At 48.8% G+C, this 288,358-nt stretch overlaps 2 long non-coding RNA genes across 2 annotated transcripts; one reads left to right on the forward strand and one right to left on the reverse strand.

Annotated features, from left to right (window-relative positions):
- Positions 1-29,779: 29,779 nt before the first annotated feature.
- LOC146809082 (uncharacterized) lies at positions 29,780-179,561 on the reverse strand. The gene is made up of 2 exons (XR_014965525.1): positions 179,177-179,561; positions 29,780-30,131 (listed from the first exon to the last, which is right to left on the reverse strand). It is a non-coding gene; the product is annotated as an uncharacterized LOC146809082 (long non-coding RNA).
- Positions 179,562-194,685: 15,124 nt separating this feature from the next.
- Positions 194,686-197,318, forward strand: LOC146809083 (uncharacterized). Its single transcript, XR_014965526.1, has 3 exons — positions 194,686-194,844; positions 195,842-195,951; positions 196,154-197,318. It is a non-coding gene; the product is annotated as an uncharacterized LOC146809083 (long non-coding RNA).
- The last annotated feature ends 91,040 nt before the right edge of the window (positions 197,319-288,358 follow it).

Raw genomic sequence — 288,358 nt, forward strand, 5'->3', positions numbered from 1 at the left:
GAAGTTCTTCCAGTTTTGTTCAGCCAGAACCCATGTTAGAAGTGTGACACAGTTCTGCCGGAAGTGGCATTGTCCTTGTAGCTTTCTTGCAGGAGGATTAGCCAGGCGAGGCAGGAACCATGGACAGAAAAAGGTGAAGGGATGAAAGGGATAGAGTGTCCAGTGGCATGTGGTAGCAATCCACAGATCCAGCAATTAGTGGCATTGGCGGCAAGATTGTGTTGGTGGAGCAACTGCACAAAAGAGTTATTCCAGAACTCCTTACGCCTTTCTCGGAGTTGGGGTGAAAGTGAGATCAGATGGTGTTCTTTCATGGTGGTAGGTTGAACGGTGGTTAGCAATGTCTTATGAGCGGGTGCGCTCTCCTCCATGATCCAGAAGGTGACCATGAGGAGAAGGCAAAAGAGAAGGGTAATGAAAAGTGCAACAGTCTTTGAGCTGTGCATTCTGTTAGTCTTTGGGTTTTTGTAGTGGATCTTCGGACGTCCGGTTGCTTCCATCATCTTCATGTCGGATGCTTCCATCACCTTCAAGGGACTCGGTAGCGGGCAGAACCACAGACTTTGTTTAGTTTCTCTCCTGGTGGCCTTTGAGGTGGCTAGGCAACCGCTCTTGAGATTTCAACTTAGTTTGTGGTCTGCTTAGCCGAAGTTCCCTCCTTTCGTCGTAGGTTATACCCTTCTTTGGATGGGACAGTAGGATCGGGATATTTCGTTAATTCAAGTGTCTCTGTATCCGGGCAGTGGCTCAGGGATGGTCGGTCTTTGTCCAGTAGTTCCTCTTGGGCGGTGATGTTGTCCGTGGTCGTCAGGGTCGATGATACCTTCTTGCAGTGGTGTGCATGCAGCCAATTGCGCTTCCCCTCCACTCGAAGAGCTGTTCGGGTGGTGATCAGGACTTGCAGAGGGCACGTCCACCGGGGCTCCAGACTCTTGGTGCGCTGGAAGTTACGCACTAAGACAAAGTCACCCGGTTGGATGTCGTGCCCGGGGCCTCTGGAAACGTCGGGGATGGCTTGCAGCACCTGCTGATGGATAACAGACAACGTTTTAGTTAGGTTGTACAAATAGTCAGACATGAGGACGTCCGGGACGTCGTGGATGGATGTTGGTTTCGGTGCAGTACAAAGGTTCATGGGCCGCCCGAAGACAACCTCGTAGGGGGTTAAGTGGTGTTTGGTGGGGGTGGAACGCATTGATAGCAATGCTAGCGGGAGAGCGTCTGGCCATTTCAGTCCTGTGGTGGCAACTATTTTTGCTATCTTAAGCTTCAATGTGGCATTATGTCGCTCAACCAAGCCTGCAGATTGGGGATGGAAGACCGCATGGAACTTCTGTTTTACACCTAGCCCCTTTAAGATGAGTTGGATAACCTCGGCTACAAAGTGGGGGCCGTTGTCGCTCCACAAAATTCGACAAAGGCCGTATCGGGGGAAGAATTCTTTCAGTAGTACTTTTGCGGTAGTCATAGCGGTGTTGTCGTGGGTTGGGTAGGCTTCCACCCACTTGCTGAAGGCACACACAACGACAAGTACGTACTTCAAACCTTGGCACCTTTCTAACTGGATGTAGTCCATTTGTAGGACTTCAAAGGGGTGATTGGGAACCCCAAACCCTCCTCGGGGTACAGCAGTTCCTTTTCCAGGGTTGTGTTGGAGGCAGACCAGGCATTGTTGGACCAGATGTTTGGCCGAGTCTGAGATTTTGTCGTTGTGCCAGACTTTGGAGATGAGTTCGATCATGGGAGCAGACCCTATGTGTGCGGGGGAGTGTGCCATGGTCAGCATGGGGATCAAGTATGAGTCAGGTAGCAACCATTTGTTCGAGTCCGTAGTTCGCCAGCAACCGTCATCTTCCTTCAATCCCACCCGGGCCCATTCAGTTAATTTGTGTGGGGAGCTGGTTAATTGGATGTCCCTAATCGTTTCCCTAGCATCCTTCCATTTCTCAGTTTGTGACCTGGTTACGTACATACGGGTCGTGGACCTATTCTCGGCTGTGGTTCGGGCAGTAATGTCAGCTAGGGCATTTCCCTGTCCTATAATGTCTGTCACTTTCTTGTGTGCCTGGCATTTGATCACAGCCAGCCGTGTGGGGAGGAGGACTGCTTCGGTCAGGGCAGAGACTAGATCTCCACGCAGGATGGGTGTGCCATGGGAAGTCAGGAATCCCCTCTCCTTCCAAAGGAGCCCAAAGTGGTGAACTACCCCGAAGGCGTATTGGCTGTCTGTGTAAATGTTTGCGGTTGTCCCTGCTGCCAGGATGCATGCTCGTGTGAGAGCAATCAGTTCAGCCGCCTGTGCGGATCGCTGTGTGATGCGGGCTGTCTCAACAACAGTTCGGGCTGTGGTGACTGCATAGGCAGCGGAAGTGGTGCCATCGGGGAGCTTGATGCATGAGCCATCCACCCATAATTCTCCGTCAGGGTCCGGGAAGGCAGTGTCTCGAAGGTCAACCCTACTCTTGGTCTGTTCATCGGTGAGAGTCACGCAGTCATGTATGGGGGGCGCATTGGGGTCAGTGTCAGGGAGAGGTAAGAGAGTGGCTGGATTCAGAGTGGTGCATCGTTTCAATGTGATGTGGGGTGCAAGCAGAGTCAGTTCATAGCCAGTCAGTCGTGCGCTGGTCAGGTGTTGAGTCTTGGTCTGGTTCAGGAGGGTGTCAACCGCATGGGGGACCAATACAGTGAGGTGGTTCGAGAGCACGATCCCCTCACTTTGCCGGATAGAGACAGCAGCGGCGGCTACTGCTCGAAGGCAGGCGGGCAACGCTCTGGCTACAGGGTCAAGAGTGGCAGAGAAGTAGGCACAAGGGTGTTGTTTAGGGCCTATGGACTGGGTTAGGACAGACAACGCACATCCCTCCCTTTCGTGGGTGTAGAGGGAGAAAGGTTTAGAGTAGTCTGGGGTTCCTAGGACTGGGGCCGAGCAGAGGGCGTCTCGTAATTCCTTGAAGGAGGATTGGCATTCGGGTGTCCAGGGGAGGGGGAAGGGGACATCTTTAGCCAACAGGGAAAGCAGAGGTTTTACAATAAGACTGAAGTTTGGCAACCATTGTCGACAAAAGGAGGTGAGGCCGACTAGAGACCGCACTTGCTTCTGAGTTTTGGGAGCAGGGGTTTCTAGGATGGTCTGAATTCGGTCAGGGGTAAGTTTGCTCCCATCCTTGGATAGGAGGTGGCCTAGGTATGTCACTTGGGGCTGGCAGAACTGTAACTTCTTCCTGGAGACCTTGTGACCGTTCTCCGCGAGGAAGTGGAGGAGGTGAAGGGTGGCCATGACAGCAAGTGGGGTGGTGTCGGCTGCCAAAAGGATGTCATCGACGTACTGTATTAACACCACTCCATCGGGTAATTGGACTGTATCTAGTTGTCTCTTGAGGGCTTGGCTATAAATGCTGGGACTCTCAGTGTAGCCTTGGGGTGCCCTACAGAATCTGTACGACCGGGCTTTCAAAGTGAAGCCGAACAGGTAGCGGCTGTCTGGGTGGATGGGGATAGAGAAAAATGCGTTCTTGAGATCAATAACAGTAAAGGTGGTGGCAGTGGATGGAATTAGGGTGAGGATGGTGGTGATGTCTGAGACCACGGGGTACTGAGGTATGACTACTTTGTTAACTTCTCGTAGGTCAACAATGAAGCGGTATGCTTTCTCATCTCCCTCGCCTTGCTTCTTTACAATGGGTAGGATAGGGCTGTTGCAAACATTACTGACTACTTCTTCTACTACTCCTGCATTGACTAGGGACTGGATGATTTCCACCAATGCCTTCTCACCTTCGGGCGATATTCGATACTGTGGAAGCTTTGGTAGCACTGCGTCCGGTCGGACGGTTATGTGTACTGGGTCGATCACCATGTGTCCTACATCTGAGTCAGTTTTAGCCCATAGATGCGAGGGTAACGTGTCGAGTAGGGACAGGTCAGCATCAGTTATAGAGAGCATACATCGTGAGTGACAAGGTCTGAACAGATCTGGGTTATCGTGCAGGATGACTCGAACTCTGTCTGGGGAACATCTGATGGTAGCTCGGAAATGTTTTAGCAAATCGAGTCCCATAATAGCATCGGGGGTGTTGGAGGAGAGCAGAAAGGTTGTGTCAGTGGCGTTATCTTCTAAGTCAAAGGAGATTGGTGCTGATAAGGGGTTAGTGGAGGGCGTTCCATCGAAGCCTATTGAGGTTACGTGTGAGCCAGACAAGGGTGCCCTAGGAATCAGTCGTTTAGATAACGCACTACGTGTCACCCCAGTATCTACCAGGAATGGAGATTTTGTGCCCAAGACCTTAGCAGTGACGTAAGGACCTTGCTGGTCAACACGGAGTTCGACTGGATCCCTCCCTTGCCCCTGGCGGTCCTATGCGAAGTCATAGGTGCTTTCGTAGTCGGACTGCTGACACTGGTTTTGTCGGGGGCGATCAAAGGTGTTTGGTCTGCCTGGCCTGTCGTTGATGGCGTCGTTCGTGTACCCTCGTCCCTGTCCTCTATTTCTGGGGTCATATGCTGTGTCTCTGGGGTCCCTATTTTTGTTCAATTCCAGAAGGACCGGGCACTGGGATTTCCAGTGTCCGAACCCTCTACAGAACGCACATTGGTTCCCATCTAAGTCTCTCCGTCCGTTGTAGGGTGCAGGTGTATGGTCTCTAGGGGGTAGCTTTCTAGGGGCGGTTGGTTGGTAATTCCCTTTTGGGGGTTCCCTTCCTATGGTCACCCCTTGCAACTGTGCTATCATTACCCTCTCCTTCAGTTCCTTTTTCTTCCTCTCTGACGCCCTATCGTTCTCATTCTTTTGGTTTTCGTAGTATTGGGCCATCTGGAGGATTGCTGCGGGTTTTGAGGCTGCCCAACTACTCTTGCTGGTCTGTAGCTTCTGGGAGACTTCTTGTGACAGACCCTTCACATAATTCTGGACAAAGAGGTGATGTCCGGTTGCAGTGGTCATGTCCTGGCCACTATAATCGGAAAACACGGTCTCGAATCGAGAGAAGTATTCAGACACATCCTCCTGGGGTTTCTGGCGACAAGCCGTCACTATCGACCAGTCTACCTTTCTTTCTGGGATTAGAGTCTTCAACTTCTGTACAATCTTGTCTGGGAGCTCCAATATGGCTTTCGGGGGTTTCTGTCCCGGTTCTCGCTGTTTATCTATGGTATCGAGTTGTACCCAGGTATATCCGAACGGCTCAGCGTGGTCAACCTTCCGGATTTGCTTCCACACATCAGCCGGCAGACATAACCCGAAGAACAAGTCGATATCTGCTAAGGTCACTGTGGAAATTTAGCTTGCAAACTGAACATTATCTGCGCCATCATGCCTCTCCCCAGCGCCACGCACAGCGAATGCACGGCCGCCATTTTAGGCACCCCACTCTCTCCCCGCTCACTCTCGATCGCCAGCACCTTCCCCTGGCGCTGCGAGCATCCCCCGCGCACCGGCCACCCCCGCTCTCTCATACAGGCCATAAACCCTCTCCTTCTGCGCGACCCTGCTACGGAACCACTTCCGACCGACAACCCATACATGGTCATGCCTCTCCTTTGAAAACCCCCTTTCCTCTGCGCCCCATTGTCCGAACTGGTCCCAGGCCATCACCTAGCCCTGCGGATGCAGTTTATTGCCCCTACTGCAAGGGAAACACCCCACATCAAAGGGATTACAGTAGATCAAAGCCTCTACCCCCTGAGACCCGACCGGTCACACACACCCCCGTGTTGGCGGAATACCCTGCTGCGCAATAGCCATCTCCTACTGTGGGTGGGGTGGGAACTTCTACTGTATCTATGTGTGGGATCGGATCTGAACCGGGGCTTCAGGGGATATTCTCCCATACATCAAGGGAACCTCAAGAATGTACTATGTGTAATAAAGCAATAAACCAGTGTATAAGAGACCAGGTCTCAGAGATGCAGCTAGAGCACCTCGTGACGATACCTTGCTGTCTGATCTGATGTGTTCTGATCCGACGGAATAAAACTTTGTTTCCTGCCTTCCGGTCTCCGGCGCCTGCCTCTTTCATTGGTAAATTATCGAGTGGTATGAGAGGCGATTACCGCCGGGCAAATACTTGAAAGGTTATCGACTGAAACTGCCGCTACCATTTAACAATTGGCGTCCCAAGCGTGGGGCCCATCAGCGACACGTGGATCCAGTGGGAGAGGTCCCGACGACAGAGTGAACGACTGCAACGATCGGGAGAGCTCCTGCCCAATAGACCCTCGTCTGGCAGCCGATCATCCGAACTTCACTGGTTCCGAGCAGACCTCTCTCGAGTGATCTACGGTCCTGACTGGGAACCATCAGGAGTGCCGCGGCAAATACGGAGAGTAGAGGACGATCGGGCGCTGGAGGCGGAAGACGAGAAACTGTCCACGCGGTCCGGGTAAGGTCGTGATACACGACAAATTGCGAAATAATTGATTGATTGTTTGAAGCTTTGGAAATACTAGTATTGCTCATTGATTGTTCCCTTTGAGATATTCGCTGTCTACAAACGGGGAGGAGTAGAAATACTCTCTCTCTCTCTCTCCCTTTGCAGATAGTGAAGGGTAGGTAACGCAGACTTTTGTCCCCGTTGAAACCCGCCATGCCTATCTTTATCTCCCCATTGATTGATTGTCCGAACATTGATTGTTTTGAAGAATAGTGCTTTTTGAGATATTCTCTGTTTGCAAATAACGTAGAATAGGAATATTCTGTCTAGTCTTTTCAAATAGTGAAGGGTAGGTAACGCAGACTTTTGTCCCCGTTGAAACCCGTCGTGCCTATCTTTATCTCCCCATTGATTGATTGATTGATTGTCCGAACACTAGTTGTTCGATATTGGTTCTTTGGAGGTATTCTCTGCTTACAAATAACGAAGAATAGAGATATTCTGTCTAGTCTTTGCAAGCAGTGAAAAGATAGGTAGTGCTGACTTTTGTCCCCGTTGAAACCCGTCATGCCTATCTTCTCCCCACTGATTGGTAGTTGGTTCTGCCCGGACCGCTTATTAGAGGTGAACCATCCGGCTCCACTGGAAGGCACCCCTAATAAGGACATGTTCACTAAATATGGACTAGTCGCCGTAGCTTATAGCAAGCTGTGGCATAAATATACCAAGAAGGACCCCGAGAGTCAGTGGCCACTGATGGGATCCTTTGACGACCATAAGATAGAAGCACTAGAAATAGCTCTGCGTAGCAATAAGACGACGCCTACTATGCTTGACAGTATCGGCATGTGGCGCAAAGAAGCAACGCAACGGAAAAAGAGGGAAGAAGTAAAAGCAGAAAAGGAATTACGAAAGGCAGCTCACCTTGCCGCTAGAAGGTTAGAAGAAGACATAAAGGAGAGAAGGGAAACTAAACTAAGACAGGAGCCCGAAACCTCAGGCCAGTACGCTGTTAGGACCCCTTCTTTGCTCTACCCTGAGTTGTCCTCCAAGCAGCGAACGAATGACGAATTACTGTTAGGTCCCCCGATCATCTACATGCCCCCTCCATATGCACCCTCCCAGTCAGTAGTGCACCACCCACAACCCCCGAACACGATCGAAAGCAGTACAGGGGCCTCGGCCCTCACGGCCTCCGCGCCGGCTGAGCCTCTTGTACTGAACCCAATGTCGACTACAACGCTAGATGACCATGAGATGGGAAAGAAAGAGTCCACCAGAATGAATCGATTGACTAAGGATGAACGAGCAGGAATTGATAAGATAGTAGGGACGCTGGTGGAGCGAAAAGAAAGTGAGGAGTATATAACAGACGTGTATAACTCGTATGCCGACAGCCGCAGACGACACTTCCTCGTACGGCTCTGTTATCACGCCCTGAATGCATATGAGGACAGATACCACGATAAAGGTCCCGAAGGCTTAGCGGCCCTATATAGGAAGGTAGACATTGGGGAAGAAAGAGAGGGCGATGTAACGAACCTCTTCACTCGTACACTCGAGGTCTACCGACACCTTAAAGAACATGGACAGACCACCAAAACAGAAACCCCCACAGCGACTAAGCCCCAGGGAGGAAGGGCTGATGCCATGATGCCCATTAAAGAAGCTGCCCCCTATTGGGTCCCCCCACGGGGTCAGGGAACACACGACGACATCAACCACCAAGATGCGAAGGGAAGGGTTGTATATAACTGGGTCTACCAGCCGTGGGACCGGCAAGATATTTTGACCTTTAGAAAGACTCTACCCGACTTGAGAAAGAACCCGACTGCCTTCTACACTGAATTGGGTACAGCCTTAGGCTCAACGATAATGACGTTAGCAGATATCGACTTGTTCTTTGGGCTATGCCTGCCGGCTGATGTGTGGAAACAAATCCGGAAAATTGACCACGCTGAGCCGTGGGTACAACTCGATACCATAGATGAACAACGAGAACCAGGACAGAAACCCCCGAAAGCCATATTAGAGCTCCCAGACAAGATTGTACAAAAGCTGAAGACTCTAATCCCAGAAAGAAAGGTAGACTGGTCGATAGTGACGGCTTGCCGCCAGAAACCCCAGGAGGATGTGTCTGAATACTTCTCCCGATTCGAGACTGTGTTTTCCGATTACAGTGGCCAAGACATGACCACCGCAACCGGACATCACCTCTTTGTCCAGAATTATGTAAAGGGTCTGTCACCAGAAGTTTCCCAGAAACTACAGACCAGCGAGAGTAGTTGGGCAGCCTCCAAACCCGCAGCAATTCTCCAGATGGCCCAATACTACGAAAACCAGAAGAACGAGAACGATAGGGCGTCAGAGAAGAAGAAAAAGGAATTAAAGGAGAGGGTAATGATAGCACAGTTACAAGGGGTGACCATGGGAAGGGAACCCCCGAAAGAGAATTACCAACCAACCGCTCCTAGAAAGCTACCCCCTAGAGACCATACCCCTACACCCTACAACGGACGGAGAGACTTAGATGGGAATCAATGTGCGTTCTGTAGAGGGTTCGGACACTGGAAATCCCAGTGCCCGGTCCTTCTGGAAATGAACAAGAATAGGGACCCCAGAGACACAGCATATGACCCCAGAAATAGAGGACAGGGACGAGGGCACACGAACAACGCCATCAACGACAGGCCAGGCAGACCAAACACATTTGATCGCCCCGACAAAACCAGTGTCAGCAGTCCGACTATGAAAGCACTCATGACTTCGCATAGGACCGCCAGGGGCAAGGGAGGGATCCAGTCGAACTCCGTGTTGACCAGCAAGGTCCTTACGTCACCGCTAAGGTCTTGGGCACAAAATCTCCATTCCTGGTAGATACTGGGGCGACACGTAGTGCGTTATCTAAACAACTGATTCCTAGGGCACCCTTGTCTGGCTCACACATAACCTCAATAGGCTTTGACAGAACGCCCTCCACTAACCCCTTATCAGCACCAATCTCCTTTGACTTAGAAGATAACACCACTGACACGACCTTTCTGCTCTCCTCCAACACCCCCGATGCTATTATGGGACTTGATTTGCTAAAACATTTTCGAGCTACCATCAGATGCTCCCCAGACGGAGTTCGAGTCATCCTACACGATAACCCAGATCTGTCCAGACCCTGTCACACACGGCGTATGCTCTCTATAACCGATGCTGATATGTCCCTACTCGACACATTACCTTCACATCTATGGGCTAAAACCGACTCAGATGTAGGGCGCATGGTGATCGACCCGGTACACATAACCGTCCGACCGGACGCAGTGCTCCCAAAGCTTCCACAGTATCGGATATCACCCGAAGGCGAGAAGGCATTGGTGGAAATCATCGAGTCCCTGGTCGAGGCAGGAGTGGTAGAAGAAGTAGTTAGTAATGTTTGCAACAGCCCTATCCTACCCATTGTAAAGAAGAAAGGCGAGGGGGATGAGAAAGCCTACCGTTTCATTGTTGACTTGCGAGAGGTTAACAAAGTAGTCATACCCCAGTACCCCGTAGTCTCAGACATCACCACCATCCTCACCCTGATTCCATCCACTGCCACCATCTTTACTGTTATTGACCTCAAGAACGCATTCTTTTCCATCCCCATCCACCCAGACAGCCGCTACCTGTTCGGCTTCACTTTAAAAGCCCGTTCGTACAGATTCTGCAGGGCACCCCAAGGCTACACTGAGAGTCCCAGTATTTACAGCCAAGCCCTCAAGAGACAACTGGATGCAGTCCAACTACCCGATGGAGTGGTGCTGATACAGTACGTCGATGACATTCTTTTGGCGGCCGACACCACTCCTCTTGCCGTCACAGCCACCATTCACCTCCTCCGCTTCCTTGCGGAGAACGGTCACAAGGTCTCCAGAAAGAAATTGCAATTCTGCCAGCCCCAAGTAATGTATCTAGGCCACCTACTATCCAAAGACGGGAGGAAACTTACCCCTGACCGAATTCAAACCATCCTAGAAACCCCTGTTCCCAAAACTCAGAAGAAAGTACGGTCCCTAGTGGGCCTCACCTCCTTTTGTCGACAGTGGTTGCTAAACTTCAGTCTTACCATAAAGCCGCTGCTTTCCCTGCTGGCTAAAGATGTCCCCTTCCCCCTCCCCTGGACACCTGAATGTCAATCCTCCTTCAAAGAATTACGAAACGCCCTCTGCTCGGCCCCAGTCGTAGGAACCCCAGACTACACTAAACCTTTCTCCCTCTACACCCACGAAAGGGAGGGATGTGCGTTGTCTGTCCTAACCCAGTCCATAGGCCCTAAGCAACGCCCTTGTGCCTACTTCTCTGCCACTCTTGACCCCGTAGCCAGAGCTTTGCCCGCCTGCCTTCGAGCAGTAGCCGCCGCTGCTGTCTCTATCCGGCAAAGTGAGGGGATCGTGCTCTCGAACCCCCTCACGGTATTGGTACCCCATGCTGTTGACACCCTCCTGAACCAAACCAAGACTCAACACCTGACTAGCGCACGACTGACTGGTTATGAACTGACTCTGCTTGCACCCCACATCACATTGAAACGATGCACCACTCTGAATCCAGCTACACTACTGCCTCTCCCTGACGCTGACCCCAATGCATCCCCTATACATGATTGCGTGACCCTCACCGACGAACAAACCAAGAGTAGGGTTGACCTCCGGGATACTGCCTTCCCGGACCCTGACGGAGAACTGTGGGTGGATGGCTCATGCAGCAAGCTCCCCGATGGCACCACCTCAGCTGCCTATGCAGTCACCACAGCCCGAACAGTTGTTGAGACAGCCCGCATCACACAGCGATCCGCACAGGCGGCGGAACTAATTGCTCTTACACGAGCCTGCATCCTGGCAGCAGGGACAACCGCAAACATTTACACAGACAGTCAGTACGCCTTCGGGGTAGTTCACCACTTTGGGCTCTTATGGAAAGAGAGGGGATTCTTGACTTCTCATGGCACACCCATCCTGCATGGAGATCTAGTCTCTGCCCTGACCGAAGCAGTCCTCCTCCCCACACGGTTAGCTGTGATCAAATGCCAGGCACACAAGAAGGTGACAGACATTATAGGACAGGGAAATGCACTGGCTGACATTACTGCCCGAACCACAGCCGAGAATAGGTCCACGACCCGTATGTACGTGACCAGGTCACAAACTGAGAAATGGAAGGATGCTAGGGAAACAATTAGGGATATCCAACTAGCCAGCACACCACACGAATTAACTGAATGGGCCCGGGTGGGATTGAAGGACGATGACGGTTGCTGGCGAACCAAAGACTTGAACAAATGGTTGCTACCAGATTCATACTTGATCCCCATGCTGACCATGGCACACTCCCCCGCACACATAGGGTCTGCCCCCATGATCCAACTCATCTCCAAAGTCTGGCACAACGACAAAATACCAGACTCAGCCAAACGTCTAGTCCAACAATGCCTAGTATGCCTCCAACACAATCCTGGGAAAGGAACTGCTGTACCCCGGGGAGGGTTTGGGGTCCCCAATCACCCCTTTGAAGTCCTACAAATGGACTATGTCCAGCTAGAAAGGTGCCAAGGTTTGAAGTATGTACTTGTCGTTGTGTGTGCCTTCAGCAAGTGGGTGGAAGCCTACCCAACCCATGACAACACCGCTATGACTACAGCAAAAGTACTACTGAAGGAATTCTTCCCCCGATACGGCCTTTGTCGAATTTCGTGGAGCGACAACGGCCCCCACTTCGTAGCCGAAGTTATCCAACTCATCTTAAAAGGGTTGGGTGTAAAACAGAAGTTCCATGCGGTCTTCCATCCCCAATCTGCAGGCCTGGTTGAGCGACACAATGCCACATTGAAGCTTAAGATAGCAAAAATAGTCGCCACCACAGGGCTAAGATGGCCAGACGCTCTCCCACTAGCATTGCTATCAATGCGTTCCACCCCCACCAAACACCACTTAACCCCCTACGAGGTCGTCTTCGGGCGGCCCATGAACCTTTGGACTGCAACAAAACCGACATCCATCCACGACGTCCCGGACATCCTCATGTCTGATTATCTGTACAATCTAACTAAAACGTTGTCTATCATCCATCAGCAGGTGCTGCACGCCATTCCCGATGTTTCCAGGGGCCCCGGGCACGACATCCAACCCGGTGACTTCGTCTTAGTGCGTAACTTCCAGCGCACCAAGAGTCTGGAGCCCCGGTGGACGGGCCCCCTGCAAGTCCTGATCACCACCTGAACAGCTCTTCGAGTGGAGGGGAAACGCAATTGGCTGCATGCACACCACTGCAAGAAGGTATCACCTACCCTGACAACCACGGACAACATCACCGCCCAAGAGGAACTTCTGGACAAAGACCGACCATCCCTGAGCCGCTGCCCGGATACAGAGACACTTGAATTGATTGAATATCCCGATCCCACTGTGCCATCCAAAGAAGGGTATAACTTGCGACGAAAGGAGAGAACTTCGGCTAAGCAGACCACAGGCTAAGTGGAAATCTCAGAGCGGTAGCCTAGTCACCTCAAAGGCCACCAGGTGAGAAACTAAACAAAGTCTGTGGTTCTGCCCGCTACCGAGTCTCTCGAAGGTGATGGAAGCGCCCGACATGAAGGTGATGGAAGCAACCGGACGTCCGAAGATCCCCTACAAAAACCCAAAGACTGACCGAATGCACAGCTTTAAGACTATAGCACTTTTTATTACCCTTCTCTTTTGCCTTCTCCTCATGGTCACCTTCTGGATCATGGAGGAGAACACACCCGCTCATAAGACATTGCTGACCACCGTTCAACCTACCACCACGAGGGAGCACCATCTGATCTCACTTTCACCCCAACTCCGAGAAAGGCGTAAGGAGTTCTGGAATAACTCTTTTGTGCAGTTGCTCCACCAACACAATCTTGCCACCAACGCCACTAAATGCTGGATCTGTGGATTGCTACCACATGCCACTGGGCACTCAATCCCTTTCATCCCTTCACCTTTTTCTGTCCATGGTTCCTGCCTCGCCTGGCTGATCCTTCTGCAGGAGAGCTACAAGGACAATGCCACTTCCGGCAGAACCATGTCACACTTCTACCATGGGTTCTGGCTGAACAAAACTGGTAGAACATCCGCCCTCTTCTGCCCTCTGAGATCGAATACTTCCTTGCACATGGACATCCCTGCCAAAGAACGAGTTGAAATGCAAGTGTTCAACAATCCAGCCAGACCCACCTTCTCTTACCTCCGAAAACGGACGGCCGCCACCCTAACAGTGGCCCTGTCCGTCATCAACATCACTGGATCTGTATGCCTCGAAGGCCTGGGGGCACAGCTGGTGGGCCACAGCTCCTGCCTCATCACCGTAACATTGGACTCAGTTGACCCACCCTCCTTTGTTGCCTCCCCGAATATGTACTTCGTCTGTGGTACTAAGGCCTACACCTGGCTCCCGAAAGGTTGGGGAGGCACCTGCTACATCGCCTTTGTCCTTCCCCCGACATATGTGGCTCCAGCAAACCATCACCGACAGAAACGTGCCAAAGACATTGTACAAGCCGACTCCGCCGGAGCGCAGTTCATGGACGCAGTGAAAGGTCTTGTTCCACTCTGGGGTCCAATGGCGAACAGCCGTGCCATCCGCCACTTAACCCAGGCAGTCGAAACAGCAATGAACATTACAGCTGGCGCCCTCGCCAACAACACCACTGAGCTTCAGGCCGTCCGCCTGGTGGCTCTTCAGAACCGCCTTGTTCTAGATGTGGTTCTGGCTGATCGTGGAGGAGCATGCCGCATCATTGGGTCCAGCTGTTGTACCTACGTACCAGATAACTCACCCTCAGTCTACAAAGCAATTGAACACCTCCACAGACTGTCCACAGAGGTCCATCAAGAGCAAGAAGAATGGTCGCTGGGGAGTTGGTTTTGGGACGTTATTAAAAGTTGGGGATGGAGGCTGTTTTCATTTATCCTAATACCGGTTGTGATACTATGTGGATGTTGCTTGGGGATTCAGTGTCTGCCACCTTTATGTTCGCTTTTTATGAACTGCATCTGCCCTAAGACTTTGAACTTTGAAACAGAGCGGATGAAAGCTCTTTATGAGGTGGAAGTCCGTAGTATTATGGGGATAAATCCGAACTAGACAAGCTGGCGAGATATGTTAAAAGGGAGGACTGTGGAAATTTAGCTTGCAAACTGAACATTATCTGCGCCATCTTGCCTCTCCCCAGCGCCACGCACAGCGAATGCACGGCCGCCATTTTAGGCACCCCACTCTCTCCCCGCTCACTCTCGATCGCCAGCACCTTCCCCTGGCACTGCGAGCATCCCCCGCGCGCCGGCCACCCCCGCTCTCTCATACAGGCCATAAACCCTCTCCTTCTGCGCGACCCTGCTACGGAACCACTTCCGACCGACAACCCATACATGGTCATGCCTCTCCTTTGATAACCCCCTTTCCTCTGCGCCCCATTGTCCGAACTGGTCCCAGGCCATCACCTAGCCCTGCGAATGCAGTTTATTGCCCCTACTGTAAGGGAAACACCCCACATCAAAGGGATTACAGTAGATCAAAGCCCCTACCCCCTGAGACCCGACCGGTCACACACACCCCCGGGAATTGGCGGAATACCCTGCTGCGCAATAGCCATCTCCTACTGTGGGTGGGGTGGGAACTTCTACTGTATCTATGTGTGGGATCGGATCTGAACCGGGGCTTCAGGGGATATTCTCCCATACATCAAGGGAACCTCAAGAATGTACTATGTGTAATAAAGCAATAAACCAGTGTATAAGAGACCAGGTCTCAGAGATGCAGCTAGAGCACCTCGTGACGATACCTTGCAGTCTGATCTGATGTGTTCTGCTCCGACGGAATAAAACTTTGTTTCCTGCCTTCCAGTCTCCGGCGCCTGCCTCTTTCATTGGTAAATTATCGAGTGGTATGAGAGGCGATTACCGCCGGGCAAATAGTTGAAAGGTTATCGACTGAAACTGCCGCTACCATTTAACATCATTATCGTTGAACCTAAGGCTGTACCTAGTTCGGTGTAGAAGGCAGTCGGGTTCTTTCTTAAGTCGGGTAGGGTTTTTCTAAAGGTCAAAATGTCTTGTCGGTCCCATGGCTGGTAGACCCAATTATATACAACCCTTCCCTTCGCATCTTGGTGGTTGATGTCGTCATGTGTTCCCTGACCTCGTGGGGGGACCCAGTAGGGGGCGGCCTCTTTGATGGGCATCATGGTATCAGCCCTTCCTGCCTGGGGCTTAGTCGCTATGGGGGTTTCTGCTTTGGCTGTCTGTCCGTGCTCTTTGAGGTGCCGATAGACCTCAAGTGTACGAGTGAAGAGGTTCGTCACATCGCCCTCTCCTTCTTCCCCAATGTCTACCTTCCTATATAGGGCCGCTAAGCCTTTGGGACCTTTATCGTGGTACCTATCCTCATATGTATTCAGGGCGTGATAACAAAGCCGTACGACAAAGTGTCGTCTGCGGTTGTTGGCATACGAGTTATACACATCTGTTATATACTCCTCGCTTTCTTTTCGCTCCACCAGTGTCCCTACTATCTTGTCGATTCCTGCTCGGTCATCCTTTGTTAGTCGATTCAGTCTGGTGGAATCTTTCTTTCTCATCTCAGGGTCATCCAACGTTATTGCCAGCGTTGTGTTTAGTACAAGAGGCTCGGCCGGTGCGGAGGCCGTGAGGACCGAGGCCCCTGTACTGCTTTCGCTTGCGTTTGGGGGTTGTGGGTGTTGCACTACCGATTGGGAGGGTGCGTATGGAGGGGGCATGTAAATGATCGGGGGACCTAATAGTAATTCGTCATTCGTTCGTTGCTTAGAAGACAGCTCAGGGTAGAGCATAGAGGGGGTCCTAACAGGGTACTGGCCTGATGTTTTGGGTTCCTGTCTTAGTTTAGTTTCCCTTCTCTCCTTTATTTCTTCTTCTAACTTTCTAGCGGCAAGGTGAGCTGCCTTTCGTAATTCCTTTTCTGCTTTTACTTCTTCCCTCTTTTTCCGTTGTGTTGCTTCTTTGCGCCACATGCCGATACTGTCAAGCATAGTAGGCGTTGTTTTATTACTACGCAGAGCTATTTCTAGCATTTCTATTTTATGGTCGTCGAAGGATCCCATCAGTGGCCACTGACTCTCGGGGTCCTTCCTTGTATATTTATGCCATAGCTTGCTATACGCTACGGCGACTAGTCCATATTTAGTGAACATGTCCTTATTAGGGGTGCCTTCCAGTGGAGCCGGATGGTCCACCTCTAATAAGCGGTCCGGGCAGAACCAACTACCAATCAGTGGGGAGAAGATAGGCATGACGGGTTACAACGGGGACAAAAGTCAGCACTACCTATCTTTTCACTGCTTGCAAAGACTAGACAGAATATCTCTATTCCTCGTTATTTGTAAGCAGAGAATACCTCCAAAGAACCAATATCGAACAACTAGTGTTCAGACAATCAATCAATCAATGGGGAGATAAAGATAGGCACGACGGGTTACAACGGGGACAAAAGTCTGCGTTACCTACCCTTCACTATCTGCAAAGACTAGACAGAATATTTCTATTCTACGTTATTTGCAAACAGAGAATATCTCAAAGAGCACTATTCTTCAAAACAATCAATGTTCGGACAATCAATCAGTGGGGAGATAAAGATAGGCACGACGGGTTACAACGGGGACAAAAGTCTGCGTTACCTACCCTTCACTATCTGCAAAGGGAGAGAGAGAGAGTATTTCTACTCCTCCCCGTTTGTAGACAGCGAATATCTCAAAGAGAACAATCAATAAGTAATACTAGTATTTTCAATCAATCAATCAATCGTTTCGCAATTTGTCGTGTTTCACGACCTTACACGGACCGCGTGGACAGTTTCTCGTCTTCCGCCTCCAGCGCCCGATCGTCCTCTACTCTCCGTATTTGCCGCGGCACTCCTGATGGTTCCCAGTCAGGACCGTAGATCACTCGAGAGAGGTCTGCTCGGAACCAGTGAAGTTCGGATGATCGGCTGCCAGACGAGGGTCTATCAGGCAGGAGCTCTTCCCGATCGTTGCAGTCGTTCACTCTGTCGTTGGGACCTCTCCCACTGGATCCACGTGTCGCTGATGGGCCCCACGCTTGGGACGCCAATTGTTAAATGGTAGCGGCAGTCGCAGTCGATAACCTTTCAACTATTGCCCGGCGGTAATCGCCTCTTATACCATTCGATGTTAAACCAATAAAGAGTCAGGCGCCGGAGACTGGAAGGCAGGAAACAAAGTTTTATTCCGTCGGAGTGGAACACATCAGATCAGACAGCAAGGTATCGTCACGAGGTGCTCTAACTGCATCTCTGAGGCCTGGCCTCTTATACACAGGTTTATGACTTTATTGCAGGTTTATCATACATGGCACATTCTTGAGATTGTTTTGATACATGAAAGAACATCCTCGGAATCCCCACTTCGAGCTCGTTCCCACACATATCTACAGTGGAAGTCCCCACCCCACCCACAGTAGGAGATGGCTATCACACAGCTGGACATTCCGCCAATTCCCGGGGGTGTGTGCGACCGGTCGGGTCTCAGGGGATGGGGGGGCCTTGATCTACTGTAATCCTTTGATGTGGGGTGTTTCCCTTACAGTAGGGGCAATAAACTGTATCCGCAGGGCTAGGTGATGGCCTGGGATCGGTTCGGACAATGGGGCGCAGAGGAAGGGGGTTATCAAAGAGATGCATGACCATGTATGGGATGTCGGTCAGGCGTGGGATGTGGTTCCATGGCAGGGTCGTGCAGAAGGAGAGGGTTTATGGCCCGTGTATGAGAGAGCGGGGGTGGTCGGCGCGCGGGCGAATGCTTGCAGCGCCAGGGGGACGCGCTGGTGATCGGCAATGAGCAGGGAGAGACCAAGGTGCCTAAAATGGCTGCCGTGCGCTTTCCTGTGTGTCGCGCTGGGGAGAGACAAGATGGCGCAGATAATGTTCAGTTCGCAAGCTAAATTTCCACACATGGAAAGATTGTAGGAAAAGTTTTGAGTCTTATCTCATTGCTATTGGGGCAAGTGGGTTTTCGGCAATCAGAAGACAACATATTCTGCTTCATAATTTAGGGGCGGAGGGAAGGAAGGTCTTTGACAGTTTGCCAGAGTTAGATGATGATGAAGCGGATGAAGAAGGTAGAGATGTGTATGATTGTAGTATGAAGAAATTGGAACTTCAATTTGCGGACAAAATTAATGTAGTACTAGAAAGACATACATTTTTCGGCAGGGTCCAAGGGAAGAATGAGAAAGTGTGAAACTACATTGCAGGTTTAAGAGGACTTGCAAATACGTGTGAATTTAATGAGCTAACAGAATCCTTGAGACGTGACCAACTAGTACGCTGTATTAATAATAAAAAAATTCAGGGAAAGTTACTAGTTGGCAATCCAGATTTAAGAATGGCGATTGAAATTGCTAAAAGTGTGGAGCATACGGTGGAATGCATGAAGGAAATGAGCACAACTGGTGATAACAGTGTAAGTGAGATAAGTGAAGAACTGAAAGAGGTTTGTGCTATAAAGAATGTGAAAAGAAAAGAAGGGAAGGATGTGTTTAACAAGGAGAGGATGTACAATGAAAACAGGTTGAAATGCTTCAGGTGTGGAAGCAGTGGGCATTTGGCAAACAGCATTAATTGTTTATCAAGAACAGCCACGTGCAGGATTTGTAATCGCAACGGACATTTTGCACGAGCGTGCAAGGATACGTCGGGCAGGACAATAAATAGTGTGGAGAATGGTGAAGGATACAAAAGGAATTTTGTTTTACAGGTGAAGGATTTGGAGGAAAGTAGTGTAAATCATATTGAGCTACCAAAATGTGAAATAGGTTTGGATGGAGAAAAACTGGAAATGTTTGCTGATTCTTGTTCACCTTCTACTATCATGAATAGTGAGACATTTGGTAAAAAATTCAGAGAGGGAGAAGTTGAACTACACACTCCAGATGTAGTACCAGTAGGGTATAACAAGGACCCGATTCCTTTGGATGGAGTAGCCATTATGAGGATATCATTCAAGGATAGGAGTACGGTTGGGAAAGTCTATATTGCTAAGAAAGGGGCAAACCTGCTGGGATGGGGGCACCAGAGAGACCTGGGAATGAAATTGGATCCTAGTGCAGAAACTCCTGTCATGCTGGTGGGAAGAAGTGTGTGTGGGGCAGAGATTTTTGATGAGATCCCAGGAATTTTTACAGATAAGCTGGGGTGTCTGAAAGAGTTTCAACATAAAATAAAATTGAAGGTGGGGGCAAAACCGGTAGCCCATAAATGTAGGAATGTTCCTATTATGATGAGAGAACCTCTGAAGGCGGAACTTGATAGACTTCTTAGTCAAGGAGTCATAGAATCGGTGGAGTGTGCCGAGTGGGTTGCACCTATTGTTATCACAGCGAAAGGCAATACTAACAGCATCAGGCTGTGTATTGATCTAAGAGAGTTAAACAGGAACATATGGATTGATAGGCACCCTTTGCCAAATATCAATGATATGCTGAATCAGGTTTGTGGGGCTGAATTCTTCTCAGTAATTGACTTGTCTTCAGCCTATCACCAAATAAGACTTCATCCTGAAAGTAAGGCATTGACCATGTTCATAACACCGTTTTGTGCATTCAGATTTTGTAGGATGCCATTTGGCTTAGCCTCAGCCGCGGCAGTTTTCCAAAGGGCAATGCAGAATATTTTAGGAGGGTTGGAACAGGTCTTATGTTTCCAGGATGACTTGTTAGTGTATGGCAAGAATGAAGAGGATCATAATGGGAAGCTACGCTTGGTTCTGAGTAGTTTAAAGGAAGCTGGTCTTACATTAAAAAAGGAAAAATGTCAGATAGGAGTATGCTCGGTTACCTACTTAGGGCATGTCATTTCCAAAGATGGAATTAAGCCTAAAACAAATCTAGTTGATGCTATAAAGCTAGCGCCATGTCCCACCAACAAGGAGGAGATTAAATCATTCTTGGGGTTGTCAGAGTATTACTCTAAGTTCATAAAAAACTTTGCTGACACTACCTATCCATTGAGGTGTCTGTTAAGGAAAGGTATACAATTTGAATGGGATGAACAATGTGATGAGGCTTTCAGGACAATCAAAAACAGTATATCAGAGGCACCATTCCTAGGGTGTTTTGATACAAGCAAGCGCACCATCATTACTACTGATGCGAGTTTGAAAGGGATTGGAGCCACTCTCAGTCAAGTGACAGAAAATGGTGAAAGGATAGTGGCGTTCGCATCAAGAGCTCTTACTGCAGCTGAAACCCACTATTCAGTAATTGAAAGGGAAGCATTAGCATGTTATTGGGCAATATCAAATTTCAGGACATTTGTTTGGGGCATACCTTTTATTGTAAGAACAGACCATAAGCCTTTAGTAAGCATTTTTTCTACAAAGAATCTTGGAAGATCCACACCAAGGATATCAAGATGGTTCCTTGGTCTTCAAGGGTACAATTTTGAAGTGGTGTACATACCGGGGGAAAATAATCAGGCAGCTGATTGCTTGTCTAGTTTACCACTAAGGAACCAGGAACTAGAGGTAGATCTTAGTGACGAAATTGTTGTGTCTTCAGTTTTTGATGGGCTGGATAAATCGGAGTGGGAAGAAGCATTAGCTAATGATGAGTTATTTCCAAGAGTGAAACACCTTATTTGTGAGGGTTGGCCGTGTAGTCCTAAGCTTTTAAAATATGGAGAGGATGTGTTTTGGGAAGTGAGGAACGAACTACATGTACAAGGACAAAATCTATATCGAGGAAACAAGTTGGTACCTCCTGAGGGTATAAAAGAAAAGTTACTACATTTGGCACATGAAGGCCATTTGGGTTGCAGTAAGACCAAGAATAAAATTTGGTTACATTATTGGTGGCCAAAAATGGACACCATGGTGGAGAGGGAGGTAAGAGAATGCGTACCGTGTACCATGAGCGACAAGTGTAAGGTTGTACGTAAAGGGAAAATTTCTTCAGTAGACGTTCCCGCTGCTCCTTGGGTTAAAGTGGCTATGGATATTGTTGGTCCCCTAAATGTAAGAGGACTGGGGGGAAGATTCATTATCACGTTAGTGGACTACCATTCAAAATGGATCATCATCAAGGTAGTAGAAAATGTCACTACTGATAGTGTGATGAGTTTTCTTCAAGGTGTTTTCCATACAGAAGGGGTACCACAGATCTTGATCACGGATAATGGGGTTCAATTTACCTCTGAATGTATGAAAGAGTTCCTGCGCAAGTTCTCGGTTGAACATCATCTTATGCCCTTGTATTGCCCTAGAGCGAATGGTCTAGTAGAACGTACAAATCTCATGATCAAGGACTGTATTCAACTCAGTGTACAAAATGGCAGCAATGTGGGGAAAGCACTGGAGGACATGGTTTGGTCCTATCTTATCACTCCTCACTCAGTCACCGTCGTGTCACCATTTAAGTCTCTTAAAGGGAGAGAGCCTGGTACCAAGTTGGGCCCCTTGTGGCTCGTTGGTGGAAGAGTAGAGGAAGTGAATAGAGATATGATCATGGATAAGATACACCTAAATCAAAGGAAATATGTGGATAGGTACAATGAAAGAATACAAAGGTTGCCTAGAGCTTTGAAGGTAGATGACCCTGTAAAAGTAAAAGTACCTAATTTTGTAACGTCAGGTTGTTCAAAATGTTCTGGGAAGAGAGTGGTGAGCAAAGTATTTAAGAATGTTGTAAAGTTGGATGATGGGCAGTATTGGAGTGTTGACAGAATAGTTCATGATAGGAGTGATGATCCTACCCACAATGATTGCAATGTCAGATTGAGTAATGACAACAAGAATACTGTCCCTGGAAGGATGATGCATCTGATGAAGGTACATTCCAAACCTAATTGGCAAAATGACTATTACACGTATTGATTTTTATTGTGTTCCCAAATTGTATTGGAAGGAAGATGTGTTGTAATTAACTTATATCTTTTGGTTCCTTCCGCCCACCCCCATGATTGGAACGCTCGTGGAATGTCATGAGCGTTCTAACCTGCACTCCCTGTGTTGACAGTTTGCTCTGTTACCGCTGTGGTGATGGATGTTGGTTTATGATCCACTAATAAACCTCTCTACAATACAACTTTGGTGGATTATTTCAGTAAAGTTTTGTTTCCTGGAGCCGGGGCGGGGCTGAGGATGAAAGCAATCGGCAAGGCTAAAACAGCATTGAATGCAACTTGGAAATGCTGAGAATCTGTCAGGTCTGAAATGAAGGGATGAGAGCGACGGGGCAAGGGGGTGAAACATTTAAAGAAAGGAGCAAGAGATAGAAAGGCTGGAAGCATGAGGGAGCGTGGCACGGCCGCGAAAGAGCAGGCAAATGCACTCTCTATAGCAGTTGATTTCAGGAAAGAGAGCCTTGCACTGTTTTCAAACACACTCGTGCTTGTGAAACCATCCTCTTTGTGGGAGCGAGCAACAGCCAATTAGCATGCGCGCCGCTGCTCGCTTCCGCAAGGTGGATGCCATCACAAGCACGAGTGTGTGCTTGAAAATGAGCAGAGCGGCGGCTTAAGGCCCTCTAAAGCAGCGCATGCCTGCTGCGTAGGCGAGACCTAAAAAATGAAGACATTTCTTCTTGTTACGCCTGTGTTGGGATGGCATAGCAATTTGATCACATTATGAGGTTTATAACTCTTTCTAAAACTGCAAATGCACCAAACACCATGGGAACACCAATGGAAAGCCTTTCAAATGCAGAGTAAAACTAGGCAGCGATTTGCGCTAGCTTGCATTTCCCTGGATTGACTAAACTATGCAGAGCCACGCAAGGTGGCTTTGCATGGCTTAATAAATCAAAATATGGGACTTGCATTGCCTTGTATCAGGCTGCACAATGATGTGCAGTATTACAGAGTACTGCTAACAGTGGCATCTGGTAAGGAACAGGGATGGTGGAGCGGTGGCATAGAAAACATTTATATAAACACAACACTTACCTCTTCACGGCTGCCGTCTCTCCTCCGTCATCTCTCCTACCCTTTGCTTCCTGACTCCGAGTCCCAGAAGCAGGAATCACACAGACTCCACTAAGCCAATCACAACATTGCTGTCACCAGCATGACAGCAGATTCGTGATTGGTCTGAGTGCTGTGGTTCGGTGCTCAGAGAGGGAGTGTGAGCCTGTGCTTGGTTTTCACTCAGGCTGCGCAATGCAGCCCTGTTGAGAACATGCAAAGTGCGCATGACTGTTTGGCCGTCCGAAAACGGCCGGTCAAACCGTCATGTGCACTTTTGGTGTACAAACCTCTCCTCCTCCCTATGACCCTAGCTCTGTCCCAGCTAAGTCCCTGTGACCCCAGTGTATCATTTTATTTGTCCACTGCTCTGAGATCAGTGGGGCAGCGATCAGACGCCTTAGCCGAGCAGTAGCCTCGACTGATAATGGTGTTTTTTGATCCGGCATTCCTCTTTTTAGGTCTCGCTGAGACCAGCGAATGCGCTGGCTCGAAGAGACATTTTGTATGTGGGCATTTCAAAGTGCTGCTGGCTGGCCTAACGCTTGCGTTCACGCGATCGTGCACGCGCGCAGCCGGCCGCCAGCAGCACTTTGAAAACTTGTGCGTCATCGCGATCGCGATCACTTTAGCTTTCAGAGCGATCGCGATCACGATGACGCACGCGCACACACAACACCCGCTTCTCCCCCTCCCCACCACATATTGCGTCTGCATGCGCTTGCGCGCGGCCAACGCTTGTTCTATTTGGAAAAGCTTGAACAAATCACAAGATGGGTTTAGTTCGCAAACTTCTGTGATCTTCAGACCGCGTCTGTAAAATGTCTTTATACTTCAGGTCCCACATTGCTTCTCAGTGGCATCACCGCCTCAGATGCAGCCAGGGTCACTCAAAGCATCAGCAGGCATTCAATGGAGCTGTACTGCCCATTACAGAAAATGCACAGAGTGGAATTGCCTGACTCCAAGGCTGGATTCTGACCTAGTGATCGTGTGCTGCTAATGTCTGCCTTTATCCTTTGTCGCCCTCACCCGTTTCTTATTCTTGTTCCTCCTACTGTTCTTTCCCTCTCCATTGTCTGCCCACGCCCTCCTCTCCTCTCCTCTGTGTATCCCTCCTGCCTTTAGTTGTGATCTCTCTTCTTCTTTTTCCTTGTTCTGCTCTTTTTCACTGCTTCCATCATCTTGCCCAGGGCACTCTGTTGCAGACCTTTGATCAGACTCCATTATACCTGCTTCAACCCACCCCCGCAGCCTCCATGTGGATGCTCGGCTCACACAGTCCCCTGGTGACACTCCTTGACACTGCGTGCTTGTGTCCGGCTCCTTTAGCGGGGTAACTGCTAAAGGAGAGCTGCATGCTCTCAGGGCTCCTGGTGCACATGGCCAGCAGTAGGGTGCGCACAGAGCAGCAGTGTGCAGCCACGCAGCCGATCCTCCGACATAGACACGTGACTTCACATGCACAAGTTCTTCTATACAATGAGAAAAAATGCACACAAAATTGAAATACTGTCCACGTCTGTCACTGAGTATCTCCAGTACAAAAAAGAAAAACAAACGAAAAAACAGAATAATGTAAAACGAGCTTTTATAAAGCCTTGGGAGCACTGAGACAGTCAATATACATTTATGCAGGGCCGGCTTTAGCACAGGCAGTGCCTGGTGCAACAATGTTTGTTGGCGCCCCCTCTGTGGTGGAGGAGGTGACCTCCTCCACCACGGATTCCCTCACCACCACCTTTTAACAGTGCCCCTACAGTCTCCATAACCATGCTCGCTCTCAGTTTCAGATGCATTAAATTAGTTATATATCGCCACTCCTACCAGTGTAGGGTGCCAAAGCACTTTGCATTACACACATTACACAGAGACAATTAATCATACATGTGTAAATCAGTGGGGAAATGTGGCATGTGCTTGGTCTGGAGAAGCACAGACTCGGAATTGAAAATAGAACACCATAGTTGGGGGTTCTCTTTAATAATATGACTCGATTTCTACCCAAATGAACCCTTTTTGCAACAATAATCTATGCTCTAATCTATACTTGGCAGTGTACATGCACTTCACTGTTCTATATTAGGATTTTAAGTTATAAACTGCAAGTAACAAAAGGATGTCTCTTAGAAAAGCAGTAAAAGCAGTAACCCACTGACCTATTTACATTCTATGCACTTAGTGATCTGCATGGTACATGTTCATTGCAGCAGGCATATTTGTCATTCGAAACCTCAACTAAACAAAACTCTTATCTCACTTCAGGAAGAATGTTAATTACAGGTGTTATCTTGACATTTTTATTGTTGCCTGAAAATTGCTGGAGGCAAGGAATGTAGGATCTTTTAACACAAAAATAAACCTGCAAACTCTGTGCCCTCTGAAGTCAGCACGCGGTGCGGTGGCACCGGTCACACCGCCCTACAGCTGACCCTGCATTTGTGCAAAGAAACCCCATATGGTTAGCCGCTATGTTGATCTGTGATTATTACTCTGTATCTTTCCTACTATGCTTTTCTCTTCCCAACCTACTCTTTCTTTACCTTTCTGCCTCCATCATCTTCTGATCTTACGACCACTTATACCACCTACTCAGTCGTGGGGCAGGGTGGGGGCAAGTGGGAAGAAAATAAAAATAAATATAAATCACATAGCTGCCGGCTGGCCGACTTCCGCCTCTCTTCCATCCTCTTTCTGGCTTCTGTTGGAACAGGAAGCAGTATAGGCTCCCCTAAGCCAATCATAACGCTGCAATGCAGCATGGTGATTGGGCTGAGTGCTGTGGGGAATGGGGGAATGGAAGCCAGGGCATGTTCTCCATCCAGGCTGTAATGCATCCTGGGTGGAGAAAATGCAAAGTGTGCTTGAATGTTTGGCCACTCCCAGTTGCCGGCCAAACATTCATGCACACTTAGGATGGGACCCACACTCCTCCCACCTGCGCAGCCTAGCCCTACCCCTCAAAACTGCCCCAGCACAGAAAAATAAAATGATAATAACATCTCGTTATTATCATTTTATTTTTCCTTGTTTGCCGTGCTGAAAGGAAGTGGGGCAACGCCCCTCCGCCTTAGCGGAGGAGTCGCCCCTGCTCCTACTGTGTCTTCATCTTCCATCTTTCTCCTGTTATTAGCCATTCTGCCCCCATTCTCATTCCTCTTTTTTACACCAATATGCTTTCCTCATGTCTCTTTCTCACCCTATTTGGTCAGCGATTAATTTATGTTTTACCTAATTCCTTCCCTCTTGCAAAACTTGCCTCATTGATCTGCGCTGTGTCAAAGGGAGAGAGCAGAAATGCGCCATTTTTGCCAAGACGTGACACACTTTTTCTCTTTCCTAGCCGTGGCACACTTGTGGTTGCCTTGTGCCAATGCAGGCACCGTTGCTTCATATTGCAAAGGTTCCTGCATTTTGATCAGGATAGTTTTTGTGCAGGAAGGACTACATTCCTACACAAACAACATTCCTTAAAGGTGTATTCCTCTTCATTTAAAGAGGAAGTAATGAGGATAAATAAAGATATTTCTCCTCATTATGCCAGTCCCGGGTAGGCACACCCTTTTAGTGCAAACTCAGGTTTACAGACATTAGTAAATCTAGACTTGCGTCAAAATACAAAGGTGGATACAGCGGGAACACCCATGTTCCACCTAGGTAACACCTCCCCAATACAGGGTTACACAAGGAAGAGCGAGGTGCTGTATTGTGTTACTTTGTGGGTGAAAAGTGTCCCAAGGCCACCCATTTGCAAGGTGACCTTTGCAAAGCCATGCTAATTTTTTAAAAATATTTATTAATTAGCTTGGCTTTGCAAAGGTCACCTTGTAAATGTCACTTTAAAGATGTCTCAGGCCTGCCATTGCAGCCTGTGTGTGCAGTTTAAACTGCCATTACGACATGGCAAAATAAACCTTTTGCCAGGCCTAAACCTTCCTCTTTAGGTCTCGCCTGACCCAGCGCATGCACTGGCCTGGCGAGACTTATTGAGAGGGCTCCAAAAAGTGCTACCAGGCCAGCCTAGAGCTACAGTGCATGTGCGCAGGCGCGCGCGCCGTGCTTTACCACGATTACTTTCTGTTTCGTGGCCGCATGGCCGCTTTGCATAGCCAATAGGTCTCGCTTTTGGGACCTTATAAGTATTTAGTTATGCAACTGTTGCATGGCTAAACACTTATAAAATCCCAAAGGCGAGACCTATTGGCTATGCCAATGCTTGTTACTAGTTGTTGATGTGTCAGAATATGAGGAAACAGTGCGATGCAGGACCTGACACTGCAGTATAGCACACTGTGTGATGCAGGGTAGATAGAATACTGTGGTGTGTGGGACAGAACACAGTTTAGTAGATTGGCACTTACTTTTTATCATTGGACATTTCCCAAAAGCAAGCTAGGGAAAACACACAAAAGGGAAGCAGGAGACCGAGAAAGACAGAAAAATAGTCACAAAGGGAAAAAGCAGGGATCGTTAAGAGAGAGATAAAAGGGCAGAGAATGTATTGTTGATTGAAGAGGCTTGTGGTGGATTGTGGACTGCACAGCCAAGGTATTTGGGGCTCTAAAATGAAATTGTGGAAGCCCTGGGCCTCTGAGCAGAGCTTTGGCCACCGGCAGTCACTCCTTTACAAATTAAGCGCCGAAGCACACTGTGTTAGAGAGCGGGCTTTAGGATGGAACAGAGGAGCATGCAGGACTGGATGTTTTGTGTTGTGTGGCAGGATACTGATTGATATGGGATTGGCATTGGATACTGTGGGGTGGAATTGAGTACTGTGGGCTGTACTGTAGATAATTGTGCTATGTAGGCAAACATGTTGAAGGGAGTGACGCAGGATAGGACAAAGTGCAGTGTAGGACAGGATATTGTGTGATGCGGGATAGGAGAGTCCAGGGTGTGAAGCATGACACTGTGTGATGTGGGATAGCACACTGGGGTGTAGGACAGCACACTATGGCCCAGATTATGAGTTAAACAGTGCTGGCATGAGACACCATAAATGTGCATGGAACTTTCCATTACTGTGCAGTACATCAGACCCAGTACCACCCAATCATGAGTTAAACCTCATGGGATGGGAAATTACCACGTGGAATCGATTTGTGCGGTAGTAAATACACATGGAATTCCCAATTATGTGGGATTTATTTATACATTCACCAATGGCTCTTAGCAGGTGCTTTATGTATGCTGCGGCCCTCTGTGTGCGGTGATTGTGCAGAGAGGGGACTGTGGGGAGTACAGGAGTGAAGAGGAAGCTAAGCTCACGGAAAAGGGAGCATTGCCACCCAAAAAAACACAGGCTTGGCCGCTACCACACGCTAAAATCGGGTCCAGTGTTCCAGCATCCAAGAAAACCAGGTGCACAAACACCAACCCACTCATGATCATAGAGACAAACGCCCATACTGCAATTCAACTCTTCCCAACTCATGATTGTGGTAAAGAAACGGATAATATGGGGAGGGGGCGAAAGGATACTATATAATTTGCCATAATAGGCTATAGGTTGGGACATAGTAAACAGTGGAACAACATCCACTAGTGTGGGTAGTTGGATAGCACACTTTGATGAGGATGCTGTGGGATGTGGAATGGTGTACCATGGTGGAATGGAGGATACTGTGGGGTGTGGGATAGCCCACTGTGTGTGAATGACAGCATAATGTGTGGACAGGTTACTGTGTCTTATGGTAAAGGTTATTGTAGAGTGTGGGATAGCACACCACAGTGGAAGGCAGGCAGGATACTGTGGGAAGTGTATCAGAGCATGATGCGGGGTGGCATACTGCATGGCGTAGGCTAGGACACCGTCGGAAAATGGCCCTCTCTGAAGCGTCACCCAAAAATATTCTTTCACCAATTCTAGCTCTGGAGGGATGAGGATCCAGCCTTGGCAATGCCCAGTACCGCAAGCTCACTACTCCTGTCCTGGTCTGTCTCGTTCATGCGATCCTCTGTCCTGGACTAGGGCCTACGAACCGAAGGCTAACCATCTGGTCAAGTTCAGGACTTAATTTGAGCCAGTGGTTGCCGATGGGGCCACCGGCACTTATTTTTGGGGACCAGCCCTTATTTGTCCACATCGGATATTTACTGAGAGCAAGTAATGGAAAAAACATGCAAATTCGAAAGATGGAGGAAGAGAAAGAAGGACATTTACTGCACTGGTAGGAAGCCGGAAAGTGCAAGAGTGGGATCAAGAGGCAGGGAGTGTCTGGTGTTGAATCAAAGAGGTCTGAGCTGGTACCAAGACTACCAGCCTTGGTGTTCAGCACACCCACGTTTTATTGCTCCGACCACCGGCTTCTGAACAGAGATTGGGCACCGGCACTCTTTCTTTTACAAATTAAGAACTGGTCAAGTTTAACTTTCAAACATCCTCAACACAGACCCACGTAGAAAGCTTTGGTGAAATATAATCCTTTAATTCGATCGGTTTGTTACTTATACCAAATAGAGTCAGTTTTAATAAAGAAAGTCAAGTCCTCCAGCCTTCCTTGAGACTGAGTGTGGGATCCGATCACTGCCCCTTGACTCCAACTCCAAGCCTGATGTACAATTGGAGTAGCCATAGTGGAAAGGGCTGCGGAGGCCGCGGCTGCAGGTGACTCAACTCGAATAGTAGCAGATCACAATAATGATCCAAACCAGGTGCATCACAACTCCGATGCCAAGAGCGGCCAGGTTCAGATTCAGGGCGGTCCTTGAGTTCTCGCGGGCACCAGCCACATCCCCAGATAGGTTGCAGCTGTGGGTCTGTAGGGAGAGAGAAGAGCCTGTTAACCACCTCCATTGGAAACTGCAAAAGTGTGGCATGAAGACCTGCATAAAGACAAGGTATTTATTAATATAATTACTACTGTAATTATTCGTTATCATTATTACTACAATCATTATTATTTGGTTATTGTTGTAATTAATATTTAATGACATAATGGTATTAAGGATAATAGTAATACTTATTTTTATTGATAATGTTATTCAATAATGTGATGATAATGATAATAACATTATATATTATCATCATCCTGATCATCTTGATCAATTGCAAATTTCTATCTGGCATTCCTGCCACATTAGCACACCATTGCAAACCACAGTACACCAGGACTGTGCTAGGATATCCAAACATTCCCTGTAGGATGGCATTGCCTATCAGGTCGCATGTTATTCCATTTATTTTCGAATCATTTTCATTTTACAGATAAATGTGCATCACTGTTAGAAAGTGGATTATAAATTGAGGTGGATGAAAGTACATCACAAGTAATGATGGCCCTATTCGTTTTCGGTAAACGGAGGGTTTCAGTAATTTAAACCTAGTAGCTATGGCACAGAGCAGACAGACTTACCTGAAGACAATGTGAAAAGCATTTTAAAGAACCACAACAGTTAAAAAGTCAAAAACATAACACAATCAAAATCCCACTCGAGTTTAGAAAACTATAGAATATTTTGATGAACAAAGTTAGACCAAACAGTAAGAATCCGATGAAGGGAACCAGAGATGTGAATTTTTAAAGTTTTAAATAAAAATAACAACAAAAAGTGCACAGTGCCAACCACGGGCAACTGATACCAGTAAACCGGGTCAAAGGGAAGGATTGAGGATAGCCGCAATGGACACGGGTCAGGTACAGAGACTAGGATGGTCCTAGCCAAAGAGTTACCTTTGTACTTTTATGGAGAAACAGCTGCTGGCAACAAGTCTTTAATGGGGCAAGCTGCACGATGAAGCCGAAGCTTGGTTTGATGATGGCGCATTTCTGAAGCACAACGTCCTTATGCAGTTATCAGCGAAGGTGAGAAAGCGAGTAAGTAAAGCCCTTGCTCAGGAGGGCCTCGACGTCGATCGGATTCCTCTCATCGTCGGTTCCACATTCAGAATTAGTCATTTTTCTTGAACGTGGATTTCCTTCAGCGGGAAAAACAAGCAAGTTGAGGCCGACTGGCGGTTCGCTGTCGATGACTGCAGCTTCACTGGTGACCCCAGTCCCTACTCGTTCTCCAGGCAAAGATTTGGCAAAAAGTCCCAGCTTTTGCAATTTGGGCAGGAGAAGTACACTAACTCTAGCCACGGGTTCCAGGACCTTAGGAATAGCACTTTCTTTTCAGGACTCCAACACAAACCAGAAGCAGGGTTCGAGGCAGTTCCAGTTGAAACTGGTCAACTGGGCTCCTTCAGGAAAGTGGCCTCATTGCAGTATCTGTGTCCCTGTAGCTTAACAGGAGGTCAGCCAACTGGACTTAAAGGCCACTTCTTTGTGCTGGGTAAACGTAGGAGCAAGTCCAGCTCTTGGGGTTCACTTCACTAGTCACAACAGAAGGTGTAGTGCTTCTTCTGTCTTCCACAGGTCCAGTAGTGTTCTGAAGAAGGTACCCAGGGATGCTACATGTATGCCTGAAACTAGCCTTTGGGTGGGATGACGCCTGTACTCTCCCTGACCTAGAGGAAAAGAAATCTCAGGGGTGAACCATTACAGTCTTGCAGCAGTTGCTGAGTGTCCTAATTCAGATAATATGCCTCTCTGCCTAAAACCAGTATGGCAGAACCATTCTTTCCCTGTGCAGTGCTCCAGTGCCAACCCACGAGACGTGACAAGGGGGACGGAGCACCACAGTGGTCACTCAAAAAGATTCTGAGGGCAGCTATTCTCCCAGGTTTGGACGAATGGCTTAGCGCAGACATGTAAGAATGTAGTTTGCACCCATGTGATAAGAAAGTAGCCACCTACTATGGAGAAGTAAAATTCCCATCTCTCTGGCATCCGCAACTGACAAAGAGAAGCTCTAGCAGCAGGGGCGGCTGGTGACATTTGAAAGTGGTGAAGTGTAAAATGCTTGCAAAGGAAGCAAACAAACGTGTGAGCACTCGCGAGGGGGGGAAAGGGGGGAATCAGGCGCGGGGGGGGCGCACAGGAGAATAGTGTTTCGGCTGAAGAGACGTGGCTTGCAGTAAACAGCAATAGTGAGCATTGGAATATATTTCTTAAAGGAAGTTAGGATTACGAGAGATAAGGAGATTCTGCTGGCATAGTGAATTGCTTGAATAAAATACCCTGTTTTCCCGTGCCAGGCCAGGCAAACCTGGCTATCATGCACTAATGAGTACTCTACGTCGCAGTCCTTTTTCTTCAGAATACTCTATCGTCCTGATAATAAGAGAGGGGGCCCAGCGGGGAATTGAATTTTAAGTTCACAAGAACAGAAAAATGTAATTTCCATTATAGCTTCTGCTCACACGTGGCTCAAGCAACCAACGCAAGCTTACCCAAATAACGGTTCATTTTCCCCAAATCCGAATAGCCAAGCAAACAGTTACTGCCGCAGTTAACCATCTCGTTAACGTGACAGGTAAACGCCATTTAGCGATCAGGGTTTGCGAACACCAGGTCAAAAAACACATACGAACATCGTTATATTTCGAAATACCAATGCTATTAATACGCCCATGTCTAACACTAAAGACACATTTTATAAACACTACAAACAAGCCTTATACATTTAAAATTAAGAGGAAAACTTACCTGACCGCCTCTGCTCCTGGTCCGCGTTGGCGCCTCTGCCCTCTTCGAACTGGAACAGCACATCAGCACTGCAGTGGCAACCCCTCAGCCAATCCTGGCGCTGCTGCAGCGCCAGGATTGGCTGAGGGCACAGCCTACTCCTCGCCCGCCGCCTGCCCATTAGGAGACCGAGGGGCTCCTAATGGGCATGCGCAAGTCCATGAAAACACAAGTGCGCATGACTGGGCACGGGCTAAAAATTAGCTCACCATGCCCACTCATGCGCACTTGTGCTGCAGTGCTACCTGGTCTGACAATGCATGTCAGTCAACATGACGCCGGACCGCCCACGGTCCGACGTCATGCTCACTGACATGCATTGTCAGTTCTCCCCACCCTCGGCGTCTCTGAACTTAAGTAAACTAAGTTCAGAGACACCGAGGGAGCTGCGGGCGCGGGTGGGTGCCCGGGGGCAACGCCCCAACGCCCCAATGGACGAACCGCGCCTGTCTAGCAGGCTTAATGACTGACAGGTTAAAGCACGAGTACCTGCCCCAAACACGAGACAAAAAACTCAGGAAGTGGGTGGGAAGACGTTACAAAGTGCAAGGCGTGGAGGCAATGAGGAGGGAAGGAACTGGAAAAGGATAAATGCTGGGAATCAAGAAATTAAACACACAATGGCATCTCCACCTTGAGAAATTCCTGACAAGAAGCGTCAGGGAATATGCTTAAGGAGGGAAGATTAGATGTGTAAAAAGCAATGTTGTACTGCTCGGTCTCCCCAAAGCCACAAGCAGGCCTCAAACATATCCCGGGCATGCATGTGGAGCGAGGGAGGGGGTTTGGCACAGTTCTGTACCCTATAGAAGATGCCAAGTGGGAGAAGCTGGGGTCTGCTTGTCTAAACAGTAATATAAAGTCTGGAGTTGAGAGGTCAAATCGTGGCACTCTGTGGCACGCCATATGACCCTCATCAATATTTATTTTTATGTTCCTGTTTCACTGTATGTAACTATGATTTAGGGTTAACGGTGTGCGCTCCTGGTGGTGCCAACCCACACTATGCCACTGCCTACTGTCATTCATTTCAGAAGGCAAAACCTGGACCCCTTAGCACCCGGGTGATATAGTGATGAAAAAATACATAATTAAAAGAGAGCGAGGGGGTCAGAGGATGGAGGAAAAAAAGAATATCTCCAGGGATGTGAACATAATGGCTGATGAGAAAGAGGGAGCTCAGGGTATTTAAACTAGATGAAACAATGCTCAGTAATAATTCGGTGGTTCGAGAGGTCTTTAAAAATTATTATTTTCCTTTCACATAGGTAAAGGAGGGAAGCATCAATAGAAAGTGAAAGGCATGGACTAATTTTGCACAAGACGTATTGTGGCCCGTTTAAATGTAGGCAGGGTAAATGTGCACAAAAACCACGTTTGCAAAACAAAAGAGGGGCAGGTGGGGATGTTTAAAGTGTATTTATCCGTTGAGGAAAAATCAATAGCTCCAGTCAATATGGTACACCATCTAAAAGATTCTGTCCCTTTAAACACTCAACCTATCCACCAGAATGTTGGAGAGACTAAAAAATAGGCGATTACAGTCGCAATTTCGAAATAACATGCCATCATTGTAATTAGAGGCAATGCGCCGACGCTGCAGCAACACGCCCACTATGTTAGGCCAGGAAAGTGGGCACTGAATTGGAATCCCCCTTTGGCCCCGGGGGACTACTGATTGCGCGCTAGCCTGAAAGCACTCAAGTAGATGCCTGCTTCTGCCCGAGGGGCACTAGGTCGTGTCGCTTGTCTGGAGCGGGAAACAGAACAAAAGGAAGTCGGAGGATCTCCACAGTGAGAATAGCCGTGCAGGGAGACCACTGCACTAGGGCAGTGCTGTACAGACACTGGGAATTCCAATTATAGTAAATGGCTATCTATTTCTCGCAAGCTGTGGGGAAAAAAGTTAAAAACCGTAACAAAAAAGTGACAGAAAAGTGGATGGAAACAGTTCTTCAGCAACAGGAAACGGATAAGAGAAGCACATGTGGAACAACAGATGTAAATTGATACTTGTATAGCGCACTACTCACCCGCAAGGGTCTCAAGGCGCTTGTACGAATACCGCTGTGGAACCCATCCTGGCTTTCCCTGTGAGGCATCCACTCCTGGGCACCCCCAAGGTGGACGCCAGGCATCCTTAGCGTTGTGGGGGCCGTTGTGGAGATTAAGCAAGCTATTGCCCAGAGTTGCAGAGTGGGACTCCATGATTGGAATGGCACCGAGGCGAGATTCATCAGGTCCGTGGAATTTTTGAGCCCAAGACCCACCGAGGCGGGGAATTGAACCCTGGTCCCAGGCTAGACCTTTGCATCAGGGTCTGCCGCTCTAATCATTGAGCCACACTTCTCCACAACCAGATGAACAACAGAAAACAGTAGGCCACAGCCAATCAAACCCAAACAAAAAGCAAGCACAGGAGTCAATGGAAAGCAAGGGGACAGGATGTAAGCTCCTTTTAAGATTTATATTAAAAACAATAGATTTCACAAGCACAGCGTAATAGCTGTGTGGCAAAACCTAAAAATCAAGCATTCCAGCATACTGTTAGAAGCTGTATGCCTTTCACTGGGAAGAGATCTTATCCTGACAGTGAATGGAGCTTAAATGGAGGTTGAGGAGCTGCCCTTGAGCCCGAGCTCCGTGCCAGGTAGGTGTTCGAGGCACTCCTTCACCCACAGGCACCTGACTGCGCTTCATCCCTGGTGGTCTAGTGGAAGAACACTCTGCTCGTCTGCTATTGTGCTCTGTTTTCTGTGCCCGTTTTCCTCTTTTTGCTCTTTCTGTTTTTGCCCTTTTCCTTTGCTCTTCTGTTTTGCCCTTTCTCGTTGCTCTTTCTTTGTGGCTTTTCTCTCCATGTTTTGTCTGTTTTGTCCCTTTACCATTCTCCCCACCGCTGCTGCCCCCATGGCCCTTCCCACCCATGTGTTACTCCTGCCCCAGCCTCCCAGCTGGCCACCCTCCCCCTACTTAATGGAGGCCGCTGCGCAGCAGGAAGAGCAAGACCACTGACCTTCCTTGTCAGTGTCACTGCTCTCCCCTCGCGCAGCTCCACTATTGAGGGACTGCCCTTGAGCCCAAGCTCCGTGTCAGGTAGGTGTTCGAGGCCCTCCTTCACTGGCAAGCTCCTACCTGCGCCTCATCCTTTTTGGCCTAGTGGAAGAGCAGTCTGCTTTTCTGCTGTTTTCTATGCCCGTTTTCCACTTTTTGCCTTCTCTTTTGCTCAACTGTGCTGTACTTTCTCTTTGCTCTTTCTGTATTGCTTTTCTCTCTCTTCTTTGTCTGTTTTGTCCCTTTCTTACAATCCCCGCCATTACTGCCCCCACACCCCACCCACAGTGTATTACTCCCACTCCTGCCTCCCAGCTGACCACCCTCCCGCGACACCTCCTTAATGGTGGCTGCTGCCCGGCAGGAAGAGCAAGACCACTGACCATCCTGGTAAGTGTCACTGCTCTCCCCTTGCACAGCTCCACTGTTGAGGGAAAGCCCTTGAGCCCGAGCTCCTTTGCGGGTAGGTGTTTAAGGCACTCCTCCACCCGCAGCCTCCTGCCTTTGCTTTATCCCTGGTGGTCTAGTGGAAGAGCACTCTACTGTTCTGCTATTTCGCTCTTTTTTCTCTGCCCTTTTCCAGCTTTTTCCTCATTTTGCCCTTTCTCTTTGCTCTTTGTATTGCTTTTGTCTCTCTGTTTTGTACCTTTCCTGTGGTCCCCGTCGCTACTGCCCCCGCAGCCTCTCCCCCCCAGCATGTCATTTCCGCTCCCGTCTCCCAGCTGACTGCCCTCCCCAACCTCTACTTAATGGTGACCGCTGTGCGGCTGTGCGCATGGCGCTCACCACTGGTGCTCCAAAGGCAAGCCCATCTGTCCCGTCTGCAACCTGACTGCAACCAGCGCCAGAGACTGTGGTCCCCCGAGCCACAGCCGGTACAACCCCAGCACCTTCCATGCTCTTAACCATGGATGCATCAAGAACTGCCAGCTCTCGACACAGAGGAACACCCTAGGCCTGATCTCCCGCCGACACTGCCCCCGCACCTTCACCCACTTTGCCCTTAGCAGAAGCCCCCAGCCCACCAGACGCCGGCACACACAAAGAACTAAACTGCATCCTCCTCAACGTGCGCTCTGTTCACAGACACACCATTGAAATCCGGGACCACCTCAACACTCACACACCTGACGTCGCCACCTCACAGAGACTTGGAACAACGTCAGCTCCGGACCCGACCTCGCAAATGCCATTCCCGACAGATACAATATCCTGAGGAAAGACCACGCTAACTGAGTCGGCACACTCGCCCCCCTCGGGAAGCCGACAGGAAGACACAACAAGAAAGCAAGCTGGTTCACCACAGCACTCCAAGATTCCACAAGCTCCTGCCAATGTCTTGAAAAGACTTTGAGAAACAGCAAAAGCCTCGAAACATGCACCGCCTACAGAGCAGCCACCACATCACACCACCAACTCATCAAAGCCCCAAAGAAGAGCTTCCTCTAAGATAGAATCCTCTCCAACACCCACGACTCTAAGGAACTCTTCTCCATCATACAGGAATTTGCCAAACCAGACAGTGAAACAACAGTGGTCGCACCCTCCCAACACCTCTGCAACAGACTCAGCTCCTTCTTTCACCTCAAGATCTAGACACTCTATGACAACTTTGACGACCAAGACCTCTTCACCGACCCAACTCCCACCCCCAGTGACATCACCCAGCAGACCCAACTCAACTGGACCCCGCTCACAATAGAAGACACCATAAAGACCATGAGGAGCATCCACTGAGCAGCACCCTCAGACTGTCTCACATGTTCCACAGGGCCATCACAGCCATTGCATCTAACCTACATCAAACGATCAACTGCTCCCTCTAGACAGCCACATTCCCCGATGCCTGGAAGCATACCAAAGTTAACCCCCTCCTCAAGAAACCCTCCGCAGACCTGACGGACCTCAAGAACATCAGGCCCATCTCGATGCTTCCATTGACAGCCAAAGTCATCGAAAAGGCCGTCAACACCCAGCTATCATACATCATTGAAACCAACAACACCCTAGACATCTCCCAATCCGGATTCCGCAGCAACCGCAACACTAAGACCACCCTCCTCGCTACCACTGATGACATCCATGCCCTCCTTGACCAGGGCCAAATGGCAGACCTCATCCTACTAGACCTCTCAGCAGCCTTTGACACCGTCTCCCACCGCACACTAGCCACCAAACTCCAATGCCGGGATCCAAGGAAAGGCCTTAGACTGGATACCTCATTCTTCACAGAAAGTTCACAGAGAGTCAGAACTCCTGCCCTACCTCTCAGAACCAAAAAAGACCAGATGCAGGGTACCCCAAGGATCCTCCCTCACCTACGTTTTTCAACATCTCCATGGCCCCCCTCACTAACATCATCAGAAACCATTGGCTGAACATCGTCTCCTATGCCAATGACATCCAGCTCATCCTCTTCCTCACCAAAGAACCCAACATCAGCAGGCAACGCTTCCAAGAAAGGATGTAAGCCATCGCAACCTCAATGATGAACAGCTGCCTGAAACTCAACTCAGAGAAAACAGAAGTTCTCATCTTTGGCTTCACCCCCTCAGCTTGGGACAAACCCTGGTGGCCCCCACCCTCGGAAACCCACCCACCCCGACAGACCATGCACATAAATTCGGCTCATACTGGACTCATCACTCATGATGAACAGCCGGATCAATGCAGTCTCCTCAGCCTGTTTCAACACCCCATACTCTGTAAAACATTCAAATGGATCCCCTCAGAATCCAGAAAAACTGTCACACACGCACTCATCACCAGCAGACTAGACTACAGCAACGCCCTCTATGCCAGAATCAACAAACAACTCCTGGCTACTATCCCACCCTTCTACAGGAACAGAGCGGGTGGAAGGCCCTTCTCCTACCTCGCAGCCAAGACCTGGGACAACCTCCCCCTCCACCTCAGGCAAAGCCCTACATTGCTCCAGTTCAGGAAAGACCTCAAGACTTGGCTCTTCAAATGATCCAAACAGAACTGCAAACAGCGCTTTAAATACCCCTGATTCATTGATTGAAACAGTGTGAATAACTTTAGTAGAAGTATCATAAATGTGTGCAGCGAGGGAAGGTTAACAAAAAACAGTTCCACATATAACGAATCAACACAGTAATTGGGCACTGGGAACTGATAAGAACCCCCTTTTAAAGATATATCAAATGTTGCAGATTTCACAAGCACAGCGCAAGCGCTGTGCAGGCGAAACCTAAAAAGGGGGTGAATGTGAAAAGGACCTTTAGGGCACTCCAGACACATTTGATTAACAGGTAAAACAAATGTTGATCGTTCTCGCTATCATGTGCTGCACAACCACACAAGTGGCTGTTGGGACAAAAGTCCAGTGAATTGCATTGAAAGCTGTGCTGCACTGCCCTATTTTGAAATATTCATAGGGTTAGCCCTATATGTTTTCTACAGTGAGCTCTCCAATTATGCAAGACCAAATGCAATTCTCCTTTCAATCATGATTTTTGTCAACATCAGATTTCCGATGTCAGGGGACTCCCATTTTCAATCACAATGGTTGCCTCCCACCTAACCTAGATCATGCAGTGTGTGGCCATAGTGGCTGTGTTTGTAGTCCAAAGCACAGGCCCGGACTCGGACTGCCTAGTTCCGATACCGTAGTGTCAAGGCAGTAATTTGCTGCTAGTGCCTCTCTTACTTTCTCCAGCTACTCAGGTAGTCGCAGCATGCACGGGGAGGGGCTTTAGGAGAGCAAGAGTAAGAGTAAAAAGCAAAAAAAGAGGAGAGGAGGTGAAAAGGATTGGGGCTGATGTTAACTGGAGCAGGGCTTTGAACATTTCCCCCCAGATCTACTTGGTACTCATTTGGGGAAAATGCCTACATATTATCGCAGTGAAAGGTGCACACAGTCCCCGCATCTGGAGTATTTTGTAATCATCATTTCAGGTCCGTTCTTGACAGATTAATGTCTTGAGCAAGTGGGTGTGTGAGTTTTACGCTGTATCATCCATCTCCTGAGCTGTGCCTACTTCACATGACTATGGGAGAGGAGAGGGACCATTTTGAGGACATTACACATAACCCTTGGATTAAAGCTGCTCCTACTGGGGATTCTGGCCTCAAGAGTCCACAGAATCTGGCTATCAACAAGGACAAGATGTTTCAGCAAAGGAATATAAGTACTACCTCAGTCAGTGACTACTGGGTTCATCCGTGTTGTCCCGGTCACTCAGGGGGCCTGCAGACCAATATGGGAAAGAAAGTACTGAACCAGAAGTAGAATATCTGCCAAATTTCTAAAAGCCTGCAGAGTCATCCTGCTGACACATCTTGGAGGCAGGGAAACATATTTGCTTGAGGTGGAGCCAACTTAACCTTGGGTCTGAAAGGACCTATGTGAAGACGGAATTTCCCCTACCCAAAAGAACTCCACAGCCCAGTTGCCATCTATGGTAGAAGAAAAGCATCTCAGTCAATTAGTTGCTGCACTTCCTGTTGATTCAAGAATGAGCCAGCAGCATCTCACCTCATCTCTTGTCAGCAAATCCCATAATCCATCCTTCCTCTGTTCACAGGGTACCACGAGGCAGTCAGCATTTACATTGCAAGTGTAAAGTCTAGATCAGCTGGTTGAAAGACTGCATCAAGAATCTGGAATTGTTTGACACATTGTTCTAACCCGACATTGATCTGTCTGAAATTGAGACTGGTGCAACAAGTGACTGAATTAGGTGTGTCCAGTCTAGTGTGTGACCCCTTAACTGGAAAAATGCCCATGATCTTATTAGATCCAGAGGAAGAGTTCTATCCATGAAGAAAAGGATACTCCTGGGACTCAATAGTGACATCTGGCTCACTATTTCCGGCACACAATTCTAAAAGCCTAGAGACTAGTTTGGTCCACAACTAATCCCTAGAGTCGAGCTGGCTGGACAGTGTCCATAACCAGGCACTTGTGACGCAACACAGCGTTACCAGGATCACTTTAGAGTTTGCTTGATACGATCCTAGGTATTTGTTTGGCTGGTTTTGTGCTCTACATTTTTGGGTGTAACGTCCCTGATTAAAACTTTGAGCTATTTTAAGGGTGACCACTTTTATTGATCCCTTTGATATCAGAGTGGCACTCAAACATCTTCCATTTATGTCAGAAGTGCAGCACCTGCAATAGATTACATCAACACTTAAAAGGGATTTTGGTTAAAAAGGGGTTTTGGTTAGATATGACAGCACTCCTAAAAGCAATGACTATTTGCCCACCTAGAGCATTAGGAGGTTCTCTAGGAACAAAGCATTACATTGACCGCCTATGGTGTTGCAGGTGCTCAGCTCAGGGCGGGGCCATACCTGATTCCACAACAACTGTCCCATGCTCCCTGTCTGTACTTTTTGCAGAGCCACACCCGGTAAAACTGTGAATTGTGGGTTCAGGAATTCCGGGCAACTGGTAGTCTGATGGAGTATTATCCCCACTGTAGATATTGCTTTTCCAAAATCGAAATTAAGACTCTACTGATTAGTCTGCAAGAGTGGTTCCGTCTTGCTTGTGTTGTTAAGGGTGTAGCTTAATGGTAAGAATGGGGGCGGGGTGTTTCGGCATACCCAACAATCAAGCAGGGATATCTTGCAAAATAATATCTTCTATTAGAAGCAGGACATTAGGGGGGCTTAAGGGACAGTGGAAAGAGAGAAGGGTGAAGTGTTAGGGGTACTTAAAACACAACATGTTTCAAACTAATCAACATTTTTAAGGTCTTCAGAAGAGAAACATGACACAGTGTGTGCACGTGTTTTGTCAATATGGGCATGTACAAGCTCCAGGTGAAATCCAACAGACACTTCACCATATCCAACTGAAAGCACTTGTACCAACTATTTACTACAGAATATATTTTTTAGGGGGTTTACCACCACAAACACCACCCTCCCGGAAGCTACACCCCTGGATGTTATAACACTCTGCAATATTCCACATCCTGAAATTATTTGTTTTCTTTGCCAAAATAACTGTTTCCATGGAATATTGACCTTACAAATGTGGAAGGACAGAGTAACTTCCCAGGGGTCAACTATAATGTGTGAGAAAATAATTGGAATACAATTATCACCCCTTCCCTCTCTGGTCAGTAAAGCTAGAGTTGAATTTCACTTTGATGCCAAGCAGAACCTAAACTACCATTGCTCCTGGGTTCCCTAATCACACGTATGTAAATATTGACTGTATGCTAGGGTAATTATGTAGTATTTATATAGTGCAAACCTAGCCAGAGGTGCTTATTTTAAACAATTGTGATCGTGCTCAGAGAATGGGTTCTTCCTGTGCCATCAGTAGGCCTAGACACAGTGACTCAAACAAAACTTTAAAATAAACAGACTCAAACCCGAGTATTGTGATAAAAAATGAAAATGAAGAAGCTAAAACGGAAAAGGTAAAAGAAAGATAAAATGATTGGGTCAAAAGATAGGTGGACCGTGCAATTAGTCCAATGCTAGATTTAGTGAATTGCATACGCACTTGAGAGGACTTTTAGTTCTTTGAAATTATGTAGGTCTCGAAATGTCCTGGTTAGAGGTCAACAATAAGGCACTGGGTAAATCCGTTCAAACTGTAAAAATTGTACATAAGGGGATGCACCCGAAAGGCTTGTTTAAAGATATGTTCGCGAAAAAGATGTATTTCACTAAAGGGGGGCTGAATATGATTTGCACCCTTTCTGGGATTTTATTCTACACATTTAATACCATATATGATGTGATACTGGGCCCAACAGCACATCGATCTATTGCTACCCCTTACTGCCCTAACAGAAGCCTCCGTTCGGCTAACCTCTTGCTCACCGTAGTTCCAAAATGTATGGGGCATATCAGCAAGGGCCGGCGATAATTATCGCTAAGCGCACTTAGCGCTGTCGTGTCTTGGACGCAATGAGGACAGACACGATGGATACTTATTCAGAGCTTTATTCTTTACGTCTTGATGGTTCCCGGTCCCTACTCTAACTGCCTCTTCCCTTGATCACTCCTCCTCTTCCCCTCACCCCAGGACTCCGCCCACCCAACTACTAGACTGCTCATAACATTACATCTCCCCCTTTGTTAACAAAACTTGTTTGCTTTGTTCATAGCTCTTCAATCAACCGTCTGGGCCGTTGAAGGTCTCTTCTTGGTCGCAGGGACATGCCTTCCGACACAGTCACATCGTTCACGGGGGTGTCCCGTTTCTGATCTCTGGGAACCTTACCGGGTCTCTCACTTCGTTCGATCTCAGACGCTGCAAGCCTCGGTGTGAGTGTCTCTCTCATGGTGGGAGTACATTTTTGAAAGTGAGACACATTTCGGGTGACGCGTCTGTTATCAGATTCGGCAGTAAGCATGGTGCCTTTCTGGCGAGTGATTGTGAGTGGTTCCGCTCTGAATCGACAATCAGTTTTCTTGTTTTGTTCTTGTTTAACCACAACACAGTCCCCTTCATGAAAGGAAAGAGATCTGGCTCTTCTTCTACCATCCGCATAAGATTTCATTCTCGCTTTTCCGGCGCGATCAGCAGCCACTACTTCTCGATGAACTCGAACTGGTGACACTGGTCTTAGGGCACCTTCCCAAGTAGGTGTCCGTGTTCGAATGGGATGCCCCAGCATGAGCGTAGCCGGCATTTGCCTGTGGTAGCGTGTGGGGTTGTTCTATAGGCTCTTAGCACTTCATTAGGAGCTGTTTGCAAGTCTCTCTTGTCAATGGTGGCTTGCTGGAAAGTCTTTTTGAGCGTGGCCATGAATCTCTCGACAGTGCCATTAGCTTGGGGCCACAGGGGCGTGATTTTGCAATGCTGGAAGTTCATGTGCTTCGCGAAGTCACTAAATTCATGTCCGTTGAATGGGGGACCATTATCCGTCTTCAGTTTCTTGGGAACACCCCAGGCCGCAAATACTTCATCCAAGACTGCAATGGTGGCGGAGGCGCTGGTGGACGGCACGAACTGGGCAATGGGAAATCTGGAGTATTCGTCCACTATCACGAGGACATATTTGCCGGATTGCAGTGGTCTGTAAAAGTCCATGGCTAGTTCATGCCACACTCCCTGCGGTAGCGGGGTCATCTGCAGCGGGGCTGGAGGATCACCCTGGCTTACTAGTTGACACTGGGGACAGTCCCGCAAAGTGAGTTCCACCATTTGGTCGAGGAGTGGGAACCACACACGCGCTCTGAGAGCTCTTTTCGTCGCGACCACTCCCCGTTGGCCCTCATGAGCAAGGTTGATGATGCCTTGCCGTAATTGACTGGGGATGACAATCCTTTGATCTCTTAACAGTAGACCATCTGCGGTGACGGACAACTCTTCGCTCACATTCCTAAACGCCTGCATTTCCTGGCGTACCTGCCGATCACTCTCTTCCTCTGGACCATCCTGTCACCACCTGTTGATCTGCACTCGGCGTATCACCCTCTGCAACATCACATCTTGCCGGGTTGCCTGTTGAATAGCCTCCAAAGGAACTGCTGGTGGTCGAGCCTGATCCACCACAAAGTGGATGTACTCCTCCGCGACAGACGAGCCAGATGTTTGAGATGCTCTTGCGTGTCGTAACATGTAGTCAGCTGGGTTGGATGACTTTCCCGGCTTGTGGACGATGGTATAGGTGTACTCTTGCAGGCGCAGGCCCCAGCGTTCGATTCGAGGTGGCATTTTGGCTCGGGGATTTCCAAAAATGGTGACAAGCGTCTGATGGTCGGTCACCATGGTGAAGTGCTTGCCGTATATGAAAACATGAAAGTGTTCACAGGCCCACACAACTGCGAGGCTTTCTTTCTCTGGCTGGGAATAGGCCTTTTTGGTGTCAGACAGGCTTCGACTGGCATATGCTACAATATGTCTCTGATCCGTGTCATTGTTGTATTGAGCTAGAATAGCCCCTAAGCCCACCGGGCTAGCATCCACTGTTATCTCTGTCTTGCGGTCAGGGCTGAAATATGCTAGACTGTCAGCAGCCTCCACTGCTTGTTTGATCTCCTGAAAAGATTGCTCACACTCGGGAGTCCAGACAAAAGGCCGTCCTTGCTTGGTCAGGATTCTGAGTGGATGACTAATGGTGGCATAGTCCTTGATATATCTAGAGCAGTAGCTAGCCATTCCCAAAAATGACCGAATATCACTGACGTCTCGGGGGCTCTTGGTGTTATTTAGGGCGGTCACTTTTTCAGGGTCAGGCTTCATTCCAGCTCCCGAAAATATGTGTCCGAAGAATTTGAGGGTAGATTGGTGGGATTCACATTTGTCCTTGTTAAGAGTTAGGTTAGCCTCCGGAAGAGCATGGCACACTCGGTCTAGGGCAGTATCGTGTTCCTGAACATTGGCCCCATACACAAGGATATCATCGCTATAGTTCAGCGTGTTGGGGATGTGGTGGATAGTCTGGTGTATGGCCTCCTGAAAGATCTCGGCCGCCGAGGAGATGCCAAAACTCAGTCTTTTGTATCGGTAGAGCCCCAGGTGCGTTGCAAAGGTTGTGATGTACTGGGAGCTCTCATGCAGCTCCAGCTGGTGATACCCTTTGTTGAGGTCCAGCTTTGAGAACACTCGGGCACCGTTTAAAGCAGAGATCATATCGCTCAGATGGGGTCCTGGGTGTCGTTCTCTTTCAATGGCAGTGTTGGGTAGCTGCATATCGACACACAGCCGAACCTTTCCAGGAGTCCCCTTCTTCGGAACAATGACTACTGGCGATACCCATGGCGTGGGACCTTCCGTTCTCTCGATGATGTCAGTTGCCAACAGATCCTGAAGTGTGTCCTCCACGGCTTGCTGGAGATGGAACGGTACTCGCCGTGGATGCTGCGCCACAGGCCGAATTTGATCGTTGATGTGTAAGCGAATTTGACACCGATTCATTTTACCAAGCCCCCTGAACAGTTTCGGGAACTTGTGGATGGATGATGTCTGGAATGTCACTGACACGATATAGGATTTCCACTAATCGCAGTCGCTCGGCAGTCGGCAGACTGAGTAGGCAGTCGGCCTCTGGGCCTTCGATGACGTGGATGAAAGCGGGTACCGACGTCGTTCTGTGCCTCAGTGTTGTTGAGAATTTCCCTAGACAGGGAAGTGGCTTCCTGGACATCCAGGTGTATACCCGAACATAGGCGGGACTTAGTGGTGGCGGAGGTTTCATTTTTTTGTACTCGGTCACAGGAATGTAGTTCAGTGACGCCCCACTGTCCAACACAAATTTGGTTGCATGCTCTCCTACACTGATATCCAATCGGGGATACTTCTTGAGTTGGTCCGGGTCAGCAACCATACTCGCGTATTCAACTGTGTATTCTGGTTCATGAGATGTTGATCTGGATTCTCTGGAGGGGGACCTCCTCGACCATCGAGATCTCTGTGACTCTCTGCTAGAGTGTGAAGATCCTGACGAGGCCTTTGGGCGACCTTGCACCGCTCTCGCGTGATGCCGTCGCGTGTCCACTCGAGACGACCTGGGTGGATCTTTCCCTTTCTCTCGACGATATTCCCCACACATTACTTCAAAAGGGTTGCTCCGACCACACTTGCGGCACTGTTGGCCCATGGCTGGACACGCATCTGTATTTGGAAAATCATATCCACACCTGTAACACTTCCTCGGACGTTCCTGTTTCTTGTCTCGCCTTCCTGACTCGTGCCGCCGACGTCCGGAATACTGATGGCGCGAAGGCGGTCGGGAATTTCGCGGTCGCTCTCTCGACCATCGGCGAGAGCTGCTGGCTTGTACCCGGTAGGCTTGCTCTCTCCTTTCACTGCATCCTGCCTCCATTTTCTTGGCCTGTTCTTCTGCCTGATCATGCACCCGCGTCATCTCCTCGATTTCATCGAGATTGTGACTCTTCTTCAGCAGCTTCCTCCGGAGTGTCTCTGACTGGCAGCCATCAATGATGCGTAAGTGGATGGCATCCTCTGTTGAAAATGTGTCGAAATTGCAGTGGCGTGAAAGACGGCGTAACCTTGTTATGTATGTGCTCATCATTTCTTCCTTCTCCTGACGAGCCAGTTGGAACATATACCTTTCATAATCCACGTTTTTCTTGTGCAGAAATTTCTTGTTTAACGCCTCTCATACTTTGGCGTAAGTTCCAGTGTCCGCCGCAGGGAGCTCTTCGATTATTTTACTGATGTCTTTTCCTACGAGATTGCGCAGTGCAATTAGTTGGTCTTCATTTTCTGTTACTTTGGACCCCTTAATGTAGTCCTCGAAGTCCTCAATCCATTCCTCCCATCTGGGACCCATACTCCCTCCGGCCAACAGCGTCAAGGGTTCTGGGGGGCGCAGATGTGATACTCCCATCAAGATGGGTTTGGCCTCATTTCGTACTGGTGAGCCGTGATTTGACATCTTGTTCCTTTCTTGCTCCTATGTATACTTATTTGTTGTCTTGTTTTCTTCTTGCACTTACTTGTGCTTGTTCGCTGAGGTACTCTTTCATTTGCCAATGCTTGTTACTCGCTTCTTATCTTGACTTGTGCTTCCCTGGTTATGCACGTGCTCTTCTTTCCGTAGAATTGTCTACTGAAGCTAACTGGTGCCTGACTCTAAAATGGCCACCCATTTACTTCATAGGAATGTCCTTCTGGGGTGCCTGACTCTAAGATGGCCGCCCGGCTGGATCCCACGAGGCTTGACTGTCCTCGACTCTTTCCCACACTCAAGGCTTCGGCGAGGACTCAACCTCAGTCTTTTCTTTGGATTCTCGCCACTCCACCTTCTTCGGGCGCAAGTGCTGTTCCTCACGCATCAGGGGTGAGATTCAATTACGGCGGGACAGCGCTCCTCTTCACAGCGCTTTCACAGTCTCTGCTTTTCTTCCAGCTTTTCCTGGCATCCGATCAGCACAGCAGGATTGGGGTTGGGCTCCCGATTCCTCTCTCAGCCTCACACAGCCCTCAGTTCAATCGGGGCCCGTTTTAGCATTTTGGCACGAACAGGGCTCACTTTAAAATTCTCTTCTCCCGCGCTCGACCACGCTATCACCACAGGGCTCCACACGATCTGTACATCGCGGAGCGCAGACAATTACCGCTGGTCTTGTGCTGCAGACGGCAGTCTCGTCGGGGCTCACGTGTCGCAACTGCGACCTCCTCTTCGTGATGCCCGGAGACCGAACACTGTTCCTTCTGGGTTCAGGGATAGCGGACTGCTCATCCCACCCTCGTCGCCAGCTGTCGTGTCTTGGACGCAATGAGGACAGACACGATGGATACTTATTCAGAGCTTTATTCTTTACGTCTTGATGGTTCCCGGTCCCTACTCTAACTGCCTCTTCCCTTGATCACTCCTCCTCTTCCCCTCACCCCAGGACTCTGCCCACCCAACTACTAGACTGCTCATAACATTACAAGCGCTAGGATAATTATTGCCGGCTATCGCTGCTTTCTATCGCGGAGATAGCGTGCTATCAGCAACGCTTATCTCCAAAACGATAGATATGCAAGCATTAGCTGGAAAACAGTGCGATAATCGCACTGTGACCGGCGATACCTTGCTGATAGAGCAGGGTGGTTTCAGCCATGTAATCCACCTCCCATTGGATTACATGGCTAAGTCAGAACTAAAGAAGGCGTACGAAAAGCAGCGATAACCATGGTTAGCGCTACTTTTCTTATCGCTATGCTTGTTAGTGATTCCCTTGATAATTGGAGAAATTACGGTTAGCGACATTTCTCCAGTTATTTCGGGAAGGAAGGCCCACTTTGCATCTCATTAGAGATGCAAAGCTGGGCATTCAGTAAACAGGCGCTAAGGCAAGGATTCACGTGATATAGCGATAAAATTATCGCTGCTTTTCAGCCGACAACAGCTGCAAAAGCATTGATAATTTTTTATCGCCGCCTTGTAGATATGCCCCAAAGAGAGCAAGAAGTGGCGTCCGCTCCTTTTTCCTCCAACGCTCTTAGGCTCTGGAACACCCTCCCTCCCCACATACGTTCTGGAGTCCAACCATCCGCCTTTCCGCACACTCCTTAAAACTTGGTTTTTCCAAGACTCAATCTAGTAATGTTGTCTCCTCGGTCTGCTGTCGCTGATAGCGCTGGGATGCCTTAGGGTAGCTATGCGCTTTACAAATGTATTCTCATTCATTCATGCCGAGATGTCTATGTTATTAAAGGCAGTGGAAAAGTCATCAAAAACTAGAGACCTAATAGCGACCTGTTTTAACAATAATTTCGATGGACAGTAAATTGATAGATCAAATAGTACAGATGCAAAATGGGATTTTCTTTGCCTTGGTTTCAGAAAGGCTAAGGGGCAGATCGTTTTTTCTGGCCGCAAATGGGAAATCGGCCCTTTTGCAAACGCAAAATTGGTCAGCCCCTTGTACAAACCATATTTTGCGACTCGCTAACCTATAAGCGGCTTGCAAAATATGGTTTGCGTCTTGCTATTAAGAAGGGGTGTGCCAAGTATGATTGTTTTGCGACCGCATTTGCGGTTGCAAAACACTTGCCGTTTACCACCCTTTTCAAATGGGTGGTAGGCCACTCGCCAATGGGCAGGGGTCCCCAGAGAACCCTTTCCCTTTTTGAATGGGTGAAAAAATATTTTTGAAGAGCAGGCAGTGGTCCCAGGGACCACTGCCTGCCCTTAAAAAACAAGCATTTGCAATGCAATCGGTCTCGCCTTTGGGACCTTAAAAGGATTTAGCGATACAGCTCATTATTGAACATTACTGCAACGAGGCTGGTTTTGTTCATGCTTGCCAACTGCTAATAACTAGTATTTTACTGCGGTTGAGTTATGTGTGTGAGAGTAGTTAACCCTGAATTATAAACACCTCAGCACTATTTTACTTCGTGTGGGTAGACTCCAACTCCACCCTTGCCGGCACCTGCGCACTCTCGGATGGAAAGTTGGAGGCCCTGGGAATTGAGCAAGAGATTGGGAAAATGAGGAAGCCGATGAGTGTTCTAATAGAGTTGGAAACCAAGGCTGGGCCTGCAAAAAGGGAGTTTTTAGGACCAGAGAAGAATGTTATCTGCAAACATGTGCCAGAACTCGAGCAATTTGAAGGAAGGGGGGAAAGCATAGAGAAGAGAAAGGGGCAAGACTGAAGAAAGGCATCTGCTTCAAGAGTTTGGGGATCTATCCTCTGGCTGAAATAGGCTGGAAGCTGGGAGTTGAGATGAGAAGCAAAAAAATCTATTGATTTGGTGCTGAATATTGAAGTAAGACCACTTAACACTGAAGGATGCAGTTGCCAATCGATCGAGTCATGCAGATGTCTGGAGTACCAATCTGCAGCGACATTGAATTTGCCTGGGAGGTAGACAGCTCTGACTGTTATTTGACGTTGAAGACAATATTTCCAAAGAGGTCAAAATCTTGGACTTTGTTCCATCAAGATGGTGTATGTATCGGAATGCTGTCAGATTGTCCATGCGCAAAAGAATTCCACATTTTGCCTTGTCATTTGTAAAGGACTGGATAGCAAAATAGACTGCAAGCATCTCTAAACTGTTGATATGCAAGAATGACTCCAAAGGAGACCATGTACCTATAGTCGAGAATTGACCACATCTTGCACCCCAACACGTCCGACTTGCATCGGATTCTAAGACAAGATCTGAGGCAGCAGAGAAAATCGTTCTACCTTTCCAAGCCTCTAAGTGTGTCAGCCACTAGAGGAGTTCCTCTTTTGACTCTGGATCAAAAGAAACTGGGTCTGAATAGGCAAGACCCCTGCAAATATGATGGATATTTAATCTCTGAGGGACCCGATAATGAAGAGGACCCAAAATTATTGCTTGAATTGAGGAAGCCAAAAGGCCTACCAAATGGGCTAACGATCTGAGAGAAAAATGGGAGAGAGAGAGAGAGCATGACGAATCTCCTTTTTGATAAAAGTCATCTTTTAGAGAGGTAATTGCAGAAAAGAGTAAGAGGTATCTATTAGAAAACATAGAAACTTGAGTTGACAAGAAGGAATGAATTCTGACTTTGGAACGTTGATAAGAAAGCCGAGTTGAAGAAGCAAGTCTCGACAAAAGTCTAAGTGAGTTATCAAAATGTCTTGAGCCATGATCAAGAAGTCGTCGAGGTAGACAATGAGTCTGATACCGTGCACTCTGAGGAAGGCTATCACAGGTTTGAGGATCTTGGCGAAACACGAAGGGGCTAAAGAAAGACCAAAGGGGGGAGCTTTGAAGTGAAAGGACGCAGTTCACCACTGGAACTGAAGAAAGTTCCTGTGAGAAGAATGAATCGGAACATAAAGGTAGGCATCCTGAAGATCTAGTCTGACAATCACGTTATCCTGAAGAAGGATATCTCTGAGATAGAGAATGGTCTCCATTTTAAAGCGATGGCAGACAACGAAATTGCTGACAACGATGACAGATGCGATTGTAACGGCTGTTGACAGAGCTCTATAAGATAACCTCACACAGTCTGAATCACCCAGAGATCTGAGTTGAGAGACTTCAAGCATTTAGACAAATTGCTAATCTGCCTCTTATGGGAGGAAGGCCAGAATTTAAAGGTCTTACCTTAATAATGGTCTCCTTTATTCCTGTATCCCCTGGAATGGAAGCCTCTGTAGCGGTGGGGATACAACTGGGGTTTTTACCCAGTATAGGTGTCAACCTGGGACTGATGGTTGATGGAGCCTCTGGAGAGGGATTGACCTCTTGTGTTGTAATGGGCAGCAAAGCGGCTCCTGTCTTTGTCGGCCCTGGTGAAAACCAGAGGAGAGAACAGTTTCTTTAATGAAAGTGGGCTTTGTCCATTGTGGCAAAAGTGGAAACATATTTTCCTAGTTCTTTTTATAAAGGAATCTCCGAATAGAAGGCCATTTGCTAGAGGACCTTCTTCCTTGGTGTCCAGAATGCTGAGTTTGGGATCAATATTTAGAAGAAGGCTTTTTCCTTTGTGCTTGTAAAATATGGACATTGGCCTGGCTGAGAATACATTAGCAGGCACATGAATCAACCTTTTTAGCGAGCGCAAACAGTGCGATTCGCAAAATCATCCGTTTGTGCCTGCAAAAAGGGCTTTTGTGATGCATCAAACTGTAAGGCACTCGCAATTTAAGAAATCACAATTTATTGTGATTCCTTAAATTGCAATTGCATTTAAGGAATCACATTTGCGATTCCTTAAATGCAATGCAATAAACACTTTTAAATAGCGATTTCGCAATTTGGGGCCACAAATTACAGAGCAATTGAACTGGTCGGTAATTTGCAAAAACTTAAAAAAATGCACTAAAGTATGTGGGCCCAGAGCCCCACCACTTTACAATGGCGACAAGGAGATTCTTATCCCATGTGTGCAGTGGCTTCGCTTCCCCGGGTCCTGGTGAGGGAAGTGTGAGCCGATGAAGAAGGTGATCGGGAGCCCACCACGCACCTGGTGTGCCCACGAGCACGCGGCGACACACGAAGAGCCCCAGGCATGAGACGAGGTGCCCGGGAGCCCACCCCGCACCTCATGGGCCTGCTGTGAGCCTATCCCCCTGCGTGGAAGTGCTCCGGAGTGAAGTGCGAGCCGAGCGGAGCCCACCCGCATCGGCCATGACGGAGTGACCCCGCAAGTGAGGAGAACCACGCGGATGAAAGGGCCCGCCAGCCGAAGGTGAGGAACTGCAGAGGGGGGAACGTGATCTGGCACAATGGGAAGCCAGCGGGAGCCCACCCCGCTCCTTCAGCCCCCGCGACGAAGCACGGCATGCCCCGAGCGCTATGAGACCAGCAGGAGCCCACCCCGCCACAACGGCCGAAAGTAGACACTGACCGGTGCGAGGCCCCGCAGGGGAGAGCAGCGGCTCTGACCCCCATCCCATACAGCCCGTGAGGAGCGGAGGATATGGCGGCATGCAGCCAGCACCGCTGAGATTAAGTGAGGGGTGGGCAGGAAGCAAACGTACCTGCAGATAGCACACAGCCCCACTGCCCAATGCAACTGGAAAAAGCAGAGCTCACCCGCAGCTCATCGGCAGCGACTCTACCCCCCCTGCCCGCGCAGCACGAGAACTGAGTGAGGCTGTTGCGGAGGGGAGGGGAGCACTGCGGGTGAAAGAAGCGGCTACCCTAGCGTGTGCGGCCGAAGGCAGCGAGCGGCCCCGAGAACAGCGCCAACAGTTCCCCACTGCCATGCAGCGTGTGAAAGGCTGCGGCGGCAGGGGAGGGAGAGCGAGGAGGAGACAGCATGCGGCCCTTGGCCGATTGGAGTGCCTAGAGTGATCAGATGACAGCGCCCCCCACACAGCGTGTTAAGTGAGCGATGCTGCATGCCGGACACCTCAGCAGTAGTAAAGGAAGCGCGTGCATGGTAGGATTGCCCCCACCAAGTGACTGAGTCAAGCGTGGTGAGAAGACTCACCCGGGGGAGGAAAGCAGCAAGGTGCCAGACAGGAAACACGCACCATGTGGGAAGCTGCCAAGAATGAGAGCCAGAGTAAGGCAGCACTGCCACTAGTGGTTTTGGTGCAACAGCGCACCTCAAAGAAATAAAATAAAACAAGAAGGACTAACTGTTGTGGCCTGCAGTGAGGGCCAGAAACGAGACTGTTCTTGGCTGCTGTGATCCCAGAGAGAGTTAATCAGCGGAGAGCCACCCTGCTGGCAGGGGGCTGCCTCCAAGGAAGGTCATAAACAGAAGAAAGCAATAATAAGCAAAGCACATATGAACATAAGACTTACTGTACTCCCAGTACATGAAGGAAAGAGTAACACACCGGGAAAACAACAGATGTCAAGGCGAAATGTGAAAATGCATATGCGGACGGGGGGCAGACCCCGCATGTGTCCCGGTAAGGTTTTCAAAGAGCGAGCTGAAAGGTGCAAGTGAAAGCCATGCGAGGATGCCCCCTGGCGAAGAATTGTCACTGCAGCAGTAAGCAAGTACCCAGCAGTTTAAGAGATACAGCAAGAGGTGCCCCAAGAAGAAAAGAAAGAAGAGCAGAGTGACTAGCACGCAAAAGGGGTGACCGGGAGCAGGTCGACGGAGCGGTGGCGCAGATCACCAGAAACACTGAACCGAGCTGAGACCGACAGAGAGTGTAGCGGTACTTGATGGCCACAGGTTGTCGCTGCAGCAGTAGGAAGAAGAAGGAGCACCATCAGACAAACGAACGGTGGTTCAAGAACTCAGCACCAAGCAAGTCCGAAGAAGCGCAAGAACAGTGGACACTGCTCCAGAAACAAAAGAAGGAAAATAATGCGCAGCAAGTGCACCCCCGCAAGGTGAACGGAAGAGCGCCATCAGAAGCGCGCTACAGCAATGTGATTGCGGAGAAGAAGAGGTGGTTGCGCGAACCACCAGAAGCACGAAGACCCGCAAAAGGGAGAAGCCAACCAGCCAGATGGTCGTAAGGTGGAAGAAGCCGACCAGCCAAATGGTCGCAAGGTGGAAGAAGCCGACCAGCCAGATGGTCGCCAGAGAAAAGAAGCCGACCAGCCAGATGGTCGGCAGTGAAAAGAAGCCGACCAGCCAGATGGTTGCCAGAAAGAAGAGACCTGACAAGAGGTCCGATACGAAGAATGGAGAAGATGTCCGTGAAGAGGAACCCAGGAGACGGGCGAGAAGTTCAACAACAGTAACTAGAAGTTAAAGGGAATCGAAGGAAAGAAGGTTGCGATGACCGGTCCAGTCACAGAGCGAAAGGAAGACAGTGTCCTAGTGCTGGGACAAGACCAGAGGGAAACGTGTAGAGTGCACACTACACGGAGAAGCGTGGTTAGGACTAGCAAGAATGCGAGAAGACCAGACCGCGTCGCAAAGGAAGGAAAGAAAAGACAGAGCGTGAGTGGCAAGACGCCATGAAGAAAGAAGAGGAGAAGAGGATGACAGGATGTCAGCCTACAAAGGAGGAAGGTACAGTGGCACAGTGCCACAGGGCAGACAACCAACACAGGCGTGCAAGGGACGAAGAGGCGAAGTGACCGGGCAGAGTACTCGCATAATCACAAGAAGAGAACACTCGAGACATCCGACCGCCGCATAATGCCCAAGCGAATCCACACACTCCAGACAACCGGAGTCCAAGAAGGCAGGCTGCCCAGGAACCGTCTCTGCACCCCTGTCAGCCTGCAGCATACGGAAGTAGAGTACAACCAGACATTAGAAGATCCACCCCTTGTGATAAAGCAAGACTAGACCGTGGCCCTGTTGGGAGTTCTGAAGTGACCCCTACGCGCAGCCTACATGAAGGCCCGCACAGCACATGCGGTCAAGTGGAAATCCAGGGGCAAGGGGCCTCGGCGGATTTCCAGGGAAATGGGAGTCCGAATAGGAGAGATGTTCGGAAGCAGCTCCTCGACATGCGCAGGATGCACGGAGGCCACATCCGGAGACTGGTTGCCCTACGACCTTGAGAGGAAGACACGGAACCAGATTCCTGATGGCGAGGACCCCGAGTTGGAAACATCACCCTTGGCGGACACATGAGTGACTAGGCTGTGAGTCCGTTGGCAGTTCGGAAGCAACGCCTTAGCGCGGCCCACGCGGAGCCCGCACGGTCCACACGGTCCCATGGCCGCCCAGCAGGAAAGCCCACCCGGAGGTTCCGGTGAGAGAGGAGCCCAAGTGAGAGACGCAAGTCGGAAGTAGCTTGGCCATCAGGATACAGGAACAACATCAAGCACGTCGCCTCCAGGCAGAAACCTCATGACAAGAGACATCACAGAGTGGATCTCATCACAGCTCCCATAATCCTGATGAAGGACTCTTGTACATAGACATGTTACTGATAGACCAGGTCGGTCCCAGGTAGTTTGCCAAGGTGAACCTGAACGTCACGAACAATGGTGGTCCAAGAAATCCAACACTGCCGGGACAGCGGTTAGAAGATAATGCCACCTGTGATTTATTTTGGGGTGTCTGTTTTTCTTTACAGGTTGGACTTCGTATATTTCCTTTTATCGAAAGTTGGGAGGGATGTAGTACCCGGCTGGATACATTCTAGTGTTTCTGAGGTTGTAACCCACACTAAACACCCACCCACCACAGGCGTCACCAGTCAGGTGACCCTGATAATAAAAGGGTCCGAGCGCAAATGCTCGTGGCCAGTTAAATACCCTCAATCTAGTGTCTGTGTGCTCCTTAATTAAAGTATGCAGCACCACTTTACAGTAGTCACGGTCTCAGCGGTCCTGGTTGACAGGTCCTTCTCCAGGGTTGGTGTTCTAGAATGTTGCCATTTTTAAAGAGGGTCTTAAGGGGGGGGGGAGTCCACTCCCCATTATAAGTTGGAGGGTCTCCGTCTCACGCCCATCGCCATATGGCCCCGCTCCACGTTGGAGCGGTTTTGTAGCAATATGGAAAGTGGTAGAAGCAGCAACAGTTTGGTCATTTAGTTAGCAATATGTATAGCTAGGATGCAAAGTGGCAGTAGCATTGCACAGTTGTATTTTTAGATGGTAGGATCTAAAACTGATATGTCTAAAATATGTTTGCCAGAATAGTATATAGCAATTAAGGAGGGGTTTGTCCCATGCATTTACCTAGAGTTAGCCATGCAACCCCCATGAGTTCAATAGCATGTGTGACAATATTATTGTAATTAACATTATACATTTTAAAGATACATACGGGTTAGTAGATAATATTTAGATAGTTGGCATAATACGTCGTAAAACACAACATTTCAGTACAATATGATCTGCAATCCATTTATATCCTCCAGGAACAGGCACCATTTTCATTTGAGAAATGAAATGGGACGGTAAAAAAGATGGGGGTAAGGAAGGAAAACAAGGGATTTTCATCGCTATACACGAGTATAGGTAAATGAAGATAAAGAGGAAGAGGGAGCATATTTAAACATCAATGTTTTTTTCTCCAAACAGAAGGTAGTTGTTTCCAATCCTGTGATTGATATAGGGTAGAGTTCAGTGCAGGTCACTTGTCACCAATAATGAAGATCAGCGTCCTTATTTAGTCCCTATTTACTGAGTTGAACTTCAGGATCAATCTACTCTCACCTTTCCGCAGAGTGGTTTCCATATCCCAAACCCATGGGTTTCTGTTGAGTTTTTCAATCCCATAAAAGGTAAAGGATCTCTGGTGGGGATGGTATTCCCCAAAATGGTCAACAAGAGGTAATTTCAAGTCACATTTCTGTATATTTCTATAATGTTCCTGGATTCAATATTGTAGGGGTCTAATTGTGCTGCCTACATAGTTTTTCCCACAGCGGCAGAGAATGTTGTAGATTCCATATGTACTTTCACTGTTAATCCATTGCTGAGTGTGATGTTTTTGGATGTTTTAGGTACAGACATTAGTCTTGTTTTGCCATAGTTTACAGATAAAGCAATTAGTGCAGGTGTGGAATCCTACAAGTTTGTGGAAAGGTTTTAATCTCCTCCTGTGGTTGTGTGTGATGTGAGAGTAGTTTCCAGTGTTTTTTCAATGCCTTTCTGATAGAACGTTGGCCATTCTGATAATCTGTGATAAATCGTATACTTGGTTGCACATGCTTGGTTTTATATGTGTCCACAAGGAGTTGGTTTCTGTCCACCTGACCGATTTCTTGCATTGTATTGAGCAAGTGTGTCTCTTCACAACCCAGTTGCCTTAGGCGGTCAGTGAGTTCCATCATTTCTGCAGTGTAATCTTCATACTTGATACTTTTTCATCTGATGCGCTGGCATTCCCTTTTGGGTATGTTATCTTTGCTTGTCTTGAGGTGACAGCTGGATGCATGTAGAATAGAGTTTGCTGCTGATGTTTTCCTGTGTAGTTTACTTTATAGTTTGACCTTGCCAAATCTTCAGTATGTCATCAATCTTTCTGTTCCACAGTATGATGTTTTTATATTTTTGAGGAATCATATTCTTGCTATCTAGGAGATCATTCTCCCAACAGATCAGCTGATCACCTGCTGCCTGGGCCTTCTGCCATAGGCCCTCCAGAGAAGGGCACTATGTATGTGCTTTGCAAAACTCCTCCCTGGTGGTAACCCATTTCTTCTGCAAGTTGGTCAGTTCAGTAGGTCCCCCAGGGAGGCAATGTCCTCCCTTGTCAGTACCAGGGCATCGGCCTCAGATTCTGCCTCCTTCTGGACTGTGTACGTTTCAGGAGTAGAATTCCCATGCCCTTTGCCATTCCTCTTTTTGGCAGGCACCTGGGCCATTCTTTCAGGTTCGAGGACCTCCTAACTACCCCCTTGGGTGGCCATGAACCGTGTGGTCAGGCATACCTACTCAGGCAACCCCTATATCTCCAGGTGTGTCCTGATCTCCTTCTCCTTCTAGATGGTGTGCTCTAGGTCATTGCCATGCAGACAATTATTCACAGGCATGAATGGACTCACAGTTATTCTTACGGAACCCGAGACCCCTCCCCCAGTCAAAGGAACCAGAGCAACTAGAGAATGACTCTCATGGTTGCCAGCTACAACAACCGGATGGAATGCATTAGGGACTACCGGTTCTGAGGTCACAAGATGACATCTGACAGTTGTCATGCTGGCTCCAGTGTCTCTCAGGGTCTCCTCCCTCTGCCCTATGATGGTGAACCACTGCCTGTATTTCCTAGTGTTACTAGGAATGTGAGCTCCCTGCACCATCTCTCAGTCACCTAGGAACAATAGGGTAACCTCTATGCTATCCCCCATACTCAGCAAAATCTTAAGAATTTTTGGGGGCCTGCCTCAGACAGATTAGGAGCTTTGGAGCCCCCCTTCTTCACAACCTTAAATTTCATTGCCTATGTTCTGCTAATTCAAGCATCTATCTATCTATCTATCTATCTATCTATCTATCTATCTATCTATCTATCTATCTATCTATCTATCTATCTATCTATCTATCTATCTATCTATCTATCTATCTATCTATCTTATACACCTACAGACACACACATGCGTACATATTTGCATACATATATATTTGGAGCCCTTAAAAGATAGAGACAGGGTTATAAGTAGATGTAGAGAGGTTCTGATAGAAAATGGAAAAGGTAAGATAGAGCGAGAGAAACATTACATTACCAGAGGGTCCCTTGGAAGATGGGGGACTTGGGTAAAGGGCCATTTTGCCCATGCCTTAAAACCATTTGCTTATACCATCAGGGGAAATCTCCTTCTCAAGCGCTACACTACCCAGCCACAGTGACTAAATTGCTAAAGCAGGAAAATACCTACTTTCTAAAAGTGGCATTTTCAAAATTGTAATTGAAAATCCAAATTCACCATGAGAGAAGATTTTTCATTACAATTACATCAAATATGAACTGGTTACCTGCTCCCATTTGGAAACTATAGCTGGAGTCACTGGAGACGGGGCACAGTCTATTCAGGTGTACCTAGTGCTGCGCCCAGCTTCACGCTCTCATCCTGCCAGTGATTACCCATCAAAGCACAGATAACCTCTCGATTTTGTATGGCTGTCTAGGAGAAATGCACAAAGTCCAACTGTCAGCTGCACACAGCCATGTGACCTAGAGCCAGGCTGTAGACACTATATGGCTAAGGCAGGAAAATACCAGCTTTCTAAAAGTGGCATTTTCAAAAGTGCAATTTAAAATCTGACTTCACCGTAAGAGAAGGTTTTTTATTACAATTCCAATGACATCAAATATGAACTAGTTACCTGCTACCATTTGGAAACTACAGAATATTAAATGTGATAAGGTAACTCCAATGTAAGGGGAAAACCAGGCCATGGATGCCAGGTCTAATACCATACAATCTGGATATCTATAAACCAGGTCAATTATGTCTATTTACCATTTAGTCCATTGTGTGTATTTATAGACTACCTGTCTCTGGGTGTCAGTAACCCAGTCAGTTCAGTAAATTCTAATTATTCCCAACCCAATCATTTCTGGGCTTAATAGTTTTCCTGATTTATTTATTTCTGGTTATTCCTAAACCAGACATTTATGGATATTCGTATCCCAACCAATTCTTGGTAGCCATAACTCTGCAAATTCTTCCTATTTACAATTACCTGGGCTTTGTAACCTAGCCATTTCTGGGGAATAACCGCTGCCATTTCTGCTCATTTATAAACCAGCCATTTCCTACCATACACAACCCTATAAATTCTGGGTATCCACTGCCCTGCGAATTCTGGCTATCCATAGTCTTCCCACTTTTGGGTATTCATAACCCTGTCGTTTTAGGTTATTCATAACCTTGCCGTTTCTGGTTAGTCCGTGGTTACTCCCTATTTCTGGTTGTTAGAAATTGGGTTTCTGGTTGGCAGAGGTATGCACCCTGTCTAAGCAGGAACCACAATCCTAGTCAGGGTACATCAGCATCGCACTCTAAATTAACGTGTGCTCACCCTGTAATAGCTTGACACAGAGCAGTCTGACTTAACTTAAGAGACGATGTATAGAGTATTGTACACACAAAAGACAGTAACACACTAAAAACACCACAAAAGACCCCACACTAGCTTACAAAAACAAATATTTTTTTAAATAAATAAAACATGACCAAAATGCCAAAAATCAAAAAGAAGAAGACGAGATATGAATTTTTAAGATTAAATGCAAAAATGGCTTTAGAAGCAAATAGCATTTAAAGAGATAATTGGTCACATAATCCATTTTGCAGCATGAGATGTGTTGATGATCACCATGCAGTTGGGGTGGTGTGTCGGATTGCTCCACGTATCTGCGTCGATTCCGTTGAGCGAAGTGGCAATTCCGAGGGTGGCAGTTCTGAATACCATGCTCTATGATAATTCACACTTGAGGGGTGATGTGTCGATCTTCTCCACGGAGTGACGGCGATGCGTTGGATGCAGCACTTTAAACTCACTTCCATGGGCCCTGAACTGGATTGGCACCACTTGGCAGAGCAAGACTTCCAGCAAGTAAAATACAGATGCTGAGTTTAAGATGAAGGTGAAATCTTTGATATCCCAGAGACTTCAGAAACAGGACCCAAACCAACAAGCCCTTAGGTTCTTGGATGTAGAGATGCTGGTCCAGTCCTTCTCATTCCCAGGCAAGAAGCAGTAGTCAGCAGGCCAACACAGCAAAGCAGTTCAGCAAAGTGGCAGTCCCTCCTACAACACAGCAGTCCATCTTCCGGGCAGAATGCCCTTAGTTCCAGCAGTGTTCTGATTTGGTGATGTCTGAGGTACAGTACTTATAACCAATTGGGCCTTTTAGGTAGGGAGACTTTAAAAGAGATGCTTTGAAGTGCACAAGACCCTGCCTTTCCTGTCCTGGCTCCAGACTCACTCCAGGAGGGTATGCAATACTTTGTGTGGGGACAGGACACAGCTTTTTTTATCTAGAAAGTGCCAACTCCTTTCTCCCATCCTGTTCAGGATAACCCATCAAAATGCAAATAGCTCCGCAGTCACACCTACCTTGCCTTCATGTGTGGCCGTCTAGAGGGAACGCAGGAAGCCAGCTGTCACCCACCCCAGATGTATTAATTCCAGAGACAGGCAGAAGGCACCAAATGGTTTAAGTAAGAAAATGCCAACTTTCTCAAAGTAATTACAGAGGAACAGTGGTTCCTTACAACACAGATAAATAGAGTAAATCAACACATAATTATAATAAAGTCTGTGTGATGTAATTTCTAGTGAGAGAATGAACAATTTTATTTTATAACATAAACATTGGAAAGTAGAGGAGTGTCAAATGTTAAAAGAACTCAGGCGTAGATAAACAAATATGGCCAGGTCACAATTAATAGTTAGACCAAAAAACAGAGTAAGAGCACCATAGCACCATTTTACAGTAGTTATAATGAACAATTTGGTGTCAAGATTCTAAAGTCAACGGCGTTTCGATCCCATAGAGAGTGGTTGGATCATCATCATGACAAAAGGGAGTGTTGCCTCAGTAGGAAGCCTTCTGAAATGGGGTAAGGAGGGTAAAGGGAAACGCAAAATAAATAGGCGAAGTTGAGAAAATATTCATATATGCTTTAATTTGGTTTGCAAAGGCTACGCAAGTGAGTCACAAAGTGCCTACATGCTGGAAGGTGCCTGTGGTGTAACTAATCAATTGAGATATCAGTTCCCAGGTGCTCTGGTATATTACCAGTTAGTGGTGTCAGGTGAGAGGTCAGCATGCCTGATTGTATCAGGTGTGTAGTTATTATGCCTGATAACCACAATGGTAAATGACCTTATCAACTGTGCTGATATCAAGCAAGCAAAAAAACGTAAAAAAACCACATAAAAAACATACCTGGAACCAAAGTAGCAGCTGACCTTGACAGGCAGAATATGCGTTGGGTAAAGCCATGATGGGTCAGTGATCATCCGTGTTAGAATGGAGGGCCTGCCAATAATGGAGTATGGAAGGGAGTAACCATGACATACCAGGCGGCTGAAGCCAGTATTATGTAGTCGGTGGTGGGAGTAACTGAGGATCCGTGGAAGCAACGATGTCCCGGAGCTGCCTGCAATGGCAGGTGAAATGCATGTAATTTGGTACAGGTGTGATGTGTGAAGGAGAATGACAGATGGACGGGCATGCAATTACATAAAGCAGTCCGAATGGGTGATAACCAGGAGACGGAGGTCGATGTCGGAAGAGAGGAACCTCTGGGGGAGAGAGAAGGACCAGTATCATAGATGGAAAGTAATCCCTAATGGCAATCGCAAAAGCGTGTGTGAGCCACTTACCGGCAGTGGAATCGGCAGGCAGGACCATACGAGGCAACCTCGTCGTTATCAGAGGAGGGTTGGTGGTGAGCGGTAGTAACGCCTGACGTAAATGCGGGAGTAATTATGAAGTCACGGGTAGACACTAGTGTGGACTAGCTGGGTGCACCGGGGTGGCCATGTTCAGTGTAGTGAATGATAAAAGCGCCCAACAGTAACTTAATGGTGCAATATAAAAGTCATCGTTCTGAGAGTGACGACCATGTGGGAATAATAAGGGGATCAGGGAAGATTACCCAGTAGTATCATGCAGTGGGGTAATTGGAGGACAGAAGGTTAAGGGAAAGCCTAAATGGGTGTATTGGAAGATAAGGACTCACAATTGAGGTAAAAAGCTGGAGAGAGTAGGTGGGGAATAAAGAAGGCAGAAAGACATACATGATCAGTGTATGGTGGAAAGTTAAAATCGCTTATCAAAATATGTATATATAAATTAGGGAAACAACCAAAAGTAGGGTGGCATCCATATGGTTAAACTGCAAATGTGTTTGAAAAGCCAAAATATACACAGGCACTTTAAATCAATGAGGTCCAGTCCTCTAGTCTGTTCAGGCTCTTGTTCAGACTGTTGATTCACAGAATCCATTTCAGTTCCTCTTTGTTCAGGACAGAGCTTATGTCTGCTCCTCTCGCAGGTGGTTTGACCACTGTGATGACTTGCCAGTGGATGTCTTCCTCCGTATGTCCTTTCTCTGAAAAATGTGTGACTAATGGTGCATTGGGTCTCCTGCAGTGAAGACGACTGCGATGTTGGAAAATGCGGATAAGTATTTTTTGTGTTGTTGGACCAATGTATATCCTGTCATAGGGGCATAGAATTGCATAGACAACATTTGCAGTGTTACAGTTGGCAAATTGATTAAGGGTAATTTGGATATTACCGAACACAAATTTCTTGCGCTCAATGGTAAATTAGCATACAGTACAGTTTTCGGCATTTAGAATGTCCCACTAGAGGTGGTATACCCCATAGATCCATGATGGTATATGTAGTCTTTTTAGGGGGAAGGGTGGCTCTGACTAAGTAGTCTTTAATGTTACGGGTCTTTTGAAATGCAAACAAAGGGCATTCAAGCTTACAATAACCTGCGTTGAGTATAGACCAATGTTTCAGAATGCACTTCTTGACTTGGTTGGAGATGGAGAAAAAGTGATTACACATACTATACAATCATGAGATGTTTTGGGTTTAGGTGTAAGCAATATTTCTCGGGGACAATACCATGCTTTTTGGATGGATTTGCAAACAAGCTTGCATTGATATCCTCTAGTGTACAGTCTCGTAGCTGGTTTGTTGGCCTCATGGAAGTAATCTTGTTTAACCCCTTCAGTGCCCATGACGAGCTGGACTCGTCATGGGCCGCGGTGGCGCTGTGCCCATGACGAGTCCAGCTCGTCATAGACCCCGCCCGCTAATTCAACGGCCGGCACAGGGCGGGGAAAGGGGCGGGCACTGAAGGGGTTAAATGATAAATTCCTCCTGATGCGTAGGAATTGCGAAAAAGACAATGAGTCCATAAGGGCTGTTGCGGGGATTCTGCACATACACAGAACTATGCGCAGGAAACCAGGACCTCGATGTATGATGGTTGTACCTTCCTACCACCTTAGTACCCAAAATCCTCAAACCGACTAGCTATAGTGTCTCATTCGTTCCTCTACATAATCACAAAACTACAAATGATTAGACAACCCAGAACACAACACTCCAGACTCTCTCAGGAATCGCGGTAGCAAGACATACCCTTTCGCTCACTCACTCATACTTGTCCACAATAAGGATTGTCAGAGTCACTGTATAGTTCAAAATGTTTGTTTTAACTATCGTGCTCTATTATGCAGTATACGAGCCACCAGTAGCAGCGAAATGCATAAACATAAAACAGTTAGCATTGTTACAATACCATAGAATATAAAGGGGGATCTCATCATATACAGACAGTGGAAAAGGGACTATAAGGCTTAACCACCCTCCCCTTGGTAAGTTGAAGTTTATTATATAAAGGAAGATCTCAGGACTTTATCAGCAGACCCCATACCTTAAAACCTAGATGGAAGCTTTACATCATAGGAACAGCATAGCTCCTCTCCAAGGAAATGGCTTTCTCCAAGTGTGTGTGAACAACATGCAGCCCTGTAATATCAAAGCACAGGTTTCCAGCACTGCAGCTGTGTTAGCATGTTTTGTCTAGGTGCTAGGGACTGACCAGAACAGAATAACAAGGGGCATATTTATTGACTGACCTTGCACATTGTGTTTAGACTAAACTACAGGAATAGCAGAGAACCCAGAAAGCAGACAGTTCTCATGTGAAAGGCACAAACAGAGTCTTGCAAAATAAAGTCATGTAGTAACATGTGTAAAAGCAGCATCATGGCAGCAGAGCTCATGCTAACTTAGCAATGCCATGAATGACCCTAACAGCCATATAACAGGGTTTGAGGTTGATGGCTATCATAGGAGAGAAGGGTATTCCTCTGTAGGCTTGTAGGGAACTGATATCTCAATTGATTAGTTACACCATAGGCACCTTCCAGCATGCAGGCACTTTGTAACTCACTTGTGTTGCCTTCGCGAATCAAATTAAAGCCTACATGAATTTTTTCCTACCTTCCCATATTCATTTTGTCTTAAATGTTTCTACTTTACCTTTACCCTCCTTACCCCCAGTTCAGCAGGCTTCCTTCTCAGGCAACGTTCCTTTTTGTCTTGATGATCCCATCACTATCTATGGGATCGAAAGCCTGTCGACTTTAGCACCTTGTCACCGAATTGTTTATTATAACTACTTTATATTGGTGCTATGATGCTCTTACTATGTTTTTTAGCCTCATTATTGATTATGACCTGGCCATGTTTGTTTATCTAGTTCTTTTAATATTTGACACTACCCCACTTTCATATGTTTATGTTATAAAATAAAATTGTTTATTCTCTCACTAGAAATTACATTCCACAGTATTATAATTGTGTTTTGATTTACTCTACTTTTCTGTGTTGTAAGGGACCACTGTTCCTCTGTAATTTCTTGCACCCAAGGTCCCCCTCAGATCCACTTGGTTCCCTTGCTCTTGAAAACAAACTTTCCAAAAGTTGCATTTTTAGAACTGCAATTTAAAAACCAACTCCCCCATCAATTGTGTTTTTAAATTGTGAGTCCGGAGACACCAAACGGCATATATACAAGCCCCTATCGCCACCACAACGTCACTTTTTATAATGTTATGATGGCGATAGGGGCATCGCCTTATTTACAAGGAAGCGTTAAGCCAATTAATGTGATTCTGCACATACACATAACTATGCGCAGGAAATCAGGACCTCGATGTATGAGTGTTAAGCCACTTAGGGCCTCATGTAGGTAAATAAATTTTACCGGTTCTTAAATACCGAGCCGTACCGAATCGGTAAATTAGAATCGGTAAGTTATATGTAGGTAAAAATTCGGTAACAGTTACCGATTCGGTAACATTCGGTAATCACGAATCGGAATTCACCGAATCGGTAAATACCGAGGTGGTATTTACCGAATCGGAAAATACCGAGGTGGTATTTACCGAATCGGAAAATACCGAATCGGTATGTACGGATTCGGTAAATCAAATCACATGACTTGACGAAACAGCTAATCCAGTGCAACGACAGCCCACCCAACCAGGAAGTGCCCACACCCAGGCAGGTGTACATAATTAGCCGAAGTGGCCACACCCAGGCAGGTGTACATAATTAGCCGACCCTGGAGAGGCTTGGAGTGCAGAGGAGAGGCAGGGAGCCGTTGCATGTGCGAGCGGGTAAACGAACAGCATGTCCAGCCAGAGAACACAGAAAGACGGAGGGGAAAGGAGGAGGAAGCTGAAATTTAGCCCCAAGGAACTCCAGGTGCTGGTGGAGGAGGTGGTGAAGCAGCACCAGAAGCTGTTTGGAAGGCAATCCCTGCAAGTGCCTGAGGCTGAAAAGCGCAACATATGGCTGGCCATCCAGGCGCAGGTCAATGCTGTGGGAGTGACCCACAGGGACATTGAGGTCCTCAAAAAGCGCTGGTATGACCTGAGGATTGTGACCAAGAGGAAGATGGGCGACATCCAGAAGGAGGCCAGCCAGACCGGAGGTGGAACCAACAGGGCACCTGCCCTCACCGAACTGGAGGAGCTGGTGGCGGCCACAATCGAGCAAGAGAGCGTCGTGGGTCTTGGGGACGCCGACAGCTCTGCCAGAGCCGCAACACACCAAGGTAAGACGAAAGCACAGCAATGTAGCCCCCCCTACCCCTATCCCATATCCCCCATTGTGAAACGAGAATCACACTGCAGTCCACACGTGTCAGTGCAGACAGGCAATGCATTCCGGGAGATGTAGTCAGGGCAACACTAACCATGACGTAAATGTTACAGGGCAACAAGGCATGTCACGCACTCGAGGCACAAGGAGACAGAGGACATATTGGAATGTGAAATGATTTATTGTGACGCTTGCAATGCAGCCCTTCGGGGACACTGAGCCAATGTTGTATTTCTGTCCACAGATGTGACATCATGCAGGACAGGGCATTCTGCAGGAGAGACGGCACACCGGCCACAAATATCACCTCTAGCCAGCACAAGTTCAGACCAGGGAGCAGGCCCACTGGCAGCCGCACCACCAACACAGCCAGCCTCGCCGCACACAGAGCCAGCATCACCTCACCGAGAGCCAGCATCACCACCACCAGAGCCAGCATCGCCACTCATGTTCGAATCACCGGCCACATCTCCGCTTGCAGGTGTGAGAATGAGGAGGCGTCCAGCAGCCAGGCTACGAGCCTTAGACACCTCGTCAGACGACAGCATGGGCCCAGAAGACCGCACCGGGCCCCAGGAAGGGAGCCATGCCACTGTGCCCCACACCTCACAGGCAGCACAGACGGGAGCAAGAGGGCGCCGCAGGTCGCGTGTCCAGAGTCCACCAGCACCCACTGACGGCCATGGTGTCTTCTTGGGGCTCGAGGGCCAAATGTTGAAACAACAGCGCCTGCAATCAAAGGCAGTCATGTCAGTCCAGAGGCACATGCGGGTGATGAAGACAACATTAGTCAACATGGACAATAACATTAGCGGCATGGCTGCGGGCATTCGGGACATGTCCCAGTCAATCCAGCAGTTGTGCAGCAAATTAGATGCTGACATCGAAGCACGGCGCCGGGAACGCCAGAGAAGGGACACTACCAGCAGGGCACTCAACCGTCTGGCAACTGCGACTTCTCTACTGTGCCGGCGCTCTGTGACGATGCAGGAGGGCCTAACACAGTGCTGCAGCGACCTGTCTCGGGGGATGGTGCAGGTGACAAGTGCACTAGGGGTGCTATTGACTAGTCAGGCGTCGACAACTGCTGCAGGGGATGCTGCGGAGAGCATCGACACCAGCAGCAGCATCACACCCCCCGTCCCAGAAGCACGCAGGAGCAGCAGGCGGCTTGGGGTTGGCTCTAGTGAGGATGCACAGGCCGTGCAATCCACCACTGCAGCGCGTATGCGCAAACATTGATGTAGCCCTGCTTAGCCACTTCCCATTGGGTGACGTAACCCTGGACATACTCCTTGTATAGATGGTATATTGCCAGATTGGCCTGTTCATGTGTTCATGGCGTGGTGCCACATTAAAACTACGTCAGGACTTCTCACAACTCGCTGTGTCCCCTCACTTACTCAGAAATAGTTGCATGTGATCACTGCCCGTCTCTCTCTCCCATCGATTGCAGTTGGCACTCTAGCTGCGTTGCCCTCTGGCTGGCCTGACTCATCCTCGTTGTCCTCAAAATATGTTAGTTCCACATCTGTACCTTTTTTCGTGGCAAGGTTGTGCAGCATTGCACAAGTGGCAATAATCTTGCAGCAGGTGATGGGTTTGTACTGGCGAGCGCCTCCGCTCTTGTGCAGGCAGCGGAACCTGCTCTTCAGTAGTCCAAAAGTGCGCTCCACCACATTGCGTGTTGTTTTATGTGCCATGTTGTATCGTCTCTCACTCTGGGTTGCTGGGTGTAGGTTGGGAGTGAGGATGAATGACCGGCATGCATATGCACTGTCGCCTGGATGAGTAAAAGGGAACCATCAGTAACATGCCTCTATACACTATGATTTGCAGGTTTCAAGGGGCGTCACTGTTACTTACCTAGCAGGTATCCCTCTCCGAATTCTCCGGCAATCAGTCGTGTGTAGATCCCACTATTCTGGAAGATGTAAGAGTCGTGGGTGCTCCCAGGAAACTTTGCAACAATATCTGTGATGATGTTCCCTGCATCACAGATCACCTGCACATTGATGGAGTGGGTGGACTTCCTGTTCCTGTAGATGTGCTCTGTATCAGCTGGTGGACAGATTGGGATGTGTGTACCATCAATACAGCCGATGACATGGGGGAACTGTGCCATGTGATAAAAGTCAGTTTTTGTTTTCTGCAGTGCAGCCTGTGTGTTTGGGAAGCTTATGTAGTGGTGCATTCTCTGCATCATGGCATCCAGGAACTTCCTGAAGAAACGTGACAGGCAACTCTGGGATACCCCACCCACCGCAGCTATCACCACCTGATAACTGCCGGATGCCAACAGATGTAGGCTGCAGAGCACCTGCACATGTGGGGGTATGGCGTGCGCCCTTCTTATTGGATGGTCCAGGAGTGGGTGTAGGTCCCTGATTAAGTCCATGATGGTTTCGGGGTGTAGCCTGTACCTCTCATGTATCTCTGCATCAGTCAGCTGGAATAGTGTGATGCGCTGTCTGTAGATTTGTTCCTCCCGTCGCCACACCCTCAGTCCTGCTGCCTGTAGACGTAGGCGCCTTGCAATGACGTACATAGCGGCCATGTTGTCCACGCTGTTGCATTTTGGGATTGCTTATATGCATTGTTGATGGTTACCACCTGCTTTCAATCCGTGTTAATTACCGACTCTTATTTACCGATTTTCCTGGATTTCTTAATTACCGAGTGCTCCTACATGTCATTTTAATTTTTACCACTTCATATTTACCACTTCATGTTTACCGAATCGTTAATTATGTATTCGGTAAATCTGATTCGGTATTTTGGAATTCGGTAAATATGAATCGGTATTTACCGCCTCATATTTACCGAAAAGTGGTTTTTTGACTCCTACATCTCACTTGTCTGAATACCGGTCGGTAATGGCATATTTACCGAAAATCGGCCGTTACCGACCGGTATTTGGCTACCTACATGAGGCCCTAAATGTGGCTTAACACTGCCTTGTAAATAAGGTCCCCTTTCAGGCTATACCTAGTGTGAAAGGGGTGGGCAGTGGGTGTTGCGGTGGGCGTTCCAACGCAACACCCATTGATTTTGGAGCTGCCCTCTACTTACAAGGGCAGCGTAAATAGGAGGCAGCACCAAAATTAAGACCAGGGAAAACCTGGTCTTAAGTTGGAAAGACAAGGAAAAATGCATTATTTCACCTTGCTTTTGCTTTTTCCATGTGTACTGCCTTGTGCAGCACACATGGAAAAATCAAAATGCCTTGGATTGTTTATGTACAGGAAGGTCCCCCTTCCTGTACATAATAAATCTTAAAACAATAAATGCGATTTTGTGACTTCCATGTGTGCTGCATTACGCAGCACACATAGAAGTGACAAGTTGGCATTTAAAGATTGTTTAAGTACAGGAAGGAGGACCTTCCTGTACATAAACAATCTTTGAAACACCAGCAGAGGGGGAACAAAAGGCTCCACCATATTGTTGTAAATATGGTGCAGCCTTGCGTTTCTGAAGTGGCGAAGTGAGACGTTGTTAAGCCATGACGGCTAACGCCTCACTTCACCACTCCCTTGAAAAAATTTGGCCCCAAGTTTGAGGGTCCCATCTCTTCCCAATTGGAAATTACTCCTATAAAATGTAATAATGCAATACCAATGTATCCCAATCCTATGCGAGAGATAGGCCTTGCTGTAGTGAAAAATGAATTTAAGAGTACTTCATTACCAGGACATGTAAAACTTTAAAGTACATGTTCTACTTTTTAAATACCCTGCACCCTCCCCATGGGCTGGCCAGGGCCTACCTAAAGGGTGACCTATATGTAATATAAAGGAAGGTTTGTCTCTGGCAAGTAGGTTAACTTGCCTGGTCATACAGCAGTTTAAAATTGCACACACAGGCTCTGCAGCGGCAGGCCTGAGACGTGTTTAAAGGACTACTTAAGTGGGTGGCAAAATCAGTGCAGCAGGCCCACTAGTAGGATTTCATTTACAGGCCCTGTGCACATGTTCTGTACTTTACTACGGACCTACTAGTAAATTACATATGCCAATTATGGATATGCCAATGTTACCAGGTTTTAAGTAAAGAGCAAATGCACCTTAGCAGCGGTAAAGTACCCAGAAGTCTAAAGCCAGCAAAAACGAAGTCAGCACAACATTTAAAAACAGGAGGTCAGAAGGCAAAAAGTCAGGGCAAACCACACCTAGGATGCCATGTCCAACACTGGTTATTCCCAGACCAATCATTCCTGGGTGTTCATAACCAAACCAAAACTGGGTTACTAAATTCCAGTCCTTTCCGAGTATCCATACTTGACAAATGGTCATTCTTCTCAAAGGAATGTTCAAGAAACTCATAACAAAGGCTGCATTTTTTATAATGCACATTACCCCTGTATGATTTAATAACAACATTGATCTTTTAGTGGAAGAATGACCATGTTCTCTAAAATGGTTGTTCCTACATTTCTATACTAATGATAACAATTAGCCTGGGTTGTGTAGCAAAAGGGACTCCCTTGAATGGGGCACAAGAGAGACACCAGGCAGACAATTTAGGGGCATATCAGCAACAACCGGCGATAATTATCGCTAAGCGCACTTAGCGCTAGGATAATTATCGCCGGCTAGCGTGGATTTTTATCGCTGAGCTAGCGTGCTATTAGCAACGCTTATCTCAAAAGCGATAAAAATCCTCACGCTAACTGCCTAACGTGAGATTATCGCTGGAAACCCAGCGATAATCTCACGCAATGTGGCGTTAGCTTGATGATAGGGACTCACAAACTTAGCCATGATATCCACCTTCCATAGGATATCATGGCTAAGTCAGTACTGAAGCAGGCGCAAGGAAAGTAGCGATAACAGGGGTTATCGCTACTTTTCTTGCCGCTATGCTTCATAGCGTGGGGCTTGATGATAGGAGAAATGTCGCTAAGCGACATTTCTCCTGTCATGTCAAGTCAGGAACGCCCACTTTGCCTCTCATTGGAGATGCAAAGCTGGGCGTTAGGAATTCCTACGCGAACGCAAGTTTTCACGCGTTAGCGTGAGCTTGCTAATTAGGCGATAAATTTATCGCCGCTTTTCGGACGATAATTCTATCGCCTCACCTTGCTGATATGACCCATAGTTACCAGCTTGCCACTGGAACCCTGTAACAAGTAGTGAACAAAGTAGGGCTTTCATTGTGCAATGCTTTTGTGCTGGCAATCTATTATACAAAATATCAGAGTTATGCTGCTTTTGACAGAGAGCAGAATAAGGTTACTCAAGCATTTTGCTACCAAAATACACAAGTTCGAAGAGGAAGGACATAGTGATCCCAAACCTACACAAGGGAAACACTGCTATACTGCCGCTGTATAGACCCCATCTCAGAGAACAAAACACACAAGCCATCTAAGAAGACCAATTCTCCATCTGACTTACAAAGCACTCTGTGAAAGTGGTCATAAAAGCATTTGTTTTGGCCAGGCTTCAAATAGCTGAGCTATATCTCAGCCTAGCCATTGGTCAGACGCTAGACCGCTAAGCTATCCCTCAGATGACAATGCTCCATCCCCAGAAAACAGGGCCATTACCCATCATTTCTTCTCGATTATTTCTAAATTTGCCACCAGCTCCAGTTTTAAACAACATTTTATTGGCATTTTAAAGTACTTTACTAGACTATATCTTGGCTTAGTGCTTTGTTTGAATATAGCACAAGCATTCCATGTGTGTAAGGACCGATTTCAGCCATCAACTTTATCAACAACCCTTCCCTCCACCCTTCCTTTATCCTACCTCTGGAGACAGCATTGTTCCATATGCATAAATGGGGCATAGCTAGAATGGTAATCGAGTCTGTCAATCGTTATTCATCTCTATCTCAGCCAGTGTTCTCATACTGGCGTTCAGTTTCTCGTGGGGCTCCCCAGATCTTCTGTTCTCTCTCTATCTCACATGGGGTATGTGTGCATGTGTGTTATCACTTGTTGCTTCTTAGTCTCAAGTCACTGCTCAGCTACGGGAGGTTGCATGGCAGTAGGTATTGTCCATGTCTGCTGGCTTAGTTTACTAATGGATCCACTTTAGAGCCCTGTGTTCAACCTCATAGATACAGGTTAAAATCCTGGCTGAACCACTAAGCCTTTCATACTTCTGAGGTCAATCCAATGAGTGCGAATGAAGGGGGTAATAATAAAAATCTGTCATTACTATTGCATGAACATGCCTATTACAAATATACATGCTACGTCTCCTCTGAGGGTGGTCTCCCATCCTTCCCAATCTTTCTATTTAATAGTTGCAGCTTTTCATCCCATTTGTTTTGCTATGGGCTTTTTCCACAACCCTCTATCTTCCTCCCTCTTAAGTGCTCTCCTTTCTGCCTCTGCCTAATACAGCACATCATGTGTACAGGCTTGTACTGTCAGAGGCCAACGTGCCTTCTACCTCATCGTGATAGCTCGTTTACCCAATAGCAATGACAGGTCTGCTAATTTTATGGGCACTCTTTTATTGCGGGGTGTTAAGAGACCTTAGAGACAACTAAACGAATGTGTGATTGCAGCAACTAGTTCTGGTCAATTAGAACTCCTAATCTCTTAGAAGGGAGTTGGTGTCTCAGTAAAGCACCCATCTTTGGAGGCCAAAAAGGTTGGACCAAAGAGGCAGGTATTAATTCAGCACCACAAACTCAGTTTTTTTTCTGCATTCAATTTTAAGTGGTTGTGGATTATCCAATCACTTATTAACTGGACTATACTTGAGAAACAGGTCTGAGCTGAGGTCCATATGTCAAACTGTAGCAGGATCTGGCAGTCAACAGCATAGTCAAAAATTCCACATCCTCTTAACAATGGGTTGGACTAATATATTAAAGAGGTGAGGAGATCAGACTGATCCCTGCGAGATGCCATGTACAATGTATAATTCTGAGGCCCCAAAGGAGTAAACTGGACTGTTTGCCACCTGTTTTCCAAAAAGGAGCTGAGCCATTTAAAGGCTGTGCCACCAGTAGTAATATCAGATGGTTCACCGTATCAAAGGCTGCAGACAGGTAAAGTAGGACCAAGGGTGGAGCGTGACTGTCATCTGGTCCTTCTTTAGATCATCAATGACTGACAATATAACCAATTCTGAATTGTGTTTTTGGTCAAATCCTGCTTGTATGTGTCCAAAATATTAGCTTTGAGCAAATCTGTATTTACTTCCTGGGCAATGTGAGCTTCTAGAAGCTTTGCCCAATAAGGCGGCAGTGAAATTGGTTGATAATTCTTTGTATGGTGCCTTGTCTGGTTTGTATTGCTAGGAGTGGGGTAATACTGGGTTGTGGCTTTATTAGCTATGTCCGTTGTCTACTATTCCTGTCTCCATCTGCATGCATTAAGTCTGCTTGGAGTATACAATCTAATTTTTCTAGGCACTCCCAGAGGTCAGCATGATGCCTGAGTGTCTCGCCCAATGCCGAAACCATTACTTTTGCCCTCACCAGGACCCTAGTTGTGCATTCTGCTCAGATTAGGCCTATGATTAGTTTACCTTACATCCATTTTGTGTTAGCCATACATGCTCCTCTTACCACTACATGAAAAGCCTCCCACTCTGTTATGTACGATGAGGTTGTGCCCTCATTTTCCCAGAAGTATTTGTGGGTTACTTGCCAAAATTCCTCTTTGATCACCTGTTGTTGGGACAGGAAAGACCTCTCCATGGTAATAGATGTGCACCCCTGCCCTGATTATCCAACTGTACTGGTGTGTGCAACCCTAATGCTATTTTTTATTGTTATGGGCAAGCACGGATCATGTGTGTGCGCTGCCATGACATAGGCCTGTCACATGGATTGAGGTCTTGTTGGACCAGGAGGGGCACTAAAGGCGCTACCCTTCATTAACCAAGAGTTAAGCAGCTCAATCCCAGCGGTGGCAGTATGCCATGCAGTGATAAGTCGGAGGAAACAGGTCCTTTTCAACCTGTGTCACTGTAGTGAGGCCTACAGACTCATTCTTCTTTAAACATTCAGCTCATATGAAGTGCTGCACAGCAAAGGAGGGGTGTATCTGCACTGGGTGTATGTGTGCAGACCTCCTTGGATTACCGTTATCCAGGTAAGGGATCCAGGACAGGATTGTCACATCCACCCCTAATAGGGTGCAGAAAAAGCACATACTCTGCAGGAGAAGCCATAGTATGTCTCTGGAAGCCAAAGGAGCACGACTGCAAGTGGGAGATCCTGCACCTGCTAAGTGCAGCCAACTAGTCTGCATGTGGCCAACTTACCTGAACTTGGCTGCAGCCGCTGCGAGTGCACTTCCCTCCTGCTTGTGCGGTTTACACTGGTTTCAGGTCTGTTGGTCCCAGAGGGACTTGCTGGTAGTAGTACTATGGCGTTAGAATACTGTTGACTTTAATTGAAAGTAAAAATTGACAATACAAAATGCTCAAGTGGCTCTAAATAATAAGAAGGATTACTTTATGATCCTTATTTGGAAGTAGAAGACAACTGCAACAGCAAGATGAGACAAATGGAAATGCCATCATGATCATCATTTTGGCTGTGTACCTTAACCGAGTCCCAAATGCATCTGGCTAGCATCTAGTACCAGGTGCTCTACGAGATGCTTAGAATGTCAGTATGTCAGAGCTTCCCAACAGGTTTGGTGACTACTGCCAAAATAAAGAGAAGCCTATTGTTAGATTTTTGTCAGGCGTCTACTAGGGACACTGACAAATTATAACCGGTGTTATGGAGGAACCTAAAAGCAGGTGTAACAATTTTAGACTCTTGATTGGACATATAGCTGGTGAGTCTAACACAAAGGAGATAAGCAAGGAGGAAACCTCCTGCTCTTATTTAATAATTGGGAGAACTGTAATATGAGTAACATAAAGGGGGAAGGCTTGTAATTATGCTGCAGAAGATATGATGAAACTGGAAGCTGTCCAGTACAATTATGAAGGGCTTGATCTTCTCATAAAACGAAAGAGGATTTTACATGCGGAGGTAGAGGATTTACAAAACTGTTTATCTTCCCCCCGATCTCAGCCTGGTAGGTGGGGAAACAACCTTTACAACGCATCGTTTACAACGCATGCGTTTACAACACAAGTCGTTACAACGAAGCCTTGTTACATCGCATGCCATTACAACGCTAGTTGTTACAACGACTTGCGAAGGGGGGCGGAAGGTGTTGTGTTTGTTGGATTTTCAATCCAACACCTTCTCTACTGTTGCACACACTTGAGTTGGAATAGTAAATTATAGTATTCCAAACTCCAGCGCCCCCCATACCACAAGTAGTTATAACAACTTGCGTTGTAATGCCATGTGATGCAACAACGCGTCATGTTGTAAAGAGTGCTATTTGATAGAAGTAAACTCCTCCAGCCTTTCCGATTCAGTAACGCAGATTTCTTTGCTGGTTATTACACCACTTCTGGTATTCTTTACCACAATATACAGCTTATTGGCAGGTTAATGGGGCAAGGAGCAAAGACAGAAATGAAATTTAGGGCCTAATTTAGAGTTTGGCGGAGCAGGAGCAGCACCATAACTCTGCTGTGCTTCTAACCCACAAAACTTGCTGTTCCCCCCTCTATTTAGGGTTGGGGAAAGGCCATGCTTACACCAGTGGAGCCTCTGTTGGCTTTGCCAGTGTAAACCTTAGACCTGGCTACAGGCTTGCTGATACAGACAGGTAACATGTAGAAATACCCCCCATGCAAGAGGAAAGCTCACTGTGCTTCAGGCCATCTATGTTTTGCATTGGGTAAAATCAAACTCCTGCTCTGAGAGATTATTTCTCAATGTAAGGAAGTTTAATGAATGGTTTCTTTAAAAATAGTGCATTCTCAGCAAGCCTGTAGTGTCTGAAGGAGGCGCTACGTCTTCCCTGACAGCACAGAATTTCCAGTAAGGCAGGTGGGGATCTCTAAATGCAGTGGACGGCCCTCTGTCTGAGTGGCAGAGGCCATGGGTTTATCCTCTCCTGGAGGACCCTCTGATTGTTTCCACCAGGCTCTAAATGTCCCCCGTAGCATGATCTATAAGGTTATATCAGGCAGGGAATTTGACACATTAGGGGAGTCTGGCAGTCTTTTTGTATCTTCAATATCTACCCATGATCACCATTGTCATTTTAGCTACCCTCTACGGTGTTATCATGGGGCAGGGGTCTGAACCCCGAGTAAGATGGTGGCGTTTGATTGACTCTACTAGGGACGGCGCATAGGACATGTGGCCCGGCCGTGGCTCCATTCTGTAAAATCTCTCAACTTTACAGCGCATTTCTGTAATAATTGTCAGGCATCTTTTCGAACTTTCAAACGGGTACAGGGAGATGCGCATGCCATGTTTCCTGCATTTGCGCGTCTCCTCACATCAAAGCTCCCACAATTTTAGGATGACAGAGCGGTGGGGGACACAGAGCGTCACTTCTGCAGTCATTGTTCACAGGTTTGAAATGGTTCTCATAATTCTTTTTCAATGACCTGGACCAGTGAACCCATTCAAAATCTAATATAGTCCTCCCTTACTGCATAATTCTAGAGGTCCTGGGTATAACTATAGTTTTTCAAAAATTCGCTCTTAGGCGCAAATCTTTGGGTACCGCTTGCACTTAGGTACTTCAGAATTTTTGTTTTGGTAATATTTTTTCTTGCTTCGACTCACTCATGGCTTAATGTTACTGCTGTTTGCTTCGGTTGTCTGGAACCTTTGTTCAGGGCTTTTCTATGTTCAGCCTATGCAGACTGCAGAGTGGATATGAATAAAACCTTCATGTTAGAGTTTCGCTTTTTATGGATTTATTATATAGGGCTATCTATTGCACAAATGTCAGCTCAAAGTGCAAGTGAGAAATGGTAAAGCAATATGAATAATTTGGGGCAGATTTACAAGCCCCTTGCGCCACTTTTGCGTCACTTTTAACATGGGAAACGTGACGCAAAAGTGGCGCAAGGGGCTTGTAAATCTGCCCCTTAATGTTTAATGGGGGATGTTTTTATCAGTAGCCCATGGGTTACTCACCCGGGTACGAAAAATACGGGGAGACGGCACGACATCCTAGATAACGCCGCATTACGATCAGACAACGCCACTTTACGAAGGTGCATTTTTGAAATATATCTCCAACGAGGAGTCTACGTTGGTCATTGGCAATCCTGCAGTATTTATGCGGATTTTTTATGAATTAGTGGGCCGGATCCTATTGGGCTGAGTTCCCTATATTCCGCATTAACGTGCAATAATTGAGATCCCTATAGTTTCAACAAACAGGGACTTCAAGGTACTTCATTAAGAATATACACGTTACAGATAACATTCATATATCTGTCTTTTCAAGTGGACTACACCCGTAGTGGGGGTTTTTAAATTGTTCAGAAACATTGGAGAGTTTTTATCTTTGTGCTGAGGAAGGTGGGATCTTAATAAGAACTTACCACCGAAACGCGTCGACGCCTGTACAACTCAGAATTGGTCTAAAATCCAGAAACTGTCTCACATTTGGATCTACTGTATTAAGAATAGACCTGTGATACATATATATTGATTTACACTGGAATTACACCATTCTGTGATGAATACATCGATTTCACACCGTACCCTTGCTCTCTAACTATACATTTTTTATATATTTTTTATGTTTCTGTATTTTATGTTGATTGTCTGTATGAACCCTATTATAGAATTGCAGATATGTGGATATATTGTTATTAATAAACTACAACATCAATTTTTATTCAATTTTTATTCGATTTTGTTTCTTTGTCTTTGAGATATATGCGGCTATTGTTTTGGGTATTTCAGACCCTCAGCTGAGTTTGTTTGCATGCTTTGAGTGAACTTGACACAATTGTGGTCTGGGTGGCTGTAAATACCAAAGAGAATATCTCTTTTTACATATTTGTGGTACCCTGTCTCTTGGGCAGTGGGGTCCCTCCCATATTTTTTACATAGGATGTTCTTATCAGTACAGAAATAATTCGTCAAAACACCAGACAGGCATGGGGAGTGGTATTTTGTGATGACCTAAGCATTGAATCCTATGGCCATTAGCTTCAGGGGTGAGCATTACAATAGCTTGCAAAATCCTTTTCTCACAATCACTTTCGCCCCCATATGACTGAAGAGACTGTGAAATTTCAACATACAAAGTGCTTGTTCTAAAAAGCCAGCAATGACTGCAGGTGTCTTAATGAGCATCTAAGAGGTATTAGATTGGAGACCATTGGTTTAACCTAAACCACCTAAATCTGAATGACGCATGGTTGCAAAAAAAATAAAATGCCACAAAATAGCTGCAAAAACGCAAGAGAGTGTGAGGCAAAATTTACATTTCTGATTATGGGGTGAACTAGAAAAAGATCTATCACCTTTTACATTTCAGGAATATTTGACATTTATGTGTAAACCACTATCACTCTCCACCCCCATTTGAAAAATTCCTGTAAATTATTAGAATCTATATTTTCTTACACTTCTTTTGATTCCCCCACATTTCTTCGTTCTACCATTTGGCTTATCAAATTTATACTCATAAACAATAAGCCTCAATATTGGAAACCAGGAGGAAAAAATGTCTAATGTGAATCAAACAACTTTTGAACTGTGGTACTCATGAGTGATGTAATATGTGACGTCATCAGCAGTGCATTGCGGGGGCGCGAGTTATAGTTAGCTCTACTAACTATAACGGCCGAATTTCTCTGGTTTTGTACGAGTGAAATGTTTAACTAACTATAATGTCCCTGAAACCTATGGTTTCGCACGCACCCAATTGGTTATGCAATCCCCTATTAAAACCCCCAAAAGCCTCCGATATTTATTCCCAACTACCCTTCTACTCCTACTGATAGAGACCAAACCGATACAGAAATGTCATGGTAAAATTATTTAGAAGCTACATGGTCATTTTTAATGTGGTAACAATTTGGACAAAACTGTCTGCCAGAGAAGCAAATGCTACACAAATACTGTTTAATATTTATAACAGACTCTTACTGTCCCAGTAACGTTACGCACGCTTTACCCAGATCATTCCGATGAATGTTGGCCATGTTCCTCATTACTTGCAGAATTAAACATTTACTTTTCACATGTTCTCTCATACATAAGTTCTGGTTACAAGTCTGGAATCAGATCAACTCTATAGTCTATTCTAAAGTACATTTCATTTCTGTTAATATTTTCTTAAGAAGTCTGTCTGATGATTGGTACACAGATTTATTTGATTTGTGATAATTAGATTTGCAATTGGCCCCAAGAGAGTGGTCCCCAAGCCGGGATCTACCCACCAGACACCAGGGAGGAGGGAGAGGCCACTCGGGCAAGGGACTTTGCTCCCCCCAAAGTTTCTGTGCATATTCAGAATTTCTTCCCCCCCTGGTGGGGGCAAAAAACACACTAGAGCTAGAGCGACCCTTGACCCCTGGGTAGGTCGCTCCCCTGCCCTCACAGCGCCACCAGATCCCCTGCGCCTGCCTTCTCACTGTGTCTGTGGTGTTGCCTGTACCAAGTGTCCGTGATCGTGCTCCCCTTTACTTCTGTACCCCTGAGTGTCTGTTTGCCCGTTTGTGATCGTGCTCCCCTTTTACTTCTGTACCCCTGAGTGTTTGTTTGCCCGTTTGTGACCGCGCTCCCCTTTTCTGTCCCGTGTATCCCGAGTGCCTGTTGTTCTAACTGCCCCCGCCGTCCCCCTCGTCCTCCGCCGCTTTTCCCTCGCGTCTCGCTCGTCTTTGTACCTTTTTTTTTTGGTACTTTTTGTTTTCCCAGGCCTCCTCGCCTTTCTCGAGGCCTACCGCCGCTTTTCCCGCTTTTCTCCCACCTACCCGCCCCCCTCCCGCCTCCCTGCTGACCCCGCCTCCCCGGCTACCGTTAAATGGCGGCCGCTGCAAGGCCGCGCAGTGGATGCGCGCAGCGGGCGCGCCGCTGGCGCGCCGAAGGTGCGCCTAAGGCAAGCCCGACTGTGCCCGTCCGCGACTGGACCGCGACCAGCGCCCGAACCCCTGGCCCCCGCAACCCCCGCCTGACCTACGACTCCGCCACCCTCGCCATCCTCAACCCCGGCCGCACGCCGGGCTGCTACCGCGCCACCCCGAAACGAAGCCACGGACCCTTCACCTGCAGCAACTTCCGCTTCACCTGTCTACGGACTCACACCGCTCCCGTCAAAATCGACTCCCCCGGAAGCAATCTCCACTGCATCCTGGTCAACACCCGATCCGTCCACAGGCACGCCATCGAACTGTGGAACCTCATCAACTCAACGAACCCGGACATCGCCTTCCTCACCGAGACCTGGATGAACCCCTCCTCGGCACCCGACATTGCCATAGCCATCCCCGACGGTTACAAAATCATCCGGAAAGACCGCACAACCGCATCGGAGGAGGCATCGCCATCGCACACAAAAGCTCCATCCGTATCTCGACATACACCGACAACTCACTCCCAGACGCCGAACACCTCCACTTCGCGATCCACAGCGACCCCACACTCTCAGAGGCACCCTCATGTACAGACCACCAGGTCCACGCACCAAGTTCTGCGAATTTATTTATTTTGTCAATTTATAGGGCGCAACAGCTACCCAAGAAGGGTTTCCCGGCGCCTAGACACAGCTAGAAAGACATCGCAGACTTCGTCAACCCTCACGCACTCTCATCCACCGACTACATCCTCCTAGGAGACCTCAACTTTCACCTGGAGAACCACACCGACAACAACACCACCGCCTTACTGGACAACCTCACCAACCTGGGACTGAAACAGCTAGTCAACACCCCCACCCACTACGCCGGACATACGCTCGACCCCATCTTCTCCTCCAGCAAACACACCACCTTCAGCCACACCACCGAACTCACCTGGTCGGACCACAGCTGTGTCCACTTCAGCTTCAAGAAGACCACCGTGCATCACCACACCCAGCAACCACCAAGAAGACACTGGAATCGAATCACCACAGAACAGCTCGCATCATCCCTCTCCCAGAACCAACCCACCAGCACCACCGACCCCAACAAAGCCGCCAACAACCTCACGAGCTGGATCGCCGACTGCGTCAACCTCCTGGCCCCCCTTAAGACTCAAGCTAACACTAACAACCACAAGAAAAACTCCTGGTTCACCCCCGACCTCAAGGACTCCAAGAAAGAATGCCGCACCCGCGAGAAGACGTGGCGCCTCAACCAGACCGAGGAGAACATGTCAGCTCTCAAGGACGCCACCCGCCAACACCACCAACGCCTCCGCGCCGCACGAAAAACAGCCTACCAGAACAGACTCGACAACAACGCCCACAACAGCAAGGAACTATTTGGCATCGTCAAAGAACTCTCCAACCCGGACGCAGAAAACAACTCCATCCCTCCCTCACAGGACCTCTGCGACTCCCTCGCTGCCTTCTTCCACCACAAGATCACTGACATATACGACAGCTTCACCACCACCAATACGAACCCCCCCCCCCGGAACCCGCAACCGACATCACCACGATCCTCACCTGGAGCCCAACCACCACCGAGGAAACCACCCTGGATCCCCTTCCGACCCCTGCCCGCACCACATCTACAACAAGGCCAACAACATCATCGCACCCCACCTCCGAGACGTCATCAACGCATCCATCACCACCGCCACCTTCCCAGAGAGCTGGAAACACGCAGAGCTCAACGCCCTCCTGAAGAAACCCACAGCGGACCCCACCGAACTCAAAAACTACCGACCCATCTCTCTCCTACCGTTCCCCGCCAAAGTGATTGAGAAAATCATCAACGCTCAACTCACCACCGCCCTGGAATCCAACGACTCCCTTGACCCCACACAGTTCGGCTTCAGGGCTAACCACAGCACCGAAACCGCCCTCATCGCAGCCACGGACGACATCAGATCCCTGACCGACAAGGGAGAAACAGTGACCCTCATACTCCTGGACCTCTCCGCAGCCTTCGACACAGTCTGCCACCATACACTGATACACCGCCTCAGCAACACCGGCATCAGAGGCAAGGCCCTGGAATGGATCATCTCCTTCCTCTCCGGAAGAACTCAGAGAGTCCGCCTGCCCCCCTTCAGATCTACAGCCATGGAGATCATCTGCGGCGTACCCCAAGGATCCTCCCTCAGCCCCACTCTCTTCAACGTCTACATGACCCCCCTGGCGAACATCACACGCAAACACGGACTCGACCTCATATCCTACGCCAACGACACCCAGCTCATCTTATCCCTCACCAACAACCCCACCTCAGCAAGGACCAGACTACACAAAGGCATGAAGGAAGTAGCGAACTGGATGACAGACAGCCGGCTGAAACTGAACACAGACAAAACGGAGGTCCTCATCCTCGGCCCCACTCCCAACGCATGGGACGACTCCAGGTGGCCCCCCGCCCTAGGCAGCACTCCCCAACCCACCGACCATGCACGCAACCTCGGCTTCATCCTGGACTCATCCCTCTCCATGACCAGACAGGTTAACTCGGTGACCTCAGCATGCTTCAACACCCTCCGCATGCTCCGCAAGATCTTCCGCTGGATCCCCACCGACACCAGGAAGACCGTCACTCATGCCCTCGTCACCAGTCGCTTGGACTACGGGAACACCCTGTACGCCGGCATCACCACCAAGCTGCAGAGGAAACTGCAACGGATCCAGAACCCTGCCGCACGACTCATCCTGGACATACCCCGCCACCACCACACCTCCGGACACCTGAGGAAACTTCATTTGCTCCCAGTCAACAAGAGGATCACCTTTAGACTCCTCACTCACGCACACAAAGCCCTGCACAACCTCGGACCTAAACTCATCAACAGCCGCGTCTCCTTCTACGCTCCTCCGCGCACTCTACGCTCAACCGGACAAGCCCTGGCAGCCGTACCCCGCATCCGCAGAGCCACCGCCGGAGGAAGATCCTTCTCTTTCCTGGCAGCGAAGACCTGGAACTCTCTACCCAGCCACCTTCGCAGCATACCCGATCACCTCTCCTTCAGAAGGCAGCTCAAGGCCTGGCTCTTTGAGCTCTGACCCCCCCCCCCCCCAGCGCCTTGAGACCCTTTAAGGGTAAGTAGCGCGCTTTACAAATGCGAATGATTGATTGATTGACATGAGGAATTTTTTCAATGCAAATTTAGGGGTGAGGGCCCCCCAAAATGGGTAACAAACAACCTCCACAGTGGGGAGCAAAATGCCCACAAGACACCAGGGTTTTTATTTTAATTTTATAAAAGAGGGGTGGGGTCTGCCCACAATGGGCAAGACCAAGCCCCTACACAAATGTAATTGGAAACAGTCTTTCTGCCCCCCCCCCCGGGACACATGGGGTCAATAGCCCCTGATCTGCCCCTCAGGGGGAAAGAAAGCACACTAGGCCACTGGGATTTTTTTAATGTACCAAAATAGGCATGCAAATGCTCCCAACCCCTAAACAAACTGGACAGTCTTTCTGCCTCCTAAGGGTGCAAGAAAGCCCACTAGACACCAAGGAGTTTTCTTTTTTTAATAAAAGAGGGGTGGGGCTGCCCACAATGAGCAAGCCCATGCCCCCACCTAAATTATATTCCAAAAAGTCTTATTGCCACATCAGGGGGCAGATGGGGTTATTAGCTCCCAATATACCTCATAGGGGGCAGAAAGGCCGCTAGGCACAAGGAATTATTATTTTTTCAATATGTAGGCGTGGGGCTGCCCTAAATGAGCATACCAATGCCCTCAAACACAAATGGAACAGTCTTTCTGCCCCCCGGTCTGCTACCCAGTGAGGCAGAAAGCCCAATAAACCAATGTTTTTTTGTTTTTATATAAATAGGGGTGGGGCTGCCGACAATGGGCATGGCCATGCCTCCACGCCACATAAATGAGGACCAAAGTCTTTCTGCCTCCCATAGGGGGTAAGTGAAGCACTAGCCGCCGATCTGTTACCCCGAGGGGGCAAAAAGCCCACTGGGCACCAGGGAGTAATTTTATTTCTTAGTGTATGGGTGGGGGCTGCCCAGAATGGGCATGTCAATGAACCTACCCCCACATAAAAAAAATCCCAGTCTTTCCGCTCCACCTTGGGGGGCATATTGGGGCAATAGCCCTGATCCCCCCAGAGCCCACTAGGCACTAACACTCTTTGCAATGTACCTAGCTGTGGATTTTGGGTCCTAGCTCAGCCAGCACCTACGGAAACCTAGATAACTTGTACATGTTTGAAACCTAGATACTGAGGGGAATCCAGGATGGGTGACATGTGTGGCTCTCACTAGGTTCTGTTACCCAGAATCCCTTGCAAACCTCAAACTTTGCATAAAAATAACACATTTTCCTCACATTTCTGTGATGGAAAGATCTGAAATATCTGGGGAGCCAAACACTTTCACCCACCCAGCATTCCCCCAAGTCTCCCGATAAAGATGATACCTCACTTGTGTGGGCAGGCCTAGTGCCTGCAACAGGAAACGGCCCAAAACGCAACGTGGACACATCACATTTTTCGATGTAAAAATTGCCCCATTTTTTGCAATGTGCCTAGCTGTGGATTTTGGACCCTAGCCTAGCCGGCACCTAGGCAAACCTAGCAAACCTGTACAAAACTAGACACCCGGGGAATCCGAGATGGTGGGACTTGTGTCGTTCTCACCAGGTTCTGTTTCCCAGAATACCTTGCAAACGAGTGAGGTATTATTAGGTTGAGCCTGAGCCAGCATGCAAGTGCTGGTCTTGCGATCTGTTGTAGGTACAGTATGGAGGAGAAGCCCCGCCCCCATTTATCATTGGCTTGTTTCTTTTCCTTCATGGCGTCTGAATCCTTAACCCCTTCGATGCTCATGACGGAACGGTTCCGTCATGAGCCACGGTTGAGCTGTGCTCATGACGGAACCGTTCCGTCATGGCCCCGCCCGCGCTCGAACCCTTCAGCACCGCGGCGGAATTCGCCCAGCGCTGAAGGGGTTAATAGGCTTGTAAGTCCCTCCTTGGTATGGCCATGTTGTCATTTTATCCTTCCATGGCTACTGGCCCCTTTACTTGGTTGTTGCATGGAGCATGTTCTATTTCCTTTATTAAGTTCCTACATTAGGCAAAGCAGCCAGGACAATGGCAGCCGCTTGTTTCTAATGCCATAGGTCTCGCATTTAAATGCAAGACCTATTTAATTGCAAATAATTTTTTATTGTTTCCTGCCACGGCTTTGAGGCTGCCCGCGGCACACACAGTGTGCTCACTTAGGAGGGCGGCCACCTTAGTGCACATTAGGTTCAGCACCGGTCTAGTGTCAGGAACCCCTGGGGGTCCCCACAATCCGGAAGAGGAGAGTGGCAGGCGGGGGCAAGGTACTTATACCTACACCTAGCCTGCCTTTTGTGATCATCTCGCCACACAGTAAGTTAACCCACCATGTTGGCATAATTCTTGTATGAAATAAACCTGCAGCAAAATGTTTTCCCACAAACAAGTCTCATGTGGTTATTTATTGCTGTGCATGCTATGTCTCCATGTTGGGGGGGGTGAGTTGCCTATATTGGCACTATGTTTCCTGCCTCGGATTTGTTTCCTGCATGGAATGTGTTCTGATGTACGTGTTTTTGCCAAACGCATTCACCCAATCGGAGTTTGTTTGCAGGCAGTTTCCATAAGCAGTGTGTTTCAATTTGTGAATTTGTACGCAATGAAAGTCCGCCTTCACAGCATGCTTTTGTAATTTATGTTTTTTTTTACACTTTGAAACTGTTTCTTTATTTCTTAAACTGAGCCATGCTAGTTAATTGTTTCTTAATTACTTTTCTGTCTGCTAGATTGTAATAGGTTTCTTATTGTCATTGTGCTTATGCTTTTAAAATATGTATGCTTCCCCTCTCCCACACCCACAGCTGCAGAGGTCACGACCCCTCGCTGCTCGCAGAGAGAGAATTTTGTGATAGGCTCAAATTTTTTAAAAGATCCATGAGCCTACTAACACTGCCTCATTTGACGACTTGGATAGACGATCCCCGGATCGGTTCCTAATTGATAAATGCTGCTTCGGCGCACTATCATGAACATACCCTGCACTCGGTTTCTTCCCGCCGTCCCTCCAATCACCAGTGTTGGAAGGCGAACCCCGAGGAGTCGGTGAGACCACCAAGGGGGGCCCTCGCACTGCACGAAGTAGCCGAGCGCTGCCGAGAAGTCTCCTGAGAGATCCTTCTCCTATCACGTACTAGCACAGTAACACCACCACACCGGACTCAAGGAGGTTGTCTCAAGACAAGCAATTCTTTATCATCAATAAAAGGTTACGAGTTCAATATTTACACGAAGGGATCGAGGGATCCACCAAAAGTCTCAATGTCTCTTTGGAAGGGTAGGGGTAGCGGGACAGTCTTTGGTAGGAATGTGGTACGAGGGTACCTGGGGCCCAGTTCTTATCCTCAAGCTGGAGGACCTCCGATCTCGGAGGGGTCGAGCCGCGACGGCGTCAGCAGGGCTCCGGCGTACAGTTCGTGGAGAGCCGCGATTCAATCAGCAGGGCTCTCAAGATGGTTTCTGCTCAGCTCGAGCCGCGACGTCGTCAGCAGGGCTCCGAGGGAGGTTTCAGCGAGGTTGGGCCGCGACGGCGTCAGCAGGGCTCCGATGTTCCAGGTGGTTCAGGAAAGGTTCACAAGAGGGAGCCGCGACGCAGTCAGCAGGGCTCGTGATGGTTCCGACAAGAGTTCTTCTCCGTAGGGTCAGCCGCGATTCGATCAGCAGGGCTCTGGACTCCGGGATACAACTGCCGAGCTGTGGTGGGGTCGCCCCAGATATAGGTCTGGAGCCCTTTGATGTCCGGACCCTTGCGCCCGAGGGGGCGGAGTGGCCGGGTGGAGGTGGCCAGACGCCCAGCAGGAGAGGCGCCAGGCCCAAGGGAGTTGCAGGGCGATCACACCTCGAGAGGGGAGGACAGTTGGGGGTCCCATCGATACTGTCCTCCGCCGGGGGCGATGAATGGTTCCTGCGGCACCCCCTGGCCAGTTCGTGGTGCCTCGATGTCGGGGCTTCGCTGGGGTCGAGGCCGGGTTGAGCGGGGTTCCCGCCGGCTGGTGTACGGGGTGACGTAGATGCCAACAAGATGGCGGAGCCATGAGGAGCATGCGACCACGTGCAGCTCCGGGTGAAGGGCCTTGGTGCAGTTCAGACGGGTGGCCCGTGACGGCCGGGGCGGGGAACGGGCACAATCCAGGGGTTTACGGACCACGCCACGAGGCCGGGTCCAACAGGCGTCCCCCCCAGCCGAAGGCATGGAGAGTCACCCATCTCCTTGGGGATTCTCCTCGTCAAGGCGGAAGAAGCGGGACAGGCCGTCGGCGTTGGCGTGGTCATTGCCGGGCCGGTGTTCGACGTCAAAGTCCATCCCTTGTAGCGAGATGGACCATCGCAGCAGTTTGGGGTTCTCGCCCCGCATTCGCATTAACCATTGCAAGGGCCGGTGGTCGGTCTGGACCCGGAAGTGGGCGCCAAAGAGGTAGGGCCGGAGCTTCTTGAGGGCCCACACCACAGCGAAGGCCTCGCGCTCAATAGTGCTCCAGCGTTGCTCCCGGGGCAGTAGTCGCCGGCTGATGAAGGCCACTGGTCGGTCGAGCCCCTTTTCGTCAGTTTGGGAGAGAACGGCCCCGATCCCATACTCGGAGGCGTCCGTCTGTACCACGAACTCCTTCTGGTAGTCCGGGGCCTGCAGCACCGGAGCAGTACACATGGCCGTTTTGAGGGTGTCGAAGGCTGTTTGGCAGCGGGGTGTCCAGTGTACCTTCTTGGGCTGCTTTTTGGACGTTAACTCTGTGAGGGGGCCGACAATGCTCCCATAGTCCCGGATAAACCGTCGGTAGTATCCGGTGAGGCCCAGGAAGGCCCGGACAGCGGTCTGGGTAGTGGGGGGTTCCCAGGTCTGGATGGCCTCTATCTTCGCTTGGAGGGGGGCCACCTGCCCGCTCCCCACTTGATGGCCCAGGTAGGTCACGGATCCGTGGCCGATTTGGCATTTGCTGGCCTTGATTGTGAGCCCGGCCCGCTGGAGGGCGGCCAGGACGGCCTTTAGGTGGAGGAGGTGCTCGGCCCAGTGGTTGCTGTACACGGCAATGTCATCTAAGTAGGCCGCGCTGAAGGCCTCAAGCCCGGCCAAAACTTTGTTCACCAGTCGCTGGAAGGTGGCCGGGGCGTTCTTCATTCCGAAGGGCATCACCCGAAAGTGGTAATGCCCATCCGGAGTCGAAAAGGCGGATCTTTCTTGGGCGCCGGGGGTGAGCTGGATTTGCCAGTACCCGGCGGTGAGGTCCAGCGTGCTCAGGTAGCGAGCGGCCCCTAGGCGGTCGATGAGTTCGTCGGCCCGGGGTATCGGGTGTGCGTCCGTCTTGGTTACTACATTCAGGGCTCGGTAGTCCACGCAGAATCGCAACTCCGGGGGGTGGCCGGGAGCTGCGGCCTTGGGCACCAGGACGACAGGGCTGGCCCACGGGCTGTCGGAAGGCTCGATGACCCCCAGGGCCAGCATCTTCGCTACTTCGGCCTGGATGCAGGCCCGCACTCGGTCAGGCACCCGGTAGGCTCTGTGTCGTATGGGGGGGTTCTCCCCGGTGTCGACGTCGTGGACGCACCAGTGGGTCACCCCCGGGGTGAGAGAGAAGAGGGCTGCGTAGTCCCGCAGTAATCGCTGGCAGTCGTTGCGCTGTTCCGGGGTCAGGGACGAGGCGAGTTGGACCCCTTCGATCGATCCATCGTGAATGTTGGCTTGCAAGAGGTCGGGCAGGGGCTCGGAGTCGTCCTCGCCCCCCTCGTCGGTCGCCAGCAGCAGGCTCAGTTCGGTCCGGGCGAAGTGGGGTTTTAGCCTGTTAGCATGTAGGACCCGGAGGGGGTTCCGGGGGGACTCCAGATCGACCAAGTAGGTGACGGGACTTTTCTTCTCCACCACCTTGAAGGGCCCGGTCCACTTGTCCTGGAGGGCGCCGGGTTTGACCGGGGCCATGACCCATACTTTCTGACCTGGCTCGAATTCTACGGTAGAAGTGTTGCGATCGTACCACCGCTTCATGTCCTCCTGGCTGGCCTCGAGGTTGGCTTCGGCAAGGGCTCGGAACTTGCGGGTCTGGTTTCGGAGGGTCAGGAGGTATCGGTAGACGTCAGGAGGGCCGCCTCGGGGCTTCATCTCCCAGCCCTCCTTGACCAGACTGAGCGGTCCGCGGACCGGGTGTCCATACAATAGTTCAAACGGGCTGAACCCCAGGGATTTCTGCGGGACCTCCCGATAGGCGAACAGGAGGCAGGGCAGCAGGACATCCCATTTCCGCCGGAGTGGTTCTCCTAGGCCCTGGATCATCCCTTTCAATGTTCGGTTGAATCGCTCAACCAGTCCGTTCCCCTGAGGGTGATATGGGGTCGTGAACTTGTATGTGACCCCGCACTGTTGCCACAGGGACCGCATGTACCTGGAGATAAAGTTCGTACCGCGGTCGCTCACCACTTCGCTGGGGAATCCCACTCGGGAGAAGATCCCCATCAAGGCCCGGCCTACCACAGGGGCCGTTATGGTTCTGAGCGGGACCGCCTCCGGGTACCTGGTGGCGTGGTCCACGAGGACCAGGATGAAGCGGTGGCCCAGGGCGGTTTGAGGGTCCAGGGGTCCCACAATGTCGATTCCGACCCGTTCAAACGGGGTGCTGACGGCGGGAAAGGGCTGGAGGGGGGCCTTGACCCGACCCCCCGTCTTTCCGCTGGCTTGGCAGGTCTGGCAGGACCGGCAGTGGTTGTCCACATCTCTCCGCATCCGGGGCCAGTAGAAGTGGGTCACCAGACGACTGTACGTTTTGTCTTGCCCCAAGTGTCCGGCGAGGGGCACATCATGGGCCAGGTTGAGAAGAAACTCCCGGAAGCGGAGGGGGACCACCAACACGCGGCTGGCCCCGAGTTCTGCTACTTTCTGTTCACTGTACAACAGGCCCTCGGCCCAGTAGATCCAGTGGGTGCCGGTCTGGTCACCGTTGGCTTGCGCGGTCGCCTGCTGCCGGACCCCTTCGAGAGAGGGACAGGACTGTTGCTCTTGCTGGAACTGCTCTCGGGTGGGGCCCCCTTCGTGTTGCCATTGCGTCAGCTCTGGTAGGGCGCTCGGAGAAGTCATCTCTTCGGGGGAGGATTCGCTGGACCCAGGGTCGGTGTCCGCTTCCTCCTCGCTGCTGGCGGGAGGGGGTGTGAGCCCCTCGGGTCGGCCGGTCCCGGAGGTCGAGGATGAGCGGGGGGCCTGGGCGGTCATGGACCGGGTGATGGCGCAGGCCCAATCAGCCAGTCCCAACATTCGGAGGTGCTCTCGTCGTTCTACTTGAGCCCAGGGGGAACTCTCCAAGTCGTTCCCCAGGAGGCAGTCGACCGGGGCGTCGTCGCGCACTGTCACCTTCAGCAGGCCCGTCACCCCTCCCCACTCGAAGGGGACCAGGGCCATCTGGCATAGGCTTTCACTGTTGTCGGCCGTCCGGACAGGGCACAGCACATTCGGGAGAATCTGTTCAGGGGTCACCAGGTGGCAGCGGACAGCGGTGATACTGGCGCCGGTGTCGCGAAGGGCTTCGGCCCGTTGTCCGTTGACCGTGACCTGCTGCCGGTACTTCTGGGTGTTGGTTGGGATGGGGGTGCAGGGTACCATCTCCCGGCTACCCAGGCAGACCAGGGACATGGCTGCCGGCTCCCACTCAGTGTTTTCTCGGTCGAGGGCCTCTTCTTCCTCTTCTCCTCCCCCCAAGGCGGCGGCTGTCAGCTGCCGGGGCGGGGGCCCGCCGGCCCCGTTTCTTCGGTTCAGAGGGCAGGCCGGGTCGCTGGCAAAGTGTCCGGTTTGTTGGCAGCCATAGCAGGTCACTGGTGGCCGTGGTCCGGGTCGGGCCGGGCCCACCCTTCGTGCTAGGCTCGGGGAGAGATGTGGCTGCGGTGGCCCTCGAGGGGGGCTCCTGGGGGCCCCAGCGGGAGGGTCTCGGTTCCTGTTCGGCCCTCCCCCCCCACCGCGCTGGCGTGGGGGTCCGCTGGGGTTCCTCTGGTACTCCCCCATTGAGCTCCGGGGGACCCGGGAGTTGACCCATCGATCGGCCTCGACGGCCAGTTTCCGCGGGTCGGTCATTTTGCTGTCGAGGAGGTGCTGTCTCAGCTCCACGAAGCAATTGTTGGAAAGATGTTCCCACACGATGAGGTCGACCAGCTGCCCGTAGGTGGTTACTTTGCTGCCTTTGATCCACCCTTCTAGGGCCCGACTAAAAAAGTCCACATATTCCACCCATGTGGTACCCGGGATTTTCTTGCAGTCTCGGAACCGCTGGCGGTACATCTCCGCTGTTAGCCCGTAGCGGGTGAGCAGGGCCTCCTTCATGTGATCGTAGGAGGTCATCACCTCCTCCGGTAGCTGGAGCAGCGTGTCCCGCCCTTCACTCAGGAATCGCCCCCACAGGCCTGCGCCCCAGTCTTTTCGGGGCACTCGATGGGAGGTCATGGCCACCTCATAGGCCTTGAACCATTGTTGGATATCGTCATTTTTGTAATACTCCTTGACGACCTCCTTCGGGATATGTACTTTGGCCTCTGCAGGCGGTAGAGTGTCTCTCGTACTGGGGGTGTTGGTCCCTCCGTTCTTGGCCTTGATCTCGAGCTCCTTGAGGCTGCGCTCGTGCTCCAGGGTGAGCTTCTTTTCCTCCAACTCCCGGTGTCGTCTCTTCTCTTCTATCTCTTCTTGAAGGCGTAGCTGCTCGAGGGCCAGTTTCTTTTCTGCCAGCTGGAGTTCGCCGTCCAGTCGCAGTCGGGCGAGCTCTAGCTCGTGGCTCCGGACCTTTTCCCGCTCTCGTATTTCTTCTTCGGAGAGGCCGGTTTCTAGGCTCTTTCGTCCTTCGGTTGCCGGGGTCAGTGCGGTTGCTGTGGTCTCCGTCAGGGGCAAGGGCCCTTCTTCCTGGGAGGGGCCTGCCCTGGCCTCCAGCCATGTCCTCAGAGCTTTCTGCATCTCTTCCTTGGTACCGAGGCTGGTGGTTGCAATGCCTTTGTCTCTGCAGAACTGTTTTAATTCCTTGTGCGTATATTCTTCCAGCCGTTCGGGCTGGAACTCCATTGTCGCGTTGTTTTCCTGGCTGCTCATGATGCTATTCGTTTGGATGGGTAGCTAGTGGGTACTGGCTGGTACGTACTGCGTTCGGCTCGGATCCCGTCGCTGGCCACCAAAATGTTGGAAGGCGAACCCCGAGGAGTCGGTGAGACCACCAAGGGGGGCCCTCGCACTGCACGAAGTAGCCGAGCGCTGCCGAGAAGTCTCCTGAGAGATCCTTCTCCTATCACGTACTAGCACAGTAACACCACCACACCGGACTCAAGGAGGTTGTCTCAAGACAAGCAATTCTTTATCATCAATAAAAGGTTACGAGTTCAATATTTACACGAAGGGATCGAGGGATCCACCAAAAGTCTCAATGTCTCTTTGGAAGGGTAGGGGTAGCGGGACAGTCTTTGGTAGGAATGTGGTACGAGGGTACCTGGGGCCCAGTTCTTATCCTCAAGCTGGAGGACCTCCGATCTCGGAGGGGTCGAGCCGCGACGGCGTCAGCAGGGCTCCGGCGTACAGTTCGTGGAGAGCCGCGATTCAATCAGCAGGGCTCTCAAGATGGTTTCTGCTCAGCTCGAGCCGCGACGTCGTCAGCAGGGCTCCGAGGGAGGTTTCAGCGAGGTTGGGCCGCGACGGCGTCAGCAGGGCTCCGATGTTCCAGGTGGTTCAGGAAAGGTTCACAAGAGGGAGCCGCGACGCAGTCAGCAGGGCTCGTGATGGTTCCGACAAGAGTTCTTCTCCGTAGGGTCAGCCGCGATTCGATCAGCAGGGCTCTGGACTCCGGGATACAACTGCCGAGCTGTGGTGGGGTCGCCCCAGATATAGGTCTGGAGCCCTTTGATGTCCGGACCCTTGCGCCCGAGGGGGCGGAGTGGCCGGGTGGAGGTGGCCAGACGCCCAGCAGGAGAGGCGCCAGGCCCAAGGGAGTTGCAGGGCGATCACACCTCGAGAGGGGAGGACAGTTGGGGGTCCCATCGATACTGTCCTCCGCCGGGGGCGATGAATGGTTCCTGCGGCACCCCCTGGCCAGTTCGTGGTGCCTCGATGTCGGGGCTTCGCTGGGGTCGAGGCCGGGTTGAGCGGGGTTCCCGCCGGCTGGTGTACGGGGTGACGTAGATGCCAACAAGATGGCGGAGCCATGAGGAGCATGCGACCACGTGCAGCTCCGGGTGAAGGGCCTTGGTGCAGTTCAGACGGGTGGCCCGTGACGGCCGGGGCGGGGAACGGGCACAATCCAGGGGTTTACGGACCACGCCACGAGGCCGGGTCCAACAACCAGTCATACCGAAAACACAACTTTTCACACCATCCACTGCACTCGGTAAACAGACCACCCGAATGGCCACGTGCCATTGTCCGTATTGAATACCTTCTGTGCTGCCTCCCACCCGGTAAAAAATGCAACTGGACCAGCATGCCCAGCGCAAATGCTTTGAATCAGCGCACGTCGCTGTTATCCATGTTGCCCGCTCATAAGCCCTCTAAGTTTCCTTCCGCCATCCTTCAAATCACCAGTCATACCAAAAACACAACTTTTCAAATCAAAGGCATCCTACCCATAACTGATTTTGAAAAAGCAACAAGAGGCTTCATAAAACTAGCACTTAGTATCTGTAAATATGAAGTGTGCCCATGCTTGTCGAAGAAATTAGAGCACTGGCATGGAAGTTATGTTGGAAGGTGTTCCCCGGGGAGGTTGCGGAATGTGTTCCTGACCACCCTGAGGCCCACCTTTCCCAGAGTTAGGCCGAGCAAGAGCAGGGAGGCCCTTCGTGGAAGGGTCTCGCACCTAGGATCGCACACGCTACGCTTACTCTCTTCTTCGGATAGAGGGACACCACACAGTAAAAGATAATAAGCTTTTATCAGTGGTTATCAGGGATCTTTATGATCCGGCAGGCAGGTGCAGAATTAATGCCACAAGCGGCAGCGATCTTGTGATGGAGGGAAAACGGGTAGCGTGACAGTCTTTCACTCAGTGTCTCTGCGAGGTATCCGGCGCCCAGCTCTCAATCCTCGAGCTGAGGGGATGTTGCTTCTCTCGGCGATCTCTGCCGACTCTCTTGGAGGAACGGGCCGCGAGTCACTCAGCAGGCACCGGAGGGTCTTAGTTCAGGGAGCCGCGACGGCGTCAGCAGGGCTCAGATGGTTCAGAGTTCGGGGAGCCGCGACAGCGTCAGCAGGGCTCAGATGGTTCAGAGTTCGAGGAGCCATGACAGCGTCAGCAGGGCTCAGATGGTTCAGAGTTCGAGGAGCAGCGACAGCGTCCGCAGGGCTCAGGTGGTTCGGAGTTCGGGTAGCGTTCTTCTGTTCGGGGAGCGATCGAGCCGCGACCAAGTCCGCAGGCTCTCGTCAGTCCAGGTCTTCTCTGCCTCTCGTCCCCTCAGCACCCCTTGTTATACTCCCCCTCCTCTTTGAAGTCCGGAGTCCTCGCGGAGAGGGGTCTGGTGCCTGGGGGGCGGTGTGTCGGGGTTTCCTTTCGCTCAGCCCCTTGATCTGTTCAGGTGTGTCCGGGAGGGACTCCAGACGCCTAGCAGGAGAGGCGCCCGCTCACCGGGGGCCTGGTGGTCGATCGAAACCTCCCTCGGGGAAGAGACCAGAGGTGTGACAGGGTCGGCGCCTCTCGGTCTGGTTTGGGGGGGGGGTTTCGTTCTCCCTCGGCCGGGCATGCGTGTTGGGGATCTGGTCGGCCCTCGGGATATTGGTCCACGGAAGCCGGAAGGCCGTGCCCACGAGGTTCGGCGTGGTTGTAGTGTGACTTGCTGGTCGGGAGGGCCCACGCCACGAGGCCGGTCTCACACGTGCCCCCCCCAGCTGAAAGGCGGGGAGGACTACCCATCCACTTGGGAGTTCTCCTCGCTGAAGCGGAAGAATCGGGACAGGCCGTCCGCGTTGGCGTGGTCCATCCCGGGGCGATGTTCCACAGTGAAATCCATCCCTTGGAGGGAGATGGACCAGCGTAGCAGCTTGGGGTTTTCCCCTCGCATCTACTTCAACCACCGCAGGGGTCGATGATCTGTTTGCACTCGGAAGTGTGTTCCGAACAGGTAGGGCCGTAGCTTTTTGAGGGCCCAGACTACTGCGAACGTCTCTCGTTCAATTGTGCTCCACCGCTGTTCCCGGGGCAGTAACCTTCGGCTGATGAAGGCTATGGGCTGACCTATGCCTTTGTCGTCGTACTGTGAGAGGACTGCCTCGATGCCGTGTTCCGAGGCGTCCGTCTGGATCACAAACTCCTGGGCGTAGTCGGGTGCTTTGAGCACTGGAGCCGTGCACATAGCGGCTTTTAGGGCGTCGAACGCCTCCTGGCAGGAGGGAGTCCAGTGTATTTTCTTGGGGTGTTTTTTGGAGGTTAGTTCTGTGAGAGGGCCTGCGATGCTGCCATAGTTTTTAATAAACCTTCGGTAGTAGCCGGTGAGGCCCAGGAAGGCTCGGACTTCCGTTTGGGTTGCAGGGGGTTCCCAGGACAAGATGGCGTCGATCTTCGGCTGGAGGGGGGCGACCTGCCCACTCCCCACCTGGTGCCCCAGATAGGTTACGGAGCCGTGCCCAATTTGACATTTGCTAGCTTTGACGGTGAGGCCGGCTCGGCGCAGAGCCAGCAGGACTTGACGGAGGTGCTGGAGGTGCTCGGTCCATTGGGAGCTGAAGACCGCTATGTCGTCGAGGTATGCTGCGCTGAACCCCTCTAGTCCGGACAGGACCCTGTTCACCAGCCGCTGGAAGGTGGCCGGGGCATTTTTCATTCCGAACGGCATCACCCTAAAGCGGTAGTGCCCATCCGGGGTGGAGAAGGCGGAGCGCTCCTTGGCTCCCTCGGTGAGGGCAATCTGCCAGTACCCACTGGTCAGGTCGAAGGTGCTGAGGTAACAGGCGGCCCCAAGGCAGTCAATGAGTTTGTCGGCACGGGGGATAGGGTGAGCGTCTGCTCGGGTGACCGCATTGAGGCCTCGGTAGTCCACGCAAAATCTCAGCTCGGGGGCAACACCCGGGGTAGTCACTTTCGGAACCAGGACTACCGGGCTGGCCCAGGGGCTGTCGGAGGGTTCAATCACCCCGAGGTCTAACATCTTTGCCACCTCGGTCTGGATGCAGGTCCGGACCCGATCAGGGACCCGGTAGGCCCGATGTCTCACTGGCGGGCTGTCTCCGGTGTCCACGTCGTGGACACACCCGGGGGTCAGGGAGAAGAGATCCGCGAACTGCCCTAGTAGCTGGCGTCAGTCGTCGGTATGTTGGGCTGTGAGGGCAGTTGACAGTCTCACTCCCTCCACGGATCCATCGGTTTCCTTCGCCCCCAGGGGGTCTGGAAGGGGCTCGGTGTCGTCTTCGGCCCCATCGTCGGTGGCCAGGAGTAGACTTAATTTGGTCCGTACAGAGTGGGGCTTGAGGCGGTTCACGTGGAGAACCCGGAGGGGGTTCCGCGGGGACTGCACATCGATGAGATATGTGACTTGGCTCTTCCGCTCGATCACCTTGAAGGGCCCAGTCCATTTATCTTGGAGGGCGCAGGGTCTCACCGGGGCCATGACCCAGACTTGTTGGCCCGGCTGAAACTCGACCAGCGTAGCATTCTGGTCATACCAGCGCTTCATTTCTTCTTGACTGGCCTCGAGGTTTGCTTCTGCGAGTTCCCTGAATTTTCGGGTCTGGTTGCGGAGCGCCAAGATGTATCGGAACACGTCCGGAGGGGTCCCCCGGGGGGTTGTTTCCCACCCCTCCTTGACCAGGCTCAGGGGTCCTCGGACGGGGTGTCCATATAATAGTTCGAATGGGCTGAATCCCAGGGATTTTTGGGGGACCTCCCGGTAGGCGAACAGGAGACATGGGAGGAGGACGTCCCACCTCCGGCGTAGGGGTTCCTCGAGGCCGAGGATCATTCCTTTCAGCGTCTTGTTAAAGCGCTCGACTAGTCCGTTTCCTTGGGGGTGGTACGGGGTGGTGAATTTGTACGATACTCCACACTGCTGCCAGAGGGATTTCATATAACGGGAGATAAAGTTCGTACCCCGGTCACTCACAACTTCGCGGGGGAACCCCATGCGGGAGAAGATCCCCATCAATGCCCGGCCCACCACGGGGGCCGTCACGGTGCGGAGAGGGATGGCCTCGGGGTAACGGGTGGCATGATCCACTAGGACGAGGATGAACCGGTGGCCCTGGGCGGTCTTGGGGTCCAGCGGTCCCACAATGTCGATTCCTACCCGCTCAAAAGGGGTACTGATGACGGGGAAGGGCTGTAGCGGAGCCTTGCGCTTGCCCCCACTCTTTCCGCTGGCCTGGCACGTGGGGCAGGACTTGCAGTGGGCCTCCACATTTGCTCGCATCTTGGGCCAATAGAAGTGGATGACGAGCCGTTGGTAGGTCTTATCCTGGCCTAAGTGTCCGGCCAGGGGTACATCGTGGGCCAGGCCCAGGAGGAGACTTCGGAAGCGTAGGGGTACCACTAGTACCCGGGCCGATCCCAACTCGGCCGACTTCTGTTCGCTGTACAGGAGGCCGTCCTCCCAGTATACCCAGTGGGTGCCAGTCTGGTCGCCTGCTGCTTGGGCCTCGGCCTGTTGTCGGGGCCCGATGAGGGACGGGCAGGTGGATTGTTCTTGGCAGAATTCTTCACGGGAGGGGCCCCCTTCGCAAGGCCACTGGGCCAGTTCTGGCAGGTCCTCGAGGTGGGTCAGGGTTTCGGGGTCGGATGGCACTGACCCTTCGTCGGGAGTGGTCGGCTCGTCCAGAAGGGGGTCGTTGGCCTCTGGGGGTGTATTCTGGATCTCGGGGGAGGTGGCGGTGTCTAGCGGCATGGGCTCTTCCCCCTCGGAGGGAGGCGCCCGGAGAGTCATTGAGCGCGTGGTGGCGCATACCCACTCGGGGAGGCCCATCCTCTCGAGGTGGGCTCTTCCTTCCACTTGTCCCCACGGGGAGTTCTCAAGGTCGTTGCCCAGGAGGCAGTCCACGGGCTGGGAGGTTCGGACCGCCACCTTTAACTTGCCGGTGACTCCCCCCCATTCGAAGGGGACTAGGGCCATCCGACAGAGGCTCTCGGAATTGTCTGAGGAGAGGACGGGGCAAAAGGCGCCAGGCAGGATCTGATCCTCGGAGATCAGGTGACAATGAACCGCCGTGACACTCGCCCCCGTGTCCCGGAGGCCCTCGATGCGGTGACCGTTGACCGTCACCTGCTGTCGGTACTTCTTCGTGTTGGCGGGTAGGGACGTTCCGGGGACCATCTCTCGATTCCCTAGGGAGACCAAGGCCATGGCGGCTGGTTCCCACTCTTCGGAGTCTTCAATCTCTTCCCCCAGGGCTACGGAGGCCATCTGTCGAGTCGGCGGGGTTGTTGTGGTGGACCGCTGGTACAGGGGACACTGGGGGTCGCTGGCATAGTGTCCGGTCTGTTGGCAGCGGAAGCAGGTGATCCTCACTCGGGGCCCCGGCCTCCCTGGTGGCCCGGTGCTGGCCGGAGGTGGAGCTGGAAAGGGCGGAGATTGTCCTCTGGGAGGGCTGAGCGGGGATCCCCCCGGAAGCTCCCTTTGCCGGCCTTGATTCCCTCCGCCCCTCTGGCGGGGGGGTCCCTGACTGTGGCGACCGTAGTCCCCCACGGGGCCCCGGGAGGCCCGGGTGTTCACCTATCGGTCAGCCTCGACGGCCAGTTTTCGAGGGTCTGTGAGTTTGCTGTCCAGGAGGTGCTGGCGCAGCTCTACGAAGCAATTCGCGGACAAGTGTTCCCATGCGATTAGGTCGAACAGCTCCTCGAAGGTGGAGACCTTGCTGCCCTTGATCCATCCGTCCAGGGCCCGGCTGTAGAAGTTCACGTACTCCACCCAGGTGGTACCTGGTATCTTTTTGCAGTCTCTAAACCGTTGCCGGTACATTTCATGGGTGAGCCCATATCTGGCTACTAGAGCCTCTTTCATGTGACTGTAGGAGTTCATCACGGTGGAGGGCAGGTCCAGCAGGGTATCTCTCCCCTCGCTCAGGAACCGGCCCCACAGCCCAGCCCCCCAGTCCTTCTGTGGGACTCGGTGGGAGGTCATGGCGACTTCGTAGGCCTTGAACCATTGCTGAATATCGTCGTTCTTATAGTATTCTTTCACCACATCTTTGGGGATGTGGACCTTTGGTTCCATGGTGGAGGAGATGGGTTGGGTTTCTAAGGGTCGGGCCTCCGCCTTCTTAGCCTTGAGCTCGATTTCTTTTAGGCTACGTTCGTGCTCTAGTTGGAGTTTTTTCTCGTCGTGTTCTCTCTGTCGTTTCTTTTCCTCTAGTTCTCCTTGCAGGCGTAACTGTTCCACCGCCAGTTTTTTCTCAGCCAGCTTTAGCTCTCCTTCGATTTTTAATTTTGCTAGTTCTAGTTCGTGGTTGTGATCTCTTTCTCGGTCCGCTAGTTCCTCCGGGGATAGGCCCCTCTCGGGGGTGCCGTTCCTCCCCGGGCTGCTTCGTGGTTCGTTGGGAGGTTCTCCTTCTGTTTGTGTCCGGGGAGTTTCTGCCTCGACCCAGGTTTTTAATGCCCCCTGGAAGTCCTCTTTCGTGCTTAGTCCGGTGGTAGCGATTCCAAAGTCTTTGCAAAATTGTTTCAGTTCTCGGTGTGTATAAGATTCTAACTAGTCTTTTTGGAATGCCGCGCTCGGGTTGGTGCCTGCGGCACCTAGGGAAGTTTCTCCTTCCATTTTTCTTGGTAGTGCGTACGTCGTCTACTGCACGATCTCTAGGTGTTGGCTGGGATCCCGTCGCCTGCCACCAAATGTTGGAAGGCGTTCCCCGGGGAGGTTGCGGAATGTGTTCCTGACCACCCTGAGGCCCACCTTTCCCAGAGTTAGGCCGAGCAAGAGCAGGGAGGCCCTTCCTGGAAGGGTCTCGCACCTAGGATCGCACACGCTACGCTTACTCTCTTCTTCGGATAGAGGGACACCACACAGTAAATCGTTGTAAGATAATAAGCTTTTATCGGTGGTTATCAGGGATCTTTATGATCCGGCAGGCAGGTGCAGAATTAATGCCACAAGCGGCAGCGATCTTGTGATGGAGGGAAAAGGGGTAGCGGGACAGTCTTTCACTCAGTGTCTCTGCGAGGTATCCGGCGCCCAGCTCTCAATTCTCGAGCTGAGGGGATGTTGCTTCTCTCGGCGATCTCTGCCTACTCTCTTGGAGGAACGGGCCGCGAGTCACTCAGCAGGCACCAGAGGGTCTTAGTTCAGGGAGCCGCAACAGCGTCAGCAGGGCTCAGATGGTTCAGAGTTCGGGGAGCCGCGACAGCGTCAGCAGTGCTCAGATGGTTCAGAGTTCGAGGAGCCCCGACAGCGTCAGCAGGGCTCAGATGGTTCAGAGTTCGAGGAGCCGCGACAGCGTCCGCAGGGCTCAGGTGGTTCGGAGTTCGGGTAGCGTTCTTCTGTTCGGGGAGCGATCGAGCCGCGACCAAGTCCGCAGGCTCTCGTCAGTCCAGGTCTTCTCTGCCTCTCGTCCCCTCAGCACCCCTTGTTATACTCCCCCTCCTCTTTGAAGTCCGGAGTCCTCGCGGAGAGGGGTCTGGTGCCTGGGGGGCGGTGTGTCGGGGTTTCCTGTCGCTCAGCCCCTTGATCTGTTCAGGTGTGTCCGGGAGGGACTCCAGACGCCTAGCAGGAGAGGCGCCCGCTCACCGGGGGCCTGGTGGTCGATCGAAACCTCCCTCGGGGAAGAGACCAGAGGTGTGACAGGGTCGGCGCCTCTCGGTCTGGTTTGGGGGGGGGGGTTTCGTTCTCCCTCGGCCGGGCATGCGTGTTGGGGATCTGGTCGGCCCTCAAGATGTTGGTCCACGGAAGCCGGAAGGCCGTGCCCACGAGGTTCGGCGTGGTTGTAGTGTGACTTGCTGGTCGGGAGGGCCCACGCCACGAGGCCGGTCTCACAAGTTATTATTTAAATATAGTACATTCTATGAAAGAATTTCTCTAAATCATTGGAATGTTTACAATCAAACCTAAAAACTGATGCACAACGCTGCTATGCAAGCAGACTGGCATGTATTTCCGTAATCTATTTTTTTTAAAATAACGTTCTTAATGTGATTGCTCCCTTGTTTAAATTACTTACATTATGTACAAAAATACCTTGGCGAATGTGGTCATGTGCCCACATATGCACATATTAAACATAAACTAGGGCGCGCAATGTAACAGTGCAAGCAACAAGCATGAATCCATTCCTAATTACACCACTACCGGTACATTCCTACAAATTAACATCTCTTGAATCACCCTCTGAGCACTCACTGCGCTTCATTTCATTCCTCACGGTCAATATCCGTACGTTTTTTAAATAAGAAATAGTGGCACTGAATAACATCGAGGGACTATGTGGAAATGGTGTTTTCACGGATCCCAATATCTATTTTAACAAAGTTGCGTGAACGGACAGTCAATTCTACCTTTTCCTTCTGCAAAGCCTCCCTCAGTCTGAAGCTTGATGGGTGATAACTTTTTAGGTCTCACTTGACCCAGCGCATGTGCTGGTATGGCGAGACTTTTAGTGAGGGTTCATAAAATGCAACCATGGCCAGCCTAGAGCTACAGTGCATGTGCGCGGGTGCGCGCTTAGGAGCAGAGGCACCATATGGCAAACCTCATCATGCTTATTAAGCGCCTGCAATCACTTTTACTTTTGCCCGCGATCACTTTCGCGGTGCCCCATTGATGTTCTCGTTCAAAGAACATCAAACATCAAAGAACATGTTGTGTTAATGCTTTGCTGCGCCTGTTTGACTTACAATGTGCTTTCTCTTTCCAAAAACTCGATGTTTGTGTTCCTTTCTTTTGATATGCTTATAGTATTACTGTCACACACACAACCACAAGCACACACACAACCACAACCACAACCACAAGCACAACCACAACCACACACACAACCACACTACAACCACACACACACACCATACACACACAAGCACACACATACACACAACCACACACACAACCACACACACACAGCAACCACACACACACAACCACACACACACAACCACACACACAACCCCACACACAACCCAACACACAGCCACACACACACACAACCACAACCACACAACCACATGCACAACCACTCAACCACACCCACAACCACACACACAACCAAACACACACAACCACACACACAACCACACACAACCACACACACAACCACATACACAACTACACACAACCACACACAACCACACACACATACAACCACACACAACCACACAAAACCACACACACAACCGCAACCACACACAAACAACCACAACCACACACACACACACACACAACCATAACACACACACACAACCACACACATACACAACCACACATACAACCACAAACACACACACACACAACCACACACACATAGACACACACACACAACCACACACACAACCACATACACAACCACACACAAACACACACACAACCACACACACAACCACACACAACCACACACACACACAACCACAACCACACAACCACACACACACAACCACACACACACAACCCCCCAAACAACACAACCACACACACAACCACACACAACCACACACACATACACACAAAACCACACACACACACAACCACACAACCACACACACAACCACACACAGCCACACACACACACAACCACACAAACAACCACACACACACAACCACACACAACCACACCCACAACCACACCCACAACCACACACACAAACACACACATAACCACACACACAACCACACACAACCACACACAGACACACAACCACACACACACAATCACACATAACCACACACACATCCACACCCAACCACCCACAACCACACCCGCACCCACAACTGCACCCACACACAACCACAAACACAAACACAACCACACACACACAACCACAAGCACAAACACAACTGCAAACACAACCACACACACACAACCACACACAACCATACACACAACCACACACATACACACAACCACACACAACTGCACACACAACCACACACACAACCACACACACAACACACACAACCACACACACACACCCACTCACACACAACTACACACACACAACCACACACCACCAAAACCTCACACACAACCACACACAAATTCACACACACAACCACAACCACACACACAACCAAACACACACACACCCACACAACCACACACACAACCACACACACAACCACCCACAACCACACACACAACCACACACACAACCACACACATAACCACACACACAACCATACACATACCCATCCACACACACACAACCACTCACACAACCACAACCACACACACAACCACACACACACACAATCACATACACACACAACCACACACACAACCACACACACACAACCAGAACCACACACACACAACCACACATACACACAACCACACAAACCACTCACACGACACACACAACCACACACAACCACACGCACAACCACACACACAACCACACATACAACCACATACACAACCACTCACACACACAACCACACACACACAACCACACACACCACCACACACACAACCACAACCACACATACAACCACACATACAACCACTCACACAACCACACACACAAAAACACACATAACCACACACACACAAGCACACACACAAGCACACACACACAACTACCCACACAACCACACAACCACACACACAACCACACACACAGCCACACACACACAACCACACACACATAACCACATACACACACAACCACACACACACTACCACACACAACCAACCACACACACAACCACACACACACAACCACACACACAACCACACACACACATCCACACACAACCACAACCACACACACAACCACACACACAACCACACATACAACCACACACAAAACCACACACACACAACCACACAACCACACATGCACAACCGCACACACAACCACACATACAACCACACACAAAACCACACACACACAACCACACATGCCCAACCGCACCCAACCACACCCACAGCCACACACACTGTTGGAGGGAGGCCCACCGGGCAGTCAGGGGGATCACTCCGGGGCACCTTCCTACCACAAAGTTATAGCCGAGTGCCGCTGAGAAGCCTCCTAGGGGAGGTCTTTCTCCTGTGATCGTACTAGGCCCAGTAACACCACCACACAGGACTCCGTATCAGTTGCTTATCTAGGTACTTTATCAGTAGTAGCACATTCGAAATATTTACAGGGGGATCGAGAGATCCAGAAAGAGTCTCAGTGTCTTTGTAGGGACAGGGTAGCGGGACAGTCTTAGTACCAGCCTGGTACGGGGAAGCTCTGCGCCAGACCTTGCGTTAGGCCAAAGGTGGCTCCGGGGGCCGGAGCGGCAGGTGCTGGTCTCAAAGCAGCTCGGACGTGGAGAGCCGCGACGGTGTCTGCAGGGCTCGGGTGGTAGTTCCGCTTGGGTCGAGCCGCGACACAGTCAGCAGGGCTCCGGTGGTAGGTCCGCTTCGGACGAGCCGCGACGAGGTCAGCTGGGCTCTGATGGCAAATTCAACAAGGTCGGGCCGCGACAGCATAAGCAGGGCCCCAAAGGTTCGTGAAGGTCTTTAAGCACGGTGGAGCCGCGACGTAGTCAGCAGGGCTCAGAGCGTGGTTCCAGGATGAGTCTTTCTCCGTAGGGTCAGCCGCGATCCGATCAGCAGGGCTCTTGACTCCGGGATACAACTGCTGTCTTGTTGCAGGGTCGCCCCAGATATAGGCCTGGAGCCCTTTGATGTCCGGACCCTTGCGCCCGTGGGGGGCGGAGAGGCCGGGTCGGGAGCGGCCAGACGCCCAGCAGGAGAGGCGCCAGGCCCGGGAGAGCTGTGGGGCGATCGCACCTAGGTGTGGGAGGACGGTTGGGGGTCCCATCGATACTGCCCTCCGCCGTGAGTGGGGAAGTGTTCACGTGGTACCCCCTGGCCAGTGGTTGGCACCTTGATGTCGGGGCTTGCTGGGACCGAGGCCGGGTTGAGCGTAGGCTGGTGCGCAGAGTCACGTACAATCCAAAATGGAGGAGCCCCGGGGTGCAGGGGACCTCGTGCGGCTTAGCGAGGGGGAACAGGACCACGCCACGAGGCCGGCTCCAACACACACACAACCACAACCACGCACACACAAAACCACACACACACACAACCACACACACAACCACAATCACACACAATCACACAACCACACATACAACCACAACAACATACAATCATACACACAACCACACCCACAACCACACCCACACCCACAACCACACAAACACACAACCACACCCACAACCACACACAGACACACAACCACACATACACACACACAATCACACACACATCCACACCCAACCACCCACAACCACACCCGCACCCACAACTGCACCCACACACAAACACAAACACAACCACACACACAACCACAAGCACAAACACAACTGCACACACAACCACACACACACAACCACACACAACCACAACCATACACACAACCACACACATACACACAACCACACACAATTGCACACACACAACCACACACACGACCACACACACAACACACACAACCACACACACAACCACTCACACACCACCACAACCACACACACACACAAACACAGACAACCACAACCACACACACAACCACACACAAATTGACACACAACCACACACAGAACCAAACACACACACACACCCACACAACCACACACACAACACACACAACCACACACACACAACCACTCACACACAACCACAACCACACACACAAAAAAACACACAACCACAACCACACACACAACCACACACAAATGTACACACACAACCACACACACAACCAAACACACACACACACCCAAACAACCACACACACAACCACACACACAACCACCCACAACCACACACACAACCACACACACAACCACACACACGACACACATAACCACACACAACCACACGCACAACCACACACAACCACACATACAACCACATACACAACCACTCACACACACAACCACACCCACAACCACACACACACAACCACACACACACAACCACACACACAACCACACACACACAACCACAACCACACATACAACCACTCGCACAACCACACACACGCAAACACACATAACCACACACACACAAGCACACACACAAGCACACACACACAACCACCCACACAACCACACAACCATACACACAACCACACACACAGCCACACACACACAACCACACACACACATAACCACATAAACACACAACCACAACCACACACACACTACCACAAACAACCAACCACACACACAACCACACACACACAACCACACACAACCACAACCACACACACAACCACACATACAACCACACACAATACCACACACAACCACACACACAACCACACACACAACCACACATACGACCACACACAAAACCACACACACACAACCACACAAACAACCACACATACACAACCACACCCAACCACACCCACAGCCACACACACACAACCACAACCACATACACACACACAACCACACACACACACAACCACAACCACACACACAACCACACAACCAAACACACACAACCACACAACCAAACACACACAACCACAAACACACACAACCACACACAATCACATAACCACACATACATCCACAACCACACACAACCATACATACAACCACACCCACAGCCACACCCACAACTATACAAACACGCAACCACAACCACATAACCACACCCACAACCACACACACACAACCACAAACACACACACACAACCACAACCACACACACAACCACACACACAACCAAACACATACACCACATATATACAACCACACACACAACCACACACAACCACACACACACAGCCATAACCATACATACAACCACACATACAACAACACACACAACCAAACATACAACCACACACACACACAACCACACACACAACCACACACAACCACACACACACAACCACAAACACACAACCACACACACAGCCACACACACAACCACACACACAAACACACTCTACCACAATCACACACAACCACACAACCAACCACACAACCACAACCACACACACACAACCACACACACAACCACACACACACAACCACACACACAACCACACATACAACCACACACACAAACACACCACCACAAAACCACACACACAACCACATACACAAACACACAACCACATACACACAACCACACCCACACACAACCACACACAAACAACCACACACAGCCACACATCTACACACACACCCACAACCACACCCACAACTGCACCCACAACCACAACCACACACACAACCACACACAATCACACAACCACACACAAAGCCACAACCACACACACACACAACCACACACACAACCACACACACAACCACAACCCCACCCACAAACACACAAACACATAACCACAACCACACCCAACCACACACCTACAAACACACGCACACACAACCACACACACACACACACACACACACACACAACCACACACACACACAACCACACACACAACCACACACACAACCACACACAACAACACACACAACCACACACACAACCATAACCACACATACAACCACACATACAACCACACACACAACCACACGGCCAACCACACACACACACAACCACACACACACACAACCACACACCCACCCACACACAAGCACACACACACACAAACACACACACACAACCACACAAACAACCACAACCACACACACATCCACCCCCAACCACCCACAACCACATCCGCACCCACAACCACACCCACACACAACCACAACCACACACACAACCACACACACAACCACACACACAACCACAACCACACACAACCACAACATACACACAACCACACACACATACACACAACCACACACAACTGCACACACAACCACACACACAACCACATACAACCACACACACAACCAAACACACACACAACCACACATACAACAACACACACAACCACATACACAACCACATACAACCACACACACAACCAAACATACACAAACAACCACACACAACCACACACACAACCACCCCCAACCACACACACAACCACACACACACAACCACACGCAACCACACACACAACCACACACACAACCACACTCAACCACACACACAACCACACACAACCACACACACAACCACACACACAACCACACACACACACAACCACACACACACAACCACATGCACACACACAAACACAGAGACACACAGCCACAACCACACACACAACCACACACAATCACACATACACACAACCACAACCACACACACACAACCACACACACAACTGCACACAACCACACATAACCACACACAACCACACACATGACACACACAACCACACACACAACCACACACACACACAACCACACACACATAACCACACACAACCACAACCACACATACAACCACACATGCAACCACTCACACAACCACACACACAACCACACACACAAACACATAATACACAACCACACACACAACCACACACACAACCACACAACCACATACACACAACCACACACACACACACACACACACACAACCACACACACATAGCCACACACACACAACCACAACCACACACACACAATCACACATCTACACACACACTCACAACCACACCCACAACTGCACCCACAACCACACACACAACCACACACACAACCACACACACAACCACACACACACACAACCACACACAACCACAACCACACACACAACCACACACAACCACAACCACACACACAACCACACACATAACCACACACATACACACACAACCACACACACGCAAACACACATACACACAGAACCACACAGAACCACACACAACCACGCTTACACACAACTACACACACAACCACACACAGATAACCACACACACAACCACACACACAACCACACACACAACCACACACACACAACAACACACAACCACAACCACACACACAACCACACACAACCACAACCACACACACAACCACACACATAACCACACACATACACACACAACCACACACACACAACCACACACACACACACATTCACACACAGAACCACACACAACCACAAACACACACAACTACACACACAACCACACACAGATAACCACACACACAACCACACACACAACCACACACAACCACAACCACCCACACACAACCACACACACAACCACACACACAACCATACACACAAACACACAACCACACACAACCACACACACAACCACACACACAACCACACACAATCACACAACCACACATGCAACCACAACCCCACACACAACCACACACAAACACACACACAACCACACACACAACCACACCCACAACCATACAAACACACAACCACAACCACACCCAACCACACAACCACATCCACAACCACACACACACAACCACACACATACACAACCACAACCACATGCACAACCACACACAACCACACACACAACCATAACCACACACACAACCACACATACAACCACATACAACCACCCACATAACCACACACACACACAACCACACACACACACACACAACCACACCCACACACACATCCACACACACACACAACCACACACACAACCACAACCACACACACATCCACCCCAATCACACACAACCACACCCGCAGCCACACCCGCACCCAACCACAACTATACATACATCCACACACACAACCACAACCACACACCACAACCACACACAACCACACACACAGCCACACACACACAACCACACACACACAACCACACACAACCACACACACATACACACAACCACACACAACTGCACTCACACAACCACACACACAACCACTCACACACAACCACACACAACCACACACAACCACACACATAACCACACACACAACCACACACACACACAACCACAACCACACATACAACCAAACACACATACACAACCACACCCACAACCACACACACAACCACACACACAACCACCCACAACCACACACACAACCACACACACAACCACACACAACTAAACACACAACCACACACACAACCACACACAACCATAACCACACGCCAAACCACACAAAACCACACACACAACCACACACACACACAACCACACACACACAACCACACACACACAACCACACACAACCACCCAAACTACCACAACCACACATACAACCACACACACAACCACAACCACACACACACACAACCACCCACACAACCACACACACAACCACACAACCAGGCACACAACCACACACACCACACACACACAACCACACACACACACACACACAACCACACACACACTACCACACACACACATAACCACACACACACAACCACAAACACAACCACACATCCACACACACCCACAACCACACACACAACCACACACAACCACACACACAACCACACACACACAACCACACACACACAACCACACACAATCACACACACAACCACACACACACAACCAAACACACACACACAACCACACAAACAACCACACACACAACCACACCAAGCATTGTCATAGCCAATAGGTCTCGCCTTTGGGACCTTATAAGTGTTTAGCCACGCAACAGTTGATGTGGTTGCACCAAGGATATTGTGCTGCATAACTAAATACTTAGAAGGTCCCAAAAGCGAGACCTATTGGATATGCCAATGCTTGTTGAAGTTTGTGCTCAGCACATTACTTTAGTGCACAGAAATTCTGGGCAGGGATCTGATTTTACGTATGAACCCTTTCCCCCAACATTACAAAAATATGAGCTGTCATAGAAATTCATGTTAATTTAAAGTTTATACCACCTTCAAATGTTATGCTACGTTTGTGTATTTTGCTGTTAGTACTGCTCAGATAAACACAAATTGTAATTGTACTTCTTCCAGACCAATGACAGATCACATTGCCTCTCACTTCCCAGTATTGTCAAGTTTCAACAAAGGACATTTGTTGTTTAAATGACTGTGGGCAGAAAGAGCAAGCCAGTCAGCCCTGTCAGTTGTAAGTGCTAAATAAATCAATTTATAGTTGACTCACACTGGCATGACTTTTCAAAGGAGACTGTAAGTCCTAAAGCATTCAATTGAGATCAGAAAGCTATAAAAAGAGTGTTGGAGGGAGGACCATCGGGGAGTCGGGGAGACTACTTCGGGGCACCTTCCTACCGCAAAGTTATAGCCGAGCGCCGCTGAGAAGACCCCTAGGGGAGGTCCTTCTCCTATGTTCGCACTAGGCCCAGTAATACCACCACACAGGACTCCGTATCAGTTGTTTAACTTGGTTCTTTATCAATAGTAGTACGTGCAATATTTACAGTGGGATCGAGGGATCCGGCAAGAGTCTCAATGTCTTTAGAGGGATAAGGTAGCGGGACAGTCTTAGTACCAGCCAGGTACGGGAAGGCTCTGCGCCAGACCTTGAGTGCTGGTCTCGGAGCGGCTCGGACGTGGAGAGCCGCGACGGCGTCTGCAGGGCTCGGGTGGTAGTTCCGCTTGGGTCGAGCCGCGACACAGTCAGCAGGGCTCCGGTGGTAGGTCCGCTTCGGTCGAGCCGCGACGAGGTCAGCTGGGCTCCGATGGCAAAGTTCAACAAGGTCAGGCCGCGACAGCGTCAGCAGGGCCCCAAAGGTTCGTGAAGGTCTTTAAGCACGGTGGAGCCGCGACGTCGTCAGCAGGGCTCAGAAATGGGTTCAGGATGAGTCTTCTTCCGTAGGGTCAGCCACGATCCGATCAGCAGGGCTCTTGACTCCAGCATACAACTACTGTCCTGCTGTCGGGTCGCCCCAGTTATAGGACTGGAGCCCTTTGATGTCCGGACCCTTGCGCCCGGAGGGGGCGGAGAGGCCAGGTAGGGAGCGGCCAGACGCCCAGCAGGAGAGGCGCCAGGCCCCAGAGAGCTGTGGGGCAATCGCACCTAGGTGTGGAAGGACGGTTGGGGGTCCCATCGATACTGCCCTCCACCGGGAGTGGGAAGGGTTCACGTGGTATCCCCCTGGCCAGGGGTTGGCGCCTGGATGTCGGGCCTCGCTGGGACAGAGGCCGGGTGAAGCGGGGTCACGCAGGTGCTCATGTGGCGTGACGTATAATCCAAAATGGAGGAGCCCCGAGGTGCATGGGACCTCGTGCGGCTTGGCGAGGGGGAACAGGACCACGCCACGAGGCCGGCTCCCACACGCGTCCCCCCCAGGTGAAGGCAGGGAGAGTCACCCATCTCCTTGGGGGTTCTCCTCGCCGAGGCGGAAGAATCTTGATAGGCCGTCAGCGTTGGCGTGGTCGTTACCGGGCCGGTGTTCCACAGTGAAGTCCATCCCTTGCAGCGAGATGGACCATCGCAATAACTTGGGGTTCTCACCTCGCATTTGCATGAGCCACCGCAGGGGCCGGTGGTCAGTTTGGACCCTGAAGTGTGTGCCGAAAAGGTAGGGCCGGAGCTTCTTGAGAGCCCATACCACGGCGAAGGCCTCCCGCTCGATGGTGCTCCATCTATGTTCTCGCGGCAGCAGTCGGCGGCTGATAAAGGCCACAGGTCGGTCGAGGCCCTTGGCGTCTAGCTGGGAGAGGACCGCCCCGACCCCGTACTCCGAGGCATCGGTCTGGACTACAAACTCCTTGCTGTAGTCAGGGGCCTGTAGCACAGGGCCAACAGGGTATCCCGGCCCTCGCGGAGGAACCTCCCCCATAGGCCGGCACCCCAATCCTTCCGGGGTACCCGATGGGAGGTCATGGCTACTTCGTACGCTCGGAACCATTGCTGGATGTCGTCATTTTTATAGTACTCCTTGACGACATCCTTGGGGATGTGAACCTTTGGCTCGGTCAGTGGCAGAGCGTCCCGGGCTCCGGGGGCGCTGGTCTCCCCCGTTTTAGCTTTTAGTTCAAGTTCCTTGAGGCTCCTCTCGTGCTCGAGGGTGAGCCGTCTCTCCTCTAGTTCCCGATGCCGTTTCTTTTCCTCGATTTCCTCTTGCAGCCGTAGTTGTTCCAAGGCTATTTTCTTCTCCGCCAGTAGGAGGTCACCGTCCAGCCGGAGTCGGGCGAGGTCCATTTCGTGTGTCCGGACCCTCTCCGGTTCCCGCATTTCTTCGTGGGAAAGGCTGGTTTCGGGGACGGTTCGCCCCCCATCTGTCGGGTTTGGGGTTGGCAGGTTTTCGTCCCGGGCCGAGGTCCCTTCGGCTCGGGGTGGAGTGGTCTCGGGTTCTACCTAGGCTTTCAGGGCTTTCTGCATTTCCTCCTTGGTGCCCAATCCTGTGGTTGGGATCCCTTTGTCCTTGCAGAATTGTTTCAGTTCTTTGTGGGTGTATTCTTCCAACCTTTCCGGCTGGAAGGTTGCGGCCACGGTTGCCTCTTGGCCGTCCATGGTTCCCTTTTCTTTCCGTCTGGTTAGGTAGTGGGTGCGTTACTGGCCTGTACGATTGCGTCTGGCTCGGATCCCGTCGCTGGCCACCAAATGTTGGAGGGAGGACCACCGGGGAGTCGGGGAGACTACTCCGGGGCACCTTCCTACCGCAAAGTTATAGCCGAGCGCCGCTGAGAAGACCCCTAGGGGAGGTCCTTCTCCTATGTTCGCACTAGGCCCAGTAATACCACCACACAGGACTCCGTATCAGTTGCTTAACTTGGTTCTTTATCAATAGTAGTACGTGTAATATTTACAGTGGGATTGAGGGATCCGGCAAGAGTCTCAATGTCTTTAGAGGGATAAGGTAGCGGGACAGTCTTAGTACCAGCCAGGTACGGGAAGGCTCTGCGCCAGACCTTGAGTGCTGGTCTCGGAGCGGCTCGGACGTGGAGAGCCGCGACGGCGTCTGCAGGGCTCGGGTGGTAGTTCCGCTTGGGTCGAGCCGCGACACAGTCAGCAGGGCTCCGGTGGTAGGTCCGCTTCGGTCGAGCCGCGACGAGGTCAGCTGGGCTCCGATGGCAAAGTTCAACAAGGTCAGGGCGCGACAGCGTCAGCAGGGCCCCAAAGGTTCGTGAAGGTCTTTAAGCACGGTGGAGCCGCGACGTCGTCAGCAGGGCTCAGAAGTGGGTTCAGGATGAGTCTTCTTCCGTAGGGTCAGCCGCGATCCGATCAGCAGGGCTCTTGACTCCAGGATACAACTACTGTCCTGCTGTCCGGTCGCCCCAGTTATAGGACTGGAGCCCTTTGATGTCCGGACCCTTGCGCCCGGAGGGGGCGGAGAGGCCGGGTAGGGAGCGGCCAGACGCCCAGCAGGAGAGGCGCCAGGCCCCAGAGAGCTGTGGGGCGATCGCACCTAGGTGTGGAAGGACGGTTGGGGGTCCCATCGATACTGCCCTCCGCCGGGAGTGGGAAGGGTTCACGTGGTATCCCCCTGGCCAGGGGTTGGCGCCTGGATGTCGGGCCTCGCTGGGACAGAGGCCGGGTGAAGCGGGGTCACGCAGGTGGTCACGTGGCGTGACGTATAATCCAAAATGGAGGAGCCCCGAGGTGCATGGGACCTCGTGCGGCTTGGCGAGGGGGAACAGGACCACGCCACGAGGCCGGCTCCCACAAAGAGATACCATGTCTATAGTTTGTGCAGTCACACGTTTCCAACCTATGGCAATTCAAAACCAAAGACCTGTTTTCATTGAAGTACATGAATTGATCAGAGACTCTTAAGACTGCTATTCAATGTTTCATACATTTAACAGGCAAGGGGAGCTGGTGCTCCTCAGATTAAGGAAGTAGCCAGAAAATAAAATACACCCCAATTTCAACCAAAGGTCTTATGGTGCTAAGCAGGCAAAGTAAGTCATTGTGACCCTCCCCAGAAGAAATTGCTTGTCTATTCCACCCAAGCATTTATCCATTCATCTTTTCATCATTCATCTGCTGATATCCACCGTTTCATCCTTACATTCTATCATCTATTCAGTCTTTCATCCAATATTCAGTCTGTCACCTTCCGCTCATCCATATCCAAAACTCTTCATCTATCTTTAAACCTATCCATAACACAATCCTTTCATTTCACTCAGTCATCCATCCTTTCACTCATCCATCCATCCTTTTATCCATTCATCAATCCATCCATCCTTTCACTCATCCATCCACCCTTTCACTTATCCAACCATCCAGTTAATCCATCCATCCATCCTCCCTTTCACTCATCCATCCTTTCACTCAGCCATCCATCCTTTTACTCAGCCATCACCCTTCGACCCATCCATCCATCCATCCATCCATCCATCCATCCATCCATCCATCCATCCATCCATCCATTTACCTTTTTACTCATACATCCTTTCGCTAACTCATCCATCCATCCTTTCACTTATTCGTCCATCCATTCACCCTTCCACTCATCCATCCACACTTTCACTCAGCCATCCACACTTTCACTCAGCCATCCATCTACTCTTCCTTTCACTCATCCATCCATTCCTTCACTCATCCATCCTAATGGCCATTGCTTCACTCATCCACTGTCAGGTTTTCAGAAATGTCTGGGTTTGGCAGGTTACCTTAGATGGCCGCCAAGCCCGGATCCTAAAACGTTTTCGATCCTGGGCTTGGTGGCTATCTAGGAAAACCTACCAAACCCAGGCAGTTCTGAAAACTAGACACCCTGGGGAGTCCATGGAGGTGTGGCTTGCATGGATCCTCCAAAGTTATCTTACCCAGAATCCCCTGCACACCTCAAATTTTGCAAAGAAATCCCATTTTCCTCGCATGTCTGTCTGTGATCACTGCACCAGCACAAATTTCCTACCACCCAGTGTTCCCATCCGTCTCCTGAGTAAAATGATACCTCACTTGTGTGGGTAGGCCAAGGGCCTGCAAATGGGAAGGGCTAAAAGACATCGGGCCCGATTCACAGAACTAATTTAAGACAAAATCCTAAACTTACTACTTTTGGTATTCACAGAAGTTAGGATTTTGTCTTAAGTTTGTCTTAAGACAAACTTAAGACAAACTTAAGACAAACTTAAGACAGACTTAAGACAGACTTAAGACAGACTTAAGACAAACTTAAGACAGACTTAAGACAGACTTAAGTTAGAATTTTGTCTTAAGTTTGTCTTAAGTTTGTCTTAAGTTTGTCTTAAGTTTGTCTTACGTTTGTCTTAAGTCTGTCTTAAGTTTGTCTTAAGTCAAACTTAGGACAAAATCCTAACTTCTGTGAATACCAAAAGTTGTAAGTTTAGGATTTTGTCTTAAGTTAGTTCTGTGAATCGGGCCCATAGGGATTGAGAGGATAGAGCACAGCGAGCTCTAAGCGTTTTTTTTTATATGCACTTTTAGGCTGACCTTGCATTTGGCAACTGTACAAGTGAGGTATCATTTTTATCAGCAGACCGAGGGCAATGCTGAGTGGTACAACATTTGTGTTGGTGTGGTGATGCTGGACAGAAAAGTAGAGAAAATTTGATTTTCTTGCCAAATTTAAGGTTTGCAGGAAATTCTGGGTAGGCAAAATTTGGGGCATCCACACAAGCCACACCAGCCTTGACTCCCCTTGGTGTCTAGTTTTAAGAACAGTCTGGGTTTGGTAGGTTTCACTAGCTACCAAGCCCGGAACCAAAAACCCAGGTGCCCCCTTGCAAAACCAGGTTGTTTTGTGATAGATAATTTTGATGTCTCCACAATACATTTTGGGCCCTTACCTGTCGCAGGTACTTGGCCCACCTACACAAGTGAGGTAGCATTTTATCGGGTGCCCTGGGGGAACACTGGATGGTAGGAATAAAAAAGTCCTTATGTGATCTATAATTTTGAAGTTTCCACTGTACGTTTAGGGCCCTTTCCTGTCATGGGCACTAGGCCTACCCACACATGTGAGATACTATTTTCATCAGGAGACTTGGGAAAATGCTGGTTAACTGGAGGTTTGTTGCTCCCCGCAGATTCCGGAACTTTCCATCACAGAAATATGAGGAAAATGTGTTTCTTTTCACAAAGTTAGACGTTTGCTAGAGATTCTGGGTAACAGAACCTGGAGTGAGCCACACAAGCTACCCCAACCTGGATTTCCCTGGGTGTCCAGTGTTAATAAATGACTAGATTTGCTACATTTTCCTAGGTGCCAGCAGTGCGAGGGTCCTAAATCCACAGCTAGGCATATGGAAAAAAAGGGTGAGATTTACTTGAAAAATTTGATGTGTCCACTTTGCGTTTTGGGGTGTTTCCTGTTGTGGGCACTAGGCCTACCCACACAAGTGAGGTACCATTTTTATCAAGAGACTTTGGAAAATGCTGGGTATTTGAAGGTTTATGGCTCCCCAACATTATAGTACTTTCCATCACATAAATGTGAGTAAAATGTGTTTTTTACAAAGTTTGAGGTTTGCAAGGGAATCTGGTTAACAGAACCTGATGACAGCCACACAAGTCACCCCATCCTAAATTCCCCTGGGTGACTAGTTTACAAAAATGTACAGGTTTACTAGATTTCCCTAGGTGCTGGCAGAGCAAGGGTCCAAAATCCACAGCTAGGCACATTGCAAAAAAAGGGTCAGATTTTCTGAAAAGATTTGATGTGTCATTGTTGCGTTTTCGGGTGTTTCCTGTTGAGGGCACTAGGCATATCCACACAAGTGAGGTCGCATTTTTATCGGGAGACTTGGGAGAATGCTGAGTATGTGGAAGTTTGTGTCTGTCTCATAGATTCCAGAACTTTCTATGACAGAAATCACATTTCTATCACAGACATGTGAGGAAATATGTTTCTTTTCCAAGTTTGAGGTTTGCAAGGGATTCTGGGTGACAGTTACCTCATCCTGGATTTCTCTGACTATCTAGTATTAAAAAATGTACAGGTTTGCTAGGTTTCCCTAGGTCCAAAATCCACAACTAGCCACGTTTAAGAAAAAAAAGTCAGAGTTCACTAGAAACATTTGCTGTTTCCATGTTGCGTTTTGGGGTGCTTCCTGTCATGGGAACTAGGCCTACCCACACAAGTGAGGTACCATTTATATAGGGAGACTTGTGGTAATGCTGGGTGGGTAGTAGTTTGTGTCTCCTTACAGATTTCAGAACTTTCCATCACAGAAATGGGAAGAAAATGTTTTTTTTTTTACAAAGTTTGAGGTTTGCAAGGGATTCCGATTAACAGAACCTGATGATTCCTTCGGATATCTACTTTTCAGAAATGTACATGTTTGCTAGGTTTTCATAGATGTCAGCTGAGTGAGGGTTCAATATCCACAGCTAGCACATTGCAAAAAAAGGTTCAGATTTCACTAGAAAAATGTGATGTGACCACGTTTCATTTTGGGGAGTTTCCTGTCACGGGCACCAGGCCTACTCACAGCAGTGAGGTACTGTTGGACAGGCCTCACAGACGGCTCGCGCCCTCCCCGCTCGACAAGGCCCGGACCCCAGGCCTCCTGGCATAACCCCGCGACAAGCACCTGTACCCCGTCCCCCGACGGACCCTCTGCCCTCGGACCCTTACTCATCACGGGGTCCAGCCCCACCGGCTTTCCCGGCCGGGTCAAGCCGCCATCTTGGACCCTGCACCACGCGGCCGCCTGGCCTCCCCTCGACCCTAACCCCGGGCCTGACCGGCCCCGACATCCCGGCACCACTATCCACCCAGGAGGCGAGCGGACCACTTGGCAGGTCAATGGGAGACCGAAGTGTCAAGGGCTCTCCCCCGCCAGGTGCCGATCGCTCCCAGCTCCCCCAGGCACTGGCTCCACCCCCTGCTGGGTGTCTGGACACCTTCATCCCGGACCCTCCGACCTCCAAGTGCGAGGGTCCGGACATCAAAGGGCACCAGCCCTATAACTGGGGCAGCTCCGGAGCAGGAAGGCAGTTGTATCCTGGAGTCGAGAGACACCGAGTGAACTCAACCCTGACGGTCTACTGGCGCTGCCGTAGCCCGCTCTTGTGAACCATCGTCCTGCCTGCTGGCGCTGCCACGGCCTTCTGCAACAATCATCTTCCTGGGACCTGCTGGCGCTGCCGCGGCCCGTTGTACCGACCATCCTCACCGGGACCTGCTGGCGCTGCCGCGGCCCTCTGCAACCTGCATCTTCCTGGGACCTGCTGGCGCTGCCGCGGCCCGTTGTAACGACCATCCTCACCGGGACCTGCTGGCGCTGCCGCGGACCGTTCATCTTCCTGGGACCTGCTGGCGCTGCCGCGGCCCGTTGTATCGACCATCCGCACCGGGACCTGCTGGCGCTGCCGCGGCCCATACCACCTAACCACCAAAGCTCGAGGATTGTGAGCTCATCACCATCTCATCCGAATTACCTGATTGGTAAATAGACTGTCCCGCTACCCCCTTCCCTACCTTGCGAGACTCTAATCGAGGGGACCCCTGAGTCCAGACCTCCTTGTACCATTTCACCGTACCTTACATAAGTGCCTATAAAGATCACTGAACCTTATCCGTGTGTGGTATTTGTCTGTGGGGGGGAAGTTACTTGTCTGTACGATCGCTGGAGACGGCTCTCCCCGGAGGCCTCTCCTCCTGACCCCGGCCGACCCTCCCGGTCCGTCTACCTTTTCTAACATTGGTGGCCAGCGGCGCGATCCGAATCAACGCGTAATCGTACAGAGAGTAGCTCACCCCACGACAAAAGCACGATGTCGACCAAAGATAGCAGCTCCACCGAGAAGTTCCAAATGGAGAAACTAGAAGAATACAACCACCGCGAACTGAGACAATTTTGCATAGAACTTGGCATTGCTACCACTGGCCTGAGTACCAAGGATGATCTAAAGCGCGCCCTTGAGTCGTGGACAGAAACGGGGGTCGCAAGACCCTCCGACCAAAGCAGCGTCACACCAGACCAAAACAGCGTTACACCAGAGAGGGACGCCACGACTCCCGAGGAACGGGGAACGGGCCTCTCACCGGAGGAGATACGAGAAAGAGACAGAGTCAGACTGCACGAATTAGAGATGGCACGACTCAAGATGGATGGGGAGCTCAAGTTAGCTGAACAGAAACTCAACCTCGAGCATATGCGGATTCGAGAGGAACGAGAAGAAAAACAGAGACAGAGAGAGCTGGAAGAGAAAAAGATAACGCTCGAGCACGAGCGCCAATTGGCAGAAATAGAACTGCGCAAACAGCATAAGGACTTGGGGGTGCCTGAAAGACCACACACCCCGGGACCAACTGAGAAAAAAGTTCACATCCCCAAGGATGTGGTCCGCGAGTATGTCCGAGAAGACGACATACAACAGTGGTTTAAGGCCTATGAGATCGCAATGACCTCCCATCGGATCGACCGGAGTGATTGGGGAGCCGGACTTTGGGGGAGATTTATCAACGAGGGTCGCGATGCCCTGCTGCAGCTCCCCGATCACCAAATGTCGTCCTACGACCACATGAAGGCTGCCCTCCTCACCCGCTACGGCCTCACACCCGAGATGTACCGCCAGAGGTTCAGGGATTGCACCCGGATCCCAGGTACAACTTGGGTGGAATACGTGAACTATTTCAGCCGGGCCTTCGAGGGTTGGATCAAGGGAAGTCAGGTCACCACATACGAACAACTCTTCAACCTCATGGTATGGGAACACCTGTCAAACAACTGTTTCGTCGAGCTCAGGCAGCACCTACTCGACAGTAAGCTGACTGACCCCCGGCAGCTCGCCGCCGAAGCTGACCGGTGGGAAAGCACCCGAGTGGGCCGGAAAGGGCCACACGACCAGAACAGAAGCAACCAAGGCCAGCACCGTCCTCAGGGAGGAGGAGGAGGCCAGGGGCATGGGAGAGACGCCTTACCAGCAACCACCGTGGCCAGCACCCCGCCGCCGGCCGGCCGGGGCAACCCCCCGTTGCGGCCTGGGTACCGAGCCAACGTCACGTGCCACCGGTGCCAGCGACTAGGCCACTATGCCAACGATCCGAACTGCCCGCTGAACCAAACGCCCAAGCCCCGCCAGGTAGCTGCCGCTGCCCTGGGGGAGGAGCAGTCGTCGGAAGGACCCGAGGAGTGTGAGCCGGACCAGCAAGGGTGGGAACCGGCCGCCATGGTCCTGGCATGCTTAGGGGGAAGAGACATGGTTCCGCGGGCTCCCCTACCCGCCAACACCAGAAAATACGGTCAGTGGGTGACCATTAATGGACAGAGAGCTGAGGCCTTGCGCGACACCGGCGCCAGCGTGACGGCCGTCCGCTGTCACCTGGTGAAGCCCGAGCAGATCCTGCCGAACATTCTCTGCCCCGTACGCTCGGCAGATAACTCTGAGAGCATGTGTAAGATGGCCTGCGTCCCGTTTGAATGGGGAGGGGTCTCCGGCCTACTGAAAGTGACGGTCCGGGACGATGCCCCCGTGGACTGCCTCCTGGGGAATGACCTTGAGAGTTCCCCGTGGGCCACCGTCGAGAGAAGAGAGCACTTGGGGATGCTGGGCCTCCCGGACTGGGCTTGCATAACCACCCGATCCATGGCCGGCCGTGCCGCCCCCCGATCAGAAGAAACCGAATGGCCGGCACCTCCGCCCCCGGTTGCCCCCGTAGAGGACAACGGCGAGCCCGACCTCCCAGACCAGACCACCGAAGAAAACGCGCAACCCCAGGACCTTCCGGATCTGGCTCAGTGGCGGCAAGAAGGGGGGCCCACCCAGGAACAGTTCCGCCAGGAGCAAAAGACCTGTCCCTCCCTCGAGGGACTCCGCCAACAAGCCAGCACCCAAGCCGCCGGGGACACCACCGGAACCCACTGGGTCTACTGGGATAACGACCTGCTCTACAGCGAGCAAAGAATCACCGAGCTGGGGGCCAGTCGAGTTCTGGTGGTACCGCTCCGCTTCCGAGACTTTCTGCTCAACCTAGCCCACGATGTCCCCCTGGCTGGGCACCTGGGCCAAGATAAAACGTACAGTCGACTGGTGACCTACTTTTTCTGGCCAAAAATGAGGAATGACGTCCTGAACCACTGCCGATCGTGCCCCACATGCCAAGCCAGCGGGAAGAGTGGCCGGAAGCTTAAGGCCCCTCTACAACCCTTCCCGGTGGTCACCACCCCGTTCGAGAGGGTGGGGATAGACATTGTGGGACCGCTGGACCCCCGCACGGCACAAGGACACAGGTTCATCTTGGTACTAGTGGACCATGCCACCCGCTATCCCGAGGCGGTGCCCCTACGGACCGTGACCGCTCCAGTGGTTGGCCGGGCCCTGATGGGGATCTTCTCCCGGGTAGGCTTCCCCCGAGAAGTCGTCAGCGACCGAGGTACGAACTTCATATCGAAATACATGAAGTCCCTCTGGCAACAATGCGGGGTCACCTACAGATTCACGACCCCCTATCACCCCCAAGGGAACGGACTAGTGGAGCGGTTCAACCGCACTCTCAAAGGGATGATTGGGGGATTGGAAGAGCCTCTCCGTCGCCAGTGGGATGTACTGCTCCCGTGCCTCCTCTTCGCCTACCGGGAAGTACCCCAGAAGTCCCTCGGCTTTAGCCCCTTTGAACTCCTGTACGGACACCCTGTGCGAGGGCCCCTCAGCCTAGCGAAGGAGGGCTGGGAGTTGGCCCCCCTAACGACCCCTCCAGACGTCTTCAAATACATCCTGGCCTTACGAAACCAAACCCGGCGCTTCAGGGAGATGGCCAAGGCGAACCTCGAGGCCAGCCAGGAGGACATGAAGAGGTGGTATGACCACAATGCCTCCTCCGTGGAATTCGAGCCGGGGCAGCAAGTATGGGTGATGTCCCCCACCGAACCGTGTGCCCTGCAAGATAAGTGGACGGGGCCCTTCAAAGTGGTCGAGCGCAAAAGCCCCGTCACTTACCTCATCGACATGGGGACCTCCCGGAACCCCCTTCGGGTCCTCCACACCAACCGGCTCAAACCGCACTTTGTGCGCTCCGAACTAAGCCTCTTGATGGCTACGGACAGTGGCACAGAAGAAGACTCCGAGCCCCTCCCGGATCTCCTGAAGACTCAAGAGAAGGACGGCTCCGTGGACGGGGTCCGGCTCTCTGACGCCCTCACTACGGAGCAACGACAGGACTGCCGGGACCTCCTGCTGCAGTTCGCTGCCCTGTTCTCCCTCACCCCCGGGGTCACCCCCTGGTGTTTGCACGACGTAGACACCGGGGACAGTCCCCCTGTCCGGCACCGGGCCTACCGCGTACCAGATCGGGTACGGGCCTGCATACAGGAGGAAGTGGCCAAGATGCTCACGATCGGGGTCATCGAGCCCTCGGACAGTCCCTGGGCCAGCCCGGTCGTACTGGTTCCCAAAGCCGCTGCCCCCGGCACCGCACCTGAACTGAGATTCTGCGTCGACTACCGGGGCTTGAACGCTGTCACCCGGACCGACGCTCATCCCATCCCCCGAGCAGACGAGCTGATCGACCGGCTGGGGGCCGCCCGCTACCTTAGTACCTTCGACCTAACGGCGGGCTACTGGCAAATCGGCCTCACACCCAGGGCTCAGGAACGGTCAGCCTTCTCCACCCCCGATGGCCACTATCAATTTAAGGTCATGCCCTTTGGCATGAAGAATGCCCCCGCCACGTTCCAACGCCTTGTGAACCAGGTCTTGGCAGGGCTTGAAGACTTCAGCGCTGCCTACCTGGACGATATCGCTGTATACAGCCGCCACTGGTCCGACCACCTCCGTCACCTCCAAGAGGTCCTACAAGCCCTCCAGCGGGCCGGCCTCACCATTAAGGCCGGCAAGTGCCAGATTGGCCAAGGGTCTGTGACCTACCTTGGGCACCAAGTGGGGAGCGGGCTGGTGGCCCCACTACAACTTAAGATTGCTGCCATCCAGTCCTGGCAGCCCCCCGTCACCCAGACCGAGGTCCGAGCCTTCTTGGGGCTTACCGGCTACTACCGGCGGTTCGTGAAGGACTACGGCAGCATCGTGGGGCCCCTCACGGGACTCACATCCAAGAACCAGCCAAAGCGGATCAATTGGACTCCTGACTGTCAAGCGGCCTTCGAGGAGTTGAAGGCCGCCCTGTGCACCGCCCCGGTGCTCCAGGCCCCCGATTACAGTCGGGAGTTTGTGGTGCAGACCGACGCCTCCGACCACGGCATCGGAGCCGTCCTCTCTCAATTGAACCCCGAAGGTCATGACCAGCCGGTGGCCTTCATCAGTCGACGTCTCCTGGCCCGAGAACAGCGTTGGAGCACCATCGAGAGGGAAGCATTTGCAGTAGTGTGGGCCCTCAAAAAGCTCCGGCCCTATCTCTTCGGTACCCACTTCCGGGTACAGACCGACCATCGACCCCTGCAATGGCTGATGCAGATGCGGGGGGAGAACCCAAAACTCTTGCGCTGGTCCATTTCCCTGCAGGGAATGGACTTCACCGTGGAGCACCGACCGGGCCAAGACCACGCCAACGCGGATGGCCTGTCCCGCTTTTTCCGCCTCGACGAAGAGAGTCCCCAAGGAGATGGGTGACTCTCCCCGCCTTCAGCTGGGGGGGACGCATGTTGGACAGGCCTCACAGACGGCTCGCGCCCTCCCCGCTCGACAAGGCCCGGACCCCGGGCCTCCTGGCATAACCCCGCGACAAGCACCTGTACCCCGTCCCCCGACGGACCCTCTGCCCTCGGACCCTTACTCATCACGGGGTCCAGCCCCACCGGCTTTCCCGGCCGGGTCAAGCCGCCATCTTGGACCCTGCACCACGCGGCCGCCTGGCCTCCCCTCGACCCTAACCCCGGGCCTGGCCGGCCCCGACATCCCGGCACCACTATCCACCCAGGAGGCGAGCGGACCACTTGGCAGGTCAATGGGAGACCGAAGTGTCAAGGGCTCTCCCCCGCCAGGTGCCGATCGCTCCCAGCTCCCCCAGGCACTGGCTCCACCCCCTGCTGGGTGTCTGGACACCTTCATCCCGGACCCTCCGACCTCCAAGTGCGAGGGTCCGGACATCAAAGGGCACCAGCCCTATAACTGGGGCAGCTCCGGAGCAGGAAGGCAGTTGTATCCTGGAGTCGAGAGACACCGAGTGAACTCAACCCTGACGGTCTACTGGCGCTGCCGTAGCCCGCTCTTGTGAACCATCGTCCTGCCTGCTGGCGCTGCCGCGCCCTTCTGCAACAATCATCTTCCTGGGACCTGCTGGCGCTGCCGCGGCCCGTTGTACCGACCATCCTCACCGGGACCTGCTGGCGCTGCCGCGGCCCTCTGCAACCTGCATCTTCCTGGGACCTGCTGGCGCTGCCGCGGCCCGTTGTAATGACCATCCTCACCGGGACCTGCTGGCGCTGCCGCGGACCGTTCTTCTTCCTGGGACCTGCTGGCGCTGCCGCGGCCCGTTGTATCGACCATCCGCACCGGGACCTGCTGGCGCTGCCGCGGCCCATACCACCTAACCACCAAAGCTCGAGGATTGTGAGCTCATCACCATCTCATCCGAATTACCTGATTGGTAAATAGACTGTCCCGCTACCCCCTTCCCTACCTTGCGAGACTCTAATCGAGGGGACCCCTGAGTCCAGACCTCCTTGTACCATTTCACCGTACCTTACATAAGTGCCTATAAAGATCACTGAACCTTATCCGTGTGTGGTATTTGTCTGTGGGGGGGAAGTTACTTGTCTGTACGATCGCTGGAGACGGCTCTCCCCGGAGGCCTCTCCTCCTGACCCCGGCCGACCCTCCCGGTCCGTCTACCTTTTCTAACAGGTACCATTTTTATCGGGAGACTTTGGGGACTAATGGGTGCATGGAAGTTTGTGGCTCCCCACAGATTCCAACACTTTTCATGACAGAAATGTGAGGAAAATCTGTTTTTTTTAAAGAAAGTTTGAGGTTTGCAAATGATTCTAGGTAACAGAAACTGGTGAGAGCCCCACAAGTCATCCCATCCTGGATTCCCCTGGGTGTCTAATTTTTAAAAAAAAAATATTTTCTAGGTTTCCATAGGTGCTGACTGAGCTAGGGTCCACAATCCAAAAACTAGGCACATTGCGAAAAAAGGGTCAGATTTCACTTGAAAAATGTGGTCTTTGTTGCGTTTTGGACCGTTTCCTGTTGTGGGCCCTGGGCCTACCCACAAAAGTGAGGTACCATTTTTATTTGAAGACTTATGGGAATACATAATCGTAGAACAAGTGTTATTACCAATTGACTTGCAATTCTGCCCTGCAAATGCAATGCAATTCTGCCTTCCAAATGTAAGAGAGTATGTAAAAATGTAGTCATTTTGAAAAATGCCCTCTATTTAACATGCTCATATGGATACCCACTATTTTCGAGATGTGCAAATAACCCCTGCTTCTAAACTCCATATGTTGTTCCCATTTTGGAAATGCATATGTTTTCTTGATACCTATTTTTTACTCTTTATATTTTGCCAAATGAATTGCGGTATACCAGGTACACAATGAAGAACCATTGCAAGGTGCATCTCAGTTATTGGCTCTGAGTACATCGAGTTCTTTGTGAACCTACATGTCTTATATACCCCACAACCATTAGAGTCCAGCGGATGTAACCATATATTGCTTTCAAATATCTGCCATACTTAGAAGAAGTTACAGGTGAAAATATAGGCACAAATGGATGTTTCCACTGTTAATTCCTATAGGAAAACCTTGAAGGATTAACACAAATGACCTCTTGCTAAATTCTAAATGTTGTCTACTTTTCAGATATGTATAGGTTTTCGGGATCCATTATTGGTTTCACACCCATTTCTACCACTAACTTTAAGGATGCTGAAAGCACAAATATTAGGAAAAATGGGCTATGTCCCACTATAATGCCAAAACTGTGTGGAAAAGTTTGGTTGTCTAACAAAAGTCTGCCTGTTGCTGAATGCTTGAAAGATGGTGATTGTAGCACTGCAAACCCTTCTTTGATACCATTTGCAGGGAAAGAAACAGAAGTTTCCTTCTGCAGCATTTTTTTCCCCAAAAACCCCAAATTTAGCTGTATTTTTGCCCCTCCAGGGCAATCCACAAACCCTGGGCACCTTTAGAATCTTCAGGATGTTGGAAGAAAAGGACACACATTTTGACATGGATATCTTATGTAGACAAAAAGTTATTGGGCCTAAGCATCAACTACTCCAAAGAAAGACTGCGCGGGGGAAAGCCTTACAGCAAAGGGGGTGAATGTATACCTATTCTTACATGTCATGCATTATCCAATTGTATTTTGCTCCAGTGCCAATAAACGTATATGGATATCACATTATGCTCAAAGATTGGTGTGGAACATAGATTATGTTCCTACCTAGAGTAAGTTATGTTATGTTATGTTATGATAAACTTAGACCGCGCACTAATACTCGAGAGTGTCCTGGCTCGAGAGCTGAAGAAGGACCACTGTGGAAAGGCCATTAGCACGACTCTGAGAATAGAAAAGTTTTCAATTGTTTTTTGAAAAGCCTAAAATCTTGGATGTTCCGTAGCTTCAGGGGCAGAGCGTTCCAGGCGATGGCTGTTTTAACTGAAAGGGACTGGCCACCTAGTCGAGCCCTACGAAAGCGTGGGATCGACAGCCGACGCAAGGAGGCGGACCGCAGCGCTCTATTCGGAACATAAAAGGCAAACCGCTTTTGAATATACAAAGGGCCAACGTCATGCAATGCCCTGTGCGCCAAAGTCAGAGCTTTAAATTGCACTCTTTGGAAAACAGGCAGCCAGTGCAGATCGCGCAGATGTTTTTTTACGCTAAGTCTACCTGAGATGTTAAACAGGAGTCTGGCAGCGGCATTCTGTATAGTCTGCAATTTTTTAAGTACGTATCCCGGAATCCCCATATACAAAGAATTTGCATAATCGAGACGGGAAAGGATAAGGGCGCGAACAACGGTTTCCTTAGCTGACTGAGGCAGCAGCGGAAGGAACCTTCTCAGGGACTTAAGAATGCCGAAGCACATTCCAACCAGTTTCTTAATTTGTTGGGTAAACCGTAAGTCTTCTGCAAACCAAACCCCCAGATTTTTTACTGGGACACCCTCAGAGATCAGACGAGGAAAGTCAGGCGGCCACAGAGATTCTCTGAAGTTAGATGGAAATTGACCATACAAGAGGACCTTGGACTTGTCCTCGTTACATTTCAGCTTTGCGGAAGCCAGCCACGGAAAAAACGCAGATAGGCAGTTCTGCGCAATCCCAGTGGACAAATCTGAATCTTTCCATGTGAAGAGAAGTTGCGTGTCATCCGCATATGCGTTTATTTTAGCACCCAGCTCCTCTGCCAAAAAGATCAGAGGGGTTAGGTAGATATTAAAAAGCAGAGGGCTCAAAGTAGAGCCCTGCGGGACACCCGTAGACACCTTCCTGTCAATGGAGAAGAAAGGAGGCATCCATACCTGCTGGGACCGATCTTCAAGAAAAGATTTCATCCAATCCCAGGCAGGACCAACAATACAGATATTAGATAGGCGAGATAGAAGCAACTGATGGGGAACCAAATCGAAGGCGGCAGAGAGATCGAGTAAAACCAAAGCTGCTCTGCCGGCCGCGTCAAGGAACTCCCGAATTGCTTCGGCCATTTCCACGAGAGCGGTCTCGGTACTGTAGGATGACCTGAACCCCGACTGCGCTGGGTGGAGAAGGCCAGATGTTTCTACGAAAGCCTCCAATTGCTGAAAAACCACCTTCTCACAAACTTTTGCCATAGCTGGGAGAAGAGAAATGGGACAGTAGCTAGCTAGCTTAGTAGGGTCAAGTGAGGGGTTTTTCAGAAGTGGTAGGAGTTTGGCCTGCTTCCAACTACTCGGAACAATGCTAGTCTACAGAGATAAATGTATAATTCTATTTTCCTCCAAAGAGACCACCTCAGAGACACCGGCTAACACCCTGGCAGGAACGGGGTCAGAAGGAGACCCCGATTTAAGAGATTTTAAAATAGCCATGGTGTCTGACTCAGCTGCGTGCATGTACTTAGTGAAAAGAAGGTGTTGGACCCGGCCTCGTGGCGTGGTCCCTAACCCTATGGATTGTGCCCGTTCCCCGCCCCGGCCTTCACGGGCCACCCGTCTGAACTGCACCAAGGCCCTTCACCCGGAGCTGCACGCGGTCGCATCCTCCTCGTGGCTCCGCCATCTTGTTGGCATCCACGTCACACTATGCACCAGCCAGCGCGTCCCTGCTCAACCCGGCCTCGACCCCAGCGAAGCCCCGACATCCAGGCACCACGAACTGGCCAGGGGGCGCCGCAGGGACCATTCATCGCCCCCGGCGGAGGACAGTATCGATGGGACCCCCAACTGTCCTCTCATCCCTAGGTGTGATCGGCCTGCAACTCTCTTGGGCCTGGCGCCACTCCTGCTGGGCGTCTGGCCACCTCCACCCGGCCTCTCCGCCCCCCTCGGGCGCCTGGGTCCGGACATCAAAGGGCTCCAGTCCTATATCTGGGGTGACCCCGCCACAGATCGGCAGTTGTATCTAGGAATCGAGAGCCCTGCTGATTGAATCGCGGCTGACCCTACGGAGAAGAACTTTTGTCGGAACCATCACGAGCCCTGCGGACTGCGTCGCGGCTCCTTCTTGTGAACATTTTGAAGCCACTCGGAACATCGGAGCCCTGCTGACGCTGTCGCGGCCCACCCTCGCTGAAACCTTCCTCGGAGCCCTGCTGACGACGTCGCGGCTCGAGCTGAGCAGAAAACACCTTGAGAGCCCTGCTGATCGAATCGCGGCTCTCCCTGAACTGTACGCCGGAGCCCTGCTGACGCCGTCGCGGCTCGACCCCTCCGAGGTCGGAGGTCCTCCAGCTTGAGAAGAAGAACTGGGCCCCAGGTACCCTCGTACAGCATCGCTGCCAAAGACTGTCCCGCTACCCCTACCCTTCCAAAGAGACATTGAGACTTTTGGTGGATCCCTCGATCCCTTCGTGTAAATATTGACCTTGTAACCTTCTTATTGATGATAAAGCATTTCTTGTCTTGAGACAACCTCCTTGAGTCCTGTGTGGTGGTGTTACTGTGCTAGTACGTGATAGGAGAAGGATCTCTCAGGAGATTTCTCGGCAGCGCTCGGCTACTTCATACAGTGGGAGGGCCCCCCTTGGTGGTCTCGCCGACTCCTCGGGGTCCGCCTTCCAACATTTGGTGGCCAGCGACGGGATCCGAGCCGAACGCAATACGTACCAGCCAGTACCCACTAGCTACCCATCCGAACGAATAGCATCATGAGCAGCCAGGAAAACAACGCGACAATGGAGTTCCAGCCCGAACGGCTGGAGGAATATACGCACAAAGAATTAAAGCAGTTCTGCAAGGACAAAGGCATTGCAACCACCGGCCTAGGTACCAAAGAGGAGATGCAGAAGGCTCTAAGGGCATGGTGGGAGGCCGGGGCAGGCCCCTCCCAGGAAGAAGGTCCCCTGCCCCTGACTGAGACCACAGCAACCGCACTGACTTCGGCAACTGGAGGAAGAAAGAGCCTGGAAACCGGCCTCTCCGAAGACGAAATACGAGAGCGGGAGAAGGTCTGGAGCCACGAGCTAGAGCTCGCACGACTGCGGCTGGACGGCGAACTCCAGCTGGCAGAAAAGAAACTGGCCCTAGAACAGCTAAGGCTTCAAGAGGAGATCGAGGAGAAGAGACGACACCGGGAGTTGGAGGAGAAGAAACTGACTCTTGAGCACGAGCGCAGTCTCAAGGAGCTCGAGATCAAGGCCAAGAACGGAGGGACCAACACCCCCAGTACTAGAGACACTCTACCGCCTTCCGAGACCAAGGTACATATCCCGAAAGAGGTCGTCAAGGAGTATTACAAGAATGACGACATCCAGCAATGGTTCAAGGCCTACGAGGTGGCCATGACCTCTCATCGGGTGCCCCGAAAAGACTGGGGCGCGGGCCTGTGGGGGCGGTTCCTGAGTGAGGGTCGAGACACGCTGCTCCAGCTGCCGGAGGAGGTGATGACCTCCTACGATCACATGAAGGAGGCCCTGCTCACCCGCTACGGGCTCACCGCGGAAATGTACCGCCAGCGGTTCAGAGACTGCAAGAAAATCCCGGGCACCACCTGGGTGGAATATGTGGACTTTTTTAGTCGGGCCCTAGAAGGGTGGATCAAAGGGAGCAAAGTCACGACCTACGGGCAGTTGGTCGACCTCATCGTGTGGGAGCACCTCTCCAACAATTGCTTTGTGGAACTGAGACAGCACCTCCTCGACAGCAAAATGACCGACCCACGAAAACTCGCCGTCGAGGCCAATCGATGGGTCAATTCCCGGGTCTCCCGGAACTCAATGGGGGAGTACCAGAGGAACCCCACCGGACCCCCCCGCCAGCGCGGTGGAGGGGGAGGGCCGAACAGGAACCGAGACCCTCACGCCGGGGTCCCCCAGGAGCCCCCCTCGAGGGCCACCGCAGCAACAACTCTCCCCGAGCCTAGCCCGAAGGGGGGCGCCCCCGGCCAGACCCGGACCACGGCCACCAGTGACCTGCTACGGCTGCCAACAGACCGGACACTATGCCAGCGATCCGGTCTGCCCCCTGAACCGAAGAAACGGGGCCGGCGGGCCCCCGCCCCGACAGCTGGCGGCCGCCACCCTGGGAGAAGGAGAAGAGGAAGAGGAGGCCCTCGACCGAGGAAACACTGAGTGGGAACCTGCAGCCATGTCCCTGGTCTGCCTGGGTAGCCGAGAAATGGTACCCTGCACCCCCATCCCAAGCAACACCCAGAAGTACCGGCAGCAGGTCACGGTCAATGGACAACGGGCCGAAGCCCTTCGTGACACAGGTGCCAGTATCACCGCTGTCCGCTGCCACCTGGTGACCCCTGAACAGATTCTACCGAATGTCCTGTGCCCCGTACGGACGGCCGACAACAGTGAAAGCCTGTGCCAGATGGCCCTGGTCCCCTTCGAGTGGGGAGGGGTGACGGGCCTGCTGAAAGTGACGGTGCGCGACGACGCCCCTGTCGACTGTCTCCTGGGGAACGACTTGGAAAGTTCCCCCTGGGCTCAAGTGGAGCGACGGGAGCACCTCCGGATGTTGGGACTGGCTGACTGGGCCTGCGCCATCACCCGGTCCATGACCGCCCGGGCCTCCAGCTCATCCTCGACCTCCGGGGCCGCCCCAGCCGAGGGGCTCACACCCCCTACCACCAGCAGCGAGGAGGAGGCGGACACCGACCCTGGACCCAGCGAATCCTCCCCCGAAGAGATGGCGTCCCCGAGCGCCCTACCAGAACTGACACAATGGCGACATGAAGGGGGCCCCACCCGAGAGCAGTTCCAGCAAGAACAGCAGTCCTGTCCCTCTCTCGAAGGGATCCGACAACAGGCGACCGCGCAAGCCAACGGCGACCGGACCGGCACCCACTGGGTCTACTGGGCCGAGGGCCTGTTGTACAGCGAACAGAAAGTGGCAGAACTCGGGGCCGGCCGCGTGTTGGTGGTCCCCCTCCGCTTCCGGGAGTTCCTTCTCAACCTGGCACATGATGTGCCCCTCGCCGGACACTTTGGGCAAGACAAAACGTACAGCCGTCTGGTGACCCACTTCTACTGGCCCCGGATGGGGAAAGACGTGGACAACCACTGCCGGTCCTGCCCGACCTGCCAAGCCAGCGGGAAGACGGGGGGTCGGGTCAAGGCCCCCCTCCAGCCCTTTCCAGTCGTCAGCACCCCGTTCGAACGGGTCGGAATCGATATTGTGGGGCCCCTGGATCCCCAAACCGCCCTGGGCCACCGCTTCATCCTGGTCCTCGTGGACCACGCCACCAGGTACCCGGAGGCGGTCCCGCTCAGAACTATAACGGCCCCTGTGGTAGGCCGGGCCTTGATGGGGATCTTCTCCCGAGTGGGATTTCCCCGCGAAGTGGTGAGCGACCGCGGCACGAACTTTATCTCCAGGTACATGCGGTCCCTGTGGCAGCAGTGCGGGGTCACATACAAGTTCACGACCCCCTATCACCCTCAGGGGAACGGACTGGTTGAGCGGTTAAACCGAACATTAAAAGGGATGATCCAGGGCCTGGAAGAGCCCCTCAGGCGGAGATGGGATGTTCTGCTGCCGTGCCTCCTGTTTGCCTATCGGGAGGTCCCGCAGAAATCCCTGGGGTTCAGCCCGTTCGAGCTATTGTACGGACACCCGGTCCGCGGACCGCTCAGCCTGGTCAAGGAGGGTTGGGAAATGAAGCCCCAAGGCGCCCCTCCTGACGTCTACCGATACCTCCTGACTCTCCGGAACCAGACCCGCAAGTTCCGAGCCATGGCCGAAGCCAACCTCGAGGCCAGCCAGGAGGACATGAAGCGGTGGTACGATCGGAACTCCTCTACCGTAGAATTCGAGCCCGGACAGAAAGTATGGGTCATGGCCCCGGTCGAACCCGGCGCCCTCCAGGACAAGTGGACCGGGCCCTTCAAGGTAGTGGAGAAGAAAAGTCCCGTCACCTACCTGGTCGACCTAGAGTCCCCCCGGAACCCGCTCCGGGTCTTACATGCGAACCGGCTAAAACCCCACTTTGCCCGGACCGAACTGAGCCTGCTGCTGGCGACTGACGAGGGGGGCGAGGACGACTCCGAACCCCTGCCCGACCTCTTGCAGTCCAACATTCAGGACGGATCGATCGAAGGGGTCCAACTCGCCTCTTCCCTGACTCCAGAACAGCGCCATGACTGCCAGCGACTGCTGCGGGACTACGCAGCCCTCTTCTCCCTCACCCCGGGGGTGACCCACTGGTGCGTCCACGACGTCGACACCGGGGAGAGCCCCCCCGTGCGACACAGAGCCTACCGGGTGCCTGACTGAGTGCGGGCCTGCATCCAGGCCGAAGTAACGAAGATGCTGACCCTGGGGGTCATCGAACCCTCCGACAGCCCGTGGGCCAGCCCTGTCGTCCTGGTGCCCAAGGCCGCAGCTCCCGGCCACCCCCCAGAGTTGCGATTCTGCGTGGACTACCGAGCCCTGAATGCTGTAACCAAGACCGACGCCCACCCGATACCCCGGGCCGATGAACTCATCGACCGCCTGGGGGCCGCTCGCTACTTGAGCACGCTGGACCTCACCGCCGGGTACTGGCAAATCCAGCTCACCCCCGGCGCCCAAGAAAGATCCGCCTTTTCGACCCCGGATGGCCATTACCACTTTCGGGTAATGCCCTTCGGAATGAAGAACGCCCCGGCCACCTTCCAGAGACTGGTGAACAAGGTTTTGGCCGGGCTTGAGGCCTTCAGCGCGGCCTACCTAGATGATATTGCCATATACAGCAACCACTGGGCAGAGCACCTCCTTCACCTGAAAGCCGTCCTGGCCGCCCTCCAGCGGGCCGGGCTCACAATCAAGGCCAGCAAATGCCAAGTCGGCCACGGATCCGTGACCTACCTGGGCCATCAAGTGGGGAGCGGGCAGGTGGCCCCCCTCCAAGCAAAGATAGATGCCATCCAGTCCTGGGAACCCCCCACTACCCAGACCGCTGTCCGGGCGTTCCTGGGCCTCACCGGATACTACCGGCGGTTTATCCGGGACTATGGGAGCATTGTTGGCCCCCTCACAGAGTTAACGTCCAAAAAGCAGCCCAAGAAGGTGCACTGGACACCCCGCTGCCAAACAGCCTTTGACACTATAAAGTCAGCCATGTGCACTGCTCCGGTGCTGCAAGCCCCGGACTACCAGAAAGAGTTTGTGGTACAGACGGACGCCTCCGAGTATGGGATCGGGGCTGTCCTATCCCAAGCCGATGAAAAGGGGCTCGACCGACCAGTGGCCTTCATCAGCCGACGACTACTGCCCCGAGAGCAACGCTGGAGCACTATTGAGCATGAGGCCTTCGCTGTGGTGTGGGCCCTCAAGAAGCTCCGGCCCTACCTCTTTGGCACCCACTTCCGGGTCCAGACCGACCACCGGCCCTTGCGGTGGTTAATGCAAATGCGGGGCGAGAACCCCAAGCTACTGCGGTGGTCCATCTCGCTACAAGGGATGGACTTTGACGTCGAACACCGGCCCGGCAATGACCACGCCAACGCCGACGGCCTGTCCCGCTTCTTCCGCCTTGACGAGTGAATCCCCAAGGAGATGGGTGACTCTCCATGCCTTCGGCTGGGGGGGACGCCTGTTGGACCCGGCCTCGTGGCGTGGTCCCTAACCCTATGGATTGTGCCCGTTCCCCGCCCCGGCCTTCACGGGCCACCCGTCTGAACTGCACCAAGGCCCTTCACCCGGAGCTGCACGCGGTCGCATCCTCCTCGTGGCTCCGCCATCTTGTTGGCATCCACGTCACACTATGCACCAGCCAGCGCGTCCCTGCTCAACCCGGCCTCGACCCCAGCGAAGCTCCGACATCCAGGCACCACGAACTGGCCAGGGGGCGCCGCAGGGACCATTCATCGCCCCCGGCGGAGGACAGTATCGATGGGACCCCCAACTGTCCTCCCTAGGTGTGATCGGCCTGCAACTCTCTTGGGCCTGGCGCCACTCCTGCTGGGCGTCTGGCCACCTCCACCCGGCCTCTCCGCCCCCCTCGGGCGCCTGGGTCCGGACATCAAAGGGCTCCAGTCCTATATCTGGGGTGACCCCGCCACAGATCGGCAGTTGTATCCCGGAATCGAGAGCCCTGCTGATTGAATCGCGGCTGACCCTACGGAGAAGAACTTTTGTCGGAACCATCACGAGCCCTGCGGACTGCGTCGCGGCTCCTTCTTGTGAACATTTTGAAGCCACTCGGAACATCGGAGCCCTGCTGACGCTGTCGCGGCCCACCCTCGCTGAAACCTTCCTCGGAGCCCTGCTGACGACGTCGCGGCTCGAGCTGAGCAGAAAACACCTTGAGAGCCCTGCTGATCGAATCGCGGCTCTCCCTGAACTGTACGCCGGAGCCCTGCTGTCGCCGTCGCGGCTCGACCCCTCCGAGGTCGGAGGTCCTCCAGCTTGAGAAGAAGAACTGGGCCCCAGGTACCCTCGTACCGCATCCCTGCCAAAGACTGTCCCGCTACCCCTACCCTTCCAAAGAGACATTGAGACTTTTGGTGGATCCCTCGATCCCTTCGTGTAAATATTGACCTCGTAACCTTCTTATTGATGATAAAGCATTTCTTGTCTTGAGACAACCTCCTTGAGTCCTGTGTGGTGGTGTTACTGTGCTAGTACGTGATAGGAGAAGGATCTCTCAGGAGACTTCTCGGCAGCGCTCGGCTACTTCATACAGTGGGAGGGCCCCCCTTGGTGGTCTCGCCGACTCCTCGGGGTCCGCCTTCCAACAGAAGGGAAGGGGTTATGGGAGCAGAAAGTATCAAGTAGAGGGAGTCAGTCGATGAAGGGGACTCCAATCCAAGACTATCTTGGATCACTTGGATTTTTTCAATAAAAAAAGAGGACAGTTCCTCACACCATTCAAATGTGGCTGGGAGGGAAGTTTGTTCAGAGACGGGGGATAAATAACTTCTGACAATAGAAAACATCTCTTTGCTATTGTTCCTGGCTTTAGCTATTCGCGCGGCATAAAAGCTGCTTTTAGCTGCACCAATTGCTGCATAATAGTTCCCCTGGGCTTGACGCAGGGTGGTTTTTGCTTGTTTCGATTTTATATAAAACAGACAATAGTAAGTGACCCCACTTTTTCTTAAACAATGACCACACCCTCTTGTTGTGGCATACATCATCATCGGGCATGCTTAAACCCCCTTTTTACATATTTTTTTAACAAGGGTGGAGCTCGGTTGTTTCTCAAGAGCTTGATATTTAGGGATCTGAATTAACAATGCTGTCTAAATAGGACACCCATTCACATTGAGAGGCACATTTACTAAACTTTCATGCAACAAACGAAGCAAGAATCGCTACTGCACTGCATTGCGTGAAAGGGAGAGAGTAGAAGTGCACCATATTGACAGAGATATGGAGAATTTCTGTTCTTTCTTAGTGCTGGCGTACTGTATGCACCCTAGTGCCAACGGAGGCACCCTTGACACATGGTGCAAGTGTGCCTGCGTCACAGTCAGGACTGTTTTTATGCGACACCTTCCTGCACAATAGCAATCCTTAGAGGCATTTTTCGCATTTCATATGTGCAGCACATTTGGAAAGAGGAAATAACAAGGGTAAATGAAGATATTTCTCCTCATTACGCCTCACTTGGGACGTTATAGCATTTTGACTCATGTGTTAGAGTGGGTGAATATGTTGTCAATGTATACCATGATGTGTGCAGGCCAGACAACGGCAATACTAATAAACCCAATGTCAATGTATGCAATAACCGAATCCTGCACAACAATGTCAGTACCCATAAATGAATGCCATGAACTATGCCTGCGTAACAGTGTAGACACCTCTAGAAACAATGTCAATGTATGTCATATATCATTTCTGCATAGCAATATCAATACCAGTGGAGACTATGTAAATGTAGTCTCTGAGCAAGATACGCAGAACAATGTCAAAATTAATAAAGAAAATATCAATGTTCACTATGACAACTGTACGCCCAACATTGAGGATGTCGGTAAAAATTACATCAATGGCTGGCACATTATTTGTAAGAGTTATAACAAACTCATATCATTGCTGTTGGATTCACTCAAGATGATCTCTCCATCAACCCTGAGTCATAGATATGTAATTAGACAGGCCTTGTGACCCCAACCCATTGTAATTGTTATAAGTCACAAGTGGGGCCTCGCTTAGCCAAAAGACAAACCGCTCACAGGGAAACGCTGGTCGATCTCACAGATAGTAAGTTGCACCACAAACAGGTTTGAGGGAGTTGGCCCCAATAAAACCAGTTTGGCCAGAAGCACACAGTCCTCAAAAATACCATAAAGCTAGATGCCACATTTAGATAAAAACACTCAGCCAGTCAGGACACATCATGCACACCACACGTATTGATCAGGCGCCCCCCACACTAGACATCTGGACATACACACTGGCCCACACTACTTCTTCCTGAGGTCGAGAGCCATCTGTGTCCTTATCAGATTACCAAAATTGTTATTTGTGACTGAGATGCTTTTTCAAGAATGCTGAATTTTTTTATTGTTCCTCATAAGATGTATATATTGTCATCCGAAAGTTTACACACCAACTTTCTTCAGATGCAACTCTGTTGACTCTCTCTTGACCACTGTGTTTAATTAAATCAACTTGTTCCTGTTTTGCCAAATGCCTCTTGTCTTTTCATTTATTCAAGGTAAATTCATATTCAAACAACACATGTCCAGGCTTACAAGTCTTTATAAATCTGGGAATGCGCCAAAATCGAAGGGTAGATGCATGGGAATGCCCATGCTCCACCCATGGAACACCACCCAAGTTGAAGCGTAATGCAGTGTAACCGTCTGCCTTGCATTAAATTTCTTTATAAAGCTGTTGCAAGGCGTTCCCCGGGGAGGCTACGGAATGCGTTCCCGACCACCCGGAGGCCCACCTTTCCCAGAGTTAGGCCGAGCAAGAGCGGGGAGGCCCTTCCTGGAAGGGTCTCGTACCTAGGATCGCACACGCTGCGCTTACTCTCTCTTCGGATAGAGGGACACCACACAGTAATTCGTTGTAAGACAATATGCTTTTATCGGTAGTTGTCAGGGATCTTTATGATCCGGCAGGCAGGTGCCGAATTAATGCCACAAGCGGCAGCGATCTCGTGATGAGGGAAAAGGGGTAGCGGGAAAGTCTTTGAATCAGTGTCTCTGCGAGGTATCCGGCGCACAGCTCTCAATCCTCGGCAATCTCTGCCATTTCTCTTGGACGAGCGGGCCGCGAGTCACTCAGCAGGCACCGGAGGTTCGTAGTTCGGGGAGCCGCGATGGCGTCAGCAGGGCTCAGATGGTTCAGAGTTCGGGGAGCCGCGACAGCGTCAGCAGGGCTCAGATAGTTCAGAGTTCAGGGAGCCGCGACAGCGTCAGCAGGGCTCAGATGGTTCGGAGTTCGGGGAGCCGCGACAGCCTCAGCAGGGCTCAGATGGTTCAGAGTCCGGGGAGCCGCGACAGCATCAGCAGGGCTCAGATGGTTCAGAGTTCGGGTAGCGTTCTTCGGTTCGGGGAGCGATCGAGCCGCGACCAGGTCAGCAGGCTCTCGTCAGTCCAGGTCTTCTCTGCTCTCGTCCCTTCAGCACCCCTTGTTATACTCCCCCTCCTCTTTGAAGTCCGGAGTCCTCGCGGAGAGGGGTCTGGTGCCTGGGGGGTGGTGTGTCGGGGTTTCCTGTCGCTCGGCCCTTTGATCTGTTCAGGTGGGTCCAGGAGGGACTCCAGACACCCAGCGGCCGAGGCGCCTGCTCCCCGGGGGCCTGGTGGTTGATCGAAACCTCCCTCGGGGGAGAGACCAGAGGTGTGACAGGATCGGCGCCTCTTGGTCTGGTTTGGGGGGGTTTTGCTCTCCCTCGGCCGGGCATGCGTGTTGGGGATCTGGTCGGCCCTCGGGATGTTGGCCCACGGGAGCCGGAAGGCTGTATCAACGAGGTTCGGCGTGGTTGCAGGGTAACTTGCTGGTCGGGAGGGCCCACGCCACGAGGCCGGTCTCACACGTTCCCCCCCAAGCTGAAAGGCGGGGAGAACTACCCATCCACTTGGGGGTTCTCCTCGCTGAAGCGGAAGAATCGGGACAGGCCGTCCGCGTTGGCGTGGTCCGTCCCGGGGCGATGTTCCACCGTGAAATCCATCCCCTGGAGGGAGATGGACCAGCGTAGCAGCTTGGGGTTTTCCCCTCGCATCTGCATCAACCACCGCAAGGGGCGGTGATCCGTTTGTACTCGGAAGTGTGTTCCGAACAGGTAGGGCCGTAGCTTTTTGAGGGCCCAGACTACTGCGAAGGTCTCTCTCTCAATGGTGCTCCACCGCTGTTCTCGGGGCAGCAACCTTCGGCTGATGAAGGCTATGGGCCGATCTATGCCCTTGCCGTCGAACTGGGAGAGGACTGCCCCGATGCCGTGTTCCGAGGCGTCCGTCTGGACCACAAACTCCTGGGCGTAGTCGGGTGCTTTGAGCACCGGAGCCGCGCACATGGCGGCCTTTAGGGTGTCGAACGCCTTCTGGCAGGAGGGAGTCCAGTGTACTTTCTTGGGATGTTTTTTGGAGGTTAGTTCTGTGAGGGGGCCTGCGATGCTGCCATAGTTCTTAATAAACCTCCGGTAGTAACCGGTGAGGCCCAGTAAGGCCCGGACTTCCGTTTGGGTCGTGGGGGGTTCCCAGGACAAGATGGCGTCGATCTTCGGCTGGAGGGGGGCGACCTGCCCACTTCCCACCTGGTGCCCCAGATAGGTTACGGAGCCGTGCCCAACTTGACATTTGCTGGCTTTGATGGTGAGGCCGGCCCGGCGCAGAGCCAGCAGGACTTGCCGGAGGTGCTGGAGGTGCTCGGTCCATTGGGAGCTGAATACCGCTATATCGTCGAGGTATGCTGCGCTGAACCCCTCTAGTCCGGACAGGACCCTGTTCACCAGCCGCTGGAAGGTGGCCGGGGCATTCTTCATTCCAAACGGCATCACCCTAAAGCGGTAGTGCCCATCCAGGGTGGAGAAGGCGGAGCGCTCCTTGGCTCCCTCGGTGAGGGCAATCTGCCAGTATCCACTAGTCAGGTCGAAGGTGCTGAGGTAGCGAGTGGCCCCGAGACGGTCAATGAGCTCGTCGGCACGGGGGATAGGGTGAGCGTCCGCTCGGGTGACCGCATTGAGTCCTCGGTAGTCCACGCAAAACCTCAGCTCGGGGGCGACACCCGGGGTAGCTGCTTTCGGAACCAGGACTACCAGGCTGGCCCAGGGGCTTTCGGAGGGTTCAATCACCCCGAGGTCCAGCATCTTCGCCACCTCGGTCTGGATGCAGGTTCGGACCCGATCAGGGACCCGGTAGGCCCGGTGTCTCACTGGCGGGCTGTCGCCGGTGTTCACGTCGTGGACACACCAGTTGGTGACCCCAGGGGTTAGGGAGAAGAGGTCCGCGAACTGCCTTAGTAGCTGGCGGCAGTCGTCGGACTGTTGGGCTGTGAGGGTGGTTGATAGTCTCACCCCCTCCACGGAGCCATCGGTCTCTTTCGCCCCCAGGGGGTCTGGAAGGGGCTCGGTGTCTTCTTCGGCCCCATCGTCGGTGGCCAGGAGTAAACTCAATTCTGTCCGTACAAAGTGGGGTTTGAGGCGGTTCACGTGTAGAACCCGGAGGGGGTTCCGCGGGGACTGCACATCGACGAGATATGTGACTTGGCTTTCCGCTCGACCACCTTGAAGGGTCCAGTCCATTTATCTTGGAGGGCGCAGAGTTTCACCGGGCCATGACCCAGACTTGTTGGCCCGGCTGAAACTCGACCAGCGTAGCATTCTGGTCATACCAGCGCTTCATCTCTTCCTGGCTAGCCTCGAGGTTCGCTTCTGCGAGTTCTCTGAATTTCTGGGTCTTGTTGCGGAGCACCGAGATGTATCGGAACACATCCGGAGGGGTCCCCCGGAGAGTCGTTTCCCAACCCTCCTTGACCAGGCTCAGGGGTCCCCGGACGGGGTGTCCATATAGTAGTTCGAATGGGCTGAATCCCAGGGATTTTTGTGGAACCTCCCGGTAGGCGAACAGGAGGCATGGGAGGAGGACGTCCCACCTCCGGCGTAGGGGTTCCTCGAGGCCCATGATCATTCCTTTCAGTGTTTTGTTAAAGTGCTCGACTAGGCCGTTTCCTTGGGGGTGGTAAGGGGTGGTGAACTTGTACGATACTCCGCACTGCTGCCAGAGGGACCTCATATATCGGGAGATAAAGTTCGTACCCCGGTCACTCACGACTTCGCGGGGGAACCCCACGCGGGAGAAGATCCCCATCAAGGCCCGGCCTTCCACGGGGGCCGTCACGGTGCGGAGAGGGATGGCTTCGGGGTAACGGGTGGCATGATCCACCAGGACGAGGATGAACCGGTGGCCCTGGGCGGTCTTGGGGTCCAGTGGTCCCACGATGTCGATTCCTACCCGCTCAAAAGGGGTACTGACGACTGGGAAGGGTTGTAGCGGAGCCTTGCGCTTGCCCCCACTCTTTCCGCTGGCCTGGCACGTGGGGCAGGACTTGCAGTGTGCCTCCACATTTACTCGCATCTTGGGCCAATAGAAGTGGGTGACGAGTCGTTGGTAGGTCTTATCTTGGCCTAAGTGTCCGGCCAGTGGTACATCATGGGCCAGGCCCAGGAGGAGACTTCGGAAGCGCAGGGGTACCACTAGTACTCGGGCCGATCCCAACTCGGCCGACTTCTGTTCGCTGTACAGGAGGCCGTTTTCCCAGTATACCCAGTGGGTGCCGGTCCGGTCGCCTGCTGCTTGGGCCTCGGCCTGTTGTCGGGGTCCAATGAGGGACGGGCAGGTGGATTGTTCTTGGCAGAATTCTTCACGGGAGGGGCCCCCTTCGCAGTGCCACTGGGCCAGTTCTGGCAAGTCCCCGAGTTCGGTCAGGGATTCGGGGTCGGAAGGCACGGACCCTTCGTCGGGAGCGGTCGTTTCGTCCAGAAGGGGGTCGTTGGCCCCTGGTGGCGTATTCTGGACCTCGGGGATGGTGGCGGTGCTTAGCGGCAGGGCTTCCCCCCCCTCGGAGGAAGGCACTCTGAGAGTCATCGAGCGCGTGGTGGCGCATACCCGTTCGGGTAGGCCCATCATCTCGAGATGGGCTCTTCGTTCCACTTGTCCCCACGGGGAGTTCTCAAGGTCGTTGCCCAGGAGGCAGTCCACGGGCTGGGAGGTTCGGACCGCCACCTTTAACTTGCCGGTGACTCCCCCCCATTCGAAGGGGACTAGGGCCATCCGGCAGAGGCTCTCGGAATTGTCTGGTGATATGACGGGACAAAAGGCGCCGGGCAGGATCTGATCTTCGGAGACCAGGTGACAATGAACCGCCGTGACACTCGCCCCTGTGTCCCGGAGGCCCTCGACGCGGTGACCGTTGACCGTTACCTGCTGTCGGTACTTCTTCGTATTGGCGGGCAGGGACGTTCCGGGGACCATCTCCCGGTCCCCTAGGGAGACCAAGGCCATGGCGGCTGGTTCCCATTCTTCGGAGTCTTCCATCTCTTCCCCCAGGGCTACGGAGGCCATTTGTCGAGCCGGCGGGGTTGTTGTGGCAGTTCGCTGGTACATGGGACATTGAGGGTCGCTGGCATAGTGTCCGGTCTGTTGGCAGCGGAAACAGGTGATCCTCACTCGGGGCCCCGGCCTCCCTGGTGGCCCGGTGCTGGCCGGAGGTGGAGCTGGAAAGGGCGGAGGTTGTCCTCTGGGGGGGCTGAGCGGGGATCCCCCCGGGAGTTCCCTTGGCCGGCCTTGATTCCTTCCGCCCCTCTGGCGGGGGGGTCCCTGACTGTGGCGACTGTAGTCTCCCACGGGGCCCCGGGAGGCCCGGGTGTTTACCCACCGGTCAGCCTCGACGGCCAGTTTCCGAGGGTCTGTGAGTTTGCTGTCCAGGAGGTGCTGGCGCAGCTCTACAAAGCAATTAGCGGACAAGTGTTCCCATGTGATTAGGTCGAACAGCTCCTCAAAGGTGGAGACCTTGCTGCCCTTGATCCATCCGTCCAAGGCCCGGCTGTAAAAGTTCACGTACTCCACCCAGGTGGTACCGGGTATCTTCTTGCAGTCTCTAAACCGTTGCCGGTACATTTCAGGGGTGAGCCCATATCTGGCTACTAGGGCCTCTTTCATGTGACTGTAGGAGTTCATCACCGTGGAGGGCAGGTCCAGCAGGGTATCTCTCCCCTCGCTCAGGAACCGGCCCCACAGCCCAGCCCCCCAGTCTTTCTGCGGGACTCGGTGGGAGGTCATGGCGACTTCGTAGGCTTTGAACCATTGCTGGATGTCGTCGTTCTTATAGTATTCTTTCACCACATCTTTGGGGATGTGGACCTTTGGTTCCACGGTGGAGGAGAGGGGTTGGGTTTCCGAGGGTCTGCCCTCCGCATTCTTAGCCTTGAGCTCGATCTCTTTTAGGCTACGTTCGTGCTCTAGTTGGAGTTTTCTTTCTTCGTGTTCTCTTTGTCGTTTCTTTTCCTCGAGTTCTCCTTGTAGGCATAACTGTTCCACCGCCAGCTATTTTTCAGCCAGTTTTAGCTCTCCTTCGATTTTTAATTTTGCTAGTTCTAGTTCGTGGTTGCGACCTCTTTCTCGGTCCGCTAGTTCCTCTGGGGATAGGCCCCCCTCGGGGGCGCCGTTCCTCCCCGGGGTGCTTCGTGGTTCGTTGGGAGGCTCTCCTTCTGTTTGTGTCCGGGGAGTTCCCGCCTCGACCCAGGTTTTTAATGCCCCCTGGAAGTCCTCTTTCGTGCTTAGTCCGGTGGTAGCGATTCCAAAGTCTTTGCAAAATTGTTTCAGTTCTCGGTGCGTATAAGATTCTAACTGGTCCTTTTGGAATGTCGTGCTCGGGTTGGTGCCTGTGGCACCTAGGGAAGTTTCTCCTTCCATTTCTTCTTGGTAGTGCGTAAGCCGTCTACTGCACGATCTCTAGGTGTTGGCTCGGATCCCGTCGCCTGCCACCAAATGTTGGAAGGCGCTCCCCGGGGAGGCTACGGAATGCGTTCCCGACCACCCGGAGGCCCACCTTTCCCAGAGTTAGGCCGAGCAAGAGCGGGGAGGCCCTTCCTGGAAGGGTCTCGAACCTAGGATCGCACACGCTGCGCTTACTCTCTCTTCGGATAGAGGGACACCACACAGTAATTCGTTGTAAGACAATATGCTTTTATCGGTAGTTGTCAGGGATCTTTATGATCCGGCAGGCAGGTGCCGAATTAATGTCACAAGTGGCAGCGATCTCGTGATGAGGGAAAAGGGGTAGCGGGACAGTCTTGGAATAGGTGTCTCTGCGAGGTATCCGGCGCACAGCTCTCAATCCTCGAGCTGAGGGGATGTTGCTTCTCTCGGCAATCTCTGCCATTTCTCTTGGACGAGCGGGCCGCGAGTCACTCAGCAAGCACCGGAGGTTCGTAGTTCGGGGAGCCGCGACGGCGTCAGCAGGGCTCAGATGGTTCAGAGTTCGGGGCGCCGCGACAGCGTCAGCAGGGCTCAGATGGTTCAGAGTTCGGGGAGCTGCGACAGCGTCAGCAGGGCTCAGATGGTTCGCAGTTCGGGGAGCCGCGACAGCGTCAGCAGGGCTCAGATGGTTCAGAGTTCGGGGAGCCGCGACAGCGTCAGCAGGGCTCAGATGGTTCAGAGTTCGGGTAGCGTTCTTCGGTTCGGGGAGCGATCGAGCCGCGACCAGGTCAGCAGGCTCTCCTCAGTCCAGGTCTTCTCTGCTCTCGTCCCTTCAGCACCCCTTGTTATACTCCCCCTCCTCTTTGAAGTCCGGAGTCCTCGCGGAGAGGGGTCTGGTGCCTGGGGGGCGGTGTGTCAGGGTTTCCTGTCGCTCGGCCCTTTGATCAGGTGGGTCCGGGAGGGACTCCAGACACCCAGCGGCCGAGGCGCCTGCTCCCCGGGGGCCTGGTGGTCGATCGAAACCTCCCTCGGGGGAGAGACCAGAGGTGTGACAGGATCGGCGCCTCTCGGTCTGGTTTGGGGGGGTTTCGCTCTCCCTCGGCCGGGCATGCGTGTTGGGGATCTGGTCAGCCCTCGGGATGTTGGCCCACGGGAGCCGGAAGGCTGTATCAACGAGGTTCGGCGTGGTTGCAGGGTAACTTGCTGGTCGGCAGGGCCCACGCCACGAGGCCGGTCTCACAAAAGCCAAGCAAGACCACGCAAATTAGGCCCTGCTTGGCTTTGAGAATATTACTGAAGCCTTTGCATTGTCCTTGCATTGTCGTGCGTGATGCAAGGACAACACAATGGCTTCATAAATATGGGACTGAATTTATTAGTGCATTTGTATAACACTATAAAATTTTCACAGAATGAATGGTCACCAGGCACTAATTATCATACCATTCCTAGGTATGTGCCCTGTATAAATATTCTAAAGTATACAAAAAGTGATGGGTGGAATGCTTACATTAATCTCAGCTGCTGGTAATTACTCAGGCCACATCCCAGTTCAGGGCCAGAATGGGAACGCAAACCGGCCCTGGCAATTGAGTCGGACCGGCGGCGGGGGAGGATAATGGGGGTGCGTATGGAAAACACTGCAGCTGCTTTTGTTAGAGGGGGGCGATATTTCAGATATGCTGCAAAATCTGCCCCGGTAACAAAAACAGCCCCAGGAGTCCAAAACCACCCCCACTCGGGCAGCCTACTGGGGAAACGCCTGGTGCCCACTACAGCTAATCCGGCCCTGTCTCAGTCCATCCTTTATTTTACACGCTATTCCACCTTAGTTTGGACTCCACTATATGCAAATCTGTCTAGACCCTGCTCTAATAGGAACAGTCCAGCCCGAACTACCAAGCTAGGTCCACCGTGAACCAGAACACATGCTCACAGGATTGTTTTTGCCCTTACTATAGGTTTATCAGCCAGGTATAGCTTGGTTCCTGTGACAGTGTGCAGGGGACCCACATCTGGGTATACCCGTCCCATGTAGGGTAACATCCTAAAGTATACAAAAAAGGACGGGTGGAATGCTTCAATTAATCTCAGACACTGGTAATTAATCTGGCCGCATCTAAGTCCATCTTTATGTTGCACATCATGCCAAAGGTTTAGAACCAGCTTTACAAAAATCATTCTTGACCCTGCTCCATTGGGAGCAGTCTAGCCCAGCCTGCCAAGCCAGGTCCACCATGAAATGGAACATCAAGAAACCGAGGACTGGTTTCACCCTTGTTATGGGCTCATCAGCCAGGTATAGCTTGGTTCCTGTGACACGGTATGCCTGAGACCCACTTCTGAGAACACCTGTCCCACTTAGGGCAACATACTAAAGAATTCAAAAAGTGATGGGTGAAATGCTTGAATTATTCTCATGCACTGGTAATTTCTCTGGTCGTATCACAGTCCATCGTTATCGTGCACACCATGCCACCTCAGTTTGGGCCAATCTATATGCGAATCAGTCTTGGCCCTGCTCCAATGGGAACAGTCTAGCTCAAACTGAGGACCTGGATTGCTTGTATTCTGGTTCAGGGTATTATGCTGCTTTGACACTAGTAGTATAAAGTTATGCATTGCACTTTGCCTTAGTTTTGACAACTTTCAAATGCAAATCTTGATTTGTGTTAGAAGGTAAATTCCGCCACACCACTTTGCCCTGGGTTGCATCACTTTTGTGATGCAAATCCGGCACAGTGTGTTGGTAAAACTGGGCCTAAATCTCTTTGTACGTTATGCAACAGCCTCTTTTACATGATGTGTGTGAGAAGCTGGCCTGGTATATGATGTCCAATGATTCAAGTGGGCACCTTGCAATAGTCCAGACAACCCTTATGGCTATTCAAGACGTCTCAGACAGCCTTAGAAAGCTATCCAAGTGGTAACTGTGGAAAGCAGCCTTCAGGCTTGGACTTGAAGGAGTGTAAAGCAGCTTGTTTTACCAGAATGCAATCTTATAGAAAGATTAAATGAAAAGAGAACCACACAGTAGTTATAAAAATATGTATTTAGTATATAACACTATCTAGTACGTTACAGTTTCTCCTACATGAAAATAGACACAAAGCACAATTTACTTCAGCAAAGAAATAACAATAAATAGCACTAATACGCAGTGGGCTCTGTGGGGGTGACCAACCATATACTAAGTAAGTGGTATAAGAACCACGGCTCATGTAAGACAGTGTTGAGAGGATGTAGAATTGCTGGGACCCCAAGGAACCACCCACAGTGGGTAGATAGGGACCCCACGGAGTGTGCCTGCAGTGTGAGAACACGACAGCGAGCTCCGTACAAGTCTATGTGAAAGTTGTAGTTGGAATTTTTAGAGTTTAAGGACTCTTTCCAATTGACTTCGAAGAAACCCAGTGGAAGAAAGAAGGTTAGAGAGCCACCCCACTCGTGGATACCGAAGTCCCCAAGTTACCTATCCCAAGGAAGCCGGGTACATAGGTGTGAAGTGGTGTCAGAAACCGCTGTCAAACCCACTGCATGATTTAGAAGATGAGCTGCTGCTGGAAGGGTTGAAAGTGTCCATAGGTATCCAAACAAGGATTCTTGTCGAGATGTACCTGAAAGCAGAGAGTACAGAGTCTGGGTCACTTGAGGGTGACCAGTGGCTCCATAGACAATTGTCCACAGATGTCGGGTGATTCAGGTGAGTTTACTGGGGTCTTGACTCTGCAGCTGCAGGGACCAGGCGACGTTGAGGATGACCAGGAGCAGGATACTAGATGTCCCATGAAGGAAGTCAAGTGCTGAGGGGTCGGTATACGGCAGGATCACCGACAAGCCTTGGCAGCGGCAACCCACGCAGAAGGTAAGGTTCATGTAAGTGTACAGTCAGACCAGTAAGGTCCAGGAGCCTCACCACACACAGGAGAGTCAGGGCAGGCCTGAGCAATCAGGGGAGCCCTATGAAAGCAAAGTTGACCCTCAATTGGACCCACAGGCTGGAGGCACAGGATTCTAGAGAGGACCTCAAGCAGCTTTACAAAACAGTAGGCCTCTGCGCACACAGTGTGAGGTGGTTGAAGATTTTTATAGGAGAAGTTGCCAGAGGTAGGGGCTACTTGGAGCCCAATGCACTTGTAGTAGAATTGCCAACAACCATTTACACTTGCAAAAGTATGTGGTGCACAGGGTTTTGGGTATTGTAGCCCCCACGAGAGATTCTAACCTCTAACTTGGTGAGAGGCAGCTCAGGCCTTTTCAGACATAGAAACCCACCTGGACCATCTGGAGTCCGTAGGAATTAGGGATCAGCCGACAGTAGTGTTGCGGTGCCTGAGAATGCAGTGGAGTGACTCCTTCATTCCAAGGGAGATTATCTCCAGGTGTCTTGGATGCTCCACAGGTCCTATGGATCCTGTATGGTGCACAGGCACAGATGATGCAGCAGACTGAGTGGGAGATGAAGTCAGGCCCAAACAAAGACCAGCGAATTCCAGGGTGCCCAGAAGGTCAAAGGGCAGTGGTTTCAGTTCTGAATCTTGTCCATGACGAATCTAGAGTCCTACAGTCAGGTAAGACCTTAAGTGCCCACGGGGGAAGGTTGGAAAGATTCAAGGGACCCTCCCAGGGGAGGGTCTGGACAGGGGGAGGTTACTCCCATGTCCTTTGTCCAGTTTCGCACCAGAGTGGGAGCCAACGGCTCCCAGGACTGCTTTCCCCTGCTCAAGCTTGGCTGAGCAGCAGGAGGGCAGAAATGTGTCTCTGGTCATTAGCAACCATTTTGTGCTGTCTGGGAGTATAAGGCTGGTACCAGGAACACCAGGAGCACCATGAAGGATGCTTCTGAGGGGTGGAATCATTCCCACAACACCAGTTACCGGTGTGGGGGTATGATTCCAACATGTTTGACACCAAACATGATAGGGTTTTAGAGTTGGTCATCACACGGTCGCATAATGCCCCTCTGAACAAGTATATGGCTGCTTCACTGACAACCCTGGAGAATGGACACCGTAGGCTGCAGGGGTGTCCTGCTTTTGCAGGGGCACCCTCTCACTTAGAACCAAGCATCCTGCCTTCAGGATTGTAAAGGTCTGCTATAGGGGTGACCTATAGGTCTTAAGTGCAGTGACGCTTAGATATAGTAATCCTATATCTTAAGTAAGTGGCCCATGCAACAAATTACACAGGCTGCATTGGCAGGCCTAGAGTTCCATTTTGCTTGGCCTCTCATGGGTGGCATAATACAGGCTTCAGCCAATTAGAGGCCTCTGGGGTACCTATGCCCTGGGCACATGGGTACCATATACTAGGGACTGATAAGGGTACCCCAGTATCCAATACCTAATTATATAAAATAACAGTTTAGGGAGAAAGAAGATAGATTGGGGTCCTGATTAGCAGGATCCTAGTCAGACTAGTAAAAAACAGCATCACATCAAGCAAAAAGTGGGGGTAACCATAAGAAACAGATCCTAATTTCCTACACAAACCCCCTCCCCAAACGTAAGGAGAGGAGACTAACCTTGTCCAGTTGAGTCTTCATTTTCTAAATGGAAATATCTGGACAGTCCACCTGCATTGGCATGGTTACTCACAGCTTTATGTTCCACTGTATAGTCCATCCCCTGTAGGGAAATGAACCACCTCAAAAGTGTGGTGTTTTCACCCTTTATCTGTTTTCGCCATAAGAGGGGCTTATGGTCTGTCTGAACAATGAGGTAAGTGCCAAACAGGTATGGCCTCAACTTCTTCAGGGCCCAGATCACAGCAAAGGCTTCCCTCTCTATACCTGACCAACGTTTCTCTCCGGGGGCCAACCTTCTGCTTATAAAAGCTACTGGTTGATCCCGACCCTCTGCATTAAGTTGTGACAACACAGCCCCTACCCCCACACAGCCCCTACCCCCAACTCAGATGCATCTGTTTGGGCAATAAATTGCTTGTAGTAGTTAGGACTGGGAGCAGTGCACATGGCCTGCTTGAGATCATCAAATGCTTTCTGACAGCTAACTGTCCACTGATCTTTCTTGGGCATTTTCTTAGAGGTGAGATCATTCAAAGGAGTCACTATAGATCCATATTCTTTTACAAATCTCCTGTAATACCCAGACAGGCCCAAGAAAGATCTGACCTGAGTCTGGGTAGTTGGAGCAACCCAGTCCATTATGATCTGAATTTTGCTCTTTAGTGGTTGAACCCAGCCGCAGTCCGTGCAGGTAACAGTGATGGGCGGTGGGGCTTGGTAAGGGGGGATTTCAAGGGACGATGGTGAGGTAAAATTAAATAAATAAATAATTCCCCCTCAGCATTGTCCCTCAAAATCCCCCCTTAGTGGCCCCTTAGTGGCCCCGCCGCCCTACCACTGTTACCTGCACAGACCGCGGCTGGTTGAACCTGACCTCCACCCACAAGGTGGCCCAGGTACACAACCTTGCTCTGCCCTATCTGGCACTTAGCAGCCTTGATAGTGAGGCCTCTTTTCTGCAGAGCCTCCAAAACATTCTTCAGGTGGACCAGGTGATCCTCCCAGGTGGAGCTAAAGACAGCTATACCATCAAGATATGCTGCTCTTAAGGCTTCCAGACCTGTAAGGACTTTATTAACCAGCCTTTGGAATGTGGCAGGTGCATTTCTCAAACCAAAGGATACCACCATAAATTGGTAATGCTCACTACGGGCTACAAATGCTGTTATTGGTTTGGCATCCTCAGCTAGTTTGATTTGTCAATAGCCAGCAGTGAGGGTAAATGTGCCCAAGAACATGGCTGAGGCCAAAGTAGCCTTAAGCTCATCTGTCCTTAGAATTGGGTGAGCGTCAGTCCTAGTGACTGCATTGAGCCCCATGTAGTCCACACAGAAGCTCATCTCTCTCTTACCACTCTGGGTGTGAAGTTTTGGCACCAGGTACTGGAGCAGCCCAAGGGCTATCTGAAGGTTCAATCACTCCCAACTCCAGCATCATTTGGACCTCTGTCCTTATGCAATCTCTGACATGGCCAGGCTGCCTGTAAATCCTATTTTTAACAGGTAGACTCTCCCCTGTGTCCGCTTCATGTGTACACCAGATGGTTTGACTAGGAGTCAGAGAGAACATGTGCCTATATTGATGTGGACCTTACTAAAATCAATCTGCTGTTAGGCAGTGGGGCTGCCTGCCAAGGCTACACCATCAACTTACCCATCATCAGGGTTCTGAGAGAGGAGATTAGGGAGAGGGACACTCTCTTCTTCCTGTCCCTCATCAGTTACCATGAGCAAGCCCATGTAAGCCCTATCCACAAAATGTTGAAGCATCTTCACATGGAGCACTCTGTGGGGGCTACTGGGAGTGCCAAGGTCCACCAGATAGGTGACCTTACTTTTTGCTCAATTATGGTATGGGGTCCACTCCATTTGTCCTGGAAATCTGCTAGGGCCACAGGCTGAAGCACCCACACCTTCTCCGCGGCTGGTAAACTGTCAGAACAGCCTTTTGGTCATGCCAAGCTTTTTTGCAATTCTTGACTTGTGTCAGGTTGTTGCTGGCCTTCTTCATGTACTTGGCCATCCTAGAGCGGAGACCAAGTACATAGTCCACAATGTCTTGTTTGGGAGGTTTGAGAGGTAACTCCCATCCCTCCTTCGCCAAACCCCAGGGACCCCTAAATGGATGCCCAAACAGAAGTTCAAAAGGTCTGTAGCCAACCCCTTTCTGAGGGACCTCAAAGAGAAGGCAGGGCAGAGGAACATCTCATTTTCGCCTAAGCTTTTCTGGGAGGCCCATAATCATGCCTGTGAGGGTTTTGTTGGACCTTTCAACTAACCCTTTGCATTGTGGGTGGTAGGGTGTGGTGAACTTATAGTTCACTCCACACTCCTTCCACATTGCAGTAATATACCTTGACATGAAGTTGGTACCGCTGCTACTGCTGGGGTCCGGAATCACATCGCGCTAAAGGCAAGCCCGTCTGCGCACGTCCGCGCCCGTTCGGGACCGGAGGCCACAACCCCTGCATCTTTTGTCCGGCAAATAAGACATTATAACTCTGAGTCCCTCCTCAGTATGAGGATTATTGGGGATGGAGATTGCCTGCACTCATTCCAAGCGTTGGACCTGCCTGCGGTCTGCCCTAAGTGCAAATATAAGCTAAATACCACCCAGCAATATGATAACAAGCGGGATTACAATATGCTACTTTTAAATTGTCGATCTCTACCCAAGCATAGGACGGAAATTGCTATCTTGCTGGAGGAACGTCGACCAGATGTAGTTTTTCTTACTGAAACCTGGTTGGCCCCTGATTCCGACCCGGACATTGTTTCAGCCCTGCCCCCGGGCTTTCAAATCACACGGAAGGATCGGATGGCTGGGAGGGGAGGTGGTTTGGCAATAATATACAAAGACCAGTTTCTTTGTCGCTGCACCCCTGACTCAATTCCTGACTGCGAAAGTCTCGCATTCAGCATCAAATTCTCTCCCAACAGTTGCTTTTCAGGCATCCTCATATATCGGCCTCTGGGCCCCGTAAACCAATTTCATAAGACCCTCCCACCAATTCTGGCCGAGTTGGTTACAACTTCTCCCAACTACACATTGCTTGACGATCTTAATCTGCATTTCGATGTCGCCGATAACCACACTGCCACTGAGCTGACGAATGACTTAGCTGCTTTACAGCTGGAGCAGTTGGTCAATTCAGCTACTCACATCAAGGGCCATCTCCTGGACCCAGTGTTCAGCAATTGCACCGAGCTTAAGGTGGAACAACCAACCTGTCTTCCATGGACTGACCATTCACTTGTCCCTTTTACATGGTCTGTTCACAAGTCACCTCTTCCATCTCCCAGTGTAAAGACCGCTAGAAATTGGGCAAGACTCCCAGTAGAGTCTTGGGCTAATAGTCTTATCACTTCTCGCCCTCTCCCCAACGTGGATCCCTGCACGGCCAATCAGGAATATGTAGACTGGGTTTCAAAATCTTTGGAGGCTGCACTTCCTCTCCGTAAAATCACCACGAAGCGCCCACAAAAAACTGCTCCCTGGTTCTCTAAGGAACTCAGGAATTTAAAACAGCATTGCAGGAGAATAGAAAGACGGTGGTGTCTGGATTACTCCCCAGGCGACAAAATCCATTATAGAGAAGCCATTAGGGCATATAAAGAGGAGATAAAAGCTGCCCAAACCACCTACTTCTCCTCACAAATCATGCAGGCCAAATCGAAACCCAAAGAAATTTTTCAGATTGTAAAGAGCCTTACGAAACCTCCTCTACCCCTCATACATCCAAGTAATACATTAGCTCACTGTAATGACCTAGCAGAATTTTTCCACCAAAAAATTCTCAAAATCTACTCTTCGGTTTTTTTCTACCTTGGATCCCCGCCCCACCACCCCTACATGGCCAGGCCCGGGGCTGACTCCCCCTCAACCCACGGCAATCCTGGATCATTTTCCCCCGCTAGAACCAGATTCTCTGGAAACCCTGGCTCGGCTAGTAAAATCAGGTTCCCCATGCGACCCAGCTCCACCAGAGGTAATTTTCTCGGTAAGGCAGGCTGTTCTCCCCGTTATCTGTAACCTTCTTAATGCCTCCATTACCTCTGGCATAGTCCCACTCCCCTGGAAGCAGGCTATGGTGCGTGCTTTACTGAAGAAACCCAATCTTGATCCCGGTGACTTCTGTAGCTACCGCCCCATTTCCCTGTTCCCCTGGGTGTCCAAAATCCTGGAGAAGCATATCAACACTCACCTGGTGGACTTTCTGGAAAACAACCAGTTGTTGGATACAACTCAAACGGACTTTAGACCGAAACACGGGACGGAGACTGCCTTATTAGCTGTCACCGAGGAAGCCAGGAGAATCCTGGATCGAGGGGGATCAGTGGCAGTGGTCCTCCTCGATCTGAGTGCAGCGTTCGACACGGTCAGTCACGATACGCTGTTAAGCCGCCTTTCGGACGTCGGAATCTCGGGTAGGGCAATTCTCTGGCTCAAATCTTTTTTGAGCAACAGGTCCTTCCAGATTTTCGAGGGAAATACGGTCTCCTCCAGTAAACCTCTGAGCTGTGGGGTTCCGCAGGGCTCTTCTTTAAGCCCTGCGTTATTCAACATCTATATGAGACCACTAGCTGAGGTTGTTCGTCCGTTTGGCATTAAGGTCATCTCTTATGCGGACGATACCCAGCTAGTGGTCTCCTTGGCACAGGAGGATGGTCAATCTGCACAAACAGGCTTGAGGAACTGTTTGGAGGAAGTAAAAAGCTGGATGATGACATCCTCCCTTAAGCTTAACGGGGACAAAACTGAGCTGATGCTCATGGGCCCCGCAGCTCCCACGTTTTTTGACCCCTTCTGGCCCCCTTGCCTAGGTACCCCTCCTGTTCCCAAGGATAATATCAAAAGCTTGGGGGTGTGGCTGGACAGATCCCTAACCTTTGACTCCCAAGCCATCATGCTCTCTGCAACCTGTTTTTGCCTTCTTAGGATGCTGAAAAAAGTGCTCCCACTCCTACCCATGGAGGCCAAGCAGGTGGCTGTTCAAGGTCTGATCCAGTCTCGACTGGATTTTAACAACGCCCTTTATCTTGGTGCCCCCCACTATACACTGCGCAAGCTGCAGATCGTCCAAAACTGTGTGGCTCGCGCATTGCTCCAGCTGCCTCGGAGACTCTCAGCCAAACCGGCGCTGAGTGGTCTCCACTGGCTCCCGGTTTGGAAAAGAATTGCCTTCAAGGCATTGTGCATAACCCACCAAGCCTTCTGGCACACAGGTCCGGTTATTAGCCGTGACCTTATTTCACAGTACCTTCCTAGGAGACACCTTCGCTCCAGCCAGTCCTTTCTAGTCACAGTTCCCAGAATCAGGAGAGCCAGGGCAGGGGGTAGGATGTTCTCCTACAATGCCGCAAAGACTTGGAACCTCCTCCCCCTTCAACTCAGGTCGAACCCTAATCTGCTTTCCTTCCGCAAGCAATTGAAGACATTTCTTTTCAACGTCCATGACCAAACCCTTGGCTGACTGCCTCTGACTAATTACTGTACTCTCTAGGCAGCGCTTGGACGCCCCAGGGCAGCAATTCGCGCTTTATAAATTCACGTTTCATTTCATTTCATTTCACCTCTGTCAGTTAAAACCTCCTCTGGGAAGCCCACCCTGGAAAAAATTCCCAAGAGGGCCCTTGCCACCACAGGTGCTGTAGTGGTCTAAAGGGAACGGCTTCTGGGTACCTAGTGGCATGGTCCACCACCACTAGAATGTATCTGTGCCCAGATGCTGTTGGAGGGTTCATGGGACCAATTATGTCAATCCCAACCCTCTCAAAGGGAACCCCCATCACTGGTAGTGGTTTTAGGGGAGCCTTTGTGGTAGCAGCTGACTTACCACTGGCTTGACAGGTAGTACAGGAGCGACAAAACTCATTGGTGTCCTCTGCCATGTGAGGCCAGTGAAAGTGAGGGACAAGACTGTCCCAAGTCTTGCTTTGGCCTAGGTGTCCTGCCAAGGGAATGTCATGTGCCAAGGTGAGTAGGAAGCCCCTAAAGTCTCAGAGGTATGACCAACCTCTTGGTGGCACCCGGCATGGGGTCTCTACCCTCTGAGTAAATGAGTACCTCATCCCAATAGATCCTGTGGGATCCACTGACATTCCCAGCAGCTTCAGTAGCAGCTTGCTGTCTGAGGTGGGTTTAAGAGAGGGGCAGGTTTGCTGAGCCAAACTTGTCTTCCCTGGAAGGGCTCCAGGTCCCCAAGAACTCAACCTGATCAGGCTCAAGTTTATCTGGGACAGTTCCTTCACAGGGATTAAGATCATCTCCCTCCAGAGACTGATCCTCACTCTGAGTCTGGGGGGAAGACACAGCCTTACCCCTCCTGTTCCTTCTCTTGGAAGACACCTGGTCCATTGTTCCAGGATCCAGGGCCTGTTCAGTGGATGTCAGTTTGGCGTGTGACCTGGTCACAGCAAACACATCAGCAGAGATGCCCAGCATTGTTGCATGAGTCCTAAATTGCACATCAGCCCAGGGTGATGTCTCCAAATCATTGCCCAACAAACAATCTACTGGTAGGTCTGAGCTAACCACAACTTTCTTAGGGCTATTTACCCCAGCCTAGCTGAAATTAAAAACTGCCAAGGAATGGTCATTCCTGACATTGTCTGCATTGTTCACTTGGTACATCTCGCCAAGAATGATTTGTCCAGTAGACACAAGTTTCTCTGTCACCATTTTGACACTGGCCCGTGTGTCCCTGTAGGCCATTGCCTCTATTCCATTTATTAAAGGCTGCTGTATGTACCAGATACCAGAGTTTATTTTTTAAACTCAAAATTTGCAACAGCGAGTAGTCAAGGCTTACTCCAGGAGGTGGTAAAGAGATTAGAACTCAAGTATAGTATAAAGATAATAAAGCTTGATAAAATCAATCTCCAGCTGAGTTATCTTTTAACAGGGCCTGCTTTAGAGGGAGGGATTTAGAATACAACCCCCGAAATCCACTATGTTACTCATAGGGCCCCTATTTCCTAATGCACATCTTCTGATTCCTCTACACAGGCAATATGCCTCCACACCTGCATTGTGTCTCCAAAGGCAAAAACTGACCTGTGAAGTGATAATGGAAAATTGACCACACCATTGGTCCTCACAGCGATGGTTGGGGACTAAGACTGCGAGGCTCAGGGAAAGAGACTCTTCTCTTCTGGGCCTTGCAGCACCAAACCATAGATTTGATGTCAAGGGCAGTAGACCAAATCCCATGGGCCTTGCAGCACTAGACCATAGCAGAAAGGCCAAGGGATGCAACCACCCTCCCCTTGACCTTGCAGCTCGGGCTTATGGTGGGGGGGTCCACATCTTGAAGCCATGGTGTAGCACTGAAAGGCCTTGCAGAGGGCCCCTCTCCCCTGGGCCTCATAGCCATGGCTCAGTGCTGGTAGACCCATGGGTCTATTCTAATCCTCTCAATGCTACACCATGACTGAGAGGCACAGGAGAGGGGAGCCCGTTGTGTGGGCCCCCACCACTGGGTCCAATTATATTTTTCTCACAGTGCTGGACCCTAGCCCTGTGCATGTGCCTCTAACAGGGGAATAGCAATCAGTAGTGCAGCAGGTGCCGTGGCTCCAGGCTCAGACATATTAGGAGCCCAATGTTCCCATATTATGGCTTTACTGTACTGTGCAGCCAGTGGACGAGGATGAGGGATGCTTTCACTTTGCACCATGCAAAACCAAAGGTGATGATGGACCGAGTGTTGAACATTGCAAGCACTCAGCCCCAGTCAACTGATCTGGGTTTAATCCATCATCATTCTTTAGCTCACTCCGCCACCCCAGTTCAGACGTGGCCATATGCAAATCAGTCTGACCCTGTGCCGCATGGGAACAGTCCAGCCCGAACTGCCAAGCCATGTCTTCCCTGGACCGAAAACAAGCATCCTGAGACCAGTTTCTGGCTAATCAGCCGTCATCAGCTAGGCTAGCTTGAATCCAGTTGCAAAGTGAGCAAGGGACCCACGTCTGGGCATAACAGCCCTGGTTGGACACACACAGGAGGAGGCACCCACCTTTCAGCTTAGCAGCACTGGAACATGGCTATGAGGCCCAAGGATCCTCTCTCAGGGGGGCGTAGCAAACAATAGTGCAGCAGGTGAAGTGGCACCAGGCCTCAAGTCTGTTAGGGACCCAATGCACCCAAATTATGGCTGCGTTTTACTGTCTGGCGTCATTTCTTGCATCAGGTCCATGGTAACATTACTATGTCACTGATTCCTTTTCCCACACAACGCACAGTAGGAGGCACCGACCTATGAGCTTAGCAGCACTGGAACATGGCTATGAGGCCCATTGATCCTCTCTCGGGGCGCGCAGCTAACAATAGTGCAGCATGTGCAGTGGCACCAGGGCTCAAGTCTGTTAGGGACCCAATGCACCCAAATGATGGCTGCGTTTTACTGTCTGGCTTCATTTTCTTGCATCAGGTCCATGGTAACATTACTATGGCACTAGATCCTACTCCCATGATCGGCACAGGAGAAGGCACCCACCTATGAGCTTAGCAGCACTGGAACATGGCTATGAGGCCCATGGATCCTCTCTCCGGGGTTGTAGCTAACAATAGTGCATCAGGTGCACTGGCCCCAGGGCTCAAGTCTGTTAGGGACCCAATGGACCCAAATTATGACTGTGTTTTACTGTCTGGCATCATTTTCTTGCATCAGGATCCATGGTAACATTACTATGTCACTGGTTTCTTCTCCCATGCACTGCACCAGCCATGATCCGGAGCTGCTGTGCAGCTCACACAAGGCCCACCCTCCCCTAGGCCTCACTGTCATCATCCAATGCTGAGAGGCCCAGGGAGAGAGTCTGCTGTACTGGGATTTGTAGCACAGATTCATGAATTCCATGCTCACGGCAAGAGGCAACATCTGAAGGCATACCTATCAATAGTGTAGGAAGTACAATAGTACCATGGTCTTGTGGGGTTATGTGTCCAATGCACTCGGAATAATGGCTGCATTTTACTGTCCAGTCAGAGGGTAGTGGGGAGTCACAATTTACCTTGCTTGCACCACGTCTGGCCTGCCCTCCTACACCTTGCAGCCACAATTCTGTTCTGTGAGGTCCAAGCATGATTCTCTCCCTTGGACCTTATGACCATGGTCCAGTGCTCTAACGCCTTCCAAAGTAGGGAGGCAGGGTGCAGGATTGTTCTTCATTTTAAATATTTGTCCTGCACCCAGCAACCAGCTCCTGATGGTGCCAAATGTCCAACTTGTTTGGGTTGCCAAGGGACTGATGTAAGAAAACATGCTAATCAAATGGGGGTCAAACAAATAGTTTAGCTGGCAAGGCTGAAGCAGCTCATCCCAGTAGGATGTCACAACACTGTCTCTGGGAACAATCACTGCGCAGTGGCCAGCATTTGCTAGAAAGAGAACTGGGAGGCAAAACGTGTACAACAGCACTAGTACAATACATTCTATGTAGTAGAACTTTAAAATATATATACTTATTTTATTAGTCTTAGTACTTATGTTTTTTTTGTTTTATTGATATCTGCACCAAGAAAGTTGCTTCTTGCAAAGCAGTTCAACAGTAGTCAATTGAAGGCACTTCCTGTGATGTCCTTTCATGTGATTTCATGCTGTATGCAAATTAGAGGGGCCCCACACATTCCCTCTCTGCCTGGGGCCCCAAAAATCGAAGGACCGGCCCTGCTACCGACTCTGTCCTGTTCATGTGACCCAGGAGTTTTCCTTGGGTCATCTGACAGTAACACCTCTACCAGGCGTTGTGTTGGCAGTCCTCCCTGTCTTCAGCTTCCTAGAGGCACACAGTGCTTTCAGTTCATAGAACTAAAGTTCACTGGGCCCGATTCACAGAACTAACTTAAGACAAAATCCTAAACTTACTACCATTTTGGTATTCACAGAAGACACTTACTCATTTTGGTATTCACAGAAGGCACGTACTCATTTCGGTATTCACAGAAGTTAGGAGTCCTAACTTTAGGACTCCAAAATGCCTTCTGTGAATACCGAAAGTCTTAAATTAAGGATTTTTCTCAGTTTAGGAGTAGTAAAGTTAGGAGTCCTAACTTTAGGACTCCTAAATGCCATCTGTGAAAACCGAAAGCCTTAAAATTAGGATTTTTCTCAGTTTAGGAGTCCTAAAGTTAGGACTCCTAACTTTACTACTACTATACTGAGAAAAATCCTAATTTTAAGGCTTTCGGTATTCATAGACGGCATTTAGGAATCCTAAAGTTAGGAGTCATAACTTTACTATTACTAAATTGAGAAAAATGCAAATTTTAAGACTTTCGGTATTCATAGAAGGCATTTAGGAGTCCTAAAGTTAGGACTCCTAACTTCTGTGAATATCGAAATGAGTAAGTGCCTTCTGTGAATACCAAAATGAGTAAGTGCCTTCTGTGAATACCAAAATGGTAGTAAGTTTAGGATTTTGTCTTAAGTTAGTTCTGTGAATCTTGCCCACTGTATCTAAAAGGCAGAGGGCCACTGGCATTTCCTTTAGTAGACATACTAAGTGTGGTGTGGTGTTGCACCTACCCAACCTAGTGGGAACTAAACCCTCTTAAGTTGGAGAAAGGGTGTACTTGACTTACCCAACACCAAGTTCAGTAGAACTTACTTATTCTAAGCTTGTATTATATGTGCCTAGAGCTAGTGGTTTTTCAGTTGTTCAATACAAAGATTTACCTGGTAAAACAATGCAGGCTTGAATCCCAACCGCTGCACATCACTGCGAGAAGCTGGCCTGGTATATGATGTCCAGTAATTAAATTGGGCACCTTGCACCAGTCCAGACAATTCTTATGGTGATTTAAGAGGTCTCAGACAACCTTAGAAAGCTATCCAAGTGGTAGCTGTGGAGAGCAGCCTTCAGGCTTAGTCTTGAAGGAGTGTAAAACAGCTTATTTCCCAGAATGCAATCTGATAGTATAGATTAAATGAAAAGAGAACCACACAGAAGCTATAAAAATATGTATTTATTATATAACACTATCTAAGTATGTTACAGTATGTTACAGAATCTCCTACACGGAGATAGACATAAAGCACACAATAATTCAGCAAAGAAATAACAGTAAATAGCACTAATACACAGTGGGCTCGGGGGGGGACCAAACCATATACTAAGTAAGTGGTACAAGAACCATGACTCAAGTCAAGGGACGTAGAATTGCTGGGACCCGTGGTGTCGTAGAGTGGCATCAAACTCAATGGCTAATTATGATGATGAACTACTGCTGGAAGGCTTGAAAGTGTCAGTTGGAATACAAATGTGGATTCTTGTCGAGGAGTACCTGAAAGCAGAGGGGACAGAGTCTGGGTCAGTTGAGGGTGACCAGGAGCTTAGTAGACGGTTGCCCACCAATGTCAGGGGCTTTAGGTTAGTTGATAGGGGTCTTGACTCTGCAGCTGCAGGGACCAGGCGATGTTGAGGATGACCAGGAGCCGGGTGCAAGCTGTCCCATGAAGGAAGTCGAGTGCTGAGGGCTCAGTGTCTGGCGGGTCCACCAACAAGCCTTGGAAAAGGCAACCCATGCAGAAGGGTCAAGGAAGTGAACGATTCGGACCAGCAAGGTCCAGGAAACTAACCACACAAAGGGGAGTCAGGGCAGGCCCCAAGCAATTAGGGGAGCCCAAGGAAAGCAAAGTTGACCCTCAATTGAACCCACAGGCCGAAGGCACACTAGTTGCGAGAGGACCTCGAGCAGCTTTACAAAACAGCAGGCCACGGAGCACTTGGTGCGAGGTGGTTGAAGATTTATGTAGGAGAAGTTGCCAGAGGTAGGAGCTACTCAGTGACCAATGCACTTGTTGCAGAATTGCCAACAAGCACTTGCACTTGCAAAAGTATGTAGTGCACAGGAATTTGGTAATTGCAGCCCACACAAAGGGATTCTGACCTCAAACTTGGTGAGAGGGCAGATCTGGCTTCTAGGGATGTAGAAACCTACCTCCTGTGTTGCTGGACCCTCCGGAGTCCGTAGGAGCTTGGGATCAGCAGACCAGTTAGCAGTGTTGCAGTGCCTGCGAATGCAGGGAGTGACTCCTTCACTCCAAGGGTGATTATCTTCAGATGTCTTGGGTGCTCCACAGGTCCTACACGGTTTCTGTGTGGTGCACAGCCGATGCAGCAGACTGAGAGGGAGACGAAGTCAGGCCCAAATGAAGTCCAGAGTGCCCTGACGGTCGAAGTGCGGTGGTTTCAGTTCTGAATCTTGTCCATGACGAATCTAGTGTCCTACAGTCAGGTAAACCCTTAAGTGCCCACAGGAGAGGGTTGGAAAGATTCAGGGGACCATACCAGGGGAGGTTCTGAAAAGGGGGGAGGTTATTTCCATGTCTTTTTTCCAGTTTTGTGCAGGAGCCAACGGCTCCCAGGACTGGTTTGAACTGGACTATGCACAGGGACACTGAATGTGCCCCTCATGCAGACTTTCAGTCACTGGCAAGCACACCCACCCAGCCCTAATACACTAAATCCTGTCTGGGAGGTGGTCACACCTCCCTGTGAAAGGATGCCTATTGTCCTGCCTTCTCCCGCTCGAGCTTGGCTCAGAAGCAGGAGGGCAGAAATGTGTCCCTGGTCGGCAGCAACCATTTTGTGCTGTCCGAGACTAGAAGGCTGGTACCGGGAACACCAGAAGCCCCACGAAGGATGTTATGTTATGTTATGTTATGTTAAAAGCACTTTTATAGCGCACAGCTGCCCCAGCCAAGGGGCGTCCCGGCGCTTAAAGAAAGGTCCCAATACAACAAAGCTGTACTGGGGCAAAACGCGCAGATCAAAATACTAAAGTGAGGGAGGAAACAAATGCATTTTGATAGCCCTCCTAATCTTCAGAAGCTCATCCATTTCACGCATGTGGGGCGGAAGAGAGTTCCACAACTTTGCAGCCAAAACCCGGAAAGACCGGACTCCGGCCCTTCATAGCCTAAACCGCGGGACCACCACCAGGTTTTGACCTAGAGATCTAAGAGAACGTGAGGGCACGTAGGGCACCAAATGATTGGCAAGAATCTGGGGAGAGGCCCGCTTGAGGATCTTGAAAGAAAGACACAGGGTCTTAAAATGGATCCTCTGTGCCATAGGCAGCCAGTGCAAAGCACGGATGGTACTTTCCACAGAACAGAACCTCGGTAAGCCTACCAGGGCTCTTGCTGCGGCATTCTGGACACATTGCATCCGGGCAATTTCAGCCTGGTTGGCCTCCAGCAGGAGCGAACTGGCATAATCAAGCCGCGATAGTATGGATGCCTGTATGACCAGCTGCCTGGTAGAAGCATCAAAGAACCTCAAGATGGGTCGCAGCCCTCGAAGAATGCCAAAACAGGTAGCCGCCACTTTTTTTGTGTGGACACTGAAACTCAAGGCAGAATCTAACCACACCCCCAGGTTCTTTACCTCTGAAACTGGAACAGGAGTTACACCCAGTTCCGGAGGCCACCACATATCACCCCAAAGATCCGTCCGCTTACCCACAATCATGACCTCGTTTTTTTTTGCATTTAATTGAAGGCAGTTGGCATTCATCCAGCTAGCCACCGCCAAGAGACCATCCCGGAATCTGGGGGCGTCGAGGTCAGGGTCCCCACTCAGGGCAACCGCCAGCTGCGTGTCGTCAGCATAAGAGACCATAGTCAAGCCCCAATGTTTGACGACAGCCGCTAGCGGTCTCACATAGAGGTTGAATAAAGTGGGACTCAGCGACGAGCCCTGAGGCACACCCATCTCCAGCGAATAGAATTTGGACTCAAAAGGCAGAGTAGCGACCTTAAAGGTCCGATCAGTAAGAAAAGAGCAGAACCAGTCGAGAGCAATGCCCATAACACCTGCCTCCCTGAGACGTTGGAGTAAAATCCTATGCGAGACCGTGTCAAACGCGGCACTGAGATCAAGTAATATCAGTGCCGCAGTCTGACCAGAGTCAAGCACAGAGCGGAGATCTTCCGTCATAAATAGCAAGGCAGTCTCGGTGCTGTGACCAGCACGGAAGCCATTCTGGGAGGGATCCAGAATACTTGCCCTTACAAGATGTTCGGTCAACACCTCGTTGACGTGAGACTCAACAGCTTACGCGGCCCAAGGGAGGAGAGAAATCGGGCGATAGCTCTCGAGTTTTAGGGGGTCCAGTGTGGGCTTTTTCAGGATGGGTGTTACAACAGCCTGTTTCCATTTAATTGGAACAACACCTGCGGCAAGAGAAAGATTTATAAGATGACTCAATGGAGGAAGGCAGATAGTAGCAGAGTCTCTAAACTGAGCTGGCCTCATGGGATCCGCTAGCGAGCCAGATTTTATCTTATGGGCTAGTTTTAAAAATATCTCCATCAATAAACTGGGGAATGATGCTAAGGCCTCACCTATAGTTGGTGTGGGGCTGTTGGGCTCAACTACCGGCTCAGTGATGGAAAAGGCACGGTAGATAACTTGAACCTTTTCAAGGAAGAAAGAGGCCAGGTCTTCACAGTGGACCACAGAACAAATTTCCGCCGCGGGAGCTCTTTTGACCATCAGATCCTTAAGGACCTTAAAAATTAGCTTGGACGGATTGAGACTTGTTCTGAATTCCTGTGAATAATAGGCAGCACGGGCTCTACACACAGCTCTATGATATTTTTTGACTTTAGAAAGATACAGAGATTTTTTCCCCGCCTCATAGGATTTCCGCCAGTCCCTTTCTGCCTGTTTGCAGGCTTTTTTTAACAGCACCAGGGAACTGTCGTACCATGGGCTGGGTTCTCTGGGACGACATTTCGTCCAGGCCGCAGGGATCAATACATCCAAGGCCTGAGAAACCCAATCACAGAAAAGGTCATACCCAGAATCAACATTGAGATAAGAGCCTAGCGGGTTCACTTCCAGCAGATGGTAGAAATCCTCCAGTTTGAGTTTATTCCAATGGCGTTTATACACTACTCTATCCAGGGGCTTAAATGGATGTTCATTGATCAGAAGAGAGATTTTAACTAAAAAATGGTCAGACCAGGCAACAGGGCTAGGCATAGCCACCTTAGCCCCTGTCAGATTTGTAAACAAAGGGTCAAGTATGTGGCCCCCCATATGAGTGGGGGAGGTAACCAACTGAGTGAGCTGAAGAGCCTCCAGATCCGCCAAAGTGCTACTAATGGCAGAGATATGAGGGCAATCAAAATGAAGATTAAGGTCTGCAAGGATGATGAAGTTAGCGCAGCCCAATGCCAGCGAGCTGACACATTCCGGGAGAGCCTTTCGAAAAGCAGTGTCGCATCCAGGAGGACGATAAATAAGAAGCCCAGATAAAGTAAAATTATGACTGATAGAGATCTTGAAGAACGCACTTTCGCATCCTACCAGATTCACTACCCTCCAATCACAAGGGTAGCAAGACTTGACAACCATAGCAATGCCACCACCCCTAGATGCCCGATTGTGAGTAAAGATGGAGTAATCTGAGGGGATAGCAAGATTCTCAACTTCCGTGTCTACTTCCTGAAGCCAAGTTTCCGTCATGAAGAACACGTCAGGTGTCTCCTCCCTTAAAAGATCAAATAGTTCTGAATGGTGCTTCGAAAGGGACCTGATGTTGAGATTCCAGATAGTAATATCTCGAGAGGCAGATGGTCTACTACAAGAGGGCTTAAGCGGAGATGACTCCGTCAAGGCAGAAATTGAAGAGGGGGCATTAAGCGACCAATTGCCACAGGCACACTTATACTGACCACAAAGGGGGCTAACAGGCTCATAAGCACAGCGAGGGACCGCCTGTCCGAGATACAACAACTCATCCCTGGAATATCCCCTCACCGCAGACATCACCTCAATAGATAGGGAATACCTACGAGCAGCGTATCCCCACGCCTCGCGCCTCCTTAGCGCTGACGGGCGCAGACGGGCAGGACTCTGGCACGACTCTGGCATGAAAAAGGCGCGCCCGCTGCGCGTTACCGCTGCGCGCTTGAGGACTGGTTTAAGTAGAGCGGCCGCGTGTGTACAACACCACTAGACCGCTCAAAATGGCGCCCCAAAAACGTCACCACCACCACTCCAAGATGGCGGCCGATTCCCCCCAGTATCGTAACCCACCAGGACCGGACCCCCTAAAGTAGCGGTGAATTGACGATTATTGTGCAGGTAGGAGGGAAAACGCCCAGTTTTAAAAACAGGGGAGTACAAACTAACTGGTAACAGAGATACAAAATGGGTAATTTAAAAGCAAACGCTGCGCACCTTCACCACAGCACTTAAGTGCGCGAGTCCATAGACGCTCTGAAGAGCTAGGGTACCTTATCCAGCTTCTGAGGGATGGAATTATACCTCCCACACCAATTACTGGTGTGGAGATATGATTCCAACTTGTTTGACACCAAATACTATAGGGTTTGTTGCTGTCGTTTTAGAGTTGGTCATCACTCTGTCTCATAATGCACCTCTATACTATTATATGGCTGCTTCACTGACAACCCGGGAAAATGGACTGCGTAGGATGCAGGGGTGTCCTACTCTTGCAGGGGCACCCTCTCACTCAGAACCAAGCCCCTGCCTTCAGGATTGTAAAGGCCTGCCATACGGGTGACTTATAGGTTCTACGTGCAGTGACCCTTAGATATAGTAAACCTATATCTTAAGTAAGTGGTGCATACACCAACTTACACAGGCTTCTCATGGGTGGCATAATACATGCTTCAGCCAATGGGAGGCCTATGGGGTACCTAAGCCCTGGTTTCATGGGTACCATATACTGGAGACTGACAAGGGTATCCCAGTATCCAATCTGGAGTGTATCTAAGTAGACAACATAACAGTTTAGGGAGAAAGAAATTAGACTGGGGTCCTGATTAGCAGGATCCCAATCAGACTAGTCAAAAAAAGCATCACATCAAGCACAAAGTGGGGGTAACCATAAGAAGCCATATCCTACTTTCCTACAATGTGTGTTGGCGTGGCATCCTTGGCATGGTTTCCTCTGACTCTTTGCCGTCTGATCTCCTGTTTTGCTGACTTTATTTTTGCTGGCTTTAGGATTCTGTGCACTGTACCATTGCTTACCAGTGCTAAAGTGCATTCGCTCCATACTATAAAATTGGTAACATTGGATTATACACGATTGGCATATTTGGTTTATATGTTCCTAGTAGAGTGTGCTGCATGTGCCCCGGGTCTGTAAATTAAATGCTACTAGTAGGCCTGCAGCACTGATTGTGCCACTCACTGCATAGTCATTTAAGCATGGCTCAGGCCTGCCATTGCAGAGCCTGTGTGTGCAGTTTTAAACTCCCATTTTGACATGGAAAGTTAATCTACTTGCCAGGCCCAAACCTTCCCTTTTGTTATATATATAAGTCAATCCTAAGGTAGGTCCTAGTTAGCCCTATGGGTAGGGTACAATGTATTTAAAAGGTAGGACATGTACTTTTGAGTCTTACATGTCCTGGTAGTGAAATACCCTTAAATTCGTGTTTCACCAATGTAAGGCCTGCCTCTCCCTATAGGTTAACATGGGGATTGCCTTGTAATGTTTTATAAGGATAGTTTCCCAAATGGGATAGGATAGGAAAATTGAGTTTGGTGTCTTTGGACTCACAATTTAAAATCACAACTGATGATTAAGTCGGATTTTAAATTGTAAGTCTGGAAATGCCACTTTTAGAAAGTTGGCGTTTTTTTTCTTTAACCATTCTGTGCTTCTGCCTGTCTCAGGATACACGTTTGGGTTGGGTGACAGCTGGGCTTCGTGCATTCCCTCTAGACAGTTACAAAAAGGGAGAAGGGGTGTGACATTTGCATCCTGATGGCCCATCACCAGGCTGATGCTCCTTCCTGAGGTAGATTTAGAGGAAGGCACTGACACTTGCACCTTCACTGGGCTGTGCCTGTCCTCACACAAAGAGCTGCATAACCCTCTGTAGTGAATCTGGAGCCAGGGCAGGAAATACAGGGACCTTGTGGTCTTCAACGGCTTCTTTGATGTCTCAACCACTTCAAAGGCAAATTTGGAAAGTACTGGACCCGTGACACCACCATATCAGAACTTTGCTGGAACCATGGAAACTCTGCAAGGAAGAAGAGCTGCTGTGCTGTAGGAGAGACTGCCACTTTGCTGCTTGCATTACTGTGTTGGCCTGCTGCCTGCTGCTTGCTGTGCTACAGTAGGGATTGATACTTTGCAACTTGCTCTACTGTGTTAGCCTGCTTTTTCTTGCCTGTGAATAAGAGGAACTGTACATGCTCTCTACATCCTTCAACCCAAGAGTCTCAAAGTGTTTGTTGGCTTGATTCCTTTGTTCTGAAGTCTCAGGGGCACAAAAGACTTCTTGCGACTCTACTGGTATTGCTGGACTCTGCAGTCTGTGAGTCTTACCCTTGCCTGAGGGCCCCCTTACAGTCCTGGTTCTCAGAAGTGGGTCCTGCAGCTGTTTGTTTTGCAGAAACTGGTGCATCGACCCGACTGCAAGAGAAAAATCACTGCATCATTCCTCGATTTCCACTCACGTCGGTGATGATGGGGCTTCTGCTGCAGGGCTCGATGATGGCGCTGCGCGATTCTTCAACACTGGGTACGAGGCTCCTTTTCAGATGCAATGACCCGACTGCGGTAAAATTCTCATGCATGGTGTGCTGGACATCGACGCTTTGCTCCATACAAGATACATTTTCAGTGGACGCTGTGTGGGTTCTGTAGCCAACCTGCCCTCCATTGCGGTCGGCCTTAACTTTGGATTTGCACCGGTCCTCAGCGACCCTAACTAACTTTTGACTTCTAATGACGTCTAACACTCATATTTAGGGCCAGATGTATGACCATATTTTGCGGTTGCAAATGGGAAATCGGCCTGTCCGTGACTGTAAAATTGGTCTGCTCCATGTACAAACCCTATTTTGTGAGTCAGTAACCTTTTACTGACTCGCAAAATACAGTTTGCGACTTGCTATTAGGAAGGGGCATGCCAAGGGCATCCCTTCCTAATACCGACTCGTACTGCAACGTCCAAATGTTTTGCGAACGCAATTGCAGTCGCAAAACACTTGCAGTTTACCATCTACTCCAAGTAGGTGGTAAGCCATTCACAAACAGAAAGGGGTCCCAGAGGGACCCCTCCCCTTTGTGAGTGTGTGCGAAAATATTTTTTAAGAGCAGACAGTGGTCCACAGACCACTGCCTACTCTTAAAAAATGAAACAGAAACGTTTCATTTTTTTTTAAAAAACGCTACCTGTTTTCTTTTAAGGAAAATGAGCAGCATTTTTTTAAAAACTGCTTTTTTTAAAAAATGCATTCACAGACATGGTGGTTTGCACCAGCACACCATCCCTGGGAGTGCTATCCATTCCTAATGGGGTCACAAACGATGTTCCCTCTAATTTCTTTTCTCTGTGCGCTCCAGCCACGGCAATGTGCGCCAAGAACCAGACCGCGTGTGTGGGTGCAGCGACAGTGGTTCTGCCTCGGGGTTCCCGCTTTATTGCGCAGATAACTGACTTAGGTACTGGAACGGAGGAGGCCTGTTTGATGGGGCAGGGAGAGCCTGACTGGGAACCCAAAGTAGCCCTGGCAATTTTGCCGCATCAGCTCCCACCGTCCAGTAACAAAACTGGCCCCACTGCTCCAAAACTGACCGCCACCCTTCCAGCCTCCCAGGCAAATGCCTGATGCCTGCTAACGCCAGTCCAGCCAGGGGGATGGCCTTCGTATTGGTGACTGGAGTACAATGGTACAATGGTTGTGTCATGTTCGAAATGAGAGCATCTGCAACCACGACAAAGCTACGCTAATATATATTAGGAAACCAGGGCAACCGGCCTCATTCCACAGTGCCAGTGAACCTCTTCTTTCCTAACTAACAACACTGCGGCAGCTCAGGGACATCTTAAGGACTTTGAGCGACCTAGGCCAAAAGTATTTTGGGGACTACTGTGCCGATCAGCTTTGAATTTATGATCCAGTGTCAGCTTTCTCGTGTCCCTTTGTCCAGATCACAAACAGTGCACAGACACACTGGTTCAAATTCCAAATGTGTTTATAGTTAATATTCAGGGATAGTGATGTATTTTTCCAATATTCTAACACACTAATACTACTGCAAATAATCACTGTGACATCCTCCCATTTTTCATATCTGAGATCCTGTTTGGATCTAAAATATAAACAATTAATAGCTGTTGCATGAAACAAAAACACATTTGCTCTAAAATGTCTGTAATACAATCTCATACATTACCCAGATTAAAAATAAATGAAAGGAAAACGCTATTTGCAATATTCTGTTTAAGAATTATTCAAGGTCATCAGGGCAAGACTCTGCAGAACAGAGCTGGCTCTACCAAGGCGGGGGTTACTCCACCCTTTAAAACTGATAATCATGAGTTTACTTATCAGCTCTGAAGATGATTCCTGGATACGCAGGGGGGGAATGTACATAGATGTGCACCATGTGTGCTTTCAGAGTCACTAATATATGTTAGTGATTCTGAAAGCATACGTGGTGCTTTTAGGCTTGCTCAGGGCTTTAAGTGGGATGAAAAAACTGAGGGGGTCTTTCAAAGGGGCGTGCCTGATGTAATTAAGGGCCTGGCTTAAAAGCACAAAAGCTAAAAATCTGTGCTTAGCATAGTGTGCCGCCCGACCGTTATTGTGCTGCCTCTGTCATTGCATCCAGATATATAATAGAACAAGTAACATTATACCTACAACAAGCCAGGACTATTGGCTTTGTCAATGGTTGTTAGTTGCATAAGATTATTAAGAAACAACTACGGCTTTGTTGAATATAATATCGAAGATGCCTCAGTTCTGAAATGATGAGACTGTGAAAAAACTATAAAAAGTCCTCTGAAGTTACACCAAAGGCTTTGAGCAGTTGCACTGCTTCAGAGTTGAGGTTTTTTTTTACCCTGAGGGTGAGGGCAAAAATGAAGAGCCTGATAGGGACCTGTCTCAGCATCGGCTTTTAAAAACTCAGCATCGGCAGAGCCCAGCCCACTTGCTGCATGCTTTTTGTTAATAGAGCGTTTTCTGCGGGCAGATTGTGTACATTTTTGAAAGTATACATGCTAATTGCAGCAATTAACATGAATACTTTAAATAATGCACACAGTCTGCCCGCAGCCATGCTCTATTAACAAAAGGCATGCAGCAAGTCCAGAAGCAGGACGTGTGCTTTCAGAATCACTAACGTATTTTAGTGATTGTAAAAGCGCACATTGATGTCAGGATATGTAGCAGAGGTGTTGTGTAGCTAATATTACTAGTGAAGCTTAGGCCAGGTAAATATAGATGTAGGGCTCTGCCCCAAAAGTTCAAGAAAAGCTGAGATACATATGCAGGTGCTTGTGGTGAAATGGCGGCAGCTGCGCCAATATTGCAACAGATTAGAGCAAGATCTAATGATGGGGCCCGTTCAGCAACAGTTTGGCAGATAGTATAAAAGCTGAAGCAGGCACTACTTGAACAAACATGGATTTTTCTTAATATTTGTTATCCTTGTCTGCATCATAGGTATGATGTTTGATTTAAAAAAAAAAAAAAAAAAAAACCTAAGTAAGAAAGAGCTCATGCACTTTCAACTTCTGACAGGCACCTGAAAGTTTGACTACCTCACCTCAGCCCTTACGTGCCTTAGCCGGCATCATTTGAAAGTCAAAATCAAATCCCAAAGCTCAGCACACAGTATAGTGTATGTCTCACACTCTTCCAAGGATCCCTGAAGCCAGCCGTCGCTAATTCTGGAAATTGTGTTTTTCAGGCTCTGTGGAAACAGTTCAGAAATCCATGCCTTCCGATCCTTGCACTCGCACCGCGCACTTGACATTCTGAAAACACCTAAATAAATTACTCCTATGAATTTCTTGCTAAATAAATGTATTTGCGTTATCTTGCTATTAAGTATCACTGCCTTTCTATCCCCTTGATGAATCCGCTCCTCTGCCTGCTCCCCTGTCCTTATTTACATTTACTGAGTTTGTTGATGCATTTTTTTTGTTCTCTTTTCTTTTGATACCTATCTCTTCTTTTTCACCATTCAAGTCCAAAAGCACGACGGGTGCTTTAGACGTTGTTTTTTTGTGCTTGCTGCATTCATTTCCTTAATAAAGCACTGCTGCGATCTGATTGTGGGCATTTAAGAAAGCATTCTTGTTAATTGCAGCACCATCATGCGCTGCAATTAACATAAATATTTTCACAATGGTCCACATTCAGGCCGCATCCGTGCGACATTAAGAAAAGACATGCATCCAGTTCAAAAGAACGACGTGTAAAACACACGTCGTGCTTTTGGACTTGCTTTTCTTCTCTTAAAGGAGCGAGGCTGTGGGCTGATTGTGGGCCATTGTGAAAATATGTATGTTAATTGCAGCGCATGATGGTGCTGCATTTAACAAATATTTTCACAAAAGACTACAAACAGCCCCCAGCTGCGCTTCATTAAGAAGGAAATGCAGCGAGTGCAAGAGCCGGCATAACCAGGAAATTACCACTTTTCGCGCCGCTCGCATTTTAAATGCGGCGGCGCGAATTCTCTCCCGGGATCTACTGTGGTTGCGCGCTCCAAACACTGCACTGCGCGCTCGTAGGAACAGACGTGAGCGCGCGCGCAGGCGCACACCTTCCTGGGAAAACTGGTCACAAATAGCACCTGCCTCAGGAATATTAATGAGCCAGGCAATTTGCGACCCCATTAGGAATCGCTAACAGTGTCTGAGAATTTTGCAAGTCCCAAATTGCGAGTCACAAAGCGACACAATTTGCGAGTCACAAATTGTAAGGGTCTTACATCTGGCCCTCAATATTTAAAAAATCATATCTCAAATTCTACTTATTGGATTGTTGTCATTTTGGTCTTGTTTTAGTCAGATAAATACTCTCTATTTTTCTAAACTGGTGTGGAGTCTGTTTTTGGTGTTTTCACTGTGTTACTGTAATTAAATTGTGCACAAAAACTTTACACATTGCCTCTATGTTAAGCCTGACTGCTCTGTGCCAAGCTACTAGAGGGTGAGCACAGGCTAATTTAAGTTGTGTATCTGACTTACACTGACTAGGATTGTGGCTGCTGCTTGGACAGGGTGTATACTCTGCCAACCAGAAACATCAAATTCTAAGAGAGGAATACACTTTAAAATAATAAATTGCATTTGTTTTCACTCAAAGGATGGGGCCTCATAGCACTATCAACAGAGAAGCATATGCATTGATCATATTATCAAACAGAGCTGTCATAACATAAAAAACACATTCCCCATTGATTACTTTGACACATTTCCAATACTTTTTTATGCACTTTGCCCTCTGGATGAACTGCAAAATAATTTGCGAGGCTGTCACTGAGGCACCATCTCCAGCAAAGTCTAGTACACATCAGCAGAAGACGTGTGTGTGTCTTGGAAGCTACAGCAGCCCGAATGGTAGCAGGGGGAGCCTGACGCTCTTTTAGTGCAATGGAAGTTGCTCATCTGACTCCATAGTAGGTAATGAGGGAAAACACTGATAGTGAGAAAGGAGCCATTCTAAAGAAAGGGAAAAACATTATGATTTTTTTTTGTGCTATTTCTCTTCTAAAGAAATTAGGTACTGCGCCCAAGACGGAAAAGCAAACTAAATAATCTTGTGAGTTACTACTTTGTGACTCCAGCTATGCATTTGATTTACAGGCCACTGGCTAGGGTGCCCTGTATTACATGACCCATGAAAAAGTAGAACAACAGGGGCAGGGAGTATTTTTCCTGATTTCTTGTACACCTGGAATGCTGCACTAGGCACAGGTTTCCAGGAGTAGTCCCGGGAAAGTCATGTGATTATCTATCCAGACTCCTTTTTCAACTGTAAAGCAGCAATAGGATCCCCTGTGAAAATGCCATTTTTTAGATCTCACATGATCCATTGCAGCGCAACGCGCTGCCATCGCTCTGCGAGGCATGCTGTATACACTATACCGGGGAAGCTTCATTTAAGCTTCACCCACCTTTTTGATTAGGTTACATCATAAATGCAGTGTTCTCATTGGTTTTCCCATTGTTAGTCCCTCCTCTTCACAGCCATGTTGTCATTTGTAGCCTTCCGAGGCTATCAGCCCCTGTACTGTAATGCAATTTTTTCCTTGTGTTCCCCCCGCCCCCTCCCGCAGTCTGTCACTTTTCACCCCCTTCACCCTCTCCTCCTCCTGTTAGTGTATTTTTCGAATCCTGCACTTTTGTTTAAAAATGCAATAGGGCTCGTGTAAATACGAGTCCTATTGCATTTATAAATGCTTTTTTTGCCTGGGATTGGCTGACTCAATTCGCACTCAATTTTGCCTGACCTGTCCAGTACACATGCGCAATACAAACCTTACCCGGAAGCAGAAGCGGGGCTGTAACGTCAATATCAGCAGTAACAGCATGATGGCTGTAATTCTAATGTGCGGTCTGCGTTGCGCTTAATGATTTATTTGTTGACAAGGATTTATTGTGGAAAAAGTTATAGTGGACTTTAGGCAAGTACATGTCTTAAAATTCCAGGTTTCGATAACCAACACACAAAACTGCAGTCACGTCCGCATGAGCAGTCTTTGTATTTTTATTTACTTCAACGAGTGTTCTGTACTTCGCCCAGACAAGAGTCCACTGTGACCGTTGTGGTCTGAAGGAAATGTTGGGTGCCACCAGGCCAAGTCAGTGACATAAAGCAGGCTGGATATGAAAACTGTCAGCTGTGTGTACTTTTAAGCCAAGATTTACACACAATATGCTGCCTATAAATGGCACAGCAGCTGTACATGTGAAGCCTAAAAGCTAGGCACTTCCAAAAAGTTATTTTATTAATGTCAAAATATGAACTTCTCAATATTGCTGTGCAAATATAATTACTCCACTGCAAACAAAAGAACTCAAGTAAAAACATTGTAATTTACAACACCAATAGTCTATGCGAGACCGATTGCATTGCAAATGCTTGTTTCCCTGGGGAAATATTGTTCCCCATGGAGAGAGCCCTTCACCCACAACCATTCAGTTTTCACACTTAAAGGGGATTTATGTCAACCCTGTGTTGGAGAAAATGCTCGGTCATTTCCACAATGGAAAAGAGATAGACTGAAGTTTGGGAATGCCCACAAATGTACATTTTTTAGAGTCCCAAATGTTTAAAGGAAACCATGCCGTGGAACGCTCACTTCCCACCTCTTGCTTGAAATGTACAGGTTTGGAGATCTCCGCACTCATAGTGTAAAGCTATGATGCTTAAATTGGAGTATACCTGCCAGGAATCCCTCCGTGGATTCCTGGCAGGACTAAAAAAGATAAATGTGGTTATAACTGTACATTTAGGGCTACATTTATCTTTGTGACTCGGGCCCATGGAGTCACTGATGAGGACCGGGAGGACATCTGCACATTGGGGTAGAAGTCTTCCTGCCAAGGGTGGGTGTTACACTGTCCTACTCCCTGCTGACGAGAGGCAACTACCTCGAAACACATGTCCAGGGATGGCTAAATGCAACACATACTGTTCTCTTTTCACATCGTGGCATAGGCGTACCCGCCGTCGCCACTTCATTTACCACAGTCCTTTGGGGCAACTTGCTGGTGTGATGAGCAGTGTGCGACCAATTTGTGTACAAATTATTACGGCTCCCTTGAGCTAACGGGCTGACGAGCCTTGGATCTGCACCTGCGCGCCAAGAGAGGTACTTGACCTGTTTTTAATTACATTTTGGCAGTCCACACGGCACCCCTTTACACTGTCCTACTCCCTGCTGACGAGAGGCAACTACCTCGAAACACGTGTCCAGGGATGGCTAAATGCAACACATACTGTTCTCTTTACACATCGTGGCATAGGCGTACCCACCGTCGCCACTTCATTTACCACAGTCCTTTGGGGCAACTTGCTGGTGTGACGAGCAGTGTGCGACCAATTTGTGTACAAATTATTACGGCTCCCTTGAGCTAACGGGCTGACGAGCCTTGGATCTGCACCTGCGCGCCATGAGAGGTACTTGACCTGTTTTTAATTACATTTTGGCAGTCCACACGGCACCCCTTTACACTGTCCTACTCCCTGCTGACGAGAGGCAACTACCTCGAAACACGTGTCCAGGGATGGCTAAATGCAACACATACTGTTCTCTTTACACATCGTGGCATAGGCGTACCCGCCGTCGCCACTTCATTTACCACAGTCCTTTGGGGCAACTTGCTGGTGTGACGAGCAGTGTGCGACCAATTTGTGTACAAATTATTACGGCTCCCTTGAGCTAACGGGCTGACGAGCCATGGATCTGCACCTGCGCGCCATGAGAGGTACTTGACCTGTTTTTAATTACATTTTGGCAGTCCACACGGCACCCCTTTACACTGTCCTACTCCCTGCTGACGAGAGGCAACTACCTCGAAACACGTGTCCAGGGATGGCTAAATGCAACACATACTGTTCTCTTTACACATCGTGGCATAGGCGTACCCACCGTCGCCACTTCATTTACCACAGTCCTTTGGGGCAACTTGCTGGTGTGACGAGCAGTGAGCGACCAATTTGTGTACAAAATATTACGGCTCCCTTGAGCTAACGGGCTGACGAGCCTTGGATCTGCACCTGCGCGCCATGAGAGGTACTTGACCTGTTTTTAATTACATTTTGGCAGTCCACACGGCACCCCTTTACACTGTCCTACTCCCTGCTGACGAGAGGCAACTACCTCGAAACACGTGTCCAGGGATGGCTAAATGCAATACATACTGTTCTCTTTACACATCGTGGCATAGGCGTACCCGCCGTCGCCACTTCATTTACCACAGTCCTTTGGGGCAACTTGCTGGTGTGACGAGCAGTGTGCGACCAATGTGTGTACAAATTATTACGGCTCCCTTGAGCTAACGGGCTGACGAGCCTTGGATCTGCACCTGCGCGCCATGAGAGGTACTTGACCTGTTTTTAATTACATTTTGGCAGTCCACACGGCACCCCTTTACACTGTCCTACTCCCTGCTGACGAGAGGCAACTACCTCGAAACACGTGTCCAGGGATGGCTAAATGCAACACATACTGTTCTCTTTACACATCGTGGCATAGGCGTACCCGCCGTCGCCACTTCATTTACCACAGTCCTTTGGAGCAACTTGCTGGTGTGACGAGCAGTGTGCGACCAATTTGTGTACAGTGTATTTTTCGAATCCTGCACTTTTGTTTAAAAATGCAATAGGGCTCGTGTAAATACGAGTCCTATTGCATTTATAAATGCTTTTTTTGCCTGGGATTGGCTGACTCAATTTGCACTCAATTTTGCCTGACCTGTCCAGTACACATGCGCAATACAAACCTTACCCGGAAGCAGAAGCGGGGCTGTAACGTCAATATCAGCAGTAGCAGCATGATGGCTGTAATTCTAATGTGCAGTCTGCGTTGCGCTTAATGATTTATTTGTTGACAAGGATTTATTGTGGAAAAAGTTATAGTGGACTTTAGGCAAGTACATGTCTTAAAATTCCAGGTTTCGATAACCAACACACAAAACTGCAGTCACGTCCGCAAGAGCAGTCTTTGTATTTTTATTTACTTCAACGAGTGTTCTGTACTTCGCCCAGACAAGAGTCCACTGTGACCGTTGTGGTCTGAAGGAGATGTTGGGTGCCACCAGGCCAAGTCAGTGACATAAAGCAGGCTGGATATGAAAACTGTCAGCTGTGTGTACTTTTAAGCCAAGATTTACACACAATATGCTGCCTATAAATGGCACAGCAGCTGTACATGTTAAGCCTAAAAGCTAGGCACTTCCAAAAAGTTATTTTATTAATGTCAAAATATGAACTTCTCAATATTGCTGTGCAAATATAATTACTCCACTGCAAACAAAAGAACTCAAGTAAAAACATTGTAATTTACAACACCAATAGTCTATGCGAGACCGATTGCATTGCAAATGCTTGTTTCCCTGGGGAAATATTGTTCCCCATGGAGAGAGCCCTTCACCCACAACCATTCAGTTTTCACACTTAAAGGGGATTTATGTCAACCCTGTGTTGGAGAAAATGCTCGGTCATTTCCACAATGGAAAAGAGATAGACTGAAGTTTGGGAATGCCCACAAATGTACATTTTTTAGAGTCCCAAATGTTTAAAGGAAACCATGCCGTGGAACGCTCACTTCCCACCTCTTGCTTGAAATGTACAGGTTTGGAGATCTCCGCACTCATAGTGTAAAGCTATGATGCTTAAATTGGAGTATACCTGCCAGGAATCCCTCCGTGGATTCCTGGCAGGAGTAAAAAAGATAAATGTGGTTATAACTGTACATTTACGGCTACATTTATCTTTGTGACTCGGGCCCATGGAGTCACTGATGAGGACCGGGAGGACATCTGCACATTGGGGTAGAAGTCTTCCTGCCAAGGGTGGGTGTTAGATGGCTTCCCTGCCATGTGTAACAAGGATGAAGGAGAAACCATGTGTGACATGGATGAAGGGGAAACCATGTGTGACAAGGATGAAGGGGAAACCATGTGTGACAAGGATGAAGGAGAAACCATGTGTAACAAGGATGAAGGAGAAACCATGTGTAACAAGGATGAAGGAGAAACCATGTGTGACAAGCATGAGGGAGAAAGAGCTTACCTTGACAGAGAAGACAAGGGCTGCGACTCCCAGGGGCAGGAAGCACCACAGCATGGTCAGGGTGGATAATCTCATATAGTCGGGCACATAGACAGGCACACAGGTTGTCACCATCGTGGTCTGTATCGTGGCGGGAAGGACAGTGATTACATTCGCATAAGGTGGAGGCTGACTGGATGCCATGGCTGGTGAACTGTGGCTGTAAGCTGGAGGATGCTGGCCAGTCTTAAAAGTTGCCTTTTCTTCCATCTCTTTTCTCTTTTTCTCAACCTAACTCTGTGTCGGCTGATCCCCCTGTAAGCCAGACTCTGCTTCGCTAGCTTCCTACCTAGACCAATGGCTTCGCTCCTCCTGGCCATCAACCTGAGGCAAATGTTAGCCATGAGCCTTCCCTGTACACCTTTATGTGCAACAAAACCGAAAGGAAGCCATCTCTATGGATATGGCGCTCTGTTGCCTCTGGTTTTGTAAACAACAAAACTAAGAGGAAGCCATCTCTGTGCATAATTAGCTCTGTTGCCCCGGGGGTCAGACTGTAATCCCTGGTCTGAAGAGCTGAAACTATTGTTCATTGCAAAGGGCAAACACTTGTTTGTACTATTCCTTTGCACGCTTTACAGATATCTTTCAACAATAGGGTGAGTGGAGTCATGATTTTTTTTACGGTTTTATAAAGTCCGGACTCGACTCAAAGGTATTGGAGTGTTTCATATGAGCATCAGTTACATTACACAAGGTCACATTCATGTTTTTTTATGCACGGGGAGATTGAGTGATTGGAAGTGGCTATTTACTCAGCCACTGGCCAAATAATACATAATCTCGGCTATTTACCCAGCGTCCGGCAAAATAGTGCATAATCTCTGCTGTTTAGCCTGCTGCAGGCTAAATGATAGCGATGATGTACTATTTGACCGCTTGCCGGATATATAATGTGAAGGGGGGATTTATTTAGCTGCCCATGAAGTAAAAAGGGACTCCAGGCTATGACAGGATGTCGGCCGTGACCACCTTGTGATGGCCGTGCAGCATATGGGAAGCATTTGAAAGTAAGTGCATATGAACGTACAATATTGTGTACAAAGATGAGTACATGACATAAAGTAAGATGTTTGCAGATGAAAAAACAGTAAAATCAATCTTGAATAAATACATTTGTTTTAAAACTAAAATTGGAAATGTATGAATCAAACTTCAGTATCATGATATCGCACACAGATATTTTGCACTGCAGTCTAGGAATATTTGCCTGCAAAAAATAATATATATATGGATTCAAAGCATGTTACATAAATGTATGATTCACGCATGAGAATATTTTGTTGTGTTTAATTCTCCTTTTGATGAATATTGAGGGATGGGCTCGTTTTCAGCTTCTTATGGAGAACTGGTGCTAGCACAGTCTTCCAGCAGCAGTTGACAAGCAGCAGCAAACAGGGAATGCAGAGAAATAGGTGACATCTGGGACACAGAGGGAGGGATACTTAAAGCAGTTAATTGGCGCTTGGCAGCACAGCGCTTTGAGACCCTTGCAGCAGCTAACTTGAGTGAGACAGAGAGAGTAATTGTGCGTCTGTGGAATGTAGACATGAAAGCAGGAGACATGTAAGTAATACATATGCATAATTCACAGGAGGATTTCACTCAGTTGCCTGCTGATAAGAACACCTTTTCATACCCTTCTCCCAGCAGAGTGGGTTTCAGGCATAGATGCTTATTGGACTGTTACATAGAGACTTTAGGGGCCAAGCAGAGATACGTGCAGCGTTTATTTAGTGTAGTACAAGATAAATAAGGAGGCCACACGCAGCCCATCCTCATGCATCAGACGCCCAACGAAGACTGAGCAACCGATGCAGGACAGCAGCGCGGGCCAAAAAACAGTAACTTAAAAGGAAACGCAGCAACCGGAACATGGTGCAACACCTTCCCTTTTTTAAAACAATAAAGTTAAATAATTTGGAGAAAAAAAAAATTAACATATATATAATAAAAATAAAAAAAGATGCATACCAATACAATATTTACATTTCTACATCTATTATTGCTTTCTGTAAGATGTATAGCAATTCTTAAATTTAGGAGACATACTAGTATTGCCTACAGTTCTGGAGTTATCATCAGGGATTCAAGTCATACAAATGAATACACACGTGAACACCACGCACATCTGTGTAGGATGCACCGGTTAATTTACCATGTAGTGCTTATATAATGTTTTCTGTTCCATGTTTGTACATATTTTGTTTGGTATATCTCATCCCCTGAGCACAGTGTTTTATGCCTTGTCTATTCACCCCCATGCATTATGCTACCATGTTAATGCTCTTCTGAATGCAGAATAAGGGCTTTCAGCACCGATATTGCTGTTTTACTCTTAAGCATGGCCACCAGGTGATTTGTCGAGATCTTGGCAAGTCACAGCGGCCATATTGGGCGTGGCGGTGGCACGTAAACCACGCCTGCACCTGTGGGACCGCTTTGCCTCAGAGAACCTCGCTGACGCAAGACCTCTTGGAGACCTGCAGCGAAGTGGACACTCGCCGCGCTGAGAGTCATTGCGTCCCTGTCTCCGCTTCGTTCTTCATTACTGATAACTCCGCCCGGCTCACCGTTACCAGCACTGCTGTCCCACGTAGCCAACTTGGATCATCCTGTAAGGAAACAGAACAGAGAACGGAATAAAAGAGATTCAGGTACTGCCTCATATTTGTTTTTGAGTGCGAGGAGCACTTACAGACTCAGGCTTAATCTCTTTGGTGCAGAATTAATACACAGAACTAACAGTGCTTGGGACTTACCTGAACTAATTATGCAGTTGAGGCTTGTATTAACCAGGCATTGAACTGATCAATACTGAAAAAGAAAATGACCTTCTAACCAAATATTTGGATGAAAATTTAGACCATAGGTTTATTGGCCATTGGAAATCCCCTGTCTCTTCCCCCCTCTTTTTCCTTCCCAAAAAAGGGGGGGGGAGAGCTACATACGTGTATCGGTTATCACGCGATAAACAATATTACATTAAAGAACCGCTACCCACTACCATTATTCATCAGCCTGTTTGATCAAGTGAAAAATGATGCGATATACACAAAACTGGACTTGTATGGGGCAAACCACCTAGTCAGAGTCCGAGAGTGTGACGAGTGTAAGGCCACATTTCAAACAAAATTTGTTTTTTTTCAAGTACAAAGTCATGCCTTTCAGACTCTGCAACGCCCCTTTCGCTTTCCAGTTCTTCATTGGCAAACTACTGAGGGGCTTCGTAGATGTCTGTTACATTGTTAATCTTCACAAGATTTTGTTTTATCCTACATCCATGTCAGATCATGTTCAGCAGGTCTGACCTGTACTCCAACAGTCAAAAAAACATAATCTAAATGTCAAACAGTGAAAGAAATGTATTTCATATCACAGAAGTGGAATCTTTGGGGTATGTGCTGAGTCCCACTCAGTATGGACATGAACAACGCATATTGAAATAGCCCTCTCCAACGTCTGTGAAGCGAATCCAAAGTTTCTTTTGGATTTGCGAATTTTTATAAATGTTTCCTTTAGAATTTCTCGTAAACAATTGCACCCATCACTAGACTGCTCCAAAAAGTAGTAAAGTTTGCCTGGGATTAACAAGCGGATCGAGCATTCCAGACCTTGAAAAAGAAACTTACTAGAGCCCCTATCTTGGCTTTCCCCAATCTGGAACAACATTGCCTAGTAGAAGCTGATGCTTCCCAAACAGCCCTCGCTGGTTTTCTCTCTCAAAGAGATTGTAAGACTGGACATTTCCACCCCACAGTGTGTTACTCTTGAAAACTACTCCCAGCAGAACGCACTTACACCATTGCATATTGGGAGCTTTAGGCTAGTAAGACTGCAATTGAGGAATGTCAGCAACCCTTATTAAGAGTATAGCACCTAGGAGCTTATTTATGAGAGGCTTGAGCTGCTGGAGCGTCATATCTTTGAGGCGATGCAAAGCCACTCTTTGAGGCGATGCAAAGCCATTCTGTGTCAGTTTCAGTGTATTACCCTTCATCAGCCTGGTTAGCTTGAATCTAGTGGCAAAGTGAGCAAGGGACCCAATTCTGGGTATACGCATCCCACTTTGGGCGAAAAGCGATACACAAACAAATGATGGATGAAATGCTGAACTGCTAAGCCAAGTCCTCCCTGGACTGGAAGCAAGCATCCTGGGACCAGTTTCAGGGCATTACCCTTCATCAGGTAGACTAGCTTCAATGATGATGGATTAAACCCAAATCTGTGACTGGGGGTGAGTGTCTGAAATGTTTCAGCGCTCCGTCCATCATCCCCTTGTGTTTGCTTTGTTTGTCCTAAGTTGGCAGTGTATGCCCAGATGTGGGTCCTTTGCTCACTTTGCCACTGAATTCAAGCTAGCCTGGATGATGAGAGCTGTTAACCTAAAACCAGTCCCAGGATGCTTGTATCTGGTCCAGGGTAGACATAGCTTGGCAGTTCGGGCTGTACTGTTCCAATGAGGCACAGGGTCGAGACTGATTTGCATATAGCTGTGTCTGAACTGGGATTTCAAAGTGAGCTAAAGAATGATGATGGATTCAATGCAGATCTGTGACTGGGGGTGAGTGTCTGAAAAGTTCCAGCACTCCGTCCATCATCTCCTTGTGTTTGCTTTTTTCGCCCTAAGTTGGCAGGGTATGCCCGGACGTGGGTTCGTTGCTCACTTTGCCACTGGATTCAAGCTAGCCTGGCTGATGAGGGCTGGTCCGAGGATGCTTGTTTCCAGTCCAGGCAAGATATGGCTTGGCAGTTCGGGCTGGACTGTTCCCATGAGGCACAGAGCCAAGACTGATTTGCATATAGCTGTGTCTGAACTGGGGTGGCGAAGTGAGCTAAAGAACGATGATGGATTAAACCCAGATCTGTGACTGGGGGTGAGTGTCTGAAAAGTTTCAGCACTCCGTCCATCATCTCCATGTGTTTGCTCCAGTGCAGGCGCAGCATATTTTGGGCACGATGGCCAAGTTAGCAGTAGACGATCTTAGGGGTCTAGTAGTAATGTAGTGATTTACACGCTTGTTCAGGTAGGTGGGGCCTAAAACGTAGCAAGCTTTAAAAAAGATGGTCGTTGCTTTGAAGTTAATATGTTCCTTTATGCAAAGCCAGTGTTGAGAATTCACAATAGGGGTCATACTAGATCTGGGTTTAGACCTCAAGATGGCATTGGCCATCGCTTTTTGTACCACTTGTAGGCGCTGGATAATAGATTTGGGAAGACCGAGGTGCAAGCTGTTGACATAGTCAAGCTTTGACGTCACCAGAGCCTGCAACACAATCTTTCTGCTGTCAAGCGGTAACAGCAACAGGAATCTTTTTTAACATGCAGAGTATACCAAAGCAAGCACCAGTTTGATTCTGGATCTGAAAGTGCATGGAGAGTGTCTTGTCTATGACAATACCTAAGTTTTTGACTTTCTCCTTTTCCATGGGCGGGGGCGGCAGATCTTTTGGCCATCAAAGTGTGACTAAGCAAAAGCGTAGTGCATGATCAGTGACACCCAACCATTCCTTAACTAAATCTCCACCTAGTCCAAACCCTGTCACTTACCTTGTAGACTAACTTTCCCCACTGCCAAGTAAAGGTACTTGTTGAAAATAATTTGTGGTAGAGCCCAGATTGTAGTATGATTAAATTTTGGCAGATGGTATACTCCTAACAGATAAAATATCCTTTATGCTGTACTACAGTGCATCGCTTATATTATATGCACTGTCTATGGCAGACATGATATCCGTTATCCGCCACATGTGTGCGGAGTATCCCACCTGCCAGACTCTATCAGCCCCTTAAGTATGGACACAAGGCAGAATTGAAGAGGGAATCAGAGAGGAGCAAGGCCACAGGAATTCATTATAATGCGTTAGTAACATGATTAAGGGTGCCCAAAAACAGGCTGCAAAGTAGCAGACCCACCAGCATGGCTTCATTATCTTTGCAAATATAGGTGAGTAACTGTGCAGCATATTTACACCTTACTCTTTAATGGCAGCTAATTAATTTACTAACACACATGAAGGATCTTTTCAGTTTGATCCAATGAAATCCTTTAAACTAAAATCACTTTTTGATTGTGTTAGTGGTTAGGCTTCCGTCCTTGCAGTTAGTGCTACTGCATTATGTTATGCATATGTGGGAAAAACTTGGCCCTGTGACTAGTCACATCAAAAATTTCAATGGCCTTAGGGGGCCACCAATGTTCTGCTGTTGTTCCACTATAGTATAAACAAGTGTCTGCGCTGAACATTAAAATTCATGTTTGTTTCTTTCTCGATATAGTTACTCCTGCTGCTAGAAGACAAACATCCAGGCGTAAGATAGCTGCGCGGCTGCAGCCCCACAAGTTGGAGTCCATAGCTGCCAAATACCACTAGGTGGTGGCCTTGAAGGATGAGAAGAGGAGGAGGCTAGGGCCTTTAGTTCTTTGGGCAACCAGCCAGGCCCCTGGCCAACCTAGTGCCACCTGTAGTAGTTGCCCGCAACTGCCACCCGGAAAATGAGAACCTCCCATTCTAATCATCATTTGATCACTGCCTCCTCCGACGCATTCTCTGCGATCTTGCACTCATTAGGTGGGGCCAGCAGAACTTGTTCTGAGAGGTGGCCAATGTCAGAAAGGATCTGGATTACCTCAAGCACGTCTTACATTGAACTTATGTTTTTGGGTGGTTGGGCCTGTTGTGGGTGAAGAGAGTGGGAAGAGGAGCAGGGTTCAGCATCTTCCCCAGCCTGGGAACCCGCCAATGACTACACCACACACGGAGCTTAGTATTACATGTCTTTATTCTTCTGCAGTGACTACTGTTGCCTCTCCACTGTCAATGCAGATCCTGGACATTGATGGATCAGTTTTCAGTTTCCAATGACAAGATCAGGTTGAACTATGAAAGCACCAAATAGATTGATTGAAGAGATTTAAGTCATTTAATTGTTTGACCTGATCTTGTCGTGGAAACTGAGAACTGCACCTTCAATGTCTGGGATCTGCATTGACTGCGGAGAGGCAACATCAGTCACTGGTGCTTCAGAACCAGTCTCTCCTTCAACAGGTAGATCTGATGAACAATTAGTTAAACACCAAAAGTGAGAAGAGTCTCTGGTAATCAACTTCCCAGGGCGCTGTCCGCTCTGTCAGCCAGATGTATCCTCAGGATCGGAACGTTGCCCAGAATGGTCCACCTCTCGATAGCCTCAAGACTCTTGCTATAATAGTACAGATTATTGAGGTGATCAAGTGAGGGAAGGAAGGCAACAGTGGAAAAGGAGGTCTAAGAGGGAAAAAAACGGCATCAGTGATGGTTGCACGATAAGCATGCCAGAGACAAGACCTCCCCTATATTCAGAACTTGTAAAACAAGAAGAGTCAGACTTTTAGCCTCCTGAAGAGATCACTAGTATCTATGTGGCATGCATGATGCTTCTCTGTAAAGGAGATAATACAGAGGATACCTAATACATCTTCCTCCTAGAGAATCAACAACAGTTTGAGACTTTTATGAATGGTAATCAGGCCGTAGGAACATACCATGACATATCACACACCTTGCGTCATAGGGGAATGAATACCAGGAACTCTCAGCAAACCCCTGTTATAGCAGCAAAAGTAAAGTATGCAATGTAGAAGCGTCCTTCAATAATCTTCACATATTATCAAACTAGTGCTCTGCAGTTGACCAAAAAAATTACATCATGAATCATGGTCATGTATTCAAATACTTATGTAATTCCTGATACACCTCGTTGCAGCACACATGTCATTTTAATTTCACTGAACTTTCCCCAGAATGCAACTTCTGATTTCTACCAATGTCTTGTGCAATTACCCCCCTCTTGGTATAGCCAAGTCCAAGTACTCCACATTAATATTTGGGTTGTCCTTCATCCCTTCTGCCACTGTCCACTGGATATAGCAGGGCTTGCCAACACAAGGAATGGGTTACCGCTTTGATAAGCGTAAAAGGGACAGCTGTCCTTCACCGCAACTGCCTACCGAGTGCAGACCAAAACACATGCAGCGTACAAGAGTACCACTGACACTCCCAATCAGTTCAGAGGGAAAAATCCTTTAGGGCACACGCAACCTTACCTCACAACGCTTCTGGATACACAGGAATACACAGTGCTGAAGGCTGAACCGGTACAAATATTCGGCACAAGGCGGAAATGCACTTTATAGACGAACTCCGCTCGTTCCATTTCAAATGCCTTCATGTTAGAAATCGCACTAGATCATGGGAACAGTAGTTTCTTTACTTCCTCGTTAGAGCTTGAACTGAGGTTTTTTTGCGACCACTTCCCTGATGTTTTATTCAATCCACCAGACTTTGCAGACTCGTTATTTGGTTGTAACGAATGACTTGCTGGCTGTCGCTTTCTAGACCCGTGTTCTTGCTTTGCCCTGGTCCTGACTGGGTGGTCCTGACAGTGTTCGTGCTCCCCACCTGTGTACCACCCAGGAGCGACGTGACAGGCGCTGGGCAGTCACCATGTGCCCTTTGGTAGACACCACTTGAAAAGGTTCTGCATCAAATGCAGCATCAGATGTTCTCTTCCACCCCTGGCATGCGAGCATTCGATCTCCTCTCAGAAAGACAATGTTCTTCGCATGCCGTCTTTTGTCAACACATGCTTTTATCTTTTGTTTATGAACCAAGTCTTTCTCATGAATTACGTTCTCATCTTTCTCTCTCTGATTGGTCCACTGAGGTATCTTGGTTGTCATTGCTCTACCAAAAATCAATGTCACAAGACTTTCACCTCTGGTAGAGTGAGGTGTTGAACAATAAACTCTCAAATTTGAGTTTAACACAATTTCTAAATTGAGCTTCTCAAGAGTAGTACGCTGAACTGCTTTCTTTAGTGTACTCATGAAGCACTCACCCAGTCCGTTGTCCTGCTGCCACAGAGGTATGCCTTGTATTCAGATGCTCTAAGAAATCTTTGAACTCTCAACTGAACTCAACAGTGGCGGCCATTTCAATATGGCTGGAACACCTCATGTCACAAATACACTACCTAGTCTCTCAATGACTCGGTCTTGAGTGGTAGATGAGAGATCCTCAAATAATGGAAATCATGAGTATTCTTCCACAATCACCATCAGGTGATGTCTATTCTCAAGTGGACCGAAAAAGTAAATGGCTACTCTCTCCCAGGCATGCTTCAGTAGTTCTGACATGCTCAAACTGTGTTGAGTCACTTTTGTAGAAAGGCAGTTGCATATATTACAGGTCTTGAATTCATTTTCAACCCAAACATTTAGATACAGAAACAATACACGGTCTCGGAGAGTTTGTTTTGTGGCAATGATTCCACAATGTCCTTCGTGGGCCACTTTAATCCTTTTCTGCAGCGGACTCTCCAGAATCAAGATTCTCAGCCCTTACAGTATAATTCCCTCCTCAGTAATGGACAGTTTATCCTTGATATTTTTGTATTTTTGATATTCACCATCACTGGTGAAAGTTCAAGGGTGCTGTTTCCGTGACTGATTATATCTTCAGGCTTGAGCAAATCACTATCATGGCTCGTGGCAGTGATAATCTCGGCTAACGAAATGGCAGTTGGTGTGTTTGATTTTACAATGAAATTGATTTAGGCTTCAGCCGTTAAGGATGGAGTACGATGACATTGTATGGGAACGCAGGAAAAGTAGTCGTCCGGGTTCAGATCCTTCCCTGGACTATGCACAATGTTATAATTGTACTCTTGTAATCGTAGTCCCCATTGTTCAAAGCGAGGAGGCATCTTGGCCTTTGGATTGCCCAATATTGTTAGTAAAGCTTGATAACCACCTACCAGGTATCTAAAAGGTTTTCCGTACAGGAATACATTAAAATGTTTACAGGCCTATACGACGGCTAAACTTTTTTTCAGGATGTGAGTACACACTCTGAGTAGTGGGACAAACTCCTACTTGCATACGCCACAATATGCCTTAGAGCATGCGGGTGTCTGCTGTGCTGTGCAAGGACAGTACTTAACTCGATTGGGTTAGCATCGACAGCAACCTCTGTATGAAGCTTCAGATTGAGGAAAGCCATGTCAGTAGCATTCTCAATGGCTTGCTTGATTTTCTTAAAACTTTTCTTACATTCATGTAACCAAAGGTATGAAACCTTTTTCATCAATTCTCTCAATGGAGCACTTACAGGGGCAAAGTATTTTAAGCATCTGGAACAGTAGCTGACCATGCCAAGAAATGAACGCACCATTGAATCATCTTGTGGGAGATCAGCATTATACAGCGCTTGCACTTTATCAGGATCAGTTGTCATAACCCCATTACAAAAGATATGGCCAAAGAATTTTAACTTTGTCTTGTGGAACTCACATTTATCTGCATTCAAAGTCAAACCTGCTTTCACAAGTAAATGACATACTTGTGTGAGAGCTTTATCACACTCTTTTTGTGTATCTCCGAAAAGTAATATGTCATCGATATAATTGAACACATTCATGACAGGCTGTATGATACATCGAATGATGTCTTGAAAAAGTTCTGCAACCCATGGCACACCAAAACTTAGGGCCTAATTTAGATCTTTACGTACTTACTACTGTTCTGCTGCGGCAGCAGGCCGGAGTACTCCACCTGGCTGAATGCGTCTCGCCTGCCGTATTTAGATGATGCTGCTATAGCCAGCTTCCTGCAGCGGTCTTCTCTGCTGGCATCTAGCTGAGCAGGTTCCTGATGGGCTGGCAGTTTTCTGGCAGCAGATTCCTGACCGAGTGAGGTTCTGGTGCTGAAAAGACAGATAAGTACTACTTTCATCATCTGAAAATACATTCATATGTTGTGTTTGTGTCAATGTATATATAGGCTATGTATACTATCTATTTATTGCATGTAAAATAACACAAGGCAAAAAGGAAGTATTCACATACACTACAGAGGAGAAGTGACAGAGAAGCCTACCTTTGATTCGGGCAACAACAAGTACACTGAGCAGGGAGCAGCAGCACAGGAAGGACCTAGACAATGGCATAGGACATGGATTTCGAAGCGGGACCCTGAAAAAAAGACAGTTTTCACCTCTTTTCCTGCCTTACTGTCATCTCATGCATGGTGGTGTCCCGGCCAGAAAAGGCTTGACAGAAAAGCACCTCATAATCTGTACGGCTGGAAACTGGGCAGGACTCCCTCCAACAGTCACCTCTGGCACTCCCGCTGTCGGCGTGGGAGCAGGAGTCTCGGCGGAGGCGGCAGGATTGAGACTGTCTTCTGTCTGAGATCCCGCCAAGATCTTTTAGATTAAATTGGGCTGGCAAACCGCAATGGCAGCCGGTGGAAAGATCACCAAAAAAGTGACAGCATTACCCATTCCGCCAAGATCTAAATCAAGCCCTTAGTCTTTTGTATCTAAACAGACCAACATGTGGAGAAAAGGTGTTCATGTACCAACAATTTTCTTTGAGTTCCAACTGATAATAGCCTTTATTGAAATCAAGTCGAGAGAAGACTTTTCCACCATTTAATTGCGTTATTATGTTAGCTATGTATGGACCTGGATGTGTTTTAGTTCATTTGCATTGTTTTCATGATGCATGTCAATGGATATGCGTACTTCTCCTTCACTGTCCTTTTCAGGCACTACCACTATGAGAGGTACCCATGGCATGGGACCAGTAGACCTCTCAGTGATATCATGCTTAGGGAGTGATTAAAGTTTTTTCTTTTCATCAGCATCTTGTAAATGAAAAGCCACAGGATGAATGTCCTTATTAATATACAGTTTTACTTTCATAGTCTTAAATTTCCCTAAACCATGAAATATTACTATTTTGTGGTGAGCATTGATTTTGTAGTTTACGGAAATCAGTCCCATATCAGCAGCTGTGCTAAAACTGAGCTGACAGGCAATTGATGCTGTACCTTGAAGGACATTATGGGTGCTTGCACAGTCATTTTCTTGTGTTTTATCATCGCTACAAAGGAACCTTGACCTTTTAAGGGCGTTGATGCAGCCCATGTGTACACTTTGGTTTTCGAAGGTATAAGTTGCTGTCCTGTAGACAATTGATCATATTTCTCCTCAGGGATAATGCTTATTGAAGCACCACTGTCGAAGATTAAAGGTATCGAACAACCAGTTACTTTCAGTGTAATCTTCGGACAATGTTTAAATGACTTTGGCGCTTTAGCATGGCGACTTTTCCTTGACTGACATTTTTCTTCACATGCGGCCAGTCCAACATGCACACACTTTTCTGAGGTAAATATCGACATGGCACAACTATCTTCCTCACTTTCACTTTATACTTATATAGAAGAACTGCTTGATGATGATTTAGATGACAATCGACTTCGTTCAGTGCATGATTTGTCTTTGCTGATGTTGCCGCTTGGCCTTGTGGGTGCACATTGACCGTTGATTCTGGAACGTTCTGGTGGCCATTTTCTTTTCATGACACACTTGCTTTTTACTTTGCTTTGCAAACCGTCACAAAATTATTCTCCTTCCTACAGCCTCTACATATCTGTCCAATGGGGGGATATTTACCGTTGTGTGGTAACAAAAATCTAAAACACAACTTCTTTTTACACAAAGACATCACCTTGTGTCCTTCAGTCTATGGCTTTGGCTTACTTTTCACACTCATGCCTCATTAATTCTGGGCACCTTCGACCTCCATGTCAGCAGCTTGTTTATCAGCATGCTCTTCAGCTATGGCAGCCATTAACACTCGCTCCAGACTAAGAGTTTGTCTCAGCATTTGTTGTCTGAATGTATCTGACAAGCAACCATCAATAACTCTAAGACGCTTCTTTGTCATTAAATTCATTGAACTTACAGTATTTGATGAGTGTGTTGAGTCTCTCCACTAATTCATCGATGGTTTCACCAACTTTCTGTCATTCTTGACTGAAAATGTTTCTTTCGTAATCTACATTGGGCATTGGATTGAATTTGAGATTCAAAATTTCTTTTATCTGACTAAGTGATTTTTTTGTCAGTTATCACCATCGACCTTATGACTGCTTTTACACCATCATCAGCAAGATTTTCGAATTATTTGATAGTTTTTTTGTTCAAGTGCATCAATAAAGTCTTCAAATGTTTCTATTCACACAATCCATCCATCGCTACTGTTTTGCTTTTAGGCGCTATCGAAAGGTGGTGGTGGTTTCCGGGAGGCCGCAGCATTGTAACTATTAAAGGGCGTGGATGGCATTGCGGGTGGAGCTCTCTCAGAGATTTTTGGCTGTCCAATAGGATCTGCGTCATCTGCACCTTTTCTGAGGCCCTGTAATGGATCAACCACCTGGCTGCTTTGATGGTGTGCCACTTCGGGTATTGGACCGCTCAGTACGCACAACCCTTGTGCTTCTTCTTGGGTCTCCTTGCCCAGTGCTGAGGTCATAGAGCTCCACTTATCGAGGCCTTGGCTTTAAGTATTTTTATTCATATTTGATTACTGCATTCTGTAGTGGTTCTTTTCTGTATCTGTACGTATCCACTGTTGACAGTAATGCTCCATAACGTATGACTATCTTGCATGGCAGGTTGGTATCTTTATGTATGGCTTGATCAGCAGGGTCCTGGCCAAGGATGTGTGGACTCTCCGCAATGCTTTCGTTATCTTTACCTAGTTTACTGCAGCTGGAGCTGTGCCTTGACTCCACATACATTAAGCGCTGATTTTGTACTTAGACGACGACACATGTGGCACACATAAGCAGTTTGCTTGGACCACGGCAAAGTGCTAGGGAGATCACTGTCAATCTTCGGATTACTTATCCCCTATCTCTTTGCCATTTGTAACATCTACGTCACAGCTCTACGGAGTTCAGCAGGTGCCAAAATGGTTCCCTCATTGCTAACTCACAAGACACTATGCAGAGGAAGGGGATTGTTTTTAGTTTTGCTTGGGGAGGGGGTGGGCTTGCTGTGGGTGAAGAGGATGGGAAGGGGAGTTGGGGAAAAGGTCATTTTGGGGGTTTTGCTTAGGGAGGGGTTCGGCCTTTTTGGGTAAAGAGGGTGGAAAGGGGAGTTGGGGAAAGGGACATTTTGGGGGTTTTGCTTGGTGAGGGGGTAGGCCTGTTGTGGGTGGAGAGGGTGGGTTTCCCATGTTAAAAAAGAAAGGGGCTTTTATCTTTAGTATCTGTCTTTGCATTGCTAGTTAGTGTAGAATTGTAGTTTAGCGATGAGAAGTTGTCCTCTGAAATTGTCACACATTTTATTGTACGACCACTTTTCCCCTAGACTTTCCCTATCTGAAGTTCTTTGCCGTGTATTTATTTTTCAGGCGGTTACTTACCTTTCCCTGGTAATGCTCACTACCCCACTATCAGATTGGGAACAGAAAACTGACTATATGATTGACTTTATTGCTTGATGAGGTTTTGCAACAGCCAGTCACCTGTCAGTGATACTTGTATATTAACTAGTTTGATACTGCCCTCTGTACCTATTAACCACTAATGGGGTCTGCCAACAACATACACAAAAATCACAATTTCTACTTTCCAAGAACAACTTCAGTACTACATTATTTACTAGTCTTTACCAGAATTGATTAAGCGTTGTTTCATACCTCTCAATCTTCGTAAACCATATTGCAAGGTTTCTCACCTGGCCTTCTCAAGGCTGGTGGTTGTGGGGTCGTGCTAACAGGGAAAAGGTACCACCTTTCCCGAATGATGCTTGCGAGGTGAACTCCGACTATATGATGAGTATCAATCACGGGCAACTAGACTGAAAGAAAAGTGTATAATCCAAGACTGCCTGAGACCACCATGACAAAAAAGTAAAACAAACAGCAACCAGCAAGCAAACCGAGACAACTAGTATTTAGTTTCTTAAAATAAAAACTAATCTTAAAAAGAAATTCAGTCAGGACTCAGGAGAAGGCTACTCCATGTTGCTTAGATTTTGTAAGCAACACAAGGCCTGATTTATAAAGTTGAAGTAAGTTACAATTTTGGTGTTACTTTACTTTTGCAGTTAAAGTTTACGATTAATAACTTTTCTATCAGTAACTTTCTGAGTAGTAACTTAGTGAGTAGTAACTCCTATTATTTTAAAAGGAGTTACTACTAGTAAGTTAGTTCTTGCAACTGGGCCCAGGCGGAATTATAATTTTGCTCGCGAAATTGACAGGATTTGGTAAGCAGAACACTGAGTTCCTGCCAAATTCCGCCAATCAGCACGTGGCAGAATTATGTTGACAGGAACAACGTGAGACTCCATCAACGTGCGCTTACGAGTGAGATTTGCCGGGTCATGGCATGATTAACGGTCGCCATGGCGCCTACTGGTGCCCTTTTGTGATGCTTGTGGTCGTGAGCAGTCAGGGCTGCTTCTCGAGTTGATTGTGTACTCGAGAAGTAGCTAAATCCACTCAAAAATACCTTATTGAGTGAATGTTCTACTCGAATGGACGGTTAAGGTAGTGTTTTTAGTGCAAAAAGCATTTTTTTTCTTTTTCTTTTTTTTCAACAGGACGGAAGTGCCATTGAGACTACAACTTCCTCTTCCTGTCCAGAAGGCTCTTCTCATTGCCAAGTCCATCTCCTGGTCACTTTTCATTTGGATTTCGAGGTGAAAGGATCACTCTCTTTGTCTGCTATTCCTGCTGCAATATCATTGGATTTTAAGGACTTTGCTTGTGTGACATCACAACAGTTAAGTTAAAAAACTTTTGGATGAGATTGTTGTTTAATAGAGGGCATGCACCAGTATATGGTCTATCCTGCCAGTAACAGGCATTTAGCACATGAAACAACTGTGTCTGTGGTTTATGTTATTTTAAAACATCTAAGATTTAGTCCAGGGAAGGCATGAAATTGAATGAAAAATGTAGTTTTTTTGTATTTCACTTCTTTCAGCAAAATGTGTATTTTGGCGGGGTAATGTTTTTGACGCCTAAAAGAGATGTGTGTTGTTGGAATTTTTTTCATAGCTGACTTAATTTTCATATTTGCTGAATTAATAGTAGTGTTTTCCTCTTTGCCTACCATGCCTCCTTTGTTTGCTGGCCAAGAGGCTGTTTTTTTGTCTGAGCAGTATGTGTTTGCCATGGGCCACCATTTTGTCTTTGTTCTCCGTGCCAGGTGGCCTCCGGCCATTTTGTGTAGTCAGTATCCATGAACCTGCATGTGTTCTTTGTTGTCCATGCCTCCTTGCTTGTGTTTGATTGAAATTGAGGCAGGCAGCCGTTTTGTGCAGCCAGCCTGTGTGCTTTTGCCATATGCCTGCCTGTGTTCTTTGTTGGCTGTGCCTTCTTGATTATTTTTGTTCAAACATGGGGCCGGCGGCCATTTTGTGCAGCCAGCCAGTGTGCTTTGCCATAGGCCTGCATTTGTTCTTTGTTGTCAATGCCTTTTTGCGTGTTGTTTTTCCCTGCACCTCTTCCTGACATAGGTTTCTCAGGCTATAGGAACACACCAGCATTCATTTTTTTTTAATGAATATTCAATTTTTCCCTGCATGCCCTGCCTGCCATATGTCTCTTAGGTCATAGGCACACACCAGTATTAATTTGTTGAGGATTCTCATTTTCCTCTGCACTATCTGCCTGACATAGGCACACAACAGCATTAATTTGTTTAAGGATTATTCAATTTTCCCCTGCACCCCTTGTCTGCCTCAGATCTCTGTCCTTCTTTTTTCATTCATTAGCTGGACTGCCACAGTAAAGATAATTCATTTACAAGACTGCCATTGTTTGTCGCTTCCATGGGAAAAGAGGAGATACATAAGAAAAATGTCTGCCACCATGTTTGGAACAGGTAACTATTGCACCAATGAGTGATATACATTGAGTGAGTGTGTGTGATGATGATTCATGTGGTGTCCAACAGTGAGGGTGTTGAAGATTTGCAATGTTGGGGTCCGATCGGTGATTCTGCCTGTATATGACTACCCCTTTCACAATTAGCTAGATTTACTTACATGGTTCACTCCTTGCTGCACTTGTTTTTTTCTTCATAGTCCAGGCCAGTCTGTTTAGTCGTGACTCTGAGTCAGGGTGGGGCTATCTCAACAGCCAGAAGAAGGAAGCTATGAACAATGCCTGTCTACTTCAAAGGGAAGCCCGTATGACTCAAAGAGGCCTACTCAGCCCTGTGGACTGGAGAGAGGTGCATTGATTTGCGAAATGCTGAGTAGAGTGCTGGCTCAAATGTCAAACGGCTCTAATTAAGTGGTTGTGGTCGGAGGGGGACTGCTACTGGAGACATGTCACATGATGGACTCACTCAGCTAAATGCTATGACATTTGGGAGATCAGTCAGTCAGGTACATGCAGCTACATGCCTGGTATTGTCATTGTTGCATCAGCATATGCTGTCGCTCTTCCTCTAGATCCTCATGAATCTTACCTTCTCCTTGATTACATCATCTACATTTATGTTTTTCAACCAATAGGCCTTCTCTTTTTCTGCACAAAAGCTTATAACACTCCTGCTTACCTTACCGGACCGGTTGAGCCATGCAACCAAGACAGGCATTCCAAGAAGAGGAATGCAGATGCACCGCCAAATTTGACATTTAAGTACAGTATAATTTTCTTTTCTTAACAATCATCATTTTTCGAACTGTCTGGGTATTTTTTTAATCTAGGTGACAGAACAATTAAATAAACCCGAGTCTCTGGGACTGAAGGACTGTTTGCAATGCATATATTAACTGAACTGTGTCATTCCTTCATTTCCTTCTACAACACATTGGATGATGATGTGCTGCTCATCAACCTGATAATATGTTTGTCGTCTTTGCCAGGCCTTTTGCCAACTTCCCATTCCCATCCAGTCATCAAACTCCTAATCCTCTTCCCCCAGGTTCTGTGATATATTGAGGTGTGACCTATGAATTTACAGCATAAATGGATTACCAGCATCAAGGCCGAACTTGGGGCACCGGGCATCAGGTGTTTTTTCTGGGAGGCTGGAAGGGTGGGGACTGCTTTTGTTATGGATATGGGTTTTTTATCAGTGCAGCAGTTTTAAAAGCACTGCAGAGTTACTTGTAAAGCCAACAGTTTTCAGGCAACAATAAAAGCGTCAAGATAACTCTGATGATGAATGTACCTGCTGAAGAGAGATCAGAGTTTTATCTAGTGGCAGTGGTGACTCATCTAAGGTAGTGCAGAGGGTCAATATGCCTGTTGCAAAGAGCGTGCACAATGCAGATCACAGAACAGTATTTTATGTGCTTAACTCAGTGGGGTACTGCTTTTGTCACAGAGATCCTTTCGTTATTGTGCAGTTCATATGTTACAATCGTAATCTAGGTTGGAAAGATATGTTTTTTCCCAGTCTTTCATTATCCAAATTTTGCTAAAAGATTTTTTTTGGTAGAAATAAATTCTTATTAGTAAGTCAACCCTAACCTCTGTGTTACTTAAAACATGCCTACCTGTTAGGATGACTTGTGAACCCTACATCTTGTATTCCCCTTTTCTTATGTAATATTTTCTATACACTGATTTGCATACTTATGTTTATTGTCTCTATATATGTGTGTGATGTAAAATGCTCCAACACTCTACACTGGTATGAGAAGAGCTATAAAACAAATGAAATACATGTGAGAGAGGGGCTATGGAGCGATGAGAAGCACTGTTGGAGGGTGATAGCGAAGGAATCATTGAAGAGCCCCAATAAAGATTGAAGTATCCCAGTGCACTGTAATGTCATCATTTACTATGCTTTAAAAACGGATACAATTGAATGTATAATGGAAAATGTGTTGTAGAATGCACTATGTATGCCATTTTTCGAAAACTATTTTTTCTGAAACCTTGTAGTGGTCAGGTTCGCCTTCTGCACTTGCTCGTGGTGCACCGTATGGAGGCTGATCTGACAACATTTGTCAGGGCTGCTTTGGGTTCCTAGTCTGGCCCTGACCAGCATTCATTCTTTAAGGGTTATGTCATTTTTCCCTGCACCCCTCACCTGCCTAGGCGAATACCAGCATTAATGTTTTTAAGGGTTATTCCATTTCCTCCTGCACCCCTTGCCTACCATGGGCCTCTAAGGCCATAGGAGCACATTAGCATTAATTGTTTAAGAATTATTTAATTGGCTTAATGATCTCCAGAAAGAAAAAAAAAGGGCACTCCAATATCTTCTCCTAGCCACCCTTGTGATGATCTGCACATGGATTGGACCCTGGCTAAGTCGAGACCTACTACAAGAGACAAGGGAAAAGGAGATTTTCCTGAAAGCCGTAGAATTATGCAAAGTGACACTGATGAAGACAAGCCTGCGACTAAGTATGGAAGGCGGCTCACAGGACATCGCGATGGCCCCTCTATTCAACCTGCTCAGAGGGATTTGGCGCTGGTTCCACCACCCCCATTGTTAACTTGCATATTTGTAAGGACCCCTCTGAGACCTGCATCCACCACTTCCTCAGTCGAAGTACGCACAGGAGAGAGGCAAATGACACATCCGACTACCTCCAGTTCTTCAGACATTGGCAGTGAAACACTAAAAAGTTCTCCTCACCAGTTTGAGACTGATTAGCAAGCATGAGGATAACATTACAATATGCCCCATTTTCCACATCAGTGTTCTTCAAGGTAAACCTGGTTCACACTATAGTACTGGGGGCCAAACGTCCCATATGATAAAAACATCATGCAATCCGGTAGTAGGGGCACCTCAAAAAGGAAGCTACTAGTGATGGTGGTGATGAGAAAGGGGAAGCAGCTCTAATCACGGTGCTAGAAGGAGGTGAAGCGGAAGGAGAAGATGACAGCTTTACACAAAGCAGCCCTGTACAATGCAATGTGCCAGCATCATCTGCATCAGCAACCTCCTAATGGCACTAGATTCAGATGCAGACACCCCAGAATACAGTGATTCCTCTAAGACACAAGTTGAGTCTACCATCTCCTGGTTCTCTCTGGAAGTTGCCTGTGTTCAGTGGCACCATAAAAGAAAAGAATCCAAGCTTCTATTACGGGCATGTTTATTCAGGAGGGGCCCTGAAATGTTAGCTCTGGACCTCCTCACTTTTTCTTTTGCGGAAGTAGTGGGATTTTTATAATTTGTGGCGGCCATCTGCCAGAAAATCAAGGTTGCCAGTTGGATCTATTTTGCCAGACTTGCTATTCCACCACTCCATCATGATGTGCTGCAATTTCTTGGCCAACCCATGCAACAGAGTGCTGTTCGTACTATCCACCTGACAACAGACTTGTGGAGCAGTTGGCAAGCAACTGATTACATGTGTATCACTGCACACTAGATCTCTTTTATGGGGGTTAGGCAAAGGCTACCTGCAGGTCTCAGCTCAGGAGAAAATATCAGGGGCATTCGGCGGCATGCAACAATAACGATGTTCGCCATGGAAAAATCCCATACAGCTGCAAACATTTTGGCAGACTTTAAAAGCAAGGTCTTTGAATGGCTTCGACCCAGAGATCTCAGAATTGGATTTGTTGCTCCGTACATTGGTAATAATATAGTCAAAGCCATTACAGAAGGTGGATATTTCAGGGCCCTGTGTTTGGCGCATTCCCTCATCCTGATTGTGCAGGAGAGTCTCAAAAAAGAAGACATAGGGCAGATTTACTATAGCCTTGCGCCGCCGGTTCATCACGTTGCATGACACACCGGCGGTGCAACCTGCTGAGTGATATTTACAAGCACAGGCAAAGCCACCCTGCTTGACTTTACCTGTGTTTGTGAATATTGCCCCTTTTCACGCAACACTTTGAGTGTTAGAGGCGTGACATGGGTGTTCCCACGCAACACCCATGTTCACTGATGCAGTTCCAGATTCATGAGGAACTGTGAATCTGGAAATGCGTCAGAATGCTATGCCAGCCTAGGCTTGGCGTAGCGAGGTGCAACGTGGAGAAATATCTTTTATTTGTCCTTGTTTTGTTCCACTTGCAATACATGCTGCATTCTACAGCACACATTGGAAAAGGAAATCACCTCAAATGATTGATTTTGTGCAGAAAGGCAGCCCTTCCTGCACAAAACAATCTCCCCACGATGCTGGCATCTTTGCACCATGGTGCAAGGGTGACTGGGACGGTGCATGGCAGCAGTTTGTGTGCCAGGGCAGGGGGAAGCACAGAGATGTGACATATTGTTGTAAATTTGTCGCATCCCAGTAATTTGAAACTAACGCAGCGCGGCACAGCAAAATTAATTGCGACACTGCGCTGCATTAGTTTCCTGTAAATCTGTCCCTTAGTCCGCAAGGTACTGGACACCTGCAGAAGAATATGCACTGATTTCAGTCATTCTTTTAATGCCCGAAAACAGTTGAGGATCATTCAGCGTGATAATAGAGTAACAAATCTACAAAAATTGCTCAAATTGTTTTGCTCTTCTTGTTCATCAATAGCAGTGCACTACAGATCTATCTGTCTCAATCACAATTGGGTCTGGAGTCGCGACTCTGAATTAGGACTCAGGGCGGGACTACCTCACCTGCCAGAATAAGGAAGCTATGAACAATGCCTATGTATGCTGAGCAGTGTGCTGGCTCAAATGTCAAACTCCTCTAATTAAGTGGTTGTGGTTGGAGGGAGACTGCAGCTGGAGACATGTCACATGATGGACGCACTCGGCTAAATGTTATTACAGTTGTGAGATCGATCAACTATGTACATGCAGCTACTTGTCTGGGATTGGTTGTAAAATTGTTCTCAGTTCTCAGTTAATTGCTCATGAGTTATGATTGCAGCAGCCTATGCTCTTGTTCTGCCACTTGATCCTCATGAAGCTTACCTTCTGCTTACAATATCGGCATTTACTGTTTTGCATTCCATAGTCCTTCTCTTCTTCAGCATGAAAGCTCCATAACACTCTTATTTACATTTCCACACCGGTTGAGCCATGCACCCATGATAGACATTCCGAGAAGAAGAATGCAGCTGCACCACCCAATTTGGCATTTATGTATCATATCATTTTTGTTTTCTTACCAATCATAATTTTTAGAACTGTGTTGGCCCACCCCTCCCTAATTTGTATATTTCAAATAACAGAACAATTAGACAAACTTGGGTCCCTGATGCTAAAGGTCTGTTTGCAATACATTTATTAACTGAACTGTGATTCCTTCATTTCCTTCCACAACAGATTTGATGATGATGTGCTACTCATTGGCTTAATGAATATTGTTGTTGTGTTTGTCTTTGTCACACCTTTACCCAACTCCCCGTTAGCATTCATTCATTAAACCCCTAAACCTCTTCCTCCTGGTTGTGTGATATATTGAGGTGGGACTTACGAATTCACACCATAAATGGATCACTCACTTGGTGGGGCAAATAAGGTGAAAGCGACACCAACTCACTGTGGTATCTTCCCTTACTTGAACAACACAATAGCCCACGTCCGCCCCACTTACCAACCCAGGCATGAATGGAACAACAACATCACCATGGTGCAGAGTCTTAGTAGAACAAAAGTCAGTCTCCACAATAGGTATTGTATTGTATTGCATTGTATTGTATGTAGTATTTATAAAGCGCAGCTATCACCCAACGGGTATCTTGGAGCTATAGTACATAACATCAACACTCACAGATAGTAGAGGGGTAGTTTGACAGTGAGCGTCATTAGACATTAAGAGAGATCAAGTTCTAAGGAACAGCCATGTTTTGACCTTTTTCCTAAACTGTAAAAGGTCATGGGACTGTCTAATTTCAAGTGGAAGGTTATTCCAAAGCTTTGCGGCGGCTCTGCTGAATGCCCTACCTCCTTATTTAGCTCTTCGAATTCTAGGAACTCTCACCAAATAGGCAGAGGAAGAGCAAAGGCACCTCGTCGGAATATAACAGGCAAATTTCTCCTGCAAAGGTTTGGGTCCAATACCATGAAGGGCTTTAAACACAATGCAGAGAGATTTAAACTGAGTTCTTTGCAATATTGGGTAGTACTAGTGTGCACTACATAGCCTGATAAGTAAAGGTAAAGTACATTTACATTTTTGGTATAAGTTCACTCTTGCAGTTCAAGTGACCTTCCAGCAACTTTAGTAGTAGTAAGTAACCTTAGTAGTAATTAACTAGTACTAAGTATTAGTAGCTCCATTTAATGTGATAGTGATTACTTACTTCTCACAAAGTTACTACTTGTAATGATACTGATGGAAAAGTTACTGGTCACAAACTTACACTGCAGAAGTAAACTAACATCAAAGGTGTAACATAGTTTTCCTTTCTGAATCAGGCATTTTGCTGCTCAAAATGCTTTACCTCCTCCTGAGTCCCGACTCGACAATTTATTAAGTTTAGTTTTATATGTTTTAATAAACTGAATACTAGCTCCCCATTGCTCAGATGTTACTACTGCTAGTTTTTGTTAAATTAGTTTTTTGTCATGATGATGGTTTGGTCTCAGTTTTTGATATGTTATGATAAAACCCACCAACTCTGTGTATTCTTTCAGTCTAGTTGCCTGTATTAATTAACCCTTCTGAATAATCCTTCAGTTGGAGTTGACCTAATTCGGATTAGATGGGAGTGGGACTTTGCTTGGGATGTTTTCCCTGTTAGACCTAGCCAACTGCTACCACCACCATTAAGAAGACCCTTGGCTAAACTCTGCAATAAGGTTTTGGAATGTTGAGAAAGGTAGCAGCCATCATTTAATCTATTCAGGTAAGATAACTAAGAAGTGAACTAGTTGAACTAGTTAACTTATACTGAAGTTGTTATGGCAAGTAGAGATAGATAAGTAAGATTAAGATGTTTGTGTTTGTTGTAGGCACAATGGTCAATAGTCACTGAGGGTAGTAGGACAAAGGCAATATTAACTAACTAGTATACACTTTCATGAGTGGCTGGGTTCGTCAAAAGTGCCAAAAGTTAACCTCATCAGCAATAAGACAAACAGACTAGGGGGCATATGTATCAAATTCTCTATTTGCGATTCTCAAATAGCGATTTTTTGAGAACCGCTATTTGGGAATCGCAAACGAGATGTCAGTAAGAATTCGCAAATTGTTAGCGATTCCTTGGCATTCCTTAATTGCGATTAGCAAATTGAGAATCGCAATTAAGGAATACCTTCCCATTCATTCCTATGGGCCAGGAGGCCCATAGGAATGAATGGGAAGACATTCTCAATTAGCGATTCGCAATTAGAGAATCGCAAATTGAGAATAATTTCAAGGGTGCAAGAGTGTCATAAGGACACCCTGATGCACCCCTGAATTGAGCATGTGTGCGCATGTGGCGCACATACATGCCCTAAGGGCATGTATGTGCGCCGCATGGCACTTTGAAAAATGCCAAAAAGTGCATCTTTTAAAGAAATCGCAAATTACCGCCAACTTGAAGTTGGTGGTAATTTGCGATTTCTTAAGTAGAAATCGCACAACTTGGGTGCTTGTTACATTGCATTTAAGGAATCGCAATTTGCAATTCCTTAAATGCAATCGCAAAATAGAGAATCGCAAATTTGCGATTCTCTAATTTGCGATGCCCTTTTGGGATGATACATCCCAAAAGGCCTTTTCCCGTTCGCAAACGAGCCGATTCTGAGAATCGGCCCGTTTGCGAACGGGAAAAGGGCTTGATACATATGCCCCCTAGTCTCTTGTTCCCACTCTGATAGTGGGATGTTGGGTATACTGGACTGTAGGAAGAGGACGTAAGTAAAGTAGGTAATCAGGCAAATAAATATATGGTAAGGGACTTCAAGTACAGAAGGTCTAGGGCAAAAAGTGAATGTACAGTATGTGGCTATTTCAGTGGATTGACTTTTGTCAACAAAAAAGACACAATGCTGTGGTAAAAAAAGTGCAAAGACAAAAGACAGATTGTGAGTATTGGAAATTTCCCTTGTTGTAGAGTCTCACCCAAACTCTTTGCCTTCCTCCTCCACTTCCTCTGACCTCCTTTTTGCTGATATTAGGACTCTGCTCACTTTACCACTGCTGACTAGTGCTAAAGTTCTTGAGCTCTCTCCCTTAAACACAGTAATATTGGTCCATCCCCAATTGGCATATACTCCCTAGTAAAATGGTTCTCCCTGTCCCCAGGACCTGTAAAATAAATGCTACTTGTGGGATTAAATAAATAATCAGATCAAACCAAAATAATTGTCGTTTGACCGTTGCTATGAAGAGGCAGAATAAAAGCTGAGAAGGTGCCAGGTTCCCGCCTTTTTTTAAAACAAACTTGTGGGATTGTATCACTTTGGGGGGTTTGTTGGTTGAGAACATGTTAAATAGCCAGTTGGTCAAGCCAACCAAAAACATTTTTCTCCTATTGGAGGGACAAGGTTACAAAAGGATGAGAGTGAATCACAATGAATGGGTGGAAGGGAATGGTCAATGGAGGACATATTGTATTTGTTGGTAATGGGATCTCATTCCTTTTCTGCCATGCTGCACTGTCATGGAAATTGCTAATATTCTGTACAAATAAGACAACATTTGTGTGCCATAAACTTGGCCACTCTATCTCTTATTAACTGTTTTTAAAAGTCACGCGCCCACCGAATCATCCAATCAGGCACTCATCACTCACTGATTGACCAATACACCTTGGTATATAATTTAACACTCAAATGTTTTAAAAACACTCACAGTCACGGATGATGTCATCAGTGAAGTCATCAGTGATGCCATTTGAGATGTAATGAGTGAAGTCACTGATCATGTCATTAGTGATGTAATATGTGAGGTTATAAACAGTGCAGTGCGGGGCGTGAGGTTTAGTTACCTCACTAGAGGCCATATGTAGGAAGCCCAATACCGGTCGGTAACGGCCGATTTTCGGTAAATATACCGTTACCGACCGGTATTTAGGCTTTTGCTATGTAGGGGGATCATTTCAGGATTCGGTAATTTACCGAATCGGTAAAATTACCGAATCGGTAATTTTACCGATTCGGTAAATACCGAAACCTGAAATGAGATGTAGGGGGAGTGTGTGGGTGTAGTGTGGATTCGTTATTTACCACCAACTAAAAGTTGGTGGTAAATGACGGATGTCTTAGTAAAAGCATTATTTGGCCCTTAGAAGTGTGCAATGTGGCAGACATACAGGGCATGTATGTGTGCCACATGTGCACACATGCAGGAATCAGGGGTGCTACAGGGTGTCACTGTGACACCCTGCCACCCTTGATTGTGCTCCCCCATTACCGAATCGGTATTTACCGATTCGGTAATGGTAACTGGCTTCCCATTGATTCCTATGGGCCTCCTGGCCCATAGGAATCAATGGGAAACAAGTTACCATTACCGAATCGGTAAATACCGATTCTAAAATACCGACACTTACCGATTCGGTATTTTTTTACCTACATTACATTTACCGATTCATAAATACCGAATCGGTAAAATTCGGTATTTAAGAATCGGTAAACGTAATTTACCTACATATGGCCCTAGCTATATATAACAGCTGAATTTTTCTGGTTTTGCATGAGTGACACCGGAGCCTAACTATAACATCTCTGTAACCTTTGGTTTTTTCAGTGAATTTCTAAGTTTTTTTTATTCCATTTCATAACTACATTGCCCCTGTAACCTTTGGTTTTTCAGTGAATTTGTAATTTTTTTAAAATGCTGATTTCTAACTATAATGTCTCTGTATCCTTTGTTTTTTTCAGTGAATTTCTGTGTTTTTTTAACTAGTAGTCACATTTGCAGAGTGGTGGCGAAAGGGGGCTGTACCTCTGACCATCTCTCAGGAATCCCACTGTGTAGGACTTATAGGAAGTACCAGGAGGGCTTCTTGGTCCCCAAGGTCCCTCAGGAGTAAAGTAGACTTCAACCCCCAATCAGTAGTGCACCAAGAGCTGTGTTTGCAGGGTGGTGGAGAAAGGGAGCGTGGCCTCCAAAGATATCTTAGCTAGCCCGCTGTGTGGGACTTTCTGGAGGTAACAGGAGGGGTAGTTGGCCCCCAAGGACGTCCTTGGGAGCCTACTACCCCTCCTGTTACCTCCAATAAGTCTCACACAGCAGGATTGCTGAGCCCTGTTAGGGGGCCATGTCTCCTTTCTCTACCACTCTGCAAATGTGCCTCCTGGTTCACTACTAGTAAGGGGATGAAGTCCCCTTGGCTATTGAGGGTCCTTGGAGGCCAACTACCCCTCCTGTTACCTCCAGCAAATTCCCACACAGCAGGTTTGCTGAGAAGTTGTTGGTGGCAACACCCCCTTTCTCCTCCACTCTGCAAATGCGCCTCCTGGTGCACTGTTGGCTGGGGTTGAAACTTTGATCCTTACTGAAACCAGGGCCGGACTGGCCATAGTGGGAACCGTGGGTCTTCCAGGTAGACCAGAAGGGTGGGGCAGGTTTCTGGCCATCTGGGCTGGTTTTGGTTTTGAGGGCCGGTTTTGCAGCAGTGCTGCAGTGTTGGCCCCCTGTAACAAAAACAGCATTGGTGCAGCGGTGCCTGACACTAGCAAAGGGGGCCTCTGGTTCTCAGTAACATAATCCCCAACCCTGGGGAGCGGTCGAGCAGAGTTGCCAGGAAACAAGCATTCTGGGACCGGTTTTGGGGTAACACCCCATATCAGCCAGGCTAGCTTGAATCCAGTGGTAAAGTGAGCAAGGGACCAATGCTGTCCATACGTTTGTCAGTGTCGTCCCAGGTATAGCCCAGCGCTTATCGGTTTGTGAGCTAGTTGAGGTGTTGCCTGTCATGAGTACGCCGACTAGTTAGTAGGGGCGCACTTCCGTAAATAAATGAGCCTGCTGTGTAAGACTAATAGAAGAAGGACTATCTTTTACGAAACCTCTGTTGTTTTGTGTGGCAGCCGCCATATTTTAATATATATCTGAATGTGAGAAGTGTTATGATATTTGTAGTCAATATTTGTTTAACACTACCTTATGGCTATAAAGTCCGTCTGGAAGGGTCTACCTGATGATACTCAGTATATGCAGTAAATAGCTACAGCATAAGCCACTTTGTGCATTATACTACTAAATTGACAGCTTGGACCAACTTAGGAACCACAGTCAAATTGACAATGTTTTCAATAAAACTATATTGACACAAGATTATCATTACTCCTTACTAGGGACGATTCATAGAGGATTATTATTTTTTTTTATTTAAGAAGTTTTATATAGCGCTGGACTGATCCGAGGGTATTGGAGCGCTTTACAGCAGATACATTGCAGAGATTCACAACAAACAAAACAAAAAGAAAAACACATTAACAGTGTAGGACGCTGGTTGGGAGATCTGCTTCGCAGTCTTGAGGACAAGGAGTCGGTGCAGTGCAAGGAGTCTGCTTCCCCGCTCCGTTTGATTCTATCGGCTCCCTAGGGAGTGGTCGAGGAACAGGATTTTGAGTTAATGTTAGTGGGTATTTATAAAGCGCACGTACGCCGGGTTGGCTTCATGGCGCTGACAGACAGCTTGACAAGGCAGCGGAAGCTAAACCTGACTAAACAGCCAGGTTTTTAAGAGTTTCCTAAATGGAAGGATGTCAATGCAAGTTCGGATCTCAAGAGGGAAAGAGTTCCACAGTTTGAGAGCAAGGATGGCAAACCTGCGACCTCCAAGACGGACCCTCTTGAAGTTTGGAATAGTAAGAAGAGAAAGATGGATGGATCTTAGGTGGCGAGTAGGGGCGTACCTAAGTATGATGTTGTTAATAAATTCCGGGCTGGTACCGTGTAAAGCCTTAAAAATAAGGCAACCGGTTTTAAAAGCACAGCGGCGTGACACCGGGAGCCAATGTAATTTCCTCAAGAGAGGAGAGGCAGGTTGCCATTTAGGTTGGTGGTATATCAGTCGGGCTGCTTGGTTTTGGACCAGTTGAAGGCGTTTGAACAGATAATGGGGCATTCCCAAGTAGACCGAGTTGGAATAGTCTAAGTGAGATAGTACAGTAGAAATCATAGCTTGGACCGTAGCTTCATGAGTGAGAAAGCGATGGATCTTCCAGATTTTACGCAGTTGGTAGAAGCATTTGGACACCACTGCTCCAACCTGGGCTTTTAAGGATAGGCCGCTATCCAAAAGTACCCCCAAAGTCTTGGCGGAGCTAGAGGGGATGGGAGGTGGACCGAGTGCAGAAGGCCAATATTGGGGGCCCCAATGCTTGGAGCTATCCCCGGTGAGGACTATCTCAGTTTTCCCAGGATTAAGTTTCAGATGGTTCAGATCCATCCAAGTTTGGATGAACAACATAGTATCCTGGAATTCCATGACGGAATCGTTGGTACCATCGACCCTGAGGAGAAGCTGCAGATCATCAGCATAATTAAGGACCAGTACCTTTCTCTCTTTCAGTGATTTAATCAGAGGGGACATATAGATGTTAAATAAGTGTGGGGAGAGTGCCGAGCCCTGAGGCACCCCACAGGTGGTAATGTGGGAGGCAGAAGAAAATTGGCCAAGGCGCACTGCTTGAGAGCGGTCCTTCAGAAAAGAGGAGATCCAACGCGCCGCTGTGCCTGAGACTCCAGTCCCCCTGACACGGTCGACCAAGATGTTGTGGTCGACCGTGTCAAAGGCCGCAGACAGATCCAGCAAGACCAGGGCTCGAGGACACCCTCTATCAGCGAAGTCACGCAGACTGTCCATAGCTGACAGGATCACAGCTTCAGTAGAATGCGCGGGACGAAAGCCGGCCTGATGGGAGTCCAAATGTTTATACATCTCCAAGAAGTTGGAGAGGCATCTAGCTACATAACCCTCCAATACCTTGGCCAAAAAAGGTAACAAGGAAATGGGACGATAGTTGGCGAGGAGCGCCGGGTCAGCTCCCAACTTTTTCAAGAGGGGGACCACTGTGGCTTTTTTAAAAGCTACGGGAACTGTGTCAGATGTAATAGATTTGTTCAGAAAGACAAGGGCCGGGCCAGGATGGATCGCCAAGCACTCTTTTAGAATATGAGGTGGGCAGCAGTCCGCGGGTGCACCTGATTTAGTTTCCTTTAAAAGAGACAGGAAGGTCTCTTCACTAATCGGAGGGAAAGTGTAAAGGGTGCTGTTGTTACAATGATGAGCCGGGGCATTCTGCTGGGGCGGGGTGGGACGGTATGCTGCTTTTTATTAGAGTGATCTTATCAATGAAATAATCATTCAGGGAATCACATAGTTCCTGGGAAGGAGCGGCCTTTCTTAGGGTGCGTTCTGGGTTTGAAAGTTCGTCTATTACAGAGAATATTATTTTAGAGCTATGATTAGACTTTAGGATGCGATCAGAGAAGAAAGCAGTTTTGGCGGTCAGAATGTTTTTCCTATAATCTTTATGCGCAATTATGTACAGAGATCTTTTTTCAGGAGAGTATTGTTGGCGCCATTGTCTCTCCAATTGACGTACCGTCAGTTTCTGTGCTTTAAGATCATCTGAAAACCATCTGTTTGTTTCAGTCCGACGCAATAATTTAACTCTTTTGGAAGGGGCATGTTTATCACTGGCCTCAAGAAGCCACCTGGATACCTTATTTTCCAGAATGTTAACATCATCGTGATGTAAAACTGGAGTCGAGTCTCCCAATGTATTGAGAAAATCTTCTTTGTTAATGAAGTTCCATTTTCTAGCCATGCCTCCTTCCCGTACTTTGGCTTTTGAAGGGGCCAATCTCATAATTTGAAATTTCAGTAGATGGTGGTCGGACCAGATGCAAGGTAACACAGATGGGATAGTAATATTCAGGTTAGCAGCCCAAATTTGATCCAGAATTCGGCCCTTAGAGTGAGTTGGGGAGGGGACAAGCTGAGATAAATTGAGATTTTTAAGTAGGTCAGACATTTCTACAGAGTGAGACCCTTCGTTGGGGTCACCATACCAGTAGTTAAAGTCTCCTACCAGGAGAACCCTAGCATGTTCCGTCACTAATGTAGCTATCTGTTCACTCAAAGTCATTGGGAAGAAAGGCATCGGCTTAGGTGGTCTGTACAATAGGACACAGACCAGAGAGTCATAAGCTGACTCCAGTTTAATCACGATGTTATCCGTGTCTATGAGAGATAGGCACTTCAGAGAGCAAAAGGAGAGGTCAGTGTGGATAATAGCGGCTACACCGCCTCCTGACTTGCCCGGGCTTCTATTAGCCAACATGATGTAGTAGTCAGGGGGAAGTGCAGCAAGTATATCCGGGGCAGAATCATCGGTAAGCCATGTCTCAGTCAATAGCAGAACATCAGGTTTATCCGTAGTCAGGAGTAAGAAAAATATCCAATTGATGTTTCACCAAGGATCGGGTGTTAAGGTAGTAAATTGACAGAGGGACTGCTCCCTGCATAGTCTGAATGAGGGGGTGCGGATTAAATGCCGTGGTAGGCAGGAGCTCCGGAAAACTATTACGTGCAGTGAGTAAATTATTGGCAATTAGAATAGAAGAGACCTTACTAGCAGGTTGACTGTACCTGTTATGCAACGCCTTCAGTGTCTCAGGTGAATAGGTTATGGCTTTTGAATTTTACAAAAGAGGGAATGGTTCTGATGTGAGGGGGAATAGAGTTCCACATTTTAGGCGCGCTTCCGGCGAAGGATCGTGCCGTAGTTTTTTGTTTTCGAGTTTTTGGCGGGATGAGTAGGAGGGAGTTTGAACTTCTGAGGTTCCTGACCTGACCGGCTTTTTTGAGTTTGGCTGCCAAATATTCGGATTTGCCGGTGTGTAGGGCTTTATGAGTGAGGCAGGCTGTTCTGAAGCTAATCCGCATTTCGACTGGGAGCCACTTAAGTTCTCTGAGTGCAGGAGAAATATGGTTGAATTTCTTGATTCCGGTGACCATTCTCGCTGCCGCATTCAGAGTTGTTTTGAAGGGAGCCAGATGTGATTTTGCTATTCCTGAAAGGACGGCGTTCCCATAGTCCGGTCTTGACAGCACCAGTGTTTGAGTGGCCTGTTTAAGATCACTGGGTGGAATGAAAGGTTTTATTTTGTTCAATAGTTTTAGGTTACGGAAAGCGCTCTTGGCCGAATTCTTGATGTGTCTGGTCATGTTCAGTTTCGGGTCTAGCGTGATGCCTAGTGATTTGACAGAGTTGGGTAGGGCGAGATTCCCATTTAGCGCATTGACAGCTTTTAGACATTCAGCAATTTGGGGGTTCTCCTCTTTGTTTGAGATGAGGAGTATCTCGCTTTTGTCAGGGTTTAGTTTAAGGTGATTACATGACAGCCAGTGTTGAACATCTCTCAGTATGTCATTGAGTCTTTGAATGTCTCTGAAGGAGGTGGTTTCCAAATATATCTGAGTATTGGCAGCATAAAGATGGAAGCGGATGTTGGCTTTTTGAGTAGTTTGGTGAGAGGTTCCATGTAAATGTTAAAGAGTTGCAGGGAGAGCACTGAGCCTTGAGGGACTCCCTTGTTGACTGGGTGGGGGTCGGAAGCAAAGTTTTTTATTTTTATTTTTTGAGTGCGGTTGTGCAGGAAGGAAGAAAACCATTGGAGGACCACCTCGCCAAGACCGGCTCTTTCCTGGAGAGCCCTAATGAGGAGTTTTCAGTCTACCATATAGAATGCTGCCGATAGGTCTAGGAGAATGAGGAGGCAGCATTGGTCAGAGTCTAGTGATTTGTGGATATCGTCGATGATGTTGAGGATTGTGGTTTCCGTGCTACAGCCTTTTCTGAAGCCAGATTGATGGAAGTCCAGGATGTTGATGTTGTCCAGGTGTTGGGTCAGTTGTTGGAGTACGCATCTTTCTAGGATTTTGGACAGAAGAAGAAGGTTAGATACAGGTCTAAAGTTATTCAAATCTGTTATGTCAAGACATGGAGCTGTTTATGATCATACACCAAAGCGGTGCTAGGGAGCGCTTCAGCTTTTTGGTCAGTAGGGGTGGAATGGGGTCTAGGACATGCGATGAGGGTTTGGAGGTAGAGATCAGATTGATTATCTCAGATTCCTGAATGAGGCGGAAGCTTAGCCAAGATTTGGAAGAGGGACAAGGAGCAATATCATACGCCCCGGACATGCTGCTCTTTGTGGGGCAAGTATTGATAGTGTCCAGTGAGAGTTCGATCTTAGTAATCTTGTCATTAAAGAAGTTGCCGAAGTTGTCACAGAGTTCTTTGGACACCTGTATTGAGGAGGTAACGGGCTTGGAGGTTTGTTGCCTGATGATGCTATAGAGCTCTTTGGGTCTATTTTTTGCGCTGTCCAGAGCAGAGCGGAAAAAAGTGGATTTCTTGTTCTTGATGTGATTGTTGTACTTCCTACAAGCTGTTTCGAGTTGTTCGCGGAGGGTGGAAGTAGGGTTATTCCTCCATCTTCTTTCTTTGGCTCTCAATTTTCTCCTTTCGGAATTGATGTCCGTGTTGAACCATGACCTGGACGGAATGGCTCAGCTTTTTTGGATTAGGTATCGTAAATTTAGAATATCTTACATTTAATGTCCAATTTATCATTAAGGTTACACAGTGTATTTAACACTGTATTGCTGATTGAGGGTGAACCAATGTAAATATTATGTTCTTTAATGACAATAATGTATGATGTATAGAACATGAAAGCTCATCATGATTGCTCTTAGATTATATTGAACCAATGAAGTATAGGTACCTATCACAATTCTCATATCCAGAATATCTGCAAAATATATATTTACTGGACACTACAAATCAATAACTATGCGCATGGGTTTCCGCTGCACGAAACTATTTGAGTGAACTTTAAACACGTGATATCTTCACAATCTAAGTCACTATATGGTGATTATTAAGATCGTATTACAACAGAACATGTTATAACGCTTTTGCTTTTTATACTTCTCTTAGCCCTGAGGAAGTTGTGGTATAACTCTCCCTTCAGTGCGACGAAACACGTGTTGGCTAAGGAATCTGTGCTTTTGAATATAAAGTAATGTACCTGAACAGGAGAATAATAAAGAATAAAAGACAAAGAAAAGAACAATTCACATTTGTGTATATTTTGCATTGACTCTACTTGCGTGTGCTGGGGGACTACATATACTTTGTCTAGAGGGCTAAGAATGAGGAATTTCCACTGTGACCAGAGACACAGCTGCAACAATACCTCGTGGACAGTGAATGTGAAATTGCCAATGGGACCAGAGTAGCAGCTAGAAGCACCATCTAGAGGGGCATAGAATGAGGAATCTCCATTGGTACCAGAGAAGCAGCTAGCAGCACTGCCTAGTGGACTTAGAATGATGAATTACCACTGGGATAAGAGAAGCAGCTGCAGCACTGTCTAGATGATTTAGAATGATGAACTATTGATGGGACTGAAGAAGCAGCTAGCAGCACTGCCTAGACGACTAAGAATGAGGAATTTCCATTGTGACCAGCTGCAACACTTCTTAGAGAACTTACAATGAGGAATTGTAGATGGCACCAGAGCAGCAGCTAGCAGCACTGTCTAGCGGATTTAGAATGAGGGATTTCCGGTAGGACCAGAGAAGTAGCTAGCAGCACTGCGCAGTGCAGTTAAATGAGGAATTACCACTGGGACAGAGAAGCATCTGCAACACTGTCTACAAGACTTAAACATGGAATTATGACTGGGACAAAGAAGCAGCTAGCAGCACTTCATAGAGGCCTGATAATGAGGAATTACCACCTGGACCACAAAAGCAGCTAGCAACACTGTCTAGATGAGTTAAAATCAGGAAATACTGACGGAACCAGAGAAGCAGCTAGCAGCACTTTAGAGACATCTTAGAATGAGGAATTACCACTGGAATCAAAGAAGCAGCTAGCTGCAGTGCATGGAAGACCAAGTTTGAGGAATTTCCACTGGATGCTGAGAAGCAGCTGGTGCACTGTCTAGAGGACTCCGAATGAGGAACATACCACTGGGACCAGAGAAGCAGTTACAGCATTGTCTAGAGAACTTAGAATTAGGAATTACCATTGGGGCCAGAGAAGCAGGTAGCAGCACTGTCTAGAGGACTAAGAATGGGGAATTACCACTATGAACAGAGACACAGCTGCAGCACTGCCTAGAGGACTAAGAATGGGGAATTATCACTGTGACCAGAGACACTACAAATGGTTCTGTTGAGTGAATTAGTGATCTAAGGGTGACAAGGTGTTTTGAGTGAAGATAATATATACAGTGCTTTACAAAACCGTATATGACATGTTGAAATCAATTGACATCCGTCCCTAGACATGTAAATCTCCAATGAGCCTCCTATAGATTCTGTTATTGGTGTGGGATGGAGAATATAGGATATGGATTGTAGGCAATCCATTTCCTATAGTCGCCATCCCACACCAAATAACATATATCATCTTCACTCAAAACACCTTGTCACCCTTACATCCCTTATTCACATAAAAGTCACTCTTTTTTTTTTTATAAATATTTTTATTGAGAAATTCAAACATAAAACAACGTACATTGGCATTGTCTACAGCAGCATAACAACCGTTTGAGTGTGCATCAAGATTCCGAAAACATCTTCACAAAACACTGGCACATTAGTGGCATCAGGCAGCAACAGAGCCATCAATCATCAAACGATGGATAAGCCATATAGTCTCAGTCACTCAATTCCGATTCTGAGGTTTCACGCGGGGGTTCACATATGTTCCCTCTGTATGCATTCCACCCTCCCCATACCTGGGTCCACTTTTTGGGGCAGCCTCTGTGAATGTATACTGTTTTTTCGACAACCCTTGTGGTGTCCATGTCTCGGCACCATTGGGCGAGGGTAGGTGTCTGTCTCGAACCCCATCTTTGGGCTATATTGTGCTTCGCCAACAGGAGTCCCAGTGTCACCCAGAGTTGCGCCACGCGGCTAAGGTCTGTAGGCTCCCATACATTGAGGAGACACCTCCTTGGTTCTGGAAGCGTCGGAACTTTAGTCACCTGGGAGAGTGTGCGCATTATCGCCTTCCAGTATTGGGCAATTACGGGGCACTCCCAGAGGGTATGGAAAAGACTACTGTCCATACCACACTGCCTGAGACATAGCGGGGAGTCGGCCCGTTTAAGTTTAAATAAGAGTGTGTGGGTGTAGTACGTGCGGTGTAGAATTTTTAGTTGCACCAGCCTCAATTTGGACGATAATCCCACCTCCTTAGGGGAGGAAAGCGCCGCCTGCCAGTCCGTCTCGTCAAATTCCCCCAGCTCTGTCTCCCATCTAGCCTTAAGGGCTGAAAATGGGTCCGGCTGGTTGTTTATCACCTTCCGGTATGTCAGGGACGTCGCTCTCTTAGTCAGATGCTCCGTGAGGGGTCGGTCTTCCAACGGCTAGGACTCCGCCAGCCGGGTCCCGGGCGGGACCGCCGCCCGGAGTGCGTGTCGGATTTGTAGGTATCGGAATCGTTCAGTGTCGGCCAGGTCATAGTCCGCTTGTAATTGGGCAAATGTGACAATGTCACCTTTTTTCCAGAGATCGCCGACCCTTGATATGCCAATCAGATCCCACTGTAGAAACCCCTTAGTGGTGCGCAGCACCCCCAACTGTTTCGCTTCCCACAGTGGCGTGGCCTGGGTTATCTTCCCGGCCCAACCAAGAAAAGTCACTCTTTTTGCCTTTTTTAATTATAAATATTGTTCATGACAGCCTTTCAAGTTTGTAAAAGAAAAATATACAAATCAAGAGGTTTCAATATATCTACTTTGATTGACTTAATCTATGTGTGTTTCCATTTTTTCTGCAAAATTATTGTTGTAACTGTAAAGAAATGTATTCCACCCAACAGAACCGATTGCAGTATAATCTTTAGACGCTCAGGTTCTGAGGGATACTGGGTCGCCCCATTATATTTTATGTGACCAGAGACACAGCTGCAGCACTGCCTACAGAACTTTGAATGAGGAATTTTTGCCTGGACCAGAGTAGCAGCTAGCACTACTGTCTAGAGGACTTTGAATGAGTATTTACCACTGGGACCAGAGAATTAGCTGCAGCACTTTCTAGAGAATTTAGAATGAGCAGGACTGGAGTAGCAGCTAGCATCACTGTCCAGAGCACTTGGAAATAAGTAGAATCAGCCAGACCACTGCATAGTGGACTTAGAATGAGGAATTACCACTGGGTCCAGAGAAGTAGCTAGAAGAGCTGTCAAGAGGACTTAAAAGGAGGAAATACCACTGGGTCAGAAAAGTACCTAGCAGCACTGCCTAGCAGACTTGAAATGAGGAATTGCTGACGGGTCCAGAGTATCAGCTAGCAGAACTGTCAAGAGGACTTAGAAGGAGGATATACCGCTGAGACCTAATGAGCAGCTAACAGCACTGCCTAGAGAACATGAGAATTAGGAATTACTACTGGGACCAGAGACGCAGCTAGCAGCATTGTTTAGTGGACTTAGAATGAGGAATTACCGACGGAATCAGAGTAGCAGCACTGCGTAGAAGTATAAGGATTCACCATTGGGACTAGAAGAGCCTACATGACTCAGAACGAGGACCATACCAATGGGACAAGAAAAGCAGCTAGCAGCACTGCCTAGTGGACTAAAAATGAGGTTTTACCACTGGGACCAGAGAAGTAGCTGCAGCACTGCCTAGAGAACTTAGAATGAGAAATTGGCAATCGGACCAGAGTTGCAGCTAGCAGCACTGTCTGGAGAACTTAGAATGAGAATTTTCCACTGGGAACAGAGAAGCAGTTATCAGTACTGCCTAGTGGACTTAGAATAAGGAATTACCACTCATAACAGAGAAGCAACTGCAGCACTGCATAGAGGATTCAGAATGAGGAATTACCGGCGGTACCAGAGTAGCAGCTGGCATCACTGTGTAGAGGACTTGGAAATAAGGAATTAACACTGGGACCAGAGAAGCAGCTAGCAGCACTGCCTAGTCAACCTAGGATGAATGATTACCACTGGGACACGGGAAGCAGCTGCAGCACTGTCTAGAAGTCTTAGAATGAGTAATTACCACAAGGACCTTAGAAGCAGCTGGAAGCACTGCCTAAAGGACTAAGGATGAGGAATTACCACTGTGACAAGATAAGCAACTAGAAGCAGTGCCTAGTGGATTTAGAATGAGTAATTACCACTAGGACCAGAGTAGAAGCTAGCAGAACTGTCACTAGGACTTAGAATGAGGAAATACCACTGGGATCAGAGAAGTACCATTCAGGACTGCCTAAAGGACTTAGAATGAGGAATTACAGATGGGCCCAAAGACACCGCTGCAGCACTGCCTAGAGGACTTAGAATGATGAATAATCGACAGGACCAGAGTAGCAGCTAGCAGCACTGCCTAGAGGACTTGGAATGAGGAATTACCACAGGGACCAGAGACGCAGATAGCAACACTGTCTAGAGGACTTAAAATGAGGAATTACCATTGGCACAAGAGAAGCAGCTAGCAGCACTGCCTAGTGGATTTAGAATGAGGAATTACCACTGGGATCAGAGCAGCAGCTAGCAGCACTGTCTAGAGGACTTAGAATGAAGAATTTGCGACAGGACCAGAGTAGCAGCTAGCAGCAATGCCTAAAGAAATAAGAATGAGAAATTACCAGTGGGATTAGAGATGCAGCTTCAGCACTGTCTAGAGGACTAAGAATTAGGAATGACCACTGGGACCAGAGAAGTAGGTAGCAACACTGTCTAGTTGGCTAAGAATGAGGGATGAACACTGGGGAAAGAGACGTAGCACTGCCTAGAGGACTTAGAATGAGGAATTACCAACCGGAGGAAAGTAGCAGCTAGCAGCACTGTATGGAAGACTTAGAATGAGAAATTACCACTTGGACCAGAGAAGCAGCTAGCAGCTCTGCGTAGAGGATTTAAAATGAATAACCGACAGGACCAGGGAAGCAGCAAGCAGCACTGCCTAGAAGACTGAGAATAAGGAATTTCTTCTGTGACCCGAGACACAGCTGCAGCACTACGTAGAGGACTTAGAATGACTAATTACCAACGGGATCAGAGTAGCAGCTAGCAGCACTGTCTAGAGGACTTAGAATGAGGAATTACCCCTAGGACCAGAGAAGTAGCTAGATGCACTGCCTACATGACTTAGAATGAGGAATTACCTACTGGACCGGAGAAGCAGCACTTGGACTTAGAGTGAGGAATTACTGATGAGACCAGAGAAGCAGCCAGCAGCACTGCCTAGAGGACTAAGAATGAAGAAATACCACTGGGACCAGAGAAGCATCTGCAGATCTGTCTAGAGGATTAAGAATGAGGAACTACCACTCGGACCAGGTAAGTAGCAAGCAGCTCTGCCTACAGGATTTAGAATGAGGCATAACAGACAGGACCAGGGAAGCAGCTAGCAGCACTGCCTAGAAGACTGAGAATAAGGAATTACCACTGTAAACAGAGACACCGCTGCAGCACTACCTAGAGGACTTAGAATGACTAATTACCAACGGGACCAGAGTAGCAGCTAGCAGCACTGTCTTTAGGACTTAGAATCAGGATTTACCACTAGGACCAGAGAAGTAGCTAGATGCACTGCCTACAGGACTTGGAATGAGGACTTACTGACTGGACCAGAGACACAGCAGTGTCTATGGGACCTAGTATGAGGAATTACTGATGAGAACAGAGAAGCAGCCAGCAGCACTGCCTAGAGGACTACGAATGAAAAATTACCACTGGGACCAGAGAAGCAGCTGCAGATCTGTCTAGAGGAATACGGATGAGGAATTACCACTGGGACCAGGTTATCAGCTAGCAGCTCTGCCTAGAGGATTTAGAATGGGGAATAACCGACAGGACCAGGGAAGCAGCGGGCAGCACTGCCTAAAAGACTGAGAATATGGATTTGCCACTGTAGCAGAGACACAGCTGCAGCACTACCTAGGGGGCTTAGAATGACTAATTAACAATAAGGCCAGGGTAGCAGCTAGCAGCACTGTCTTTAGGATTTAGAATCAGTAATTACTACTAGGACCAGAGAAGAAGCTAGATTCACTGCCCACAGTAATTAGAATGAGGAATTACAGACTGGACCAGAGAAGGAGCACTGTCTAGAAGACGTAGAATGAGGAATTACTGATGAGACCAGACAAGCAGCCAGCAGCACTGCCTAGAGAACTAAGAGTGAAGAATTACCGCTGGGACCAAAGAAGCAGCAGCAGATCTGTCTAGGGGAATAAGAATGAGGTACTACTACTTGGACCAGAGAAGCAGCTAGCAGCACTGTCTAGAGGACTTAGAATGTGGATGTACCGACAGGACCAGAGAAGCAGCACTGTCTAGAGGACTTAGAATGAGGAAATATTAATGAGACCAGAGAAGCAGACAGCAGCACTGTCTTGTGGACTTAGAATGAGGAATTACCACTGAGACCAGTGAAGTAGGTAGCAGCACTGTCGAGAGGACTAAGAATGAAAAATTACCACTGGGAACAGAGACACAGCTGCAGCACTCCTCCGAAGACTAAAAATGAAGAATTAACTCTGTGACGAGAGCCACAGCTGCAGAAGTGTCTAGAGGGCTTGCAATGTGGAATTACCACTGGGAGCAGAGAAGCAGCTAACAGCACAGCCTAGAGGACTTAGAAGAAGAAATTACCGATGGGACCAGATAATCCTCCAGTAGCACTGTCAAGAGGACTTGGAATGGGAAATTACTGATGGGACCACAGAAGCAGCTAGCAGCATCGCCTAGAGGACTTAGAATTAGAAATTACCACAGGGACCAGAGAAGCAGCTGCAGCACTACCTAGAGGCCTAAGAATGAGGAATTTCTTCTATGACCAGAGACACAGCTGCAGCATTGCCTAGAGGAGTTAGGAATAAGAATTAACAATGAGACCAGAGAAGCAGCTAGCAGCACTGCCTAGAGGACTTGGAATGTGGAATTACCGACGGGACCAAAGTAGCAACTAGCAGCACTGTCTAGAGGACCAAGAAGGAGGAATTACAACTGAGAACAGAGACGCAACTGCAGCACTCACTAGAGGAAGTAGAATTAGGAATTACAGACAGGACCAGAGTAGTAACTAGCAACACAGTCTGGAAGACTTAGAATGACATATTACCGACCGGACCATAGGAGTAGCAGCTAGTCACTGTATAGAGGATAAAGAATGAGGAATTACCACTGGAACCAGATAAGTAGCTAGCAGCACGGACTTGAGTGTTTAGAATTAGGAATTACCGACGGGACCAGAGAAGCAGCTAACAGCACTGCCTAGAAGACTATGACTAAGGAATTACCACTGTGACCAGCGACACAGCTGCAGCACTGCCTAGAGGACTTGGAATTAGGAATTATCACGGGGACCAGAGAATCAGTTAGCAGAACTGTCTAGAGAACTTAGATTGAGGAATTAATGATGGGAACAGATAAGCAGCTAACAGAACTGTATAGAAGACTAAGAATGAGGAATTGCCACTAGGACTAAAGAAGCAGCTGGAGCACTGTCTAGAGGACTAGGAATTGGGAAATTGCCACTGTGACCTGAGACACAGCTGCAGCACTGCATATAGAAATTAGAATGAGGAATTAACAACGGTACCAGAGAAGCAGCTAGCAGCACTTTCTAGAGGACCTAAAATTAGGAATTACCACTGGGACCCTAGAAGCAGCTAGCAGCACTGCCTACAGACTTAGAATATGGAATTACCTACGGTCCAGAGAAGCATCTAGCAGCACTGTTTAGAGGACTCAGAATGGGGACTTAAAGATGGGAACAGAGAAGCAGCTAGCAGCACTGCCTAGAGGACTAAGAATGAGGAATTACCACTGAGAAAGTACCACTGTGACCAGACACACAGCTGCAGCACTGTCTAGAGGGTTCGCAATGAGGAATTCCAAACGGGATCAGTGTAGCAGCTAGCAGCTGGTCTAGATGGCTTAGAATGAGGAATACGCACTGGGACCAGAGAAACAGTGAGCTGTACTGTCTAGAGGACTAAGAATGAGGACTGACCACAGGGAACAGAGACGCAACTGCAGCAATCCCTAGAGGACTAAGAATGGGGAATTACCACTGTGACCAGAGACACCGCTGCTAGAGGACTTAGGATGAGGAATTACAGACAGGACCAGAGTAGCAGCTAACAGATCTGTCACGATGACCTATAATGAAGAATTACCACTGGGGCCAGAGAAGCAGCTAGCTGTACTGCCTAGAGGACTTAGAATTAGGAATTACCTACAGGGGAGGGGGCATGACTAGTGTCTGAGGAAGATGGCGGCCAGTCCCTGACTCTCTCCGGGCGGCGGGGAGCGAGGCGGACCCGACGCAGCACCTACCGGGCATGAGACTCCCAGAATGATGGTGTAGGCTTCGGAGACAGCACGGAATCAATTGAGGTGATTGTTGTTTCTCGAGGTGCACCGCCATAGTTTCCTTTCTTCTGCCGCACCGCGACGCGGCTGTAATACAGAGCAGCCGCCATTTTGTTTTGCGCCTGAAGCGATTTGGTGCGCAATGATAATGAACATTTTTGCAGATAAAGGTAGCTACCTCTTGTAATAACCTTGCTACTGCTTGAATGAACTGCAGTATTGGCGCTGGATGATACACAGATTGTTCCTTTCCCCAGTAGTATTATGGTTTGTGACTGCACTTTTTTTTTTCATCACCATTTTATTCTTCATGAGGAAAAGACGGCTCTAAAAGCTTCATGGGTGCCTCTCTTTTCTTTCCTTTCAAACATAGTGCATGTCTATCAGGTTCACACCAGCTCTTCTATTCTGCCTGCATGAAGAATATATTTCTTCTTGTCTCATTCATCTTTATTTTTGTCAGGCAAAAAAAAAGCCAGAAGGAAAACATATTAATGCTTATACTTACATGAAATTTTTCTAATAGTATAAGAATTTTTGTATTTTTCTTCAATACCTTACAAAGGATATGCTCATCTGTGTCTCTATTTCAAATGCACAATTGCCTTCAGAATATTGAGGTGTTGCTTCAGCGTTGGTGAAATGTGGGGCAAGAACAGAACTTTTCATTCACTGAAACAGTTACAATTGCTACAATCTTGCTCAGGTGCATGGGCAAATTAATTAAAATGCTGTTGCACTCAGCACCCTTATCACAGCACATTTTCTACTTGTTCCGATTCAATTCTCATTATTTTTCAATGGAAGATTCAACAAATATATTGCTAAGGGTGCATCGTCATCTGCTATTACTACGTCCTCTGGCACTACTAAAGCACCGCGCAAACGTCCTCCCTCTCCTCCTAAACAACCCTCTTCAGTCTTGTTAGACCTATTACTAGAGGAAAGAAGAGCTCTACATCCTTTTGTTGAAGAAACTAACTCTAAGCTGCAAACTCTAACAGACAGTCTAGAGGACAGAGTTACTACAATGGAGCAAAATATTGGGTCTCTGAACTCCACGGTGGAAGTGCTGCATTTTCAAGTAGTGGCACTAAAAAAGCAGGTTGAAAATCTCAAAAACAGAAATAGAAGAAACAATCTTCGCATATATGGATTATCGGAAGGATCAGAGGGTTCAGACCTAATCACTTTCTTCAAGTCCTTCATTCCAAAAATTCTTAAATTGCCAGAGGATACTCATCTTAACATCCAAAGGGCTCATAGACTGGGTCCTCCATCTCCAATGTCTTCATCTGCTGTGAGGAAACCGAGAGGGATATTCTTAAGTTTTTGGAATACACTGACCTAATCAAGATTTTTTTCAGCTGCCAGAGCAATTAATAGTATCACATTGTCATGTAACCATCTGTTTTTCTCTCAAGATTACACACAAATCACCGCAGACAGACGTAGGCAATGAGGCTGCATCTTCGCTTGATGGGGGCTCGTTGTGGCCTATTTCACCCATGCCTGTTCAAGGTGACCATCAACAACAAGACTACCACATATGAGGAGCCTGCAAAACTTAAAAGTTTTCTTAACTCTTGTCATGCACCTCCTATGGACACTTTCTTACCGCATAATAAGTAGTTGCCATGTTTGTTCTCTCTTTCATATGCCCTTGTTTTTGGCATCTGTTTCAAAATGTTAATAACTTTCTTCATTTTCAAACAGTTGTGGATATTGCTTTTTCAACATTTTTGATTGTTTATTGACCTCCAATTCTCTCCTTACAGGTTATGACTCCATGTTCTACTTCCCTTCGGTTTTATTGCCTTCCTTCCCACCCTTCCGTTCGGAGTCTGGACACGCCATTATTCCATGTGGCCTTATCCCCTCCCACCTTTTATTTGTCTTGGATTACTTGTAAGTTTTTTAGTATGTTTTTTTCCCCATACTCTTACATTCTCTTTTCATTTATCTCTCTACTTTCTCTCTTTTCTATTCTCTTCTACTGCATTGTTCTTTATTATTCACAATGCTTTCTTTTCCTCTTTCTTCCCCCTTCCTCACTTTTTCAAGTTTCAAGGTTATTTTATATCTACTTGTATCTTATTTATCTGTTAATGATATTTGCATTATGGCTGGTTCATTTTATTATTCATTTTGCTTCCTTAATTTATAGCATCAAAAATCCTTAGATGGAATGTTAAAGGCTTAAATTCCCCTATTAAGAGACAATGGGTATTATCTTACTTATCTAAACTGGATGCTAAAATTGGTTTTGTCGGAAGAAACTCATCTCACAGAGTCTGAATACTTAAAGCTTAAGAAAAATTGGGTTAGTGAAGTCTTTTTCTCAATTGGTGATTGCAAAAGAAATGGAGTTATCACTTTAGTTCCTAAATCATTGTATGTTTCCCTCCCCTCACAAGAAAGGGATAATGAGGGTAGATAGTGGTTTACCAAATTAGAGATTGATGGTGTTTCGCTCTCTCTTTTTAATGTTTATGTTCCTACTTCTGGTGACGCCCCTTTTTGGACCCCCATTCACCGACTGATTTCTCATAACAATGCTACCAACATAATCCTTGCTGGGGATTGTAATCAAGTATTCAACCCTTTTCTTAACCGGAAATCCAAAGTTTCTTTCTTTCCAACAAAAGCACATAAAACTTTCACACAGACTATAAAGCATCTTCATCTAACTGATGCCTGGAGACTATGTAATCCGTCCCTGCAAGAGTTTACTTTTTACCCTTCACCTCACCAGACCCAGTCCAGAATTGATTATATTTTCACCTCACACAATGTCTCCCAATCTTTATTGTCCGCTGATATAGGCCCCATACTTATCTCCGATCATGCCCCCTGTTTCCATTTTGCTAGATATTTTGTCTCATTCTAACCATCCCAGGAGATGGCGCTTCAATAATTCCTTACTTTTAGACCCTCACTTTAATACTTCTTTTATTTATTTTTTTCAACGAATACTTTCATTCAAATAGGAATGACACTCTGCCATTCCATATAATTTAGGATGCCTTTAAGACCTCTGTACGTGAATTTATTATTTGCTATACCTCTAACAAACGGAAAATAGCCCGAGCTTTAAACACGGAACACCTCTCTAAGATTAAGAAATTAGAGCATACCTATTACATCTCTAAGTCGAAACAATGTCTAACTGATCTGATTAATGCTAAGATTCAATACAATAAAGATACGACCGACAGTGCCTCTTTATTTCTATTAAGGACTAGTGCCAAATTCTACAGAGGACAATACAAATCTGGTAAATTGTTAGCCAATTATCTTAAGACCAAACAAAATAAACTCTGCAAAGAATCTATAATAACGGACACTAACACTTCTAAACACAAAGACGCCAATATTCTACAAGAATTTGTTCGGTGCTATGTACAACTCTATACACCAGAGGTCACTCCCACTGATGACGACATTTCCCTTTACCTCTCCTCAATCCATAAATGCTCAAATCCGTCTTTACATCTGGACCTCCTGGAGTCTGACTTGTCTCCGACTGATTTACTCAATGCACTTAAAACCCTCAGGAAAGATAAGGCCCCTGGCCCAGATGGTTTTACTGTTGAATTCTTTCTGCATTTTTCCCAAGTAATCTTACCTAAATTGCATGCTTTAATCTCCTCTTTTCTTGCTTCTGGTAATTCCTCCAGCACTTTTTTGGAGGCCCTGATCTGTTTTATCCCAAAGGAACAGCAAAGCTACAGTGGTTCTGTAGGGTGTAAGACCGATTTCTTCACAGCATTATATTATTTTCAACTGGAACACATGCGAAAACCACTTCATATATACCGAGTTCAATCAGAATATTTATTTTAACTAAATTTCTCAGGCTGTCAACAATAAACAGTGACAAGTAGTCCAGTGAAATAAGTGCTCAGTGACTGTTGTGAGGTGGATGCAATATATACAAGTGCAGATAAAATATGTACAAATATTCACAATAGAGATTACAATTTAATTACAAAGGGGGGGTCAGTACAAGTATAATCAATGTCTCAGGTAGTGCGCAAGAATGCATTATATTCAGAACCAAGAGACTCGATATTACTGAGCCAGCAAGTTAGTAACGCCGACGTTTCGACCCTGACGACAGCTTATTTCATGGGTGTCATGGCGGGTCTTCCTCAAGGCTATTGGATGGGTGTAGACAGCTGGAAAGTAAGGAAATAGTGTCAGGGCATGTGTTCCAAGTACATGGTGTCAAATGATTAGTGTCACCATCGGGGTGAATCACTCAACAAAATCTGAGGTCTGACTTTCTCAAATGCACTCTTCTTCTCGAATCTGAAGAATATCTGGAATGAGTGGCGAAGGATTAATCTCCCCATTCATAAACATTAATGTATAAACCGTATAAAACACAATCAGGTCTTACCTGATGTGAATCAGAGGCCAGAGTAATCCTTGTTTGATTTATGATTGAAGACTGGGAACTAAATTAGCCACTTTCTTTATTTTAAAGGCATGCAATTTCTGAAATTGAAGAACAAATGAAGTTGAAACATACTCAACCGTGCTGGCGGTGTTAACATTTTCTAAAGCATGCGATTGATAGCGGTTAAGTGCACACAGTAATGATCTGAAATTGCAGTTGTTTAGATAGGGGCCCCCACTACTTCATGGTGCATCACTTTGGGCCAACCGTTTTAAATACACAGACATTCCCTAGTTATTGGTAAAGGTGACAGGAATATAACGATGCTCGAGACGCTCGCATGCAGCCTGGATTTAAAGGTAAACACGAGGTTCCTGAACTTCATGTGCTATTAAAAGGATTTGACGGCCGTCTTGAATACACAGACGTTCCTTAGTTAATGGTAACAGTGAAGGGATAAGAGCGGTGCTAGAAATACTCGCATACAGCCTGAGTAAACACGAGGTTCCTAAACCTCATGAGCAATTACGCGACTACATCAATATCAGTTGGGTTGGTAGGAGGATTTAACTTCTGTCATTGGTGTGCGAAGCGTGCATCCTTTTAGAAGCATAATGCTTCAGCGCGAATTGTGAAAAAAAACTTTAGGATTCTATCTGTGCGAAGCGCTTATCTAAGCCTACCAAGTAGTACGATGTAATTACCAAGCCGACTCACCTAATGGCACGTCCTCCGTGAAGACAGTCTTGAATGAGACTGTCGTTCGCGGGTTTTTTAAAGTAGTACAGCTGATTGACGTAGATCAACGCATGACGTGCTCACATGTATGACGGAGCCGCCGCTAACTATAAATGAAGTACTGAGGAGCCTATTAGGAGTATAGCACTTCGTGGCGGTGCATAAAAATAGGTTGCAAAATAAATTACAAACATGGTGGCACTTCATGTAAGAAACAGTTTGACATTACAATGTATATATATTTACAATACAAATGTGATGAGGAGCAGAAATATATAAACCTCAGTTAAATGGTAATTATATAAAAAAAAACATGCAACCAAGGTTGTCATAACAAACAAATTGTATGATGAATGAATTCAATGGTGGTGTCATGATTCTAAACAATATAGACAGGATCATATACAGTAATATGGGGTAGACATCATGGGAGTATATACAAACACATATTATCTCCTTTTCATAGCCATTGTTAAACGACCTATAGTGCATGATCAAATTCAATAGGTATGCAGAAGTATATGTATAGGGTGCAATCACAACGTCTACTGCATGAGCGAGTACAGAGGATATCAAGTGAGCTAAGGTTCTCAAAATGTCAACAATCCCACTTGTCTAAAGGATTCTTCCTATTCATTGAGCCCATTTTCAATAGTATTCAGAACATGCGTCCATCTACTCTCCTTCAGATTTAAGGACATGGCTACTGAAGCAACCCTTGGGTGTGGCTGTATCTTTTCTATTACCCACCATCTGAGGCTATCTGGTTGATGACCCATTTCGTTGAAGTGTTCTACTAACGGGGCACCCTGTACTCTACATCTGACTCTGCTCATATGTTGGAGCACCCTAGTTTTCACCTTCTGTGTTGTCTGACCAACATACAATTTGTCACAGGGGCATTGGATTGCATAAATGACATGGACACTATTACAGTTTGTGTAAAGTGGGAGATCGTAGGTCCTAGTCTGGTGTGTAAAAGAAGTGCCTTCAATTGTTTGGGGGCAAGCTTTACATCTACCACATCTATGGTGGCCAAGTAATGGTGGTAGGTTGAGCTGACTCCTAATGTCCAATGGTTTTGGTGGTTCCAGATATTCCTTAACAACAGAGTCTTTGATGTTCTTTCCTCTCTTGAAGGCAAAGGTTGGTGCATCCGTGGTGCCCAACTCACTCGCGCCCAAATTCCAATACTTTTTTAATATCTTTTTGATTTTGTTGCTTCTTGGGTTGAAGGTGGTAACACACACAATGTTCTCCTGTGTGGCGGTTTTGGGTTTCACTTGCAGCAAAGTTTCACGAGGGCAATACCAAGCCCGCTTTTTGGCCCTCTTGAGAAGTCCCAGTGGGTACTCTCTTTCCTTCAAACGATCAATTAAGATCTTCGTCTCCTTAAAGAAATCAGATCTCCTGGCACAATTCCTCCGCAACCTGAGGAATTGCCCAAAGGGCAGATTGTCTCTCAGGCTTCTTGGATGGTTTGAATCGTATTTCAGCAGGGTATTCCTCTCAGTTGGTTTCCTATACAGATCAGTGTAGTGTATTCCATCCTCTACCCCAAAGGTTACATCCAAGAAGTTGATCGTCGTATTGTCATAAGTCATCGTGAATTGAATGTCAGTGGACCTATTGTTGTTTCTTAGGGACACAGGGTTTCCCCATTGTTTTTGTAAATTATCCCAAAGGAAGGCGAGGATTTTCATTATTGTAAAAATTACCGACCCATTTCCCTAGTTAATATAGATTACAAAATCTATCACTGACAATACCATTTGTTTTTTGACATTATTTCCAAGTCACCAAATCTTACAGAGTCCCTCGCTGCCATTTCCCTTGATGCTGAGAAGGCTTTTGACAGAGTATATTGGGCTTTCATTTTTCAGACACTAAAATGGTCTGGGTTTGGCCAGAAAATCATCTCTTTGGTTTCCCTTCTCTACCCGAACCCTAAAGCTGTAATTTTTGCCAACGGTCTCACTTCCCCCTACTTTACTCTTCACAGAGCAGTGAGACAAGGCTGTCCTTTATCCCCCTTTCTTTTCAACCTGGCCTTAGAACCTTTCTTATCCAAAATAAGACAAAATCAATCTATTACGGGTTTCACCTCAAACTCTCTACAAGTTACATTAGCTGCATATGCAGATGATGTACTTTTATTTCTTTCTCATCCTCATGTTTCCCTACAGGCCTTTCCAAATGAAGTCCAATCATGTTCCTCGGTCTCCGGTTACAGATTAAACAATGACTAGTTCGAAATCTTACCCTTAACTAAATATACTTTTAAGGACGACTTTTCCATTTTTAATTTTTCCTTGGAACCCACTTCAAATAAAATATCTTGGTATATGGTTCACCTCCTCCATTAAAAAATCAATTCCTCTCAATTTCAAGAAATGTATTGAGAAGCTTAGCTCCCTCACATTCAAATGGCACCCTCTATATATTTCATGGTGGAGATGTCTTGACACTATTAAAATGATGCTAACTCCTATTACCCTTTATCTTATCTCTAATATTCCCATACCCATTCCAACGAAATGGTTCCATAAAATTAACTCCATCCTTACTTCCTTTCTATGGCTGAATAAAAAACCTAGATTGTCCATACTAAAATTATCGCGTCCAAAAGCTGAAGGTGGCGTTCGCTTCCCTGATTTTCCAAAATATCATAAAACTTTTTTACAAAGACATATATCCAAATGGTTGTCTGACCCTTCTCCTGATTCATCTTTATGGATTGATCTAGAGTGTTCCTTTCTTTCCCCTTTTTCTTTTCAGGAATACCTATCTTTCAAGCGAAAACCACATAAATTATGTACACCAATTATTAAACATTCTTGTAAAACTTTGAATAATCTTCACTTAGAGCCTCATGATTTAGATACATTTCTCAACTCCGCCATATGGCATAATAATTTCATCTGCATTAAGAATAGACCTTTTTATTGGAAAACCTGGAGGGATAGGGGTATTCTGTGGGTACATCAACTATTTGAGAATGACACTTTCCTCACCTTTGCAAAGGCATGCCCCAATTTTCACCTACCTCCCCCATTTTCAAACACATTTTTTGCTTTAGGCACAGCTATACTAGATTATCACTCTTATTTTAAATCCTTGCCTTCCCCTTTTCCACCACCAGACTATACGTGGTCTAGCATCCTTCGTAGATTACCCAAGGCCTCCACTCTTTACACCTGCTTATTAATCCCCTTCACGGCAAGAGTAAAAACAAAAAGTGAGCTTTCTTGGGAAACTGACCTGAGTACACAGTGGCCCAATTCTGTTTGGGATAAGATTTGGACGAAAATTATAAAATCTTCCAGAGCAGCTAGCGCTAAACAAACTCTTTTATTTATTTATAGCAGACTATTGTTAACACCAGTTTCCTTGCACAAAATGCATCCTGACATCCCTGATGATTGTTGGTCTTGCTCACTGCCACAGTCAGATCTTAATCGCTTACTTTTTTCGTGCCCACAGGTTTAGCAGTTTTGGAAACAAGTCTGGTCACAAATTAATATCGTTTTTGGTGCTAACATTCCCCTTTCATCTGCAAATATTTTTCTAGATAGCCTCTCCACTAGTTGGACCAACACAAAAACACATGTGCAAATCATTGACATGTTATTGGCAGCAGCTTTTCATAACAAAAAACTGGAAAGATGCTTCCAAACTCTCGTATTTAGCTTGGTGGTATTCTGTATGTCACAACCACAGACTTGACACGAACTTTGTGTTGCCTATGTCTCTTGCAAAAAAAAGATTACAACTATTGTCTCCTATCACACCATTTTTGGATAATAGCGCTAAAAGATGTTTTGCTCCAGTACCACGCATCCAAGAAGATGCTCAACCCCCTTGAATTTTCTGATTGTGTGATCACTGTTCTCCTTATTTTGTTCAACTTAATCTTGTTATAGCTGTATATTTATCAATTCTTGAGCCTGTTTTTACTCTTTTATTCCTGCCATCATTTTCTCTTCTTATGTGATTACCTGCCTGTATGCTATTAATGAGACCTTTCGCATTGTATTTTGCAGGGACGTCTTAAGGATTGGGGGGGCCCTGGGCCAAACATATTGTAGGGGGGCCTTTTCAAATAGCTTTGAATTTATGATCCAGTTTAGCTCTTTTATGCCCTCTTTGGCCAGGTCACTGACAATGCACACACACACTGGTACAAATTCTAAACCTGTTTGCATTCTAATATTTAGGATAGTGATGTGTTTTCAATATTGTAACCCAGCAGTAGCTCACTAATATTACCGCAAATAATCTCTGTGACATACGAATATTTAAGGTCCTGTTTTGATCTAAAATGAACTTTTTATGTATGTTGTATGAAACAAAAACACATTTCTCAGCAAAATGTTTCTAATAGACTCTCACACATCACCCACATTAAAAGTAAGTTAAAGGAAAACGGTATTTGAAACAATCTGTTGCAGAATTATTCAAGGTCATCCGGGCATGAACAGAGCTGGCTCTCTCAGGGGCCCCCTGACAGGCTGGGGCCCTGGGCCAGAGCCCACTTTGCCCATGCCTTAAAACGTCTCTGGTATTTTGATGTTCTAACACTTGATACTTTGATGTTCTCTTTTCATATGTATTCAATAAACTTATCTTTTGAAACTTAAAGGAATTACATACAGGACCAGAGAAGCAGCTATGTGGCATTGCACAAAAAGAGTTCCCCTCCTCCTTCAGCGTAAGAACGGCTGCAGGGAGTGAGCTGCGATGTTGCCTCCATTGTTCATCTTCTCTGAGGCACAGACGCCTTCACAGCAGGGATGTGTAATGGTATTTACATAAAGATTTTTGGCAATAAACAGCTTGTATGAGTCATCGACGCGCTTATCAACAAGACGGCAGGGAGTGTTTGCCCCTGAGCAAGAAATTAACAAAACAAGTAGTGCGCAACACTAACCTGTATAGTCCATCTTGCAATACAATAAAAATACAATTTCTAAGGCACAGTCAGGGCATTCTTCCGTGCACTCAGCACCTTCCACCTTGGCTGAGGGCAACAACCCAAAGCACTTGCATCCTGTGCGATACCGAACAAGGAGACAAGGAGGCAAGTGGTGCTGGCATGCTTTAATCCGGGGGACACCCAACTGAACTGCAGAACGGTAAACTTTCTCACGCTGGCAGAACAAAAAATGACTAAAATAACAACCCAACCTCGGCCGCACAAAAAAGAAGATGCCTGTGGAGCAATTTGCTGGTCGCTGCTTCTCTTTGTCGCAAAAAGGAAAGAGAACCTTTTTATTGTATAAACTCTTAGCAAGCACTAATGCACTGGCTCTCACTACTAAATAATATGCACCATTTGGCACTTTACTACATGTATTTCTGGCCTCAGTAACATTTTAAGCGACAGCACTGCACTTTAATCTGTGAACCAATGATTCTCGTTAACGCTCACACCGTCAATTTTAACCACTGTACAGCATTTTTTACCACACGTTTTATTAATTTTAATGGTGTACAATATCAGTTCTATTGCCTATTTTAAAATGTTGCAATGGTCTTTTAGTAACTATGCAAATAAATTACACTTGAAACCATCTTGAAAGAATGCATGTAAAAGGGGCAGTCTCCATCGTGTGACCAAACCAGCAAAAGGAGGATCAAATGTAAGCTATAAACCAATGAAAATAAAGAATTTTCTGAAAGCACATGAAGGAGCCAATCAAAAGTGATGGGCATGCTAAATGCCGATTTACTGGCTACAGCATGCCTCGCAGAGCAGCACATGCACACTGCTAGGCTCAACCTAAAAAGGTTGAAGTTAGCCTATACGAAACAGCATGCTGCATCCCGTTGGTCAGCAGGAATACCCGAGTAGTTATCAGTCCCAGGAAGAGTTTGGGGAAAAGCCTTCTGATAGAAGAATAAGGTTATGGAAAAATGGTCAACAGTGCAAATAATCAGGCAGTGGAGAGAAGCTATGGTGGAGAAATGGAGCCAGGTGTCAGGAGGTAAAAGAAGGAGCACACTGTGGACAATAGAGAAAGGATAGAGATTAAGCTCAAGGGAGAGCCCTTGTGAGAAGATCAGTGTGCCTCACGGAATATTCCAGGAGTAGGCCTGCCTAACAGTGATCAAGTGTTAATGGGCCGGATTAAAAATATATTTGGAAGAGAAGAGTTTTCAGGTTTTTGATGTAAACAGCGAAGTAGAGGTTTGTTGGTAGGCCTGACCTCTTAAATGCCAGGTGTTCTAAAAGCAGTGTATCAACTTTAAGTGAGGGTCTGAGCCCTCATGATGTCTTCAGCTTCGAAAGCCAGGTATCATGTAGTGGAAGTGAGTAGGGTCCCATGAGTGACACAGGCCACTTTGTATGAAGCTCTGGTAGGAAGCCATTGAGTGAATACTGCCAGTGAAGTGTGTGTAGTCCTGCCTTCTGGTACCAGAAACAAAGGGCCTCATTTATGGGGCATTGGCGTAGAGCAGCACCGTAAGTCTTCTTGCTGCGCTGCCCAATGCCAATGTAAAAGGGCAGGAATGCACCGTATTAATGAAATACTGTGCATTCGTGTCCTTTCAGCCTGCACTGGTGCACAATTTGCTGCCTAGAGCCAACACAGGCACCCTTGCACCATGGTGCAAGAGTTTCTGCGCTGCATGCAGGATTGTTCTTGTGCAGAAAGGGCTCCTTTCCTGCACAAAAGCAGCACAAAGGGGTACCTTCCTGCACAAAAACAATCCTGAGAGGATCCTCTTTCTATGTGTGATGTAAAAGGCAGCACACATGGAAAGAGGAAAAAAGCGAGGAGCAATAACAATATTTCTGCTCCTTGCGGGGACATACAGCATGCTACCGGCCCCAGGTTGACGTGATTAAGTAAATCTGGGGTAGCATCATAATCCATGAGTGTTGCAATGGAAAACCCATTGCAAAGCCCATGGAACTCCTCCCTGGCGCACAGCAAGGCAACGCACCGACTTGCGCTGCTTTGCCTTACTCCATATTTATGAGGCCATGGAAAGCCATGCAGAGTTACTTTGCGTCACCTCAGATATGATTGAGAGGCTTGTGTCACTGGAGCATCAAAAAAAGTGACGCTCCAGTGGCGCAGGCCTCTTGTAAATAAGCACAAAGTGCTCTGCAGCATGTAGCACTGGTTTCATTGGACTCTTTTCCAAGTCTGCCTAGGAGCGAGCTGCAATAGTCAATCTCTGACAGCACCAGCGATTGAACATTCTTTCACTCACGTTCAGGGATAAACTGGTGAATCCCCCAGAGCAATCATAGCTGAAAACCCACATTTCTGGCCATTGTGTTGATTTGAGTCTGACTTTTAAGGTCCTTATTTGGGGTTTTGCAGAATGGGAGGAACACTGTTAACCTACAGTTTCCCCGCTCTATCTCAAAATAGGTAATCCACTAGATTACCACTGCCAGTTACCCTTTACCTACTTTTCCACTTGCCTTAGGGTGCCGGGTCGTCTCACTCTATTGAGGCAGGACGTCCCTCATTTATTTTCCTGCCCATGTGTGCCATGCAGGGCATGGTGCAAATATGCAGAGAAAATGTTAAATAACCCTCTGCATGTGAGCATTGGTGGCTCCCTACTTGCTGGATCCCTGGAAGGTAGATAAAATTGAACTCCTTCTTTGGAAGCAGAAGATTTACACAAAGTGCCATAAATGCAAACTCCACTGCTGTGAAAGGCGTTGCCACCATGGCAGCATGGAGAATCTCACCAGCAGGAAGGCAGCTCTATGTATGTGGGGCGACCCCCTGTCAGGGAGGCAGAGGTCATGATCTCTGCTTCTCTGGAGGGGCGGTGGGCCACACGTCATGGCCTAAATAACGTCACCAGTTTTTGTTCGAGAAGGACACCCAAGGATTTGGCACAGTCAGTTAAACAATTCTCACAGTCAAGCACATTACTTGAGTCAATCCAGGATTTGAGTATTAGTGATGACTAGAAGAATGTGAGAAGGGAGACACTGATCGTTTAATAAACTGAGAGTTAAATAGCAGCCAGCCATATATTCTTGAACATGCGTTAGAGCTTGAGTGAGAGCCATCATTAGGGGCGGAACTCCTGAGATATACCTGTGTATCTTCCACGTATTGATGATAACGGATCTCAAAGTTCTTTATTATGACTCCAAGGCCCAGATTTCAAAATTGTCACACAATGCAGCACAGTGCCCAAGGTTGCTGTGATTTGCTATGTGTGAGAGAGAGAGAGAGAGAGAGAGAGAGAGAGAGAGAGAGAGTAGGAAAGCACCGTATCTGATAAGATATGGCGCTATCCTAATCTCTGTTTAGCGCTGATGAAAAGAAATGTTAGGACAAATAAAACATTTCTCATTTTTAGTGGTGTTATTGTTTGGTGCAAAAACCTGTCTACTATTGTTAGTAGATTTAGTTTTGTGTCAAACAATCATGAGTGGCTGCATTGGAAAGCCCATGTGCCACCCATGCAATGCCCACTAGATACACAGTCACACAAAGCAGTGCTTTGTGCTACTTTATGTTACTTTGAGGCACATTTTCAGCAGAGTAAATCTCAAGAAATCATTCCGCGCAGGACAGCATCATTTTCGGGATGCAAACCCAGCGCAAAATATCTGTAAGCGTGCCACCAAGTGGTTCAGTATACAGGTTGAAGAGAGTGGAGGCCAGAACAAAGATACTCAACTGATTTAAAGCAACATATTTATTTAAGAGATAGGAGTCAGTTGAGGACTGCCCCTTCAATGCCCAATTGCTCTTTAAGAGTTTCAATGAGCATACTGTGTTTCACTGCATCAAATGCAATAGATAAATGCAGAAGGACAATGAGACAAGAGTTGTCCACAATAATGATGTGGAGTACTTCATCTACATCCGGGAGCAGGCTGGTGTCCATGCTGCAGCCATGAATGGAACCCGAATGGTACTCATCAAAGGGATCATTCTCCAGAAACCTTTGAGTAAGCCGAATGTAACACAGCTCACATTCGCTTGTGAGAGAAAGGGACATTTGAAACAGGGTGAAGGTTGTAAAGATTACCAATATCTTTTGATGTTTATTCAGAATGTGGAATGACTTGAACACTCTCAGGGAGCATTTCTTGCTTAACAGAGAGATTTAGTAGGTTTGTCCAGTAGGGCATCCGCTGGTCTGCAAAATCTTTGGCAGTGTTCATCAGTAAAGGATCCATGAAATGGTTAGAGGGTCTCTCTTCTTAAAACTTGCTGTTAAGTTAAAGTATCACCTTAAAACCATGGATTTCCAGGTAGAATTCTTTTTTCAACTGTGACTCTGGGAGGTCAAGAGTAATTGCTCAATGGAGTTAATGTTATGATCAAAGAACTTAACAAATTCTTTCAGTTTAGTAGAAGAGTTTTCAGATCTCATAGAGGGAGAGGGACTTTAAGGGGCTCAATCACAATCGATTATTAGGTTCATTTTTAGCCGTGGTTGAGAAAGGAAGCAGCCAGTCTCCAATTCTTTCCCCTCCTCTTATAGATCTTCTCAGAAATAAGGGGCTAAAGGTGAAAGTTTTTTATTTTGTTCTCAAGCAGCGACTCCATCAAGTAGTTCAGTCATACAGTCCTTAAAATGGGACTGTTAATGCCTTAATGTCAACATCAGAACTGATAGCGGAGACTATATTCGGTGCGAGTGTGGCAAAGTTGTTGAGGTAAAGATTCTTGGTGTCATGAAACCATGTTAATTCCTTTTTGGGTTGGGCAAACATTACAGTACATGAGAACTGTAGAGAGAAAAGAATAAACAGGTAATGGGTCTTCTTTGGTGAGCATGCCTCCTTTCCCCAGAGAAAATAAGCCCAAAGCTTAACCTTTGGTGTGGTGTGGCTAAGTCACAAGATCGTTTCTAAAGATAAATAAGAAATACATATTGACTAGAGCATCACTGGAGTCACCTCACTGGAGAGTGAAATCTCCAAGATGTTTTCATCACAATGAATAGGCTGTTTGGTACTACTCACTCCTAAATAAAGCTCACATTGTCGCTGGGAGGATGATAAATGATATCTACTCTATTGGGAGAATTCTGTTGAGAGTTGAGTTGTAGGATCAAGCACTGAAGGGAGGAGAATAAATAGGAAGGTACCTCTTTACACTGAATAGCAATCTTGTAAATATTGAAGGACAGTCCATGTAAAACCAAGTTGCCGGGTATCAAATAGTTTTCAAATTCTTCCCTATGAAGTCCTTCACACAACTTACATGCAAGATGAGATTCACATGTAGCTGGATGAATCTGCCCAGTTTAGAAGAATGGGAGGAACCTTGCACTCTTAAGAAAGACATGCAGTGACAAACGTAGCACAAAAACGTACTAAGACTTAGGGGCTGATTTATATAATCGGCTGACAGACTGTCGTTTCGCCTTGGGGGTGGAGTAAATTACACCGTCCTCTTGGTGGAGGGAATGCCTGCCACATTTACAAAGAATGGGGTATTTTGATGAGAAAGACGCAGCACAGCAAGTCACCTTGCTGCGCTGCATTCCAGTTAAAAGACAGGAAGGTGCTGTATTTAATGTATTTAAAAGAATGCAGCGGATTCCTGCTATTGCCCTTTTGCTGGTGCCGTTTTTCCTGCCTAGCGCCAACGCAGGCACCATTGCATTATATTGCAAGGGTGCCTGCACTGTAAGGAGGATTGTTTCTCTGCAGGAAGGTGCCCCTTCCTGCACAGAAACAATCCTCTTAGGCATTTTCCTCTTTTGCCTCTTTCTATGTGTGCTGCCCTGCTGCTGCTGGTTAGTGCTCTTGCCTCTGTCTCCCACTGCCTCCTCGTTGCTGTGCCCGTTTTTCCTATTGTTGCCCTTTTGCCCTCTGCCTTCTGTTCCTCTCGTATGCCTGATTCCGTGCCCACTTTGCCTTCTGTTTCCCCTTGTGTGCCCCCTGTCCCTGCGCCCGATTGATTTGCCTTCTGTTTCCCCTTGTGTGCCCCTGATTCTGTGCCCGGTTCGTGGTCCATCGCAGCTCCTGTATCCCGCCGCTGCGTCCCCTGCGGCCCCGCCCCCCTGACTGACCATTCTCTGCCCCTGCCTCCCGCCACCCAGCTGCTCCTCCCTCCCACCTAACCATATATGGCGCCCGCTGCGCGGTGAGGAGAGCGACCCTTGACTTTGCCAGGTAGGTCGCTCCCCCACCACACAGCTCCGCCTGTGCTGCCCTGCTGCTGCTGGTTAGTGCTCTTGCTTCTGTCCCCCACTGCATCCTCGTTGCTGTGCCCGTTTTTCCTGTTGTTGCCCTTTTGCCCTCTGCCTTCTATTCCCCTTGTGTGCCTGATTCCGTACCCACTTTGTCTTTTATTTCCCCTTGAGTGTCCCCTGTCCCTGCGCTCGATTGATTTGCCTTCTGTTTCCCTTTGTGTGCCCCTGATTCTGTGTCCGGTTCTGTGTCCCTCGCCGCTCCCGTTTCCCGCCGCTGAGTCCCCTGTGGCCCCGCCCCCCGACTGACCATTTTCTGCCCCTGCCTCCCAGCTGCTCCTCCCTCCCACCTCCCCATATATGGTGGCCGCTGGCGCGCCGAAAGTGCGCCTAAGGCAAGCCCGTCTGCGCCTGGACCGCGCCCAGTGCCAGAACCCCTGGTCCTCGCGTCCCCCGCACCCAGCAGGACGATTGCCGCCACTACGATGCCAGCACACTCCACGTTCTCAACCTAGGACAGACCCACACCTGTTTCAAGGCCGCCCCGAAATGCACTCTTGGCCCCTTCACCTGCTGGAATTGCAGCTACACCAGCCTTAGACCCGCTGAAGCGCCTGCCAAGAAGGACCCCAACCACCTCCGTTGCATCCTACTGAACACCCATTCCGCATGCAAACACGCCGTCGAGCTCAGGGACCTGCTCGACATATCATCCTCGGACGTCGCCTTCCTGACACAGACCTGGATGAACAATTCCTCGGCTCCCGACATCGCCATAGCCATCCCAGACGGCTATAAGATCACCCTCAGAGATCGCACCAACGGAGTAGGAGGAGGAATCGCCATTGTCCACAAGAACAGCATCAGGGTCTTGACCAGCACCGACGACACTCTCAGAACCACCAAACACATGCACTTCCAGATCTACACGGACCCCAACACCACCCTAAGAGGCACACTCATCTACAGACCCCCCGGACCCTGACCCGAGTTCAGCGACTCCATCACCGACTTCATCAGCCCGCACTCCCTTATCTCCACCGAATACATCCTCCTCGGAGACCTGAACTTTCACCTGGAGAACAGCAACGACAGCAACTCGACCACCCTGATCGACAATCTTGCCAACCTCGGACTGAGACAGTTCATCACAACGCCGACCCATTCCGCCGGCCACACGCTCAATCCCGTCTTCTCCTCAAGCTCCCATGTCTCCTTCAGCCACACCACCGAACTCCCCTGGACCGACCACCGCTGCATCCACTTCACCTTCCAGAAACCCACCACACATCACCGCACACAACAGATCCCACACCGCTGCTGGAGCAAAGTCACCGAAGACCAAATACAGGCAAGCCTCGCTCTCAGCCCACCCACCGGCCTCTCCAACACCGACGACGCTGCCCGCAACCTCTGACGATGGATTGACGACTGCGCCCACACCCTCTCCCCGCTGAAAAATCCCACCTACAGAGACACCAGCAAGAGAGCCAGCTGGTTCACCCCAGAACTCCTAGCATCCAAGCGTACCTGCCGGAAATTAGAGATGAAATGGCACAGTGAAAAGACACCGGACAGACATGCAGCCCACAAAGACGCCATCCGCAAACACCATCGCCTCATCAGGGCCGCCAAGAGGATCTCCTTCAAAGACCGCCTCGACAACAACGCACACAACAGCAAGGAGCTCTTCAACATCGTGAAGGAACTCTCCAACCCCAGCTTCAACACCAACGACATCCCGCCGTTGCAAGCCCTGTGCGACTCCGTCACCACCAACTTCCACCGCAAGATCACCGACATCCACGACATCTTCAACACCCAGACAGCCCCAACAGACACCGACACACCAGACTCACCACACATCATCCACCACGACCTCTTGCCAGCCTGGGCCAATGTGAACATCGAGGACACCATCAAGACCATGAGCACAATCCACTCCGGCTCCCCGTCAGACCCTTTTCCACACCACATCTTCAACAAAGCCAGCAGTTCCATCACACCCCACCTGCGCAACGTTATCAACCTCTCCTTCGAGACCGCGACCTTCCCAGAGAGCTGGAAACACGCCGAGATCAACGCCCTGCTCAAAAAACCCATGGCAGACCCGAGAGACATCAAGAACTTCCGGCCCATCTCCCTGCTTCCTTTCCCAGCCAAGGTCATCGAGAAGGTCGTCAACAGACAGCTAACCAGATACCTCAAAGAAAATAGCATCCTGGACCCATCCCAGTCAGGCAACACAGCACCGAGACTGCCCTCATTGCCGCCACTGATGACATCAGGACCCTGCTGGACAACGGTGAGACCGCAGCCCTCATCCTGCTGGACCTCTCCGCCGCCTTCAACACTGTCTGCCACCGCACTCTACGTGCACGCCTCCACAACACAGGGATCCGAGACAAGGCCCTGGAATGGACCACCTCCTTCCTCTCCGGCAGAACCCAGAGTGTCCGCCTCCCCTCGTTCTGATCCGAAGCCCCAGGGATCATCCCTCAGCCCGACACTGTTCAACATCTACATAGCCCCACTCGCACACATCGCCCGACAGCACGATCTCAACATAATCTCGTACGCCGACGACACTCAACTGATCCTCTCCCTCACCAAGGACACCCACACCGCCAAATCCAACCTCCACGAAGGAATGAAGGCCGTCGCCAATTGGATGAAGAGCAGCCGACTAAAGCTGAACACGGACAAGACGAAGGTCCTCATCCTCGGCTCCAACCTTTCAGCCTGGGACAACTCCTGGTGGCCTACGACACTTGGGGCAGCCCTGACACCCACCGACCACGCACACAACCTGGGAGTCATCCTCAACTCAACGCTCTGCATGGCCAAGCAAGTCAACGCAGTCTCCTCCTCCTGCTTCAACACCCTCCGCATGCTCCGCAAGATCTACAGGTGGATCCCGACAGATACAAGAAGAACAGTCACCCAGGCCCTCGTCAGTAGCAGACTCGACTATGGAAACACCCTCTACGTGGGAGCCCCGGCCAAGCTCATTAAATGACTGCAACGCATTCAAAACGCCTCGGCACGCCTGATCCTCGACGTACCACGCCACAGCCACATCACCCCACCTGAGAAACCTGCACTGGCTCCCCATTGACAGTCAGCTCCTCATCCACGCACACAAGGCACTCCACAAGACCGGCCCAGCCTACCTCAACAGACAGCTCTTCTTCTACATCCCCAGCCGCCAGCTCCGCTCTGCCGACTTCTCCCTCGCCACAGTGTCCCGCATCCGAAGAACCACCGCAGGCAGCAGATCCTTCTCCCACCTCGCTGCCAAGACCTGGAACACCCTTCCACTCAGCCTACGACAGTCCCAAGACCTGCTGACCTTCTGTAGGCTACTCAAGACCTGGCTGTTCGACCAGTAGCGGCACCCCCCCCCCCCCCACCCCTCCTCTCTCCCTTTTTTTTTCCCCCAGCGCCATGAGACCCTCGCAAGTAAGTAGTGTGCTCTACAAATTCCGTGTTTGATTGATTGATTGATAGAAAGAGGAAATAACAAGGTGAAATAAGGAAATTTCTCCTCGTTACTCCTCACCTGGGGAGTTGCATCTTTTTTGTGCATTCCCAGGTCTACCAGCATTGGTAAGTATAGGAATGCATCAAAATCCATGGGAGTTGTCTGGGAGCACCCATGCAATGCTTTCCCAGGGCAGAGTATCGCAACACAGCAATTTGAGCTGCGTTAGTCTGGATTTATGAAGCTACTCAGGTCCACAGAAGGCATTTTGGACTTGCGTTGTGCATTCACCACATAGCGTGGTGAAAGAGCAGCACAACCCCAGTCATAAATATGTCCCTAGGTGCACCAGGGAAGCAGGTGGCCATTTAAAATACATTAGCAGTAACCACCACAACAGCGGTTCCTGTCAATGCTCCTTGCTGTTTGGTGGAGTGTTCCAGCTATATGACGGAGGCCTTCACCAAACAGTTTTCTTTTTCTTTTTAAAAATAAAATCCCAAAGCAGGATTTACTTTTTCAAAATAAAAAATAAAATGCCCCCCTTGTCTCATGACGAGTGGGGCACTATTCCTTTTTTACTGTCTCTTACTGCCAGGGTTTGCCTGGTTGTGATGGACAGTAAAACAAATCGGCTATATATTCCTCCTATGGCCCTTACTCCATCGGAGTTTACACAGAACTTTACCTTAGCAGCATGTATACTCTGTTGCAGTTGCGAGTCGACATACCGCCAAGCTATAAATCAGACCCTTAGTTGCATCACTGAATCTTTGGTGCCCTTCACAGCACTTCATGGACCTTTCTTTTTGACTATAATAAGGAGGGTGGGTTTTATGCAGTTTGATTAATAGCGAGACTGGCAGTGGGCCTTGTTGGCCCTCCATCTTGGATTCTCCCCTCCTGAAATGGCCTTGCTCATCCCAAAATAGGGGCCCCTCCAAGAGTTTAGGAAGACAGACATCGACATAGGGCTAAAAATGTCCATCTACTGAAAGGAATGAAAGACTATCTTCTTCAATACAAATGTGTCTACAAGGGGGCGGCCATCTTTGAGTGTAAAGATGTTTCGCACTAACTCTCTTTAGGTGCCCAGTTTTATAAACTTTTTAGATTGCTCTAATTTAACCATACTGGCCCTTTTGACAGGCTTATCCTCAAACCTTTTGCCTCCTATATTTCTGACCCAGTTTTCATTGGCTATAGGATTCCAAGCACTTTACACTGCTGACTAGTGCTAAAGTGCATATGCTTTCTGTGTAAATTGTGACAATGATTGGCATATTTGATTCACTAGTAAGTCCCTAGTAAAGTGCATGGTGTGTGCCAGGGTCTGTAAATCAAATGCTGCCATTGGGTTTGCAGCACTGGTTGTGCCACCCAAATGAGTAGCCCTGTAAATGTATATCAGACCTGCTGTTGTAGTGTCTATGCACACAGTTGTGAATTGCCATGTTGTCCTGGCAAGTGCACCCACTTGCCAGGCCCAAACCTTCCCTTTCCTTACATGTAAGGCACACCTAAGGAAGGCCGAAGGTAGGCCCAAGGTACCGTCATGGGCAGGGTGCAGTGTATGTGAAAGGTAGGACACATGCTGGTGTGTGTGACATTTCCATTTTTCACTGTTGAGAGGCTATCTGTCCCATTGGCTTATAATTGGAATTGGACTGTACCATGTTTACATGTACCATGTTTACATGTGTAACTTCCTATAGGGACAAGATGGGAAATTAATGTTTGGACTTTCTGAACTCAGAATTTATTAACACACCTTTTGGTAAAAGTGTTTCTTTAAGTCCTGTGTTTGAAAATGCCACTTTTAGAAAGTGAGCATTTTCTTACTTCACCATTCTGTGTGCCTCTGGCTGTTTGTGTATTCAGTGTCTGGTATGTGAGTGACATGAGCTGAGATGTGCATTCACTCTAGACAGTCACTGAGGGGGGTTGAGGTGTGTCCTGCCATGCCTGGGTGACTAAGTGCAGGGCTGAATAGACCTGGTCTGCATTTAGGGTGGTGGGGGGAGTGAATAGGCTGTGTCTCCTTTTGCACCATGCTGTCTCCGCCCTCTGTGGTCATGCTGCACCAGTGAATGCAGAACTGGTTTGGACTGGGTACAGAGACCCTTGCCACAAAGAGAACAAATACATTTTGGGGTACAAGTATTAGACCTAAAACCCCAGGACTTTGGATTGCTTAAAGAAACAAGAGGACCTTGCCCAGAGGAAGAGCAAAGGACTGTGTGAGGAGCGATGCCCAGTGAGGACTGGGTTGACCTGCAGTTGCTGCTTCTGTCTGTGGTGGAGGAAAAGGACTGACTCTTTTTGCCCTGCTGTGGTATCCTGCTTGTGAAGAATTCCCAAGGGCTTGTGTGTGCTGGCCACCTTACTTCCCCTGAGGACCAGCTGAGGGAAACCTTAGACTCTTCTGTGCCCCCCAACAAAACCACAAAGGAGAACTGGTGTAGGGAGCCAGAAGGGCCGGTTTTTGGAGGATGCATCATGTTAGAGGTGAGGAAGGTTGCTGCAAATGCCGCTTTTGGATAGAGCTGGTCGCCAGGACTAAAACAAGCCCAAGATGGTCAACAGGGACCAAGTTATGCCCTTTTAAAGTTTGGCAACCTTTGACCTTTCCTCGCCGGGAGCCCGTGGAGCTCTGCTGCCGTGCAATTGGATTCCCATGGGGTGGGCCAGGGCTCGGGGGAGAGCTACGGTGGTTGTTACTCTGGAGGAGGGATGTGCGTGTGTACACCCTCCCTGTGTCTCTTTCTCACCCAAGGACTCAATACCCCGGGCGGGCTCATGGTAACCGGGGTCCTATTCCTATCCCCGGGGCCCCATGTGCTTTTGTGGTGTGACAGTGCTTCCCCAAGAATAAGGACAGGGGAGGGCCACTTCCTCCGTAGCGGGGTCCACTCTCCCTGCTTCCCATGCCCCTGTCTAGGGTAGAGGAGGAGGTGACCACTGAGGGCTGCCTTGTGTGTAGTCTCTTTTGTGGTGTGCCTAGTGTGTCACTGGTGTGGGTGTGCATTGCGCCAATGCTTTACACATTGCCTCTGGGATAAGCCTGACTGCTCTGCCAAGCTACCAAGGGGGTGTACAGGGGTTATCTTCGGTGTATAACTCCCTTATCCTGACCAGGAGTGGAGGGTTCTGCCTGGCTTGGGTGTATGCCCTAGCCAACCAGAAACCTCATTTCTAACATATACCTTCCCTTCCTCCCTCATTTGTTCTTTTCGTCCTCCTCTTCCACTCCAAGGGAGCTTCACGTACCCCTGGGCCTCCGTTTGTTACCAATCTGTTTTTTTGGCCCTTTACCCATGGATCCTCTCTCCAAAACATCTTTAGATCACAAACTGGATCCAGCTGGTTGTAATGCTTACATTATCATATACCCCCTAATCTAAGAATTCTTCCAAGAAATTTAAACATACGTTTCTCAAATCCCACCCAGAAACCCTTATTTCCAACCCCTACTTCTACACAAAATAGGGAGCTACCATCAGGGGAGAGTTTTGGTGCAGCGGTCAGGGCGACTGACTCCGGAACATGGGGTCTCACTGATCGATCCCCGGCACCAGAGGCAGGTTAGCCCAACACCTTGTGACTCTGGATAATAGCTTGCTTAATCTTCCCGACGGCCCCCAGCGCCGGGACACCTCTCCTGAGGTAGCTGCACACTTTACAAATGCTGGAAATATTATTATTATTGCAGCTGGAATTAGTGGCCTTATCCTCTGCACAAAATGACGTGCACAATGGAGAAAAGCAATTCACTCTCTGCTCCGGATCTTCGCATCCAGTAAAACCCCTGACAGGTTAAGACTCTCAACAGCTTCCTTAAGCATTTGCAAAGCAGAAGCTACAATCTCCCTTTATGATAATGGGATTATTATCTTCCGAGCATCTGAGCGCAACCTTGAACATCTAGATGAAACATTCTCACTTATCAAAAGCTTTGTGATGAATAAAGATTCCTTCCTGTCACAAGCTTATCCTAACCCCGCAGAGAGCCCCCATGTTCCTCGGGATTTTTCCACCCTCACCTACATGGCTCCACCTCTATCCCCCCTCTCCCATCCTCCCTGGTCAGCTTATCCAACTGCAGGCTTGAATCAACCCACATCTGTCGTCATAATTCTCAAATTCCTCTCCATTCCTCCAATGCTGAGCTCACTGAATCACACTGCACTGTGACCAAATCCGGCACCCTATCTCTCCCATTGCCTTAAGAGCATACCCCGCTGTCTCCAGTGATACTCCCACCACTCTACTTCTGGCCCAAAGTTTGACACATGCAAACATGTAACCCTCAAACCTGGCTCATCTCTCCTCAACACTTCTTAACAACCAGTTCATGTGACCCGTTCCCCCGATCATTATTCATAACCCAATACCTATCCCCTCCTCCCCTCCCAGTGATCTCCCCACACGGCCGCACCCTACCTCTAGAAACCAAAGTACTCCCTCTTCTCCTGGCCCAATTAATCTCATCTTGCCCTCTTGTTCTGGCAACACACTTAGCTCCAAACTTACTGAGATATCCTTTGGGCTTCATCAACTTAAGGCCAACTTACAGTGCCTAATATCTATCACCTCACATCTAGCTAACTATTGTTTATCCACCAGATCTTTAAGCAAGAACAGATACTCCCTTTTCCACTCCAACAACAATTTTTTGAGATGGAGATCTCCTCCGTCACACAATGGGATCTCAACAACTTCAACTTTCTCAATCAATCAATCAGCTTTATTCGACAATTGAGTCATTAAAGCACATTACAATCAAAGTATAAAACAATTAATAAATTATCTAAAAATTTTAAAATTAAAATTAAATCTCTAAACAACCATCGAATACAGTACTTAAGAAGCTTAAAGCCAATCTAGAACCAAATCATTTTGTTTTTATGTCAGCTTGGCGCAATTCAAGGGGCATAATATTTTGATTACCAAACGAGATTAACTACATCTGATAAATGCTACTGAATATGAGTGTATTAAGGACAACTTGCATTATAACTCAGGGCTTTTGACCGTATGCACCAAGCCCACCCCAAAAACGTGGCCACAGCTGTACAAATGGGGGGAGCAGAATCTGTGCACAAGATACGCAGAGCTATAGCGTATCTCCTAATGCCCAAGAGTCTGCAAATAGGCTTTATCTAGATTTTTCGGGGTACTACATACATGGGAAAATAAAATAGTACATGTCCTACTGTTTCACATACATCTACGCATCTATAGCACTTATCAGTTTTGCTGTGTCGACCGCCCCATCTGGAGGTAAATTCCGCAATGGGTAGAGTACCCACCCTTAGTTGGAAATACAATTTACGGTCGGAGGTTTTTTCAATTAAATCCCAATACCTCTCTAAAGATGGACAAACTTTTAGGTCGAGGAAACAACATGTTAGATGGGTAGAAAGGCCTTGCGTAGTTTCTACCTTGAATACCCATTCCCAATATAATATTTTCAACTTTTCCTTTGTAGGGAAGACAGCATTTAGTGGGTCGTTCCAAAGATCGACCAGGCCTATGTTACCAAGAAGAGATTTGATCCCCCACAACCAATTGTGAAACAAATCTGATTTTATAACACCCATAAGGCCACTCCTATAGTGGTTAAGTTCTCCTGTGCACCACAGCCGACGCCAATAAAGTATTGGGCCAAGCTTCGCAAGATATTCGAGTGGCTTTTTGCCAAGATCCTGTAATAGGGGTCGCAACTGCGTGCGTGAAAGGGAGATTTGTAATCTTGCATAAAAACGCATTCTCGAGCACTATCAGGCTGCTCAAATTTCCGAATCCCCAGAGCTCAGCCCCATATAAGCATGAACTCAGAACCTTCATCCCATAAACTTCCAGTACTGGGGAGATCGGTTTTGTAAATGAGGCTTTACATCTGGAGAGGAGAGCACCTGATTTTTGTTTATGTATTAATGCGGCTCGATCTAATTGGCAACTCCATTGCATGCCTTTCTGTAAAGTAATACCCAAATATGTAAATGAAGTAACCTGCTCAAGGGGTAAGTTATTCATGTAGACCCTCCCCTTGCATGATTTATGTTCATTAAAGGACATGAACTTAGTTTTTTCAGTGTTAACTTCAAGACCCCTAGCTTTACAGAACTCCTCAAAACACCCAATTGCCTTTTGTAAACCGCTTGGGGTCTTGGAGACAATCAGCGTGTCATCCGCGAACATGAGGATAGGGACACGTGACCCTGCCAATGCCGGCGCATCGGTGGGGGTCAGCGAGAGGAAGTCGGCCGCCCCGTTGACAAAGAGCGAGAACAGGGTCGGCGCCAAGACGCATCCCCGCCGCACGCCCCTGCCAACCGGAAAGTCCTCCGTCACCTCTCCCACACCCCCCCACCGGACCAGAGCGACATTACCCTCATGTAAGCAGATGACGAGGGTAAGAAGTTCAGGTGCAATTCCCATTTCTCTCAAGACCTGCCAAAGCTTTCTTCGCGGGACTAAATCAAAAGCCGCTTTTAGATCGACAAACACCGCATATAAGGCACCCTTTCCTAGGACCACCGTCTTCCAATACAAAGTGACAAAGCGGAAAACTTGGTCAATTGTACTGGTCCGACGTCAGAACCCAGCCTGCATTGGGCTTAGGATTTCCCGGTCTTCTATCCATGTTAAGATCTCGTGTAAAAACAGACGACCAATGATCTTCTGTATCGAGTCTATTAGGCTTGAGGAAAATAAAAATCTATGAGGCCCATCTGTCCCCATGTGCCCCCCCCAACGCTTATGTGCACATGCATGTAACCTATGCATTTCCTCTCCATGGCCTTCCTATCATGATACTTATGCTATAACGTGGCCTGCCATCATTCAGTCCCCCATGAGAGAAACGACAAATCTGTATTGAGGCCTACACGTTTTGCATCATGTTTTCCTGCACCACATAATAACCCGTGTTTGTGGCTCAGCTAGACCCGAACAGAGGTTTCAGGTCTCAGACGTTCAGAAAGCTGCAGCTGCGTATCCTTGGCCTTACACACTTGGGCCTCAGCCAAAGGGGCCTTGTCACAAGGTGCCGAGACAGTATTGAGCACGGTTATCTGCTTACTCCTACAGAGCCGCATTCCTGCCCTGCCTGGAGAAGGAGGGATCAACATAACCCATCAGCAAAGGAGAAAGCCTAGCCTTTCTGTCTCTGTTTGTGAGATTGCAAAGCTCACGCCAGTAAAAAGCCCATAGCCCCCATGTAAGGCCTCTGCAGTAAACGAAGTAAATGAAGAAATAGATGCCACATCGGCTCTTGGTGATGAGCAACCTATGTCACAAATCAGTCTTTGCTCCAGACATCAGATATCAGATAAAACAAGACGTGCTGGTCGTCCTGACACTGAAGGCCTCACTTCCAGACTTCCCGGTTGCATAGCAACCCTTCCCCACGTCAGCTACACGTCATGCTCGAGTTGAGAACAAGTAAGGCAAAGTTCCAGTACAATTCCAGCAGATCACGCAACCCCCTCCAGGTATCCACCCACCTATGACAAATTACCCATTATCATCAAGTGGACGCCCACATGGACGCCCACCTTCACACCTACTTACACGCCCTCATGCTCTTTTCTCACTCTCTTTTGCTCTTTTCGTTTCCGATGTATATATACTGTACTCTGCGAATCATGTTTTGAGAATACTTTTGAGACCCTTCCAGATCCCTTGTGGTGATGGTAATATTCTCCCTATGACTCGAGTTATTGGAATAAAGCCCTTTTTGAACCTGATACCACAGACTCATGCTTTATGCATGATCCTATTAATATTCTGAAATTCTGAGAGCGTAATATTTTATTTACGACATAATGGCGCCCGAATAGGGACAATTCTCTTTCCCCACACGCCGGAGATGAGGGTCCAGTTTTGCCCCCTTCCACAGCCGTGACGGACTTCAAGTGCGCAAGTCGCGGGTTTTCCCGCCAACTCCCTCAGGCCAACGAAGGAGACGGACTGCGACCAGGCATCCATAAGAGGCGGTGAGGAACGCAGATTGTCCTACCCAGAGCCTACCTGCGAGAGAGCTGTGTCGGAGGTTTCTGGAGATCCACCTAGGTTACGCCATTCCCCGCGCAGCGTCAAGTTTCGGAGGCCTTCGACTTCAAGTTCAAGTTCAAGTTCAAGTTCAAGTTCAAGTTCAAGTTCCGCTTCCCGGTGAGTTTTCTCATGGGGGTTGCAATCAAGTGCATGCAGTCAGAGTTATAGGAAATAGAGATCTCAAAGTATTCAAGGTGCACCGATATACCTGTATGAATGTTATTGTCCTAGTCAGGTTCAGTTAGGTTTGAATGTGTCAGGTTTTATGTAAGTTTGTTTTATTATAGTTTTTGTTTTTACAGCGCTATTGTGATTTTTGTTTTTTGGCTACATTCCAACATGCCGTTATTTTCTAAACTACGTAAAATATGTACCAGAAAAGGTGTACTAGAGGAACCAGTTAACATTCCTCCTAGGGACACACCTGGACATTTCATGTACTGTAAGCATGGTTTAGATGCCGTGCTGTTCTTGGAACTATGGGTAGATTACACGAAGGATTTAGAGACAAAATATAGATGGCCTATCACGGGAACGTGGGATGCGGAAAGCATTATGAAAGTAGAGGAAGAAATATGGAAGAGAAAATCTAGACCTGCTCAGAAAGATACCATTGAGTTGTGGCGCAAGGAGTCACATAGAAGAACAGAAAAAGAGTTCCACAAAATAGAGAGAAGTAAGCAAGAATCAGAAAAAGCCAAAGAAAAGAACTTACGAGAGGAAGGGGAACGAGTAAAAAGAGAGCAGACTGAAAGAAAAATGAATACTGTCGTTGCTGGTATTTACCCCGTCCTTTCAGAGGAACTAGCAAAAGTGACTCCAGTAGAAAGACCCATTAGAGTGCCTCCGCCAGTACCCCGAAAATTAAAAACAGCATCCGACAGGTTTATTGACAACTATCTAGAGAAATCCCCACCAGCCTACGTGGACGGATCTTTCCCTGCACCACCAACGCCAGAACAGCTCCAGGAGCTCGATGACGGCGGGGAGGGGGGATCCGGGACAGCGTCAGGAGGGGTGTCGACAGTAAAAGTAGACATCCCCGAATGTATATATGATCCAGACCCAGGGAAGGGCAGGATGCTTGTGTTTTCACTACGGCTTAGAAGAGCAGTCACAGATCTGGAAAAACTACCAGATATGGATAAACATCTAAAGAAAATGTACATATTCATAAGAACAGGGGAAGGTCCTGAGAGCATAACAGATGCTATACAAAATAGAAAAGTGGTTGTTAAGAATTACATCCTTCGCTTCCTAATTAATTGTCTGATCAGAGAAAAAGACGAAGGAAACGGGGACGTAGACCATCGTTATACTGGTTGGAGTGATCGCATAGATGCCGGTCAGCATGATAAATCAGGACAGACAGACCACATGTTGACCAAAATCCGAAAAGCAATAATAGCATCACACGAAGCAGGACCGCACGATAAAGCTGCTTTATCATCTGATGATGAAGCAGGGGACCAAGATAAAATACAATACGTGGGCCATGCCCGACGATTCGAGAAACCCAAAGGCCTGGATTACCGTAAACAGGGAACGGCTATAAAAAAGAGATTTTCCCTTGAAAATTTGTTCCAAATCACCGACAAAGCAGTGAATGAATGGTTAGGTAATGAACAGCCCTTAACCCCGACCAAACTCGAATTAGCACGATCAGCCACCCTGTGGGTATCCCAATACGATTTATATAATAATGATGTCGTAGCACAGACGTTTTTGAGCCTTCCACCGAATGAACAGCGCTTAGCTGGTGTTTACATGGTCCAACATTTAATAACGTTATATGAAAGTCAGTACTCTGGTCCTGGTATATTGTATAGGTTGTTGGACGACATAATACTAGACAGATGGATGAACTTGGGTACTGAACTGATTAATGTCATCTTGGATCAGCGACACAAATATATAGTATATGTAACTAGATCCCTGCTTCCCGTTCCACCGCAGGTTAAAGGACAGACATACGACAAACTGAACCCCCTGCGAGAGGTACATCCTGTAAAAGATGCAAACAATGAACTACAACGGGTGTATGTCTACACCCCTCTGTCAAAATTAGAGATACTGGAAATGAAAAAAATGTTGCCCTCCCATGACAAAGACCCGGGGGGTTTTCACAGGGAATTAAAAGACATTCTCCGCTTAGGAGAATATACATATGCGGACGTTCTAAAGTTATTAAAAGTACTATTGCCTGCTGGTATTTACGAGAAACTTAAAGAAAAAGATTGGGAGGTGGGAGAGAGCAAGATTAGCTGGGATGTGTTACAAACAGAAGAAAATGCAAGAGGCCCGGGGGTTGGTCTGGGTCCCCGAGCTAAAGAATTACCTGAACTCCTTGTACAAGTTTTGCCAAGATTATTAATTACCAAGAAAGAAGACTGGGATGCTATTTCAGCTTGTAAACAGAAGCCAGACGAGGACACTAGCGATTTTTATTCTAGGTTTGAGAAATGTTTTACTATCAACAGTGGCCTTAAGCCTGGTAGTGATTCATATCCCCATCTATTTGTGAGCAAATTAGTGGAAAATTCCATACCTGAGGTAAAGTATAGAGTACTGAAGGTTGAGAGTACTTGGCAAGCAAACAGCCCTTCCCAAATGTTACAGATGTTACAGTACCACCAGAACAGAATTAGAGAGGAACATGACCAAGAAAAGAGACGCATAAAAGACACAAAGATGAAGATGCTGGTTGCCCAATCGACACCGGCAAACACAAATACCAACACGAACAAGAATAGCACAAAACAAAATGGTGGGACTTGTAATTATTGCAAGAAGCCAGGCCACCTCGTAAATGAGTGTGCAGTGCTGAAAAACAATATAGCGCTAGGTAAAACAAAGTCTCGTCAATATCCTCCCAAGGACAGTAACACACATCAGACATCAGATACGTTTCCACCGCCGCCACCGCCTGTCCATGCACCTGCACCAGCCCGAGCTACAACACAAATGTATGAACACGCTCAAAATAACTATCCAGAACACCAGGCATATTCATGAAGCTGCCCAGAGAGGGAATTCGACCTGCCCCTCATTCCAGTTCCTGTGGACCAAGCGGGTCCCTATGTACATGCACGGTTACTGGGACAAAATAAAAGGTTTTTGATTGACACTGGGGCTAGTAGAACTACCATTAGTCATTCCGAGGTGCCCGGGGCACCCCTCTCGGGCTCAAAGAGTGTATCCCTGGGATTTTCGGGTACACCTATCGTTAATGAGGTTTCAGAACCAGTCTCCTTAGGAGTTGGTCCACTGATAGACACTACGGACTTACTACTTACTAAATCATGTCCGGAAAACTTGCTCGGTGTAAAGACATTAAAAGAACTAGGAGCAGTAATCTGTTGCTCACCAGAAGGAGTGCGACTGTATTTACGTGATTTCAAGGGACATTTTGTAATGAAAGAAATTGACATCAGGCTCCGAGATGTACCACAGCACCTATGGGCACAAGGCCCAACTGACGTAGGTTACATGAACATTACCCCACACCAGGTCACCCTCAAGGAAGGTGTAGTGCTACCACGGATCAGACAATACAAAATACCACCTGAGGCTGAAGTAGGTTTACTAAAAATAATAGACGACCTGATTGCACAAGGGGTGGTGATTGAGACTGATTCAAACATATGTAATTCACCGGTCCTTCCTATTCTTAAAAGAACTGACCCCAATATACCACCTGTATATAGATTAGTTGTGGACCTGCGAGAATTAAACAAATGTGTAGTACCACAGTACCCTGTGGTCCCGGACATCTCTTCGATATTGACTGCCATTGATGCGAATGCTACGTTCTTTACAGTGATAGATCTGAAGAACGCATTTTTCAGTATTCCAATACATCCGGACAGCCAATATCTTTTCGGTTTCAGTTTAAAAGGTCGCAGCTTCAGATTCACAAGAGCACCACAGGGCTTCACGGAAAGTCCTAGCATTTATAGTCAGGCTCTGAAACGACAACTTGATAGTATTCATATTCCTAGCTCTACAGCACTGATACAGTATGTCGATGACATTCTCATCACTGCACGATCGGACCATGATTGTGAAGATGCTTCCCTGATGGTTTTACATTTCCTGGCTGACAAGGGGCACAAGGTGTCCCCTTTGAAGTTGCAATTCTGTGAACAGCAAGTGGCGTACCTTGGGCACTTGCTATCCAAGGAGGGTAGGAGACTGACACCTGAGCGTATACAATTAATTTCAGGTCTTTCACAGCCCACGACACAAAAGGAGGTACGTGCATTCATTGGCCTCACTTCATATTGCAGGCAGTGGATTCCCCAGTATGCTTACATAGCCAAGCCCCTAATACAGTTGACGACACAGGAGGCAGCCTCAACTAAAGTCCTCCCTTGGACACAAGAACACACTGTGGCATTTGAAGAATTAAAAAGAGCTTTATGTCAAGCACCAGTTTTAGCAATCCCTGATTACAACAAATCGTTTATGCTTTTTGTGACAGAGCGGGATGGAACAGCACTATCTGTCCTCACACAAGATCATGCAGGAAAACACAAGCCCTGTGCTTATTTTTCTAGTACATTGGACCCAGTAGCACAGGCTTTGCCTGCGTGCCTAAAATCTGTTGCAGCAACGGCCTTAGCCATAAGAAAAAGTGACTCGATAGTGCTGGGCCACCCCCTGACAGTACAAGTACCGCACGCAGTGGAGGTTCTCTTGAACCGGACACAAACCCAACACCTGACTGTAGCTAGACTGACAGGCTATGAGCTAACGTTATTTCAACCACACATAGAGATCAGACAATGCAACATACTGAATCCTGCTACTCTATTGCCCTCCAGTACAGAAAGCCTTTCACCACACGACTGTGTTGAAGTAATACATACCGTGACTAAGCCAAGACAAGACTTGACAGACGTTGCACTTCCAGACCCTGACCTAACACTATATGTTGACGGCTCATGCATGAGGACGGGGGTGGGAGAATTAGTGGCAGCATATGCAGTGACTACTGATACTGAAATAATAGAGACTAAAAGAATAGATATATTGTCAGCACAAGCAGCAGAGCTCATCGCCCTAACACAAGCATGCATAAGAGCTGAGCACCTGAAAGTAAACATTTACACCGACTCCCAATATGCATGCATATGGGGTAGTTCATGATTTCGGGGTGCTCTGGCGAGAAAGAGGTTTCTTGACCTCTCATGGGGCCAAGATACAGCATGGCCCCCTTATTCAAGCCCTTCTGGAAGCGATACATTTACCAACAGCCATAGCTATCCTAAAATGCAAAGCACATACTAGAGCCACAGATACCATTTCCCAAGGCAATGATCTGGCAGACCGAACTGCTAAACAGACAGCTCAGACCCCGCTAGACATGACAAAGTCGCAGGTACCATCAATGTCCAAAGCCATGACAGTCAGGGATCCTTCCAGGGATGTACAAGACATACAGACACATGCTACTCTAGACGAATTAAAGAAATGGTCGGAACAAGGAGGGGTACTGACTGATCAGGGTTGGATGACTAAGGGCAAATCCACATGGTTTCTTCCTGATTCGATGGTACAAGTAATCATAAATACCGCACATAGTCCTGCACATTTAGGAGAGAAAGCAATGTTAGACAGCTTACAGAATATATGGTTCAACAAGCACCTGCGTGCAGCAGCGAAACAAAAAGTTAAAACATGTATGATCTGTTGCCAATTCAATCTAGGTAAAGGCATTCCGATGGAGCAAGGTGGATTCCATCCACCTGTCCATCCTTTTGAGGTCCTCCAAATGGATTATATCCAAATGGATAGATGCAGAGGTTACAAATATGTCCTGGTAGTAGTATGTTCATTATCAAGGTGGACCGAAGCCTACCCAGTCCCTGATTATACTGCTGTAACTACCGCCAGACAATTGGTACGAGAATTTTTCCCACGTTATGGATTACCGCGTGTCGTATATTCTGACAACGGTCAGCCTTTCTCCTCTGAACTCATGAAACAAGTGTCCCTTCTGTTAGGGTATACCTGGAAGTTCCATTGAGTGCGACATCCTGAAGCAGCAGGCCTTGTAGAAAGACACAATCAGACCTTAAAAATAAAACTAGCAAAGATTTGCGCAGACAAAGGTGTGGATTGGATGGTAGCCCTACCGGTTGCCCTCTTTTACATGCGAATGGTAGCCCATTCTAGAACAGGCTTATCTCCCTATGAAGTGGTCTTCGGTAGACCACCGAATATGTGGGGCACTCCAATACCGAAAAAGATTACTGATGTTGATAGTAACATGCTGACAGATTACCTGGCTTCCTTGATGTCTGCACTACTCTCTTGTCGTTCGCAGGTTGCCGCCGCTTTCCCTGACAACACCCAGGTCAAAGAATACTCAATCGCTCCTGGCGACTATGTCCTGATCCGGAACTTTGATAGATCAAGTCCTCTTGAGCCGAGGTGGAAGACGCCGAAACTGGTGTTGCTAACAACAAGGACCGCCGTTAAAGTCGAGGGACGGAAAGGATGGATACATCTTCACCACTGTAAACGCTACTTCGGGAATAACTGTACTTTTAAAAAGAACACTGACTGCTCGGACATTGAGCCCCCTTTACTAGAGGAGACTCCGCAGCAGAAATATAAAGCTAAACTTAGATCTCATAAGTCAGAACCCGTTTGATCGATTAAGTCCACTAGGTGGTGAAGCGGTTGAACATGTATTCTGGCTTGCATAAGATCTCGAACAAAGCGAACGAGAGAAAGAGCAGGATGAAAAGCAAATACTGTAAATTATTACGTGGTAGATGTATAGTTACTTTGATTTTTCTATCTCTTCTATGTATCACGATAACATGTATCAGCTTAATACTACATGCTATTTTTCCTCCTATTGCTTCACTCTTACACTCCTCCACTAATGATACCACAAAACCCACATTTAGTGATCTGCCATCCCATGAGTTATCGTATCGACTTGCTCTGCGCAACAATACCTTTATTCAGATGCTGCACCATTCACATCAGACTAGCAATGCTACAGACTGCTGGGTCTGTGGCCGACTTCCCCCATATCAGAAGGTAAAGGGAGTGTTGCCTCTTTTCCCTTTTCCTTTCTCCCATAATGGTTCTTGCGGAGCATGGTTTGCCTTAATGACATCCATCAACGGTGATGCCAAAGAATGTCAAGAGGAGGATTGTAGGGGCGAGTGGGTATGGGGTAACTTGAATAAAGTCATGAACGAAGCATGTTTCCCAGATGAAGAGGGTCTTCCCCAAATGAAAGGTACAGATCTAGAAAATGAAGAGTATCTGCAAGGAAATGCGACCCTCGATTTCATAGTGTTGAACGTAAATCCCCAACACATGTCAGGTCCGCCTTCAATTACAGTCCTGCCAGTAAAAGGGAACTTGTGTGTCAGAAAAGAAGGCTCAGTACATTTGGGGCACAGTGAGTGTGATACTATAATAGTATTCAAAGACAAAGGAAAGTCCTATTTCAGAGCATCACGACACACCTACTTTATTTGTGGCCAGACAGCCTATGTGCAGCTGCCCTTGGACTGGGGTGGGACGTGCTACATATCATTTCTTTTACCACCCGTTTTCTTGGCTCCATCGAGCTATCACCAAGATCTTCGGCTCACACTTGTCAGACACAGACGAGGGCTCGATGCCTCTGGCATTGACCAGACTGAGACAGCTTGGGAGCAATATACAGATTTCAATAAAGGATTCTTTTTCTTCATAGGTCCCGTCCAGAATAGTAAACTTATCCGAAGGCTAACAAGGATTCTAGAAACAGTTGCTAACGTGACTGCATCGGCCCTGGGGAATCTGACCCAGGAACAGTATGCTATGAGACTGGTCGTTCTTCAGAATCGTCTTGTTCTTGATGTCATCCTGGCGGATAGGGGCGGGGCTTGTAGGGTCATTGGTTCTAGCTGTTGCGTTTTCATACCTAATAGCGCACCATCTGTATACAAAGCAATAACAAGGCTCCACAAGATTGCCCAAAGCATACATCAAGACCCAGGCACGTGGACATGGTCCGGTTGGCTCTGGGGTTTAATATCGGCTTGGGGATGGAAAGTGTTGACCGTCTGTGGGTTGATACTATTAATGATATTCAGTTGTTGCCTATGTCTGCAGTGTGGCCCGGCCATTTGCGGCCTGTGTGCTACTGCATGTGTTCCACATCCCCATTTACAGAGCATTGAAAATGGAAAAATAATGCTACAAGAACAGATCGACTGTCTCATGAAAATCGACGTTACATAGGGGGTTCACTAGGGTACAAGGAGGGAATGAGGAAAATAAAAATCTATGAGGCCCATATGTCCCCATGTGCCCCCCCCAACGCTTATGTGCACATGCATGTAACCTATGTATTTCCTCTCCATGGCCTTCCTTTCATGATACTTATGCTATAACGTGGCCTGCCATCATTCAGTCCCCCATGAGAGAAACGACAAATCTGTATTGAGGCCTACACGTTTTGCATCATGTTTTCCTGCACCACATAATAACCCGTGTTTGTGGCTCAGCTAGACCCGAACAGAGGTTTCAGGTCTCAGACGTTCAGAAAGCTGCAGTTGCGTATCCTTGGCCTTACACACTTGGGCCTCAGCCAAAGGGGCCTTGTCACAAGGTGCCGAGACAGTATTGAGCACGGTTATCTGCTTACTCCTACAGAGCCGCATTCCTGCCCAGCCTGGAGAAGGAGGGATCAACATAACCCATCAGCAAAGGAGAAAGCCTAGCCTTTCTGTCTCTGTTTGTGAGATTGCAAAGCTCACACCAGTAAAAAGCCCATAGCCCCCATGTAAGGCCTCTGCAGTAAATGAAGTAAATGAAGAAATAGATGCCACATCGGCTCTTGGTGATGAGCAACCTATGTCACAAATCAGTCCTTGCTCCAGACATCAGATATCAGATAAAACAAGATGTGCTGGTCGTCCTGACACTGAAGGCCTCACTTCCAGACTTCCCGGTTGCATAGCAACCCTTCCCCACGTCAGCTACACGTCATGCTCGAGTTGAGCACAAGTAAGGCAAAGTTCCAGTACAATTCCAGCAGATCACGCAACCCCCTCCAGGTATCCACCCACCTATGACAAATTACCCATTATCATCAAGTGGACGCCCACATGGACGCCCACCTTCACACCTACTTACACACCCTCATGCTCTTATCTCACTCTCTTTTGCTCTTTTCGTTTCCGATGTATATATACTGTACTCTGCGAATAATGTTTTGAGAATACTTTTGAGACCCTTCCAGATCCCTCGTGGTGATGGTAATATTCTCCCTATGACTCGAGTTATTGGAATAAAGCCATTTTTGAACCTGATACCACAGACTCAGCCTCTTGCTTTATGCATGATCCTATTAATATTGTGAAATTCTGAGAGCGTAATATTTTATTTACGACAGGCTGATTGGTCTGTAGTTACCAGCTACAGACTTATCGCCCTTTTTGAATACCGGGACAATTTCAGCTCCCTTCCACGAGGAGGGGATATCGGCTCCTTGGGCGATTGCATTAGCAAGACGTGAAATATAACTACACCAAAGGTGTCTATCACTGATAAACACATCTGCTGGGATTCCGTCCATGCCAGGTGCTTTGCCCCCAGACACTGAGTCTAGGGCCCTTTCTACATCTACTGGTAAGAATATTGCCTTATCGTAATATACATGGCAAAAAGTATCGCTGGGATTTTCTTCACAAGTTGCTGCATACTGTGGTTTAAAGTGGTCAACCCACGCACTCTGAGCCACGTTGTTCTGTGGACGCTCTGGGACACCTCCCCTATCCCATTTATATATGTCCCAGAATAGCTTACCATTCTTACGTTTGCAAGCATCTAGGAGATCCTTCCACTTATCATTGTCCCACATTTTCTTTGCCTCTATCATTGTCTTCCTATAATGTAGCCTGGCAGACCTTACCAGTGTTGAATCTTTTATCTTGAGGGCACTGCCAAGTTTAGCCCAGGCTTTCCTACAGTCAAAATTGTACCATCCCTCGTTATTGTAATGCTTGGTGTTTCTTTTAGAGATAGGTTTAAAAAAATATTTTTTGAGACCCTCAAAAAGCCTGTTATGAACATCCACCACAACCTGACAGGAGTTCAAACCATCTACAGCTAAACCAGGTACTTGTAATGCTCCGGTTACTTCATCTTTAATGGCGGACATAATTTTTGGGTCTCCGGCCCGGAGGCGGAGCTTCCGGCCCGGAGGCGGGGCTTCCGGGCCGGAGGCGGAGGTGGGGATTCCGGCCAGTGGCGGAGATTTAGCCATGGCCAAAATCTCCACCTCTGGGCCGGAAGCTCCGCCTGCGGGCCGGAAGCTCCGCCTCCGGGACGGAAGCGCCACCTCCGGGACGGACTTTCCGGCCCGAGTGCGGACGTAAAGTTAGTAGTCGTAAATCCATTCTGTGAATACCAAAAGTAGTAAGTGCATTCTGTGAATACCAAAAGCAGTAAGTGCATTCTGTGAATACCAAAATGGTAGTAAGTTTAGGATTTTGTCTTAAGTTAGTTCTGTGAATCGGGTCCCTTGTTTTCCTGGGTGTTAACATCATGATGTAATGCTGGAGTGGTGTCAGCTAGTGTGTTAAAGAAGTCTTCTTTCTTGATAAGATTCCATCTTCTGGCCAGGCCTCCTTCCCGTGCTTTAATTTTCGGAGGGACAGATCTTGTAATATGAAATTTTAATAAGTGGTGATTGGACCAGATACAGGGTGACACAGTGGGGATAGTAATATTCAAATCGGTAACCCAAATTTGGTCCAGGATCCGACCCTTAGAATGAGTTGGAGAAGAGACAAGCTGAGATAGATTTAGGTTTCTGAGTAAATCAGACATTTCTGCAGATTGAGGCCCTTCGTTAGGATCGTCATACCAGTAATTGAAATGTCCTGCCAGAAGAACCCTGGCATGCTCTGTTACTAGCGTGGCTATCTGTTCACTAAGATCCAGTGGGAAGAGATGCATCGGCTTAGGTGGTCTGTATAATAGGACACAGACCAGGGAATCATTAGCTGACTCGAGTTTAATCACGATGTTATCCGTGTCAGTGAGAGAGAGGCATGTCAGAGAGCAAAAACTGAGATCAGTGTGGATGACAGCAGCCACACCGCCGCTTCGAGTATATCCGGGGCAGAGTCATCAGTAAGCCAGGTTTCTGTCATTAACAGAACATCAGGCTTATCAGTGGTCAGGAGCAGAAAAATCTCCAACTGATGTTTAACCAGAGATCGAGTGTTAAGATAGTAAATTAACAGAGGGGCTGCTCTATGTATAGTCCGAATAAGAGGGTGCGGATTATAGACCATGGTAGACTGAAGCTCCGGGAAACTATTTCGTACAATGAATATATCATTATCAAGTAGAATAGACGAGGCCTTACTAGAAATGGAAATCATTACAACCAACTCCAAAACTCACTGTGCCCAGATCTTCCTTGGTTATTTCAACCTCCACTCAAACGACCCTTGTGACCAATCAGTGATTAGCCTTAAATCATTCTGGCTGACCTTAACCTGGTCCAAATCTGCGACAGTCCTACCCACAATTTGGGAGCAATCTTAGATCTAATCATCTCTAAGGCTAATTCCATTCAACTTGAATCTATTGTCCCATGTGATTGAACAGACCACCACTGCATAATTTTCCACATCACGGAATCAATGTCCTCTAATAAGGCACAACTTAAAAAGCCAAGTAACTGAAAAAGGAATATTCTGAACATACATCTCCATGAATTGACATCTATTAGCAACCACATACTAACCCCAACTGATAACATGTAAGATGCCCAGGTCCTTACTGCTCGTTACAATAATTCAATGACAAACATTCTAGACTATTTGGCACCTCTCCAACTAAAAAGAGTCTCTACCAAAGACTCCAAGCGTTGGTTTAATGGCAACCTAAACTTGGAAAGACGCAATCTCAGACTAGCTGAATGTGCATGAATAGTTTTCCCCACTCACAATCATCTCAAGTACCTAAGAACTCTGAGAAGCATTTACAACAAACGCATTTGAAGCACAAAAGCTAACTTCTTTAAGAAGCAGCTGGTCGACGCCAGGAAAACACCTAAAAAATTGTTTGAACTTGTGAAATTGCCATCTAACAGACCACCTAACCCTCTATCAGGGTCTAACCTGCAACCTAACTGCAAAGAACTTGCCACCTTCTTCCTTGGAAAGATGGGAAAGATTGAAAGTGACCAAAGATCTGAAATGAAGCTCCTCCTGGTGATTACAAACTCCAGCCACCATTGGGGCAGGAACACCCAACTTTCACCCCCCAAAATAACGCCTCGTGGTGTTCATTCAAATCCGTTGAAGAAACTACCATTCTAAAAATCTTATCAACACTGAAACCTTCTAACCACTTCAACGACCTGCTTCCTGCAAATCTATTCAGGGAGATTAAAACCGCTCCTCTCCAACTTTAGACCAAAATAGTAAGTTCTTTTTTACTTCAAGGCACTATACCAGACTGCCTCAAATCTGGACAGATAACTCCCATTCTTAACAAACCCACAGAGCATCACAGCGATCTAAATAATTTCCTCTCTATCTCTAACATCCCGACTCTCCCAAAGCTCCTTGAGAAATGTGTCCATACCCAGCTATGCAATCACATTGATCATTTCCATTTCTTAAACCAATACCAATCTGGCTTCCAACAGGGCCACAGCAATGAATCAGCCATCACTCGCGTAGTTGATGACAAGCTGCAAATGCCTGACCATAATGAATCCTGTCTTCTAATCCTCCTCGACCTCTCACTAGCATTCGATAAGGTCAAGCATGACAGCCTCCTTGATTTATTGGAACCAAGGATGAGACTCTCTGACCATGTCCTAGTCTAGTTCGCCTCTTTCCTCCACCATAGAACTCAAAGAATAACGATTAATCATTCCCAATCTAGCCCCACGCCTGTCACATTGGTGTTCCGCAGGGCTCCACACTATCTCCCACTATCTGTATCCTGTCCATGGAACAGTTAACTGAAATTCTGAAATCATCAAACATCAGTTATCACATGTACGCTGATAACACTCAACTTTCCTGATAATCTCCTCTACTGAAGATATTAAGGGCCATATGTAGGAAGCCAAATACCGGTCGGTAACGGCCGAAATTCGGTAAATATCCCGTTACCGACCGGTATTGAGGCACTTGAGATGTAGGTGGCTGATTTCTAGATTCGGTATTTACCGAATCGGAATTTTAAGAAATCGGTAAAATACCGATTCGGTAAATACCGAATCCAGAAATGCTATGTAGGGGGCACTCAAGTGAGTGCATAATTGGTGTCTGGATTCGTTATTTACCACCAACTACAAGTTGATGGTAAATGACGAATACCTTTAAAAAAGCAATTTTGTGCAATTTGTGAAGTGCCATGTGGCAGACATACATGCCCTTAGGGCATGTATGTGCGCCACATGTGCACACATGCACGAATCAGGGGTGCAACAGGGTGTCAATGTGACACCCTGCCACCCATGATAATGCCTCCCCTATTACCGATTCGGTATTTACCGAATCGGTAATAGTAACTGGCTTCCTATTCATTCCTATGGGCCTCCATATGGGAAGGGATGCATTATTAACGATTCGGTAAATACCGATTCATAAATACCGATATTTACCGAATCGGTAATGATTACCGATTAATTACCTACATACTATTTACCGATTCATAAATACCGAATCGGTAAAATTCGGTATTTATGAATCGGTAAATGTTATGCTACCTACATATGGCCCCAAGTCTCTTAACGCAACTCTACAAAAAACTCAAAATTGGTTTACCTGCAAGCACCTCAAACTAAATACTCTTAAAACAGGATTCCTTTTAATTGCCCCACCCCAAACATTTACTCGACATTGTGGAATGATTGAAACATTTACCAGCCCTTAATTGTATTCCACATGTTATTGACTCAACAAAATAATTGGGAATTACGTTCGACAAGAACTTGAACATGCAGGAACACATCACTACAGCCAGCAGAGGAGTTAACTTCCAAATGAGCATCCTAAGGAAAATTAAACTCTTCCTCCCATTCGAAGACTTCAAGTCAGTTGTTCAAGCCCTAGTAATCTGCAGGCTGGACTATGGAAATGTAACCCTTTTGGGCCTTCCAAGATCTAAGTTAACTCAGTTGCTAGACTCATTACCGGATCTAAATGCTACTACCACATCAGACCTGATCTGAACTCACTAAACTGACTCCCTCTCGAGGCAAGAATGCAACTAAAAATTGCCCGCAAGGCACACAGAGCCTTACACTACAACATTGTACAAAAACACGAGCTATCTGCCTGGAATTGACCCTAGAATATGGAACTCCCTACCTTCTGAAATCCGAGTTAATCCTTCACTGGCTTCTTTAAAAAACACAAGTGAAATTATTATTGAATAACAGATACCTGAGCTAGCTCATTGGAACTTTACTCCTCGGCAGTGACAATTCACACTGGCTGTACTTGCGATTTGCCGCTCGACCATATGGTCCATTTAGTTTCTGTATGTGGGACTAGTGGTAGTTCTTCACCCTGCCCTTGTACCACTACTTCCTGTACTGATATTTTGACTGTTATTATTGCTTATCGTTATTTGCTGTGCTTGTTTTCTCTCACCTTGTTCATGTGTAAAGTGCTCTGATACCCTCGTGGGTCATGTTCACACTATATAAAACTCTAAATAATTTTATTTTTTAAATCACTGATCTGGCTTAAATTGATTAGTAAACTCATACCTGGAATTATCAGCATTGGTACAGTTTCCAGAACAGATTTTGTTGAGTTTTGGGTGAGATAAGTGTCTCCTCCAATTAAAAAGACAATAAAAATTCCCCTGATGATAGCTTTGCTTGCATGACACTAATCCTGATAAGTGGCGGAGCCCTATATATCTGCAAGGGACAAGCTTCTCACTTTGAAAGACTTGAAAGTTTAAAAATAGAAATTATTAGTTTGTATTTCAGGTTACTTTGCAATTTCACACCCCCAGTTCTAACTGACAACAGTTTGTCAACCGACAAAAACAGATAGCTGATAATATCATCAGTTCTTAAGTGTATTATGTGAACATGACATGCATGTGTGCGTAGATATATTTCAATCTATAGGTGAATATATGCATTTTAAAATGTCATTTGGTTTCTGTAGCACCACAGTATCAATTTATCGCCACTAGAGGCCACTCACATACTGTGGCACATAACTTTAGTGATCTACTGATCGCTTGGGAGTAAATCAATTTGGAAAACATACACAGAATATTCAACTAAGAGAGGGTTGAGGCCGGCAGAACGGGTATTTATCTGAGGATGGGGTAGAGGGACCATGCGGTTTGGGGAATTATGCTAAATTTGTGTATAGATTATTGTTAGACTCCCAGACATGATGCCTGATTTTGGGCACCATTCGATTTTGCACAATCAAACATTTGTTCCTTGTTATACTTTGAGAAAGTACTCTCTGTAGTACTGTGTGAACCTACTTATGGATTGATCGAGATTACCTTATTGTCTCTCTTCATGATATAGTCTCTCAAGTGAGAAAATAATTCTTCAACCATTGGTGGCTTGCAATGCCTGAAATAAAGGAGCCTTGAGATGTATTCTCTCCACCCCTAAGACAACATCTTTAGAATATGAGCTGGAATTGGCGGCAGTTCAAGCACAATTTTGATATAAATTAGGTACAAATCCAGAAAATGTGAGGGGTCACAAACAGAATATTCCATTGCGTCAGCCAAGCCTTTCCTTCCCTCGAGGTGTGAGGGTTCCACCTGCACAAGGGACACACACACAATATTGTACTGTTCCTGGCTAAGCCTTACCGTGTCTAGTGGTATTAGGGGTTCACCCTCCAAAATGGCCACAAACAGGATATTGCATTGTGCCGTCCAAGCTTTACCTTCTCCAGAGGGGTTAGGGGTTCAACCTCCACAAAGGGTACAAATCGACTATCCTATTCTAGCAGCCAAGCCTTACCTTCTCTAGAGGTATTAGGGTTTGACCTTCCATAACGGGTACGAATTGAAAATTGCATTGTGGTGGCCAAGCCTTTCCTTTCTTTAGTGGTGTTAGGGGTTCACCCTCCACAATGACCACAATTAGAATACCTCGTTCTGTATTGTTTCAGTCAAGCCTTACCTTTTCTAGAGGTGTTAGCGGTTCACCCTCCACAAGAAAACAACAAAAAAAATTGTCAAACCAAACTATTCTTTTTTAACATCATGCCCGGTTATCGCCGTCAGATACCATGAGTGTCTAGCATAGGGGAAAGAACTTTCACCAAAAAAATCAGTTTGCAGGCCATCGTCTTTATGTTGCAGCCAATCACAGAGGGGTGCAAACTGCGGCATGCCTAATTAATATTCATCAGGCAGGCCATTCTGCATCAACCTACAAATGGTGATTTTGAGAACTGACATCATAGTCTTTACAAGAAAAAGTCAATCAAGAGGACTCACTTCTATCTTCATCAGCACAGGAAGTGACATCTCTCGACTTCCCATCATTCATCTACACAGGAAGTGACATTACTAGATGTCCCTTCACCCATCTGCACAGGAAATGACTTTAGTTCCCCCCTGCCCGCCCGCCAAACCTGGCTTTAAAAGGAGAATCCAAGCAAAAGCACTATTTTCTGTGAACCATCTGCACAGTAAATGACTACTGGATTTCACATCATCCATTTGCAAAGGAAGTGACATCACTCTTCTCCCCTCCCAGGGCCTAATTAACGGCTGCTACCAAAAGCCCCAAAGGCAAGTCCATCTGCACCTGTTTGCACCTGGATGGCGCCCAGCCAGGATCCCTAGTCTTCTCCTACCTACTACCACTACCACGCTGAGACTCTCCACACCATCTACCTCAGCTGCCACTCCACATGCTGCTACCTTTACATACCTCACAACAGCAAGGGAGCATTCTCCTGCACTTCCTACAAATTTGTATGCTCTTATCCACATCCAACACTCACCACACCGACAGCAACCAACACACCACTCTCTCAACTACACAGCACTTCACACTCACATGCCTGCTTCTTGACACCAGCTCACTCACCAAAAACACCACAGTGACCTGTTGCATGACAATGCCTCTTACCTACTTTTCCTTACAGAAAGCTGACTGAATTCTGCAACAGCAACTGACATTGCTACGGTCATGCTCCCTAGATGCAAGATTTCCCGGCAAGGTAGACTTCACAAGCCTGGAGGCAGAATTGACATTATTCACAAGAACACCATCAGCTGCCCCACATCCTTGGACATGCCATATTCCAACATGGAACCCCTGTCATTCAAACCCCCATGTCACAGCAAACTTCACTCTAAATAGCAGTCTTATCCACAGACCATCAGGACTGTACACCAACTTAACCGACACCATCACAGACTTGATTTCACAACTCGCCCTCAATGCTAGCAATTACATCCTACTCAAAGACCTGCACTTCCCCCTGGAAGACCCCACACACCCCAACTCAAGAACACTGACTGAAGACCTACGAAGGCTGGGCATCACTCAATAAGTAAAGAGACCTACCCCAGTCACCGGACACCTCCTGGACTCTAATTTCACCAACGTTTACAACATACCAGTCAACAAACCCATACCACTCCCCTTAATAGACAATGCCCTCAACAATACTATACCATAGTGTGCACAGAGTCAAGTAGAATCAAAAAGGTAGGCAAGGTAAAGTAGATAGCACTCACTTTCTATTTGTGGTACTGTGGTCGAGCAGTAAGGCTTTATCAGAGGACTGTGTTAAGCATTTGTTGTACCCACTTAGTCAGCAAATTAATTCACACACTCAAAGACTGAACATCTGACCAATTGTTTTTCTCTAAAAATATTCTTTTAGTTATTTTATTTCCTAGAACCAACCAAGCCTGGCACAGGAAAGCAATAAATACTTTACAGTAGTAATGCAGTTTGTAAACAGTTTGGATTGCAATTGTAAATGTACTTTTATTTGATTACAGAAATGTTACTGTTATGCAAAGCTTTTCAGAATACAGTACATATACTTTGCATAGGATGTTTAGTAAAATATCATGTAAGTTACTTTTCAGATTACTTTTCTTACACAGTGCAGTATACCTGGATTCTGCACTGGGACATTTCCTGTAAACAGGTAAGTAAAAGCGTTTTGATTATTTAGTTACAACTTTAAAGGATTTCTTAGATTTTCCAACTTTAAACTTTTCATAGAAAAACAGTCAGTGTTATCTTATGGAGGAAAAGAGTGTTATCGGTTTACAGGTAAGTACTTTGTTGTGGGAGTTGGTGTTCTGGGGTTAGACTCGGGGAGTCCCCCAGGGTCAAGGATGCACTCTTGTTACACCCTTAGCGGCACTTGGGCGGCTGGGTGCAGAGTGCTAAGGCCCAATTTTATCCAAGGGGGGATAGGGGGCCTCCGGTTGGTGGCTGCTAACGAGCAGGCCACTGGGTTGTGGGAGCAAGGCTCCTGGACATAAGCTCAGGGTAAATGGGGGTTTAGGCCAGCACAAAAGATGCACCCTCAGCGGCACTGGGGCGCCCGGTGCAGAGTGCTGTTTTGGCATCGGAAGCCCCGATGCTTTCAATGGGAGTCTCCAGTTTGCAAAAGCACTGCCGGCTCGCGGACGAAGATCTTCAGGGTGCAACCACCAGAGAAAAGTTTTGATCTTGGAGGTTGGTTAGGCACCATCGGTTGGGCCACCGAAGGCCGGGGGTCGTCAGGTGCAGGGGTGCCTTTTAGGGTCAGATCTTCTTACCAGCTCCTGGTTGCGGTTGAGGGTACCTTCCGGTTCGAGGCTGCAGGCGTGGGCTGGAGGCTTGTGGCAGGTCAGGCTTCACCAGATCTGGGGTCAGGATCACTGGGGGGACCTACTGCTCATGTTCGGCCATTTGAACTCAGGCCATGGGCATCAGGTGCAGAGTGGTGCAGACCCACGGATCCTTGCTGAACTAGAATCTGTTGTTTGAACAAATCCAGTGTTCACGGGAGACAGAGTCTTTGGGATTGAAGGCAGGCAGGTCCTCTGGGTTTCTTGAGGTTGCTGGTTGTAGAACACACCGGGATTTTGCTGGAGCAGGTTCAATGTGGGGACAGGCCTGTAGGGCTGGGGCCAAGTCAGTGGGCGTCCTCCTCTTGTTAGCTTCGGCACGGCTGTTTGGTCCTTCTTCTTCTTTTCTTCATGCAGGTTCTTGTCTGAGGAAGCAAGGTTCAGCTTTTCCCCTAAATACTAGATTTAGGGGCGTTACAGGTAGGTAAAGAGGTTGGGACCAATGGATCCCTTCCCTGAGGTGGGTGCACCCCCTATTATGCCACCCTCCAGTGGGAGGGGAGCATGAACATTTCCCTGGTTGGCTGGGTCCCCCATCTGCAAGATGGCGGGGACTGAGAGTTGTGCTTCACCTCGCCTGTCCCACCTGAGGGGTTGAGTTGGCAAAGGTAAGTACACCTCTCTTCCTCACTTGTTTTTCCCGTCGGTTCTCTCACCCAAAGTGGGGGTCAGAATTAGTGGGGACCAGTTGCTGTAGGCAGCAAGTGGCCTGAGAAAGCTCACAAAGGAGGCAAGCCTTTGAAGCTTCCCCTTCGTGAACCCTGCCCCTCCTGGAGGAGGCGGCTTGGCACCTCGTCCCAGGATGTGCATTGTTTAAGGCACCCCAGAGCAGCAGGCTCTCAACACAGGGATCCAGAAACCTGTCTGGTGGTTGCAGCTGAAAGCAGCCACTTAGCCTGCACAATTAGCCTGGACACTAGTGTTAGGTCGTTTTTCAGGGGGCATCTCTAAGATGCCCTCTGTGTACGTTTTTCATTAAATCCCACACTGGAATCAGTGTGGGTATTAATATGCTGAGAAGTTTGATACCAAACTTCTCAGTTTTCATTGTACCTAATATGGTTCTGTGGAGTTCATAATGACAAGCGCCCAGCACCATATACTCTTAATGGCAACACTGCACTTACAATGTCTAAAAATAGACTTTGACACTGTAGGGGTACAGGGCTCATGTACCTGTACCCTCACCACAGGTATAGTGTACCCAGCTAGAGGGGTGACTGATCTATGCCAGGGCAGTGGGTTGTAGGCATGGCACACAAGGATGTGTGTGCCATGTCGACTCTTCACTTTGTTGTGTACTAAAACACGCAGCCTGCAAAGGCAGTGTGTGGGTGTAATGGTACAGGGTCTTTAAGGGTTGTCTTCTCTGGTCACAGTCCCCTGGGTACCATTGGTACCATTTACCAGGGGCTGACCTGTGGCCAGAGATGCCAATTGAGTATTGTTTTCAATGCAGTTTTAGGGAAAGAACATAGGCCCTGGGAACCTGATTAGCAGGTGCCCATGGCACACTCAGTCAAAGCACATCAGTAATTCAGCAAAAAGTGGGGGCAAACATGCAGAAAGAGGACACCTTCTCACACAATCCCCTCCTCCCCCCAAACGAAAGAGGACAAGACTACCCTTTCCCTAAAGAATCTTCATTTTCTAAATGAAAGAACCTGGAAAGCCCATCTGCATTGGCATGGTCCGCCCCAGGTCTCTGTTCCACTGCAAAGTCCATTCCATTTAGGGAGATGGACCACCTCAACAGTTTAGGATTTTCACCTTTCATCTGCATTAGCCATCTGAGAGGTCTGTGTTCAGTTTGAACTAGGAAGTGAGTACCAAACAAGTATTGTCTCAGCTTCTTCGGGTACCAAACCACAGCAAAGGCCTTCCTCTCAATGGCACTCCAACGCTGCTCCCTAGGGAGAAGACTTCTGCTTATAAAAGCAACAAGTTGGTCTATGCTTTCTTCATTGGTCTGGGATAGGAGCACTCCTATCCCTATCTCAGAAGCATCAGTCTGCACAATGAACTGCTTGGCATAGTCTGGAGCTTTGAGAATTGGTGCTGAGCACATTGCCTCTTTCCGGGTGTCAAAAGCCTTTTGACAACTAACTGTCTAGTTTACCTCTTTGGGCATATTCTTGTAGGTGAGTTCTGTGAGGGGAGCCACAATGGACCCATATCCCTTCACAAACCTACTGTAGTACTCCATCAAGCCAAGGAATACCATGACTTGGTTCTGGGTTGTTGGAGCTGCCCAGTCCAGGATAGCCTGGATCTTAGGCTGTAATGGTTGTACTTGGCCTCCACCAACAGGGTGGCCCAGGTACACCACAGTTCCCTGCCCTATAATAGTAAACTGATAATGCCCATCAGGTGTGGAGAATGCTGTTTTTTCTTTTGCCCCTGGTGCCCTGCCAATCTGCCAGTATCCTGCAGTTAAGTCAAAGGTACTTAGACATTTGGCTAAACCTAATTTGTCTATCAGTTCATCTGCTTTTGGAAAAGGGTGAGCATCTGTCTTGGTGACAGAGTTGAGTCCTCTATAGTTCACACTGAACCTCATTTCTCTCTTTCCACCATTGGGCTGGCCCAGAACTCTCAAAGGGTTCAATAACCCCTAACTTCAGCATCTTGCTGACTTCAGCTCTGAGGCTTTCTTTGCCTTGATCAGACTGGTGATGGATTTTGCTTTTGACAGGTGAACTGTCACCAGTGTCCACGTCATGGGTACACCAGTTTGTCTGACCAAGGTTAAAGGAAAAGAGCTTTGCATACTGCTGCAAGACTTGCTTGCAATCAGTCTGCTGTTGGGCAGAGAGAGTGTATGAAAAGACAACTCCATCCACTGAACAATCTTTTGGGCTACATGAGAGGAGGTCAGGCAGAGGTTCACTCTGTGCATCCTGATCCTGATTAGTCACCATCAGCATGGTGATGTCAGCCCTATCACGGAAAAGCTTGAGGCGGTTCATATGGATTACTCTTTAGGGTGTCCTGCTTGTGCCCAGGTCAACCAAGTGGTACAAAGCTAGAATATCGATGTATAAATATCAATATACACAAATATCGAGGTAAAAATATTGTGGGTCTGAAATATCGATAGAAAAAATATCGTGGACAAGAATATCAATTGTTAGGTAAGTAATATCGAAGTGCTAAATATCGTTTGCAAAAATATTGGGGCCGATTCCGATCCTGGAAAAATTTCCCCCGTACGAATCGTATCCGGATTTTTTACCGTACGAATCGTACAAGTAGCGTACGATTCGCATGGGAAAAAGTCCACACGAATCGCAGTGGGAAAATTTCCCCACACGTCCTCGGGTCGGAAAATGTGTCCGACACATCCCCGGACGATTTACCGTACGAATCGGAAAAATGAAGTCCGACCGCGCAAGTACGATCAGTCCCGTCCTTTAGATTTCACAACCGTATGGAAAAAACACCGTATGGACCCAACTCCCATAGCAACCATGGAGACATATGCCCGCATACACACAGTACACCCCACCCCAGACCCCGTATGTACGCGCAGAACACTCCCCCAGCCCTCGTATGTACGCACCGAACCCCCCCGTAGCCCCCGCATGTACGCGCCAAATGCCACCCGGCGACAGATGTACGCGCCGAACCCCCACCAGTGTATGTACGGAGCGTACCCCCACCCGTGTATGAATGGAGCGTACCAACACCCCACCAGTGTATGTATGGAGCGTACCCCCATCCGTGTATGTATGGAGCGTACCCACACCCGTGTATGAATGGAGCGTACCAACACCCCACCAGTGTATGTACGGAGCATACCCCCACCGGTGTATGTATGGAGCGTACCCACACACCACCAGTGTATGTACGGAGCGTACCCCCACCCGTGTATGTATGGAGCGTACCCACACCCCACCAGTGTACGTACGGAGCGTACCCCCACCCGTGTATGTATGGAGCATACCCACACCCCACCAGTGTATGTACGGAGCGTACCCCCACCCGTGTATGAATGGAGCGTACCCCCACCTGTGTATGAATGGAGCGTACCAACACCCCACCAGTGTATGTACGGAGCGTACCCCCACCCGTGTATGAATGGAGCGTACCCACACCCCACCAGTGTATGTACGGAGCGTACCCCCACCTGTGTATGTATGGAGCGAACCCACACCCCACCAGTGTATGTACGGAGCGTACCCCCACCCGTGTATGAATGGAGCATACCAACACCCCACCAGTGTATGTACGGAGCGTACCCCCACCCATGTATGTATGGAGCGAACCCACACCCCACCAGTGTATGTACAGAGCGTACCCCCACCCGTGTATGTACGGAGCGTACCCCCACCCGTGAATGAATGGAGCGTACCAACACCCCACCAGTGTATGTACAGAGCGCACCCCCACCCGTGTATGAATGGAGCGTACCAACACCCGACCAGTGTATGTATGAGCGTACCCCCACCCATGTATGTACGGAGTGTACACCCAGCCCCCCCTGTATGTACGGTGCGAAACACCACCACCGATGGACGGTGCGGACCAACACCCTGCCCGTGTCTGTACGCACCCTACCCCAGGCCCCTACACCAGCACCCTCACCCAACATCCCGCATGTACGAGTCGTACTAAGCCATAGCAAAGGACAGCACTGTACAACAACATGGTCAATGTACGCACCGTACAGACGCCAAAAACACTCGTACTGAACCAGGACAAACCAAAACAACACAAGGAGAGTCAATTCGATGCACACAACACCACAAAACATGTCCAACAAGCCCAAATACATCCTATACACTGACCTGCAACTGCCACACAGCTAAACAGAGGCCCAAAACACAACCACTCCTTATAACACACCCACCCAAAGTTCAAACACAGCCACACCCACAAATGGACCAATAAAAAGGCCCAACACACACAAACCATGATCCTTTGCAACAGATCCACTACTGCCAGACCACAGAGACAACGCACTGCACCATACTACATCCATCAATACACCTTACACTTGCACTCCTTCACACAACCACCATCACAAACAACCCCTCATCACATTCACACACGCACACCTTCACAACCACACTCACCCACCCACAACCATCCACACCAACACCCCCACAACCATCCACACCCACACCCCACACCATGCCCACTAACAAGAATCCAATGTTCACAAAGGAGGAGCTGGAGGTCCTTGTCGACAAAATCGTCAGAGTCGAGCCACAGCTCTTTGGAACATTGGTCAGACAGACCAGCATATCCAAAAAATCAGCCATGTGGAAGAGGATTGTCAATGCTGTGAATGCTGTTGGGTCCACCAGAAGGACCAGGCATGAGTGCCAAGCCAGGTGGTACGATCTGCGGAGGACGGTCCGCCGCAAAATGACGGACGATCACAACCAGGCAAACATCACTGGAGGAGGGCCGCCCCGCAGACGGGTACACTACCATCCCTGGGAGGAGAAGGTGATGGCCACGCTGCAGCCGGTGGGAGTAGACGGAGTAGAAGGAGTCCGAGAGCCTGGTGAGTACACAAACAACTCACCTCACATGGGGGGAACGCCATACACAACCAAAATACCAATCATGCACGCAACCCCCCCAAATCCAGCACCGGACACAACCACACTCCAAAAACACACACATGCCACTAGCGCCTCCATGCCCCATGCCCCAAGCAAGGCCATGCCAAGTCACAGGCCACACAAAACACCAACACAAGACAGGATGTCCCCGATGCCAGGAGGGTGGGCCTCAAAACTAACATAGATCAACTCTGAAGCACACAACAATGCCCTCAGCCCATATGGCCTAGGGCACAGCCATACAAACAGTGTGTCCCCACACAGTACTGTGTTGCCTGCAAATGGTGGCCGCGTTGCAGGATGACATGGGTATGAAGGCACAATTTGCACATAACATCAGCTAATGAAGACGCATCACTCTGAAAGAGTGTCAGCACACACCGCCACAGCAGCAGCGCAGACTCAGACACTCCGCCCAATGGGTGCCCGGAGATAAGAAACAAACCCACATGAACAAGCCAATGGCCTTTGAAAGACCTGCAAACTGTGTGTGCCCAGGAAGCTGGGCTGAGGTGACAGAGGGTGACACACAGAGGGAGGGAGAGGGGGAGAGAGAGGGAAGGAGACAGAGGTGGACACAGGGAGACAGACAGAGGGAGGGAGGAAGGAGGGTGACAGAGGGAGGGAGAAAGGGAGACAGAGGGAGACGGACAGAGGGAGGAGGTTGACAGAGGGAGGGAGAAAGGGAGACAGAGGGAGACGGACAGAGGGAGGAGGTTGACAGAGGGAGACGGACAGAGGGAGGAGGCTGACAGAGGGAGGGAGAAAGGGAGACAGAGGGAGATGGACAGAGGGAGGAGGTTGACAGAGGGAGGGAGAAAGAGAGACAGAGGGAGACGGACAGAGGGAGGAGGTTGACAGAGGGAGACGGACAGAGGGAGGAGGCTGACAGAGGGCGGGAGAAAGGGAGACAGAGGGAGACGGACAGAGGGAGGAGGTTGAAAGAGGGAGGGAGAAAGGGAGACAGAGGGAGACGGACAGAGGGAGGAGGTTGACAGAGGGAGACGGACAGAGGGAGGAGGCTGACAGAGGGAGGAAGAAAGGGAGACAGAGGGAGACGGACAGAGGGAGGAGGGTGACAGAGGGAGACGGACAGAGGGAGGAGGTTGACAGAGGGAGACGGACAGAGGGAGGAGGCTGACAGAGGGAGGGAGAAAGGGAGACAGAGGGAGACCAAATCACCCTTGGGTGTTGTGGCCATGTCTGCTCGTCAGCAGGTGGACTGTGTGCATGTAGACAAGGTTTGGCAGTGCGTGAACCCTCCCTTCAACCTTTGATAAACACTGGGCCATGTGTCAATCTGTGCACGAGTACATCCGTGCTGCAGGCACAAACCTAACCTTCCACCCAGTATACCCACCCACTGTGTTTGTCAGAACCCTGTCACAAATGCTTAAGTTACCTACCTGCATTCTCAAATAGCATGGAAAAAACACCATTTGGCCACGTACAGTGCAACACGTAAGGCGGCTCTGCATGGCTTGCTACGCCCGCTCACTACACTGCTGACTGCGTTCCAACAAGATGCATCAACTAAAATTGTGTCACACATAGGTCAAGTGTCGAAAGCTGTGGCCAAGGGACATACCCATGCACGAGTGCACTGTGAGAGGAATGCAAGCCAAATCCAACCACACAGAGGAACTGTGCCAACTCCAAAATGAATGAAACATGCATGTTGCATGTAACACAATTAACATTGTCTCTCTCACACACAGGTCAACGTCATCGATCTCCCCCCAACACTGGGGGGGAAGACTCACAGGACCAGGCTCTGCGTGAAGAGGACCCCACCGGCAGCGACGACTCTCACCACTCCGTGGATGACCCAGACCAACCTGGCCCCTCTGGTGTCCAACCACCTGCAGCACCTGCGTCAGGTAGAACTGTGCCAACCACCACCCCCATTCCTGCCACATCCCAGGAGACATCCAGGAGCCCTGCCCGCACACAACAACACAGCCAGTCTGTCCAGGAGAGACAAGGTTCTCCGGGCACCCAGGAGGAGGCAGGCGACACCGCAAATGCCATCCCTCAGGGGTCCCGGAGACCCGATGTGCCCACAACGGCAGGCCAGGCGCAAGTGGGCAGGGGTGGTGGGAGTGGAGGACGGCAGAGGCGCGAACCTGACCAGTTGGCTCAGGAACCGGTACTGTCACACGTCAGCAACATCCTAGACACATACCGGCGTGACGCCAGGGGCATGGTCCAGATTGCGTCCACCCTCACAGACATCAAGGGGACCCTCGAGGAGATGAAGACCCTGCAGGCCGAGCAACATGCCTGTCAACAGCGACACCAAGGATGGATGGAGGCAAGACAGGCTGAGCTCGTGGCGGTGCAAACGGACATGACCCGTGTACTCCGTCAGATTGCCGAAAACATGGGCAACCCTCCCTGTGCCACCAGGCGAAGAACATCACCACCCACAGGGAGGGATCAGGAGGAGGAGGATTCTTCCGATGGAGCATCGCAAGCATCGTCACGGCCTGCTTCTGAGGGTCCCCGCAGGAAGGTGGGTCGTCCACGCAAAAGACCGTGAGAGTCAGCGGAACATCACCATCTCCCAGGTCACCTGGCCTGGCACCTGGCCCTCTGGCCCGACAGCAGCACATCAGCAAATGACATTCTCTGCCACATGGCCTTGCTGGTCACTGTCTGACCAATGTTGACAAAAACTGTGGCATAGCCTCTGATGACTTTCAATGGCAAGGATACCAACTCCCCCTGTGAACTTTGGATTCTACACTCCCGCCAAGCACCTCTTGTCATCCCCCCAAACACGTACCCAACCACAAATAAAATTCATCACAATCACAAGATGATGCCGTTATTTCGCATTATTCCACTACATGTGTGTGTTGTAAAGTCAAACCATGCCTGATTTCAGAAGTAACTCCAAACATCCATACCCTAGGGTCTGAGTCTGGCACAGGACACACATGGGTCACAATGTACCATCCAATACAGACATGGAGCACCATACTCACCCGTGATGGGCCCAACCAGCTGAGGGGGTGCCCGCACAACTGTGCCTACAGACCTATTTAGAAGAGCAACAGTCATGCGCAGAGGTCAGGGATCATGTTGAGTGTCCTGGGGTGCTACTCCCAGGTATGTGTAGACACGTGGCAGAACCATGTCCTGCATGCTTGAGTCAGGTGGATGTGGAGAATGGTGGGCCGGCCAAGGTTGAATGCATGGAGATGGCACAATGGGGTGTTGGATCACAGTGCCACAAGGTTGTGTTGTGGTTGTGGGCTGCATCCTGAGTGTGTGCGTGGATTGAGAAGGTCATCCTGCAGCTGGCAGTGATTCATTCCCCCATCTCTGTTGGACGTTGATGTGGCCTGGTCGCCGGATGTAGAAGCAGAGCTGTGCAGATACACCCTGGATGTGGACAAGTATCATGGAAGTTGTAACGCACACGTCCGTAGAGTGCAGGGTAGGATTAGACACGGATGTCGTAGTTGACCTGGGGGATGGTCTCTCTTGCCTTGAGGTGGATGGAACTGGGGATCTTGTGCATAATGCAGAGTGTGCTGCAGCATGAGGCACAGATGCTGCTGATCTGCATAGCACATGTCAGCAAGCAATCCATGATGAACACCAGCTCGTTTGCGTGGACACTGGGTGCCCTTGCTGCAGGGCCCGCAGCAGCATGCGCCATGTCAAGAAAACAATGCCACAAGTAGCACACAAAGACAAGGATCTCAGGAAGGAACCATGCAAAAGGTGTATGTCAAGGAAGGAATGTCTGGTTCAACATGGCACACACACAGACAATGGATGCACATGCAGCACAGTGGCTGTCGTGGAGACAGACATGCCACAATACCTACACAGCCATGGACATCATGCACAATACAGATTCTAATCCCTGACAAACAGCTTGCATCTTGCTACTCTACACATAGACTCATATGCACCATCTCTGAGAACTATGCCAGACATGCCGCATGCACAGTGGCAACAGACCACCATTGACAGAGATGAGGCACCTTGGAGGCAGAGGGACACTTTTATTAGTCATGTGTGTCGGAATGCTAATGCAACTCTGTCAACACATACACAGGTCATGTGGATGAACACGTGGGACCAACACTTGCACCCCACTGTACACCACAGATGCTGGAAATCCATAGAACACAAGTGACGGGTTACAGCTAAACACCCCCTGCTGCTCACGGAGAGGCTTCTATACACCATTGAGCCTCGAATGGGGAATTCACACACCATGTCAACCCGGTGCAACCCGTATGATTCCCAGGGCAGTGTTACACACATTGATGGCTTCATCACAATCCACAATCCAATTACAGATGACTGTCACCAAGTCTGACCATCAATTCAGGTGAATTCAGCTCCATGTCATGTGCCCCATGGTGATTCTACATGTATGTAAAGTATCCAAACATGAACAGGAGCAGTGCACACACATTCCAAACAAATACCACTCCCAAAAAGCCGTACTGCATCCCTTACCCTAAGGAGATTTTCAAACTTGTCCGTGCATGTAACGCTGATTCAGCACATGTTGCTGTGTTCATGAGGAATAGCAGGAGCACAATGCCACCAGCAGACAGCATGCCCAAGTCCCTGTGGATGAGAGACACACCAGAAGTCAGCCAAAAGAAGCACATCCGCATGCATGTGCATGTACTTGACACGTATAAAGTTGTCAACATGCTAGGTGACAATGATGACTCTGGAAAAACATTCTACTATTGCACCATCACTCGAGTGACACATCCAAACACACCTCTGACTCACTTGGCAGACATGCAGATGGACACACACATCGCAACATATGCCACACACGGCCCAATGCGTGCCCACTCAGACACTGGAACTCACCGCTAAGCAAAGAAGTTGCGTATGAGCCGACTCCGGATGTCCTCTACCGCCTCCTCCTCCTCCACATCACTTGCCTCGTGACCAAGCCCTTCATCCTCCACGGGTAGATGGTCCTGCTCATCCGGATCCAGGATGAGTGGCACAGCTTTCTCCACTGCCATGTTGTGCAGCATGCAGCACACGAGGAAGATCTTGCAGACCTTCACCGGTGCATATGGGAGTGCGCCACCGGTCTTGTGGAGGCAACGGAATCGGCTCTTCAGGACGCCAAACGTCCTCTCTATCACTCGCCTGGTCCGCCCATGGGCTTGTTGTAGCGGTGCTGGCCAGCCGTGCTGGGGTTGCGGAGAGGCATGATCAGCCATGGCATGTTGGGATAGCCAGCGTCCCCTACATGGAAACATCATGGACAAGAGTGGGTCAGGAGAAGCAGTAAGACAGGAAGATGACGTTAAATACAGGACTGCCAGAGTATACCCACCAACAACACATGCTCGTTCGTTGCGCAGCTGCAGCATCATTTCAGGCACCCTGCTACGCCTCATGATGTAGGCATCGTGTGCTGATCCTGGAAAACGAGCACAGACATGTGAAATCACCATGTTGGCAAGACACACCACAAGGGCATTAATGGAGTGGTAATGCTTGCGGTTCCTATACGCTACCTTCTGTGCCTGTGGTGGTACCAAAGCCACATGTGTTCCATCTATGGACCCAATGACATGGGGCATCCCTCCCAGGGCATAGAACTCACGCTTGACACCTGTCAACTGCTCAGGAGTTGGGAATTTAATGAACTCATCCAGGTGATCCAACATGGCCTCTAAAAAATCATGCAGAACACGGCTGAACATGGTTTGGGACATGCCACCAACATGAGCAATGGTATATTGAAAGGTACCCGTGGCAAAGAAATGTAGGGCTGCCATCACCTTCATCTTGGGTGTCAGTGCAGTAGGATACCTGTGTAGCGGTTGGAGGTGTGGTGCCAGCCGTGTCGTCAAGTCCTCAATCAACTGTTGGGGAAGCGGTAGCGGCGTATACAGTCATGTTCCCTCAGGTCAGCCAAGTCCGGAATTGGTCGATGGAGAGGCGGAGCCCTGCAGTGAATTTGAAGGGACAACGAAGAGTGAGTACAGTACACCACCAATGTCAATGTACTGAGCACATGTTCAACAGGCAATACACATATGCTACATACATAGTCAGGTCTGTGCAATATGCCCTGGACACGTATGCCAGGCAGGTGACACTCCTACCAAGAGCCAGCCACAAACGTGGATTCTCAAGCTCAACATGACATGGCATTAAACTAGCGGTGGGCCAGTGTGAGTGAACAGGCAGACGCATCACAGGAGTGCCAGACATCCGCATATGTGCAGAATAAATATGTTAATAATACAGACAGGTTGCGGAACACTAGAGGCACAGGTCACATGTAATGTAAAAAGGACAGACCACACACCTTGCCATCAAGGGGTACATGTCAAGACTGATCACACATACATTGAGAGTATGCAGATATGTCCTTGTTTTAAAACTCTGTGTTGATGCATACATACACACCTTACGTCGGATTACACATGTGGGCTGGTGTGCGTAACAGTGTGCCATGCCCATCTACACACAGACACATGTTGGTTGCAGCAACTGCAGATGCATTTGACCAAACACCTACAGCAAACCCATGGGAACACATGACACACACATGACATAGTTACAGCGTGCAACGCGGGCATTCACATCTCAGGTGTAACATTCCGTGTACCTGGCATCAGGGGACAGTTGCAGGTGTCGGTGACTGTGCCATGCCAGTGACGCATGGCTCAACAAGTCTGTACTACATGCACACATGTCAAAGGAGTGAAGGGGATGTGTGGCACATAGTGCACCATCACACATGACATGTGTACACAGCTCATCATACAGTCATTTGCTTCACACCTTAGGAGTAATGTGCCACATCACAGCCTGACACACTTGTGCCCGACACATGTAGTACTGCACAGACAATGCCTTGATGTCCAGCCTTGGCCAAGTATGACAGCTCTATTCCTGTCTGTGTGCCGCCTGTCACCACTGTCAGGTGTGAAACGCACCGTACATACGCACTGAGGGCGTGTGTACAGTCCCTATCACAATGGGAGTGCTCGCGTATGCGTATGCCATAGTAATACGGACCGTACACACGCGTGTACGGTCCCTATCACAATGGGAGTGCTCGCGTATGCGTACGCCATAGTAATACGGACCGTACACACGCGGGTACGGTCCCTATCACAATGGGAGTGCTCGCGTATGCGTACGCCAAAGTAATACGGACCGTACACACGCGCTTACGGTCCCTATCACAATGGGAGTGCTCGCGTATGCGTACGCCATAGTAATGCGGACCATACACACGCGTGTACGGTCCGTATTACTATGGCGTACGTATACGCGAGCACTCCCATTGTGATAGGGACCGTACGCATGTGTACGGTCCGTATTACTATGGCGTACGCATACACCAGCACTCTCATAGTGATAGGGACCCTACACACGCCTGTACGGTCCGTTTCACTGCATTTGGGGTGCCCTAGGGCCGTGGAACGCAGCGTACCTGTGTGTAAATATTGAAATAACATAGGGGACACATGAGGGACAAGTATAAGGGTCAAAATGCATGCTGGTTGTCATGGAGACCGAGTTTAAAGTTTGCATTTTTGCATCAGGTAGCCAGCAGAAGTCGGTTGGAAACAATATACTTTGTTGCAAAGTGGTTGTTGACTTGACATCATGCTCAATTTTTAAACCATGCAAAGCCACTCACTGTGGTAGGTTTAAAGGGATTGGAGGAAACGTAGGATGCTAATGTGACTGACCAATCACTCTGTACTCCTGTAAATGAAACAGCCCAGCAAGGCAGATATAAGGCAGCCAGGTCCCATGAGAGAGCACTTGCCTGCACATCCTTTCATTCCACAACACTGCTGCTGCTCGTGATTCCTCTGGCACCATGTCCAGGTCTGTGGAGAGGGCCCAGCCATTCACCATGGAGGAGAATTTAGCATTGGTGGATGTGATCCTCCCACAGTACACCATGCTGTATGGTCGACCAGGGGAGCAGGTGGGTGCTGACTCCACTAGCTTAGACTGTGCCCCTTTTTTGTGACTGTGACTTCTGGCATTGTGTCCATGTGTGACAGACATGCAATGTTGTTTAGAGTGGGTCCCAGGGTGGGGAATGCCTCATGTCTCCCATGCAGAGCATGCTGTAGTTCCTGTGTGCACTCCTCACTTGCATAGTGCTTACTGTGACAATCAATGCATGGTGCATGCCACATTCAGCCTGACTACTCCTCCTGGGAATGTTGTTTCTACAGTCCTGATGTGATTCTGTGGTCCCCCCAGTGTGACAGGTGACAGTACCCATAGATGTGTGTTTGTTTAGTGTACCTGTGCTGAGAGTGTCCAAATGATGTGTTCGTCCCCTGGACATTGGTGTGTGTGTGTGAGTCCCCTGTCCTGTGGGTGATTGCATATGTGGAGTGTTGCACGCCAGCTGCATGAGGGATGGATATACCCTGCCCATCTGATGTGAGCAGGGAGCAGTGCTGTGTGACTGCCATGCAGAGCCAGCCCCACACCTGTGACCCCCCCCAGTCTAGTGGCACATGAGCAGAGTGAGGTTTGTACCCGCAGTTGAAATGGCAGGTGATTGTCCTGTGCCTGTGTGTGTCTGTGTACTCTGCTGAGGTTGCGTCAGTGGGCTGGGCATGTGACTGCTTTGAGGTGCTGTACATAATCCTGGTGTCGCTTGTGATGCACAGTGTGATCCAGGATCATTGGTTGTGTGGCACCCCTCATGCCACCTGTGTACTTTCAATGCCACGTAGTGCATTTGGCCTTCCCCAGAGGATAATGTCCCTATGACAAACGTGCAATGAGTTGCCTGCATACCATGGCCTGTTCAAACAAGACAAATTAATAATATGTGTGTCTCTGTGTCATTGCTCAGGTGTGTTAAAGTATTCTCACTTTTGCATCCTCACAGGTAGGCGTCCATGCCAAGGGGGAGATATGGAAGCAAGCCGTCAGTGCCGTGAGGAAGACGGAGGGTCGGAAGCGGCGCCTAGCCCAGGTGAGGAAACGCTGGCAGGATATCCAGTGCTGGACAAGGAGGATCGCACGGGTCCTGCTGGGGGACTCACCTGAGAGCCACAAGAACCGTGGGTGCCGGCGTCTGACCCACATCCATAAGCGTGTGCTGGCGGTGGTCTTCCCCGACTTGGATAGGCGCTTACTGGAGAAGCAGCAGCAGGAAGAGGGGTAGGTACATGTGTGTTTGTTGTGTGTCACCAGCTTTTGGAAGTGCGCTGTTGCATGGATACACTGCCAGGGTTTAAATGTGCAGTGCATGACCTGTTCCCCAAAGTACACCGGTGCTGTTCTTCCTCCCTTCCCCTCCTTGCCATGTGTTCCCTGGTCTGTGTGTAGTCACTCTTGCACAAGGTTATCTAGGCTGCCAGTTAATCCAAGTGCCCCCCTGCTTGCAGCATCATGTGTGGGGGTGGTGTGTAACAGGTTTTGGGACCTTGCCTGTGCCCTGGCCAGTTCAGTCATTGTGGGGTCCATGTCAGTTGGCACTGATGGTGAGTCCCGACATAGGAGTGTGTCTTAAAAGTGTACTGCCTTACAGCATGCATGTCCAATGTTGTGCCCTCTGACATGATGTGCATGAGTGGGAGTAATGCATAGTGCAGGGACGGTTGCTTCAGTTGCAGTCATATCCACCCAGGACCATGGAGGAGTGTGGCCACTACCGTGCCCTGGGGCACCTTTTCCTAGGTATCATGTGTGTCATCCAACAATGCGGACATTCTCTGTGTCTTCGGCATAGGTTGGGCTCTGTGGCATTGTTCCCTGGCCTCATCTGTATTTACGTAAACTGGGCTACATGTGTCCACTGTACAGTGTGACACAATTTTGCTTGTGCATACTCACAGTGGGCAGTGCCTGTGTGCCTTGGTACGACAATCTGATGATGGTTGATTGTCAATGATATATGTGGACAGGCACACCAGGGGTAGTTTGTGTACACTCAGGATTTAGTGCAGGCCATGTGTTTTTATCCCAGAGTAAGAGGTGTGAGTACTTCCTCTGTCTCAATCACATTGTCTCAGGTAGGGGGTGGTTTGTGCGGGCAAGGCCTACATGTAAAAATCTGAAGTCTCCTTGCTTGGTCTGGGCTGTGTGTGATGTTTGTCTGGACATACACTCAAGGTGCAGTGACCCAGTCATGTTGGCCATGGTTTAATGTATTAGCTTTGCAGCATGTGCAAAAAGTTAATAGACATGGTTCCTGCTCATCCCTTTTTTGGCAACGCTGTGTGGTGCAGATGCTGTGCACGATTGTCCCCAGAGCCTGGCTCCTCTGTCCAATTTGATATCAAGTAATTTGATGTTGTGTCATGCTCTCCATTGTTTCTCAGTGGCATGGTGGCTCAACCAACTGTGTGTTGCAGGGCCTACATATGTACCTTGTATTGTAGATGTTACTCATGTTGCTTTTCAGGCTATGCACTGTGACCTATGTAGATTTGACTCATGTGACATATGTATACAGGTGTCTGATTATTTCCTGTCTCTTCACCTTGCCCACAGCATCGTCGGGGGACTCCGAGGGAGACACTGGCACGGACCGTGAGGCGGGATCGAGCACCAGTGCTGTCTTGTCTGGCGAATCAAGTGGCACGGAGGCCAAGGGGAGTGAGGTGGAGGACCTGTCCAGTCCCACCACCGACTATGACGCTGACGGGTCCGAGGCTGAGCTCCCAGAGGGGGCGGAGGCAGCTCCCACAGCTGAAAGCAGCAATCAATCTCTGCCCGCCCCCTCCATTACCATCACCGGCCTCCCACTTGCTCGGGTCCCTTCCCGCCGTGCTAGGTCACCACGTGTCTCCTTCTTGCCAGGCACCACACCCCCTGCCCCTGTCTCCACTGCTGCCGCGAATACCGAGTCTGTGGACATCCTGCGCCAGTTGCAGTTTGGTCAGACTGCGATGCTTAATGTCCTCCATGACCACACCTGTGTGCTCACCCAGATGGAGGCATATATGGAGGGCATCTCAGCTGCGCAGTCTGACCAACGCCAGTTGCTGAGGTCTATAGACTCGACACTGACTGCAGCAGTGGATCTCCTGCAGCGCTGCGTACCCCCCCACCCCTGCACCATCCACACTTCCCACTCCCATGCCTGTCCCACGCACACCCAGACGTCACCATGCATGCACCCCACCAGACACAGGCACCACACCACCAGGGAAGGCCAAGCGCACACCTCCTGTCACGCACACACAGAGTGAAGTAGGCACACCCACTGGGTCGGGGGGCAAATGGAAGACACGCAGCCACAGTGAGAGTCCACATTCCTCACAACCCACTCCCACCTAATCCACTCCCCTCAGCTCTCCTGGCCAAGATTCTAACAAAGATTCCTTCATGGCCGCTCTGTCCCTGAGCCCCAAAGTGACACCACCCCGCAAGCGGTCAAAGGAGTCCCCGGTCAGGGTGGTTGAGTCCCCCACCCTGTCCACACCCTCCCCCAGTAGCGCTGCGACCCATCCGTCTGACCCCCCCCCCCTCCTTGGGGCCTGTGGTTCCTTCTGGTGCAGGGGAGATGCTGGGGGACCTTGCAACCATGTGCAGTGCCATTCTCACCACCACCTTTGGCGCTGCCCCACCCCCTGTGGTGGAGTCCTCTGTCCCTGCACCCACAACACCTACCCTTGCCCCTCCTGTCCCTGTGGTGCCTGGTCCTTCCCCCCCACATGATGCCCCCCCCCCGGGGAAGCAAAGGAGGTATGAACTGTGCAGGCAAGCTAGGGGACACGCGTCCCTATGTGTCCCCCACCAGGAATTGGACTATGGACTACCCTATGGGCCTTGTACATATAGAACTTTTATTAACAATTTTTTCTTCTCATGCTGAATAAAGCAATGTTTTATGTTTCCTTTGTACACTACTGCTTTTCTGGTATTGCTGTTGGTGGTGCTGCTCCATGATTTGGGGTGGTGATAATGTGTTAGGTGTCTGGGAAATGTTGTGGTGTGCTGCTCATGGGGTGGACCCTGGTATCTGTGTGCCATCACAAGGGCTCTGCAAATAATCTTTGGTCATGTGTGTTCTTACTGTATGGTGAAATTGTCCCAAGGTGTGTTCCTTCCTCTGTGGACCCTGACATCTTCCCTGCAGGGTGTTTCCAATATGTTGTGCTGAGCTGTGTCTACATTTACTTGGTGTGTGACGGATCCGTTCAACTTTTGCCATGCATGCTGGGCAATGTCTCCACCTGCATCATTAGTGGCATCCTTGGTGGTCACTGTGCTTGTGTATGGAGTTTATTGACATGACTTCATGTGGACATGTTCCCTTTTGCACACTATGCATGTGTGTACTCCCAGCCTCGCACACATGTGTTACGTGTTCTGCAGGGTCTTTGGGCACCGGACTGACATTTGTGGCCATTGTATCTGTGGGTACTCCACCCTTTTCTTTCCATGGGCACTGCTGGGAGGACTCTGCACCAACCCCTCCTGTGTCTGGGCACTGCTGGGAGGACTCTGCACCCACCCCTCCTGTGTCTGGGCACTGCTGGGAGGACTCTGCACCCACCCCTCCTGTGTCTGGGCACTGCTGGGAGGACTCTGCACCAACCCCTCCTCTGTCTGGGCACTGCTGGGAGGACTCTGCACCCACCCCTCCTGTGTCTGGGCACTGCTGGGAGTGATGGGAACCCACCCCTCCTGTGTCTGGGCACTGCTGGGAGGACTCTGCACCCACCCCTCCTGTGTCTGGGCACTGCTGGGAGGACTCTGCACCCACCCATCCTGTGTCTGGGCACTGCTGGGAGGACTCTGCACCCACCCCTCCTATGTCTGGGCACTGCTGGGAGTGATGGGAACCCACCCCTCCTGTGTCTGGGCACTGCTGGGAGTGATGGGAACCCACCCCTCCTGTGTCTGGGCATGTACGCTCGGGACATACACGGGTGGGGGTACGCTCCATTCATACACGGGTGGGGGTACGCTCTGTACATACACTGGTGGGGTGTTGGTGCGCTCCATTCATACGCGGGTGGGGGTACGCTCCGTACATACACTGGTGGGGTGTTGGTGCGCTCCATTCATACATGGGTGGGGGTATGCTCCATTCATACACGGGTGGGGGTATGCCCCGTACATACACTGGTGGGGTGTGGGTATGCTCCATTCATGCACGGGTGGGGGTACGCTCCGTACATACACTGGTGGGGTGTTGGTGCGCTCCATTCATACATGGGTGGGGGTATGCTCCATTCATACACGGGTGGGGGTATGCTCCGTACATACACTGGTGGGGTGTGGGTATGCTCCATTCATGCACGGGTGGGGGTACGCTCCGTACATACACTGGTGGGGTGTGGGTACGCTCCATACATACACGGGTGGGGGTACGCTCCGTACATACACTGGTGGGGTGTTGGTGCGCTCAATTCATACACGGGTGGGGGTACGCTCCGTACATACACTGGTGGGGTGTTGGTGCGCTCCATTCATACACGGGTGGGTGTACGCTCCATTCATACACGGGTGGGGGTACGCTCCGTACATACACTGGTGGGGTGTGGGTACGCTCCATACATACACGGGTGGGGGTACGCTCCATTCATACACGGGTGGGGGTACGCTCCGTACATACACTGGTGGGGTGTGGGTACGCTCCATTCATACACGGGTGGGAGTACGCTCCGTACATACACTGGTGGGGTGTGGGTACGCTCCATACATACACGGGTGGGGGTACGCTCCATTCATACATGGGTGGGGGTACGCTCCGTACATACACTGGTGGGGTGTGGGTACGCTCTATTCATACACGGGTGGGGTATGCTCCATACATACACTGGTGGGGTGTGGGTATGCTCCATACATACACGGGTGGGGTAAGCTCCATTCATACACGGGTGGGGGTATGCTCCGTACATACACTGGTGGGGTGTGGGTACGCTCCATACATACACGGGTGGGGGTACACTCCGTTCATACACTGGTGGGATGTGGGTATGCTCCATTAATACACGGGTGGGGGTACGCTCCATACATACATGGGTGGGGGTACGCTCCGTACATTCCCGTTCCCACGATCTGCAGACCTGCGTACGGCCCGTACCCATGCCTTTGGAACGTGGGTATGGTGCGTACCAGCCTTGTTGGGGTGCAGTAGGGGTACGCATGGTACGACCCGTACCCACGCTCTTAAGGCCTGGGTACGGTGCTGACCCCCAATCGGGTGCCATAGGGGTACGCACCGTACCCAGGCCTTCAGAGCGTGGGTACGGGTCGTACCACGCGTACCCCTACATCACCCCAACAATGCTGGTACGGCCCGTACCCAGGCCTTTAGAACGTGGGTACGGGCCGTACCGCCATTGTTGGGGTGGCGTAGGGGTGGGCGTGGTACGACCCGTAGCCACGCTCTTAAGGCGTGGGTACGGTACGTACCGGAATTGTTGTGTTGCCGGTTTGCGTCAACATCCACTTCCGTTGTGGCGGACGCTTGCGTTGCTGGACACGCCCCCACCCCCTCGAGGTGACCAGGTCCTGCAGGTCAGGTATGTCCAGGGCATGTCTGATTTGGGACTTGGGTGGGGGTTATGTGTCCTGCTATTTGGGAAAAAGGGGGTGGTGATGGACAGAGTTTCTGAATGATGCAGAATACTCTTACCAAGTCAAGAGATCATGGTTTTAATCCATCACCGTTTTTTAGCTCACTGCACCATCCCAGCTCAGAACCTGGCTACATGCAAATTAGTCTGTACCTGTCCCAGTGCATGATGGGAACAGGGCAAACCAAACTACCAAGCCAATTCTTATACTGGGAAGGAAACAAGCTTCCGGGGACCGGTTTCTGGCATCACAGCCTTCGTCGGCCCGGCTTGCCTGAATCCT

This window comes from Triturus cristatus, chromosome 7 (genome assembly GCF_964204655.1).
Source record: "Triturus cristatus chromosome 7, aTriCri1.1, whole genome shotgun sequence".
NCBI classification, from domain to species: domain Eukaryota; kingdom Metazoa; phylum Chordata; class Amphibia; order Caudata; family Salamandridae; genus Triturus; species Triturus cristatus.